This window comes from Gavia stellata, chromosome 10 (assembly GCF_030936135.1).
Source record: "Gavia stellata isolate bGavSte3 chromosome 10, bGavSte3.hap2, whole genome shotgun sequence".
Lineage (NCBI taxonomy): Eukaryota > Metazoa > Chordata > Aves > Gaviiformes > Gaviidae > Gavia > Gavia stellata.
The window spans coordinates 29,429,406-29,717,763 of record NC_082603.1 but is presented as its reverse complement, the minus strand read 5'-3'; the positions used below and the strand labels follow the sequence as shown (position 1 = coordinate 29,717,763).

General features: G+C 39.9%; 10 protein-coding genes across 12 annotated transcripts; 5 read left to right on the top strand and 5 right to left on the bottom strand.

Annotated features, from left to right (window-relative positions):
- Positions 1-21,703: 21,703 nt before the first annotated feature.
- Positions 21,704-31,491, bottom strand: SHISAL2A (shisa like 2A). Its single transcript, XM_059822204.1, has 3 exons — positions 31,310-31,491; positions 22,746-22,885; positions 21,704-21,783 (listed from the first exon to the last, which is right to left on the bottom strand). The coding sequence occupies exons 1-3, from the start codon at positions 31,489-31,491 to the stop codon at positions 21,704-21,706; spliced, it is 402 nt and encodes a 133-aa protein (XP_059678187.1).
- A 19,561-nt stretch (positions 31,492-51,052) lies between these two features.
- GPX7 (glutathione peroxidase 7) lies at positions 51,053-60,515 on the bottom strand. Its single transcript, XM_009821297.2, has 3 exons — positions 60,309-60,515; positions 53,593-53,854; positions 51,053-52,166 (listed from the first exon to the last, which is right to left on the bottom strand). Exons 1-3 carry the CDS (start codon positions 60,513-60,515, stop codon positions 52,003-52,005), a joined length of 633 nt encoding a protein of 210 aa, XP_009819599.2. The 3' UTR covers positions 51,053-52,002.
- Positions 60,516-64,118: 3,603 nt separating this feature from the next.
- On the top strand, positions 64,119-112,751 carry TUT4 (terminal uridylyl transferase 4). Of its 3 annotated transcripts, XM_059821577.1 has the most exons (30): positions 64,119-64,173; positions 72,699-73,374; positions 75,120-75,283; positions 78,783-78,899; positions 81,153-81,330; positions 84,462-84,550; positions 85,748-85,799; positions 86,610-86,679; positions 87,658-87,784; positions 88,802-88,921; positions 89,318-89,536; positions 89,689-89,863; positions 91,847-92,589; positions 93,109-93,259; positions 93,827-93,913; positions 95,340-95,443; positions 95,822-95,879; positions 95,974-96,077; positions 96,747-96,836; positions 98,346-98,459; positions 99,578-99,655; positions 100,045-100,222; positions 100,578-100,625; positions 100,723-100,805; positions 102,705-102,820; positions 104,509-104,669; positions 105,659-105,756; positions 108,377-108,902; positions 111,441-111,614; positions 112,658-112,751. In XM_059821577.1, exons 2-30 carry the CDS (start codon positions 72,813-72,815, stop codon positions 112,747-112,749), a joined length of 4,878 nt encoding a protein of 1,625 aa, XP_059677560.1. In that variant the 5' UTR covers positions 64,119-64,173; positions 72,699-72,812; the 3' UTR covers positions 112,750-112,751. The 3 variants fall into 3 exon arrangements, with proteins under 3 accessions (XP_059677560.1, XP_059677561.1, XP_059677562.1); XM_059821578.1 differs by lacking the exon at positions 111,441-111,614; XM_059821579.1 differs by lacking the exons at positions 111,441-111,614; positions 112,658-112,751 and having other exon boundaries at positions 108,377-108,569; positions 108,797-108,880.
- Positions 112,752-114,392: 1,641 nt separating this feature from the next.
- On the bottom strand, positions 114,393-118,598 carry PRPF38A (pre-mRNA processing factor 38A). Its single transcript, XM_059822070.1, has 10 exons — positions 118,449-118,598; positions 118,217-118,376; positions 117,568-117,689; positions 116,994-117,079; positions 116,711-116,821; positions 116,029-116,141; positions 115,460-115,486; positions 115,283-115,380; positions 114,888-114,936; positions 114,393-114,623 (listed from the first exon to the last, which is right to left on the bottom strand). The coding sequence occupies exons 1-10, from the start codon at positions 118,576-118,578 to the stop codon at positions 114,581-114,583; spliced, it is 939 nt and encodes a 312-aa protein (XP_059678053.1). The 5' UTR covers positions 118,579-118,598; the 3' UTR covers positions 114,393-114,580.
- A 1,138-nt stretch (positions 118,599-119,736) lies between these two features.
- Positions 119,737-138,030, top strand: ORC1 (origin recognition complex subunit 1). The gene is made up of 16 exons (XM_059822235.1): positions 119,737-119,861; positions 120,254-120,381; positions 121,775-121,944; positions 122,368-122,743; positions 123,406-123,703; positions 125,479-125,583; positions 125,922-126,123; positions 127,216-127,322; positions 128,113-128,214; positions 128,717-128,888; positions 131,127-131,234; positions 131,994-132,143; positions 133,364-133,483; positions 135,015-135,181; positions 136,366-136,453; positions 137,836-138,030. Exons 1-16 carry the CDS (start codon positions 119,773-119,775, stop codon positions 138,028-138,030), a joined length of 2,577 nt encoding a protein of 858 aa, XP_059678218.1. The 5' UTR covers positions 119,737-119,772.
- A 1,656-nt stretch (positions 138,031-139,686) lies between these two features.
- Positions 139,687-177,531, top strand: CC2D1B (coiled-coil and C2 domain containing 1B). The gene is made up of 25 exons (XM_059822281.1): positions 139,687-139,697; positions 140,262-140,366; positions 143,382-143,523; positions 147,957-148,072; positions 148,891-149,010; positions 150,094-150,231; positions 152,233-152,506; positions 152,931-153,052; positions 153,180-153,255; positions 154,407-154,517; positions 154,836-154,966; positions 155,253-155,325; positions 157,495-157,607; positions 158,408-158,600; positions 160,877-161,049; positions 161,715-161,840; positions 162,362-162,420; positions 162,679-162,795; positions 163,300-163,373; positions 164,052-164,110; positions 165,891-165,942; positions 167,589-167,688; positions 171,514-171,604; positions 172,341-172,471; positions 174,185-177,531. The coding sequence occupies exons 2-24, from the start codon at positions 140,301-140,303 to the stop codon at positions 172,458-172,460; spliced, it is 2,646 nt and encodes an 881-aa protein (XP_059678264.1). The 5' UTR covers positions 139,687-139,697; positions 140,262-140,300; the 3' UTR covers positions 172,461-172,471; positions 174,185-177,531.
- ZFYVE9 (zinc finger FYVE-type containing 9) lies at positions 177,525-237,145 on the bottom strand. The gene is made up of 19 exons (XM_059822280.1): positions 237,082-237,145; positions 220,738-220,842; positions 214,572-214,676; positions 211,692-213,769; positions 206,500-206,599; positions 202,620-202,796; positions 202,118-202,287; positions 201,220-201,343; positions 200,003-200,125; positions 198,590-198,745; positions 189,862-190,086; positions 187,325-187,407; positions 186,471-186,575; positions 184,189-184,339; positions 182,630-182,710; positions 181,085-181,247; positions 179,829-179,934; positions 178,641-178,817; positions 177,525-177,807 (listed from the first exon to the last, which is right to left on the bottom strand). The coding sequence occupies exons 3-19, from the start codon at positions 214,639-214,641 to the stop codon at positions 177,646-177,648; spliced, it is 4,251 nt and encodes a 1,416-aa protein (XP_059678263.1). The 5' UTR covers positions 214,642-214,676; positions 220,738-220,842; positions 237,082-237,145; the 3' UTR covers positions 177,525-177,645.
- A 20,296-nt stretch (positions 237,146-257,441) lies between these two features.
- BTF3L4 (basic transcription factor 3 like 4) lies at positions 257,442-267,720 on the bottom strand. Its single transcript, XM_059821761.1, has 6 exons — positions 267,654-267,720; positions 266,351-266,414; positions 265,318-265,431; positions 262,674-262,875; positions 260,823-260,882; positions 257,442-259,901 (listed from the first exon to the last, which is right to left on the bottom strand). Exons 2-6 carry the CDS (start codon positions 266,402-266,404, stop codon positions 259,855-259,857), a joined length of 477 nt encoding a protein of 158 aa, XP_059677744.1. The 5' UTR covers positions 266,405-266,414; positions 267,654-267,720; the 3' UTR covers positions 257,442-259,854.
- Positions 267,721-268,432: 712 nt separating this feature from the next.
- Positions 268,433-279,345, top strand: TXNDC12 (thioredoxin domain containing 12). Its single transcript, XM_059822124.1, has 7 exons — positions 268,433-268,590; positions 270,744-270,804; positions 276,417-276,469; positions 277,187-277,260; positions 277,804-277,873; positions 277,964-278,047; positions 278,498-279,345. The coding sequence occupies exons 1-7, from the start codon at positions 268,500-268,502 to the stop codon at positions 278,575-278,577; spliced, it is 513 nt and encodes a 170-aa protein (XP_059678107.1). The 5' UTR covers positions 268,433-268,499; the 3' UTR covers positions 278,578-279,345.
- KTI12 (KTI12 chromatin associated homolog) lies at positions 272,552-274,138 on the top strand. The gene has a single exon (XM_059822238.1). It carries the CDS (start codon positions 272,552-272,554, stop codon positions 273,272-273,274), a length of 723 nt encoding a protein of 240 aa, XP_059678221.1. The 3' UTR covers positions 273,275-274,138.
- Positions 279,346-288,358: the final 9,013 nt, after the last annotated feature.

Below are 288,358 nucleotides of genomic sequence, written 5' to 3'. Positions count from 1 at the left end.
ACACTAGGCAGCAAATCTGTGACTGGCTGGAGCATGCTGCTGCTGTTTGGGGTAGAGCAGCTCTCTCTCAGCACACCACCTTGCCTAATGTCTGGCACTAGTGACCTGCTTATTGATCATTCCCCGCAGCTTTACAAACTTCATCTGCCAGGGATGCAGGAATGCAGCAGAAGGGGAATCAACAGATACGAAGCGGAACCTACAGCTATGGGCCCTTGGGCAGCTGAAGAGTAATTGCCTCCCTCAAAGCGGCTCAAAGCTGTAAGCAGAATCGATCCACAGGAAAAGCCAGATTCCTTCCACTGTGATAGCAATATCACAAAAGTCTACATTTACCTGAATCCCTCATTGCACAATCTCCAACCTTCTGTCCAGCTAAGTTCCTGCTTACATACCAGCTACGTGCACCTTGTGTGTATTTTTCTTCTTTACTACCCATCCACAGCTATTGTGCCAAGCTGCCCTGTGCTGCTGGGGATCCTTCTCCATGCTGAGAGGCTTGTGCACTTCCAGTAGCTGTGAAGCTCAGTGTCTCCTTATGGAGCAAAGGATTTTGAAGTGCGGGAAAGGACACAGAATCAACATAGACAGCAGAAGTCTAAGAAATTCTTACAGTCCTATCTAAAGGCACTCTTAAACTTCAGAATAGGATGTTCAGAGCTCCTGGGAACCACAGTCACAGCAGAAGCAGTGAGGTGAGAAGTGATCATTTCAGTGTAAACAAGCGATATTCTGTAAAACTGCTAACACTGAGAGCTAGTGGCTACTTAGGGTTTCAAGATTTCTATGTCTAAAGTTCTTGTGTTATGAAGATGAAATTAGTACAAGACCCAACAACCATTCTTGGCATATTAGACATGTATTAATTATGTTCTATAGAGAAATAAGATGACATTTAAATTGTTTCTAATAATTTAATCGCAGCATGAAACTACTATATTTCCTTATTGTAAAATAAGAAAAAATTATTAGTACAAGATCCAACAACATTCTTGCCATATTAGACATGTATTAATTACGTTCTATAGAGAAATAAGATGACATTTAAATTGCTTCTAATAATTTAATTGCACCATGAAACTACTATATTTCCTTATTGTAAAATAAGAAACAACGATTGTGATAATATTTTTGCTTTATTAAGAGATACTACTCTTTTTAAACTTATGCTCCTCATCAGCAGAAAATGATGGATAACCACTGATCTAATTCTCAGGCTCAGTTTATGCTTAACAATACATTAAGTCTGCTCCTTAACTACCAGAGAAATGTGGGCTCCTGGGTGTTTCCTTCCAGTTCCTTTCTTAAGCATGTGCAGCATTCCTGCCTCCTAAAAACTTGTTCTATAAAAGGCTGTTATGTGTCTTTGATACTGTGGGATCCTATTCTTCCTAGTCATTAGACTGGAAAACCTATGTGTTACCCAAACATTTGTTAAAATACTCATATTCCAAATCGGTTTCAAGACGTACCTTAAAAAAAACTCAGAAGACCTCAGATTCTGAAAGTTACCAGGGATTAGTCTAACATTTTCCAGTCAAACCCCAGAGTTTTAGGTACTGAACTGAACACAGTGTTCCTGAAAGAGAAGGACAAATTGGAAAAGTGTAAATGTTAGACAAGGTATGAGCCAGAAGTCAAAACTCCAAATACTTTTCCGTGAATCATCTCATGCTGTGAGACTTGAAATCTGCACAAACACTGTTCCCTCTTGAGGCAGAAACAAGGAAGAATTTGAAATCTGTAAGGCTGAAAATAACTTTCCCAAAAATCTTTCTCTTGCATTTCTGTTGCCACGTTAGGCACTAGAAAAAGTACCAAAGTGTGTGAACGTTTGGATGTGAACACTTGACAATGTGTCATGCTGTCATGTGATCTGCCATTAAAAGCAAGTCACAAGGGTGACTGTAATGAAAGCGTCGCTGAAAACAATAGTGTGAGCTTTGGCAGTTGCAGAAGGATAACATGGAAGCAACCTACACTAAATTCTTTTGCTACTGCAGAACATCTGCATCCCCTCCAGATCAATAAGCGCTGGGTGGAGAATCTTTTTGCCTCATCTGGTCCTTCTTTTCCTCTTTCTTTACGCGCTTTTCAAATAGCACAAGAAAACAGATGGTGTACCCCGGCATTGCACCTCACAACTTTGTCCCAAACAAACCTGAACCACAGCATTTTTTGCAGATTATGATAAATCTAGACCTAGTTGTCTATTGCTGTGTCCTTGACGGGACATATCAACACAACTTCACAGATTTTATCTCTGGTGTAAATGACCAGACAGACCAATGCCTTCCACAGGCTTTCTGTTATCTGATATATACTGTAGAAAGAGTCCTTTCTAACTCTGTCCTTCCCTACTGTGCATGCTTGTTGCTCCTCTATTTCCCCTTTCCTTTTCCTGTATGTTACTATGTAGGATTAGCAATGGATGCTGAGCACTGTTCAGGTGCAGCCCAATGATCTGCCAATGAATTCCCTCCATGGGTGTTTGAGTTCCCTGAGTGTAACTTCCAGATTTAATTTAGTCCCATTATATCACTGAAACAGCGTTCTGCGCTTTCATTATTCTCTGTCCTGAGATATTTTATGCTTCCTCATGCTATTCCAGAAAGACATGCAAGCAGCTGCACAAAGCATCACGTTTTGTGATGGTTTTGTTTTTGGCTGGCTCATAATCAACAGTTACCTGCTGAGTTAAAGTATTATTCCTCATCCCCTGTCTAACACTACAGAGTGACTGCTCAGTGCAACAACTTCACCCCTTCTTTTTTTTATTATTTAAGATATTGTGGTACTCTGAATAAGTTGTTAGAAAATTACCTTATTGAAATGTTACTGCTACCACTGAGGACTCTTCAGCTCCCCATACCACTTACTGTTGCCAAGCTGATAAATATGAAACATCACCTTTTGATAACCTGCAAGGAACATTATTTTCCTCAAGTGGAACAAGCTCTCAAGTTGTGATGTATTGGAGGGATCTTCACTCCAACTGCCACCCATTAACGTGCTAATCAGCAGCAAAGTAAAGAGTCAGAGCCAAAACCTCAAGCCCCAAAACTCATCAAAACTTGAAGGAAATCACTTGTGTGTTACTCACCAGTAAGGCTGGCATAGATTTGCTGAAACTTTATGATGTTTGTTCTTTTTCTCCACAAAGCAGATGACATTTATGTGAGAAGGTATTTTCCATACTGACTGGGTGCTTTAAATCCCTACACAGAAGAAAGAATAGTAAGAGACAATGGTGAATCACCACCCATGAATGAAAAGTGGAGTCAGAGGGGAAGGGGGTGTAAGAATTAGAGATTTCCCTCGCAGTCCCAGAATGCCAGCCCCATCCTCTTCTACCTCCCTTTCACTTCCCCCCTCCCCAGGCAAAACTGCTGTCAGTAATTAACCCAAACTCATACTGCTTTCCCATGAGTGACCTAGACCCCCTCCCACATGATGTGATCTCTCCATCTTCAAAAAATGTAGTTAATACACCTGAAAATAGTCCATGATCATCTGCCACACACAGCATGTCAGCATTGTCCCGCTCTATAGGCCCTTGCTGGCTGGATGCATTGCGAAATATCTGCCTTTTTCCAAGCTCCAAGGTCTGCCGAGGCAGCGTGTGTATCTGAGTTGGCCAAACACTAGGTCACGCCACTCAGACTCCTGGTCACTTCAAGGTTTATAGCTACTTCTTTTCCTTATAATCTCATCCTTTCTACTTATTACCTTAACATTGGAGGTGGGGCTGTGCTGCAGGTTTGGGATTCATATTCACATCTGACAGCAAAAGGCTTCTGTATCTGAAGTCGTAGCTTAACTCCTCATAGGTGGAAGGTTAAGCTTTGAGAGAGGATTGGGTTTACAGTGAGAATTTCTTCCAGTCCCAGGTTTGCCGCTGTTGAAAGGGACAGACATGCTTTGGTCTGCGTTATGAGCAATTACTCTGCATCAGATAAAGTAAATTACATGTTAGACAATTAAATATGGTGGGGATTTTTAGGAATGAAGTTTTCACATTCTCAGATTGAGCTCTCAGATTTCTTACCTGGAAAGAAATGAGATGACAAATACAATTTGTGCATACCATTTTTGTCCCTAACACAAAATGAACATCCCTAATGTGTTGGCTTAGGTGCATTTACCTCCGCATTTTCTCAGCATGATCGCAGCTTAGATACAGGCAACGCTATGCAGGAGGTAGCATGCTACTTCTTGCTGACTGCTCTTTAGATCTCCATCCTGGAAAGGTCTGAGTGCTTTCAAGTCTCCATCTAGTCAATGAGAAGCAGTCACTTAACAGATTAGAGACCGTATCTTACAAACTCTGTCTGCTATAAAATCACCCCAAGTGAATGCTGGCATTTTTCCTCCATATAACCAAAATGAGAAAATGTTGCCAGGACATGATTGAAACTCAAGAGCTGCCAGAAAGGAGTTTGGGTGGGTCTTATCCTGCCAGGGGCTGAGTTCACAGCCTGGCTCTTGTGGGATAAGAAGTGGGTACTTCCAGCAGTGGTTACATCTATTCCCTCAGTTCTGGTGCAAAACCAGGCATTTCCTTTCCATCTGTGCCCCTCACAGACTCACTTACACTGTTGTCATCAACACAGCCATGGTGTGTGGTTGTCAGACTCTGAGACTCAGCACGGTGGACAGGTGGACTGGGCTGAATTTTTCATGATGCTGGTATCAAACCAGTGCCACACTGTTCCCACATTCTGCAGCGCTATTACAGCTTTTGAAGAAGAGGTCAGTAGAAATTCAGAGGACTGTAGGTTTCTTTCTTATTTCGCTTCTTTCTTCCTAGCCAATCCCACTGGAGGACTGGGATCATCCATGATAAACCCCAAAGCTTCCCAAAGGGAGACAATACACTTGCTGGGATCTTCTCTGTCTTGCAGAGTTACTGTTTAGGATACAGGATTCCGTTTTGGAGCATACCTCTCTCCTGGGACCCAACAACTGCTCTACGGCTTTGCTAGGAAGAGAGAGGGATGTGATGGGGAAGAGAAGGAAAGTGCTGCTTGCCTCCAGCCCTTCTCCCGCTGGAGTGGAGGGGCCACACGGGACTCCATTACAGCCCTGGGGAGAGAAGAGGAAGAATGAAAGCCAAGGCACAGCAAGCCCAAGGCAAACTACATCAACAGCCCCAAATGCAGCATGAGATTAGTATCATGAAATGGATATGTCATGATAGTATATATTATCCTTAAAATCACAGTCCTACCACAGTATTGTTGTACCAGCTTTACCACCAGCTTGTGCTCAGGCTCAGTACATTCATACTCAGGTGCAGAGGTAAGGATCTGTAGGACATGTGTACCACTCTACCCAGCTCTTCAAAAGATTTAACCAGACCTCATGACCTTTGCTTTCCCAGCTCCTGCCTTCCCATGGCAATGGAGAAAATGAAAAATATTCACAAATTACAGGATCTAATAACTTTCCCTTTAGAAGAATCATATTACTAAGAAGTCATCTATACATGTAGTCATTAGAGCCAATAACTTTAGTAATTGATTTCCCAACTGTGGCTCAAACTGTTATTATTACTTTTTAAAAACAATGTATTGCATGAATACCAAATTTATTTCTTGGAGTTACTTAATTTCTCCCATTAATTGTGGAGAGATTCTGAATTTGTTGCCTTTGTCATAAATAAAGCTATTTATTTCACTGGAAATACCTGGCTTTTCATTCAATATGAAGCACTCAGATACAACCTCATGTGACATTAAAGTCATTGCACCTTATGTCTCAGCATCATTAAAATGAGGAATAAGGTACTTATCTCTGCTTAGAAATGCAAAGAAAAATTATTCAGATGCAATATTGTCTCCTCTGTAGAAAGGATTTTGGGGTGACTGATCTTTTTTAAGAATGGCAAAATGCAAAACAATATTGCACTGAAAAAATAACAAGTTCCTTTACGTTTTTTAAAATCCAAAAGCATGAATTCTGATTCTTCCTTTTCCTCCCCTCACTTTGCACCTAAAAAATCTCTTCAGCAAAACCAGTAACAGACTGAAGGGTGCAACCAGACTATAAAGCTCAGATGGGGTGAGAAATCACATTTTGAAACTTTGCAAACAAGTTGCTCTGAGTCAATTTTCCCACAGCTGAATCTATGCTCTTGTCTGTTCTCATTTCCCACAGGTAGTTACGGCATTGGCAATTTGAAGTATTTCATAAATAACTTGCTGGTATTCAGCATGTTGCTTTATTTCCTCTCCTATAATTGAGTTGTGCTGGTTTGACATTTTGATTCAGCATTGTAAAAAGAGCAGACTCAATTTACTGAAATTTCGGTGGTTGATGCATTTAGGAAAAAATACTGATTCCATTTTGCGGTGCATTCATTAAGGGAAACATACTTACCATACATTTGTTTGCAGAACTAAGTAGTCATTCATCAGGAACAAGGGGAACATCTCGCTTTCCTCCCTGGAGTGAGTCACAATTTTGGGCAGGGACGGTTCTGACCTGAGGCCTGGTTTCCCCAAGGTTTTTCTGGTTTCCCAGGTGGAGTCCAGTCCCATGGCTATTTGAAAGCCATCTGCAGAGCCATTTTGGTACACTTTTGACCCTACATGAACATCTGAAGGGTTTCCATTTGCTACGCACTGTGTGAAAGAAGAGGGAGAACACAGAGGCAGAGATAATGGCAAAGTATCATGTCATTGCAAGGTGTTATCTGTGGAATCCAGATTATCATAGTAAATGTGAGAATTGACAACATACAATGTTCGTCAGCCAGCTGCCCGCTCTCCCCTGCCACTTCCCACTAATTCTGGGGGCAAACCCTAGGTCTTGCTTCTGCATACCCTTTTGGAATTGATACAGATTTTGCCTGAATGAGGGCTCAGGAGGCTCAGGATGCTGTCCCATCGACACCTCCATGCGCCTGTGCAGAAGTCCATCCACAGCCAACAAAAGCCTAAACAACCCATTTTCTCCCGAAACCTCCAGGTGACACTGCTTGACCCAGCTGGTGTAACACTCAGCACAGTTGATGGAGCAGAGAAAAAAATCATGGTCCTTAACACCCAGCTTCTTTTTAACAAGGGGGAAAGGGAAGCTGTGGTTTCATAAGATACTCTTCAACAAGAGTATCCTGAAACATCAGCTACAAAAAACGTGCTTATATGCAGCTCTTTGTACTTACACTGTTTCTACTAATCAATTTCAACACTTTGTGTTGCTGTTGCCATCAAAATGTACTCTTCTGTATATAAAGCAAGGCTCTTCAGGCTCTTCAGCAGGTTTAATGCTTTGTGTTGCTGTTGCCATCAAAATGTACTCTTCTGTACATAAAGCAAAGATCTTCAACAGTTTTTCTAAAGGATGTGGATTGGGAAAAGCATAGGAATAATGGAGAAGATTAAAAAGATGTTTTTAAGTAGCAAGTGTAACATACCTAAAATCTAAATTTTAGTATATCGGTCAGAGACTTATGGATTCAGAGATACCTGGAGAGATACTTCCCATACAAAGGCATTTTATACAAATGTGCTATATAGACACACATACATATATATAAATCAATTATCTCTACCTGTAGACCACACTGTCACGGTCACTAAGGAACAACAGAATGACAGAAGAGTGAAGTTAAGTGCAATAATCCTGTTGACCACCAGAAACCAGCACCCTGTTTCCAAAGATCTACTCCAGAAATAAATGGTGGTTGGGAACGCGAACAGATCCTGGTGTTGGTGGCTGTTCAGATCAGGTTTTCAATTTTTTCAATTTCTCAGTGTAGCAGAGATCTCTTTTTTGAACCTGAAATAGGCGAGGAACTGACTCTCCAAAAACTTGTCCATTGCAGAATTCTCTCATCCTCTGCTTTTAATGCAATATATTAATGGATCTCTAGCCAACTATTCAATATCTGTTAAAATATGAAGTCTATTTATATTTTTTCTTAACTTTCTAAACTTCTAAACAAACGGCTAAGAAAAGAACAAGTAGATCTTCCATAGACACCTACTAATTGTCCACTCCGCTGACCTCATCGCTATAATCACTTCCAAATCTATTCAACAAAATTTTAAACTCCTTACCTCAAATTAAGAGAGACAGGATTTCTGTGAGCTTCTGGCTAACAGGTGAAAAGCTTCTCATTTGTATTCCTAGGAAGTAGCTGAATCTTTATACTTTTCCTGCCTCAAGTTTTCCAAAACTTGAAGGATGGAACAATCTTGAGGATCTCTAGCATTTGTCATGTTAGGAAAACAATTAAAACAGACATTATTTTCATTCAGTAAAACTGTGACATTTCTTTGGTCTTTCTTCCATAATTTATAAATTGCAAAGGCCAAAGCTTTCAGGAATTATACTTAAATAAGGTGATTAATTATGAAATGCATTAAGTACTTGATTGATATTGTGGGACCGTTGATTTGGTATTTTCTACTTAGACCCAAAGTCAGATTAAAGATTACAAGTGAATAGCTAGTTATTAATATTGAAATATCTAGAGAACGATAGGGATGAGAAAGGTAGATCACTTTGGAGTAAGCTGCGACTTCTGCCAGTATGAGTCCCAAGAAAGATGCAGCCAGCCCCAGAACTGCCAGTGGGACCCAGCCAGCCTGGCCCCAGTGAAATCAATCTGGGGCTGCTGCTTGTGCTGCTCTGCTGGTATCTATAAATGCACAGAGACAAAGCACACTTTCTATATCCCACGGTCCGTGAGGCCTGTTGGATACTATTACACAATTCTTCTCCCATTTTTATTTTGCCCTTATGATTAGAAAAATTCCTCAACTTTGAAAAACAATGAAAAATGCTCATAGCAACTCCTTTGAGTTTTATGAGCTTCTGTATGGCTGATGGTAGCAGAACAGCCCTGAGTTTGCTTTATTATGGTCATTTAAACAACTTAAGCTTAAAATGTTCTCAGGGAAAAAATTAGGGCAATGCCTAACAAGCACATTAAGCCTTATTATGTCTATTAAACACAGGGAGCCACCCTTGTTGCGACTGCACATTACATTTGAAAGATGTTATGGGCAGCACACTGAATCCCCTAATTAAACCAGCGTGGGAGGTACTTTTTTGTGACATTTAGAAACTCTCAATTACAAAATAACCAGCTAAAAAGGCAAAGAACTGGATTTTCCTAAGACAGTACCAGAAAATATAAACAGGCATTGGATGTAGGCAAAGAACTGAAAACATTTTTTTGCATTCTGGTTTTACTTTTCTTCTGTTACTTTGGTATCTTAAGATACTCAAAATGAATAAAAAACCCAATATCTGAGCGAAAAATAACCTTGTCACTTGAGGAATCAAACATTTAGAAATTGCCCAAGAGAAAAAAATCAAAGATACTTTTATCTGCAATATTCAAAATAGAATAGACCATAATATCTTTTATTACTTTATTTTAAAATATCCTTTATTACTGAAAAATTTTAAAATTACAAAAGTGATGGTTCAAGTTTGTATGAAGTTGAAATAACTTAAAGCCTCTTTTTTTCCACATTCTGCAAGTCTTTTATCAGGGGTTTAAAATTAAGCATACACTTCCAGAATGTGTATCTCAGGGCTGGGATCCTCAAAGGAAACCAGATGGCAAAAATCGTAAATCTTTTTCCCTTCTGCTCTTTGATAGTCCCAGTCACAAAAGTTATGAGGCTGGAAGATCAGGTCTATGTTCTATTGTTATGAAAAGATTTTCTTCATGCATCCAGTGTGGTTTTAATTTTCTCAAAATCCACAGTAGCAAATAGCAGTTTAGTGAGACAGTATATGCAAACAGTTATAGAAAGAACATATACCACATTCTCTATTTCTTTTGGAGGCACTGGTGTATTTCACATAAGTAATGTGACAAGAGTAGCTTAGACTGGAAACACTTGGGGTTTTTTGATGCATAATACTGGATAGCTGTAAAGAAGTTTAAATTTCAAGCACTATCATGCACAAAGATATCACTCCCAAACAGCAGACAAGTATCCAGTCTCTGGTTATACTTCAACTTTAAGAGAAGCTGACAGAGTAGGTAGGTAAGTATTTTGGGCTTCAACTGCAAATGGAAGATACAATCTGTCTACTGCCTTCACATAAACATCATGGTTAAATATTTTAGAAATTCTTTTAATCACTGATCTTAAAGAATGTTCACAAGATAAAAAGAAATCATTATTGTTAATGTTCTCAATGTAGAGCCTGAAAGCTCAAAGATAAGTTAAGACTATGTTGGCTGTTCCTAAGACTTCTGTGGAAATAAAATATGCAATGAGAGAGCTCTTTGATTTCCTGAAGGAAGTTCAACACTCCAATTTAGTGCTCCAACCTCAAACACAACTGAAAAATGTTTTAAGTTTGCTTGAAAATAATTATTCCAACATATTTTTGATGTAGAATCTGTAAAACATTTGCAGATGTTTATTTCAACTCCTTTCAGTGTTTACTGTTTCCTATTGAAAACAGCTATTGAAACCAAAACTTCTCTACAAAAATTCACTTTTTACTAACTTCACTTTTTTGTTGGAAAATTCTCCCAAAGTAATTTTATGAGAATCTTCTGAGGAAACAAAGGTGGGGGACAATGATAAATTAAGAAAAATACAACACAAACAAATGTCAGGTTTTATTGAGGTACTGCATTCACATATGTTTGTGCACTGAACAATCACATTTGGCTAAAGACAACCATATTCATGACATGAAGACACCACATTAAGATGGCACCCAGGGAAGGCTTAAAATAAATCTTGGTCAACATAGTATGCCAAATTCTGCTCTGCTTGACAACTGTGTTATATCATTGGAATTGCACAGGGTAAAGACAACAATTTGCATGAAAATGACTAGCAGCAGTAGCTGGTATGTGCAAATCAATGTATTACTTCCCAGTACAGTAACCATACACAAATACATAAGTCTGGCACAGCTTCAGGTTGGCCTCTGGTTATCGACAGTAGTTGTAATAGCCAGAAAACACCTCTGGAAGAGTGAGTCAGGTTCTTGTGGCTCACAGTTCATCCTCGTGCCTCAGGAAATCTCTTGAAGCCACTTGGCTTTTTCAACAGCTTGTTTCAGAGGGGGGCTTGTGAAGAATGCAGCTCTGTATCTGCAAAATACCAAACACAGTTAAGAATTAGACTGAACAGGCAAAGATTTTTTCATCTGCTGCACAGCAGAGTTGATAAGGAGATCCTACAAACAAATCCAGAACAAACCACTCAGCTCAATCCATTTTGCTGGGATTACTTCTTTCCAAGCATCTCATTATATTCCTAACTTTTATCATGTGAAGAATTACACCTCTGAAGGGCACCACTACAGCTATGAAACACTAAATGCCTCCTCTGGGGATGTATGTGGATGGGTAGATCTGCTGTTGCTCCTCTGCTGGGCAAGTGAGGATTTCACCTTGCATGTGATAAAGGCTCAAGGCACAATGGTGCTAAAATAAAACAAAAAAGGCTTAGCAGATAAAGACAGTCATTCATCTAACATTTCCATGTAGTGCCTCTTGGAAAATGCATCACTAATATCTACATTAAACCATGCATTTCATTTGTGTGATAGACATACTCACAATGTGTGCCTTTAATCCTGAAGGATACCAAAATATATTCCAAACTGCACTTGAATTTCTATATAAAGAAATTACTCTACTGCTTATTAAAACAGGGTTGCTTCTGAGGTAAAGCACAGCAGCTGTTGTGACAGCTGGGTTTAGAAGCAGATGTTTGTCTGGATATGCAAAAAACAATGGACATGCACTGAAGTCTAGCCAGAAAAATCTCAGCTAATTCAGCTACTGACAGAAGTTCTGAAGTGTGAAATCTTGGATTTCAAGGCAGATGGCAACTAGCAGCAAAGAGCATCCTAACCAGCAAAGAACATCACTTCAGTACTTGCTCACTGAGAAGAATGATGCTTATCTGAGTTATCAGTGATACTTTTTGTAGATTCTAGATTTTCTGCTGCTTAAGTCTCTGAGGATGGTTATACATTCCTGACCAACTTAAATCAAAACACGAGACATACAAACAAACTTCAATTTGTACCATCCCCCAGTATTGCCATCTGGTTGACAGCAGGCTCAATATGAGTCAGTAGTGTGCCCTGGCAGCCAAGAGGGGAAACTGCATCTTGGGGTGCGTTAAACCCAGTATAACCAGCTGGTCAAAAGAGGTCATTATCCCACTGTATTTAGCCTTGGTGCAGCCTCACCTTGAGTACTGCGTGCAGTTCCAGGCCCCACAACTTAAGGATGTTAAGGTATTTGAACGCATCCAGAGGAAGGCAAAGCTGGTGAAAGGGCTGGAAGGAATGTCCTATGAGGAGCAGCTAAGGACTTTGGGCTTGTCTAGTTTGGAGAAAAGGAGGCTGAGGGCTGACCTCATTGCTCTCTACAGCTTCCTAAGGAGAAGTGGAAAGGAAGGTGCTGATAACTTCTCCCTGGTATCCAATAATAGGATGTATGGGAATGGTTCAAAGCTGCACCAGGGGAGGTTTAGACTGGACATTAGGAAGCATTTCTTTACTGAGAGGGTGGTCAAACACTGGAACATGCTTCTAGAGAGGTAGTCAATGCCCCATGGCTGTCAGTGTTTAATAGGCATTTGGACAATGCCCTTAATTTGCTTTAACTTTTGGTCAGCCCTGAAGTAGCCAGACAGTTGGAGTAGATGATAATTGTAGGTCCCTTCCAACTGAAATATTCTATTCTATCTCCACATACAGCATTTCTGATTAAATACCAGATCAAAAGGGAGCTCTCATGGCCATCACTTTCTCCAGACTAGGGGGCAGACCCACACTCAGCCTGAGACAGCACCCAAGACCATCTCTACTGAGAGCAGCATGACAGGCATTTCTTTTGCAGACCTGGACAGTCTAGCAAAAGCCAGGGGCTGCTGGTGTGGCCTAAGGAATGCCTGGGGCTAAGACACAGCCCCACACACACTAAGGCTATAGACATCCTTCATCTATCTCACTTTTGAGAAGTATGAGACTAGCCTGTTCGAGATGCCCTTGGAAGAAAGTACCACAAGTTGCCTCATTGGCTGGTCCAGTACTACTTCTACCCTTTAGTGTGGAAGATTTTCTGCTACTAAATTTGGACCTACTTCAGTGTGAAATTCAGCATATTACTTATCCTGCCTGCCACAGACATGGAAAATAATCACTGTTCTCTCTTTTACATAACTGAACACTGTCACTCATCTTTTCCAGACTGAAGCCAGCTTAAGCCTGCCCTGCCGTTCCAAAATCTTCATCATTTTCCCAGTTTTCTCTCTTCTCCAGTATGTCAACAGCTAAGAGCATTACTATAACAGAGGCACTGCCAGCACTAACTGGGGCAAATTATTACCTTACATCCTGTACACAGTTCCCCTCTTTGGTATGTCAGACTAAAAGAAGAGCACAGAACATCAATACTGTTTATGGCATACTGTAATCCCCAGATTTTTTCCCCCATATTACTTATTCTCCCTTAAGTATATTTAGTCTCTTTTTATTTAGGCTCTTTAGTCCTTCAGCCAAGCTCTTACTACTCGTCTGGGACTGAGTATAGAGACATCCTTCCCTCCAAAAATGTGTTTGAGAAATGAGCCACTGAAAACTTCTTTGACTGCATTTTCCTAAAGACCTGTAGTCATAGCCACTTGTTCCCACTTACCTGACAGGCAAAATTACCTTGACAAAGAGAAATTAGACTGGTTTGTCATGATTTGTCTTCATGTAATCTGTGTCATTTTTCTTGTTTGTAACTCAATTGTTTAATAATTTGTTTTGTTATCACTCCAAGTTAGCCTCCAGCCACCTAGTTCCTCTCCTTTCCCTTTTTAAAGCTAAGAGCTATGTTTGCCCTTTTGCTGGAGAAGAGCATGCAAACAAGCTTGAATTGTATGCTCAACTACATCAGTTGCAAGGGTGTAGGGGGTCCTGTTCCTAATTAAAACCCAGTGAATTTGGCAGACGAAGTATGCACGCTAAAGCAGATTTAATTGCCACATGTAGCTTTCTCACAGCAGTGGAAGGTTTGCAGCCACTGATGGACTCTGGCTTATCACTGTGCTGTTAAGTGGCTCCCCATAACAGGTGAGGGCATGAAATCTGCAACAAGCACACAACATGAAAAGCAGCAGACAAAAAACCCAATTAGACACCCAGAATTTCTACCAACACTTAACCAGATCACCTGTTGAAGTTCAGAAAAGATCCTTGCCTCCCTTTTCATTTTCAGAGAAAGTTCCCAGCTGCTCCATTCTGGATCTGGAAGCAAAAAAGCTTACAGGCTAAGGGCATAGCTTTCCTGGTTTTAGCCCAAAGAAGTCTCAAGTGTTTTGAGTCTTCATGATAATGCCAGCCTCATCTTGCCAACCAAAAAAATTGGATAATTCATCCACAAAAAAGCTTCTAAATTTTTTGGTCTTTATATAACACATGCATTCAAACCCTAACAAAGAAGTCCTTTGCAGCTGGCCTTTCGATTCTCTCCCTCTGTTTCTCTTCCTGTAAGCAACAGTGATTAGCAGGCTACACTTTGGGGCACTCCATAAACATTAGTGTCTATAACACAGTGGAAGGCAGGCAAACTGAAGCATGAAGAAATGAGAGGCTCACAGCTTCAGAAAGCAATGCCACATTCACAGACCTGAACTCAGGTCTCCTCTCAGTATTTAGCACCTGCCACAGATATTTTTGTATTTTCTCACCACAGACAGCTTTCTGACTGCAGGATCCCTTTTAGTCTTCTCACAGTATTTTTCTACCACAAGCCACTTCATTTGCAACAGCAGAAAAAGTGTGCGGAGGTGGTTAGGAGTTTCAAAATGAGTTTTGTTACACTTAAGTATTTTCATGATGACAAGCAGCCCAAACCAACCTGTTATGCTGATAATAAAAAGTGTGAGAAAGATGCATTTGCACTCATGATACACAGGGGGGCTTTTTTTAAGGGTACAAGGGAAAATACATGAAGTGGAGAACTCTGACCCATTTACTTTCCTGATCATCTAAGAACAACTGCTGAGCCCACTTTTTTCTGACAGACATTGCTGATCTACAGCTATTCTCACATTCTGTGGCTGTTTAGCCATGAGCTTTCACCCCCTGCAGAAAGAAAAATGCATGTTTCATGCCATCTGAAGTCTTTTGCATTATTCATAAATTCCTCTTAAGTCTGAAGTACAATTCACCTGTACTAGTGTACATCTTAAATACTATTTTGTATGGTCTGTGCCATAGGCAGTTTGACCTTTAAACATTTCAGCATAAAAATTAAGTCAGCATATGAAACTACATCTTTTGCAAGATAACCCTCTTCAGTTCTCTATCAGACTTGACTCAGGACTCATAGGTAGCATCCCCAAGAAGCAGAATATGACTGAACTACCCACCAGATACTTCACTGCTCTTACCCTTTGTCACATAGGAGCCTTTCTTGCAGTTCACTGCTAAAGAATTTCTTTTGAATGCTAAGTTACAATGGCTGCCTCCTTATTAAGCTCTGGTGCATCCTGGACAGCATCAAGGAAAGGACAAAGACAGCATAAGGGGAACATAATCTTCTCTGGCACACACAACCATGAAGGAATATTCATGTACAAGTAAATCAAGAGATTTTTCTGTGGAAGGACTCTGTTCAAGTCTCTGCAGATACTTCCCTGTGCAAGGACAGCATCAAGGCAATGTATGAATAAATCAGACAGTTTGCTAGTGCTTTTCAGAAAGCTAAAAACACACATAAAGAATCATGGCATTTTGAAAAATGCTTATTGTATCTGCATCACCACATAAAACAGAGCAGAGGGTATACAAATACCATAGAGTAAGATGAAAAGAAATGTTCTCACTGTACCTATTTTCATTACAGCATTGGTAGAATCCATCCAGTGCCTCTGTTTTTTAACAGATCGAACTCCCTCTAGTCTCACTGTCTGTAAAACAAAGCACTTTTAGTAAAACTAACAGCATTATTCTTCCTTTAGTTGCAAGTAGTAATACATAGATGTGCTCACTGCACTAGAAAAAACATGGTTCCTGGAATCTTCCTCTACAATCTTCAGAGGATAGGATGACCAGAGCCATTCTACTTTCCATTCCTGAGCCTATGGGAGGCTGCAATTATTAACTTGTGTTAAAAGGAATAAACATCATGATGAAGAGCAGTTTAAGGTAGCAGCACTGTGGTATAAGTAGGACTTATAACAGGAAATCAGAGAGTGTTCTAAAAGAAATGGCAGAAAAATTTCCCATATTCAAGAAAACAGATCAGAATCTCAGACTTTCACCCCTCTCCAAACATAATCAGTCACTATTGCCTTCACTGCACCTTCCATCCAGTGTTCCCAAAGCACTGTATGTGGGGGAGACTCACAATACTTTGCATGAAAGTAGTGTCACCCTTGTTTTTCAGAAAGATTGAAGGGATGACAGGAACAAATAAAGCAATTTTTAGAGTTAGGCATTTCACCAGTTGTCCAGAAAAATCTTAAGTTCTGGCATCTGCCATCTTTTGAGTGCGTGGTTTTGAAGCTTAGTGGTATTTGAATATTGTTTTTCAGAGTACAACTTCATAGGTTAAAATAAATAATAGTTCATTAAAATTCCACCAGGTAGTGATACAGACACCTGCTTGGAGCGGAAGAGCTGGAATCTTCAGATTCAGTGCAGACAACTTAAGTTTGCCCAACTGATCAGAATAACCAAAGCAAAAGCAGTCTGCAGTGGGTCACTGTCAGGAAGGGAGAAGAAATACTTTGCCAGTGGTTTCACCGATACCTGCTGACAGCAGAGAAAGCAAAGCTCTAGAAGGAAAGACTTTTCTGACCACACTTTGAACTTCTTTTTTTTCTTTCTTACCTTATATTCATTCTTTCATCCCCTTCCCGCTTTTTCCAGTCCTAATTTTCTGCTACTATGTTTCCCATGCTAGTCCCCATCTCCATGAACAATCAGGTCAGTTCATACTTTGAGTCCCTCCTATCTCTTTTCTCTGCCCTAAATCTCTAGCTGTTCCACCCCTGTGCATGCTTCCATCTCCCTCTTCATATCTCTCCCCAAGCACCCTGCCTCTGCTCACCAGCCCACCCACAGCCACTGTTCCACTACCTGGCCCTCTCAGGAGTTTCTCCATCCCCTCCAGCATTGTTGCCTCCCTGCTCTACTACTCTCAACCCCATTAGCCCCATCCTTCTTCCACATGCTCCCAGGCACACCCAGGTCCTTGTTCAATTGCAGTTTCTCCTTTATCTACTGGCTCCAAAACCTCTCCTTGCTTCATCTTCTCATCTAAATGTCCTTATGGAGCTCATCAGTCTTTCTCCACGGCTGAATTTCCCTGTATTTCCCATTAGCCTCTAGTCTAACACTGTCTTTGACCTCATTTTCCACTTTCCCACTGCTTGGGCCAACACATAGAACAAACAGAAAAGATAACCATAACTGGGCAGGATACTTCTGTCCAAGGAAGTATGTGGTGAAGGGATTAAAAAAGGTTCCCTATATCCAATAGGGATGAAGAGTTGAGAATTCTAATATTTACTTGCAGGTTTTTTTTAAACAAAAATTGGGCAATGGAATTATTTGTTTCTGAAGTGTTGTGAAAGTTGCATTTTATTGTTTGAATTGAGGAAACCTGCAGTTTGGTTTCAAAATATCAAAACTCGATTTGATTGTTTGACAGTTCAAAAAAATCTGTACAATAATATTTAAGCCAAGTTGTTAGTTGAAACCAAGTCTTTTCCGAGAGTTATTTCAGCTGTGATCAAAAAACAAACCCAAAAAGTAAAAAAAAATCCTTATCGGTTATAGAGGAAGGCACCCTGCTTTTGAAGCCTGCCTGGATTTCATATCTAAACTAGCTTACAGCATCTACAGGTATCTGCAGAAAAAAGCTGACTCTTAAAAAGCTGCAGAAAACCTCACTGCTACAAGGAAGTCTGGGAAATTTAAGAGCTAAGGAGCCCAATTTAAACATTTCCAAATTTAACCTTTCCTAGTGATGTAACTGAGTTAATGCTACCCTTTCATTTAATTTGAATCCCCAGCTCCAAAATAGGAAATTTCTTCATTACCTAAAGAAAAAAAATATCTTTTTTTTTTAAACATAGTTGGACCCATTTGGCTGATTTTTCCCATATACAAATATCTGAGGCAGATGGCTGGCAAAGAGAAAAGTAGCCTAACTGGTGAAAAGTTAAGGCCAGCTGCAGAAAGACCATTTAGTGGAAATTATTGATAAACCTAGAAAGCAAAGCTATCAATGCATACTCCAAACACCAAGCACAGTGTCTCTGAATTCAGAAAGCAGCTATCTGGTTTCAGAACCAATAGAGACAGATAATTCTGAGCTAAGGAGAAGAAAGTGTGAGACCTTGGTGCTTTTTCAAAATATTTGAAAGTTTCATATATTTGAGTAGCGCCCCATGAGGAATCTTCAATTAAGGAGAAAAATAGGGACAGGAAGGTCATCTGGTTATTTTTTGAGCTGAGTTTTTCCCTATTATGAAATGAAACCATGAACTTCTGCATACTATGATGTCGCTGCTTAGTAAGAACAAGGAATTAATCTCTTCTATTAAAGCACATTTTTCCCAGCTTTTATGAGTAATTTACAAGGCCACAATTCTCTTCACACTCCAACCCAAAGATTCCTGCTGTCTGACCCTGAATGCATTACAGAGGTCTTTCTGTGCTAAGTTTTAAAGGAAAACGTTAGTTACCATCATAAAATGTAATTTGCTATTCTCACTTTGCAGTGCTATAGGACACCTCACCCCAAAGGTCTTCCTGGAGTAACACTGGCAGAAATAGTGGGGCAACTCAGAAAATGTGTTTGCAAACTGTTTGGGTCATCAAGGTGGGAAGTCTCCATCCACCTTTTCACCTCTGATGGCAAAACCCATTCTAATGGGCTAGCACAGATGACCACTCCTCTCCCATCAGCTGCCTCTTTGAGGCAAGCGTGTGTGCACCTTACCTTCTCCCAGTGCTGAGCAGCAGATATGCCTCTAGATTCCTCCTTTTCTGCCCGTTTACCACTCCTCTCCTGACAATTACACAATCTTTACTCAGTCCTCCTCATCTTCCCTTGACAATCCAGCATTGTTCACTCAGCTTTAACAAAACACTTGTAATCTTGTGACTCTAGTTCCCTACATTTTGAAGGGAATAAACCTTTTGCACAAAGGGAAGTTTTCTGGTTAGAAGGAGAACAAAGCATATGACCAAATTCCCTTTCATCTTGGGAAAATCCATAATGTTTGCATTCTCAGGCCTTAGATTTCTTTGGAGCCTTTATTTACCAAGAAACTTTTATAGTTCTCCAGCCTTCAAATGGGAGAAACAGAAACACCTACAATGAGTTCAATGAAAAATTGTTTCTCTCAGAAAGTGCTCACTGAGCAACTTGTATGATTAAAAAGCAAGTTCACTATGCTAAGAAAAAGTATGCTTCAATGATTTCAATATTCATCTTGGTCTCAAAAAGCATGGCTCAATCCTCTGTACCACAGAATTCCTATGTCAAGCTTGTCTTAGTTGTGTTTTTAGAGGTAACATAGGCAAAAGGACAAAGGTCTCCTGGTTAGTGATGTCCTTTCAAAATTCCACTGCACATTAACGTCTAAACTGACACAGAAAACATTAGAAATATGGCACTTCCCTGCACTTCTGCCTCCTTGTGAGATGGGGTTAACAACATCTCCCTACTTCAGAAAGGTAGCTGTGAGGATAAATAGAGGAAAAACTGTGAAGCACTTTGCACTTCAGTAAGGCAGACCATTAACCCACAAGCCAAATCTGAGGTGAACCTCGCATTGTAAGAAAGCAATGTATAAAGAGCTGAGATTTTGCTTGTAAAAGGAGAGGATTTCATTGAAAGAGGTAAATAAAGTACATTGCTGCTTTTTATTGAGAAATACTAGATCTGATAAGAAAATAGACTGTGAACTCAAGATATGGGATCTTCTCATTTGCCTGTACACACTGTTTTGCATATAAGGGATCTACTCCACACTACGATACTACAAATAGAAATGAGTATAACGCCATTAACATTTAAGTAGTTAGTTACTCCTCATCTATACCAGTGACTGAGCTCATTTTTCCTGAAATTCACTTCTCTGATTAAAATGTAATTTTTGCTACGGCTAACAAATGCTTAGCTAACTCAGGAACCCCATACGCAACATCTGTGTTGATGCTATTGAAAACCGTTTGTTGAAGACTAAATAGAGGCAAATTCCAGCTGATCTGCCTTTTGCGGAATCAGAAACTTTAACAAAGGCTGCACATCCAGGTTAGTTAGATTAATGATCAATCTCAAAATTATTTCTGTAAAAATTCAACAATTCCACTCCTATATTTAGGAGATCTTGGATGAGCCCACAGAACAATGACCAACTTTGACTGTCACATGAGGGAAGAAAGGCATACAATAATCGATTGTACATTTAATGAAATACAAAACTCCAACTGAGTTGATATATTATGGGTGAAATTGAATATAATAGAAAAATACTGCTTTCATAAATGAGTGCTCTCTGAATGTTCCAGGGGTACAAATGTTGCACAACACCTAATGTGTGACACAGCCTTCATCTAAAGGCAAGATTATGCTAGTTCAGAAAAAGCAGGGCTGAACTGAGTTCACAGTTAAAACTCATAGTCCTCAGGCCTAAAGTTTTCTGAAGCTTCTAAAAACTGTTTTAATTTTTGTAATCCATTTTTATTGCCTATGTATGATTATGCTCATATCCCAGAAGAACTGAAAGAGGACGACAGAGGCTGCTTTTATTGTTCCCCAGGCCTGAAAGCAGCCAACCAGTCATCTCATAAGATACTCAAACCTTGCACGACTTCCATGCGAAAGAAACACAAGTATGATGAAGATAAGCACTCAGGCTTATCAATGAAATCCTTCAACATTTTCAAAGATCTCTCAACCTTGGCAAAGCAACTGGCTTTCAATTTCTGGCAACCCACCTCATCAACAGCTAAAGCTATCAGAATTTAGATGTGAAATAGTTGTCATTCAGAGCAGCCAAAGAAGCAGAATAATAAAAGTGAAAAACACAGGATGAGAGCAAAGTCAGAACAGTGTCTAAATACAAAGCAACGCAGTCTGAATAAAGCTCAAAACAACATAGGAGATGGTTAGGAAAAAGCAAAGATCTCTCAGCTTCCTGGAGTCTTAACACCTGGAATCATGAGAGACAGGAATGCTGCATCATCATCAGGGGAGCTTGGGATGCTGTTCACCTCATGATAGGAAGAGAGGAACAATCTCTAACGCCAAAGCTGGATGTGGTTTTGCAGCAGGGTTCGGTTCTGTAGAGAAAGATGGAATCACTTGGCAGCAGCAGAGCAGTAACACCTGCCTCCTTTCCAGTTCCCCATATGCCAAACATGTCTAGCACAAAAATACAAAGCATGAGAAAAACAGCACTGCTGTCCTGGCAATGGATGATGCCATAGCAGGAAAACCTGAGGGAAGAAGTCAAACAGCAACTTGTTCAGAAGCATAATGCCCATTTATAATTAGAACACAACCATCTTGTAAAAGATCACCAGGCATTTTGTTTATCCCACCCAAGGGTTTATTTAGGCCGTTCTACGTAGCAGGTCTTATTTCCACTCTCTCACTCCACAACAGGTGTCAAGTTTTCAATTTGCAGATTAGTAGCAGTTTGCTGAATGTGTGACTTTCATTTTGGCAGCTTGCTCAGCTTACGTAGCTCCAAAGGAAGGCTTTGCACTTCCTGACAGCCCTATAAACCACTTTTAGACCAAAGCCCACATTCTCTGGAGAGCAAAACAAGACACAGGAAGTTTGGTATGAAGTGGGCTGTTAACTAGACACTCCGGAGGGGGCTTACTGCTGTATAAGAGACCAATGAGTTACTACAATTATAGCCATTTATTGCCATGCAGGTATGGAAGCATTTTAAAACTAGTAAAAAAAGAATTTGAGGTGAGGACTTTTTTTCCAAGAATTATTCCCCTTTTTCAACTTGTTCAACTTCCAAATCCTAGATAAGTACAACGTTCTCTTTACTTCCTACAACTTTACTGGTTGAACTACTGAAGCCACATTTAAACATTTAGGAAGTCCAAGACAAAGGGCAAAACTTATCACACTCCATGCTGCCATCAAAACTCGCAGTCAGATTTCACAAACATAGTGAAATGTAGCCGCAGCAACAGATTTTCCCATGCCAGTGGGCTAGCACTGGCTACACGCCCTGTTCCTGCAGGCGTCCACCAATGCGGTTTGGGCACAAAGGTATGGACTACTGGGACCAAAGCAAAGAGTCTTAGATTTCAAAGACTAGATCCTATGTCAGGAAGAAAAAAAATGATCTCTCCCTAACACAAGAAAATACACTTAAAATCTCTTTTGAGACTCTTATTCCTAGAACGAAATCACAATTATGTTTAGTACTCTTGACAGGAGATCCAGAGCAACTAACTCATTAAGCTTCTTCCTGATAAAGGTACTTACTTGTTGCACCCTTACTCAGCATTGTGAAGTTTTACACTCTTCCTACTACTAAATAAATATACTGAGCTTATGCTGAATTTTTTCATTTGAGTTTGGTACAGATTTCATTCAGAAGATAAAACAGCAGGATACTGCTACACCTTGAGATGTTTCCCCATCAGAAAGAAAATACGTGCTGCTGGATTCCTCCATATCCATTTAAAAACAGAATAAGGCTTTTCCTCTGCAGGAGATAATGTATGTCAACAACAACTGGTCTTACCTGCCATCTGTAAGCTTAAACCAGTATCCAGTTTGTTGCGTGGCTTCGTGCTGATAAACAAATAACAGAGAACACACACAGTGATGATAAAAGCAAAGAGGACCACTGCTGCTATCGACAGGCCCACGAGTGCTCCAACACTAAGAGGAGAGAAAAACAAACAAGTTAAGTGTACAAACAGCCTGGGATACCCATTAAAACAATGGTCAGAATGATGTCTGGGGGTTATTTGTACTCAGGCAGGGGAGTGACTCTATTTTTACTGCACACAGAGGTTTAGAGCTCAAAACCCAGATGACAAACTGGCATTATTTCATTGCCCTCAGAAGGGTCAGTGTCATTACACTGCAGCTGAACATGTGGTCCTTAATGACATTTCATGTTACCTATGCATACTACTCCCAAGTCTGATTTATACTGTGTTTATGAAAAATCAGAAATAACTTCATGCAGTAACTGGCATCAGTGAGATCAAAAACTTCTGCAGTGCATATTCCCAGATAAGCATATTATCACAAATATCACACACACACAAAGAGGGATTCCAGAGCTTCAGGCAGCACATGCAAACTCATTTTTCTCAATCATGACTATTAAAACTATTTTCAGCCTGAAATGTCATTTTTATTGCAAGAAGAGCCTGTCAGAGCACTTTAAGCAAAGCAGATGTTTGTCACAGACTTCTCACCAAGGATGACATGCCCGTAAAAAAAGGGACAAAAACGTGCAAACTATATTACTCAATTGTGTTAGTAACTCTGCAGAGCAGGGTGGAGTACTGTGATCGCTGTTGTGCCTTTGTGTTAATGCAATAAATCTTGAATCAAGATTGGAGAAGTTCCTTATGATCTTTGTCAGGGTAAAACAAAGACTAAACATTAATTAATTTACACACAACATCAAAACCATCAAAAGAACAGGAACAGAATATTCAGGAGGCCATGCATACAGTAGTATATGCAGATTTTATCAAGATACTACCGCTGCAGGATAGAAACTACTTTATACTTAGACATTCGTGAGACAGTATATGTATCTCTAGAAATCTCTTAGTAGTTTCCTTATTTCCAACCCATCTTTTCAAGTCTTTTCCTAATATAAAATTCTCATGATGAAATAAAGGACCAACTGCAATACAGTCTAGCTGACATTTACTATAGTCTCCTGGGCCATTTGATGCCTTCAGTGTTCTAGTCCTCCATTCTACAGTCCAAGCCAAAGCCACTGGCTTCTGGTGAAATTAAACAGCAGCCTTTTGGTCACAGATGAATACAGTCTGACAATTGAGAATCCTTATATTACTACTCTGGTATATTTACAACATTGACAGATGTAAAAAGGGCAGAAAAGAGATGAATGTCTTAAATTCTATTAACTCCATCCTCTAGTGATAAAAATGCCTTTATATATCACTGCTATCAGTGAGAACTCACTTCTACGGTGGCCTTACAGGGAGCGAGAATTGTGCTTCAGGATGTTCTTATGAATTTTACATTCAAGCTACTGCAAAGCTTCTCTACAAGCTCTCACAACACCAGTAGACAGATATGTCCACAGGAGAAACAAGTCTTAAGATCAGCAGGATGAGACCAGCAGATATTGGTATGATTTTAAGATGCAGTTCTCATTAATTATCAGTAAAATCCATTAATGAAGTTTGTGCAATGTTTAGCTCCATGCATAACTAAAATAATTTGTTGTCAGCAAAATTATTAGTTCTGGAAAGAATAGCTTTAACCTTATGAAGATTTTTTTCATGGTATTTATCATCTGCATGAACTAGAGTGTCCTTATATGTTTGTACATATATGCACATATTAAGAAAATTTTTCCTTATTTTTGGCTCAAACAAAACTTACAGGCAAGCAATATTCTGCTTAATATGGAATCTGAATACATCCATACAGTCAGAGATAACACCTGGGTTCTGGCCTCATTTTTGCCTTTTCACTTGGAACACCTGACCCAAATGGACAAACCAGAAGAAATACACTACATTACAGGAGGCTGAGGTGAGCAACCATTGAACCAAGAATAAGCTCCACAGCTGAATCTATTTGAGGAAGTCATACAAACCCAAAGCTCTTCAGAAACAGGTATTTGTGGGTTTTTGTCATGTCAGTATTAGTACTATTCTAAGATTCCTTTTAAATAACAGTCTACAGTGCAGGACAAAACAGGTTGCTCACCATTATCCAAGCGTTAAGCAGAGTCAGCTGTCCTAAAGTTGAATATATCAAGTACATACTAGTGATTATAATTTTTTCTATTTGGGAATCTATTTCTTCTCAGTTGCAGCTCTCCTCCATGCAGTTGCAGACAATGATATTAACAATACAGTTGTGCATTGTACAGCACAATGCATCTTCAGTATCACTGCACAGCTTGTGTAAGATGCTTTCTGAGTTACAAATGGCAGAGATAAGAAAAGCAGTTCCTGGGGAACTCTCCAGTATTTCCTACTACAAGTCAAAGACTTACAGAATCATTAAGCTTGGAAAAGACCTGCAAGATCATCAAGTCCAACCATCAACCCAACACCACCATGCCCCACTAAACCATGTCCCACAATGCCATGTCCACACATTCCTTGAACACCTCCACTGATGGTGACTCCACAACCTCCCTGGGCAGCTTATTCCAGTGTTTCACCACTCTCTCAGAAAAGAAATTTTTCCTAATATCCAGTCTGAACCTCCCCTGGTGCAACTTGAGGCCATTTCCTCTTGTCCTGTCGCTAGTCACTTGGGAGAAGAGACCAACACCCACCTCTCTGCAACCCCCTTGCAGGTAGTTGTAGAGAGCAGTAAGGTCTCCCCTCAGCCTCCTCTTCTCCAGACTGAACAACCCCAGTTCCCTCAGCCGCTCATCAGACTTGGGCTCCAGACCCCTCACCAGCTTTGTATGACGCTAAAAGTGTTTGTTATACTCCATCAGCAATGTGAAAAGACCTCACCCAAAACATGGAGATCAGCATCACAAAACCAATAGACACCCTGATTCCACTTCCTAAATCAATCAGAAATTAAGATTTCATTTGTACTTATTCTTTTTAATCATAATGTTTCAATACCAGATTTATCTCAACATGCTGAAGCCATCATCCCTCTTAGAATGTATGATTAATTTCTTTAAAGTTAATTTTGGGTTAAAGTTCAGGGGTGGAGGTTATTTCTTAAATTATTGAATTCGGAGGAGTTTAGTATGCCTTCCACAGCTCTGAAGACTGAAGTTTAACCAGAACACATTATTTTCTTTCTTTTTTTAATAGTTAAAACTGTTATCAGAAACAAAATACCAAAATAACGATGATGATTGATCATTTTATGATCACCCTCCTCTGAAAATAAAGACAGCCCTTCAGCATGTCCCCTAGATTCTACAGCAATTACTGTGGTGCTGCATACCCATCTAGGAAAACCCTTGCTAAAAACATTTTGCCATCTTCCCATCTTTACCTTAAACACTAGGAGGTGTTCAAGGAACGTGTGGACATGGCATTGCGGGACATGGTTTAGTGGGCATGGTAGTGTTGGGTTGATGGTTGGACTTGATGATCTTACAGGTCTTTTCCAACCTTAGTGATTCTGTGTTTAAAGTCCACCCAGCAGTGCACATGAGAACAGTCTACAGGCCTCAGGGTGTGTATTTAAGATCAGCCTTCTGACAGCAGAGACATTAAACAAGCTAACTACAAAGTCACTCGACCACAGCTGTGTCCTCATTAGCATGCAAAAACCTCTGCATTAACAACCCACCCACTCTCAAAACAATGATCTAGCATAAAAATGGCAATGAAGGCCTAGGGATAACCCTGGCAGCATTTACACAATTCTTCGAACATGAGCAATGCTAAATTTGGTAGAAGATCCACAGACTAAACAGAACTCTCCCAAGTTACTTTCTACATACAATAAAGACAGAGCCATACCACATATTTCCTTGGTGCTCCTACTACTATTACACTGAGTGCCACATACACACTTGCAGCACTGCCACATCTCTGCACAGCCAAAGGCTTTACTGAGCAGAGAGGCTCCACTCTGTCAGACTCCCCAGGGCTCCCCAAGCTGCCGTCCAGAGAGCTGCTTAGTGGGTCATTGACATTTCCGTCAGTGGATGCTTAGCATCACACACCTACAGTTATTTTTAGTCCATAAAATTAGTCCATCCACACCAACAACAGCTAGGAAAAATTTAAATATTGGCTAAGCAGATGCAGTTATGTCCACTGAGAGATTAAAAGGAAGTTCATGAGTCATCTGGATCCGAGTGAATCAAATGTTCCTAATGCCATCATTGCAGTGATGTGTTGTACATCGTATTTGCAAAGTAAACAGATAAGTATTCCCAGGAGGTTAGAAGAATGGGCACAAAGGAACAAAAGACTTACTATTTTGGAAAGCCAAAACAGACTCCTGGAGATCTGTACAGCTAAGCAAAGCTTGTCTACAGCATTAGGTCACCACGGTTCTGTGAGTATTAATTAATAAAGCATTTTGAATAAAATCTATACTTGGCCTGCCAGAGTTTTAATCAAATACATAATATTACATTAAACTTATAAAGCTATGGTTTTGGAATGGATACTGTAATTCTATTTGATAGTGAAAGAAACCATTAAATTTGCAAAATAAAACTTTATTGAATAATGACAAAAATAATTCTAAAATATTTTAAAACAATGAGAAACAAAAAAGGTGCTGACTGAACCTAACTGCATCACAGTTCGGTACAAATAGTCCATGCTCAGCATTGCTCCCCTTCCACTCAGCTCTGGAGGTAAGTAGATGTCACAATGACTGCATGTACATACACAGCACATGGCTCTGAAGGATGAGCTGTTCAGTGTTTTTGCTCACTAGTGTTTTATAGCATGTGTTCTGCGGTTTCAAAAGCTGCATAACCTTTGGTGACTTTGTACACCCCTGCCTTTTCCTAATGTTCCCTTCCCTGTTCCATGGGCTCCTGACTGCTATAAGAGATAGAAAAAACACATCCTTCACTCTTCTTTGCTGAGGTCAGCTTTTCAAGAAATACGGAACAGAACCTAGGCTGTTCTAACAAAAAAGATAGTATACTATTTCATTTTAAGTACCAGCAAAAAAGAATGGATAAGTGAAAAATTAATATTATTACAGATAATAAATTCAGGGGAAAATATTAAATGTGTCAGAGTTGCTCAAAGGTCAATATTTATGATTGTCCAGCAGCTCCTAGTACAGCAGGTGTTAGGATGCACTTGTCAAAGAACACAGTTTTTGCAGGAGTGGGAGAGGAAAAGATGGTTCCATTTTGCCAAGGGATAGTGTAGTATATAGCTCTAAACATTGTACAGGAAATAGTGATTTGGCAAAAAAAGAATAGCATAGGCCTGCAAGCTACTATTGCTTCAGGTTGCCTAGGCTGCTAGTTTCTCCATGAACTGCTTCCATCAGAGCTGACTGCCAAGTGGTCTGGCAACGTGTCTCCCACAGCAGGAAAAACACAATAGAAATATGCAATAGCTTCCTGAAATTCTACCTAGCATGTCACCAAACAGAAGTAATCCCTGAGATACCACCAACTGCTTGGTGGTGCATTCAGTCACTGCTTTCAAATTAATGGGGGGAGTCAAGCAAACAAAGATTTAGGATGAGAAACTTAAAGCTCTGGAGTAAAGCAAAACCTGCAACAACTCCCCCACCAGAGTTTCCAACTCCTTCCACTTCCTCAGTACCTTCAATCTCCAGATTTACCTTGGCTGGTTTGGCTAACTCTTGAATAGTTTTAAGTCTAAGGGTTTCAAGTCTTAAAAGTGTGTCCTCAAAAACTGTAAGAAGCATTTGAAGTATTATTTTAACATATGGTTGTTACATACTGATACAAGTAACAGTCTGAGATTAAGGCATGCAATGCAGTGATCACCAAAACATTGAGACCAGAAAATGTTATTTTTACGTTTTCCTTAAAATTCTAATGGACCTATCACGTGCAAATGTATACAGTTTTCAAAGTGCTGTAATACTGTAGGGTTTAGCAATGTGTTAGTAACTAAAAAATAATGATTTGATTTGTTACTGAAAAACACTTCTGAAAACAGAAATTTCAATTCTAACCACTCAGTAACTTTGCTTAGAGATAAATTGCATTTATTCACCTCTTCTCTATGACGGATATGGACAGTCATGGCAGAAGTTAAGCACAACCAAAACCTAACCAACTGCAATTTCCTTGAATCCTTTCAGCAGCTTAGGGCCAGAGAAAGAAAAAAGAGCAAATCCTGAAGTTTTGGCGCAAATTCCTGACCTAGGTGGAAGCTAAGCAGTCATGCTTCTCAGACCCTAGAAGATCTTTGTAAAGGAACATCCTTCAGAGAGGTACTTCATTAAAGCCTCTCATGGGATTCAGTTCTTTGAGGTACTTTCTGAAAAGATCAAGCTTTAACAGTCTTCACTACACCACCTCATCCAGATGCAAAAGCAAAAACTTTATCTTAATCTTTCAGTAGTTCTGCCATCTTGAGAAGGCTTCCTGTGACCAAAACAGTCAAAGACCATGCAAAAAAGTCATAACATTAAAACAGTATGGGTATTTGATAAGAAAAGTGTAAAAAGGACACTTGGGGATGTCTTCTCACATCAGAAAAGCTGAGTAATTCTGTGTCAGTCACAGGGTTGCATCTGACCCTGACTATTATCCCTAAGCCACAATGCCCAGGCCTGCCCTGCTCACCTTACCAGGATACAGGTACTTGGATGGTGAAGCCACCAGTCCACCTACCTTGTTACCACCGCTGCCCTCAGGAAGCTGCTGGCACTTGCTGCTTCCAGACATAAAACCTTTCATTAAAGAGTCAGCAGTACTATAAGGGGAAAATACTGCCTTGTTAACCTGCTGGAGTCTATGAAGTGTCAATAAGCAGATGGATAAAGGAACCCAGTGACAGATTTTTCAAAAAGCCTTGAGAAAGCCCTGCACTGAAGGCTGGACTAAAAAGACTGAACTGATACAGGATTAGGGAAAAGGTTTGTTACAGATTTAAGGCTGCTTAAAAGAATAAAGAGCAAAACACAGGGCTAAGTGATCCCTTTTCAATATAAAGAAAAGCCACAGAAATCAGTGCTGAGCCTGATGTTATTCAGTGTTTTCATCTATGACCTGGAGAAGAATGAAATCTGAGTTTCTGATGATGCTAAGCCCCTACAAGCAATCAAATGTTATGAGAGCAAGAAATGCTAGAAGACTTGCAGAAAAGTGAGTGAGCAGGCAGAATTGATTTAGAGGAGCTTCGGTGTATATAATGTATAAATAAACAAAACGAAGCCTACATGACAATGAACTCAGAACTGGCAGTTCTGAACTCAAGAAAAGTTTGAATCATCAGTGACAGCTCACTGAAATCAGTCAATGTGCAGCAGCAGCCAAAGACATCAACAGGAAGGATTTTGAGAGCAAGACTGAAGGTAGCATTTTGCCATTGTGTAAAACCCTGCCATACCCACATCTTGAAGATGCAGCTCCAGATTATGCACCTCTAAGAGCAGCGCTGTGGAGTGAAAAATGGTATAGATGAGAGGCTACTAAAACGATCAGTGGGACAGAGAACCTGCCTCATTGATAATCCAAAAGGACTGTTCAGTTTGGAGAGCTGAAAGCTGAGAACTGATGCACCAACATGCTTCCAAAATTTTGGATATTGTGCATAAACTGAATGTGCAATTGTTGTTCACCAAATACCACAATACTGATACTAGAGGGCACTCCAGAAAACTAGTAGGAAACAGTATAAAACAGATAGAAGGATGTATCTTCAAACAGCAGGTAGTGACTGCTGCCACCGGGGCTACAGAAGCAAGTCCAGAAAGGGATTAGACGCAATCAGGGATAACAGGTCCATACAAAGATAGCGAAAGCACCGTGCAGAGGTGTACTAACGCCCTGACACAGCCAGGGTGGATGCCGAAAAGCCTGAGGGCAATCGGGCACAGAAAGCAGCCAGGCTGGCTGCGTGCAGCTCTCGCTGCCGCTGCTGGAGACCCAGTCGGAGCCAGATGGACCCCCGCGCTGACCCAGGAGAGCACAGGTCTGACTACCTGCCATCTTCCCAGTGGTAAGTTATGTAGTGCTCGATCTCACTACACACACAGAAAAGTAGCGAAGTCATTGGGAACTTTATGCACACAGCATCTTAAACGCTCAGGCCCCAAGACAGCCATTCCCCTCACACCGAAAGGGCAGAGGGACCCTCTGGACGCGCTGTACACAGCCGCTGAGTGTTTCCCAGCGCTTCCTTACAATGACCACGAGTTGTGTCTTTCAGAAACCACCCTGGCAGAAGCAGAAGTCTCTCTGGGCAGCAGCTGCAGCTCTACCGCTACTCTCAGCAGGACAAAGACAGCCTGCAAGCACCCGGCTACAGGTACCTCAGAAACACAAACCCGCAGGCAAGCCTCGGGCGAACACGGGTCTCCCTCACCCCAGGGCCGCCGAGCCTCGCCCGCCCGGAGCCTCCCCACCGCCCGCCATGCGGAACCGGGCGGCACCGCCGCGCCGGGGCAGGGCGGGTGCCGCCGCTCCCCTACCTGAGCCACCACATGTAGCTGTGCTCGTAGGGGAAGAAGCTGTGGGGGTCATCGCAGCAGTACTTGACGTCCTGGAAGCCGCAGCAGTACACGGCGCGGGCGTCGCCGCCCGTCCGCGGGCAGCTGAAGGCGCTCACCAGCACCTTGTCAGCATTGAGGTAGCTGCTGCACTCGGCGCTCATGGTGCGGCCGGCGCCTCGGCTCCGGGGGCACCCGGGCGGCAGGTGGGGCGGTGAGCGGGCGGAGCTCGGGCGGGCAGGGGGCTGCACTGGCTGCGGGCGGGAACCACCGTGCTCCCCCCCCCCCCCCCAGGGGTCGCGCAAGGCGGGGAACGGCTGGAGCTGCCCGCGCCCTGAGGTGAGGGAGAGCGCCGAGCGTCTCCCGCTCGCCGGGAAAGGGGGGAGAGGGCCGTGTGGGGCTGACCGCCCCCAGAGTTACTCACCTCAAAGGCGGTGCCTCAGCGTCTCTCACTGGGGCTTGGTTTTCTCTCAGCACTTGGTCCCACGTCGAGGAGAAACTTAGGGGTGCCACCCTCACCCATAAGCCTCAATGGGGTCTCAGGTCAGCTAAAGCAAGGAGGTAACTGAGAGGGATCACACCTCAGTTGGTGTCAGGACTCCTTGGCTTTGTAAGAGGTAAAAACTCCACGTGATATTTAATGTTTCTGAGAGACCAGTCTCTTACTCTTTTCAGAAGGCATTTCCTTTTAGTATCTTAGACCACTTCTGTCAAAAAACTGGGGCCCAGGCAGTCATTCATTTACCACTGTGAAAGAGCCTCTCCTGAGGGAAACGTGGCTAGATCTCAGCTCAAGATAACACACATGCATGTTATGTGCACCTCTGCATGTGATTTGGCTCATGGAAAGAAGGATAATAAAAAGCCTCCAGGAGAGCAATGGGTAGACACTACCCCCTCCAAGGACCTGGCCCTCACTCGGTCTCCTCTCTAGATTAGAAGAAAGCCTGGATCAAGTGCTTTGCCACACAAGTGACCTCCTCAAGGAAAAATTCAGGTTTTAGAGAGAAAGGGAAGTTGTTCAGTATCAGTAGAGCTTCACTTTAATTAATAAGGCCACATTAATTCAACTAACACTTTACATTTTAATTTCAGGTCTTGCCTTGAGATGAACTCCAGGCAAGTGGGAGTTTCACATCTTCTAGCTAACCATCAGGCAACAGCAAGAGCCAGGAATAATGGCAGCTTAGGGAGGGACAGTGTTCGCACCAACAAGGGCACAGTCCTGCAGGATCTGAGCAGGGCCAGGCTGGTAACAGGTACCATCAGCAGTCCCAGGCAAGGTAAGATACTGAGTCAAGTTCAGGGTCCATCCTGCAGGCATGTTACTTACAGCCTAAGTGTGAAGTTCATCCAGGAGGACCAGCAAGCAATCCAGGCCAGTGGGAGGTAGGACTGAACACAGGCATACCTCTGGTATAGCTTAGTAAATGTCAGACTGCCCTGGTATGAGCTTAAATATGGCTCCTGGACCAATGACCAGAGGGTGTGGGTGTGGTGAGGACCCAGGTGATGCTGTTCAGGGCCTGTTAGTGGTCACCTGGAATCCTGACACTGATATCTTCCAGTACTACATACATTCCCCCTACATTAGGGTGTTTGACTGTACTTGCTAAAAAGTGTAAATATTCTTCAGTTGCTTGGCCATTTTTATTTTGTGAAATCAACCCTGACTTAGCACCAATTGAAATGAATGCAGAAATGCAGTCGGAGTCTGTCTGCTGAATTACAGATTTGCCTTCCTAATATTTAGATGTGTATGTGAATAGCCGGGGAAGATTCAAATTATTCAACTGTTGGGTGCCTTAAGCAATTTGAGAATTTGACTTTAGGGACCTCAAAAACAGGCTCAACACTTGATATTGCATTACACAAAGTGAGAGGATGCATGACTGATGCGGCTGGAGCAAAGACTCCGGAAAAGGGGACACCAGGAGGAATCAATAAGTATGGAACATTAACAAAGAAAAAGGCTAGATTACTATGAGATTTTGTGAGAGTTGTAATTTCATCACTTGTGTTGTTCAGATGAAATCAGATTTAATCAGATCAATTATTTTTTATTATATAATTGAGGATTAACTTATTCAGAATGTATACAGGAAAATGGTCTACCAAAGACCAGAAAGCAGTCTTTTTATCTCAGTTATGTCAATAGTGTCACTACATGTTAGGATTTAATCATGACTCTTGTGATACTTGAGGTCTTTTTTAGACACCAATCTCCTGGTCAGAGCGATGCAGAGCGAATTTCATTTTAATACAGTAGCTTAGTCTTTCAAAGACATGGCGACTGTGTTTCTGTGATTGAGGAAAGAGTCTTTAGTGAGGGAAGGATGGGTGAATCTCAGCTCAAAAGCCATCAGTTGGTTGGCCAGATAGTGTATATGCATCAGTCAGCTAATCAACATGTGACATGGTTGAAACCGAGCAGTGTGTTCAGAATTTATTACTGAAGGATCGGCAGACCCACAGACAGCATAGCTGTATTGACCTTGTTCTTTAATTAAGTTAGATTTAAGCAGAAATCATGCAAGAAAAACAAAAAGCCAAAACCAAACCAAACACAGTGGTAAGTGTCATGGTTTCGGAGACTGAAGACTTCGTGAGGTTGCCAATACTGTGTTCAAAAGGGAGACCTCATGTTAGTCCTACAACTTCCCAGGATGGAGGAACGTCTAATTCCAGTCTAATAGGTATTTGTCTTTTGAAATGTCTTTATGCACCTTGTTCAGTTGCTAATAGCTATTTTCTTCCCATCCTATTTCTTTTTGATTCTCTTTATCCTCTGGGGTTTTTTTTGCCCATCTTATCTTTTCTTTATCTGTTTCCGTTGAGGTTCTGTTCATACCAGAATTCGACAACCATGGCAAAAAGAGATTTATCAGAGAATCGTATCCAGGAGTGGTTCAAGTCACCTTTTCAACTGAGTATTCCCAAATCAAGTGGTCAAGAGATGTTTAGAAATATAGGACATTCTCAGTTATTTTTGTATTTCATATTGTTGTTTTACTTTTGGAGATTTTTCTTTTATTATTCAGAACTCAGATAACAATTTTCTACTCAGAATTATTACTACACTGATTTGGAACAAATAAAATTACTTATCACAGTTTTATGCTCAGTCTTACACAATTTTCCACTCATAATTACTGAATATAAGGCAGATCTGAGTCAGAGTTGGAGTAAGGGTAGATTCTTTCTCCAAACTTAATGAAATCTGGCTTCAAAGGCGGCTGAAATGTTAGGAAGTGGCAAAATCTTTTTTTATCAATCAGTATACTCATTTATATCATGCAATTAATTTGTACTGACCGTGATTCTTGGGTGGTAATAATTAGCATGCTCTGTTGTTCCAGTTATTTGGAATAATTTCTATGAAACATTAGAAATGAACTTTGAGTTATCTACCTCAGTGACTGAATTAACTATGTAATTGATGGAGGATTGAAATAAAAAACCATTCTCTTTTGATGAGATGTTCAGAAACAGGGTTTGAAGTGGGAGTGGGAGGCTCTTTACTGACCAGTGGATCATGTGCATCATCTTTCATGTCAGAAGAAAACCACATCACCTTGTTTTCCCATTCCAATTACAAAACAGAGACCTCTTCTTCCAGTAAGAGCTAGTGGTTTGGACCTCATAAAATAAGTTGCCCTCTCTCTCTCCGCTATTGCCAATATCAATTTAAGTTACTACACAGATGCCTGCAACAGTTCTCTCTGCTGAGTGACGAGTGTGTTTCAACCTAACAATGAGGTCATTCAGCTTTCAGAAAAACAAACACAGATCAAAGACCTTTGCAGGACACATGTAAGTAACAGTCAAATTATCTAGGTAATTCAGGAGCAGCTTTCAGAACTATATCGAAAACAGGATACTTGATCCTCTGAGTGCTGAACTATCATCCTTGTGAATATGAGTCTCTTCTGCAGTCAAGCTCTAGCTCTACTAAGTCTGGTAAAACCTGCCAACTTTCTCAGATGCTTGCAACCCAGACTCTTTGCAAATTTTTAACTGACTTACTGGTACTCACATTGGCTTCCAAGAGATCGTTTTGGCTGTACTTAAATCCCCTTTTCAAAATACTTGGTGCCATGGAACTGCGTCTTTGGCTTTCTATTTCTTATAACTGTTTTCAAGTCTTCCCAATGACATCATAAACATAAATATATGTATGCTGTACTATGCAATAATTAGAACAGTAGCAATTCTTGTAATGATTAAAAATAATTGTAATCTTCATCTAAACTACAATTAATGTGAAAGGCATACAGCCTTTTATTTAATTATCCTGACTCCACAATATACTGGCCAGCAGAACTGGGCTGGTTTAATTTTCCAGCAAATTAAAAGAGTTCCTCTGACTGAATGAGCAAAGAGGACTTGAGGGAGAAGCTCAACCTTCTGATTCAGCCATTCTGTTGGAGACAACTCAAAGTGAATTGTACCTCTGCACTGACCGCTACTTAAGAGCCGAGAACAAATATTCATATTAACAGTTGTGGGACACATTTCTACCAGCCAAGCTTCTAAGAAACAGAAAATTAATTATGAACTACCAATAGAGCTGTCTGGATCAGCATCAATCCTCACCCTCAGACCTATATGGAATGTTCTTCCTTAAGAGCATAATCAAATGCTGATTTGTTATACAATTATATCAATACTTTTTACATATTTTTGCGTACCTTGGCTCAGAGTCCTTTCTCTCACTTGGCCATCATAGAGAACTTTCATTCTAGTTTATAATTCAAAGAGATACAGATATCAATAGCAGCAATAACTCTTCCCTCTTTAACCCTCCCACACAACTGTCTTTATTTTTTGGGTGTTAAGAGTTCTGCAGCAAGAGAGAGGCTTTTTACAGGAGTCTATTTACAATTGCTTCTTATCTTACCAAACTGTATTGTTGGGACTGAAGTTTTCTATCCTGTGTTTCTGCCTCCTGCTAACTGTTTTTTCTGTAGTTTCATTCAGGAGTATGTTGTGAGGCTAGAAGTCATGGAAGGGAGACTGAGACTGAATGAGAAGTCCAAAAAGAGAAATAGGGACACCAGTGGAAGGGCTGATGGAAGGGAGCTGAAAACAAAGAAATGGAAGGGAGGTCTGAAGGCTGAGGTGGAGGAGTAACAGCCCACCTGATAAGACAGGAATTGAGTGAAAGAAAATGTTCAGGACAAAGGTTTGGGCTCTGACCCAATTTGGAGTAGGAAACTGGAACTGGCATGAGAAATGTAAGGATCAGGGGCTGGGATTTGGTAGTTAAAGAGAACAGGGCTAGGATGAAGGGATGGGAGTAGGAAAGAGTGACCAGAGGCAAACTGAAAGGAGAAGGCAAAGAGGACCAGGCTTTGGAGTAACAGGAAGAAGTCTGTGCTCACAAGAGGTCATTTACCTATGAAGCCTGGAATAGAACCCAAGTTTCCTGCTTGTCCCCGTTCCTTTTCTGTCAGCAAATACATTTGATTCCTGTGGAAAAATTTATGCTTCATTTAGTTCTCTTTCACACGTATGAGGACAAACAATGACTGTTATTTATTTCATTGATCCATGTGGCAAAGTTCTGTATGATAGTTTGAAATATTTCAGATGACTCATGTGGGTTGCCAATATGAAATTCTGCTCTTATTTTCTCTATTTGTTTTCAAACATAAGAAATTACATGTACAATATTACATTCAAAGAATATTAAGTCACTCAGAATTTAGAAATGCTAGACTTACAGCTAATAATATGATTACACGCTATTTTTTAAGAGATTCCATCTCATTTGGCAATGGAGGTTTTAAGGATTTTATTTCCTTGCTTTTTTCTAATGCATGATCAAAAGTTTATCTACTGCATGTTAACCATACCTACTGTGAATACAGAATTATTTCAACCATGGTTTTTTGGTAATCATTATGACTGCTTCACAGATACTAATCCATTTTTCCAGTGCCCTGTGAGATGAGGAGATGGGATATTTATCTATTTTGCAGATATAATATTTTCTTACATACCTGTCTCTCACACGTGACTCCAAAGGCACAGATGTCTATTGTACACCTCAATAGTTTTTCTTCTGGTAGAAAAGCCAAGGAGACATACTTATTGTTTGTAAAATGCATGAGATCCTTGGGCAGAAAAATACAGAAAAGTTCAAAGTATTGCTTCTAATTGCTGCAACAACTTTTTATTAACATGCAAAACCACTATTACTAACCCTGGAAAGGGGACTTTTCTGTCTCTCACTTGGCTGACATCTGGAGTGCATTTTTCCTCTGCATTTAAAAATGCATTTTAAAAGTGCTCTCATTTAAAAAAAACAGTCAAGGTACTGCAAAATTCCATAAGCAATCAGAATCATAATAGAAGTGTCAGTTCAACTTTGTTATTGATGGCAGTGCTCTAAATTTGATGGGGAAGAAGACACATACTGTATTCCTTCTTGGTTCATGTATTACGTGTATTTACAAGAAGATGGGAATTTGGACTTTTCGATCCTGATATTGTTGTGTTAGTCACAAGCAATGACATGCCTTTCTTAACAATTTTTTTCTTGACAGAGCTTCAGTTTTACTTCCTAGCTGCAAAAGCTCATTTTTATTCCTCTTTTCTGGTGCTGAAGGTGAGCTTGTTTTCCACCTTTGGAACACTGCATGATTTGGGGATGCTGTAAAGAGAATCAGTTTCCATAGCCTTTCTGCCTTTGGCTGAAGTTGGAAAGCCTTGTTGAGTTTCAAATTCACTTCAGCTGTGGAGACAAGGAGCAGTTGTCCAACATAAGCTGATAATACAAAGGAAATATAAAAAGAGTATTCTTATGATGAACACCTAACATAGCCTATGATTTCATAAGATGGTTCATAACATTAAACAAATATAGACTACTAATAATAACTAGTGCTTAAATGATTTTGTATGTCTTCGAGACACTACAGGTCTTTCAACTCAATTACGTTTGCACAATAGTTATTAAAATGCAATGGAGGCATGTGATTGTTTTTTCTTAATCTTACGTGTCCCTTATTATCAGAGCACCTGATGACCACACAGTCTGTAATGGATGGAATTACTCTTAGTGATAGACTAGGCCTTTGGAAGCTGGACCAGGTGAGCTATTGGTCCGGTTGTGGAATAATTGCTGGAGGTAATTTAGGAATTAAATTTATATTAAAGGTACAGCACTGAAGAAATCTTCAGGGTGGAGTGTGGCAAATATGCAAGGAATCCATCCCACAGAAGTTCCCTAGGCAACCTTAGATGTTGGCAACACCAGGGGAGCTTGGTGCGCTGACTCTAAGAGAAATTACACGGAGGGTGGAGCGGAGTGAAGACACCGCGGCCAGGCTCTGTGATAAGACGGGAACTGGAAGGTACTATGGAACTGACAAGCTGCATATTTACTACCCTGAGCTGCATATTTACCACCTTGAGCCAACAGTCTGTCATTTTTTGACAAAATACTATCCTTTGGGTGAACCTTGCTCATTATAATCTCATTATAATACCAGAAAACACACCTCCATCCCAAAACTACCCACCTCCAAGGTGCGACCACCCCTCACTGAGCTTGCGCTCTGAATTTTTCTTAGTCTATACCTTTAAAAGTAAACAAGAAACTTTTACACCAATTACAATAGAGGTATGTATGACTAGAGTCACTCAAGCTCCACCTGTAAGGACAAATAATATAAAATGGCTTAAGAGAGGTGGGATGCCAGGGAAGATACCATCGCAGACCACCTTTGACACCTGGGATCAGTTGACGGGCTGAGCCTCTCTTCCCCCCCACAGGGACGCCTTTGGGTAAGATTCAAACACTTGGTTATACCGAGTGCTTCCCCGGGAAACTTAGAAATCTCTATAGAGTTGCTTTGTAACTTAACATGTTTGTAGCCAGGCTATATTACTCACATTCTTGGTATTTGCACATGCTTTGCAAGCAGTAATTTTATCACCGGCAATCCAAAAGAACTTGTGTATCTGTTGCTTCAATAAACTGCACTATTCACTAATCTAGCCGTGAGAGTTCTCATTGAATGCCACCAAATCCCTTAAGTGTGGCTGTGCTAGTTCATGGAATGCGACTAGACTGAAAGTGTGCAGTGTTACGAGTGTATCTGTAATCGTGAGAGTTCAATACATTGAACGCAACCGGACTTGTAACATCCTGATGGTGTTACGAGTGTATCCGTAATCATGAGAGTTCAATACATTGAACGCGACCGGACTTGTAACACAGAAAAATTGGGCATCACTCAGAATCTAAGCCTAGCCGCCTCCAGCCCCTCTGATATCTGAGGACAAGCTGGAACGCAAGGGTGTTTATTTTCTGCCAAATTGCCTTGCCCCTTAACGCGACACAGGTCTCCAGTCTCCAGCTCGTCAGTCCTGGTTTGGTGAAATGGTCACCAGTTACATCTCAGATGAATGATTCATTGGATCTGTGTTAGTCTTAGTCAGTAGTTAGATGTTCTCTTAGAAATTGGATGAAGCGATAAGATCTATTGTATCTGTTCATCCTAACCATTTTTTAGATATTACTGTCCACTTGAAACAGTTGACAAACAGCCTGCATATGCTTCAGCACTGTCTCAGTACACAACTTGCCCTTTTAATTCAAATAGCTGAAGAAGGCTTTTTAAAATGTCAGGTGGCTTTGTGTTGGTTTGGATGAGAAATGGTCACATGGCTTCATATGGAGTACCTTTCTCTGGGGAGGAAAAGAAATAAGCTGCAACACCTTCTTAAGCTGCTCCAGTTTGATTCATATTTGCTGCCTGACCACACTAAATCACTAAAGAAAAAAATTGGTGACACAGAATGAGCAGTAAATTAATATTAGAACTTCATAGATGACATATTCAGTCACATCAAATGCTTCCAAAATGAATTGGTTTTAGTCTCTCACTAGTTGTCTGGGAACCACTTCCCATTTTCGTTCTCTTGGGAGTGTTTGTGTACAGAGATCAAAGATGTCATGTGCCAAAAGCTTAAAACTCACCTTAGTTCATTTTCTCCAAGTCTTGGCTGAGGTCTGTTGGTAGGATCATTGGAAGGAACCATTCATACTATCCTGCTCTGAGGATACATCAAACGTCAGTTTTCAAGGCTTTTAGGTTGGCACCCTTGTCAAATTTTTCAAGGCACTGATTAAAATGAGGATCCACAGTCCAGGCAACGCCTCTTACTGAGAAGCACTGTGTGCATGACAAGTCAGCGCTGATCTCTGTCTTGCACACCTGGCAGAGGTCCTCTGGGGATCTAGGGACTCTCTGGAATCTTTGGCTGTCCAGTGTCCTCTGCTTGTCCTCTTCAAGTGGCGTCCTTGTTTTGAACATTTGACCATCCATCTTATTTGGGTTTTTTTGTTTGGTTGGTTGTTTTTTTTCCCTTAGATGTTTTGCTTCTGGGCTCTATGTCCTGCCTCTTGGGTTGAAAGATAATCTTTTTGCCCTCAGTAAGTCTAGTGTAGCCACACAGAGTACAAACAGGCCAGTATCCCATTTATCAGCTTTTCTCCAGCACTGATTGAAGTGGCTTCGTCTCAATCTAAGACAAAAAGATTTGACAGAGAACCTGTCTGAAACTTGGGGGGTGGGGGGGGAATTTCTCTGTTTGCTCCTGAGTAAAGTATTTCTGTCTACTTTTATCCACTTCTTGTGGAGAAATAGGCTCTCCAATGTCTTCCTTCACACAGTCCTTTTATTTTGTATCTTGTGCTCCCCTATTTCATTCCCGATTCTCTACTTCATATATCTCAACTATGGCAGATGTGTGGCTCAAGAAGAGACAAGAAATTGGCTTTTCAACAGAACACTTCTTAATCAAATTTTATCACCTATCTGTTTGGCATCCATTTTGGTCAGCATCTGGAAGAAGTTGATGAGCAAGTGCCAAATTCCAACATACATCTCTGCCTTTAGTTGCCCATATTCTTTCCTGGCCAGCCTGAAATATTAAAGGGATAGGGATCTTCCATATGAGGTCTTGTCTGCTTTCCTGGAATAAAAAAAAAAAATTGCAATACATACCACCAGTATTTTTGCAGGAAGTATTTTTTGACTTGAAGAAAAAATACACTTAAACACTTCCATTTCAGAGGAAGTGAGAAGATGAATAGTTTGGGAAAGTGCCATACGGAAAGGTCCAAAGCCTGAAAAGGAATGTAGGGCATATCTTTATAACTCTTTCATTGGAGTTAGTCATCACAGAAGATGTGTTATCCATTAGCAAGGAGTAAGATACTGTTTAGTGTATTCACTAATATGGTATCAGATGTAGTTTTTCCTCCAGCCAAGACTAAGCCAATATACCTCTAATGAAGACAATGACATTCATCGTTCTTCCGTACCTGGAATGTGCACCAGGGATTTTGACAGGAATTGTTTCTGTATTGCTACTGAAGTGGAATGTATCAGCGCAGCTCACTGTCACAGACAAGATGAACATCTCAACAGAAGTTGTCAAAGCAGAATCAAGCTAAATTATCTTAATTTACAGTAGCATTTGTCTTATGGAAGGGAATATAATTACTTCATTTGTCTGTTGCCTTCTATTTGTCACTTAAACTGCTGCCAAATCGATCAGCTTTTACATGACATAACTTGCTTTCTCTTGTTTGATTAACTAAAGGTGATAGATACATCTGTACAAACTTGGAATCAGAAGATGAAGTTCTGTTCTTTGCTTTTCACTCACTTGTTACATGTTTTTGGGAAAATGGTGTCACCCATGTGCTCAGTTGCTTCACCTATAAGATCAATATCAAGCCCTTTTTCTTGATGCTGTGAGGTTTCTATGAGTCTCAGTAACAGAATACGGTCATTATCATCCTTGTCTAAAAATGTTCTGCTTTACTATTCCTTATTATTACTATAGTTCGTCCATCAGTAACAAACATGCTTGTTGTTTTGCATCTCCCTAAAAATATTCATGTTTTGAACCTCATTACAATTCAGTACGGAATAAATTTATAAGGTGGCTCATACCATTTCTCAAAAAAATTGAAAAACCTGTGTTCTAAAATTAAAAAGGACAACTGTTTGGTTTGGGATTTTTGGGTTTTTTGTTTGCCATAATTGGGGATGGACTGGAAGGTTAACAAAAAGATCTGCTGAGAAACTGCTTTTCTATTGACAGAAGTAAGAATCCATCCTACTGGACTAAGAGTCAAGTCTTAATTGTTCACAGAATAACTGTCCAAAAAGTGTAAATTTATGAAGGCAAGACAGCCAAGGCCTGGTTGGTGTTAAACAATAATTACATAATCTGAATTTTAAAGAACAAGGGATCCTTAGGTGAGGACAGGACTCCAAGACTTGTCTTGAGCTGTGAATTCTGGATTGATTCACAAAAGCTAGAGCCTATGAAGAGAGTTGTGTATAGCCAATTAAGTAATAATAGTGGAAAAAGGTTACAAAAAAGACTGACATCACTTTTGATCATGGATGTTTGCTAGCAGTCCATGTTGATTCACTTCATATTAACAAGTTCTCTAAACCAGCACACAGAAGTTTTTCCAAATTAGCTGGTTTAGTTATTGGGAAATGCTTCCATCATGCATATATACAGCTTTGTAAACATATACATGACATGAAGCCTCTTTGCTTCAGAGCCAGTGCAATAACTGTTAGCTGTGAGTGCACGTATATGAATGTGATTAAATCATGCTGTTCGAGTGATTCTGCATTCTTCTTTTTACTGTTGACTTTAAATCAGCATTTGTACCAAAGTAAAGAAAGATAAGAATAAGACGGTGGAATTTCAATTTTATTTTTAATTGCTTCACTGGTTGCTGTTTTATAATTTAATTGCGTTTTAAATTTCATATTCAAAAGGTTCAGACTGAGACACAAGCACTGATCTCTCTATTCTAAAGGAAATTTGAATTTTTATCTCATTATAGGTCTAAAATTCAGAATTCTGATCACACTAGACATTTTTACATCAGAAGCTTCCATTCTAAATTCTAATATAATTTCTGCTTCAGAATAATGCTTACCGGAAATCTGTAATGTTTTTATACTACTGCAATTTATTCTCAGAAGGTCTGAGAACTTCTTGTTTTAAAAAAAAAAAGGGACATGCAAGAATTGTGGTTGTATAAACAATTAAAACCAGAATCCTGTATAAGGCCAAACATGAATGATAATCCCCCTAACCTTTAAGGCTTTCCACATTATCTCTTTGGTGTAGAAATTTTGAAAGCCTAACTATACTACAAAAGTAGCCCTTATCTCTGGAAATTCTCCAGGTTTTGGGGCAGAATGTGAATGACATCATATCAGCAGTATGGAAATATATCATAGCATCATAGAATGGTTTGGGTTGGAAGGGACCTTAAAGATCATCTAGTTCCAACCCCGCTGCCATGGGCAGGGACACCTTCCACTAGATCAGATTGCGCAAAGCCCCATCCAACCTGGTCTTGAACACTTCCAGGGCTTAGGCATCCACAACTTCTCTGGGCAACCTGTTCCAGTGCCTCACCACCCTCATGGTGAAGAATTTCTTCCTTGTATCTAATCTAAATCTACCCTCTTTCAGTTTAAAGCCATTACCCCTTGTCTTATCACTATGTGCCCTTGTAAAAAGTCCCTCTCCAGCTTTCTTCTAGGTGCCCTTCAGGTACTGGAAGGCTGCTAGAAGGTCTCCCCGGAGCCTTCTCTTCTCCAGGCTGAACAGCCCCAACTCTCAGCCTGTCTTCATAGGAGAGGTGCTCCAGCCCTCCGATCATCTTCGTGGTCCTCCTCTGAACTCACTCCAACAGGTCCGTGTCCTTCTTATGCTGGGGGCCCCAGAGCTGGACGCAGTGCTCCAAGTGTGGTCTCATGAGAGTGGAGTTGAGGGGGGAAATCGCCTCCCTCGAAGGTGATATATATATGCCTTTAAGTGTTAAACAACTTCACGGGCTTTCTTTCAAAATAATGCAGTGTCATTTCATTGCTCGTCTTTAAGTCTTGCACCAATTATAGTAACTTTAAAAGTAGTCATCTTCCACATGAGAATGTAAAAGGAAGAGAAATAACAAGTGTACTGTTCACTGCTGCAAGCCTATGCCAAAAGCGAACCTGGCCTGACAGGAGAGTGCTGAGCTTCATTACTTTTCTGGAAATAATGAATGTTTTACTGCTGCCAGTCTGTTCCTTTTAGAAAGTAAACCATTCAGCTCATAAATCAAGAGCTGAAATTTATTTAGAATAATGGTAACAAAGTCAGTCCCCCACCATGAAGTCACTTTTTGATGAGTCACCATCTAGTCCCAGAGACATCATCCTACTATTCACAACAGGTGAATAAAAATAAACCAGAAGAAAGAGAAAATAGAAATGGCTTCAAATTATTACACCTTCCATTGGACCCCTTTTCCTCCTTTCCTCTATTGTGTTTTCACCTACTAACAGACGTTTTAAGAATACATTTTAATAGATATGGTGATACTTTGTAGAGTAGGGCTTTCAAGTTAAGTTATGTCAGAAAGAGACATCAGGAAAAGAATCAAAAGAAATTAATATGAGCTGGCAGTGTGCCCAGGTGGTCAAGAAGGCCAACGGCATCCTGGCCTGTATCAGAAACAGTGTGGCCAGCAGGAGCAGGGAGGTGATCGTGCCTGGGAGGTACTCGGCGCTGGTGAGGCCGCACCTCGAATCCTGTGTTCAGTTTTGGGCCCCTCACTGCAAGAAGGATGTTGAGGTGCTGGAGTGTGTCCAGAGAAGGGCAACAAAGCTGTTGAGGGGTCTGAAGCACAAGTCTTATGAGGAGCAGCTGAGGGAACTGGGGTTGTTCAGTCTGCAGAAGAGGAGGCTGAGGGGAGACCTTACCACTCTCTACAGTTACCTGAAAGGGGGTTGCAGAGAGGTGGGTGTTGGTCTCTTTTCCCAAGTGACTAGCGACAGGACAAAAGGAAATGGCCTTAAGTTGCGCCAGGGGAGGTTTAAGCTGGATATTAGGAAAAATTTCTTTTCTGAGAGAGTGGTGAAGCATTGGAACAGGCTGCCCAGAGAGATGGTGGAGTCACCCTCACTGGAGGTGTTCAAGGAATGTGTGGACATGGCATTGTGGGACACGGTTTAGTGGGCATGGTGGTGTTGGGTTGATGGTTGGACTTGATGATCTTACAGGTCTTTTCCAACCTTAGTGATTCTGTGATTCTGTGAAATGGTCAGAAGTGAAAGGCTAGAAAAGCAATGAACTTATAAAATTGACAGGTAGAATTGACAGAGAACTAAATTAGACCAGATTAAGTAGTCACAGGGCAGAGAAATTTCCTGATAGATGACAAATGATTTTACATCCACTTGCCGTACTTGCAGTAATACAGCTTTTTATTAGTGATTGATAACAAAAGAATGCCTCTGCTCTGTAATCCTCCTCTGGCCTTGAAATCATTTACCCTGAACTTCCCATCTGCACATGCAATGATACCGTTTCATTGCATACAACTTCACACATGGAACTTGGGAAAGGTTTATCCCTAATTAGCTGGCTGTCTATTAGTGTTCTCTTAACTTCTTATATCTTAGAAAAAAAAAGTATTATGTTCTTTTTTCTATTTAAGTTATTAAAATTATATTGATTGCATGTTTATTGCATGGATCATTCACATATTACATTAATTTTTAAGTCAGTTCTTTGAAATGTTTTGGTTTTCTGAAACTGTTTCAATGAACTCTTGGTTCCCAGTTTCTTAATCTTGGGCTTGACAAACACATTTACCGTGCATGCAGTTAACAACTAGAAATGGTGTGCTGCAATTCCCAGTATTCAGTAAGACTAAATGATTCATATAATTCTGAGACCTGATCTTGCAAATTTACTCAATGATTTATTCCTGTTGACTTCAGTATTAGCTATGTACAGAATGGATTGGCAGTCTCTGAAGCTAGCAAGATGTTCTCCAAATAACATTTTGTTTTAGGAATTGTCATTTTTCATTTTTTTTAACCAAACTGTTCCCTAAGCTGAAACTTGCAGAAAAATGTGTTTTAATAAAATTAACAGTACCAATTTTTAAGTTTTCACATAATCAAAGCTTTCTATATTGGCTTTTAGATTCTATTTCTTGGTTTGAGATTATTTTAACTTATAATATTTTATTTATATTTTTAAAGTTTGAAAATATGAATATCAACTTTGGAACATTTTTCATCACTTGTATCCAAACAAAGTGTTTCAGTTTAACCAGACTGACAGTTTGGGGGTTACTTTTGCTTGAAAACTTAAAATATTTACACTCTGTCATGATTTGGAAGAGGATACTTCAAATGTAAAATGCTTATATGACAAGAAATAATTTCTTTACATATCTCTAGTGGTTAGTGGTCTCTCCAGAGGACAGTGAAGTACTAGTAATGAAATAACTAGTCTTTTGAATATAGAAATAATGACAAATCAGAATGAGTGGCGTGACTCTAATTAAGGGTTAGAGAAGCTGATTTATAATTTAAACTGGGAATTCAGCAAGCTTTTTGATTACAAGAACAGTTTGACTATTGTGCCCTTTTTTAAAGGATGGATGAACAATCCGTGGGTTATGGACATTTTCCTCAGCAGCTGTTCTTTATTTATCATTGTCAGATTTACTTGCTTGCTAAATAAAAATATAATCATTTATCATATAATTCAGATAAAAGCACTAATTATGACGAAACAGCAATGCCTTTAGGGAGAGGGGGACAAAAAGGACAGAGGACTATTTTATATAATACAATAATAGCTTTCTTACTGCATCTTTCACTTAAGGAAACTGAAACTGTAGCTCCCTGAAGCTAGGATTTCTGTAATTTCTGTCTGATGGGAAAATGTTCCACAGAACTGCATTTATAGATCAGGTGTTACAGAAGTTTGTTCTTCAAGAAATTGTACTTCAGTCTTTTCTCTTGTTCTAGAATAATTATTATTATTATTGTTATATTATTTCCTTTTACTATTGTTGTTCCATCAATTAGTGCTTAGGAAAGAATCGGTCCCCAACTCTCTGGATGCTGTTATTTCTGTTTGAGTAGGGGAAAAGATTCTGCGTCAGCAGAATCACCTCAAAAACTTTCATATCTGTGCTTAGCTTCCAGAATACAAGTCTGCTTACTTAAAATGCAATGATCCTTCAACTGTTCTCATTTTCTGGAATTAGTTTAGAAGATCTTGGTGAGCAGGTATCGTGCAATGCTTTGAGATAAAACAGCATGCCTTAACTCTTAGGCCTGTAGATTGACAGCTTGGATTAGGTTATCTAGGCTAAGAATGGAGAGTTACTCGGGGCTGACTTCAGCTCCTCTGTAGAGACAGCTGGAAAAGGTCAGCTATTATCACTAGACAGGCCCCCACGGTTGCCTATGCCTAGCTGCTGCACAGTTGGCATAAAAGATGTGGCTGAGTTTTGTTGTTTCTCATCCTATATTGTGGGCATCACTATGTCTGTGAGCTGGCTAGGTAGATGAGTTAGCTGCGTAGCATTAGATCATGGAGTGGTGACGTTCAGGTACAGCTCAGTTATTTCCTTCCGTTCTGTGTATGTCGCTGCTATGGAGCTTTAATACGGTTCAAAATTAGTTCTCAAATCTCTTGGTGCTTTCAGTATCTCATCCATTGAAGGGTTTGTAAACTCTTGTGTTTTGTCAGTGATGTTTTTACTCCAGGATCTGTTAATCATGTCACAGAGAATACTTGATTTCTCTGCTTACTCAATGCTTTCTGTGAATGAGTCAGAGGTAAGCTTGTTAAATTTCATTTGGCTCTCTGCGTAGCTGCAGTATAAATTTACATGTGTATAGGACATATTTGGTTGATCCAATAATCTAAGGTAGCACAAAATTTGTTTTTCTTAATCAAAAAGGATGTCCAGTCTTCTAAAAGTACGGACTATAGTCAGCTATTTATTGAATCAGATGCTGATGTGTTTTAAATGATGAACTGGGTACTATCCAGTAGAAAGAAATTGTATCTGGTTTGCTACTGAGGTTTCAGACCAGAATCACAATAGAAAATTGAGTGAAATGTCCCTAGCATATAACAAAAATACCAGAGGCAGCTATTTGGTTTTGTTCTCCTTACCATGCAAAAAAAAAGGCGTTAAACCCCTCTCTATTGCTCCATTCAATTGCTCTATTTCAATGTAGTACATTGAATTTCAAAACAGAGCTTTGGATATATGTAGGTCTGAGTCTACACTCTTCATGAGACAAAATTTTGGAAGATTAAAAGTGTCCTCTCTAATTTTAAACTTATAGTTAGGCTTTAAAATTATTTCTTTTCCCTCTGGCATGCCGCAGGGGGCACATGACTCCATACAACCATGTGTCTAGGCGTTTAGTTTAGCATTTAAATCAATATTCCAAAAGTTTACACCTTCAAAGTTGCAAACTGTAAGAGATCAAGTCTTAGATGATCAAGATAATCACTCTCCATGCATAAATGTGCTCATCTGTTAATGCACACTAATATTTTCTCTGCAAAGTAGATAAGCTGCAAAGAAAATAGTCTCATGCTATATATTCAGAACTGTTTTACAGTTTTCAGGACTTCCTGTAGGGAAGATCTCTGGCAGATTAAAACAGTGTTGGAACTCATGAGCCAAAAAAGTAATTTCTGATCTCTGCATGTCCTCTAAATAGTCTCAATAGACAAATTCAATCCAGTGCAATTTGCTTTGCAACTTTTCTGAGCAGGAAGTCATGAAGTACTTATAGCATGACTAGATATGAATTAATTTACAACCGAGAATATTTACTTTTACTCTGCAACATTGATTAAAAGACCAAAGCATTTGTTCTACAAACTGATTCCAATGCAACAGAGGATGGAATATATGCCACATGCTTAATTTAGTCATGAAAATGTTTCTGTTGACTTCAGAGAGAGTAGTTACGTGTTTACAATCATGTGCCTGTTCAAATTTGTCATTGTTTCAAAGCTTGCATCTGTAATACTTACCTTAGTTACCTGTAAATTGACGAACTGGTAAGAACACCAACTCTAACAAGTCATCAGTATTAAGTTATTCATAGCACTCAGGCATCTGCTCAGACTTCAGAGTGCAGAACTTCTTAGCTCATACTAAAATAATAACACTAACAATTACGGCCTCATTGTTCTTTGACAGAAATCCTTTGAAAATCTTGTCAGCAAGAACTCTTTTCATCTCAACAAAAACACAATGTACAGCTCCCCTGCTCTTAACCCCGGGATGCTTTAAGAAGAATCTAGTCTTGTCCAATTGCAGTATTATTGACGAGTGAAAGCTTTTTTGTGCTTCGTAATGCCTTTAAAAGCAGCACAAACAGTATTTGTCCATATAGTATGAACCCTTTCCAATTGATCATTGCCATTTTATCTCTTTAGACTTCTAGAATTTGTTTAATAGAGAATGCAAGATCATATCTATGTAAATTCAGAGTTCTGTTTGAAGTTGGACATCCAAAATTGAAACAGAGACAGCTTAAAATGTCTTTCAAAGCATGATCTGGGCTCATCTGGGCTTCAGTTATAAAATAGAAACATACTTTCTAAGGAGAAAATTTTAAGCCCTGCAGCGCTTGCTAACAACATGCTGAGGCATTGCATTAGTATCAACGGACAGAGAAAAGAGAAACAGTCTATGGAGTAATAAAAGACTTCCTGGGTTGGGTTCTCTGTCCCAGCGCAATGTCAGCTGGCCCTGATTTTCCTTTCTTTGTGATATCCTTAATAACCATTGTCTTAGAGTGATTCATGTAAGAATAGACTAAATGACTGAATGGACCATAGTATTTGCTTTTCTTACCATCAGAGGGGGAAAATACAGACATATTCACTGCCACAAGCACCAATTTCCTGCACTCTTAAGTTACACTCCAAGTGAGAAAGAGCTGATATAGCTTGGAACATGCTCTACTATTAATATGACCTGAACGTTTCCATGCCCTGTTTGTCCCAAAGAGTCTTTGGCTGCAAACTGTCTTTTCATTTCCTTCTCATTTCTCCCTTCCTGATATCTCTTTTTGCTTTTGTACTTCCGTTACTTCTTCCTTTTACTCTCTCTTCCACCCACCCCCCTTTTTTTACTAAAAACTAAAAAACCTTGCTCTTAGATTCTTTCAGGCAAATTGAGTTTGTTTTGTGCAGTACAATCTCTGCCCTTCAGAGTCTTTCTGCAAATCCTAAAGTACCTCTAGCTCTTACTTCCTTAGACCACTCCATAGAACGATTCCAAGACTTCAGGAGACAGCAGCTGTTCAAGCATGGGAACTATAATGTACTCTAGGATCAACCCTTTTATTTCCAATAGTTCTTCAGTGCTCTTCTTTCCCCTCTTGTTCTGCAAGCCAGTGCATGCCATAACACTTGCCTTTGATTTCAACTAGAGCCTGTTTGGATACCGATGAGCTGTAATGGCAGCGATGAGTTGGAAAAAGTTCTTACTATGGTCAATTAAGGCTTATTTGTATACTTGGGTGCTGACAACTATATTGACAAATATTGTTTGTGCTACTTTAAAAAGCATTGCAAAGCAAAAAAAAGCTTTCACTCATCAATAATACTGCAATTGGACAAGACTAGATTCTTCTTAAAGCATCCCGGGGTTAAGAGCAGGGGAGCTGCACATTGTGTTTTTGTTGAGATAAAAAGAGTTCTTGCTGACAAGATTTTCAAAGGATTTCTGTCAAAGAACAATGAGGCCGTAATTGTTAGTGTTATTATTTTAGTATGAGCTAAGAAGTTCTGCACTATGAAGTCTGAGCAGATACCCAAATGCTACATTTGAAAAAGGTGCCATTAAACATTTGTAACATTAATGTGGTATTAAACTATGTAACATTATGCCACAATTAAACATTTTAAAAATTATTTCCATGGAAAAATGTTGATTCTCTAATGCTTGTCTGTACATGCAGCAAAATCAGATGGTGTTATAAATAAAAAAATAAATTTAACATCAATTGTATGAGGTGAGAATAATTCTTCTAAGGCAAAATGGTAATAGAAGAAATAAATAGCCATTTTGTATAGGCCCTGGTCCTACAGATGTTCAAATTGCTATTTAAATATCATCTGATAATCTTTACTCGGTGAAAAAATGCAGAAATTCTTCTCATAGCTTTTGGAGAATTTTTACAGAGACTTTGTCTTCACATTTCTTTCATTTAACTTTTACAGATGTCTTCCCCATGCCCTTCTTAACTGACTTTCTAGGCAGATGAAATCAAATATATTTGGCCTTGGTAACTAGAAAGACATATATCTATGTAAGTCTGCCTGTTTTGGCCCTTTTCCTAGCACATGCCTTAATTCAGTCATGCACTTTTTACTCTTTATTTTTTCATTCAGTTCACGATCAAAATATGACAACAGAATTGTAGATGTCAGTGAGATCCCAATCAGGAAATTCTCGTTATTCTGAGCCTTCTTCCTGCAGGTACATGAACTGACTTCCTAGAGTGTCACCAACAATTAATAATTTGAATTGGGAAAGAAAAAATTGCTGATGAGTTCTTCTTTCCCAGAAAGGTCAAATTGAATTTAGTTGGAGAAAAATTTTAAATTACTTTGACCATGATAACTTGCTGTTTTCTACATTCTTAGGATGATGAATATAGATTCCACTGGTCATGATTTCCCTTGCCCATATACTCTCTTTTGGAATGTGAAAAGACAAACTCCAGCTCTAATTCTCAATAAAGATGTAATTGGCATGCTGGGATTTTTGAAAGTCATAATTCGTCTTTCTTCTTCAGGATGATTTTCCTTACAAGTTCTGTAACATAAGGTCTTATTTCTTCAACAGAGACAGTAGAGTCCCAGGCCTTTACTACTTTCCCATTGGGGTCCACCAGGTATTTCCAGAAGTTCCAGGTTGGTTCTTCTCCTGTAGAATCTACAGGCAACAAAAAAGTGGAAACTTAGAAAAGAAAACCACGTTAGCCAATTCCTGACATTTTTTCATGTCAATTTGATGATTACCCTCTCAGAGGAAGAAGGAATGTAAAATTAAGAGGTAGTTCAGACTGAATAATAAGATTAATTTTCTGACAGACAGGGAGCTTTAACTAGACAGTAGCCCCCTGGAGACTAATGGAAACAGTCAAGCTTGAGACAGACAGGAGAAAGCACTATAATCGGTGTTAAAGTGCATGCGCATGTGTGTCTGGTGCTATATAGATATCTGAAACAGTTGAACATTGATAGGAAAATGGAATTTGGCATAACAATATAGCTGTACCAAGACTGATTATTTGTGTACTTATCCAGAATTTTTCCTCCAAAAGCACCCAGTATCGTGTGTTTCAGAAGTATGTTTAAAGAAATGCTACATAAAGAAATAACAAAGTAAATTGTTCCAGGAGGAACAATTACTACAGTTTTTCTCTCCATGACCACGTACTCATTTTACAAGAGTCGCATATCCTTTACTATTCTGCTACATGACGAATAAAATTTTGAGGATTTTCAATCAGACCAGGAGCCTCATCCCACTAATAGCACAAGTACAGACGCTACAGACAAATAAGCATCTTTTTCTATTGATTATACATTGGGCAAAATCTCATAAGGAATCAGAACATATTTCAAAATATCATCAAGACACAGCAGACCCACACCATTGACTACCTTGTCATTATGCTGCATAAATATACTGCCTCTAGCAGCCTCCCTTTGTGTGTGGACCAAAAGGGAAACAGAAGTTTTGCAAGTTTCATGTGACATGTCTGCAGTAACAACCCCACTGGGCAAAACAGAAATGGAAGAATGTGAAGAGAATTAAAGGGAAGTTTGGCTAGCAGGAAGATCCATTACAGACACCTGGAAGAAACTGGGCTTGGGGTAGCCAAAAATAATACTACTGACACTCCTTTAAATTCAGTGGTATGTGGGAGAACACTGTAGTGCTGTAGTACTGTAGTAGCGATATAGTCCTTGCAGAATGCAGCTCAGATGATACCATGTCATATTGGGCTTTATTATATATCATTGCTTGAAGGCGTTTCATTCACATTGGCTAAAGACTGACATTTAGTTTGGCATTTAAATGGTATTTAGAGCATTTGTTCAGTGCATGAAAAGCAGTGCCTTGATAAAGAAAGTAGTGCCTGGGGTGTCATAGTAGCTGTCAGGGGCAACAGAGAGAAATCCTGCCTTGTGCAGGAGGATGGACTACATGACTTCTGACCTCTTTGAGCCTGACAATTCTGCGCTACAGTTCTGTGAATAGGCATAGATTATTTTTTTTCTGTCAGATGGTATTTTGTGTTAGAGGAATTCCACACTGGGGGAACAACCCCGCAATGTTCCAGACTACTCACCAATTAAGTACTTGAAGGCAGGAATTGCACCGGCTCCACTGACTGCAATTTTGCTGAACATAGGAAAGGAGGCACCATACGTCTTCCGTGCAAAACTCTCAATTTCTTTGTTAGTATCTGGTTCTTGCTGCCCAAACTGATTGCATGGGAATGCCAGCACATTGAAATGATATGGGCCAAGGTCTCTCTGTAACTGTTGTAAGGCCTTGTAGTGGCTATCTGTATACCCACACTCACTTGCAACGTTGACAACTAGTGACACCTGAAGAACAAAAGAGATAAAAAAATGTGCTGCACAGGTCAGTTTTCCAACAGGTAGGCTGGGATGCAGATTATTTTCAAAAAATGAGAATGTCTAGAGAACTGTGATTGAACACTTATGTTTGAAACTACATCGAGTTCTGTTCACAATAGGAAGATTTAATATTTCTTTTATGTATTCCCATTTGGCAACCATGAAGATAATAAATAAACTGCTAAGATAATTCAATTCTCAGTTTATAGAGTATCTATGCTTCTCCATTCTGCCTTCTGGATAGTTTCTAAGCATATTTAAGAAATGACCATCCAGCTAAGATATACCAAGCTGCATGAAAGAAACTTGCAAATTAATGTATTTTGGTAGTTCTGTTGTGAAGCATCTGTTCTGCAGCATCTTTCCTTGTACCAAATTTAGTACTCATACAGAACTGGCTGATCCATTTATCATTGCTAGTGTAGATGTCTTCACCTGGAAGTTAATAGAAGCAATTATGGGATTTTGGGTTGGTCTGTGCAGTATAGACTGTAAAATTTCCCACCATTTCTAGAGGAAATCTATTCAGTTGTGACAAAATGACAAGTTTTTGCATAAAATTAAGTGACCTAACCGTGACCTGACACACATTACACAGTTTCTCAAGGCCTTGAAGAGCTTTCTGTTGGTTTTTGAGATATTTTATCTTTAAATAACTCCCAGAATTTATTTCTAGACTTACAGCTTTTATTATTCTTATGAATTTCTTAAGTGTGAGTTGAGTCCATTCTAATATTTCTTCAGAGTGGATTAAAGCTGAATGTAATATATCTTTTAGATACAATATGATTTTATTAATAAAAATAGCATTATGCACTTTATAATGATGTTTCTTTTACATATAACTACACTCTATTCCTTTTTTCAGACCAGTTTGTAAGAGTCGTAATGCAATATAAATATTATAATACTAAAAATGTTTCTACCCACCTTTGGATTCTTACGTTACTATTGTTCCATATTCCTAAGTGTATGTTTTTATACAAAATATAAAAGTATAAAGGAAATAGGAATAGAGTGCATCAAATAAATTATAATATATGAAAAATAAATTACTACATGTGTATAGTGTTTTTAAGGCCAGAAAACAAACCAGCATATAAAAGCCCATAATCTGGGTAAGGTATGGGATCATAAGATGAAATCCCTAGAAGCGGTAGGAATGAGTAAAGAAAAAGCTAAGGGGATGTTGGTGTTTATCATTTCTTACATTAAACATTAACACTTACTTTGTGTATTTTATACCTTGTATAGGTATATGGCCATACTTAAAGTCATTTTGGAGTGACACTGTTTTCCCTGGAAGACAGGTAATCTTATAAAGCACAAGTTGATGTAATCTTCTTTGTGGTGTGGTGCATCAACAGAATACAATCTAAGCAATCCCTGTACACTTATGAAACATGATCTGGAGACATCTAGCTAACTTCCAAAGCATCGCATTCATTCAGACAACATTTACAAGATCTACCTGAAATTTTAAATTCAGTCTCCTAAAACATCCAAAGATGTATAATTAGATGTATAACTACAATCCAAAGAGTGTAACTAGATTTTTTTTTTCAGAGAAGAGGTAATAATTTTATGATGCATTCCTGTTGCAGACTGTCAGCATTTCAAATAGAACTTACACACTGGACATAAAAAATAACTATTGGCAGTTCTGTTCTTTTCAAATAATCTCTACTTACCAGGCATAGTGATAACTGTAGTTTAGTATGACTGAAGTAAAGATAAATTGTAAGACTAAGAGTTGAAGTCACATGCAGTTCTTTCATATAAAATTCTAGAGGCTTTTTAAAACATAGTTTAAGACTCAGCATTCTCATGATGCTGAAGTATTCATATACCTTACCATATTCACACCTATTGGTACTTTATCCTAAATACAATGCTAAGGTAAGAATTTATCATTGGAGATTTGGGGAAATAAGGTTGTGTAGGTATTATGCTCATATTAGAACAGATATGAAAGATGACTTGCCAATGAAAACAATCAAGCTTTTATGACTTCTACTTGATTTTGAAGTTAGGAGGGCTTGAAAGAATTCACTCCAAAAGAAACAACAATTTTAATTTACAGCTGTTTAAAACCAGTGATTACTTGGCATGGTGGTGAAAAGCGTGAGAGCTCACACTGCAAGTGGTGCAAACTTCCAAATGTAGTCCCAGAAAATAGGAGGAAACTACACACAGCATTTCTTAGAATGGCAGACACATTATGCTTCTCTTTTTTGCTTAGAAAAATGCATTCTGTTACTGAACTCCATCATCTAATAGTGCAAACCTCCTAAAAGTATAACAAACACATATAATAAAAAACTTTCAGGATTTATTAATATTTCATAAGGAATGTTTAAAATGATTGTTTAAAAATATTTACCAAGTTATCTTTCAAGTGTCTGGTACCAGAATTGATTAAATGCAGTGATTTTTTTGGTCTATATTTTATTTTTAATAAATAACAGTCACCCTTTTGTTCTCATGAAGAAGCTGTACTTTGACTTCTTACAACTATTAATGATTTAAATTAAGTTCAGTATGCCTCTTGACTGACTTTAGGCTCTGAGAGTGCAAGTCAAGTACACCACCTAGTGTGCAGTGCAAACAATTCATCCTGGACCTTACAAAAATTGTTTAATTTAAGCTGAATTCTCTATTAGCTGTTGTCTGACTGCTTAATACTATCCATTCCTTCCCTTTGCTTAGAAAACCTATGCATTCTAGTAGTGAACTCATTTATTTAACACTGCAAAAATATTTCTTGGTTTACTTGATGTTTACACCAGTGTTACCTCCTTGAGAAAAAGATCCCTACAGAGATTTATGAATCTGCTATCAGCTTCAAGTAACCCTTTGTGGATCTGTTAGAGAGACAGTAGATACGTAGGTTTTTAGATCTGGAGATTCTTAACTGGCTCCATCTGACTGATGGAAGAACCAGCCACAAGTGTCAGATTATACCGACTCACAGAGTTGTTACCTTAATGGAAAAAAATAGCAATACTTTGTATGGTAATTGAGTAGCTATAGTCTGTATTTATCCACATTCAATAATACTACATTCTCAGATTGCAGAGAGTTGTGATGCAAAGTGCCTAGCATTACCTTCAATAGTAAAATAATACTTTACAATGTTATAGTGCCTAATACTTTTACATTATTATAGTGCCTTTGGTTCAAGATTTCCAAAGCACTGTACTAACACTGCTTAATTACACCTCAGCACACGGTACTTAGCTGTGTGGTAGATAGGCAGGCAGGCAGGCAGGTAGGTAGGTACTATTATATATATAAACGCAGCAGGGAACAGTTGATGCTTGAGAGTTCTGACTCCCAAATAGATACTATTTTTGGTAAGAACACTGCCTCTTACAGCATATCTGATAGAGATCATAAAATAAAAGATAAGCTTTATTTAATTAGACAGGTAGATAGATTACATATAAAACTAATCTTATTTGGATCCTGTTGATTGTTTTCCAGCCACACATCACTGCCCTTCATTTTTCATGTAGATGGGTCAACATCAGTATGGTAGCCTGGAAAAAGCATATGAGGATGGCCTTGTGCAACACAGTAAACCAGACAGCTTTTTGATCTATTTCCCTTCTGGTACTCTTTTTTTCAGTCGTTATAGTCCTCCCTTTCTCTGCTTTCAGGCAGATGTAATATCACACCTGATTTTGTAGTATGTATGCCAAATTTTTAGCATTCTGGCAATATAATGCCTTATGTCCTCATAAAAAGAGTACTCCCTCACATTTTTTGATACTTTTATTAAAGTGGAGGATAGGTTATGTCTGTGCACACTTATTTCAGAAAAAAAAATCTGTTCCTTAATTTTTTTCATTTTTGTTATTTCAGAATTGTTAGTATGTTTCTTATTTACTATATGAGGAAGGGTACTCATGATTTGTATCAAGATGCACTTGAATGGAAAATGAAATAGTATCAATCAGTCTTACTTTTTTCTTACTAAGAAAAATTATCTCAATAATCTGAGTACACAATAATTTATATTAGTAATAGTTATTGAAGAAAGATTCTGCAAGTCATGAATTGCACTGATTGTTTCTACTTAGCATGGCTCTTGTGTTTTTAGAATTAGCAGACTATTTTTTTTATACTCTGGGAGCTTTTGGGTTTTTTCAATTCCCAGTTAGTTTCTTGACTACAAATTAAGTAGTTATTTAACTAAATTAGTTGAGTGACTGAATTGAAGAAAATGTTTTCTCTACATCTGCCAGAAAGCTTAAGGCTGTTAAAAGCAGGTTTAGCAATTAGCAGACTAAAGTTCCAGGGGCTAACTAGTGACTCATTTTCTTTAAAACATCAGCAGCACATTTGTAGTACTTACATATTATTTGCTTTCTTTTAATAGCTTTAAAACATCACGATAAACCTGCATCTTAACGTTACTTATCTAACTGCAGATTTAAGTATGTTTATTTTAAGAAATAAAAGGGAGTTTTAATTAATCTTTGTCTACCTTGATACTGAGCTCTGACAACATAATGACAGAACGGGATGTGTTTTATTGCTGTAATTTTCTTTAAAATTGTGCACATGCATTCTCAGATAGCAGCTAGCCTGAACATGAATAGGCTCTCTGAAAGCAAATCTTTTTGTTCCATAGAGAAGCTCATCATCACTTTTTTGGAATAAACTATTCTAAATGGCCTAGCAGAGATCAAGGAATACCATTCACTGATGGCTCTAGAGCTCTCCCTTATGAAACCAGTCACGCCCCGAGGATGGCCTGGTATCATAGCACCACTGGCGATACAGACACACACCCCTAACCTGGCATGGTCATGAGATACCGGGGCAGCCTCTGCAGCTTGTTCCGGAGGGGACTAACACCCTCAGCTCTCTGCAGGGTGGCTGTAAGGAATTCCTCCAAGATCCTCCTTTACTCCATTCCATGTGGATTTTGGCCCTGAGGTAGAAGCTATAAGTGGTATTTGCTTATTCAGACAGATTTGCAGATGACCTGCAGACAAAACATGCCCCAGTAACAGGATTTATTGACAGAGCCTTTGGAAGGAACTCCTTAAAAAAAGCAAATATTGCTTAATAGGTTTCATGGTTTTTCCAATATAGATATTTGAGTGTGCATTGGACCAGTTCTGCTCTATCTGAATTGTGAACGGAGGGGGAGGAGGACTTTGACCAGGTAAGATTCAGACCTCTCATTTGGTACAATTCCACCCGTATCCCTTTCTGCTGAGCTCAGGAAAATGTACATCTCCTCCCATATCCCTTCTCTGCCTTCCTGCCAATGTTTTAGTGACCTGCTGCTGTGGACTAGTGAGCTCAGACACCTCAGTGAAGTACCCGAGGAGAGGGAAAAGGAAGGTGGAAACACAAAGCTGGAGAACAAGGGTGAAAGTGAGAAGTGGTGCCTGCCTTTTTGGGCAGCAGCTAAGCTCTTGGATCGCCTGGCTGTATCACAGAAGATGTGTTACTTGTGCACTAAGGCTGGCAGTTGTGGGCTTTGTGTTGATTTTAACTTCTGTAATCTCTGAATGTGGCTGTAAGAGCTTATAGTATTATGCCCCCTGTGTGTTAAGTTCCCTTTTCACTCTTCCATAGGTACTGACCGTCTTTCCTAGATGGTCAAACCACCAAAAAAAAAATAAAATCAGGTTACATTCAAGGAAACTGTTCTTAAAATGGGAAGGAAAGCTCAGCCTAGAACTCCTTAATGTAGTATGTAAATAAAATTTAAAAGACATCATAAGAGTATGTGTGTCTACATGCCCTTCTTCATACTGCTCTGTAACATGAAAAAGTGACAAGGGGAATAGCATGATGGTGCTACAATTTCACTATACACTGATAATTAATTACTTTATCATGTCTCTCACTTTTTTACTAATTATGGTGAAATCTGTTAACTCCATTAGCTACCAATTAAATCCCATCTTTTTTTTTTAATGCAGAACATTAAAAAGGAATGGGATTTAGGCGAAAACAATTAACTAACAGTCATGCAGTTAAAAGGCAGAAATAAGCTCCAAAAGTAAGTTATACAAAGGTACGACCTCCGAGCTTCAAATTTAACAGCCACAACCCAGTGCAATTCATCCTGCTGAATGAACGGCAGGCAGACAGGCATTCCCTGCCTGCCACGTCTACAGGCAGCAGCCTGCACAAGGAAAAGACGTGGACACACACGGAGGTTAGACTGCAAACGTTTTATTTAAAGCCTGCAAAGACCTATCGAGCAGTATCAAAGGCAGCATGCAGGCAACACTCCAGATCAGTTAAAGAAGAGTCGTAAACCCAAATCTATCTGCATGCGTGCACCAAGTTAATGTACAACCTCTCCACCCCCACTTGGTTTTTGCAGACGTGCAAAGACCGGCTGGTTAGTGAGTCAGGACGAGAGCTGCCCATCTCCGTGCAGACTTACCGAGCCCCTGTATTTCTCCAGAGAGACTAGTTTGCCCCTGATGTTTACAACTTTGAAAGTGTAAAAATCAGGCTCTTTCTGCTGCGTAGCGGAAAATGCTAAGAGCAGGAGTGCTGCAATTGCAAGGAGCATGGCTAGAGGGATGAGGAAAACTTTGGGGAAGGAAGAGGAAGGCTTGTGCTCCACACTGCCCTCAGGATCTAGCATGCTGCACGGCCGTGCTGCAGAGACACTTGCCACGATGGGAAAGCGCTGCCGCAAAGAAAGGACTGCTGCAAACGGAGCTTTTGCAACAGTCTGGCTTCTGCGAAGGGTTAGTAGAAGCTGTGTCCATACCAGACCAAAGGAAGATGTATTTATGGAGGATTCAAATACTCTAAAATTGAGTGTTTCATGGTGGTAGTGGTCTATGAAGTAAGGCCATTTATGGGTACAAGACAAATGAAAGTGCTACTTGGCTCAAGAATAGTAATACCATTTGTGTCTTTGGGACACTGGTCAGATTTAGAGATCTGCTTTAACTATGTCCTAGGAAAATAAGGCATAGAGTTATTGTGATTTTTGATGGATTTGCAAGTGCCTTTTTTTAGTATACTGACTATAGTATCTAGTAACTACAGTGTAATCTCAAAGGATACCAGTGGCTTGGTTGCTAGTGGTTACTGATGCGAGTGCTCTGAACAATAGTCACAGCATACAGTCAGTAAAAACAGAACTACAAACATATCATGCATAGTGTTACGTGAAACAGAGCGCCATTACCAGGCCTTCAGGAAATTCTCTGCATGCATCTGGTTGATGAGGAGTGGCCAGACCACTGGTCTTGACAGTGTGATCTGTGAGAAACATACTACCAAAGGGTTTTTAAGCAAGAAAGAGGCATTAAGCATCAGGAACTGAATTTGGTACCAAAGCTTTCAGATATACAGAGCCAAACCACTGCTTCAGTGCACTGATGCCATTCTTGGGTTGTCTGCAAGAAAAAATAGCCATTTGTACAATTCGCTACTATGCCTGCTGGAAGAAAAGGGTTTTTATATATAAAGTAACACCAATAGAAAGCATTTGATGGTCATTGATTTCTTCTTGGATGGAGACACTGGTCCTCCATGCCTATGATTCTGATAATTCTTGGCAAAGAAAAGCTAAATGTAGTGATTTACAGAAAACAATCAAGCAGCACATCCAAGGCATATTGAAAATCTATCTTTTGAAGAACAAGTTAAATTTTGTAATCTCACTTGGTGATTTTTTTTTTTAAATTGAGTTTTGGTAGATCTTTGACATCTTGATTAAATTTGGTTAGGTAATTCAATAAGTGGCATTACTGTAAGTGATGAAGCCATGTATAACTAGTTGAAAAATTTAATTATAGTTTTTAAACATTTCAGATTTTTCATGGTTTTATGTATTTCAGCTTAAGCAGACATCCAGCATCAAGAAATAATGCAATATGCTACAAAAATATATAGATGGAAAATCTTCTACCATGCTGTCTATGGGGAAGATACACTGTGCTAAGAATCTGAAGTTCTCATCTTCACAGGTAAGTGCTATCTTTCTGATCTTTCTGTATACTTTCCTGGCTGTAGTATTGACCAAGAACCTTTCCTTTAGATGACAGTCAAGTATGATTTCCTCATTTTATAAATAAATTATCTAAGAAGCTTTAGAGATTCTTCAGACACAGCTGGAGACAGAAAATAGGGCTTTAGTATAGTATATACATTTAAATAAATTTTTAAAACCTAGTAAATCCTAAAAATAATTTTAAAAATAATTCCAACAATGAAAATTATTTAATATAAGCATTTTTTGGCCAGAAAATTAAAAATAAATCTACCATACATGTCTACATTTTTTAGGCAAAATTATATAGTAGTTTTGGTATGGGACTGAAAAACGAAGCATCACTGCAACATGACACAAGGTTTTGCTCTGGAAAGGGACTTTTAAAAATCTACTTCCTACAGCTTTATGATTATTGTCTCTGATTTCTAGGTAAAATTTAGTGGCTTTCAGAATTATATTTTCTACAAACTAAGCCCAGAATCTGGAAGTTTTTGATCACTGGCACTGAATTGGGAATTCTTTAAACAATCACCAATTGGCAGTAGAATTCATCTTCCTCTTTTACTGCCATGTTTCTATATTGATCCCTGCAATAAAACATTCTTTAACATCAGCAAAGAAGGAAGAATTGTTCCTGAATACACAGAGAGAGAGAGACTATGTCAAAGACTGTTGGCTTTATAATAGTTCAAGTTTTCAGAGCCAAAGTGCACTAACATTTTATATTAAAATCTATCCAACTATTTGAACTAAATTGTTGAAAGAATCTGACATATAATAAATTCAAGCTTGCAGGAAAAACGCCAGTCACTTTTGCAAACTGGTGTTTGTTTGCTTGCTAGCATGTCTAAATGTTGGTCTAGGACTGTATTCAGTAGCAAGTATAATTTAGTTACTTTTGCAATTTACTCTGTGGCCTACTAAACCTAATAAAAATTGTTGTCAAACCGGACTGGACTGAAACCACTACCCAGCTAACCTCAGCTGTCCCCCAAACAGCATTGCAGCACTGCCATTTCTGCCACTGCTGACCTGGACAGGATCGGCCCATGTTCCTGAAGGTGAAAGCTCTGTGCTTCGTCCCATTAGCAATACCCTGAACTATCCAATCCTCATTTCGTAAAACGTGAACTTCAAGGGAACCACAAAAAAGCAGAGTAGCTGTAAGGATTGCACTGACTTCACAATACATTCAAAGGTACTTCTTGCCAGTATTTATAGAATTCAGTATTACAGATTTTGTTTACCTACGTAGACTCTCTGAGGTAGTGCTTTCAGCACTACTATTCACATTAATACTTTCCTTTGAACCCCTCGAACAGTTCAACATTAATCTTTTATGCGCCTTGTTTTTCTGGAAAGGCCACCTTAGCCTGGGCTAGGAAGTGCCAACAACATGACATTTCACTGCCAAGGAGGAGAAGTACTGTACTGGATCACCGAGAGATTTGCCTTACACAAGCACTTGCCAATTTCTTTAGGTCATCCTCCAGCACTGCCAAGAGCCAGGCAGGCCGGCTCTTCTCCCCTGAGACCTGCGAAACTGCCAGCAGACACACTGGCCAAGATGCTGTCGCTAGCTGCAGCCGGGGCCAGCTTCATAGCCCAGGTCAGGGCGCCAGGAGCAGTTTCCCCCCAGCGTCCCCGTTTATGGCAGGCTGCTTTGTGTGGAGCACACCCGCCCTTCACCGAACGCCGGCGTCAGAAGCGGGGAGGCGGGCGGGAAAGCCCTGAGGAAAGGGGGAACAAGGCCCAAGCTGCGACGTGGGGCAGACCCTCCAGGCAGGCCCTAACGCTGCTCTATAGGGCCTCGGGCCTAGCGTGCGTGGGGAAAGGCCTGGGATGAAAAAATGGGGAAAAAACAGGAAGAAATGGGGTGGCTGTGGGGGGAATTAAGGAAAAAAGGGAGCTGCTTATTCCCACATCCCTGGGGGAGGGAGGCCCTGAACGCCGGGGGAGATGGGAAGAGGGGCGCCACCCTGCCACTGGAGGGGGAGACCTGAGGCCGAGGGGGAGCTCCCCGGCGGCCGGGGCCGATCCCGGCAGGGAAGGGCCGGGCCGGGCCGGGCCGGGCCAAGGCGGGCCCGGCATAGCCGTCCGGCCGCCGCCCCGCGCCCGCCCGGCAGCGCCGCCCGCCCTCGAGGCTCTCCCTCCCGCCCTCGCCCCACAATGCATCGCGCGGCGCGGCTGACATGGCGGCCGGGCCGGACTGAGCCGCTGGCGTCGGGGCCTCCAGCAGCTGGAGCCGGGCATGGCGGGGGGGCAGCCCCGGCACCCCTAGCGCCGCAGCCAGGTACCGGGCTCCAGGGGCCGGGGGGGCACCGCCCAGCGTCGTGGGCCTCCCCCGAGGGGTGGGGGTGGCTGGGCGCGCTCTGCTCTCTCCCCTTATGCGGGGCGGGGGGAGGCGAGCTCGGGGGGGGGGGGCTGTCCGCGCCGGCGCCCCCCGCCTCAGCCCGCGGCGCCCCAGCTCCGCCCTGCCCCGGCCCGCCTGCCTGCGCCCCACCTCGACGGCCCATCGCGGCCTCCCGAACCCGCGCCCGGGCGGCTGGCGGCACCGGGGGTGCCCCGCACACCCGGCCGGGGGCGCCGGTCATAGCCCGGGATGGGCGGGGGGGGGGGGCAAGGTCAGTGGGGAACCTGGGCCGGCCCCACGGCCGCATCCAGGCGGGCGGCCGTCCTGAGGGCAGTGCCCGGCAGCGCGCCCGCCAGGGTCTGCCAGGCTGGAGCTGGGTGCATGCAGCTTGTTGTTCTCACGCCCTATGGAATTAAATATCGGGGGGGAGAGACCGTTGCAGTTGGTGAGGCTGCGCGGGGAAATGCCGCTCTGTCCTGGGCCACCCTCACAAACTGTGTCCCCCTCCGCCGTTTCTTGCCAAAGCGAGAGGTTCTCCTTTCTGTGGGTGAAATGTGCCTGAAATGACACACAGGCATCCATTCGCCTATGTGTTTGTGCTCTTTTGTTGGCTTATCTTGTATACAAATACAGCTGAATGACTTTCCTGCTTTTGCAATATGTTGCAATTTGCCAGTTGGCTGAATGTGTCATATTACCTGAGGCCTTCTTGCTTTTAAGGTTGTTTCTGGGTATATCAAAGGAGGACGAGCTCCTAACATGCAGAGAAACAGTATAATCAGGTTTAGGCTAAGGTAGGGATTAGTATGATAAAAACATAGTTGTATTGAAGTAAGGATCTAATAATTTTTTTATAGTCACGCCACTTCCACGTCACTTGGCTTCCTGAGCCCTGTGCCCTGGATTGAGGAGTCATTGCATTTGCTTGAAGATAGAGGATACGCGTTGTTTCTGGTTTTGTTTGACTTGTCCTCCCAGTTTCAGTAGGTGCTTTTTGGATAGTCTGACCCCAGATAGTTGCGACACAATTATTTCTGTGACAAGAAAAGTAAACCAGCCATGGAAGTACAACTTAATTACATCATCTGGCAGAAGATGCTTTATTAGGAGTGAGAGGTCTCCTTTACAAACATCAGTTTTGCAGTGAGCTTTTAAAATCACTCTTCTACTTAACTTTAGTGAAAATACCTTCATAAAATCAGTTTTGGGATGAAATTACCATTTCCCAGAACATATGTGTTGGGATATGTTCCCAGAAGACGCATACGGAGGGATCAGAAAGTTCCTTCTGTGTTGTGTTCTTGCACAGAAGGCAGGTGGGACATTTCTCTCATACCTCAGCTAGCAGAGGAAGGGAAACTGCCAGGTGCTACGGGACACCTGCATGGTATGGGGCATTTAGCTGGTTCTTCCTCTGAAGGGAATTGCTACTACAGGGAGAAGGAGAAAGGGGAGCAGTGTTTCCCTGTGTCCTATTGAAAGCAAGATATACCTGAGGAGCTCCTCTTAAATGTCTTGTGGATCTGCTTGTCAGAGTAATGGTTTTGGGTTGTGTATTCACACCGATACCATAAGGCAGTTCAAAATTTTGCCCAGCTGAGAGTATATCCTGTTTTCTAATTGTAACGCTTGCTTTTGAAATTTTACAAAGTCTTTCTACTAAATGAACTTTATTTTTGTCCCTATCTTAATGAAGTAATGTAATACTTCTACTGAGAACTGATAGAAAGAAGGATCCTGGAATTTGCTTAGTGGATTAATTTGCAGAATGGAAGCAATCCAGGCGAAGTCAACATTTCTGATGCTTTTCGCATATTAAGACTATATTATATAGTTTGATAAATTGCTTAATTGTACATAAATGATAGATCAGAAACTCTTTTAACTTAGAAGTACTAAAGACTTATTACTTATATTTAGTAACAATGCATATGAATCTCATTTTTACCTTTTTTTTTATCAGAGATGCATGCATACATGTATATGTGCTCATACTGTATCCTTGGTTCATAATTTTGGTTTTGATGTTTCAGCAAATCTTTGGAAAAAACCACTTTATCTGATTTCTTAGATTTTATTTTTTATTTCTGTTGATGTATGAAACAATATTTCCAGCAAGAAGTAACTTTCATATTTTAGTTTTTGGTGTCAGCAAAGCTTGACTTGGGAGTCTGGAATAGGTTTTGCATTACAAACTGCTGTAACTCAGTCTATGTGCCAACTATATGGATGCATTCTTGACAACTTTTCTAAACTAGTGGTTTTCAGCATATTTCTTTCAGTAGTGAAAGTGCTGGATCGTGGTAAAGCAGACGTAAGGATACTAGTAGAAGATCAATTTGCTTTAGCTGTAGTTTGTGAACTAGTTTGCGACTGGTGTGAAGTAGTTCAAAGGCTGTCCCTTCCTCAAGGATTAGAGTTCAGGTGAAGGGATCACTATTGCTTAAATACAAGATTCAGATAAACTTCTATGCCACAAATATGTACTGCTGTATTTTTATTTAGCATAAGTGCCAAGTGTGAATGGAGGTTTAAGAATAAGATGCATAAATTGAGTTTAGATGCATAGCTGCCATTTAAGCCAGTTTCATGATCAGTTCAGGCCTCTGGAAGTTAGTTTAGCATCTGAAAGGCTTTAAACCTATGCAGTGCTGCACTGTTTTTTCGAGGCTCCTCTCCTGTAATGGTACAAATGTTGTGTTTGTTTTTAAAGTTAGAGCTACCTTGGATCAGTTTCCTGATCTGGTTACAGCATGTATCTTGCAGCACACAGGGACATTTGAGGCAGGTGGTACCCCTCTTCTGGCTTCAGTGCTTGCTTAAGTTGATTGTGAAATCTTTAAAGGACTATTGCAATAAAACCCAGGATCAGAATCAAAATGTACTAAAGCATTAGGAATCTTCATATGAAACACAGAGGTAAGGGAAGTAATTGTAACTTAGTTACACAGCTGGTGTGACTGAGAGGATGGCTTCCCTGAGTTCGGAATGGGAGTCGTCAGCAGTAGTAGGTTCAGAAAGTGGTAGTTCTTGGCATTTGGTGACATGCCTCTCTCTTACCTTCTCGGTGAGTCATACCGTGTTGTAGAAAAGACAGAGGGTGTCAATGCGAAGAGAAAATAACCTACAAGAAGCACATCTTGTACAGATTTCCTATACAGCATATTCTGCTCATTTAAGAATTTAATTGTAAGATATTTGCATGTACATATGTTACCAAGTTTTGTATCAAGCAAAGCCTTTCCTGTTACTTCATTTACTCAGCAGTACTTTCATAATTCAGATATAACCCTGTTACAGCTATATATACACACACACACTTGTTTATCTAATCATCACTCTGTAGAAATTTTCAGTCCTTCGTGTTGTAAATACAACATCAGAGCTTCCTACTGAGTTACGTATCTTCACTAAGCCCAGAGTGCTGGTTTTGTTGCATCCCTGTTTGTGTGTTAAATTTTTTGCACACTGCGCTGGCTTCCTTCCAGATAGATTTTGGTAGTATTATACTTACTAGCCTAAATTCTATAGCCTGTAGAAACAGGAAGATCTGAAACACTGTATAGCACTTATGTTTGTTACTAAGAATACCCCTGGGTTTATTGCTGATGGAGCCTGAGGCACTTTAGTGGTCAGTAATCTCTGAGAGTTTGAGTTTTCAGTAGTTTGGAAAAACATAAATTTGTACTAAGTTATGTCTAGTTCATCATAAAACAAATATAAATGTGTGATAACTTTTTTAAACTATTGGCATAGAACATGGGAGAAACTTGAATGATTTGTAGAAGTTCTCAGACACGAAAATGGGCCTAAGGCTGTAAACAGTCCAGAAAAGAGACACCCCCCCAGCACATTAGGACTGTCTGTAGACATTACCTGTGCTGCAATCTGAGCAGAGTACGGAAGACAACCTTTCCTTTTGTTCCTGTCTGTGGCTGTAACCTTTGCTTGCTGAATTTCCTTTTATTTTTGTTAAGGAAGTTCAGCTGGGCTATATTGGTAATCAGCTGGCAGGGAATGAGGTTAATCACCCCACTTACTGTTAGAAGGCTGGCTGGGGAGATTTGAGCTTAAGGCACAGTCATAATGGGACAGATAAAAGCAGGTCTCAGATAAAATACAGGTCCCTCTATCTCAAAGGAGGGAGTGCTTTATAGAAACAGGGTGATAACAATTATGTTTGTAGTACTTTCGCTGTTTATATTTAATCTAGTGCTCCCTGGGGAAACAAAACTTATGAGACTGTTCTCTTTCCCTTTAGTTGCTCTTCTGCACTGTTGTCATTACTTTTGGACGTTTCAACCAGTTGGGACCAAATTTTAGAACATATTTGAAGTAATGTCAAAAGATCGTTGAGTTTCTGTATGTTTTCTGGAAAAATCATGCCTCATTAGAGGAGGGGTCTCTGCTGAGGGGGAAGCAGGAGGAAGTTACGTTTTCTCTTAGGGAGCAGCTAAGAACCAGTCAGCACATATGTTCCTTCAGCTACAGCATGTCTCCTCCGCTTGCCCAATGGGCTGTGATCGAGAGTGTGACAGAGGAGCACGAAATGAATGTATAGGAAACGAGGTATATTCAGTTCTGCTGCTAATGAAATTACTAAAAAAGAAGTGCTTTGCAAAAAAGCAACTCAGCATGCAGGAGCTCACAGTTTAACTTGGCCTTCATCTTTGAAGAGGCCCTGTTATGGCAAAGTCTGACCCAAAATCTATGCTTTTGAAGGAGTTAAATACAGTTGAACAACTTGACAGGAAGGAGCGGAAGGCAAATGAGTAGAAATACCTTCTTGAAAGTGTTTGGGTTTTTTTTTTCCTGTTTGGAAGTAAGCTACCCTGAGCTTTTGCAATTCAAATGCAGAATTTTCTAATGCTAGTCTGAGAGAAGGAGGAAACAAAAGAAACTGGCAGAAATGAAAGTGAAACAATCTCGTTCCTTCGTTTTGTGAACCTAAAATGAATTCTACAGTAGTGAAATCGAAGCTGTTTTTAAACATTTTTAATTTGATTATTATAGGTATGTGTAGGCTTAATAATTTTCTGGAGTTTGAGGTCAGATGGTATCTTGTCTGACCTCAAGCTGTTGTATTGCAGCCAGATTATTTTTCTACAAATAGCCAAGAGTTGAGCTAGATTTCAGGGGAGTAACTGGTGCTGTACATTCAGAAAGCAGGGGAAACCAAGTCCCCTGTAACACCAGGATATTGAATAAATGAAATATGCTGAAATTATTTCAACAGATTAATCATAACCCACTTTGCAGACGCAGGTGAAAAACTCTGGGTTTGTTGCCAGCCTGCCTGGAAGAAGGTCTGGCAATTTGCTATGAGCCTGAGCTTGTGACTAAGACATGCCATCCAGGTTTCTTGAAAGATGCCACCTCAGCACTGATTCACTCCACTCTAGGGTTTTGTTTCCAACCATGTTATTCTTTCCGGAGGGACTCCTTTCTCTCCTCCCATTTCCTTCTCTCCCCTCTCTCATATGTAGATGGACAATATCTGATAGAGGAGGAAGGATCTTTTTGAGACTGTCTTGGGTTTAGTAGTGCTCTCTTTTTTGTTTTTCACGTTAAGTTTCATTAGTTGGTTTACTTTGCAGTTCTTTGTGAGATGGTAATGTGGTTACTATTGAGTACGTTACAGCAATTTAGATTGTTTTTTGTTTGCTAAATCATTTCAATATTTAAGAGCAAAAGAAGAAAAAGAAAAAAAATCCCAAAGTACAATGTTATTATTGCACTTGCATTTCAGATTCTGAATTTCATTGTGGAACTCTTAACCTTTTGTACAAAATATTCTTGTCTTAGGAAATTTCATTACCTATCTTTATTCATATTTCTCAAGAATAAAGGATATGTCTGTGCTTTTTAACCTTAACTACTTGCATTTGATTACACTCACTCTCTTAATATGTAACATTATCACAGTACTCAATTTATTAGCTGGGTTATAGTTTTTACTAGCAGTTTCCTTAGTTGTTTTTTCCTGTCACATTTGTACATTTGATTAAAGCTTATATATTCTCTTTGAATATATAACTGTGTATTTTATTGAATGGATGAGATTAAATAATTTGAGCCTACAGTAGAATTTTTGTGGATTTTTTTTTAAACCTTCTTGCATAATGTGAAACTAACAATTTGACACTTATAAAAAGCAGAGCAAAATGAAGCCCTGCTTTTCCTCCAATGCCAGAGTTTCATGGTAGCTTTAAAGTGGAAGTGGTGCCAAGAGAAGTTGTCCCCACCCTACTAGTTGTTTTGTTATTACCAGCTCCTGCTCCTCCTCCTCCCTTGTGCCAGCTTTATGTTAAGCCGGATTGGTTTTCCGGTTTTGTTCACTGAGGAACTGCACAAGGGAGGGAGCAGCCCGAGGAGTGGGAGTAAGTAGCCAGGGTTGGAGAAAGGGTGTTACTGCCTCTGTCAGAGTTGGTGCCAACCTATGCTGCTTTTCAGTGAATGTGGAAGTGTGGCCTTGGAGTGCTCCAATCCGGAGTTGAAGAGTGATGTGGATGTCAGAAATGGAAGTGGAAATGGTGTGTGTGTGTGGTTTTTGTTGTTTTGACTTTTTTCCCTCCTCTTCAGGTTGAGCAACTAAAACATAAGGAATAGTTTAGAATTTGAAAAATCCTACTCTCCTTTCTCTTCTGGTTACATAAAAAAAAAAAAATTCACAGTAGAGTACAGTTCAAAGATAGTGACATCCTGTACGTAGCTATAACATCTCACCAGTCTATAGAGCAGTGCTTTACACTGGAGGTGGGAGACTAGAATACTTTCGCCAGCCTGTGGGGACCCTGCTCTGTTCTTACCACACTGAGGCTTGAGCAATGCTGGTACAGGTGGGCAGCAGTTCCTGTTGCCGAGCTAATAAGAATTGCTTTGGGAAAGACCGACTGCAATCCAAAGGCAAATACTATTTAATCTTTTTGATTTTTTAAGTAAGAGCTAGGTGTAATCAGTGTTTAATAGAAAATAGTTGTAATATTAGCTAAATGTATTTGTGAGATAAAATACTTAGCTGTTGGAATGAATTTAGTAGTACAGATCTTTTTCTTTTCTATTTTACTGAAGACTGTGATGCTGACATTAACTTCATGAAAATTCTTGTAGTTTTAGTTTGTTTGTTTGGGTTTTTCTCATTTTTGAAAGATAATATGTATTTTCAATTATGTCAATAGATTTGTGTCTCTTTAAAGTGAGAGAGAGAGAGTAACTACATTATATAGCCTGGAAAAAAAAAAGTACTGTCTTTTATACTGATAATATTCAGAAAGGTTTTTTTAACCAGGCATTTTAATCTGATCCTTCCTTCTGGTTCTTATTATTTAAGTACAAAAGTACATAGTGATACTTGTAATAGGTGTAATTGACTTTTCTATTATTCGTTTTCTTCACTAAATGATAAGCTACTTATTTTGATGGGTTCTGTAAAACCCAGAAATGTCCATGGATCATGCTTTTACCTACCAAATTTGTAGGTGGACAGGAAAGAGAGAAACTCTGTTCCCAAACTCCATATCTTGCTATAGTTTTATAAAATTTATTTTCTTCTATGTCTAATACTTCATTCTCATAATTTTTTATTGCTATCTCAAGGTTATTTAAAAAAGTAAATCCAAGTTCTTGTTACACATTCCCCCTTAATTTTCTCTATTAGCAAGAGTAATTCTGTACAGACTCACTTATTCATGCTTAGCTTCCCATTGGAAGAACAATCTTTGAGTTGTCTCCAACATAAAGCTCAGATGTTATACCACCTAAAGGACTGAGATTTAGATAAGTAAAGTTAATCTGCAGCTAAACAAAATATTTACTATTTGTGGGTTTTTTGGCTAAGCAAAATCTTACTTAATTGATGGCACTTAACTTATATGAGAATTATATGTGTCAGAAATATGCTTAAGTATCTGTGGATACAGGTGATGGGTCAGGTTTATTATTAATACTTTGAGCTATATCTCTAAAAACTTTTTTTTTAAATCAGTTAATAAAATGGAGCTTGCTTGCTGGAAACTGAATTAGTTTTCTGTAGCGGCTAATTTGAGTGCTATGCTTATTGAGTGGTAGTTTTTAGATGTGTTAAATTTTTTCTTTTCTTTTTTTTTCCAGTGTAGTTGCAGACATCTTGGTTCTTGGTTTTTTCAGAAAGCCAAAAATAGGAAGGAAATTAAAAAGCAAGCTGTTGGCAGGTTTATCACTGAGTGTTTTTTACCATGTTCTGCCATTTTTCTTCTCTTCATATCCCCTCCTCTTTTAAGTAGAAGTCAAGATGATAAAAATTTTCATGAGTTTTACTTTAATACGGAATGTATTATGAAAATTCACTTATGCCTGTGGGGGGAACATCCTTCCTATAATAATATGTAGTTACACTTTTCTTTTAATAGGTTTATTTTAGTGTATTGTCTACATAGAGCTTTGATATTTTTCCTTTGGTTTAAAAATGTCTGTCATTATTTCTTCAGTAGACAATCAGCTACGCTCCTTACCTGCACAGTGGATTTAAAATCAACTGCAAATTGCTGAAGAATTGCACTTAAAGTGGTCTCAAGAGACGGGAGAAGCCGGTCTTCACTATAATGGAAGAGGCCAAGAGCTCAAAGAATGGAAATCATGACCCAAGGAAGTCTGTCCGTCTTGTCTGTGAGGAAGGCAAAGCAGTCAAAGTTACAAATAATCAAAATTATAAACATAACAGAAATGACAGATCTGTGAAGGATGTGGGGAGAAGTTCTCCAAGTGGGAGTAGCAGCAAAAAAAGTAAGCAAAATGATGTCTGTTCTGAAAAACAAGGAGAAAATAAATCATGCAAAGTAAATAATTGTATTCCTGGAACTAAAGATACGGGGTCAAACGTTCAGGATCGAAGTAATGGAAAAGCAAAAAAATTTTCTAATTTATCATCAGCAGTTGAAAACCTGAAACAGACAAAAGCTCAACCAGTGGGAGAAAACTTTCCAGGCTCCCATGTTTCAGGGAATGGGGTCAGTACAGAAAGCTTAACAGCTACACAGAAAGGGAAACTGGTGTTGGAAAATCCACTGGGAGGTCATACTTTGAAGACTAGTGTTGATCAGACTGGTGATCCTGGTAAGACTGCGTCAGATCAAAGAAAAACGGAACATAAGCCTGATGACTTCAGTGAGTATTATTCAACACTGCTCTATTCAATTTTCTTCTGGTAAAACTGTTAACAATCTGAAACGGGCTTTGAAATGTTTCTATTTGCGTATTTTTTTCACATATAGTAAGTTGCTGATTGCATTTAGAGAGAACATGCTACTAATACAAGCATATTACTTAGAGAATAAGAGATAATGATAATAGCTGTCCTTTTTCCTCATGCCTAAGATCTAAACATCTTTGCAAGATACTTAGTGTGCGTGGGTTTCAGGCAATTCTGCGAATGTAGTGTCTTGGGAGGGGGGAACCCTTTATAATATCATTGCCACTTATGGAAATGCCAGCTATTACTGCTTTTCAGTAAGATCAGGGGAAAAAATCTGTAAGAAAAGTTGTGGGTTTTTTTTATAGGTAGGGGGAAAATGTTTACCTTTTTTCTGTGATTGTTGTGCTCTTTTTGTTACTAAAAATGTTTAAAATATGTTTTGGCAGATGGCTTTTCAATTTAGGGAGCTCTAGAATACGTACTATCCATCTGTGGTTATCCTTAGGAGTGTTCAATTCTTATACATATTTTTCAATTTCAGAATTAAATATATGGATCAGGCTTTGTCTCACTTCAGGTTAACTCCTTAGTTCAGGATTTGTCACACTTTTTTAGAATGCAGGTTTTTCTAATAAAAATACTGTTTTAAGACGGCGTGCCAGTGCAGACCTTCTATTTGAAGTATTTCCCACTATTGCAACAGCTACAGCAGTTGCTTGTATGGAAATACTAGGAAAATATTAAAGTGCATATATTTTTAGCTATTTTAATAAAATTTAACAGGAAAACCAAGTTGAAATGGCAGCATCCTGTGATCAGTCAGCTCTTTACAGACCACCATGATGTACTGTAGGGACCATCTGTCACTGAGAAACCAGGACTAGAAAACTTGCTCAGTTTTGATTCCTAGCTAATCTGGGGGCACAGATCTCATTTGAAAGGAAAGAAAAAAGGAAAAAACCCCAAACCAAACCACAAATAACCCTTAAGTTTTGCTGATGTAAAAACTACTGTAATAATTTAAGATGTAGATGTTTGTACGGATTAGTGGACTATGAACAATTCATAGACATCTGGAGGAACTGGCCTTTCAGAATTGACCTGCGTGTTTGTGAGTAGCAGCGTTCCAGAGCTTCCACGGTTGCTAGCTGTGGGTGGCAAGGTGTCGTAGTGTGTTCAGATGTAACTCCAGCAGCCTTCTAAATCAGGAGGTTGAAATGCCTGATGACTGGCTCTGTAAGATCATTTGGGTGAATGTCTTTAAGACAGTTTTATGACTGTTTCCTTAACAAAATGTATTGTGTAAAAAAATTTTAAGCCTAATGTTTCTTATTTCTGTTATAGTAGAGCATCACGATCTCGAGTACTCTATTCTGCATAATGAAAAAACCTCTTTCTTGCCTTGAAGAACTTAGTAGCGACTGTGAAGTTATGACTGAAACACAAAATGAATCTACCTTTTTTTTTTCTCTTTTTGATAGCATTCTTAATAGCAGACTAGTCTCTGAAGTCTCTCCAAAATACTGTTGTCTCTCCAACATACTGGAAAGATTCTAATGTCTAAGGTGATTTCGGCCAGTCTTTGGACAAAAAACTGGAATATAGCTCTAATTTGTGTCCGGCTCGTTAGTGAGATGCTCTTAACTGCTCTGTACTATAACTTTCACTTTTCCTCTCCTTGAGTTACTCTGAAGAAAATAACTATTTATTTCTCTAGGTAAAATAAAGAATTCTGAATCAGCTAAAGAACATACTTTGGAAGCTGATTATTTAGAAAACACTGCTCTTATTGATGAATCTAATCTGACAGCTGAACAGCAACTAGGATTGAAACAAGCTGAAGAACGTCTGGAAAGAGATTATATCTCCCGACTTGAAAAAGTAGGTTGAGTTAGTTATCAGCTAAAAAAGAAAATGGGTGTCTTATTTCATTATCATCACCATGTTTCTGGTTGGGTGGTACTTCTATTAGAGCCTGTTGCTTCTGTTTCTTTCTTCTTTATAGTAAGTCACTTCAGTGAGCTAAGATACTATGCCTAGTATCCCCTAGACATTCACCGTGGCAGATGATGTGGATTGAAAACTTAGTGTTCCTTTTGTGGCACATGTAGCCTTTGTAGAACAGTATTTTTTAATTCTACAGACCTAAAGGTTTACAGTTCCATTACTTACCTAAGATTTTCTAGAAAGTCTGGTTACCTGGAAACTCAGAATACAGGATCAAAAGGAACCTTACGCTATCTTCAGTATAAGCCTTCCACCAGTCTGAGTCACCTATATTGAAGATGAGTCCTTAAAAATGTTCGCCTGAAGTGTTCTTAACATTATCTACAGTGAAGCAAATTTTGCAGTCAATATAAGTAACCCAGAAGTTTTTCTTAATGTCTAATGTAAGTGTCTCTTGCAGCATTTTAATCCCTCATATGTCGTCCTAGGAAAATAAACAGAAGTTTATTACATTTTTCAGCAACTTTCTACACATTTGTGGATTATTACCATTCCTGCAGTCTTATCTTCTTTAGACTCACTCTTTGGTCTTAGGGTTTTTTTAGTCACTGGTTCATTCTTGTTGCTCGTCTGTAGGCATCCACCATGTAACTGGTATGCAAAACTGGACATGCAATTTCAGCTGAGGTCTTACATATAAAGAGGAAAGCTGACTTCATCTGTCTGAAATACAGCATTTGTGTTTAGGATCTCTGCTTTTTTAGCAGCAATAGGATCTTGGCTTGTAGTTTGAGCAGCAATGATCCCCATATCCTTTTCTTAAGAAATGCCTTATCAGGTGTTCCCAGCCCTCTGTTGCTTGCAGTTGACAATACCTAAGGAGGAATGATACTTTGCTTTGATACTGTTTAATTGCAGCTTATTTATTCCATTTCTCTAATTTGTTGTGATCACTGCATTTTTGTCATCTTAAGTCTTCTGTAACCTCTCCCAACTTGATATCTTTTGCATTTGTGGTCAGCACACCCTCTATTGCATTTCCTAAGTCTTCAACAAAAGTATTAATGTTTCTGAGTTCAGAAGGACCCCTGTTGGAAAATGCTTGGCACATGCTTGTAGGCTGGTGGTAAACCAGTCTAGGTATGTGTGCTCTGAGGACAGTTTTCTGAGCAGTTTTGTTCCCACCTTACTGTTCTTTATTTAGATAGTATTTATGGTCTCCTTTTGAGACTGATACTATGACAAGTGACAAAAACTTTGTAAAATTCAAGATAAAAACATCTGCTGCTGCTTCTTCAAAGCCCTATGATTTTTATCTTTAAAAAGCAACCTTAAAATTGGCTTATGCAATTTTTTTATAGCAGATCAGTTTGTCACCTATGACCTGTTTTGGTTTTTTTCCTATGTGCTTATTCATAACTTATTACTGTATTTTTCTGGATGCTGATTCTGACTGGTCTCTAATTCCTTGGCTCATCCTCTTTAGCCTTTTAAAGATATTCTTAAGTTCCTCTTTCCTAGTGATCTGGAACCTTCCCATCCTCTGTGAGTTCTTTAGAATACAACTGGCTCTTAGATAGATTAGCTCCCTGAATATCCAAGCACAAATTCCATGAGGCCTGGCTTGTTTGGATGCATCTGTCTTACTCAAGTAGCAGCCTGTAGCTTTTTTAGTTTTGCTGTTTTGAGCTCTTGCCCCTTTCATTGGTGTTAAGCATAACTAGGTGATTAAAAAAGGCTTTACAGTAAAGGCAAAATAAAAGGCATTTACATGATTCAACTTTCTGGCAACATCTGTTGACATAGTACTGCAGATCAGTATTGTGAAGAAATACCCAATTATTTTTTAATATGATTATTGCTGATACTCATTCAGTTTTAGAAGAGTGGTAAAATATTTTTGGTCTGCTTCTATCATCAGGTATTGAATATTTGAATCTTCTGAGCTAGCCAAGAGTAACAGTCTGTAAGTTGTTTTCCAAATGGATGTTTAATTTCATCTTACTAGGTATCTGTCTCATAGAAAATAAGGATGAAGAGGATTAGTAATAAAAGCATAATGACCATGTTATTTTAAATTGATATTTACTCTTTTTCTTTTTTTTTTCCCAAAGCAAAAGATCAAACTCTGTAAGTGGAAAAACTTGCCCAAATTTAGCAGTGGTTTAGGTTTCCGTATAATAAGTCAAATTTGTTTAACTGATCTATAGTCCACCTTAGTGTCTTAAAATGGTGTTCTCTGTTCATTCATTGTTATGTCACTGCTTAAACATCTGGTGTTTTCAGTATACTTTTCGGTTTTAGTAAATATAGATGTGTTAGAATTAGGATGAAGATACTAAGTAGGGTTTTTTCTTTCCCACTTACAACTGATAACAGTTACTGGAAAAATGCTAGCAAGTCTGGAGGAAAACTAATGCATTTTGTTGGGGCCCTTTTGTCTTCACAGTGAGCATATCAAAAGGTTTCCAATCTCTATAGCTGTGTTTTATTAGAGCAAGAAAATGCAACTGCAGGATGAGACAGATTAAAGTGGAATATTTGTGAACAATCCTTCGTCTTTGCGGAGGTGGTCCTTTCTGCCTTTTAGTCCAGTAGCTCTTCGCGGTTTCCTGGTTGAATAAACTCCACAGTATCCCCTCTTAGACCCTAGGAAAATAGTGATCCTCCCCCCATCATCTCCTGGGGCTTGGCTGCTTCTTGCAGACTCTCCATCTCCCAGGTGGCGCCTCTCCATTGTGTACTTCATCTCTCCCAGCCTGTCTGTACAGAAACGTGCTTGGTTTGCATGTTTCTTCAATTCTGAGCATCCCAAATTATTCATCAAAATGGAATAATCTTACCCCTTGTCAGAGGATCCCACATTATCCACAGTATAGTCATTAGTAAGTGAGAAACTGGCTATCTTCCTCCTTGTTGGCCAGCCACACCCTTTTTAATAGGACAAAAAATGCAGTACTTGCACAGTACGCTGAGAATACGCTAGCCAAATAACAACACCATCTGTCATAACATGTATAGTAGATAATACGATGAATACTTCCCATTTTCTCATCGGAGAAAGGAGGATAGATACTGAGATTTAATAAATCCATAGTTATTAAAAGCTTGAGCTGACAAGGGAATAGCTTGCTGGCCTTTAGGTCAGCCTTAAGAGGCATAAACTCTTCAGTCTTAATCTTGCCTCACTAAAATTTACTGAGAGGTGTAATATTCAAGTCATCTCACTTCCTTTCCTTGCTTTCCCCACTTGTCATAGGGGTAAAAATCCATTTTTGCTGTGTTTTTTGAAGATTACTTAATGTTTGCAAAGCACCTTGACATTGCAAGTGTTACATAATTGTTAAATACAATTTATTATTCAAAGAATTAGAGTTTTTCAGACACTATTGGCAGAAACATTTTCTTTTAATCTATGGCCATTTTTCCTCAGCGCTCCCCAGAATACACCAACTGTCAGTATCTATGCAAGCTCTGCTTAGTTCACATTGAAAATATCCAGGGAGCTCACAAGCATATTAAAGAAAAACGTCATAAGAAAAATATAATGGTAAGTTAACAAATAAAGTTTTGACTGATTTTTTTGCCTTTTTTTTCTTCTGTGGGTTTTTTTTGTTGTGTTTTTTTTTTGTTTGGTTTTTGTTTTTGTTTTTTTTTAAGAAAAAAGATTTTTTTTGTTATGTGTTATGTTTTCTTTGGTCATCTTCATTTAGGTGAAAGTTTGTGTGCTGAGCAGAGATCCACAGATTTCTGTTGCTCATTTTCTGTTTGAGAGGAAGGGCTTGATGATCTGTCCAGGCAGAGGAAAGAACATTTTTGGTCATTGCTCCTGAATTAGTGTCTCTGAGTAGTGGGCAGTTCATCATACTTTTAGTAACAGAATGCAAGGTAACTTAGGTGAGAAACATATTTAGTTTTTCTGTTTCTTCCAAAAATAATATTGTTGGTAGCAAGACCTTCAGATACTGGAGGTGGGGTTGGAGATGTTGTGTTTTTCTGTTTTTTCTTTTTTGTCTGACTTGTGCAGTTTTTATCTACATCCGTTCTGTGATGGGTTAGCAGAGTGGATAGTATATCTAGACTAGAAAAAGAGAGTTAAAGTAGGGAGGGATTTAGTTCCTGAGTCACTGATCATCTCCCTAGGTTTATGTATGTGTTTAATATGAAAAACAGTTCTAAGGCTTTCAAAGGGAAAACCAGTTTCCTTATCAGATACCATTGTGTTACTGTTTGCTTTGCTTTAAAGAACTGTTACATGCATGAAATCCAGTAAAAGGCGCACAGTTTTTCTTGCCAACCCATTTTTATAAATGCTGATGAAGAGCTACAAATTCCCAAGTATGTAGGGTTTTGTGATACAGATGGTTAAAATTACTCTTCCTACAAGCATTCCCCAAAATTCAGTCAGTTACTTAGTCCTGTTTCCGTGTATTTCTTACCATACTTCTGTTTGTAATTAATGCTCTAATTCTATCATATAAGCAAGCCATCACCTGGAAAACTCTGAATGCCATAAATCCGTTACATCTCAGAAAGTAACATTTTTGTATTATGTTCAGTTATTATTTGTAAAGGATTCTGGTTCTGTTGCCGTCTGCTAAATTGCATCAATTTAAAAAAAAAAAAAAAAAAAAGAATAAAATGGCAATAAACCAGCCCCATGTTTGATAGGAAAACACTTTCATACCATGCTTTTCATCTGGGCATGGAGATAAGAATTGAGGAATGAGGTTTCTTTACCACTGAATGGAAATGCTAGAGGACAGGGAGCAGTTTCAGTTTTTAACACTTGTCTTCAAATAGCTTTATGTTGTGTGCCACATTACAGTGATAAGTGGTATGTAACTGTCTAAATGTCACTTCATAAAATATATCTATTTACAGCTCTACCTATGAGATACATGACTATCAAATAAGCTTAGCAGCAGCTGTGGCTTCCTCACTCAAGAAAAACCCTAAAGCAGTGACATTAAAAAAAAAACGCAGCCCTTTAAGAATGCAGATAATCTTTCTTATGCTAAATTTGTTCAAATAAGAATAGAAGAGTTGAGAGATGCAGCCTAGAACTAACCAAACATTTTCATACTGGACTGTGTTTTCTAAGTGTGTAATTATTTTCTGGTTATTATTTATTATTTATTTCTGTTGTCAGTCACGTATTTCATTTAGTTGATAGATTTGTGAAACAAGTGATTGTTGTACTTGCACCCAAATGACTGGATGCATCTGACATCTTGCTGTGGGATTAAATTGATTGTAATTTGATGCACTAAAAATAGCACTTTCTGGCACCAGCTGTTTAGGCAGCAGTGGGACTCAAATTATCAAAATTTCTTGGAGCTAGAAGAAGCTAGGCTCTTTCTGCCTCTGATATCTTTCCTTCAAGTACAATCCATTGTGAAAAAACCTGTGTGACTCTAGAAGAACTTTCTCAGCTCAGTTACTTTTATTATGTAGGAACAATTACAGCTTTTCATTTCCTTGGATGAATTCTGTTCAGAACTGTCAGAAAATGTGTTTCAGGAATGTAGTATAGCAGATTTCCTCCCCAGTTGCCAGCTGTGAAACAACATGTTCTTTTTTAAACACTGAGCATCTACTGTCATTTCTGTGAGCCACACTAGTACATTTGCCAGTTAGGCCGGGCAGAGTTCCTACCTGTGAAAGTGTTTGGTCAGGGCACCATGTAAATAGAAAAACACAAAACAGCAAACAGTACGTTCTAATATCATGCAATAGTATGAGATAACCTTTTTCTCTTAAAATACCAGTTTTTATTTTTTATCATCCAACAATTATTCAGGAAAAACAAGAAGAAAATGAGCTGCGTGCCCTCCCACCCCCCTCTTCTGCACAGTTGGCTGCTCTGAGTTTTACACTCATTGAGGCAGCAAATGAACAAGGCATATCAGACGATGACTTCAGAATTCGTCAAGAAATTGTAAACGAGATGGAGAAAATTATTCAACAGCCCTTACCAGGTATTCATAGTATTTTCCATTTTCTTTAGGTGAAAATTTTTCTTCTTCTTTATTTTTACACAGATTTTGATACCTTCGTTAATGGTGAATTAATGCGTTTGGGGTTAAATTATCTTTCTATTATACAATATTAATATATACAGGCATTTTAATACAGACTGGCAGTTGATCTAAAAGGAGCTAACCTACAAAAAGAGGAAAATATGATTGTGCTTATTTTTGCTTCTTTCTGGTATGTGTTTATTGAAGCTATTAGTCCTCTTTAAAGTGATGATTTCTGATGAAGATAGAAAATTTTCAGGGCACGAAATACTTCCTTCCTGGTCGTGATTAGAGCCTTAGCCACTGAGGATCTCCCTCAGGCTCTAGTCCTACAAACCTTTCCACCTATACCTTACCTGGCATTACTGAATATCTGTGGCTGTTACAGTAGAGATTTTTTTTTTTTAACAAGTGCACTTAATTAAACTAATATAAATGTAGCAGGAGGGGAAAATGAGAAGGAGTTTGAAATGTATTTTTTTCCTACCAGTCCTTCAGTTGTTTTTAACATCTTTCAGGGCAGATAAAAGTTGCATGAGGCAATTTTTTTTTAAAGCATAGTTTTGGGGAAAAAAAAAAAATCAGACCTTAGCCACGAGTGATTTTGATAAGCATGTGAGACATTTTCAGTACTTAATTGTGATCTGAAATATCTGCAGGTACTAATCAGTAACTGGTCATTAAAAACAACAAGGGTTGTTGTTTAACGGGTATTTCTTTTTATGTATATTTATGGTTAATGGGTCCTAAAATGAGGAGAGGTGTACTTTGAGATCAACTGTAGCTTCCCAAAGTCTCTGGCATTGTCTTAAATAGGTCCAAATAATAACATTTACTTAACCACATATAAATGTCATACCTCATCTGCCTTTTTCTTGATTGAGTGCTTTATGTTGATTAAAAATAAGAATAATTTAAAAAAAAAAGTCTGAGTACGTTAAATGCGTAGTCCATTTTTTTTGCTTCAGTGGGTCAATAAAGTTAGTGCATTAATAAAGTTTGTAAAAATTGTCTGGATAAGTTCAATGGTAGTCTTCCCCCTCCCCACCCTTCAGAAATACAGTATATTATTTCAGTAGGATGTGTTAAACGTTCAAATCCCATTTATACAACTTTTGGAAAATAAAATAATATTAATAATGTAACAATAAAATTATCTTTGATGTTTGCTTCTTTGCATTGATTTCCCATCATCTCCTGTAGTTAAGACACTGGGAGTTTGAGAGCTGATTTTTGGAGCTACAGTAATGTTGACATTATGTTAACAATGGTTTGTTTTTCAGTGAATCTGAACAGAAGTAAGTATTAATCTCATTGACAAAAAAAAAGTTTTCAAAGTTTTTATTTAATCTATATTGAAACTCGGTTGATATTCTATACTGTACTTTTATTTTAGAAATACATTCTTTTTTCCCTTTGATCTCTAAAAATACAGTAGTAAGAAAGATTTTGTTTGTTTGCTGCAGGATGATCAGCTTTAGTTTTAGGAGCTATATTAAATACATGCTTAAACATAAGATGCTGAATAGAACAAGGGCTTGTAGGGTGGAGGTTTGCTAATCTGTTTGCTCTATAATGTTGCTATATGTGGCTCCTAGTGCAAACTTCTGTTCTGACAAGCTGTTGAGTTTTCCACTGATAGTATATTAGCATAAGACAAAGCAAAGGAAATTACTACTTTTACATAAATACTCATTAAAATTACTGTGTTAGTGTTACTCAGCTGGCTGACTTGTTTGGGCTGAGGAGTTGGTGTGGAGGTGTAGTAGTAGTAGTGGAGGCTGAGTCTGTAGTAGTAAATCACAATTTGCTATTCCCCTTTTCAAAGCCTGCTGTGTTTTAGTGAATGTGTTTTCCTCAGCTGAAAATTAGGAAGAAATTAATTCGTGCACAGTGTAGAAAACATGGGATGTTCTGGCATGATTTTCTCTTGAGCTCGCATCAGAACTATGCAAAAATTCTTACTACTATGAAAAGCCATTGGAAAGAATTGCAGTGTAATATTATTATTATTATCATTACTACTCATACAGAAATTCATTTTGAGAGGGCTGGTTTCTAAGTAGTGAAAAATAGAGAGAGGTTTGTTTGAAGCTGTGTATGTGTAAGATTTATTTTCTCCTTTAAGAATTATTTTGTTGTGGTGCTGTTAGAGTTTGGTCAGAACACAAACAAAGGTGCTAAGAAAAAACACAAGAAACACCCTCTTCACTGTGAGGCTGGTTGAACACTGGCACAGGTTGCCTAGAGAGGTTGTGGACTCTCCATCCTTGGAGATTTTCAAAACCCAACTGGACATAGTTCTGGGCAATCTGCTGTAGGTGACCCTGCATGAGCAGGGTGTTAGATTTGGAAGGGATTGAGAATAGTCTCAATTTTCAGCTGACATAAATATGTCAGAGCCCTAATATATATTACAGGAAAGTTTTCGTCTACAAAAATTATATCATAGAGTGGGATAAATTATTGTTTTGTGGCATGGAATGACATTTCTCATGATACTATTACTGAATAATTACTTTCTAATCAGTTTAGATCTGTTGTACATCTTTGCAAGTCAGGAACTGTATTAACTACAAAATCACTAAATGGTTACTGTACTTTGCGTCTTGAATTATATTGAAGTTACTTTTTATATGCATGTTTCGTAATGAATTGTGCATAGGAGCTTGCTAATGAAATTAAGAGATTGTAGCACAAGATTTTTTGTCAAAAGTGTATGAGGCAACAAAGAATTTTATAATTGGCTAACTGCTGCATTGAAATCAAGGTATAGTTAACAAAAGCTGTTAAATAAAATGCTGCACTGAGATGGTGACAGTAATTACTATTTGATAATTAATTTTATATTAACAAACAAAACTAAAGCTGCATTGCAAAAATACCTTAAAACAGCTTGAAAAATTTTGGACATTTGGTAATTACACTATTTGGATTACCTGTTTTCCTGTGATGCTGTGTTATGGAAATGACTAGCCTTCACAGGAGTACCACTTGGGAGGTACAGCATCTAAAGCAAGGTATGCATCATCCATTAAAGAATAATTTATTTACTAGCTGTTAAATAATGATGTTTCTCTCTTTTCCAGACTGTTCGCTGAGGATGTATGGCTCCTGTTTAACTAGATTCGCTTTTAAGACCAGCGATGTCAACATTGATATCAAATTCCCCCCTAAGGTGTGTAGGTATTATCTTGTATTAACTAAGACTGTTTTTTAAATCAAAGCCATCAACATTTGTTTCTGCTGCGTTGCCTTCATCTTCAATTGGGACATACAGTGTTAGAATAGCACAAAGCATATAATCTTTGATTTGGTGTCAGGTGTGCTATGAGTCAAGTGGATAAAGTTTTCATTGATTGCTAGATAACTTTAATTATGTTTTTTTTTAACAATCCTGTGGTAGGCTTTTTTTTAACTTTTTGAGTAAGCATTGAAGCAAAATGAAAATAGTTGGCTCTGGATAAGTGTGCTTTTACGTGCTCATGATTCAGATAGTAAAATCTTGCAGGTCTTCATTTCCCCTCCCCCTGCCTTTTAAAGGTGGAACTAAAAGTGACAATTGTCCTTTTATGTTTTAGTCACTAGCAAGTTGATGTCATATCCCACTTTACTGTCATACAAAATTCCTGCAGAGCAGTATAACTTACCTTTTAAGCATTGAAGTTGTTGGTTCACGTTTAGTATGTGATACTAGCAGCACATTCTTGTTAGAGGCACCTGAACTCGCTCTTTTTTTGGCTGTATGTGTTACAGTGGAATTCAAGATACCTGTTTTGGGTACGTACTTACACATAGCATTTTGAAATGATACTGCAGTTAGGAAGCAAAACTGAGCCCTTTTGCAAACAATTGCTTGTGGAGTGTACCATGTCACTTTTTGAAAAAGGCTCAAAGGTGGTGCTAATTTTTAGCTTCTCTTTGAACTATTCACAGCTTATCTTTGAAACACCACTGAAGTTGATTTCTGGGGAGAAAAGAAAACACATTCTAAAGTTATAACCTTTAAAAACCCTTGGGAAAGTACTGACATTGATTTCTTTACTGTTTTGCATTTCTAGTGGCCTATGTTGACATTGAATATATGGCAAGTATTTTGTTTTAATTTTATGGAGTCTGTTAATACGGAACTAGAACAGAAGTATTAACTGAAAAAAGCTGTAGGCTAAAAGAAAGCTGGTTGATATGTTTACTAGTACCTGTTTTCATGGTGCGGACAGATACAGTTAACTTTTTCATTAATACTGACACAGGATTTCACTTTTGTGAAAGAACATGGTGTTACTAGTTGTTCAACATAAGTAGTTTTAAACAAAGTGTGAAATAAAACAGGTTAGTATGCATAATGTAACCTGCTCTAATTTTGTCATTTTAGATGAGTCAGCCAGATGTTCTGATACAGGTGCTTGAAATCTTGAAGAACAGTGGTGAGTTTTATTTGCATCTCGTATCTGTTTAATTAACATTCCAACTGCTGTTCAATTGGTTTTATGCTTAATTTTTCTGTAAACTTACTTTGGCTGAAAACGATCCATTTTTGTATCTGAGCAGTTTTTATGAATGTGATTTTTATGAATACCAGTGCTTGTGTAAGTGCGAGATGAGCATCTGCAGAAGGAGAATGGCAGCCCAGGTAGTCCAGTTCAGATTGCTAGAATTTATGGTAATAGCGTTAGATGCCAGGTCAAAAAGTATTTAAACTCTGTAGGAGAAATTCTAAGCAGTAAACACAAAAGCCACTTACCACTTGCATATGACCATCAGTGAGAACTATTACAAGAGTTCTGAAACTTGTAGCCTCCTTGTTCTGTCAGGAAGTCATCTAACCGTGTAATCCACATATCTTGCACCAAGTGGCATGAGTAGTATTGCATTTTTGATCCTTCAGGAAATGTTGATAGGTCAGCTCCCTAGGTGGTTCTCAAACTATCCTGATGGTTTGTCAGAGATTTAACCTTGTGTCTTTCAAATGTTGTAAAGACAAAAAGGTTCTAAAAGAGATGCCAACCCAGTTTCCTGACAAGGGCTTTTCTTTTTTTTTCCTGCTGGCTGTGTGATACTGGTGGTGAGCATCAAAAGTAACCGGAAAACATTGCTTACTGGTTAGCTACGCAGCACTTAATTTGAGTTGTTGTGTAAAAGCATGGTATAAATGTAATAGTTTTAAAGACACGATTGGGAAAACTGTAAAAGACATTCATACATAATGGTTTTTGGTTTTTTTTCTCCTTGCTTAGCTGTCTACTCAGATGTGGAGTCAGATTTCCATGCCAAAGTTCCTGTTGTCTTTTGCAAAGATGTTAAAAGGTACATGTCATTGAAAAGGATTTTAATGAGATACTGATTTCTACTATGCTTGTTCATAGCAGCCGCTTGCCTGCAGTCCTGACAATAAGTATTACTGTAACATTTAGCTAATGTTTATGTTAAAGGGGAATTGCTCATACACGAAAATACAATGTAGAAAGAAAGCTTAGCTTTGTTTTTGTGCCCAATAGAGCTCATTAGTGGTAGGAGTCTGAAAATACCAGTTCTAGTTTTAGTTAAATAGGGGAACAGTGAAATAGTTTTCAGTTGATACTTAAAATTTCTGCCAGCAGTTTAATCCAAGGCTTTAAAAACATTTTATAAGATACACGTTACCAGTAAGGACACATCATCTGACCGTTTCGGTAAATTCCTAAGAAGTAGCAACCTCCAAAATGAAACATGGTTGCTCTATGATGTCCATATTGCTTTGACTGGCTAGAGGTATGTGATTGGAACATACGGGGAAGTAAAAGCAGCAAGGGTGGGCATATCTTTTCCTGTGTTTGTAGATTATGCAAATACCTTGTAAGTACTAAGAGGATAGAAATAACTGTTCTGATACACAAACCGGAAGTTTTTAGAGCAGCTGTTTTGTGGACTTACGAACTCTTAATATGCAGCAGGCCGGGGGGGGGGGGATTTATTTATTTACTTGCTTACTTATTTAGTATGTGGAAGATACACATGGAGTTTGAGTTCTGTAAGATTGCACAGTTAAGTAATGGCAGAACTTAGAGCAAATTCTTAATGCTGTTTTATATTTTTAGCTGTAATGAACTTCTGTAAGTTCTAGATCCAACTGATGAGTTAATAGTAAAGAAAATGTGATTATATTCTGTAATTTTTGTTTACAAGTCCAGGTTCTTACATAGGGAGACACTGATGCATGTTTTTATTAGATGCCCCATCTCCCCCGTGCCCCAAGCATCATCTGTATACACAAGGCAATAATCTGTTTTACATTTGTAATTACAGTGGTTTGACATGTAAAGTAAGTGCTAGAAATGATGTGGCTTGCCTTACAACTGACCTGCTGGCTGCACTTGGTAAACTGGAACCTGTCCTTATTCCCTTGGTTTTGGCTTTCCGCTACTGGGCTAGAGTAAGTTTATAAATATTGAGGATAATTAAATATGTTTATTTCCTCTTTTTAAGTACTGCATGCAATGTAATGTATAATATACCATGAATATATTTGTAGAAAAGAACTTCATGCCACTAGTTCAGCTCTTACCTTAACAGGCCAGTATGAGACTGAAGATTTTGGTGTGAAACTAAATATATGTGAAGCTTCCCCTATTCTGTTAGCAAGCTATTGCATTAATTCCTTAAACTAGTTAATTGTTCCTTGAAAACCAGCTCAACAGAGCAATTGGCTCTTGCAAACTTTCTGCTGTTGAGGTCACATTGAAAAAAGTTAACTTGCTCAAAAAAGGGTCTGTTGTCATACCCTGCTGTACTTCTTACAGACGTCAACGGTGATCACAGGAACCAAGTTATAATGTTCGCAGCCAGCGTTTTAACTGTCTTGTAATTCAGTCCTGAAATTGCTCCCAGGCCATACTTAAAATGTCTTGACTTTATTGAAAAATCAGTTGCATGGTATTATTATTGTTGCTTGATTTAGCAAGGTGTTTTTACAAAAATTCCTGTTTTACAACACATAAGTAGCAGCAGTAGAAACTACAAAGAACTGTTCAAAGTCTAATACATTTATTACATCTCTCTTGAGTTCCCATAGAAGAGATCGGTATCAGATTACAGCCAGATGCATAGAATCCCCATCTCCATACATGAGATACCACCCAATAACAAAAACCTGATAGTTGGCCGAAATTCTAGATATGAACATAAATGCGTCCCACAATCACAAAATGTGATGAAACTGAAGAGAATAACGTATAATAAAGTAGTATAACTTAAGGCACTGTATGAATTACTATAATTTGCATTTTGTCTGTACGTGGCATGGCATGACGACTGCAGTTTCTGAGATGAAGGATTTTGTGTTTCACTCTAGTATGTATCTCACATTTCTTTAATATTTTTCCTTTTATAGTAGATTTTAAATTAAAATGCTGATGTTACATCAGAAAAGTAATGATTTATTCTCTTACAGCTCTGTCACATTGACTGTCAGGCTGAAGGTGGGATTCCCTCATATTCCTTTGCCTTAATGGTGATATTTTTTCTTCAACAAAGAAAACCACGTATTTTACCATCCTATTTGGGCAATTGGGTAAGTGCTTTGGTAATATAGTAACCTTATTGTTAAATTGTTGATGTGATTTCTGTGTTTTGCAAGGTCATAAAATGTGCAGAATTTGATTGCCTAAGAAATTTGTAAATAAAACGCATTGATGCTTAGTCCTCACACAGTTGATGCCTGATGATTCTGATGACTTTTAAAAAAAGGCAGCCTGTGCAATTGTGTCATGCTGTGTTTTGGAGAAGAAAAGGCAAATATTTTCTTCTTTAATTCTCTGAATTTATTTTCCTGACATCAGTTATTCTTGAACATTAATTATTCTTGAGGGGGATAAATATCACAATTGTCAGCATTACCTTTGGTGAAAACTTTCGGTTGTATGTATTATACACAGCCTTGTTTCAGAGCTACTTTAATTGTTGTTAGATTGAAGGTTTTGATTCAAAGAGGCCAGATGACCACCAGCTGAAATGTATAGAAGAAGAGTTTGTGCGGTGGGAGTACAAACCACCAACAAATGGTGCAGCAAAAAACTCAGTTGGAGCAGAAAGTAAAACTAAAGTTGAACAACAAAAAGGTGGTGGTAAAAAGGTAACAAGCTCAGAAGTGGACAACCAAAGTAATGCAAAGGAGAAACACGGCAATGTAAGTCATGGCTTTATTTCACTGAAAACCATATTATATCTCTTATTCCTATTTTTTTTATCTTCAAACATTAATACTGGATGGAACTAGGAAAAAAAAATGGGAATTTAAATTTCTTATTGCAGTTGAGCATTCTTGTCCATGTGTTTCAGTCTCTCTTAGCATTCAAAACCCCTCACGAAGTTTCACTGGGGCAACTGTGGTTAGAACTTTTGAAGTTTTACACACTGGAATTTGCTTTGGAGGAATACGTCATCAGCATACGGGTACAAGAGCTCTTAACCAGAGAGAATAAAAACTGGCCTAAAAGGCGAATAGCCATTGAAGGTAGGATAATACCTTTTTCTAGTTCTGTAGTCATCCTGCATTATTACCTTTATTTATCTAATACTTACAGGTCTGTCACAAGAAATCTGAACAATAAATTAAATCAATAATTGGAGGAGAAAGTAAATATATTTTTTATATGAATTTTGTCAGCTATTTAGTCTGTTTAAAGACAGATTTTCTGTTTAATACTACTTTTTGCAACTCTGGTCCTTGAAGTACAAAGTGTGAATTTGTCTCACTGTTTCTTACCATTCTGTTCTTATCTCCATCTGTTTCATTCTTTCTATAAACTTATTATTTCTTCCTTTTTAATAATTCTGATATTATGAATTTCCAGCACCTCTAGCTGCATTTCCAAAAACCACAATATATTTTGAGTGTTACCAGCTATCAGTTTGTTTCCTCTGACTCTAATGCAGACTGAGCAGACAGGTTAGCTCTGATCAGAGTGAACTGGAGCAAACCTGTCAAAGTAACACACACACACACCCCACCCCATCCCCCCAGCACCCTCTGTTGTCCCTTTCCCTGTTGGTCGTATTTCCATACTGTGAAATTAAATGGCATGTCATAGGCTATGCTTCAGGGCCTGAATATCCTGCTAAAGGAAGTGCTTTTTTAAGGGAGTTAGACCCCATCAATTTGATGATAATACATACCCTGAGTTATGTATGTTGGGGAGAGAAAGAAAGGAAGAAAACTATTCTGTCTATTACTTCTTTATAACTGGAAGACATCTTTATTTCTGTTCCTCAACTCAGAAAAATACCTAAACAATACTTAACAGGGAAAGTCACAGAGCAATGTGTGGCATTCTGAATTGGCCTTAAGAATAGAGAAACTGGGTATTTGAGGAAGGTTAAGAAACCATTTAAGGTGATATTTTTCTAAAAGAATAAATGACGAATTTTGGACACTTTCTAGAGATGTTGATGAAGTAGCTGAGGTGTAGTAGGAGATGAAGTAGGAGAGGACAAGGGGAAATAGGTCGAAGAGAATCATAAAGACAGAGAATGAGTTACTAAAGGTATATTGAAGGATGAGTCAGTAAAGTACAAGAAGAGCAAGAAGGAAAAGGAGAAAAACAAGCAATGAATTGTTGAGGCACTTGCACTCTTGTGGCTTTAATTTCCTCTCCCAGTTCTTTTCCTCAATCACTTTTAGCTAGAGAGTTTTAAAACTAGAGTAGTATTTATTCAGCATGTGGGAAACTAAAACCTGTAAGATGAAACAGCAGATTATTGAGGAAGAAACAGGAAATAACTTGAAAAACCAGCTCGCATTCTGGTTCTATACCTGCTATTGTTGGTCTTTTTGTGTTCTTTTTGTTTGTTTGTGTTATGGTTTTTTGTTTTTCATTTTTGCCTTTTTTTTTTTTAATGTTAAGTTTGTAACTGAAATTATGAAGTAACAGAATCTCAGTTTGATACTATCTTCCCAGGCAAACTTATAGCAACTATGCAAGTGCTCTTTTTACATGGAAAACATGTTTGATCTAGAAATCGCTAGGAAGGACTAAGAATGAAACCTGGTGAGATTGGTTCATATAATCCTTATAACCTTAATGTTACTCTTAGAGAAATTAATTTCTTAAGGGAAATGCAAATCCTTCTTCAGTGAAGGCAAAAAGTTCAGGCAGCCCTACATTTATTTTGCCTTTGTATGTTTATTTTTAATTTCTAGTTTAGAAATTGACCATAATATAATGGTACAATATACCTATGCTTTTCTTTTCAAATAACACTATTTAGAATGGTTTATGATAGCCAACCATTCATGGCCACACATGTGTTGTGTTTTGTATGGAAGAAGTCCAAAAAACTTTGTGGGCGCTGTGTTCTCTAAGTATATCCAAGTACAGTTCTGGATTATATTCTAAGAATCTCCTTTTAACTGCTGTATCATAACTTAGGTATTTCAGCTGCTTTAGTGAAATGTAGAAATTAAAAATTACTAATGAAATTGTTCTGTTCTTCCTAGATCCTTTTGCACTAAAGAGGAATGTTGCACGGAGTCTAAATAGCCAGATGGTATTTGAGTACATCCTGGAGCGATTTAGGACAGCGTATAAATATTTTGCATGTCCACAAAGTAAAGATGGGATTAAATCCAAGCCAGATACCAAGAAAAAAGAAAAAGGGAAAATGAATAATAAGAAATCCACAAGGTCTGAAGAGCCTGTAGCCAACTGTTGCCTTCCACAAGGAGAAAAAGTTGTAGATAAACAAAATATAGGAAGTGGATGTAACATACCAGAGAATGAACTTGAATGTAATGAAGTGGTAGAAGCTGTAGCCAAAATATGTACTTCCAAGAACATAGACTCTTTGCTACTTTCAACATTGGACTCTAGTTACGATGAAGACAAAGAAGAAGCTTTATCCCTTACTTCTAATGAATGCTGTGAATTAAAGCAAAAATCACTTAAAGAGAGGGATGATTTAGAAATTTCAGTTTGTATAACTGAAGGTGAGCTAAGCCACCATTGTAACTGCAGTGAACATCAGCCCTATGACACAAATTCTAGTAATGAATTTTCTGATGCTGAAAGTAGACAGAGTTTGGTAACAGAGTCTTCTCAGAAGAATAAGTGCACTGGCACACCAGCTACCTCGCCCAACTGCAAAGCAATGGTGGAAGCTCATGATCTCAAAGATGAAGGCAGACTCTTTACAGAAGAAATGCTTTATGTGTTTGATAAGTTTATTTTGACTTCAGGAAAGGTAAGCTGTGTATTTTGGCAGTGCTGGTCATGTATGAGTGGGCTATTACTTTTAAATCACTAAAACTAAGGGTGGATGGATGACAGGATTCTCCCTGTGATTGTTTCAGTCTATGCTATGAATGGTAGCTCTAGCCTTTTTAGAGTACCTGTTATTCAGGACTGGAAAACACTGAACGTGTATGCCATTTGGACTAAATGGTCTGTTGCCCCCATCTTATGCAAAGCTTTCTGATTTTCACAAAAATAATCCTGGGTTTTGGTTTTTTTGTGGGGTTTTTTGCCCCCTTCCTCTCCTACTTTCTTTTAGAATTTCCAGGTGCCCTTATGTACTCTGAGAACTAAATGCAGCCTGTTGAGAGGTGTTCTTCTGTTCTTTGTAGAGATTGTTGCTGTTCAGATGTTAAATGTGCATGACTTGCATAGAAATGTTGCATGACTTACAGAGAAATGTAAGGTCTGTTGAACTATCTTAAAAATAAAATTGCATTTGTGCACTTCCCCCCCACACCCCACCAAGCCACCAACTATAGTATGCAGCATCTGCAAACGGGATGGACATTCCAAAAATGACTGCCCAGAGGATTTCAAGAAAATTGATCTAAAACCACTACCACCAATGACTGACAGATTTCGGGAAATACTTGATATAGTGTGTAAAAGATGTTTTGGTAAGTTGGAAAACTGGGAACTGTAATCTGGAAAAAATAAGAACTTCAGGGTTAAATTACTTATTCCAGTAAATTCAGTGGGAAGAAGCTCTTCCAGGTACCCTAGGCTAAAAATTCACTGATATTTTTATTTTCATATAACCCATGGTTGTGATATCAAATTCTTATAACAGATTTGAGAAACTGATACTATACAGGATTTTTCAACGTGTTTATAAAAAGTTACTAGTGTTCCCAGAAATGAGGCTCTGGGCAAAACTAGTTTTTCTGTTTGTCAAATTCTATGGGTTCTTTTGGAAAAAGCCCCTTTTGGGTGCTGTGGTGGGTTAACCTTGGTTAGATGCCAGGTGCCCACCAAGGTGCTCTGTGTTTGAATAAATCCAGAAAAATCAGACCTCTGAAACAAAATCTTAACAACTCTAATGATATAATAAAAAAGAAAAACACACATTAAAGGAAAGTAAATGTAACAAAAAAAACGGTATCCAATACTTTAAATTAGCTGGAAAAGATTTTTGAGGTAGCTGAATGTCACATCTGACTGTGTTTCAACTTGTTTTTACGTAGATGAATTATCCCCTCCTTTATCTGAGCAACAAAACAGAGAACAAATTCTGGCAAGTTTGGAAAGATTTATTCGAAAAGAGTATAATGGTATGTAACAGTAGGTAGTGATTCTTGATAATGCTTTCTTCATTCATGCTGTCCAGAGGGTAAAGATGTAATTTGTCTCATTATTGCTCATTTTCCTTGCTTAAAGTAGTGGCATCTCTTTTCCCTCTGTATGTAAAGCTATCTTGCAGACTTCTAAACTGAACATCTGTCAATGCTATTCCATGGAAATGTCCCTAGAGTGGAGGAAGAGCTGCAAGAGTAGTAATATAGATACAGGACTATTGCAGTCAGGACAAAAAGAAAGTTTGAATGGGCCCTGGCCAGTTGGGTTTAGTGTTATCTGGGTCATGGGCTGAGTACTTTTGTTGCCAGTACTTTTGTCACCAGTGTTTAAGTATCTTAGAAATCTTAATGAGTTTATCTTCACATCCCTTTTATAAAATAGGCAAAAGTATGTTACTACAATGATGGAAGTCAAGGCACAGAGATGCAAAGTGATTTTTGGAGGTGTTGTAAAACAGTGCCAGGTACCAAACCCAGGTCTCCTGAATTCCAGTCCATTGCTTTACACAGAAGGCCATCTGTTCTGCTGTAGCTGGCCTGTGATCAAGGAACTGTGAATTGCACTTCCATCCACCGGCTGTGCCCTCCACTTACTGGCAGCAGCTGAGGCTTGAGACCTGTTACAGAACCTTGAAAGACTTAAGATTTCCAAGTCTATTAAAGGTTAGGAAAAAGCCGTCAATAGGTGTTACGTATATTTTCCTAGCATTGATTTCAGTTGAACAGATAAATGTATTCTTTTCAGTTAGGAAGAAATTGCTTCCTCTCAGTTTACGTAATTTCACTGTCCTTTACAGGAATGAAAATACATTATAATACTGTGTTTTGAACAAAAATGTAAACAAAACTGTTGGGAAAGAATGTTCCATAAAGTATATTAATCTTATTGATTGTATCTTCTTGAACAGTATGTTACCATTACAGAAACTTACTGATTAACCATATTTACCTAGTCACAGGAAAAATACTCAACCTAGACAAAGTATGAGTGGAACCAGAAATATTGCTTGGACTACCTTAAGAGTAGCTCTGTCTTATTTGTGGGGTAAAGCTGTACTGGTGACTGAGTTTGAACATTATTTTGGTTTATTTTAAACAGGAAAGCGCAGTCACATAGCACAAAACATTTTACCACATTTAGAGGTGGCATTTAATGGTTATAGTAACTCTGTAACATACCTCACTCATAAAAATTACATGGGCTTTATCCTGCTTTACTTTCTATAAATAATTTTTAAAGTGTTGTACTTCCTCCTTTATCAAAGGTGAAGTCTTAGAAGTGACATTGTAAGCTCTCTCTTAAAGCTCTTTTTTTATGGGCACCTACACATCTCAGTTAAGCAATATTCCATAGTAAGCACTTACCATTCAACTGTAAAATAATTTATCTTTTTTTGATCAGACAAAGCCAGACTTTGCTTGTTTGGCTCTTCAAAGAATGGATTTGGATTTCGGGACAGTGATCTAGATATCTGCATGACTTTGGAAGGCCACGAAAATGCAGAGGTAAGAGTTTTTAAATTGATAAAATTTACTATTTTAAATTCAAGAATTCTTTAAGGTTTTTTAATTCAGTTAATATTTCTGAACACAGAAAAGGTAGGACTTTGCTAGTAGCACATTGGCTTGTTGCATTCTGCACAACTGAAGCAAGATATAGCCTATTTTACTTTTAATGCCCTATAGACACACATTTAGTGTACTGTAGATGTCTACATAGAGAATATGAGTCACCAGTTTATGTAAATTCCTGTGCTGGCTTATTGCTTACTTCTTTTTGTACATAGACTTTTCCTCTATGAAATTTATGTGTGATAGTAAATGTGCTTGTTGGGATAGGATCCATGTTTTAACATCTGAAGCTGTGGTATTTGTCTTTCCTAGAAATTAAACTGTAAAGAAATAATAGAAGGTTTGGCAAAAGTTCTTAAGAAGCATCCAGGTAGGTGTTTTAAAGTATTATTTGTTTTTTATTTACATTTACTATATATGTAGTTAATGGAAATGTTTTATGTACTAAAGTGTTGCTTCTCCAGGTTTAAGAAACATCTTGCCTATAACAACAGCCAAAGTGCCTATAGTAAAATTTGAACACAGACGAAGTGGCTTAGAAGGAGACATCAGTTTATACAATACACTGGTAAGCATCTGTTTGTGTTTGGTTTTGTGTTCAAAGAAAGCTTTTTAATTCAATGTAACTCACTCAGATAATAATTTGAGGGAATAATTTTGAAACCAGAATTAAAATGCTTTTATGTGTTTGGGTTTTTTCCTACGTTATTTAAATTCAGTGGCCCACACCCTCAGCCCAACCCAAGTAGCTGTATAACCTGGTGGCAGAGCAGCGTCATGGCACACGAAGCATTTTTTTGTGAATGCTCCTGAAAAGCTGTTAGTGCCACATTCACCATGGCCTTTCTGCAATCATGAATAGTACATCTCATCCCAGCTTACATCTAGCGCAATGAAATTGGACGATTTCTTACGTAATGGGCTCACATTCACCTGTGAAGAAGGTGCAATTTGTAGAATTTGTTCCAATGTGAGTCATCTTACGGACTTACTTCTTTGCTGGCGTTTTCCAAGGTTCTTCTTGTTATTACTGCATTAATACTGTCCTGATTACACCTTTCAGTTATGTTTGTGCAGGAAATGTTGCAAGAATTTTATGGAATATTGTGATTTTTTTTTGCCCTCCAATTCTATTATGCATCTCCTGTGCTTGAACTGCAGACTATACGATAATTAACCATAATTTATATGGAAAAACCTCTTTTTTTTTTTTTCCCCCCCCTCCCCCTTTTCCCAGGCGCAGCATAACACAAGAATGCTGGCTACATATGCAGCTATTGATCCTAGAGTGCAATATCTGGGCTATACAATGAAAGTTTTTGCAAAGGTAATACAAAAAGAAGGCACTTACTTGTATAATACAGTTTTTTTCTGATACAGCCACTGAGTTTACCTTTTGATACTGCCAACTGGAAAGGAGTCAGTAGAATGCTATTAATATGAAGTGCACTTTCTTCTGAATATGCTCCAGCTGATTGTGTGTGTCAGAATCAAGTTCTTTAGTCCTGGTATCTTCTGCTATCTGTTGAAAGATTTCTGTCTTACGAGGAAACTGATGAAAGGAAAACTTTCATTTTTTTTCAGTTTCAAACCATCTACAATGCAAAAAAAACCCCAAACAAAACTGGAAAAACTGGTAACTGTAAGATGTAGGGGCATGCAGCTGTGCATGGGCTTCCCAAGTTTCCATATGTAGGACCAGCCCAGAGATTACTACAGCTTTCTTCTGGCCTACTTGCCTTGTTTTATTTGCTATAAAAGTCAGGAGTAGTTATGGGTTGATGGATGGACATGTTCATTACAAATCACCAAGACTAATAATGATTTTTTGTCTGCGTGGTCACAGTAGTGCAGAATATTGCCATGTCTCTTCTGTGTCCAGATAAAAAATGCTTTGTGTTGATAATAATGAATCTTACTCTTTTTTTGTAGTATTGCATGCTACTGTATACATTCTAAAAATCTTACTGTAAAGACCAGGTTTCCAAGTTTAGTGGGAGATAATACTCTTGAACGTATTTGTATAGAGATGACTTCATAGCTATGCAAATATTCAGTGTTTAAGCAAAATGCTTCCTCATCTGTTTGCATTGGCAGAAGAATCGGGAATGGCTCTCACTGCTGCTGCTAATATGAAAGTAATTTGTAAATCCCTGTTTTTTCCAGACCTAGGAGGTTAAAAATGTGTTGCTTATTATGACACATGCCTGAAGCAAAGGGTAGCTTAGCAGGTGCTGTAGAAAGGTTATACTGTGATAAGGTTTTCAAGCCTAGTAAGGTAATTCACTGATGTTTGTTTTACACTGTGTTGTGCAGGCTGGACCATGGTTTAATTAGGTATGTGTATGTATGCTAGCAAAATGCCAGGTATTGCCTAAGTTGCCTAAGTTGAAATACTTGCCTATTAATTAATTATTAAAAAAAGGGGGGAAACCAAACCAGTAAAGAATCATAAACCAGCTCTAGTAACATGAGTTTAGGAAAATTAAATTTTACAGTATTGAAACCTGGACATCGGATGTGGAGGTTTGTTGGGATTTCTGTTTTGAGGTTTTGATTTTTTTTTTTTTCAATTTCGCGTATTGTAAACTAAAAAAAAAAATATTTTGGCTATGAGAAGCTTTTCTGGTTTTGTTACTCAAATTATGCTGTGGATTTGCCAGATGGCACTTGACTCTAAGGACATTTATTTTTCAGGCTTCATAAACCAATTTTTAGTTATGAGATGAATTTATTTTCTGTTATTGGTGGGGTTTCTGTTTGCTCTCTGACATAGTTGTTAGTCTTGAATAATAAAATGTAAATTTAGTATTTTGTTTCAAATGTATTTTTTCAGCGCTGCGATATTGGTGATGCATCCCGTGGTAGTCTGTCTTCGTATGCCTATATTCTTATGGTTTTGTACTTTCTACAGCAGAGAAATCCACCAGTTATTCCAGTTCTTCAGGAGGTAGGTTTTCAGAGAAAGAGGCTGTGAAAATAGATGCACTTTTTCTTCAAACCAAATATGAGAAGTCTGGGCTTTTAGTATCAGGGGGATGAATGAAATACGGGGCCCTTCTGCATTAGCAGGTTCCTAACTGCTGCTTAGTTTTAGTAGGTAAAACTTACCAAGAAAATTACAACAAAATCGAGAATCTATTGGACCTAAGTTCTGCTGTTATATTTACTTTGGGATTTTGGTCTTATGATGATATTTATATGCTGAACAGGATAGAAAAAAATTGGCAGGTGGTATGGAGAGAAGGGAATTGTAATTATGAGACTGCGCCAAATGCTTTTGAGATGGGAGTCCAGCTCTTCCATCAGTTATTGTCAGAAGCATTATTTATTGCTCAATACCTTATCTGTAAGAGAAAAAAGTTTTTATTTTATGATTTGATTGGGGGGGGGGGGGGGAGATAACTAATGCTTTGGTATAACTTTAAAGATACTATTTTACATGTGCCAGGAAACTTTATTAAAAAAAATAACGTTCTGTACCTCCATTGCGTGGCTGGGGAGAATATAATTAGTCAGCTATCTACCTCTTCCTGGATACACTCTGAAACTCTCAAGCACTTCTGAAAATTATCCCTTTCTGACTTTTTTTGTTGTCTGCATACAAGAGGAAAATTGGCTTAAGCACTGCAGTTGAGACTCAAAGACTTTCTTGCTGATACTTTAGAAGTGGTTGCGAGTTGTTATTTTATTGCTACCCTGAGAGTGCATTTAAATAACAGTGGAATTTCCCCTTGGCTTTGCTGAAGTCAAAATGTAATAGGAGTCATATAAAGTCTCCTTAGAGATTTTGTGGGCAAGAGGGATGTCGGAATCTTGATGAGGTAATTCAGTCGGGTTTTCTTAGTTGCAAAGTACAAGTGAAAATAAAATATCCACATAATTCAAGAGAGGTATAGTAATAATGCAAAAAGATTTCAAACTTTTTACCAATAAGAAATTCTGCCTATATAAGAAGTAATTATTAAAATCAAAAGATTTGTGTATTACTTCTTACCAGCAAAACTGCAAGTCTTTTATGGTGACTTTGAATTAGAGTCGTAACTGTGTCCCTCGCTATTTTGGCAGATATTTGATGGAAAACAAATTCCACAAAGAATGGTGGATGGATGGAATGCCTTTTTCTTTGATGACATGGAAGAACTGGTAATATTCTAATTCCAGAAGAGTCACTAAAACTTAAAGCTTGTTTTTATGGGAAAGTAGTACATTTAAAACAGTATAATATATAAAAGAGTAGTTAAACTTCCCTATCCATATTATTGTAACTTCTCAAATAAGTACTGTTTTGCTGAAATGAGTGTCTGCTTTTTCTTGGTTTATTTTAAATCATTTCTAAATAACGCAAATCAGGAAAAATACTTTTAATAAACAGTCTAGGATTGACTATAGTTAACACTACCTCATTTAGCCTTACTTTAACCAAGTGAAACTGTTCATGGTAGACAAACTTATAATTAGAGAGGTAGTTCAAGGAGGATGAGAAGTACTTCAGTAACTGTAGCTGAATAAATTGTGTCTTCAATTGCATACAGAAGAAGCGTCTGCCTTCTCTTGGAAAGAACACTGAATCACTTGGAGAACTCTGGCTAGGGTTGCTGCGATTCTACACTGAAGAATTTGACTTCAAGGAATATGTGATCAGCATCCGGCAGAAGAAGCTGTTAACTACATTTGAGAAACAGTGGACATCCAAATGTATCGCCATTGAAGGTACTTATCTGCTGAATTTTTGTTCTGTTAATGAGGGAGTGATGAACCCTGTTGCTTGAGGATCTGTTCTCCTTGTTGCATAGGATCTTTATGTGAGGAAACTACCATCAGTGTTTAAAAAAAGCAAGTCCTACAGCTTACAAAATGAGATTAGACTCCTGACTTTTAGTATACGTCAGTAAATTGCTCTTACTTTGTTATGGTTAGTCACATATTTTTAAAACACTCAGCATTGCTTTGCTATCATCTATTCTGTGAGTGCATTTAAAATTGAATTCTCTGTGTTAAAATAAAAAATGTTTGTTGCAGCATATTTTTTCCATCTCTGATTTGTTTTTCTCCCTTCTTTACACAGATCCTTTTGACTTGAATCATAATCTCGGTGCTGGAGTCTCTAGGAAAAGTAAGCTGTTAATGTCTACTAATGATTAGTGTTCACTGATTTCTAAAGTGGTGTGCCTTTTCTGTTGTTTTCCAATAACTTTGTCTTTCTTCAATAGTGACCAATTTCATAATGAAGGCATTTATCAATGGGAGAAAATTATTTGGTACCCCATTCTACCCAACTGTTGGAAGAGAAGCTGTAAGTTTTCATAGTTTTTAGTATGTTTTTTACTTTTCTTCGTCTGCTGAATTGATGCATCCAAAGCACATCTCTTGTGTGTATTTATCAATTTGGTACGCACAGTGTATGTAATTATACATCATATGCATAGAACGTACCGCTTAGTATTGGGCTCCTGCAATATAAAATTCACAGGAGTAGTTGGATGGGTGGTGGGTATTTTTGGCAGGTTTGCAGAAAGTAAGCTTAATTTAGATTTTGGCTTTGTTTTTTATAAAACTTTTCATTGTGTGACATTAAGTATTGCAGAAAACTGCAAAATGGGCTATGAAACCCAGAAACAGCTTTAGGAACTTTATTGGCTATTCATGTAGCTGAAGAAAACAGACTCACGCGATGTTACATTCTACTTATTTTTCCAGTTGGTGGGGAAAGTAAGGATTGCTGCTTAAGGAAGGAAAAGGACGATGATCAACTTTTTTTTTATCAGTTGACCTTCAAAATTTGCATAGTGAGTCAGGGTCAGGAATGTGTTCATGCAACTCCATGTTAGAGTAAGTACTCCTCCGTGCTACAGGGTCCAGTCATCGATGCGTAATAGAGAACTATTTTTTTATATGAGCAAACAAATCAGCTGGAATTAATATTTTAAAAAACACCTTTCTAAGTAGATATTAGAGACAGTTTAGAGGACTGTTCTCCCAGTGGCTTTCAGTAGGGTTTGTGTTTCTAAGGGATTTTGAAAATCTTCTGAAAGCTTTTATTTCCCCTCATCCTTCCCTAGCTTCTCTTTTCCATTTGCTTACTTTATCTGTGTTTTTTCTGAGTTTGTATTAAATGGTCTTTGATGCAGCAACTGTGTTCTGTTTTGTGCTGTGCCTAATAAAACAGGACCTCTTTTTATTGGGGCTTTTGAGTACTACTGTGATACAAATGATAAAGAATTACAAATTGTTTGCATACATGTTCAACACAAGGCTATAGTGCTTCTGGAAAACATATATTGTATGTTTATATATGTGGTCATTTGTGTTGTTCTGCTTCATCTCAGATTTTCACAGAATATTTTACATAAGGATAAAAGGCAAGACAGGAAGCAGCCTTAGCATGCAAATGAGCTGTCTCTTATGTGAAGGAAATAATGCCGATAGTGTTACATAGCATTTTATTTCTCCAAAGTGCCCAACAAAGAAGGATTTCTCAGTCTCCTTCCTAAGCCAATGCCCTGTATTGCAGTGTAGTGGTACAGAGAGGAAACCATAGCAAAAAGGTTCAGTAAATTACCTGTCTACAGTAGGACTTTGTTCCTGAGGTGAGGTTAGGACATTTCTATTTGTACCTCTACTTTAGTCTTTCAGGTAAGATAGTACTTTCACATTTATGCTGCTCAGAGGCTGTAAATTGTGGCCTTTGCGCTTACACACATCAGAACTGCAGCTGTCTTTAGCAAATTCCAGGGGAGGGGAGTGATACAGGTCAGTGTGCAGGTGCTCCATCTGTTTCCCACCTGAGCTTTGTTATGTCTAGGGGAATATAATCATGTCATTTGGGAAGGGACATAGGCTGCTTCGGAAAGCATACAAGCAGTGACTCAGATACCAAAATAGATCATATGCAAAAAATTGCCCTCTGAAGAGCCTTTGGGGAAGTGGAAGGTAGGCAGCAGGCTGGATCCTAGATAAGCTGTTCTGCAAATTCAGCTTCTGGCCCTAAGACTAAATACCCCTTTATAGCCCAAACTGCTCCACATCTCTGAAAAAGCTGCCATTATCTAGGGGAAGAAAGGCATTAGGTATCATCTAAGAAGTATTAAAATTTAGGGGACAATAGGAGATGAAAGCTGTCCATTTTGCTTTTATTTCTCAGTCTTGTAAGTGAATGGTTTATATATTGTATCTGTCTGATATGTTTTGATAGGAATACTTCTTTGACTCAAAAGTGCTCACAGATGGGGAATTGGCACCCAATGACAGATGTTGTCGTGTCTGTGGAAAAATTGGTCACTACATGAAAGACTGTCCAAAGAGGAGGAGGTAAGTAATATACAAAGCTAATGTAAAATCTTTGAGATTAAATGAGGAGAGATTTAGATATTTGAAATTTTAATGGAAATTAAGAATATGCTGAATTGTAGAGAAAGTCAGAGCTTCATATCTGATCTTCAACTTCCCATCCTATTGTTGCTTTTCATAAGACTGTTGCTGGTCATCTCTTTAAATCTTAAAGTGTTTATGCAAGCATACAGAGAGTAAAATCAACAGTCTATAATATGTTAATAATTTTGCTTCATGATCTATCTGTAGTTACAGTTTACCTTAAAATTTAGATTACTAAATTATCTTTTTATAGTGTAAATGTTCAGATGGAGACCATATTACCTGGCTGCGCAATTTGTAATGTATTAAAATGGATTTCCTATAGTGATCGTGTTCAGAAGACAGTGTTGAATTTGAATTGTTCTATAGATCTGACAGTGTGCCTCTGCAAGGCAGGTAAAAATTCATTTATTAAAATCTAGGAGTACTTAAAATGTACATAGTTAAGGTGCATTTCTGTAACATCATACTAGTGCCAGTCACTTGATGATCTTGCACTTGTACATTAATTGCACTTAGGAGTTTTGGATCCAGTATTCCTGCAAAAGGAGTCCCTAGTACATGCAGGTCAATGTCTCCAAAGAGGGTTTAGCAGGAGTTGACAGAGAATGTGCGCTCCTCGCATTTTTACGTCTTTGGATTTTTAATGACCCATTCAGTGTAGGTTGTCTGACTCCTAAAACCTGTTGAAGCCCTTAGAATGCAGATGAAAGTCTGGGTTTTTTCACTTACTCCTTATGTTCAGTTGTGTGCTCCATAATTCTTCAAAAGATTCTTGGTCTCTTCCTGCTACAAAGTCCTTATTTACAGCCTTCTGTTCAGTCAGCAGAGTTCAAGATACATGAAACTGGACTGGAACCCTAAGGTCACAGGTTGATTATTTCTTTCAGCCGCTCGTTTAACATACTCATCACAAGCACTAGCACATTGAATCGCATCACCTCTTTCCCTACATCTGCCTCAGGAAAAAAAGTTGTGATCTGCTCGTCACACAAACTGCTACTACAGCACAGCCACGCAGAATCTCTCGGAAATTGTATATACAGCTCACAAAGTAGTATTAGTATTTAACAATCCTGCAGATATCATGTGGAAGAAGACCTTTATTTCTTGTCTTGGTTCCTGATCACTAGTTCTTCTCCTGTTTGTTGTATTAGTACTGAGTGAAAGAGCCTCAGTGCTTTCTTTTACATCCTGTCTAGGCTCGGGATGCTAATATACTCTTGCAGAGAAATATGCCATCTCCAGTCAGGGGGAGGTTATATCTACAAGACACAGCTAACTTGTTTTGTGTATACTCGGACTCAGTGGGGTTGAATTGCATAGAACTACTCCCAAACTAACTGGCAGGCTAAGCCTACTCAACTGCAGGTATAGTTCTGTGCTAATACAGTCAGATAGTTTCTGTACAGTTCTGGGGAGTTTTTAAGTTTGTTAAGTTTATACAAACAGGTTGTTAACCAGCCCAGGTTCTGAAAGTGTTTTCTGGGATTCCTAAGATACTTGTATTCTGGTACAGCTGTTGGTTATGTAACCATTTCCTTTGAACATACCAATACAGCAGCTCTACAGAGATATTTTTTTTTTGTGGTTTTGTGATATTGCCAATAAAAATTATTATTCAGGTTGAAGAAAAAGGAGAATGAGAAAGATGATGAAAAAGAAGTGAAAGAAGATGATAGAGAAACAAGAGAGAAAAGGTGTTTCATCTGTGGGGATGTGGGTCATGTTAGAAGAGATTGTCCTGAATTCAAACAAACCCGTCAGAGAAATAATAGTGTGCCAGGTAAGTTAGTTTATGTGCTCTTAATATAATTTGAAAGTTCTGAGATCCCTTCTCTCTAGGTTTCTATACAGACCTGGTAATTACCTTAACAAATTTCTGCAACTAATTATTTCAGTCATTGCAAATACAGCTTTTAGTCTAAGTATTGCTTTTCTTCAAGGGGTGTAATGTCTCCTGAAGTACAGTCTTTGCATGGGTGGTAAAAATGTACTCAGCAGTAAGTATAGCATACTTCAGGGTATTGCATTATTTGTCTTCCACTCACAATGGGTGCATTTAGGAGTAGCAATAATAGTAATAATTGAACGTATTTCCTCTTCCAAATGTTTCTCAAATGTTAGCTAACCCTCTGTCATCTGTGAGACGTAAGTAAATGTATTTTCACCAAAAATCAGTGGTTTTAAAGTAACACTTCCAAAAGCATACAGATGAGTTAGGAAGCTAGATCCAGCTTTCAAGTTACTGTTAGTAATTAGAGACAAGTGTAATTGCAAACCCATTCAAATTAGGCCCTTAGGTGCCTGCAGCACTTGAAAAAGTAGAGAAAGCAATGATAAATAAACTTCAGAGAGAACCTTGCTGCTTTTCTGTATTCTGAATTCTATATCCCTTGCTCTCTCTTTTTTTTTTCTTTCTTTCTTTGCCCAAAAGTTTCTGCTGTTGCTATTGCTGTTTAAAATCCCACTGCTTACAGCAATAGCGTTGAAACCTGTATAAAGTAGCGCTCCCGCCTGATAGCAAAGTGAGCTTTGTTCATGCTAAAATTTGTATTACTCAGAATTACATTTTGGGTTTAGCTGCTATATTTATTAATGTCAGCTGTTGCCAGTAGAGGGAAAGCTTTCTACTTAAGGGAGAAGAGAGGTTAAAGTGATGTACCTACTCTGTGTCACATGGGAGTTAAGGTATCACTGACTCCCAGTTCTATGTTCATTATTCTGTCACCCATAACTTTGTGGTTTTTATTAACATTTTTGTTCCTTGATTAGGCACCCAGTTGGTCCGAAGCATGGTAAATTCACAGCTAGTGGCTGTGAGTCAGCAGCAAGTGGAACGACCCTTGCGCACTAGGCAGTCATCAGAATGTGTAAGTTCCAATTAGCTATAGTATTGAAGTAAGCAAGCTGTAGCAAACCAGCAATCCTGGGCCATGCTAGGAACCGGTTTGCACAGTTTTTTCTCAGCAGATCCTGGACTTTACGATGACAACATTGAACACTACCAGTTAATGAAACTTTGATTTATAATATAGTGTCTCTTGGAGAGCATTTGTGGTCTTTCAATATAGAAACTACATAGTCAAATTTCATATGAGATAGCTTGCAATTGTGAAAGGCCAGCTTCAGTATCTTTGAGATTTAAGCTAATATGCCTTTTGAAGTCTTGTGTTTAGTTATTCTGGCAATATTCTGGAGTTACTAAGGGAAGTAAAGCGTGCCTCATTGTTAACATTCTGGAGACTAAGGTTTGTGGCTATCATGATTCTCTGTGGTTTAAGAGAACTGTCTTAAGGAACTGTCATGAACAGACAGGGAACACAGATGAATCATACTTCAATTCAGATGTGATACACGGGGCAAAAGTCTGCCAGAGCACACTAGAAGCACAAAGAGAACAGGGGGGTAACTTTTGGTGGTTTTCTCTTATAATTTGTTCAAGTCTCTATAGAACTAGATAAAATATGTTTAACCTGCTTCTAAGTGGAGATGGATAGCAGAGGGTATTTGAGCCAATACAGCCATTGGCATTTAATGATTTTGGAGTACAGAATACAGCAGAAATTCATTAATTTTAAGCTATTAGTCTGAGAAACGTGCCTGCTAATGAAGCTAGCACGTAAGTAAACATAGTAATCAGGGCTGCTGATCACTAATGTGCTTTGTTCAGTTTACTACATTAGGTATAGAGAATTTCCTAACTGATCAGCAAGCATTTATTGGAGTTTTTGCTCCAGTAACAGAGACTTTATGACATGACATCATTTTTACTATAATGATATGCTGTTAAGGAGGGACTGATACAGCCCTAGTCTAAGTGAAGGGCTGAACTGCCACCGTGCTATCATGTGACACAGGAGTATCTTTTTAGGAGCCTTGAATTTCTGCTTGGGAAATTGAAGCTGGACATGTGGGTGCACACGCAGTCAGGGACATCATGTACACTGGACCTACTGCACGTGCACATTCTTGTGTCATCTGGATGTCATGGACTGTGTGTGTGTTGCATGGTTGTCATTTGGATAGGATTTCTTGGTGAATATGTGCTGTCCAGGGATTGTTTGAGGAGAATGGGAAGGGGGAATGTTAGTGGAGCAAGAGGGAGAGAAAAGGGAAAGCTGGAGTGTGGAAGCAGACCAAAGAAGCTGGAGCTTAACATTTCTCTCCTGCTGCTGGCATGTCGAGTGCATGCTTGTGGTGGTTTAATGTTTGCAGGAAGGCTGTAGTCAGTGCATGTGTTCTATTTTTATAACATTTAAACTGTTAAACTAGTTGTTGTCTTTCAAATCCCAGGTTTTACCTTCTCTTCCTGGTTTGATAGAAAGGCATAGGAGGCACTCATACAGAAACAGTTGGAATAGCAGCAGGGAGCAGTCCCAGCTTCTGGGCTTCAGCTTTTGCCCAGGCAAAGACACACAGGATGCTGCTATAAGGAACGCTCTGAAAGGCTGTCATGGGGAAGTCCTGCAGGCCTCTGGTTATTGAAGAAAAGTGACTGCCAATTTGAACAGGCGAGCAGTCATGGATAGTGACAAGCTGCAGAGATCTTTGACTTCAGATGTTTGACAGCAGCTGAGTTACTTGGAACTTAGCTGTCTGCTATAGTCTATGGAGGGAGACAAGCAACTCCAGGGGGAGATTGAGATCTGAGATTCAGGTAATCATCTCTGGTTTAGGTAGCTGTTTGTCATTTGAATTCCTCTTTGGAGGCACCTATCTTATGCCATCACCATCTTGTCTCAGTGCTTAAAACCAGATTAGGTTAATCCAGACATTGGTAATAAATTTTGGCAGTTAAACTGGGGAACTCTTTACCAGCCACCGCAGTTCTTGGAGTACTTCTCTGCTTAGTTGCAATACCAAACAAATGAAATAGGCTCATGCCTGTTTCTGTTGCTGGTGAAAGGGAAAGCTTTGTAAGAGCACTGCAAAGGCTGTAATAATTGCTATTTCTGTGCCTTTAGCCATGGCCTAACATCAGGATGGGGAGGTTGAAACTGGGTTTTTGGAGTTTCAATTTCTTGTTTAACAGATTAAATAAAAATTAAAGAAATATTAGGAGCTTACTTTGGAATTACTTAAAGAAGTGTCTGTAGTAATAAGAACCACTCTATTTAGAAGTAAGGTAATTAGTTAATGAGATTCTGGGCTGTTAAATAAGTAGGGTGAGGAAGATACTCATTTAAAAATCAGAAACAGATGTGTGAGGAGTCTAATGAAGAGCTTGGGGCTAATGTTTGCTCAGAATGATGTTTCTGATGGTGGGATGTGCCACATTAACAGACCAAATTATCTGATGGTGAAAATCAGTGTCAGTCGAACTGCACTTATTTAAACCAGCAGGAACTTGGGCGCAGTATCTGGGGTGTTGCTGGGGAGTGCTTTGCCTTTTTTATGAATAGTCTAATACAGTGGATGCTTATTAAAGAAAAACACCATTAAATAGCTAGTGAACTAATCAGAAATACATACTTTTTTTTTCCCCTCCAGTCTGATTCGCATCAGTCATCTTACTCTCCACAACCTCAACAATTTACACAGAATTCCTCTCAGCCAGCCTCCATTAACCAGACTCAGCCACAACCAATATCCCAGTCTAAGCACGTTCCGCAACCACAGCAGGGTGCGCAGCCACCCCATCAGGTCCAGCTGCCTTTGTTTAACTTTCCCCAATCTCCCCCAGGTCAGTATTCCACCTTGCATAACCTGGGACTACTTCAGATGCACCATCACCACCAAATTCAGCTTCCCAACACTTCTTGGCCTATTCATGGGCCCGTTATTCACTCTGCACCGGGTAACCCTCCTCATTCTACAAATGTTCCATTTTCTATGAGATCTGGCAGCAGCAGCACCACAAATAACCAGAGCAGTGTAAGCTTGAATGATCCCAGTATCATCTTTGCACAGCCTGCTGCCAGGCCCATGGGAATCCCCAGCACTTCTCATGAGGGACACTGGCACAATCCTGTGACTCCAAACTCACTGGTGAACAATGGCACTGTGGGGAATTCAGGTAACTCTTCTCTGTTGTATCAAACCTCTCGCACTTTGTGTACAAGTGTTAAGTGTTACAGAAACAGCTAACTCTTTCAACTTGTTTTATATTAAAAATATGCTTAAGAAACTAAGTCATTACCTTCACTGTCTTAACATTTTCATAGGAAAAAAATTAGGCAAGTTGAATCATTGTAACTTTTAGGCATTGGTCCTATCTGCCATTAACGGCTGTGCAACACATGAGAAATCACGCATTCAACTGAGAAATGTTCTAATAATTGTTTGAGTCTAAAGCACATTTCTGTGAATATGGTTACAAATATGGTTTCCATTTATGTTGATACGGAGTTTATTAGATGAATGCTGAGACTGCAACTACGAACTTACTATGGTTGTGCAAGTTGAATATTGCCTCCTTGCATTTAGTGCAATATAATGTGATCTTATGTATTCTTTTTTCCTATAGTTTATCCTGCCACATTCAACTTCCGTAATCTCAATGTCGTTTCCTGAAAATAATTCATATAGATTTTCTCTCTGTGACAAGTGGGCAACAGCCTTTTGCCTCATACCAAAGCCAAGTACATTTGTATGTTTGAGGCTGAGAAAAACAGTATGTAGTAATTAAAGCCCATACAGTTTTCTGTGCAACATAAACTGTGGCAGCCCCTAATTTTTAACTGTGATCTTCAGATCATGATAATGGTCTTTTGATTTATTCTGAGTGTGCAACTCCTCCTATGTTTAAAAAAATATATCCATCATACAATATACTGATGCAGTTGTTCATCACGAGATGAAAATTTTGAATCTCCTGCACAGTCTTTCTCTGCACGAATAAGGTTATTGACAGCAACAGTAGGTTTTCAGCTGAGTCAACAGTGTTGGATGAGGTATAATTCACTAATGACTTTCAGGTATTTGTTGAGATGCTGGAGGTGCATGTTTTTCTATTCAGAGCTTTGTGGGCAATATATTTTAGAGGATACAGAAACTGCTACCAATGTGTTTTCTGTGCCTTCAGTGTGCTTTGTCCCTACCTCTCCATTTCTAATTCTGTGCCCAGGCTTGTCTGTCCTTTCCTCCATGTCCACCCCAGCTCTGACTTTTTCTCAAGCAGCTCCTTCCAATCCAAGTTTTCTTGCCCAGGTGGCAGCTACCTTCTTTCAGACAAGCTTCCTAAATCCTAGTTTCTGCTCCATTCTCCCTTATTGAGTCCTGTTTCTCATCATGTAGTCAGCCAGTCCCTATTTTCAGTCTTTTTTCTTTTGCTTTATCTCAATTTGTTTGCTTCCACTCTCACTGTGCCTGCACAGAAGGTTTCCCAGTTTTCTTGTGCTGTCAGTCACAGTATTTTTTTCCCTTCCCTCAACTTCCATCTATTTCCAATCTCATCACACTCCTTTTCCTATTTCCCAGTCCTAGTATTTTTCCTCTTTGTATTTTAATCAGTTTTGTTTCCTTTTTGGCTTAGATGCCATTAAGGTGGGGACACTGGGTAGGCGCACAGTAGAGATGAGCTGTCTGCTCTCTGTTTGAAGTCTGCTTTCTTACTTGCTCGGGACAGTTTGAGAACAGTAAGTTCATGGAAACTTTGTCTTGGCTCACATAACCTTGACTTGGAAGGAGCGCCTTTACGTTCTTTTCAGTAGACAATTGACCAGAAGTAGGATCATTAGAAGTTTCAGACAGACAACTTTTTTTCATGCATACTTCAGAGCCATGCTTCATGTTTTATTGTATAAAAGTTACTGTTCTTTTTAAACACGTGGCTTGCTTTTATTTAATGAAAGTCTGTCTGCAAGTGGGGTTTTTTTATGATGAGCCTGATATACTGAGAAGGATAGTTACTTGAATTTATTTATTTTTAAATGTACATTGATGAAGTTTTTAAACTAGCAGGCATTGCTGTGTCTTATAAAATTGGGAGCTATGAACAAAAAGAGCATTTGTCATCAACTGTTATGTGTCCTGCCTCCTTGGATGCTTGATTTGTCATCATTAATGCTGCAGTAATACTGGATTTGTAAATGGAATAGCTTACAATTTGTGTACTTACTTCAAAAGTTTTTATTTTTCTCTCTAAAAATCAATTTTAAGTTGGTCTGATGATCTGGATATCAAGTTTCTTAAGCATACAATTGTTAGTGGAATTCCAGTGTACATCTGAGAATTACTTCTTACAGTAGGATAATAGCTTTCATGTCACAGCTGTGTCAGTGATAGTGAATATCTGTGTGGGATCAGATAGTAATATTGTTCAGATCTTGTATTTTTCATCATGAGAATAACATAGGAATAGTGAAATTGTAGGTCTTGATTTTAATACTGATTCATCCTCTGTCTTCCTCCCCAGTAAATTCTATTGTAGTGAATAATGAAGTAATTTAGGTGGTAATTTTTATTGATACATATTTAAAAAAAAAGAGTAGCACATCAGACTAATCGCATTAAGTCCCCTGCAAACTGTTATTTAAGATGTAAATTGTATTTGTGACTTACTGTTTAATTATTTCAACTTGCAATGTGCTTTTCCCTTTCAATTGAAAAATAGATCAGGGTTTCCAAGGACAGTTTGGTAAAATGAACCCTCCTTCTGTCCCTTGGGACCATGGGACCCCTACCCATTTTCCTCTCCTCCGAGGAGCGTGGCCTTACAATATGCCTCAGAACTACATGCAGCAGGGAAATGCCAGCTATCCACCGAACAAACCTTTCTACCCTCAAGGTACTAGAACTAGTATATGAATCAACAGCTCATGCAACATGTCTCTTTACTGTCTCAAAGGCTTTAAAAGCCAAGGAATCATGTTTCACTCGCTAGGCTCCCTGGAACCATAATGAATCCAAGAGTCAAATCAACACTTCGGCTTCCTGTGTGGATGGATTAAAATCTTTGTGGGAGGGAAGGGGTTAAATCAAATTCTGAAATCTGAGCTAATTTGTAGTCTGTTGGACTTCTAGCCTCTTTCTCCTTCACTGCTGCTGTCTCGCAGTAGAGCCACCTCTGCTTCAATAGAGGTGAAGATGATTTGCCCATGAGCGTGTTAAGAACGTGAAGAAATTTTTGTCCTAATCCATTTTATTTGGCTTTTGTACCTTGCCTTGTGGAATGACTTACATAGATAAAAACTTGCAAGACCATAGAATAATTGAGGTTAGAAGGGGCTTCCGGAGGTTAACTAGTCCAACCCGTCTGCAGTCAAAGCAGCACAAACTTCAAAGTTAGATCAGGTTCAGTTATTCAGTGTACTTGGAAGGACTGACTTTATCTCAACTCTTTCTGATGCTAGTGAATTGTAAAGGTGTTCAGCATCTGGCAGGATTGGAAAAGGCTGTAGGAAAAAGACCTTTGGCTCCACTAAGAGAGAAACTATGCCCAAATTTTACTTAGAGGCTTTGCAATTACCATGTTGCTGGGTCACCTAGTATAAAAAGAGAGATACTGGCACCACATCCTTTTTTCAAAATCTAATCTATTGGTTGTAGCAGGGTTTCCAAGTGAGATCCATATTCAAAAATCCTGAAATTATTTTTGTTAAATAACTAAAGTAATGCAACTAAATGATGTATTGATGATTCTGAGGGAATTCTGGAGATAGGATTACGGTAATACTGCATTGTCCCGTTAAACGGGTTAGTTGTACAGATAGCATTTGTGTCAGCCTAGTAAATGGCTTTATTTCTAAGTAAGATTAATACATTGAATATAGCCAAGCACTGTTAAATATATTTAATTTGCTAAAGTAATTGTAATCCATTTTCTTTTAGCTGGTCCACTGATGCAGAGTAACCAGCGGTTCTCGCTTCTGTCTCAAGGACACCCACACTTGAATCTGAATTACATTCAACAGAAAAAGTGAAATTTAATGGGATGGTGGGTGGGTGGGGGGAGGGGAGGAAAAAAATTCAGGTTCTGATTTAAAATCTTAATGCAACATGTTTAGATACAAGATTATTTAAGACTGTTTTTAAACTGTACCATTTGTACATAGATATGAACTATAGTTTTTACTAGTATCACAAAACTGAGTGATACAAATGTCATCTATTTTATTACCCTATTTTTAAGGGGAATTGTGTTTTTGTTTTATCTTGATAAACTGTAAAGAGAGAGAATTTTTAAAATTAAGTTCTTTATTTTCTATTAGCTGTATTCATACTTTGGTTGCTTCAGACTTTATATATATTGTTCTAAAAAAAAAATAAAATTAGAAGGGGATTTCATGTGTTTAAAAATTTGTCACTTCTATTCTTTACAGAACTATGTAGTGCCAAAAAACTTTTTAAAAGAAAAATAAAACTGCAAAAAAAGGACATAAGACTTTTTCCTCTTCCCTATTTCTATGCATGCTTGCATTTAACTGTAATTCGGAAACCAGAATAATAAAAACGTTTTTAATTTAGGTATGTTAAAGAAAAGATGAAAGATGAGCGGCTTTAACAAGTCATACAATCAGTGTACCTACTTTTCCCCTTGCTGGTGTCATTGCATGTGCTGTTCACAGCCAGTGTGTCTTTCTTGTAAAATACTTGAGGGAAGAGTACGCCTGCTTTTCCAGTCATAAACTTTGCAAAATAGTATGAAAATACTGTGGAAGAATCAGGCTCTACTGCTATGAAGCGATTTTAAAAAGAGGACTGTCCATAAATTCACTTGGCATACTACTTTGTGTGTTGTCAGCACTCCTTGGGCAATGTGAAAATACGTAAGCCATAAATGCAGTGTTCAGGTGGTAAACCTGTCAGTCCCTGCTCCTGAAGCAAGACTATGAATAAAGGCATGGTACACAAAGGGTTTAACGCAGCTGAATTCCTGTGTTACGTAATTAAATGTATTAATATGAGAACTGTAACTTGAGTAAGAGCTTAACTATTCTTAATTTGGAAAACAGGGACTTGCTGAATGCTGACTTCATTCAGAGAAGGTAGAGCTGAGCGTAATTGTGTCATCTTCTGTCCCCAGTCACAGGTAGGCCACAAACTATGCTCAAAGTAGTGGTTTACTGTCTTTGAAGACACTGAGTAACTTCTTGACTGAAAAGAATTAAGTGGTGCTTTGTACTACCTGAAGCTTCTAAATTTAATCATTAGACTTAAGGATGATTCTTACAAAGGAACCAGTAACAGCTGTGTGTTGGACAGCTGTTTTAAGTAAGTTAGCTGTTGCTTTTAGTAAACACACTGGGTTATGAGTCTTACTTCCTTTCCTGTACTGGAGATTTGACATAGTTGAGGCTGGTAGCCCTTCAGTGTTTGTAAGTCGAACATGCTCTCACTTTGGCAACTGAACGCAGTGGCTCTTTGTTAAAACAAACAACGCCCTGATTTGAGAATGAAGCCAGCTTCAACTAGGGGATGTTTAAACAAAGTATTATGAAAGAAACAGCAAGAAGCCTTTAAAGACAAAACCCGCCCTTTTTTTTATTGCTCTTCACTAGTTTTTACAGGCCTTGAGAAAACAATTTAAAAATAATCCTCAAATTCTGTCACGAGGATGATTAAGTACATAAAAAGTATCCTCAGCTTTCTTTTAATTAAAAAAACCAACTGAACAAGACACATACAAGAGGAAAACAATTAAAGAAATGGACTGCTAAAGCAGCCAGTACATATCCAGCTGTCCCGTAAAGCAAGTAGGACAGTATTAGACTGCAGTTCAAGGTCCTTAAACTGTGTGCTGGATTTAGTTTGTTATTCATTCCCTCGCCGACTCTTCTTGTGACTTTTCTTAGATCTGAAACAGAAAAAAAAAAAAAAGGCAAGCCATATGACACAGTACTAGTAATTCTTTTGAAAGACCAAGGTGATTCATAGCAGTAAGTGGTGTTTTCTATGGTCAAATATGTATAGTGTGACTTGACTACAACACTGAGGGAGGTACTGTATGAAATATTTCATCTCCAACATTGTAAGAGCACCTTCAATCCCTAAGATTAAATGACAAGTTAAAGCTCCTACAGCAGTACAGACATCCTTAAGAAATAGGCCAAGCCTTTACCTTTCCGGGGATTTGGAATGACTTCTGTGTCTGTGACTACGGTGATGCCCTAGGAGATAAAAAAGTAACAGTTATTTCCATAGACCCTGGAATTCCTTTTTGTTTTGCTAATGTAATCTGCTTTTAGTGACCAAGTGTCCTAGACAATGCCAGAATAACCCTAGCCTTAATTAGACACTCAAATTAACCTCCTGGCAAATATTTGAAAAATGTACTCAAGGCAATTCTGCAGGTATTAAAGGAGTTCTCCAGCTGTGCTTTCATATAACTAGCAGTTTTATGAGCCAGATTAAGCACCTATGCTACCTTCTTGATGCCGTGACACAGATTTTTCTTGCAGTGCATGTGCTGCTGATAAAGACTTGCCAGAGTTAATCTGTAAATGACAAAAATACCTGGAGATTTAGATCTTGATCTGTGGCGCCGCTCTCTGGATCTGCTCCGGTGTCGTCTTGGGCTTTTGCTGCGATGCCTCTCCCGGCGTGGCGATGGACTGAGAGAAAGGAAGCTTTTAAGACAGCCATACTGAAAATGCACACATTCTAAGGTTAAATAATAGAATAAGAGACTACCTTCTTCTTTTTGGAGAGCGGCTTCGCCTGTAGTTGGGGAAGAAAAGAAAAAGTCACTAAAAATCATTAACAGAACCCGCCGTTTCATTTACTGTATTCTCCAGCAAGAGCACCAGGGCTTCCCTTGCACTCCCCCATGTCCCCAGTTAAAGCATGCATTTGGGCTGCTGCACAAGAGGCAGTACACGCTTCTGGACTGGCCCATACAGTGAGCAAATGAGATGAGTGATAAGTTTTTCCTGGCTTATTACCAGTAAGAACAATTAACAGGATTTTCTCTGCAGCCTCTACCTTACATGAAAACAAAGCACTTGGTCCTCCTTAGTACCTTCACTGCATTGTCAAATTTAGCTAAAGTTGGCCAGCAAGTTCAAGAGTTACTGAAGGACTAGAGAAACAGGCAGACAAGGTTGACTGTGGCTGTGCACTGCAACTCCTTACTTCAGAAAGCGGCTAAAGGAAGTGGGAGGTGTAACAGACTGGCTGAACTGTCATCTTCACTTCTTTGCTTTGCTCCAGCCATCTGCAGTACAGTAGGTAAAAATACTACTCAAGGAAAGCCATGTCACCTTCTTGGAGACCTGCTGCGGCTCCGCCTGTATCGCACAGCTGGAGATCTGCGAGGTTTATCAAGGTCTCTGTAGCCTCTTCTGCGGTGGTCAGGAGAGGGTGCTCGCTCCAGCTGGAAACAATGGCAGGGAGGGGAGAAGGTTCTGTAAGTCTTGTTTCATCAGGATTTTTATCTATCAGTAAAGATTTCTGAACAATTAATGTAAATGACAAATAATGTAATCAGGCTTCCCCATCCTCAAGTATTTCATATTCAGAAGTGAGTGGTACTGCCCAAGCTTGCCAACTGAAAATTAAAACGGCCACCTTTCATACTGCTGATTCTTAAAAAGTACAGCAGAATTGCCTATGATGGTCACCATAACTTTCATCATCACCTTTAGTTCTCTCCATTATATATGTATGTAAAATAATTTATCTGAAATATGTTTAACACAGAACAGATCCAGATTTGTGAATTTCAGGAGACAGAAAAGCTTGACAAACACAGAGCACTTGAGAACTGCTTCAGGGTCTAACAAGTTCTCACAAGTAGCTTATATGAAAATATGTTAAGGGGGGAGATAAGAGTTGCAAGCAGCCTCCTGGTGCCTCCCCTCAAATATTTCTCATAGGCCATAAAGTGTTCTGCGGTGGTTCAGCACCAGTTTTAACTATCCCTTTCCAAAACAGTCCACCAACCTTTTCATCTTCCTCTTCCTCCTCCTCACTAGATTCTACATCATCCATGTCTTCTTCCAAAGCACTAACACGAGGCTCGAGTTGCTCAGCTTCTTCCAGAACATACCGTTTCTAGGAGAAATTACAACTTTATCTTACACAACCCAAGTAAGAACAAACATCTAAGGAGGCACCTCGCGTGCCAGAAGGGCCTGTATCACAGCTGTATGCAACAAGTCAGTAGCTCATACAACTATTCAATCTGATGCAGTTAAGAATTCCATAGCCATCTACTTTTTCAAACCTGTAATCGAGGCAGAATGATATCGCATACACGTTCCTCATGGAGTAGTTCATCAATAAATTCATCCACATGCATCAGTTCAAATTCTGGAACGGAAAAAGTAGCATTTAAAAGACAAGATTACTGCCTAGAGTAAAAATGAAACACTTCAGACAATTTATGTCAAGTGGGCTGTACAAACAACAGTTCTAAGATCATTCTCAGAAGATGAGGAAAATCATTAGGCCTATCTTGTAAAAAGGAAATTACTGCACAACTAGGATTAGCAGATTCACAGTGCTTAAACCAGCACTCAAACAGTGTTTCTTCGGTATTTATGGAACTGCGTTTCAGTGCCCAACAGAAAACACAAGCAAATTAAGCAAGGCAGTTCTTGTTTGTACAAGTCAGCAAGACCAGCAACAGATTATCCAAAGGATGAGTAAAAGTAAGGTTTCAAAAAGATGGTTATGCTACAATTTTTTAAGCTTATATTATTAAATAGAGTATTTACTTTTATCTAGCATGATACATTCTTTTAACAAAAGGTCATCTATGAGCTACTAAGAAACCACAACTAATTAAGAGTGCTTACCCCCATTTCTGTTCTGACTTTTTATTTTTCGATAGTCATTATACAGTGGTTCAAGATACTTGTAGCAGTCAATGGCAGTGCCTGTCAATCTCATGTACAACGCACCAAGCATTCGGACATACCTGAAAAATAAACCATTTCATGTGTCTGAGCTGTTTGCATAGTTAGCAGTTTAGATAAAAGAGGAGTTTCTCCCATAAGCTTCTGAGGAAAAACAGTACATTAAAATAAATAGAATACATGACTTTAGATTTTCTCCCTCGAGTACTCAAGTACGTACATACCAAATCTACAGATATACTCAAGCACACATATATAATCTCTGTATTGGTGCATTATCACTCACAAAGGCAAAAGAAACACTGAAGAAAAAGTAGATTAATATGGCTCCCTTAATGCACCTCGTTCTAAATACTTCAGGCGGAGGTCTATTAGCACAGAGAGCACACACCACAAAGGCAAGGCATACCCACAGCCCAAGTGACAAGGAGAGCAGTCCTGAAAGCAAGAGGAAGGACATGCTTTTTAGCAAGAAGAGTCTATCGAGCCCACTAAAAGCTAAAGCCTGCACTGAGGTTTCCCTGGCTGTGTTGGACAGTTTCACTCAGTACTACAACCAAAAGAGGAAAAAATCAAGCTACCAACTTACTTGAAGTCCTCGTTTTTGATGAACTCCACGATGATGTCCTTTTCGGGCTGGATCTGCAACATCTTCAGCGTCAAGCACAAGAAGGGCGTAGGCTTAATGTTCCCGCCATAGACGCCCCCCACGTACTTCAGCTCCATGGCCTTGTCCACCACCAACTCGGCTAGGAGAGGGACGGGCCGTCAGCGCAGGCTCCCCGCCGAGCCCCCTCCCGCCCCAGCCCGCCCCGCCATACCCGTCAGGCCGAAGCACTCCTCCTTCCAGTACTTGGACTCATAGATGCGGGTGCGAATGATCTTCTCCACCAGGTACTGCGGGTTGGTGCCGTGGATGCTGTGCGCATCCTTCACCGTCCGGTTCGCCATGGCCGCCGCAAAACAGCTCCCCTCAGCTCCGCGGCGGGCCGCCCCGCTCCCCTTCCGTGAGTGACTACAGTAGTTTCCGCTTCCGGGGCGCCGCTGCCGCCCGCCATCTTATCTTCGGGCTATGACATCCCTTCCGGCCGCGGCTTCGGGGCGCCAGGCACAAACATGGCGCAGTTCCTGCGCGACCTCTTTCTGCCTGCCACCGCCCTCTGCGCGCGCGCGGCCGAGGGGGCGGGGCTCCGAGCGGGCTTTGGCGCGAAATTCTATCCTAGTGCTGGCAGTATCTCGCCTTGCCGTCGCTGCCGCTGCCGCGCACGGGGCTCGCTGAGGCGCCGCGGTGAGTGGGCCTCGGCCTTGCGGTCCGTGAGAGGGGCGGGCAGGTTAGCGGCTCTGGGAGGGTGGTGGAACGCCTCTGTGTCTCACTGCGGGTCCGAGCCGGCGGCGCTAATAGCCCCTTCCGACGCCATAGCCCCGCAGGCCGCCTGGGAGCCGGGCAGCAGCCCGGGGTGGGGAGCGGGCTCCCTGAGGCAGAGCCCTGCCCCGGCTCTTCGCTGCCGCGTCTAAACCGATGGGCTGGGGTGGGCGAGGAGGGGGAACGGCACTGGGGGGGGTGTGGTGTTGTTTCCAGAGGGAAAAAATCCTTATTTAGGGGAAAAAAACCCCAAACCAACAACGAAATATAAAAATTGAGCGTAAGCGAAACGTTGGTGACGGCCTCATCCGCCTGGTCGCTGTGAGGTCTGGACGAAAACCAGCAAGGCACAGTCTTGAAACGGCCGGCTGTATGCCCCGGCCCTCGCGGCGGGTGGTCGGCGAGCCCCGGAGCCGGCGGGGCGGGGGGGGCTTGGCAGTAAGCAGAGAATAGCTGATAACCTCCTCTGTGAATAAGCCAAGTACCCAGTAACAAGGGAATCGCGTGTTCGTCAAGCGCTGGAAGTGAAAAAAAGGAATTGAAGAACGATCCACTATAAACACCTTCCCTTTCACCTCCTGCCTCAGGGGAGAGGCGCCTGGAGGCTTTGGGGAAGGTGGGCTTCTCCGAATCAGCCGATGCATGCCACGTTCTTCGTACGCACTGAAAGAACTGATGGCATTTCTATGTATCTGGCCATCTTGAGCCTTTCCCTGCTTTTATTTTTAAATAATAATTTTAAAAATTGCTTGTTTATTTGTTTTAGCTTTTCCTTGGGAATCATGAACACCCGGCAGCAAAGCAAAATTATCTACTCCTGGTATGGAAAACCCATGAGCTCAGACAGAAAACTGAGGACTTTCCAGTACAAGTAAATGACATTTATTTCTGGCTTGCTGAGGGAAACTTAATCAATGAAGGTTTCTTTACCTTTCTGACATCGCTTAGGTTAATGTGGCAGTCAGGGAGAATACGAGTAAGGTTTTGAGCATTGTGTCATAACACTGTATGTGTATAACAAAAATGTTGCTACAAAGCTCTTGAATTATAATTCGTATAAACAAAAACATTTAATTAAATCTGTGAATAAGTGTTAACTCTCCATTTGAAACATGTGAAAGCTTTTAATCAGGAAACTCAACTGTAGGCTTTGCAAGAGGGAGTGTAACTAGCTGTAAGATTGACAGGCCATCAGCTTTAATGACACGTGAGTTATAAAGAATATGAAATCCTCCTAACCTGCATATGTGCATCACTTTCTAGGGGAATCCTTATCAAATCAGAAAGAAGCAGAACAGAAACCTGTATACAACTTGGTGAGTTTATTTTAGTAGAAGGGGAGAATGCAGATCAACCTTTTGTGGCACAACTCCTGGATTTATATGAAGATGGTAAGAGAAATAAAAATTTACCTCCTATCTGAGAAATCTTAAAATGTTTTAAAGATATCTATTTCATGGGGACGTATTTACCCCATGACCCCATATCACTGGCCTAATTTATTAAGGACATTAGGCTTTGGTAATCACTGCATCTGTATTCACATGCTCTGCAAATATTTGGGGCTGATGGCTAATTTCAACTAAATTTGATAGATAAACAGCTTAAAGACATTAAATTTTTATAACCTTTTTCCTTAGTTGTCTAATTTAAAAGATGGCCCTTGAGGAAGACAGTGTGAGCTCATGCTTTATTTAGAGATTGAAGAGTCCAAATGGAGCAAGAGCACTGCAGCCCTGGAACTTGCATCTTATTAGCCATCAGGGAATTTAGCAATAAGGTACAAGGCTGAATAAATGGGGCTTATTACTTCTGTCCCTTGTAGAACTACTTGTTTATTATATAAAATAGATTAAAATTAATATTAAAAAGTATATTAAAAGATAAATCATGAAAGGTGAGTGATACAAAGACTATGTCTGAGTCTGAATGAGAAACTGCTCATTAGCTATGTCTGATTTCTTTGAACAGCTTTGGTTGTTTGTTTTGGACCATCATAATAATGTTTTGAGGGTTTTTAAAATTCTTTACTTTTTTTAAACATAAATACATATCACTCCAGCTTGTTTATTTACTATTGCACATTTATTGTAACATAACTGAATATTCTTTTCATGCCGGAATGAAACCTGTGAAACTTCCTTGAAAACAAGATTTTCTTTCTGTTACATATCTTTGATAAATTTGTTAAAGATCTGTGGCTTTGTTTTCATTCAAACATGAATACCTTAAAATTTAATATTCAGTTTTAGTATGTTCCAAATGTTTTTTTAACTCTCTCCACACTGAATCTGTTCATAGTGTTTATTCAGACTTTCTTCTAGACATTTCAACAGCAGGATTCTCTGGTTTGTTAGGCAGTTAATAAATGTGTTTCTGGTTTACCTCTAAAATAACATTGAAATTAAAAATACTGTTCTGAAATTTCTCACTTCTCTTTTTATGTCACTGCTTTCAGTTAGTGGGGTCCGATTAGATCACATTTATGCAAATAAGGAACCTCTTTGTTTGTGATAGTGAACTGGTGGATCAGCTGGTCTTGCAGGCATTTTGTGATTGAGACCCTATGTAGGTGTTACCTTAGTCCTTAAAAATCTCAACTCAAACATTTTAATTTGGCTTAGAAAATGGGAATTGTAATCTCTTGTCAGATGCCTTCTCATCTGTGTCCAGGGAGGATTTCTATCCTTGATGGCACTTCAGCTAAAGTCTTTGAGGTCTGGTAATAACTATTTGCCATACAAAAAAATTCTTAATGTTCACTGACTTTTTTCATTGTTACAGGTGCTCAGCAGAAACATGCAGTTGTGCAGTGGTTCTCTCATATTACAGAGATACCTCAGAATAAACGGAAATTGCTTAAAAGAGAGGTTTCTCCCCAAGAGGTCTTTTTTGATCAAGTTGCTGGCTATGACACTGATATAGCTGTGGAGACCATTATTAAAAGCATCGTGGTATGTACTGCAGCCCCTCTACGCATAGAGGGAAGAAAGAAACAAACAATTTGAAAAGCATAATAGAACAGTGCAGCTACTTTATTCCCTCCAAAACCAAATGCGTGATGTGTATTTGTTAATGCAGTTAACACAGGATAGGATAGTTGAAAACTGTTGATATTCAGTCTTTCCTCCATCCCAAAATGACTTTAGCTGTTGGCAGCCAGCTCATTTAGAGGTTTGCGTGGAAAGAAGTAATGTGATGGGAGTCCTGTAGTGCAATAAACGTATGCTAGTGTAAATGTAGGTTGAAGGTGTTGCCCTATATAATGAAGGATTACATGAGTTCCAATAATAAGGTCTGTGAATAGAAAATAGTTGAATGTTAAATTAACAGTAAATGTTAAGTTATGTGTGTTTTGGTATTTTCTGTTTTTACAGGTAATACCACTACATCTGGGGGAGGAACTACCTATTGCATTAAACAAGGAACAAACTTTCTATGTAAAACAGTCTTGGGATGGGAAATGCTTTAAGACTTTGTCCCCTGACACATTCTCTAAGCTGAAAGAAGCTAATAAGAAAGGAGGTGGCATCCCACGCTCTTCAAAATTATCTCTTCCTTTGGACATCATTTCCCCCCTGAAAGAAGAGACAGAGATAGTTGCTCGGAGCGCCACAAAACTAAAAAATGTTGAGTTGGAAATAGAATCAAAACATTCCGCTTCCAAGTCCTCCCTTGCTAAGGAGAGACATTCACAAAGAGTGGCTAATGGCCTCAAAACTCCATCAGCAAGGAAGAAGTTACAGTTAAACAGTATGTATATGGCAATACTCTGTCCATTCGGTAGATTTGAATGTAATATGTTTTGTGCCTCCTCGTTTTGGGTAGTTCAAACAATGCTAATATTCAACATCAGAATTTTTAGCTACCTTATTTAGGCTTTGGGGTTAGCCCAAGCCTTTTGAGCATATCAGTTGTTTGTCTTATGTCTGTTATTTCAAGCAGCTGTACTGCTTATATCCAATTGCTGTTGCACATGTTTTATTTGGAACTGCTAAGTCTAAGTTAAAGTGCGTGTTGGCTGAAATGTTACCAATCAGCCTAACTTGACCTCAGAACATCTCATTTTCTTCAGTCTTCTGATGGTGCACTAGAATGTTTACATTGGGCTGATTGTATAAGCATATTTGATCCTATGTAATGTGCCATATTTTCAAACTGGAGCCTGAGTAGAGTTGTAAGTGATGGGAGTGGGTTAGAAAACTGAAAAAATCAGTTAGTATTCTGTTTAGTCATCTTTTTAGAGGAAGTGTGTGCCTTCTGTATGTATTCATTCCTTTTTTTTCCAGGAGTGTAATGCCATCTCCTTTCATTTAAATGACAGCTACTGAGCCAGTTGTACCATTTCTTCTGAAAGTTAACAAAACCAGCCACATTAAAGCCTGACAAAAGTTCATTTTGCTCTTGATTCCTAGGTCCCACAAGATCTCCTAAAGACAGGCTCCTGGGATGTGAAGTTTTGGAACTTTTGAATGATGACTGTGATGCTGTAGCACCATTAGAACCATCAGCTACTAAAAGAAAAGTGAAATTCACTGACATTTTAGACTCACCACCAAAAATACGTTGCACCAATAATAAGTCTAAGTCAGTGTTTGATACTGCAGAGCACTGGCAGAGGTTTAGTGATACTATACGATTATCTCCCTATAGTAAGGTCAAAGACTCCAGTGAGAAAGCCAAGAATCTTAATATGAAAGATGACACTATATGGTAAGTGATAGCTTTTTTAATGATTATTTTTGTATGGGATTTCTCTTTGTATGTAGTTTTCTTAGAGCACATTTGTGAAAGACTTCTGGAGAGAAAAGCAGGTGAAGTCTTTGTGTGTACCATGTTTTGCCTGTTGAGATCACTGAGAGAAGGGGGGATACAAGTGCACTGTGGTGAAGCTTGAGAAAGCGTGTTACTTGGAGGTGAATGAATGATTGGGGAGATCATAAGAGGAGTTGTCTTTAAAGATGGACACAAGCAGTTTGTGGTTACAAGAACAGAGAGAAGAGGTTGGACATGGGAATGGTAGGATGATATGAGAAGTTATTAAAGCCATAATGATTGTTATGGTTTGTACTCATCAGCGTGGATAAAAATCTGTTTCCCTGCAGTCACTGCATGTATGTCATACAGGCTCAAATGTGCCCTACTTGTGACAACTGTTGAGATACGCTGAACTATAGAAAGGGATGCGATTGGCCTCATGAGAGTTCTCATGATAATTGTATGTATACTTTCATGCTAATTTTCATGTAGAAAAGAAATCAAAACTCAAAAAGCATAATTCTTTAAATATATTTTCACACAGCCTTTAAAAATGGCATTAAGCTTGGACAGGAGGAGAATGGATCAGACTTTCTTGTGTAAAATGTTGCAAGAAGCTAAAAAAAAGACGTGGGTGCAACACTTGGTGGATTTGCACCCCATGTTTGTCACTTATTTTATAGCAAAAAACCCATTTACTTTTTCACTGATAAGGTTATGGCATTTCAGTGGTATTAATAGATTTTTAAAAAGTTCTGAGAACTGTCTACAAATAATTAAAGTAATTCATCTCATTGTATCCTTTGAACTAATAGGAAAGTTGTATTAACAGTAGTGTTTCAGTGGTAGGGATGAAGTGCCCAAGAAGACAACCAAGGAATCTCAAAACACAAATAGAAAAATGTACTCCAAAGGGCAGATCAAAGAGATGCCCAAAGAAAGTAATATTTGTTTTCTTTCTCTTAAAAAAAAAAAAAAAAAAAAAAAAAAAAAAAAAAAAACAAACCAAAAACAACCCAAACCCCCCAAACAACAACAAAAATCCACAACCAAACATAACTTTACTGTTTTGAGCCCCTGTCCCTTCAGTTTGGCAGTGTTGTATTTGCAAAATAATTTGGCTGCTAATTCAACTATATCAGCATCTATTCAGTGCTCTTCACTGATGTGTATGTGTCTAACTGGGGAAGTGAGGGAAGGCTGTTAATGTGCAGCAGCTGTCGATCGGTGTGAAATAAATAGCTGTTGCCAGCTGAGGGTGCATCAGGAAACAAATTGGTATAATGATGATAGGGCCCAAGTCAGAGACATCTGTTTTGAACTAATGGTGGTGCAGTCACTATTGTCACAGCATCATAGGTCAGCTAGCAACTCTGACTTGTATGGACTCAGGGTCTCTCTTTAGACATAGCAGCTTTCCTCAACTGGTTAACAAAGCTTTATAGAAACACTTACACTTTACTATAAAAATCTTTACATACAATGAATGAACTATAGTAAATATACTGTGGAGTTTTTCTTGGCAAAGATACATTGAAGGGAGAGTGCAAGAGAGGGGAAATTGTGCTGCCAGTATCCATGCTATAGCCAATCCGTAAATAACTGTAAACAAGAATTCATGCTGGATTGACAGCCATAACAATTGAGCCTGAAGTTTGAAAGGCCTTCTCTCCATCTTTGAAGTGTGATGCAAAGAGGAATAAAACTAGCTTTGTGTTCTTTCTTCACAGTTTAATTGGACATCAGGAACTGGGTAGTCAGAGCCCTGTATTGACCCCTCGTTCTCGTAGAGTATGTGCACAGAAAACAAGTGCTCGCATTACAGAGCAAATCAGGTAAACTTTTGCATCCATGATATCTTATTCAGATCATTATCGATAGCTTGAAGCCTTCAGACTTTGTCTAGTTTAATATTGAAATGCAAATGGTCTAGAAGCACAGCTTAATTGCAGTGCGAGTGAAAACTGCTAACTCATGGTGTTCGTCAGAAAACTGACTGCCTTTAAACCAGTCTGTTAAATAGCTATGGAAAATTAACAGCTCAAGTGGAAAATATGTTGGCTTGCTGATTATGATTAACTACAGAAAAAGCTGAAAATGTACAAATGATACTTTGTAGTGTGTAGAATTCTATGTATTTTTTTTAAACTCATGTAATTTCTGTTTCTTATAGCATATTAAATACACTAGAGTTGAACCAGGAAGAGGATTTTTTGTCTAGCTCAGACAGCTCTTACTCTTCAAGTAGTGAGGAAGAGGAGAATGATGTGCTCTATACACCAGAAAAGAAAACTAAATCAAACAGAACATTCAGCACCCCAAAATCTTCAAGGAAGTCTTCAGTTCACACTCCTGCTAAGACCCTGAAGAACACTGTAAGGTTCCATATAAGAGAGCTGGTTTTATTATTTCTGAGCCAATTATTTGAATGCTTGATGCTTGTCTACCAAAGTCAAGTATCTGAACCCCTTAACTTTTACTGAAACATTATCTTGATTCATAGGATCTTTGATATGAGTAGGTTATGCAAATGTATAAAACAGTTGTGTATGGTGAATGTTGTGACAATGTTGATCAGAAAACTCTAGCCTAAACAGGGAAAATGTTGGATTGGGTTGGAGCCAAACAAACCTATGAATCCATTTACGGCTGCCACTTTTACTTTTATTCTAAGCTACGCACTAAGACATTTTAGTTCTATTTCTGTATAGTCTTTGAGTGCAGTGTGTGTATGTACATATATCAGAAAGCCATAAGACCAACTTTGTGCTTGGCAGTAGAGCTGTTCTGATTCTTGAAAGCTTCCCAATGTGCAGATGGTTACCAAAGCAAAAGGGATGCTTTACAGCACTCATGGCTACACCAAAGAGCGGCCAGCAGTTTCTGAAGTGTCATGGCCGCTGATGGAGATGGGATACCAGGCTACACGAATCTCAGGCCTGACTCACTAAGACTGTTTTCAGCACCATAGCCAGGTACATACTATCAATGGCTAATTTTCATCCTGTGTTTATGAAATGTCTAACACAGAAACCCTAGTGTAGCTAGAACTTGTAAGCACAACAAAGAGCAATAATTAAGATATTACATAGCTTTTTTTGTTTGGACAACGAAATTCAGATAGAGCAATTTCTAGTTGCTTCCTGTTTCTTAAGAACCGGATCACTTGTAACACAGCACTTCAGAAAAGCTTTAACAACTTAAAAATTCTTCAGACAGTTAAAAGGTGTAATTGTCTTTGTTACCACCCCCTTTCCAGTTTCTTTTTTCCCTTAAGAAGAAAAGACAGCGAGGCTTGTTTGGTAATTCTCTTTGCAAAGTCTTTTTCTCTTTTCATCTTGAACTCTGGCATCCTTGGGTAGTCTTTGTGAATAAGTAATGTTTGTGAAACTTGTATGAATGATCAGTCTCCAATAGAAATTGCTGTATGTAGAAAATCTGTTTGAGGGTGTAACTTTTCTTTGCAGCCTTTACCAGGAACACCCAAGACACCCCGGAATGCAACTCCTGAAATTCCCAAGCGCAACCACGAAGCACAGAAACCAGTCAGTATACTAGAAGAAGCCAGATTAAGGTAATGTGTGCTCAAGGGAGGAAATCATCTTTTTGCGTCAGGTATGCAGAGCAGTAGGCTATGCTGAAATAGGGAAATGTCATTTTTACTATCCTGAATAAATTTGGTAAAAATGCATGGTGTTTTGATACCAGAATAGCATTTATGAATTTACAGTACAATACTAGATTTACAAATACTAGTAGTATTTACAATACTGCTTTTACAGTTTCAAATTATTGTAACCAGCCCATGCTAAGTTCTTCAGAACTAGGTAGCTGTCTTTATTCTGTGCAACATTAGACAAAGAAAAATCTTTTCTTATTAGCTTTTGATTGTAAATGTACCATATCTGTCTCCTCTTGGTGTGTGGAAAAAACTTCCCAGGTATTGTTGTAGATCTTCACAGTGGAAAAAATGCATTCAGGATTGACTGTATCTTTCAAACTGAGTTTTAGTTTTTTCACAGTTTCCTATAAGTGGTCTCCCCTGTTTTATCCTACCTCTACACTGACTTACAAATTTTTTGTGAATTGCAACAGCTAGATCTTTATTGCTGCACATTCATGCTGTTTGTTTATGAAGATGACTGTTCAGCCCTCTTAAAAGCACACTAGGCTATTTCTTTTGGGATACTTGGCATTGGTGTTCAGACTTAAAATATGTAAAAGAGATTTGAAAAACTACATACAACTCTGAAAGGTGGAGCATCTGGCTATTTGTTTTCCTCGGTAGGCCCTTCAGGTAGAAATGTGAAAATGCAACTCTTGGACATCCTATTTCAATTTTCTTTTTCTTTTTTACTCAAAAGGCTGCATGTTTCTGCTGTCCCAGAATCTCTGCCTTGTCGTGAGGAAGAATTCCAAGATATCTATAACTTTGTGGAAAGCAAACTTATTGATGGTACAGGAGGGTGAGTTTGTTGGTGAGACTGTAACCAAGATCACATCTACCTATGGCATAACAGCAGTCAGACAATCAGTGCTACTTTTATTTAGAAAGTTATCATCATTTGGCTGAATTAAAGTTCCTAATTGAATTTTCCTGGTATCTTTCTTCCTTAAGAAGGGTTGTGCGTAGAAATAATGCAGGCTCCTTTATTGTACAGATTCAAATTGAAGACCGAAATAACTAGTCAATTTTAGATGTCCGGGAAACCTTTTTTTTTTTTAAGAGGTAAATTACATTTATAAAGTATTTTAGGTTGTTAATTGCTTCAGTAATAAGTTGTTATCATACTCCAATGCGTTGTGTGTCCCAGTTAGCAAATAAAGTGACTGAAATATAAGGAATTGCCTGTAGTGACAGAGGAGTAGTATTCAAGGCTGGTCTCAGAGCCCAGGAATTCCAGCTCGTTAATCCTAAGAGTGTTACCGTTTTGCTCTGGCTGCTGAAAAGATTTTCTCCTTTTGTAGGTGCATGTACATTTCTGGAGTCCCCGGAACAGGTAAAACTGCAACTGTTCATGAAGTAATTCGCTGTCTTCAGCAAGCTGCAGAAAATGATGACCTACCATCATTCCAGTTTGTAGAGATTAATGGCATGAAGCTGACAGACCCTCACCAAGCTTATGTGCAGATACTAGAGGTAAGTAAAGCCTCTCTAATGGCTCTCTGGTTTGAACGAAGAAGCAATCTTATGCTTTGCCATCAGACCCTCAATGTATTACAGAATTTGAGGCACTGAATATATCAATACTTTCAAGCAGTCTCTCCGAGAGACAGTATACTTCTATCTTAGAGCAGGTTAAAATATAATTAACTTAAGGCCCTGTCCAACTTCTTGAACTATTTTGCTTTCAGCTGCATAAGAGCCGTGGCTGGGAAATAGCCTGATTTATTACATCCACTCGGGTTTAAAAAAAATATAAACTAGATTCTTCTTATATTTTTCTCATTCTATAACTTTTCCTGCATATGTATGTTTAAAAAGTTAGAGACGAGAACTCTGGAAGTCAGTGTAGCAGTGGAATGATTACTAAGAGGGTCTTAATGGTTAATTGGTCTGTCATCATAGCAATCCAGCTAAAGAGGGACTACCTCTGTCAACAATATTGTGTTTCAGATTTCCATGACAGACTAGTCTGCAGCATCTCACCTGGGACTACTGACTGTGCTTGCATTTATATGGGTGTGAATTAACCTTCTGAGGTCTGGATTAAGATCACCCAATAGGCATTAGACAGTAACTGCTCAAGACTTTTGTTGATCTAGGCTAACTTTAAGCCAGTGACCTGGAAATGAAAGGATGGTTTCCTGAAGCATCTAGTTCCTTTTCTTATAAGCTTCTACCCCATTTATTTCAGTTTGACACCTTCTATCTGAGTAGGAAGTGGCATACATTGTTCTAATATCCCTATCCTCACAGCTGGGAGTTAAACTTACATATTTGCATCCTTTCCTCAAACCAGTATAGACAGTGTCTTGCTGAGGGATTTGTTGTAGCCAGGTCGCTGTTTCTTTAGCATAGTGAAATGCTTCGTGACAATTACCTTATCTCATGGTAACGTTAATGTATTTTAACACTCTTTGTTCCTATCCCGTTCGGCATACATCTTTAAAATTAATAATAGGCCTTTGGAAGTAAAACTTGTTGCCCCCCAAGGGCCCTGAAGCCTTTAAGCTATCCCAGCTAAATATCCTTCAGGGGAGTATGTAGTCAAATGAACCACTTATTTCTCTGGTTCCTTCTGCCTCAACTGTTACCCAAGTACCCTAACTAGGCTGCTGCTACTTTTCCGATTGCTGCATCTCTTGCAGCAGGTCAATCTCAAGCTCCAGTTTGCTGATGTTTCTTTGCGTGACTCCAAAGCAAATTCCAGAGTGTACACTGCTGCAGTTACCTCACTGTTGTAGGAAAGTTTATAAAAAAGGGAACAGGGACAGGAGGCCTGGACGGATGAAAGAGATGAGGTTAAATACCTGGGTACAGGAAGTGTGCCAATTCCACCACAACAAACTGAACTCTGTGGTATATTGGATGCCCACTTCCAGAGCCATAGAATCAGGATCCTCTGGGATCTAACTGCTTTGTATGACTGATTCAGACTGTCCTGACTGAATTGGAAACATGAAACTTTAATAGTTACGAAATCTCAGGTCAGTTTTTAAGGGATTCTGGAGAACAAATACAATTTTCAAATGCAATCTCCATTTTTATTTTACGGCTTGACTCTGAACTATGTTGGACAATTGATTCAGCATATATAGTGTAATTTTGAAATGTCATGCTTTAATTTCCATATATCTTTGGACCTGCAAGGGAACAGGTAATGTACAGTATGCTCATCTGTTTTGCCACATAGATTATTGCAGAAGCAGTTCGTTGAAGGTTTTTTTTTTAGCTTACAGTTGGATAAAACATTTAGTTCTAGATCCTACTGATGATCCATTAATATTTTGATGGGAGTCCAAGATTACTGAAGTTAGGCTATTCGTGTCAACTGACTTAGGTTTTCAGTAGGTGTTTTGTGTTCAGAGACACCCTTGATGTATGCTAGGTTTAAAGTCCTCCTGAGACTGGGTTCAGGATTTCTTAATGAATCTATAATTTAAGACAAATTGCAGGAAATTCTAATGGCCTTTCTTTTTAGCTATGTATTCTTTTGTTTCTGTTTTCCTTCATGGACAGTTCCTGGTAGACCTGAGTGTCTTATGATCTACGTTTTTTGTTTGGTTTTTGTTTTTACTTCTCCCCCGTGGGGAAAAAAAATCCAGATGCTTGGTGTTGATTGTTAGAGAAAAGTTAAAACCGAATATAAGTTAAACTTCCTATTTCTAGGGTTTTTGTGTGATTAACCTGCAACATTGTTTAATCCTTGTCCAGTTACTAACGGGTCAGAAGGTGACAGCAACCCATGCTGCAATATTGTTGGCAAAACTGTTCAATACACCTGGACCAAAGAGGAAGACCACAGTGCTGATAGTGGATGAGGTGAGACAAAGAATCCTTCATTCTCTTTCCTTGAAGTATCATAAGAAATGAGTTTTTGGAGGATGGAAAAAGACATGCTTAAAGTATATCATATGTGATCTAAAAGGAATAGACTTAGGACAGAAGACACATATAGTTCCTCTTAGCCTTATTAGGAAGCTGAATTTAAATGGGCAAGTATCCTGTTGCCATATTGTTCTCTGCCTTGGATTTCACGTTGTTTTTATGTTTTGGTTTGGTCCAAGTCGTGGAATGAATTGTTCTGTAAAGTCCTAAATACCATAGAATTCAACTGTATTTTGTCTGGAAGCTGCTGCTTTTCAAGTGAGAAAACTCACAGTGAAATAAGTCATACCCAGTTTTGAAACTCTTTGAATGTGCTATGTTCAGTAATAAACAAATGCACACTTATTTTTTTGCTGTAAGCTAATTCAGGTTCTCACATGGAGGGTCTTTCAGTCTTGTTAGATGTAGTATTAATGTCACAGCAGTGTTTAAAAACTCCAGCTGTTTAATCGCTCTACTGTGATTAATACTGTTCAAGCATCTAGTAGGACTGTGCTTTTCCAAAGGAGATTAGAGCCCTAATTCAGAAAATGCAGTCCTATTAGTAGATGGATAAAGGAATCACAACAGAGACACTTGTTCAGAATCACTTAAGTCTTCTGTGGCAGAGCTAGCTCTCTCAAACCTGCATCAGGTATAGTAAATACAAGACCATTATTTTTTAGTCTAATTCTTCTCTTTCTGTCTCTGCAGCTTGATCTTCTGTGGACCCGGAAACAGAATGTGATGTACAATTTATTTGACTGGCCAACTCAAAAGCACTCTAAGTTAATCATCTTGGCCATTGCTAACACCATGGACTTGCCAGAGAGAATAATGATGAACAGAGTAGCTAGCAGGCTGGTATGTCCTAGCAGTTTTGTTGCCATGCTATAAAATCAGAACAAATTAAATACTGTATGCAATCAAAATTAATCCAGGAGAAAGGTAGGACTGGCTACGTCAGAGGTTAAACAATGCTTTTATAATTCCCTCTCCAGAGGGCCGATAATGTACACGCAAATCTTAGCAAAGTAAGTTGAGGAGCCAGCTCGGTAATCAGAAGTTATGCTGTGTAAGTACACTATGTTCTTGTAAGAATGAATTAAGAATGCAGATTTGGATAATCAAATGCTATGCTTTGTTGTTAAGCTGCTTACTCTAGAGTTCAGAAGAATTCTCTTCTGGTTTCCCTTCCTCTTTCCCCTTTCATTCCAGGCCCTAGTTTCTTCTCTCCGTTTGCCATCGTCAGCTGGTAGATTGTTGTATACCTTTGGACAGAAAGTTGGATGCACTGTACACCTCTACACTTGTGTTGAATACATTTTCTTAGGTCATCTCTCCATCATTGCTCTGAAAAGTGGTTTGCAAAAACAGTGCTCTATGCTTCCATCCTTCTGTGACTCAAAAATAGTTCCACAGTGTGTGAATTGCTTTCCCCCACCCACTAAACCTGCAGATCAGCTGAGTCCATATAGTCACAAGGGAAGAATTTTGCATAAAAATGCAAAACTCGGGCCTCCTGTAGAATATGAAAGGCAGTGCACCATCTAAAACATAGATTATCCTTCTCATCTGAAAGCAGTTTTTATTAGCTTTGAGCCAGAAGAGGATTTTTAATTCATGGCTCATTGCTAATGTGAGGTCAATAGTATGACAGTATACGTGTATACAGATTTGCTAAAGAAGAGATTAATATTTTTTCGTAGCTTCTGCTGTTACTGTATTAAAAATTAAAGTGTAAACAGTTGTATTCAAAAGATTTTTGTATTAGGTGGCTCTGATTTGTTTACAAGTTTTGTAAGAGAAATTTGAATTCTGATAGCAGCAGCACTTGCTCCTCAAGCCTTTCAGTGGGGAGGTCCAACCAGTGGTACTCACTTAGTCACACTTTTGTGGAATTATACATGTTTATTTCACAAATATGAAGTGGAAGAATTGATTAAAGCGTATCACTTGGAGGGGAAGGATGTGAAAGAGAGATTGCTCCTACCAGGGAAACTATAACTACACAGGCTATGCTTGAGCAGTTGAGAGTTTTCAAGCACTACAAATACTTCTCACTCTTGTATTATTTACTATAGGGCCTCACCAGAATGTCCTTTCAGCCCTACACCTACAAACAGTTGCAACAAATTATTTCATCCAGACTGAACAGCATGAAGGCATTTGAAGAGGATGCAATTCAGCTAGTTTCCAGAAAGGTATGCATGGTAGATATGTCCTCTGTGTCATGCTAGGTAAGGGGGGTGGGGGGTGGTGGCACAGCAAGGGAGAATTTTGTAACAGTAGTCGGAACTGGTTGTGTGGTTATGTGTTCTGTATTGGAGACAAAGTGGGGCGCAAGTAGCAGATCATTATGCTCTCTGTAAGGTATACAGGGTATTTTTGCAGGAAATACTGCTAAAGCAGTGTCCTTGCTTTTTCCATCTACTTTGAGAAGGCAGCAGTATATACTAAGAGCTGGAGGGATGACAGCAAGAGTCGTGATAATGCATAATGATAAGATGTCAGCTTTCTCCACTGTTTGGCATAATGTGAGTCATTGGATGATCTTGAAAAAAAACTAGTATGCCAGTGGTAGTGGAAATATCCATATTCATATTCTTTCTCAAGATGTCTAAAGCCTTGGCGTAACGGATAGTACCTGTTCTGTTGCCAGTCTTAATACTCAGTTGTACAAAAAAATAAATAATGCAGTAGGGATCAGTAGCTTCTCAAGTTAAGAAGTATGCATTGTTTAATGTCTTATATTAGCAATTATACGTTAAAATAATCTATTAAAATTATGTTAGAACATCTGTCAACCAATATATGCTTAATATTTTTTTGTTAAGCATCATTGTAGGATTAAAAAAGAGTACTCAAAATTATGTCAGAACTAAATATAAGCATTTGTTTTGTTATGAAGGAAGCACCTTTTTGTAAGAATAATAGTGATGATTTTGCAGACTGAATAATCTGCAGTGTTTTTCTAGTATAATTTTCTTCAGAAAACCTAGAAAAATAACTCGCAATTAGATTTTTCTTAAAGGGTTTCTCATTCTTGGCTCCAGCTGGGTTCTAGGGCTTTCATCTGTTATCAGCATCTACTGGGAAAACTAGGCCAGTACTGTATCTAGTGAATGTTCATAGCTTTATTAAAACTGTAAATCACAAGTGGGGTTTTAAGAAGTATTGAGTTTCAGAAATTTCAGACACATTAAAAATTTCAGGCACTTGTAAATGTAAATTCCCTATTCCAGATAGTTCTTTCAGACCTACTAAAAATTCTAGTACAGTCTTAAAATCAATATTCTATTGAGTATGGAAAAACTGAGGAGCTTTTTGCCCACCTCCCATTGTTTTTTTTTCTCTGCATGAACATGGATTGTGGTAGTCTTATCAATAACACTTCTGAAAACCTTTGGTGTTGAACTGAACTGTTCACATTGAATTTCCTGGATTATTTTTTTTTATCCTCTGACTTCTGTGGTTATAGAAAAAAGTTCAGTCTTGAATTTGTGATGACCAGATTGGGGTGGGGGTGTGGGAGGGTTGCTTCTATTGGTTTTCGTCAATAAGATTGTTATTTAAAATGTGGGATTCTAGTACATTAGTTCACAGGAGCATTGCTCTCCTGTTTTGTGGTCAGATGTTTTTTGGTTTCTTTTTTTTTTTGTCTTTTGGTTCTTGCCAAACTCTTTTCTCAACTTGCAGGAAATACTGCTACAAACCTGTCGCGTTTACTTTCAGGTTGCAGCACTGTCTGGTGATGCAAGGCGTTGCCTTGATATCTGCAGAAGAGCCACTGAGATCTGTGAGTTTGCTAGCCAAAAGAGAACCCCTGAAATAGTCAGGATCGCCCATGTAACAGAAGCCATAGATGAAATGTTTTCATCACCATATATAAATGCAATCAGGTAAAAATATTTCTCAGCGGTATTTCTTTTGCTTTTGTGTCTCTTTCACTGGGCTATATTTTTCTAAAACATTTAGTCTGTCCTCACCACCCTTTGGAAGCATATGCAATGCATGAGGCTTTGTTGCAGTACGATACCAAGCAAACTTTGCAGCACAGCTAGGAGAGAGAGGTACAAAACAGGAATTAAAGACAGGGGAAACAAAGGCATAGAAATCACTTGTACGAGTTTATATACAGGATGTTTCCGTGTGTGTTAGTTCAGATCAGGAGGGCGCTTTTGAAATTTCCTGATTGTCCCTGCTTACAGTACATTCATTTCACTGAACAGCAGTTTCCAAGTACATATATTGGAATTCCTTCCAGCTGGAACTAAATCTGGAAGATAACACTCAGCAGCCCACAACTACAAACACTACTGGTCATTCAGCATACTGGACCAGACTTCGAGCTAGGCTGGAGGGAAAACCACTCAGACATGCATTGTGTAGGCATCAGGTCCTCAAGTGTCAGCTATTCCCCTCTACATATCCACTTGTATTATGCCACTGTCTTTGCTTGCTTAGATACAGCCACAGATGTCTGAGCAGAATGCAAGGCTTTCCCATTTGAACTCTTTTCTTTCTTTAACAAAAATAGATTATGTTAGGACTTCCAAAAGGCTTCCTGAGGGAATATATGCAAGGAATTCTGTTGCCCTTCAGTGGTCTGCACAAGCTGTAACTGGTAAAGTGCTTTACCATTTTCTGGTCAAAAGGAAGAGAATCTGTTTCATCAGGGAGCAGGGGCAGGACTAAGGGGTGCAAATATGGTATTTTGCTGGATATGTAAGTACTGCTTTTACTGTGCTACTTGTGCCTGAAAACCTCAATGTTAATTTGTTCATTCATAAATGTAAATTGACCATAAGACACTGCAGAACATGTATGATGTATCTGAACACAACATGTAATTCCATACATTGAAAGAGAGGTGAGGTGAAGTGAAATGCAGTGTATTGTAGTGCCAGAGTTGCGGTTTGTAATATAATGGCAAGTTGACATAAACTGCCCCTCTCGGGAAGAAAAATACCCTGCATTTAAATACACGGTTACTAAGCAATTTCCTTTCCAGACTTCTTCCTGATGTTTCATAAGTTCTAAATTTTGCACATTGATTTTTGTCTGTTTTTGTTTTGATATTCAGGAATGCCTCATTGCATGAACAGATATTTTTGAAAGCCATTTTAGCAGAGTTTCACAGGGCAGGAGTTGAGGAGGCGACAGTTCAACAGGTATGTTTGTGGTTTGGAGTACTTCCCCCCCCCCCCACAAAAAAAAAAAAAAAAAAAAAAAAAGAGGGGGCACTGTCAAAATGACCAGGCAAAAGTGTAAATATTTAAATACTTAGGGATTTTATTCTTAATTTGACAGAAGACAGTATGATGGCAAGGTAAATTGGGGCATGGCTTTCCAGGCCAGGTGTAAAGCCTAATTGAATGCTACCACCTGTTTTTCAGTGGGACTGAATACTTGCAATAGGAGGTGTTTCCAATTATATTAATGTTACCAGTGATCTGGATCACAAAATGATTTTTTTTTTTGGCCTGCATCTGAAAATATTGCATGCGTCCACCTAACATGCTTTATAACAGGAAAAATAAGAGAACCTGAAAATATCAGGCAATGTAGTTCAAGGAGGAAAACAAAGTTGATACCAACTTCTGTATCACTGTCTTTCTCAATAGAGGCGGGTACCTTGTTAGTAGCTTCAGCTTTTTTTAGTAGAACCATAAAATACTTGGCCCCAGCAGAGCCGTGTAGACTCTGCACAGAGTCCATTTCATGATTCACGGTATGGAAGCTAAATGTTAATACCTAAAAAAAAAAAAATGTTTAGAACTATATATATAAAATAACCTGCTAGTTTTATCTGGTTGTACAGGGCTGTAAGTCAGTATTTTAGTGGCATTTTCTGTTACTGGTTTTTGAACATCTGCATCAGTCGATTGCCTATGTATACTGGTTCTGGAACTTAAAAGAATATTTTGTTAGGCTGATTTGTTACATTTTTCCTTTAGTTTTTCTCTAACACCAAAATGGTTTTGTTCTGCTTTTTCTAAACAGAAAAGCAGAAGACCCCAACTCACACTTGTTACTACTTTACTTGTCTGCATGATTTGTGACAAGTGCATTCTCCTGTGCTTAAAGGTGTATCATACCTTTCTAAGCTGTGATCTTTCATGTTGGTAGTAAGTGAGACTTGTGTTTACTAGTCACTGGGCCTGAATATCACTTCTGAGTGAATTGATACGTAATTAATTGTATGTCAGCTCTTAATCTGCTTGAATAAGCTTTTAGTCTACATAGTCCAGCAGAGAAGAGGTGGTGTAACAGACAAAATTATCTAGTTAAAAAATTGCAGACAAGATAGGTTGTTAATTGTTTTGCTTTTTGGCTATATAAAAAAGGAAACTATAGCTTGGAATTGTTACTTCCTTGACAAAGTACTAACAGTTTGTGCTAAAACAGCAGCATGTGTGCTTTTCATCTGAACGGACTGGAGCCAGTTCTTCCTCCCCTCCCATAGATGTGGAGGGAAGGAAGCTTCTCTCTTTCACCTTGGCCTACTTGATTGCAGCAGGAGGTAAACGTAACCTTTTTTCTTTTTTAATAGGTCTACCATCAACACATAGCATTGTGTAGAATTGAAGGCATGCAGAGTCCTACAATATCAGAAATTATGGCAATTTGTTCACGACTTGGTGCCTGCAGGCTCTTGCTGGTGGAGTCCAGTAATAAGTATCTTCACATGCGGGTGCGACTCAATATCAGCCAGGATGATGTCATGTATGCGCTCAAGGATGAATAAGGCAATAGAGTCTTTATTTTTTTAATATGTATAAATATTTTAAATATTGTCTATTTTAAATTTTTTAAATTGTTGATAAAATTGAAATAGATGTATTTTTTTAATACTTTGCTTATTAAAGCACTTTTTGTATAATAAAGGCTTTGCTTCAAAGCATTTTAAATATTTGAAATCAACTATTTGTTTTTAAAGTATTTTTATGTGTATTTTTGAGGTGCGTGAACTGAAATTGATTACTTGCATCACTACTACTGCTAAGGAACTTTCTGTTAAGACTACAGTGTCTTTGTGGCGTTGGAGTTTTGGTTGAGTATGAAAGACATCATTAAAATGTGCTTAAACTTACATTACTGATACAACGAAAAGGAACGTGCAGTTTGCATTCAAGGCTGAATATTTGAATTGAGGAGACTGCTTGCTACCAGGAAAGTAACCAACTTTTTTTTTTCCTTTTTTGATTGATATCAAGGATTGTTTCAAAGAAATTGCCTCAGGTAATGCAGGTCTGTTGAAATCTGCTTTCATAACCGAACTGTTTACCAAACTATATTAGTCGTTTGGAAATGGATAGCTTGAAAACACTTTTTAAAATTGTGTTGCTGTGGAACGGGCTCCAAATATTGTTCTTGTTGAGTGATCTTAGGCCACTTCCATTTTTTATTTACTAAGCTGCAGGTACTAGGAAAGGGATGTCTCAGAGAGCTCACCTTTGGAAGATTTTAAGATTAGATAATGAATTTGTACCCTGGCACACGGAATGTGATGTCTCTAACATAGCTGCAGTTTGTATAGCAGACTAAAAACTTTGTAGCAGCTTCAGAAAACTGTAAGAAGGGTTGTTGGTCAGAAAAATTAATGTCAGTGGGATTCTTTATTGTAATGTATTTCCTAACTGCTGCAGGTTATTAATGCATTTATTAAGGCAGATCAGTAAAACTAGTGAGTCAGAGTTTCAGCTTTTAGCATCAGAATGCATAAATGAAAAGCTGGGGGGGAGAGGGGGGAATAACTGTCTTCTCTGCAAGGCACAGCTGGCTCTTTGAGGGGCCGGTGCCAGTTTTTACTGTTCATGCTTCATTACTGTCACCCGGTTGTGCAAGAGCCGGCTTCACCTTTGTCCAGCCATGCAGCTATGGCTGTTTTTTGGGGGAAGCTTTTCGAAGTGCGGGGGTAAGCCGGAACGTGTTTAGGAAAAATTTCTTTACTGAGAGAGTGGTGAAGCATTGGAACAGGCTGCCCAGGGAGGTGGTGGAGTCACCGTCCCTGGAGGCGTTCAAAAAACGTGTAGCTGTGGCACTGCGGGACACAGTTTAGTGGGCATGGTGGGGCTGGGTTCATGGTTGGACTTGATGATCTTACGGGTCTTTTCCAACCTTAATGATGCTGTGCTGTGTGTGTGTTTAGTGCTGCATTGGGCCCCGCCCTCCCCCCGGGCCCCGCCCTCCCCCCGGGCCCCGCCCTCCCCCCGGGCCCCGCCCTCCCCCCGGGCCCCGCCCTCCCCCCGGGCCCCGCCCTCCCCCCGGGCCCCGCCCTCCCCCCGGGCCCCGCCCTCCCCCCGGGCCCCGCCGCGCAGGCGCGCTGCTGCCTTGGAACTGCGGCTGGGGCGTCCCGGTGCCGGGCGGGCGCTGCTTCACCGGGCGCCTTTGCGCGGGCGGCGGAAGGCCGAGGTGAGCCGGGCCCTGCCCGCCATGGGCCGGCCTGTCGCGGTGCCGCTCGCGGCCCTTCGGCGCGAGGCGGCGGTTATTTACGCGTCGCTCAGCCTATCGCCTCCGCCGGCTCCTCCCTGCGCCGGGGCGGGGAGGGCTCTACAGGGGTACGGGGCGGGCCGGGCCTGCCCCGCCCTCACGCGGCGCTGGGTCCGGCGGGGAGGGGGTGTCCCGCCATTCTGTCCGCGGGTGCGAGCGGCCGTGCCTGCCCGCCCGGGCCGGGCTGTGGGGCGGGGGAGCGCCGGGTGTGAGTCGCCCCAGGCGGAGGGCGGGTGCGGCCGGGCTGGGCTCCCTGCGCCCGGCGGAGGGCGGCTGTGGCGAAGGCGGCGCTGACGGGCCTGGGCCCTGGGGAGCGTGTTGTATGGTGTGTGCCCCCCCCTTCCCTCCGGGTGTTGCCCCGTATTCGGGGGTGCCGGTAAAAGCTGCAGGTTTGTGCACAGCCTGTTCTGTGCTGCCTGCCTTCGTCCGGTTTGCAGTGCGTTGTGACATTTGAGGGTACTGACGTCCCATTTCATGTGCTCTCAGTCCCTTAGAGACACAATCTTGTGAAATTCATGAACCAGCATGCTTGGCAGAAGACCTAAAAAAAGCCCGCAGGCAAAGGGCCAGGGAGCTGCAGTTGCAAAGCAGGTAAGGAAGGCAAAGAGCCAGGGAGATGTGGTTGCAAAGCAGGTAGGGAAACCTCCTGCTGTTCTTCAGGGTAATCTAGTTCTGACCTCTTGCTGCTGTTTTCCTGCTAGAATCTCCCATACGTTAATAAGGTATTGCAGGACCATGAAAAAATTTAAATTGTGTGGTGCCTGTTTTCCTGCTTTCTCCTTTAGTGTGTTCTTCTTTCCCGCTTTCTCCTTTAGCGCGTTCCTCTTAAAGTAAATAGCTGATACGCAGCAGTGGAGGTCTCGGAGGGAAGCCACAATGTTGCAATGCTGTAATCCTTGCATGAGACCTCATGACTCATGCTTCTGGTAGTTTCCTACCCCAGCTATATTGAGATTTAATAATAACTTCAATAACTATACAGAGGTTTTTCTTACACCTCTAAAAAAAACAGAAATAGGAAGACCAGAATATCAAACAACAAATACAGGGGCATATATGGGAGAACATTAAGGTGCGACACCAGAGAAAGTTCATTTTAATTTCCTAGTGTATAGTCATTTTTTCTTGCAACAGATAGACTGATAGGCCTATGTTCCTCTCCTGTAGCTAAAAGTGAGCTTAGATGTGTCTATGTGTTGGGGGTTTTTTCATACTCTTTACCTTTGGATGTAGTTTCAGAAGCCTTGAGGAGAGAAACGTGATTTAGTCATGGTTGGCAGGTGTAGAAAGTCAGGAAACAGTGTCAAAATTAGAAATACAGCTAAGGCAAAATTCTGGTAGAATAGTGGAAGAAAACCAGAGTACAGTTAGAGGTAAAGAATATGTTAGAACCAGAATGGAACTTTAGAAATGTTTGAAGGTAGATAGAGGCAAGTAACATGCAGAGGAGAACTAACTGATAAGAATATAGGAAAATATGAAAAGAGATTGGAATAGGATATTACAATAGAGAAAATAGCTAAGATAATCTCTTTTGGTGGCTCCTTAGGAACCAGTATTCTCCTACTGGAGGCAGGATGGTTTAGTTAGAGATCCCTAATGTCACCGTTGTTCTAATATGAAAGTTTGCGTTTCTTAGTTGGAGGGGTAGTGTATAAAAGGTAAAAATATCTTTCCCCCTTCCAAAAAAAGAAACCACACTCTAAAAAGATAAAGAGTAAATAAAGGATGTGATTAATATTTTACTAATTTCTAATTCAGCACAGTTAGTTATTCAGCTTGTCTCTTGAAGCAGATTCACTAATGGCTTGTTCACTTGCAAATTAACTCAATTTAAACTGTTTTTGTGCTATGTAGTGTATCAACTGCAAGTTTTTTATAACATCTTTTTTCCTGTTTTATTAAACATTTGTTTAATACTATTGATTTCATTGGAAATATGCGCTACTGAACAGATTAAGAGACTTAGAACTAGAACTGCTGGATTCTGTTCTTGACTTCGTTCATTACTACGCTTGCTTCACTTTCTGCATGTGCAGTGTAGTAATGAACAGATCACATGTGCTCCTGATTAATTTTGCACATTGATAAAAGGTGTATGTATGTTCCATAGAACTGGAATCTTTAGATCACCAGTATAAGTATTTCCTAATTAAATCTTGTCCTGACCTTCTTTCCATTCTGTCCAAGTCTGCAAATGTATTAGTTTTGTTTTACGGAAGGGAGATGGATAAGGCAGATGGTGGCTAACTGATCTGCCTGGTGCCTTATAGAATATCAAGGGCAGGATCGGGGCTAGTAAATAGCTGCTGGTTTTGAATACGGTTCCTGGTCCTTGGGGTGGTGTTTCTCAGCTATTTTTCACATTCTCCTTTGGGATTAGAAAAGGGTTCAAAGAGGCCAGAAAACATTTCAAGGCAGTAGCTACCCGCACCTCAGTTCCTATAGGGTTAAAAAAAAAATTGTTATTACTGGTTCACACTAGTTGATAAACTGACAGGCAGCGTCAGCTTCTGGCAGCACTTCAGATCCTCCCGAGGCAGGAGGAGATTGTTAACCCTTCTAATAATGACAACTGATTTTTATTCCTTTGCTTGAGAGAAGCTGAACTGCTGCCTACTTGGCTGCAGGAAGACCAATGTGCCAACAGGGACTTGTGCTTTGAAAAAGTTTGAGGAAAGCTGCTCCACCTACCTCATAGGATGAATCTAATTCAGTTAATTCACGTTTATAAAAAAGCTTAGCGTACTTCACATAAAATATGTTGTTATTTCCGGGGCAGTTAGTATTTTAACTAGCAATATAAAAATTGTGATAAAATGGTGCCTTAGGAGAACATCTTTTAGACTAAGACGTCGGAGATTTCTCTGATACTTACGTCCTTTGGCATGTTTTACAACAATTCAGTGATAACCCCCACTACTTTGTCAAATTGTGATTACTGTTATTAATAATACTCCCTGAGATGCTGTCGCTTAGCTGATGAGCTGTTCCAGACAGTTGATTGTTTTCTCCAGTGTAACGTAGGCATTGCTGGATTTGTAATGGCTATGCTTCTCTGTGCGTGCATGCGCTTTCCGTGTGTTTATGATTTACCAACTGAGGTAACAAGAAGTACAGAACAGTTCTGTATCTGTAAATATAGCTTCTTCTGAGAGATAAGGGTTAAACCTCTGCAGTGTACACGTGTCAGACCTGTATTGTGTGAATGATGATTGAATATTTTGTAGTTTAGCTCTTACAGGAACTGCCCTGAACTTCCCTGATGATACCTGCTTCATGAGGCTTAGTATAACAGACATAATTTTATTTTACCTTGTTATGTCAGACTTTTAGATAGGCTTGACTTTAAGAAATCGTTGATTATATGGAGTTTTAGAGGGAGTATTTGTGGCTTATTAAGATTTATGTACCTTATGTCAGTTACAGGTGCCTGGTATACACTGTTTTGGTAATAGAAGTGGTGTGATAGTGGGCTTTTAAAAAAATGAACAGAATCCAGAATGCATGAAAATGCTTAAATAATCCATGCGGTGTGATGTTTTTGAGTGTCATCTCTGTTTTAACTGCGGTATTTTTTTTTTTTTAATTTTCCTTTGGCTCCAGCTGGGGCTGTTTGTAGATTTCAATCCTGAAGAGATGCTTCTGGGTGCAGAGGAAGGTGGGGATGACGGGGACCTAGAAGCAGAGCTTGCTGCCATCACAGGAGCAAAGATGAAAGAAGGGAAATCAAAACCAAAAGGGAAAAGTAAGTTAAAGTATCTGGATTTTATTTACTGACAACCTGAATAATTTATTAAAGGTACCTATTTACAAATCACTGATTTATCTAAAATGTTTTTTCATCACTGATAGAAGCTGAAATTGCAGCTACTCTTTTTTTTTTTACTTTGAAAGGTGTAAGTTTTTACTCCAAAAAGGGTCAGGGTTTTTTTGTCTATGCTCTGGTAGATATAGGAAAAAGATATATGATGGCTAGCCAATTTAATGACTAAATTAAGACATACTTGTTTAGCATATGAAATGATAAAAAGGTGTAGTAGGTGCTAGATGAATTCAAACTGGAAATTGTGTTTCCGGAGGACGGTGGGTTGTTTGTTGTTTGGTTGCTCTTCTGTTTTTGTTCAAAGACTGAATTTACTGAATGAGCATTATGTTTTTAGTTAGTTGGACTATGTAACCAAAACTGAATACCCTTATAAGAGGGAAATGCGGGAACTCATGGAATTACTGGGAGAATCCTGTAGTTTGTGTTATGCAGGAGGTTAGAGTGTCTATTTGAATGGATTCTTACTTTTCTTAATGTTTTAAGCATCTGTTAATTTTGTCTGATAGTGTTTGCATGCAGCTATGCAGTGTTTTACAGGATTGCTGTAATCTACTCTAAATCAAGGCTGCTGCTGAGAGGGGCAGTCCCTAGTGAGCATGCTTTACCTCTAAGCTGGTATATATACTTACGGAGCTGCAGGGTGAGCTAGTTCAGGAAACCGATCTATAAAAATAAACTTCTGTTGTGCTAGATTTTCAGCTGAATCAGTTCCTTGATCTGTCTTGTTACCTGCGTATTTGAATGCTGCTGTGGCTGCAAGGGAGGGGTGGCAGCAAGTGGTTGAGATGGGACAAGGAGAATGGGACCTACCCTTGCTACAGGTGTGTGACCAGATGCTGGAAAGAAGGGTTAGTGCAACTACAGCCTTATTTGCAGCTCTGCAGTAATTTGCCTGTAATGTTTGAAGGGACTTCACACAGATCAGCAGGGAAATGAAGAATTTTAAAATATTTAGAAAAAGTGACTGTCTAAACACTGTAATTGATGAGGGACAGAGGTGTTTGTGTCTAAAACTAAATTCTAAATAATTTCTACTCTCCAGATTTCAAGATTGTAGTAAACCCTTAAAGTTAAGAAGCATAATTGTGCTAATAAGCACAATAGCAGAACTTCTGCCATTGGACATAGGTTACTCATGGTTAAAACATGCAGGATAGTGTTTTGAGGATGAATCTGTGTGTCAGGAGCTCTTGAATTGTTGTCAGCTTTTCAAGTGCTGACTTTCTTCTGGCCCTGATCGTGCCACTTAATGTGTTTTTTCAGTCCTTTTATTCATAAGAGGGAAATGAAACTTCAGACAGTGCAAAATTAACATTTACTATGCCTTCTAAAGCTATGTGTTATGGCTCATAAAACATGAATCATTTACAGCTCTTCTGTTTTTCTGGTAGAATTGGGAGTATGTAGATTAGAAGCTCGTGGAAGATGAACAACTGGACAGCTGGCACTGGGGACTCATGAGACCTGGTACAGTGTAGTGATTGGTACATGGTGGGGGCAGCATGCAGGCCAGCGCCTGGAAAGGAGGGGAGGGTACAGTAAGGATAGGGGAGAAACAGATCCTGTCTGGAGAAGGACAGAAAAAAGGGACCCAGTACAATACATACTAGTGCTTGGTTCTTGGCTGAGCCCAAGGTGCAATAATTCACTCCTGGATTTACATTCTAGAGCTCTGACGGGGAGGGGGGGAAGTGATCTCTCTCTCTAGCTTGAAGATGCAGGCAGCAAAAGCTGTACTGTTGCAACATCTTAAGTACAGAGATCTCTGTTATCTGTGACTGATAAATGCCAGTTGGTCAGCCACTTGGATGTTTGAAATTGTAGCCTCAACTTGCCATACTGGATTAGAACTGAACCAACCATCTGAGGAGGCTTGGTTGGCTTTTTTGCCTCTAGTGGGGCTTCACGTAAGGAACACTGTGATCCTTGAAGTATAGCCGGTTGCCTTTGGATATGGTCTACTATCCTAGTCGCAGAGTTTTGCTAAGGGTCAAATATGTAAGCAACATGTTTGATACAGGTACTGAAGCACTGATACGGTAAATTAGATTATTTGATCAGAAACAGCTTTGTATCTGGGTTAATTTTCAGCTGATTCAGCAAATGCGGGGGAAGGATGGGATCTGTTTTAGATCCGTTTAAATTGACTGTAAAACTCTGTCCTGAAGATCTATATTTTATTCAACATTTACTGACGCTGGTGAGTCACAGTCATATGTCTGCATAGGGAAGTATCAGAGGCATTTCCATGGACAGTTGGTATTTGTGTGCAAATAACTTCACCTTTGAGAGTGCGTGGAGGAAGTTGATAGTTAAGGAAGATGTGGTTGGCACAGTGTGAAGTAGAGATGGGAACTCGGCAAGGAGGAATTAAATAGAGTTTTCAGGGTGAAGACCAGAAGCTTGAAGAGAAATTGCCAGACAAAGTAGCCAAGATAGATTTGGTAAAGGGAAAATCTCATGGGCATGAGACAGCAATGCAGAAAATCCGAAAGTGTAGTTAGAGAGGCAGAAGAAACAGGACTTTTTCTGATTTGCTTAGCAGTTCTCTGTGCCAGTGTTCTGCTGCTGCTCTTGGGCTCAGGACAAGTATGATGCCTTTATTTGGAGCATTCGATTTTCGTATGCCAAGTGTGACTTTGCAGTGGTGTTTGATGTATAAAACAAGTAGTTTCTCAAGGTAGAAAGATTTTCTTGTCTTCTTTTCTTGCTGTCTTCAAACATATGGGTAGTTTGCTGTGCCTCCTCGCTTGTGATGTTAACAGCCAGTAGTTTGGCTTAAGGCTTGTGTTGTTCAGTATGTCTCTAAAATTTATGTTAATGTGCATCATCAGATTCAAAGGATAAATACGTACCTAGTTTAACATGAGATGGAGAGAAAGAGACATTCTTGTGCTTAAGGCTGTAGATTGAGAAAACGGATCAGCTGTTAGAGTCTCAAGCATAATGTAGACCCTATACAAAACTCCAGTGATTTAGTTAGTTGTAGTTTAATTGGGAACTCTTTGAGCTCAGTACTACTTATGGTAAATGCCTTGAAGTTTGTTCTGATTTATGGCTGCGTGTACTGTTGTAATACACACAGTAACATATTTTTGGCTTTGAAAGAAGATGTGAACGGAAGTTTTACTGGCAGGTGTGCTAGGATGTTTAATGCAAGCGTTCGCATCTCATGCATTTAACTGTTGGGCTAACTTGGCTATATCCATACGTGCAGATCTTTGGGAATGAGAGTACTTTTAATTCAAATTAGTTCAACATGAGGAAAAGAAGAAAAGGGATAGAACTGGATAAAAGAAATAGTTTGTTGGCACTTAGGGACTTCTGTTCCATATGGAGTCAGAATTTATTCTGTCAGTCAGGGGCTACACCAGGAGTGAATTACATTTTATTAGGGTAGACTGACATGAGACAAAGGACACAGAACAGAAAGACCTGACAAGGATGCTGAGTCCAGGCCTTGTTAATATGTACAATCATGTTATAAATACCTTTCATTAAGTATCTAGCATCAGCTTAAAACTAGTTCAGTTGTTTATTCCTACTGGGGACAGAGGCTGCTCCAGGAATTCCCTTTCATGGATAGAAAGTTCTAATCAGATTTATTCATCAACAGTTTATATTCATTTTCTCTTGTGCCACTGTTGATTTTTATCTTTACTGAGTAATACAGTTTTGACGTAACATCTGAGAATATTGGTATTCTCCAATTTTTCCTTAGAAAATTGAAGTCTTCCATAATGACAAAGTTTTTGTTACTGTTGTTTTTGTAAATAATATCATAGAAGTACTTACCTGTACCTTAAATCAGCCTAGGAGCTTGAGGTGACTTCTAGTGATTTTTCCCTGAAGCAGTTGTTTCATCCAGTCCTACCTGTCTTTCTTACCCAGTCTCAAATGTCATTACTGTGCAAACCTACCACAGCATCTTTCTCTTTTGTGGCCATGCTTTCTGAGCACTGTTGAGTCCCACCATACCTGCTAGTCTATCAGAGTGCATATGGTTTTGCCATTCAGGCTCCTTCTATTAGTAAACAAACATTATTTCTCCCTGAGATCTAATTTCTGAGCTAGGTTATTGGATGCAGTCATTTTCCTTGTCTTATTGCCTGCCTTCACTGTCACTCTCATAAACACTAGTATTGCTTTTCTCCTGGGTGTTCACTTCCACAGTCTTTGCCCTTTATCCATGAATATACCCTCATTTACCTATGACACTATCTGACAAAGGGGAAGCCAGAGGGGAAGTCACTGCTCTCTTTCAGCTGGTAGCAACTCCTTTAGAATTTATATCCGGTGACTGCACTAACTGTTACTTAGGGTTTATGGCTCCTTGCGGTTTCTTTTTACAGCTCCTCTGCCCATGGATCATATTGAAAAGATGGCTGCAGAGTGTATGAAGGAGCTGAATGAAGATGAGGAGGAAGAAGCAGATGATGAAGACCTGGAGAAAGATACAGACCTGTTGGTATGCATAACTTTGTTAGCAGAAAGTTTTAGTATGTCTGTTGGTTTTTTTTTTTTAAGCAGAACTGCATTTAGCAAAAATGTCTGTTAACTTTGTGGTGAGAAGCTAAAATACTGCAAAAGCATTCCATTAGATATAAGGCTTTGCAGGATCCAGCCCCCTGCACACCAGAGTAAGAGAGTTTCCTAACTAGCATTCTTGTATGCAAGGGTCTTAGAGAAGTGAGGGGAACAGCGGGAATTCCATTCCATGTCAGCTGGTGAAATACAGCAAGGGACATTCTCCTTAAAGTGATGTCTGTCACTATTTTGCTACTGCTTCAAGTAGTGCTTGGCCTGAGAGAATATCTCCCAAGAAATTTTTTGTCATTTCAGTGAGTGATCTAGTTGGCAGGGTTTAGGGAAGGAGTGTTAAGCAGTGTTTTTGACTGCCATTGTTAATAGATGCTTTTCAGAGACTTCACATTTGGGTTTGAATGATCTTTGTCAAAGTACTTCTCTGAAATTCTCCAGCTTCAGATCTCTAACTACAAATTTGTGTGGTGATCCTGGAGCTGCAAGGTGGCTTTTGAATGGTATCTGGCTTCCTGTTGTGAATACAAGTGGAACCAGCTTCATTTAAAAGTAAAAAATGAAATTAAAAAAAAAAAAAAAGACCTGTATGTAAGATGTTTAGACTCTCTGTTTGGGTTCAAGGTTCATCCAAAGGTTTTGGCGCTTGAGACTCAATTTTATTTTGTCTTTTGAGGAAATAGAAAATTTTGAGGAAATAGAAAATTTTGAGGAAAAGCGTTTTGTTGGCATTTACTTTTACTTTAGGCAGAATTGCAAGAAGTTCTGGGGGTGGAAGGTGAGACAGGAGGCTGTGAGGATGAAACGATAGCAATGGAGCCATCCACAGCTGAATCAGAAAATGAGCAACCTGACCTGCAACCACAGGTAGGAAAGAGCTTCATGTTCCTGCCAGTTTTGCTGAATCACTGTTGTCATACAGCTTATACAAGGGTCACAAACAAGGATCTAGAGAGGTCTTCTTGTCCTCCAAGGAAGGAAAAACTACCCTACTGCTGTCTCTTCTGTGGAAACCAATGCTGTATTGATATAAGTGAATTTTTTGCTTTGTTCGGAGGATAATTTTTAATGTTAGCATAGAATTGAGGAGGTAAACAGTTGGAATCAAGCATGTTTTGTCCCTCATTATACATATGAGCATGCAAACTGCAGTTCAGGCTTCCAGAGTTTGTATCTTCCCCCTCAGAGTATTGAGCTGTGTGCTAAAATTGAGACTTGTTATAACTCAGCATCTTTGACATCTTTGTGGAATATTTTTCAGTAGCATTAGCTTTCTCAGCTTAATTTGTCAATCCTCATGAAGTCAAATCCTTTATTCAGTGTGCTACAGAGTCCAGTGCCCTTGTTCATTGGGCCCATTAATAAATGGGTCTGAGAGTGTTTTTGTAGAGGTAACAGCAATAATTACATCAGCAGCCCTCTGAAAGGTCTCTGTAGCTGTGGAGTGTTTCTAAGTAGCTACTCATAACTTTGCTTAGGCTGCTTTTGTCACTGAACTAATTCCAGGCTGTAGGAGGAGGAAAAAGAGCTCTTGTAGTAAAACCAGGTTGAAGAAGCCCAGAAGGGAGTAAACTAACATGTTTTAAAAATAAGAAAAAGTCAAGATTTGTGTGAAAATACCTCTCCACACCCTCTGTTGCGTGGTGTTTGAGAGACTTCACTGTTCTCTTCACCTACTCCCTAACCACATGGCTCCAATTACCCTGTGACTGTGAGTTTTCTAAATGTCTCCACCCATTCTTCTCTATTACGCCTTTGAGAGAAAGCCCAGAGGTGGATCCAGGGACCGTTAGTGTAGTACAAGTGCTCCTCTGTTTTAGAGACTGTTTCATCCTTGTGCTCTTGATTAACAGGAGTGTGTGTAGAAGAGGAATATTTGTTTTTCAGTGCTGTGGGAAAACTCGTATAGTTGGATGAAATAAGTTTTCTTGATTTGTTATTTTTTCTGAGACCACCTCACTTCCTGCTGTTACCAGTGAGCTGCAGCAGACAATAGAGAAGAGAGTTGCTAACTATAGAACAGCAATTTCTAACGCAAAGGAGTCAGGTGAGAGTGCCAAAATACGCCGGTACGAAAGAGGCCTTAAGGTAAGTTGGGTTCATCAGGAATGTGAATGAGGGGGAGGCAAAGTCAGTTCTCTAAAGTGTAGTTCAGAGTTTTTCGAGATGTGTGAATTTGTTGAAAGGGGAGAGAAATTCTAATATGCCGTCTTGAGTTACTTTAAAAACATTTCTTGTTACTTACTACCAATCTGATGTAGCAAATACACATATAATGTGTAACTTCAGATGCCTTTTGTGCATCAGCTTTGTTTCTGTTGAATGGGGCTAGTGGTAGCTGGAGGCAGGGTTTGTGGTAAATGCTGATGTTAAACCCACCCATCTAGATCTGGATTTGACCTGTGATGACTGTTCAGTGTTACCTTAAAGCAAATTTTAGGAGCTTTCCTAGCACATACACCTGCCTTCCTTCAGATACTAACCTTTCACTCAGTTCTGTGAGACAATGGAAGGCGATACCTTTCCCTGAGTGTGTTGGCTGTGCTTGAAAATGAATAGAACAGGATTTTTCGTTAAGGCAATTAAAAACTGCAGCAAGGAGCAGTTTCTTCAGCTTTGCATCTTTTCAGCCAGGTGGCGTGCTTGTAGTCGGTAGTGCTTGGTGATTACCGCTGTGCAGAGTGCCTTTATTTCCCTGTTTGCTTTCATCTGGTCTCCTGCATCACCTCAGACAGCAGCCAGTTCTGTCTTGTTGAGCAAAGCTTTATAGCTCAGCACTGTCTGCTGAGAGAAGAATGTAATGTCTCACTAGATACCAGGTGTCTCAGGGTACAAATGGAACAACTGAGGCCAAACCCAGGGGAGAAAATGCACAAGAAAGGAGATGTCTGTATGTGTCCGCTGCCTGCTAGCTCTGAAAGGAATGTACGTGAAACCACCTGACCTTTCAGAGAGCAAGAGGGATAGGCAAACCAGCTTATTTAATCCAATAACAAAGCTTAGTGTGCTGTTTGCCGCTTCCTTTATTTTTCAAGGTAGGGAGTTTCCCTGTGCCTAAGCAGTGTAGCTAAGGATAATAGACTAGATCTCACTTCACAGCTCACAGTTCCTTAATTAGCAAAATGACGTGCCAACAAATGGTGTACAGTTATCTCTTGTACGTAGTTCTTGGAAGTGTGAACTTTAATCTCAGCATTTAATTCCATTTCCAGCCAGTCTCTCATCCCACACATGGAGAAGAGAGAGCTGTGTGTGGGTTGCTGTACTGGTCTGAACCCCAATCTCGCATGCAGTCAGACCAAAGTATCTCTACCACTGTTGCTTAATAAGTCAAACAATGTCATGGATAACCAAAAATAGCAGTGATTCTGGCACTGATGAGATTATGTTGTTGTCTTTCTGTGCTTCCATTTCAGTTTCTGTGGAAGATGAAAGCAGTAAAACTTTTCTTTTGGCTTAAAGTGCATGGTGGTTTTTTGTCTAAACCTTAATTTAAAAAAAAAAAAAACCTGTGGAAGGTAATATTTGTGGTGGAGGAAGGGTTTTAAAAAAAATGAGCAGCAGTTAACCCCCGTTACAGATGGTCAGAGCTTCTTGTAGGTCACCAGCTGAAGCTCCATTTCCTTTGTTAGTATTTAATGGCTTTTCTCATTGCACTAAATAGGTATGCAGACTCCTTCCTTCCCTAAATCCACATTGGCAGTGACACTTCAGAGTAGCATATTTTAATTTTGTTTTAAAGACACAAAATGTGTCTACCGTTGGTATAAATGGCTTCCTTGGTGACTTTCTGTGACAAAGCTGAGTGGACCACATCAGCTATCCAACAATTCTAGGAGTTGAGGTACTTGCAGTTATATAGTTTGGGTAACAAGTCCTTTGCATTGTGTTGCTCTAATAACTGGACACCTTTCACTAGCATTGAAGTTGTCCTTGCAGAAAAATAGGCAGCTGAAGTGCAGCAATCTGTAGTGGTGTGTGTAATACATCCTATCACGAATAAGGGAATTAATTTGTGTTTTAATGGTTTTACACTAATAATATGTTTGATGAAAATGCCTATTGGCTTTGCTGTTCCATCTCTGCCAGACACTGGAAACCATGCTGGCTGCAGTGAAGAAAGGCAAAAAAATCAATGAGGAAGAAATGCCACCTCCTGTTGCCACAGGAAAGAGTTCTTCTCACTTACCTCAAGCCATAAGAGTGGAGCTAGAGAATTCAGGAGATTCAGTCAGTGTCCTACCAGAGAATAAAGCTGAGTCTGCTGCAGATGATGAGCAGAAGACCTCTCATGAGGCAGCGCAGCGTCTGGAATCAGAGGTTCTACAGGGTCATGCTGCTTCTAGTCCTATCGTGGAAACAGGTACCATGATCTGAGAGGATAAGCAGCTGCAAGACTATTTTAGTGCTACATCTTTCTTGATATTTGTATTGTGTAGCAAAGCACTGCTTTTGTTGGAACTTCCCTGCTGAATGTTTCAGATAAAGTTGTCAGGGGGATGCTGAATTTCTGGCAGTGGAATCAGTTATTGTTATAAAGCTCTTATATGCACTGTATCAGTATCTTCCACTTAACCTTTCCTGTGCCTCAGTTTCTTCTTCAATATTAAGACATTTGGAATTCCAACCTTTAAAGAGTTTTGAGATAGATATTGACTATTGATATTGTAAGAGGCTGTGTGATTCAAAGCAGAAGAGGACTAATGCAGGTTTGAATAGATGGACGTAGCAAGGGATGCATATCTTGCATGCTCTGTGTAAATCTCAGCATTGTTTCATTCTCACAGATCTCCAGAACAGCACACGAGCAATACTACTTATGAGGCAGAAGGAGTATAAATTAGCAGCTCTAAAAGCCAAGCAGCAAGGGGACCTGGAGAAAGCGAAGGAATACATGAAGGCAGGCAAGGTATGCACACGAGAAATCTTGAATGCTAAACATACCATATGCAATGAGTGTCAAATATTCATTGTGGCAGCTAGCAAGTCTTGGGCATACTAGAATAAAGCTTTTGGTTTGTTTTTTTCTGTATTAGAAATTTAATGTGGTCTTGGAAGCTTTGGATAGTGGGCAGCCCATAGACCTCCAGAATATGCCTCCATCTCCTCAGGGTAAGGCTCGTCTTACAAAAACCCTGTTAGAAGTCTCTCTATGCTGTAGTGGAATGATTGTGAATTTGATTGCAAAACTGTAAGAACAATTGAAGATCACTTAGGTCTGAGGTGTACTGCATATTCAAATTCTAATCAAGACCAGTGAAGAAAAATGAGGTATTGAAATTACTCTCTGTGAATTACAAGTTCAAATAAGTATTGATGTCTAATATTCCTATTTTTATAACTTCAGATAATAACAGCCAGTATGTGAAGTGGAAGGGAAAGAAGGGTAATGGCACATTCTTAGTTTACTGTAATATTTGATGGTGTTATGTGTTTCAACTGAAGTTCATAACGTTCAGATTAAGACATTAACAAACAGATTGCAGTGCAGTAAAGTCTAAACCTTAAAGCAAGTTACCAGTATTAAAGATCCCTGTAAGAGAGTTGTGTTGTTTTGTTTTGTTTTTAAATAGATGTAGTTGCACCACCAACAATATTTGGTCTGTGCAACTCAGTGTTTTAAACAACTTACTTTAGTAGATTATTTTATTCTAAGAAACTAAATGACAGATTATTTTATTTCAATAAATCATGAGGTTTATGACTCCTTTAAGTTATAAACTGATCACCAAATGGCATTAGAGAGAAACTTCACCCATGATATAATCTTGCCTTAAAAAGTGCAAGATTTTTGTAGTGGATATTTTTGTAGTTTTCTGAAATAACCACTGTTATACAATGCCAGAAGCTTGGGTGTCTGAATAAATGGTATTACTTACTTCCCTTTTTCAGCACATCTTTTGTTACAAGGATATTTTAGTCAATTAGCAATGTTGTTCACTCTTTCCATCTGTCAAGATACCAAATTATGTTTTGGCGAGAGAATTCTTAGAATACTTGAACTGGTTTTACTTTTTTTTTTCCTTTTCCCTCAAGCAGCCCTAACCTAAATTAAATCAGCATTTGAGATTTTCTATTATAAAGCATTTTCTCTGAATAATGGGAACCTTAGACTTAATCTAGCCATGCAGATACTGTTTTGAAGCCAAAAAGCTTTCAGGAAGGTGATGTGATCAAATTGGTGGTTTTCTGAGTAACACAGGTTGACTTGCTGTTTGTTTATGGAACACGCTGTGAAACTTCCTGCTTTCCTTGCTTTGCAGATCTTGAAAGCCTAGGAAACATACAAGATGCGTCCAAGCAAAAGGTACCAGCTCCAGTGGGAGGTTCCCAGGATCTTACAACACCTGAACCTCAGATCCAAGAAGCTTCAGGTAGGACTTTTGGATTTCTGTAGCAAAACATAAAAATAGCAGTGCTGGAAGGTGCTTCAAGGTCTGCCCTATTCCACTGAACTGCAGCAGGATTGAGTAAACCTAGCTAATGTTCCTGAATATTGTTTGCTGCTGATCCCATCTGTACTTTTGTTCTGGATCAGTAATGGAAGTAGAAGTTAATAAACTTTCTTTAGAAGAATTGTATTCATAATAAGACTTTGCAATTATGTTTTTGTCTCTGCGGAAGGTAAGGAAAGGGAGGAAGAAGGCAGCTCATGTTTTGAAATCTGAATCATGTGTCTGTCTTATTTCAAGCTTCCCTGCAGCAACCAAAAACAGTGTTGGAAGCATTGCAGCAAAGGCTTGAGAAGTACAAGTCGGCAGCAGCACAGGCTAAAGCGAGTGGGGATGATCGGAAAGGCAGGATGCACGAGAGGATAGCCAAGGTAAAACGGAAGTGTAGCAAGCTACTTGCATCCAGCAAAGCCATTTGAATTAGTTCTCTTGCTGAAGACTTTTTCAAGGCTGAAATAATTTGTGTATTGTCCTTCTGTTTGAAAAGAGCTCCAGTGGGGAAGCTGTAAAGCATTCGGAGGAAGGAGAAACAGAGACAATACACATATTATAGCAAAATACTTTGTATTCTGCAGTATTTATGCTGGTTAAATACAGATGGTTGCTAATCTACAGTCAACTTCATTTTATGTCTTACTGAGTGCCTTTTGATTACAGCAATACCAGGATGCCATAAGAGCCCATAAAGCAGGGAGAAAAGTTAATTTTTCTGAGCTACCTGTTCCTCCTGGTAAGTGTGAATATAAAATGTTCTAATACCAACTTTTTTATATCTGCTGGGCTCTGAAGGAGATGTACAGAGGTTGCTGCCTCATCCTGTGGAACAAATCCTCCTTTTTCTAAGTGAGTAGGCTGGCCTTGCTGTTTGATGGTATTGTCAAACTGCTTATTAATGTGCTCCCAAACTTTCACGCTGGTGAATATTCTTGACTACTGACAGCATCGGAACTTGGAAACTGGTCCTATTTGAAAAGTTAAACAACTCTAACCATGGGCAGGTGCTGAAAATGTCACCTATCTGTCCTCTGTGGCAGCCCTCCTAGAGGAAAGAGTCAACTGGAGTTTACTGGAAGGAGATTTTTGAAACTGCAAAAATTTGCGTGGTGTTTCCTGTTCTATTGATTCCCAGCAGGAGCCTCAGAACTCTATATTTGATTAATCATCTTCTTGCAACACCTCGCAAGTCAGATCAGTATTGCGGCTCTCATAGCTAGTTAAAAGTAGTCTGCAGGGACGAAGCAAATCATGCCCGTGGTCACACTGAGACAGTGACAGAAGCAGAAACTGGACTTGCTTCTTGAGGCACTCTGTGTCCTTTTTATCTTCTTCAGAATGTATAGTGCTGTGTTTGTAAAAGTTTGGGCAAGTTCATCTATGAATGCTCCACCTCTAGTTTGCATGATACTGTTTCTCCACTAGGAAGCATCATTCCTTTTATCTTGTGTCTAATGTGTTCATCTGAAAAGATACGCTTAGCACTGCAAAGTGGTGCCTAGATTTTTTAAGTTGGAAAAGTGACACAGACCTTGTGGCTTTTTTGTCACTGTCAAATGTGGCAATGGCAAGCACTGTAGCAGTAGTAGTAGTAGTAATGTAGGCAGTGCCAGCTCTGTCAGGTCATGTACTGCTTTGAAGGGTCTCTACTTTTAAGCTGTCCCTGAAAAGCAGTTTAGCATCCCTTGTTCTAGAACGTTATCCGTTTCTTGGTAAATATCAGTTGCTGTAAGAGTGAGGTACTCCATATTTACATCTCTGAAAATATGCATAACTCAACTTCCTTACGCAGGTTAGCTGCATGTTTTTCAGCCATCGTTTAGAGGCCATATGATTTACATTGAAGACAACCATTGGGCAGTCACTGGAACCAGTAATGAGATTATAATGGACTGGCAGTGCATTTCATTGCATCTGCGTGGTGATAAGTACCAGCCTTGACTTCCTTGGAGACAGAAATGCTGCTGAGTAATGGATCAAATGTCATGTGGGGGCAGCAGCATAGGATTCTGTGTTCTGCCTGCCTGTGTACCTCAAACTTGTTCTGTCCCTGTAGCAGCCATCTCTAGGTTTAGAAGCAGTTTAGTCATTATTTCTTGGCACTTCTTACAAGACTGGCAACAAGAATACTTGCTACATATTAATGAGATAAATCTTACTAACAGACGTTTTATAGTAGTGGCTCTAGGTCTCTGGTATTTGAAGCTGACACTGAACTGGTAGTGTGGAAGTGAGAGTTTTATCTTTCATCATCAAGCCTTCCTCCTATCCTTAAAAGGATAATAAAATAATGGAAGGATTGTTCTTCATATATTTCACATTTAACTGCTGTGATTCTGCCTCACTTTGCAACCTCTGCATTGCAGTAGATTTTCAGCAGAGGCTTAGTGTGTTATCCAGATGTCAGCAATGTGTTTATTGTTTATTACTCTATGGGGTAGTGCTGATGTTTCTGCTTAACTGTGTACCAACTAAGGTGAGGCAGCAGTGAGAGAGGAAAGAGCCAGCAGGTTTTTTTGTGCAATCTGCTGTCCTTTTGTGCAGAGGAGAGAGACTAAATTCTTTACTGGTTCTGGGGGCATCTTTATTACCAAAGTCTTGAGGTTGTGAGGTTCCTTGGCTGATTGCCAGTTGCTCAACTTAGAAAGCTATGCTCTGTTATTGCATCATTTTAGCATCATCCCTTTAAGCCTGTATATCTGTAAAAGACCTGATCTTAAGCCCACCACTCAGACTTTATCTAGCAAGGCTTTGTGGCCTTGGCCTCAGTCTAGTTATGCTGAATTCTGAGATATATAATATAATAGATACTTGGATAGAAATGGCTTTACAGAAAAGAAGAAATATGGAAGACAGGACATAGGTCTTATGCAACTCTTTACTTGTGTATTCCTTTCCTCCTCAGGATTTCCCCCTCTTCCTGGTGTTGCAGCAACGGATGGTGACAGCACAATAGCTGCTGTTTTGGAAAGTGCCAGCAAGCTGGCAGACATGGAGGAGAATGATGAAGAGGAGGAGGTTAGTATTTCTTAGTAGCATGTGTATAAGTTAAAATGCTGTCTCTTGTGGTATGCAGAGATGAGGCCGTTGGATTTCCAGTCAAGCAAGGGTACTGAGATGAAATACATTTCCCAGAAGTCTGAAGAGTACAGGATCTCAGTAGTAATTTCAGTTTGCATTATAGTGTAGGGGAGAGAGATGAGTACAGTCAAGTACATACAGAGTCTATGAGTCCAGAGTTTGGCTTTTTTCATAACTGTCTTGTATGTGGGTTTTATTTTCAAAGCAAACACTTCAGATTCTGGCCACCCCTTTACATTGTTCTAAAGTACTTAAATCTGTACTTTCATCCTGCATCCCAGTAGCTCCTATGTTTGTGCTTTCCCAGGATGTTCAACACTTACTTCTTTTTGTTAGGCAGTACCAGCCTTTAGACTTTGGTTTGATTGCGTTACCTCTCTGGATTTGGTTGCTGATGTTTGTGCTTTCAACTGGAGTAGCTTTTAATGGAAAAATCTCCTGGATGATGTTTTTTCTGCATGCATTTGCTTTTCTTGAAATTACTGCCTTGTTGAACATTCCTTTTGTCCCTTCTATAGTGGAGCTTTGACGCTTGCATAGGTCAACTGCCTACTGGTGTGGCATGGCTCATAAACCTCCAGAAGTTAAAATTTGCTGTCTGGAATGTTACACTCCCATCAAAAGTGATACCAGGAGGCTGATATAGTGATAACCGTGGTTTTTGATGCTTGAGATGCTGTCCTCAACTCTGGAATAGATTTTATGCATTTAGTATGAAATTCTTTTTGTTATACTAGAATGAGCCTCTGACACAGGCCCCAGTTGCCAAGAAGCCTGCTCAGCTGCCTGGAAAGCCGACTCAAGTTGTTAAGCCAATTACAGTGCCATCTGCTGTAGCTGAGCAGGAGAACTCTCCTGAGCATGTGAAACAGGCTACATCACCCTCCACCCTGGACAAGGCAGAGTCAATGGATCATCTCCCTCCAGCTGGTAAGGTGAAGGGATCATTGTTCCCAGTGATCCATGTGCAAGTCGTTTGCACTAGTTTAGTTTAATACTGTAGTAAAGACTTCTTTTCATTATATTTTAGATATGAACCTGTGAATGTGTGGCATAGATTTCCTCTCACAGGAGTCTCGATATATGTGTCTGCTGGAGGGCAGATCCAGACCAGCCATGCAGCTTTATTTCACAGAAGCAGCATGTGTAATTATAAGGGTGATTGGGTTTCTAATTAATTTTGATGTAACAAGTGTATCGATTCATAATGTTTAACTCTGCTCACAGTTGAACTCTGCGTATACTCTCATTAAAGTGGACGGCTTGCCAGTGTGAATTATTCATTGATCTAAAGCAGCTTCCTATATCAAACAGTAATTTCTGCCTAGTGCTTCATCCAAGGATCTCAAACTGGCGTGTAGGCGGTAGTTCATCAATCTCTAGTCCTCCTGTTGCTAAGGTCACTGAACAGTTGTCTGTACAAGATTAATTGTACAGATAGTAAGGGACAGTCACCACCTCACGGTGTGATTTGGGCGCACACTAGCGGTGTTCAGGCTCTCGCTGATTCTGTTGTCATGCCTTGACTGTAATCCCATCCTTCTTCTTCCATTCTGCCCTGGGTAGTTCCCTCAGGACAAAGCAGAACTGCCTAGTTGGCTGATGCAAGTTCTTTTGCAGAGTGCAAAGGCATTTCACAGTGCCACTGTGATTAGTTCATAACTCTCCTCTCCAGAAAATTCCATTACTTTGTTTTATAAAGACCACTAAAATGTAGTAGTTGTCCATTTTGGCTTTGAAAATCTATGAAACCTCAGGAATTTTGGTTTTTGCAATTTTAGCTGACATATTAATCTCTTGAGTGAACTGCCCTAGACTTATGCTGTGAAGGAATTGATAATACCTGGTCTCTGGTGTTGCAGTAATCTCTCCTGGGTATTTCGAGTATTTTAAAATAAGACCAATAGGTGCAACAAGAACCTGGACAGATTCATACTGACATGATTTTCACAACAAAATGTCAGTACTTCACTATCGTAAAGCTGTATTTCACTAGCCAAAATGCATTCTGCGATCCAGATGTTACCTCCTTCCCCCCAGAATTACAAAGTACAGCTTACAGCTGCCCATAGCTGATAAATCAACTGTAAAAAACTGTATTTTTCTTGTTGGAGAGCACAAGGTGTAGGGAGGTGTGGGAGTGGAGTGGAGCAGTTGCACTTAAGGCCTATACCAGGGAAGTCAAGGAGCCAAGATCAGTTGGATTAATGGCTTTGCTCAGTCCATTCTCCACAGATTTTCTTTGAAAATACCTGTGCTCTGTGTCTCAGCCTCACAGAGCACACTGTGGGCTTGGTCTCAGTGGAATCTGGGCTAGCTACCTTGTCTAATTAGTTTGGTTTGGGCTGATTGGGCAAATTGCTCACAGCAGCAGGACAGCGGGCTCCTTTGCGAGGATGGGAATAAGTTGATCGTCATCTGACAGCAGTGAATAGTGTGAGAGTCATTGGTATATTTATTTGCTGAGACGGGCACCTCTTGCAAGTGTTGTTTAGCTTGTGTAGTCATGAGTAGAGTGCAGTGGTGAATACAATATGATTATCTTTGGAAATGGCTGTAATCAGCTCATGCTGTACCATTTTGTAAGTGAGGTATAAGAAGAGACAGCATGCACTGACCTGGTACAATGTAAAGCAATCTTTTCTGACTCCTGTGGTTGTCCTTACTGTTTTGGGACAGAAAGAGGAGAACCAAGAATTAATAAGAAACTAAGATGGCAAGGAATTACAAATAATCAGAGGTGATGAGTCTGAATGTCCCTGCACATTGGTTCATCTGGGTTTTTTTCCGACAGATCAGGGGAGAGGGAAGAAATGAGTACAGAAGATGTTCATAATATTCACTGTCTTTTAGAAGTTAATGTGTCAAGCTGAAAGTTCGAATTCAGCTTCTGTTTTGGACCAGTCGGTTGTACTGGAGTCTGTCTCCTGCCTGCAAATAAGGGACTGTAATTACTGTTGTGACACTTGTGAAGTGCTATGAGGTTTTTTTGATGAAGGATGCCATGACAGAAGGAAGTTTGTTTCTTTTTCTGATACTTGAAATTGAAACTGGCCAAGAAACAATTAAGTTCAGTAAGGAAATGTCCTTATTTGATATCTGTACTTTTACTGACCTTTTTCTGGCTATAAACTGAACATGATAAACCTGTTTCAGGGGCACGGAGGTGTCAGATGACTGAGGGGTTTTATACAACTGTTTTTCAGCTAGGGAACAGCTGGAATTTCTGGAGAATAGAAAGAAGCAATACATGAAGGCAGCCGTCAAAGCAAAGAAGGAGAATAACCTTGAACAGGCTAAGATGTATCTCAGAACAGCTAAGAGCTTTGACCTAAAGATTGAGCAAGCAAAATGTGGCAAACCTGTTGATGTTTCCAAGGTTAGTAGGACTGTTAATATTCTGCTTTGTATCATATGCTTGAACATCTAAGGACATCATTCAAACAGTGAATGATTTAATAAATATTTCGTGACACAAATTAAGTTAGTTTGCTCAAGTAACAAATCTGGATACTGAGCCCTGAAATTCCCCTATGTTTTTGGTTTAGGTTTTTTTTTCATTTTGTTTTCTCTGCTGCTCCTCAAATGTGCCAGATTTTGAGAAAATTTAATCTCCATGAACCGTTTGCTCCTTGATTTACAATGGCACACTGAAACCATGCAGCTTGGAAGTGTTCCTTGGGCTTAGGGTGTGAGTATGTCTCTTAGCTGTGTCCTAACTCCATTTTGGGATGAGGATCAGGTGCATGTGATACAGTGGTGCCCTACTTTCTGTTGTTATTTGGGTGGATGGGGAAACCAAACTGCATTGTAATAGCTCTCCTGACCTGAATAAGCAGGGAACTAGGCCTGTAAGACATTTTGCAGGGTTGTATGACTTAAGCAGTTGTCAGGCAGTGGTGTAAGTAGTGGTTGGGTTGGAATTGCCTTGAGAAGAAAAACAACCCATCTCCCTTCACTGACCTTTCTGTACATTCTGGCTGCTTTTTGTCTACTTCATTTTTTCTTATAAGGGCTTTGAAATGTGGTGTTCTTGTGTTCCAGCTGCCATCACCCCCTACAGATGATGAGGGTGATTTTATCTTCATACACCATGAAGATGTCAGACTGTCTCAGAAAGCAGATGAAGTGTATGCACAGCTCATAAAATTGCTGAAGGACCAACATGAGGTGACCATTTTATCTTTTTTAGAAATGTTCTGGGTTTTTTTTACATTTCTCTGGGTTTTATTAATATTATAATCCCATCATTGTTTCTGTGGGTCTTTTGTTTTTTCTTTTAAAATACTTTTGATTCTGTGTCCTAAAGTGAAAAATTTTCAAAGTTGGATTCTCTACTAGTTGAAGTCAGAGAATGTGCTTGGATCCTTGGGACTATCAAATTGTCATTATCAAATATGAGCACTCAAGTTCAAAAATAGTACCCGAATGATTAAGACTAGCCCTTGGGTGAGCCTCATATCTAGAAATTAAGTGAATAAAAAGGAATAGAGCAGAACAGCTCAAACAAATCTTGTGCTCAGCTTTGGGCTTAAAGGACTGTAGGAGTAGGTATTTTGGGGTGACTTGGGAAAACTCTTGACTTTTCTTAAATTAGATTGTCATCAACCTCAAAACTTTCTGCCAGTCATGAATCTGTGTAAGGTTCACTAAGTGCATCTATGTTTGTTTGGTTTTGTTTCTGTTGACAGAGGTGTTTACAGTATTCCAAGCAATTCATGCATCTGGGAAATGTAGCAGAAACGACTCGGTAAGACCCTTTGCCTTCTGTTAGTCATCCAGTGATGTGGTTAGGGTTGATTCTGCCTGACCCGCCTAAAGATGATATGGGGGTGCAGGTTGGTAAGCTTCCCATTATGTGAAAGGGTCAGTAACTGGGGGGCCTGCATCTCCGAGTTGCTCTCAGACCAGAGGTCTGAGGCTTACTCTGTGGCCTGTATCTGGCAGAATGCTCTCTTTGTTCCCGTGTGTGTGTAGCTTTTCTGTTGTTTGTTTGCCTTTTCTGTAGGTTTGAGAAACTAGCACAAGGTTGTAAAAAGGACATGGACATCCTACAGCTTGCACGAGCACAAGGAATGGATCCTCCAAGCCATCACTTTGAGGAAAGAACCTTTAAAATGATAAGGTATGGAAAAACAAAGGTATTTCTCAGGCAGGCTGGAATGAGTTTTCTGGTTTCTAGCTCTTTTTTAGGGAATTGTTGGCTTCAGCAAACTTGGGTGGCAGCTAGGGTTAGGCTCAGCATTCCTGAAAGGACACTCTCAACAACATAAATACAAAGCAGTTGTTCTCTAACTTCTGTTCTGAGTTCTTTTGTTTTGTTTTCAAAATATCTCCAGCTTCATCTATTATATTCTGCAGCTTCAGCCACTCTTCCTTCCTCTGTATTTCTCCCTTAATCCTGTTGCCTTTGGGCTTTGTTCTTGGTATTTTTCACTATACATCAGAGGTGGTTTTGTCTCGGTTTGTGCTCTTTCCTTGCTGTTCTGTAATTTATGAAGGTGATCCGTGTAGGAGTGCACTATTGAAAAAGGTCAGACAAATACCAGTGGCATCCTGGTCTGGCAGTGGATCAGGTGCTGGTGGGCTACTGGGATGAATACGCTATTTTGTCTTTATTTTTTCACAGGATATTTTCTGAGCTCAACAGCACAGAAATGCACCTTCTTATTGTCAGGGGGATAAACCTACCAGCTCCACCAGGTATGTACTTGAAAGGGCATGTCGGCTTTTTCCTCTGAGTAGGTAAAGGAAAGCAGTGGGGAATGAGATTTTTCTACCTTGAAGACGACTTCAGGACTTGAGACTTTTATAGCCAGCACTCATTAAAACAAAATAACCAGGTTTCAGACTCAAGCCCCCAAAAAACCTTTAAACAGTATTTGAAAAAACAACCAAACAAAAAAAACCCCAGAAGAGTAAAGAGAATCTGGGTTCCATCTGGACAGAGGGAAGAACTTTAAATTGTCCTGGGTTCGGTCATAACTGGGTCATAGTTTAAGTTTCATGTTTATCTCCTATTTTGTTATGAGTGCCTGCCTTAACTTTGCACCACCTTAATGTGCGTTGAGCCTTCAGTAGACAGGAGTTGCTCCTGCCAACATTACTGCTTTTAGTCCCTTATTTCTGGGGGACTTGTAAACCATCTGTGGTAGACTGTCTTGGGACTAACAGCAGCATTAAGAAAAGTAGATGTTTTCCTTTGGATACCAGGTTTCTATGTATTTTGGTTTGATGGATGGGTTTTTCAGTTGTCAAGAAACAGGTCATGAGTCTTACTGAAAATCAGTTAGGTGCTCTTGAAAATCCTGCTCAACATTACAGATGCAATGAAAATACCTGTATTGGCTGTTAGGATTGGCTGGTTGTTGTCTCATTCAGGTGTATCACCAAGAGATTTGGATGCATTTGTGAAGTTTGAATTTCAGTACCCGAGTGCGGTGAGTGTGTGTCCTGGCTCTTCTGTTCCTCAGTCTGTGACCCTTGCCACTATGTTAGCTTGTGAGGGCTTCAGGGAGCAAGTGCAGGTTTTCTTCGAGAAAGGGAAAACACTTGTGAGCATAATGCCTGAATTTATTTTTAAAACAGAAACTTTTTCTGAGAAGCAGAACTGCTGAATCTGTTCCCTGCAGATTATGAGTTTTGCTGCACCTTTCTCTTGATGTTCTTCACACCTTACACTTAGTGGTGGTCTGCTTCAGGCTTGCATGTTCTCTGGCTAAGCTGTGCCCACCTTTCCCCCCGAAGACTGTTTCCAGTGTTTGCAAAATTTGGAGAAGTTCGTTTCTTCCAGGGGTGCAAACGCACTGGTAACTTGAACCAAACACAAGGGCACGCAAAGTTGTCACTAGGGGAGAGGGGCCAACTTAGATGTCATCTCCCTCTAAGTCTGTTCCTTTAGGAAAACAAGCTTTTAAAGGCATTACTTTTGGACATCTATTATAATTACAGAAATGGATTGAAAAGGTTAATCTTCGTCCTCAGATAAATGCACGTGACTCGTGGTGATTTAATTAGCAAATAGATACGTGCGTATCTGGAGAAAGGACTTAGGCCGTACAAGTTTCTTGACCTTACTATTAATACTTATGTGTATGTGCATATATATGTGTATGAATATAAAAAAAAATATATATATATTGCCTCTTTCTTGAAACTCCCCAGTGTCATCCTGTTCTCCTCACCTTTAAAAGCAGCATCTGGTCTGAAAAATACTGAAACCATTGAGTTGGAAGGACTTTTAAAGAGGGCTGTCTAGTCTTACTATCAGTAGAAGTGATGGGGCTTCTGCTGCTTCCTCTGTAGGGCAAAACCAATCTTTGCTCTTACAGGACTAATACTTAGCCCTGTGAGAGTGCAGAGCCTAGATTTTTACCTCCTAATAAATTTTGCAGCAATTCCACTAAAATAAATTTAATTACCTGTGGGAAATTGGTGATGGTCAGATCAGGTTTGTGTTTAGGTTTGAGTTACATGAGGCCTTAATGGAGGAGCCCACCCCATTATGGTGGCTGAAAACAGAATTCATCTGTATTGAGTAATTTTCTGGGGAATAAGTAAGAATCAGTGTAGTTGCTTTTAATCTATTTTTCGTTGTTTTAAAAAAAGCCAGATCTTTACTGCTTAGCCAACAGTCAAATACACCACCTTTCTCCTTCATAGTTGAAATCAGTTTTGCAAAGTAGCTGCAATAATTAGGTCACATTGTCCTTGTTCAGTCCCCAGAGATTTAGTTTGTACTCTGCTTTAGGTTAAAAGTTAATTCATTTTGGTGGCAGATTGATTGTCAGGCAAAATAGTAGGGCAATTCCCTGAATGATTTGTGATGAATTCCTTGTGTAGCTTGTTATTCCAGCTAATGCAGAAGGAACAGAATTACTGTGTCGTGGAACGTGCATAGTTTATCATGTAGTTTAACAGCCACAGTCAGTAACTTTATGATGATTGGATTGAACTGAGTGTGACTGTAGCTTATCTGTGGCTCTTATATTTAATGTAATGTTTTGGCTTATTCTTTATCTAGTATTATACTTGTTACCACAATGAAATTAAAATATTTTAGTCTTGAATGTACCATGACTCTTCTTATCATTCAGATAACCCCCAAAACCTCATGTTTCTTGTATAGGTATAAAAAAGAGCTGGTAATAAAAATGGTTACTAGTCTGTATTTTGAAACAATATCTGATGGTTTTATGTAATGTGTATCTCTCTTAATAGGAGCAACCTCAAAAGAGTAAAACACCTGTAATTAACAATAACAATTCTCCAGGTTAGTACTTTTTTGGGACAGAGGGGAAAAAACATGGCACCTTAGGAATCACTGGAGGGTACAGGCTAGTCTCATACTGTGAATCAGGCTAGAAGGCCTCCCACCACCTTTTTTCTTCTTTCTTATGAAAGGGCTTGTTGGAGGGTGAAGTCCAGCTGTGCTGGCAATTTCTTCACCCTCATCCCAATATTGGTGGTAGTTATTTTGTTATGAATTAGTGAAATCATTGAGTTACCAGTCATAGAATCGTAGAATCATTTAGGTTGGAAAAGACCTTTAAGATTATCAAGTCCAACCGTAAACCTAACACTGCTGACATGCTCCAGCTGTTGCTGTCAGCCCTGCTGGGAGATGGGCCAGATAAATACATTTTCTCTATTAAATAAGTTAAATTATTAATTTTAATATTTCCATGGATCAGATCTTTTTCAGTCAAATTTTATCTCCTGTGAGACTGCCAATTCTGTCATGATTTTTGCTAATCAGCTACCATTTCTAAACCTGACAAAGTATCACTGCAGAAATAGATTATTTTTTTAAGACAATGTGTCTTGAAACCAACTAAAACACTTTCTTTGTACCTTTTGAAAAATACCCCTTTGTACCTGGCCGTTGAATACCAGTATTAGACTCATCAAGCATTTTAGAATCGATCATCTTGCACTCTAAGTTTGGTTTATTGCTGTATTATTTTTTTCAGTTCTTGCAGTAAGCAGCCATGTAGTATCAAAACAACTTTGAATTCAGTGTCCAAATTGCTAGTTGTAAATTTATCTCAAAAGAGGTACAGATAGATAGATATATCTTTTGAGTTTATATGTATTTTCTGTTAAAAGTCCTGAAGCTCTGATACTGAGAGCTGTGTTCCAAGACTTCCAATAACTTGATCTGCACTTGCTGAGCAGTTACTTAGCCTCAATGTTTTGGGTTCCCAGGCTGACAAGCAGAGATGAGTGTTCCTGGGTAGCACCGCAGATTAAGTCTTTGAACATTAGTTGTACAATATTGTGAGACTTTCTGATAAAAAGGTATCATGTGGCATAGTTCTTGTCACACTCATTAATGAAACTGGTGTTAAAACAGTATTAGTTACATTATCAAAACACCCCTTCCCAGTCATTCCAACCTTCCTATGCTTTTTCCTTCTTATTTTGTATCTATTTCTTAGCCACAGACACTGTTTAATTGCCAAAAGACTTAGATTCTCCAGTTTTGGCTCTCCTATAACTTGCTATCACCTCCTCATGATGACTTGGTTTTCCTGCAGTTCGGTTTCTGTCCCTGTAAAGTGGGGGATGACAGGTGAACTGTTGGAGAGGGACACTAACTTGTTAATGACTGAAATAGAATGACGGAATGGTTTGGGTTGGAAGGGACCTCAAAGATCATCTAGTTCCGACCCCCCTGCCATGGGCAGGGACACCTTCCACTAGACCAGGTTGCTCAAAGCCCCATCCAACCTGGTCTTGAACACTGCCGAGGCAGTGAAATAACCTCCTGAGAAGGAGGTTCATATAGATGTGAAGTGTCTTTCACAAACAGGCCAAACTGAGATAAACAGAGGTTTGAGTACATGCATGTAATAGAGCACTGCACATAGCTTGACTTTCACAGCTTTCTTTCATTTTTCTGTATTTTAACTGTAGAATATAACCAGTTGTTTAAGTTGAACATCAACCGAAATCACAGAGGTTTCCGACGAGCAATTCGGTCCAAAGGAATTAAATTTGAAGTATTTCATAAAGGGTAAGTCCACAGTTTGCTCCCCCCTCATTGCTTCTCTAGTAACAGCTGAAAAGAGTGTTGTAGCTGAAATTTATGAAACACAATCTTTAAGCTAGCAATGAAGAGTTGTGTAGTTCTCATGTCTGAGAACTCCTTCCAAAATGTGCCTGAGCTCTGTGTCTTCCCCTATGGGGGTGAAAAAAAGTCAGAAGTTCAGTGAAGTTGGTTCCTAACTGGCAGATCAGTTGAGGATTAGTGCATTTAGAGGAATTGATGAGACTGAGAAGGTAATGATTCAGCTTCAGATTGTTTTGTTTCTTATCCAGTCTGGTTCTAGTTGTCAGGACTAGAAGATTTAAATGTTACATGGGATAACTTTGTAGACTAATGAAGTACAAGTGGCAGCAAAACATTAACAGCAGTAAAGCAGATGACAGATGATGGCAGAACCAGTGTTGTGTTTTTGTACTTATCTTCATTCTGAAGATCCTACAGTATTTCCTGAACACTGTTAGCAAACGGTTAGACTATCTTGAGAGAGACAGACTCCCCTCATCTCAGAGGTCAAGGTGATGAGATGCATGTTAACAATTGGTAATGTTCAGGGAAATCATCCTACATTTAGGCTCATTACTGATTTACTCAAAATCAGAGTGGCCTATATTCAGTAATCCCCGAGTTGGTTGTAATCCATGGCTTGGATGGGATGTTGGATAACCTGTTTTTGTCTTGGTGGCTCTTTGTGCTATTCTTTGTTTCTATTACCGGGACATACAGAAATGATCCATAGGTTCTCTGGGACGGTTTTCAAGTTGTAGATGTTCTAATTTATGAGTTAAAGTCCCATGGTTTTTACTCCAGATCTCCCACTTGCATCTCCGTTGAAGCAAAAGCTGATTTTTCTTACTCTGTCAGTCCTGACCGCTCACTGCTGTTTTGTTCCAGATTTCATCATTAGCGATCCTGCCTCTTTTGCATAGAACTGTTAAGTGTTTACATTTGTTTAAAACATTTTTCCCTATCTTTTGCATACCATTGCTCATATGGGGCATATCCTGTTCTCTTACCAGGTGGAACTGTGCTTGTTTTTAAGGTCTGAGCTCAGGCTTAAGTTCACCCATTGGGAAACACTCTCCAGTGATTCATGAGTTGTATGCCAGCTCCAGATTGTCCTTTGAAGCCTTTTTGAAGATTAGCAAAAAAATCTGTGCGGGTTGCTTCTTTTCTGGTTCTGAGATTTTTTTTTTTTTTTTTTTTTTGTTCTTAGAACAGGAATCTAACAAGTTAAATATATGCTTGTTTCTGGATTGGGGTGGCAGTTCCCCTGGGCAAATAGCAACAGGGAAGGAGAAAAAGAAGAAAGGCCCACTGATCACCTTCCCCCGGCCATCCTCTCAGGACAAAGGAGAGAATTAAGGGATCCAGGCTCTTTTCTAAAGACTGTCTGCTCCCTGTCTTTCTTCAAGACTATAAATGAATAATACTTTCAGAAATGCTTGTAGGTGTTGCCGTTTAGGGGTCTGTGATAGCCCTCTGACCATCCCCCAAGAATTATTTTCTGTCATTGAGCAAAGAAGACTTGTTTCAGGTCGTATATATGAAACTTCAGTTTAAAAAACACTTTCAAGTAAAAACCCAGCAATGTATTTTTCCAAAGGAAAAGTCTCTCTTTAAACCTCTCTTAAAGGTTTCTGAAGATAAAAGGAGATTTCCCCAGAGCTGTTTCTGAAGCCGTGGCCTTGAGCAAGTTCACATTCTTCACTGCAAACCCCCTAGAACTGATCAGGGATGAACCAGTCTTTATTGTTTCTTGAATTATAAAATGGAAAAATGCTTTAAAAATATTCAGCTAGAAGAATTGCTGATTCTCTTTTTAAGTTTATGAACAAAGTGTCCAAGATACTGCAGTACAATTATGTAATCCTTCATTTCAAGGTGCTTGTGAAGGAAAGGAAGTATTCTAGCATGTGAGCTAATAAATTCTGAGCTTTTCTAAATGATTTTGTGAGTCTACTGTAGTCTCATCGATGGAGAATACAGTCTCATCTTTGGGAGGCTTTCTGTCAACAAAATTCATAGGCATCGTGTTTGGAGGCAGCGCTATCAGCCCTTGAGGTACTTGTGACATTGTTTTTCTTTACTACAGCAATTTGTGTTGAGATTGACAAACTGACAAATAAGAAGCAACCTGAACAACTGAGCTGGAGTCTTTCAAGTCCTTCAGCAACAGATTTTTGGAAGAGATGTACTTCCTGAGTGACTCGCTGCACGTTCCAGTGCACTCAGACTAGTAGTGGTCTTGCACTCTTTATCCCGTCTAGAAGCGTCTGAGCTCTCTGCTGTGAGCTCGCTGCAGCCTGGGCTAGCAGTACCAGACCATTGTCCTCCTGATCTATAGAGACTTGGTGCTATATGAGCTATAGCGTTCCTGACGCTATTTCTGAACACGCAAGGCAGAAAGTGAGGTTGAAGTCTGGATGACAGGTTTCTTATGCTGTGGTAGATAAGAGCTATTTGGAGAATATATGAATGAAGCAATCATTGAGGGGGTGAATATGAGGAAACATTCTTACTCCTTTTCCAGTCAGAGATTTTAGACAATCGGGTTTATGGATGTTCACTTGGGAATTGTAGGCACTGATTGGCAGCATCAGGCCCGGGTATTAATATACTGGTTACTGTTGCCACAGATGACATGATCATGAGGCTCCATATAATAATCTTCAGAGTTTTCATTGCATATGTCAAGTCTTGCTAGACAATATCTTAATATCTCTTAATGATAATAGGAGGAAGGGTGGATGTTTTGGGGTTGGGGTTTTTTTTTTGTTGGTTTGCTTGCTTGTTTTTTTCCTAAATAAAATGGCATAAAAAAGGAAGCTTCTGAATTTTTGGCAGATTTCCTTTCCAAAACATGACAGGCATGGCTGGTTGGCTTTCCTACCTCCAGAATCTCTAGATTTTAGTTGTTTATCAAACCTTTTGGAGACTGATTCAGGGAAATGCTTGGATGCAGGCAAAGAAATCCAATGCTTTGAGCTGAACACGTCTGTGGAATTAGTGTGTTTTAGTCTTAGCTGTTGCTTTTTGGAGGAGTGTGTCTGGGTAAGGATTGCACCACCTGTCCCTGTTAAGGTAAAGATGGATCTCTTGCTGATAAAGCTGTTAAACAGAAGTGACTTAGCAGAGAAAAGTTGATTGTTTTCCTTGCAGGATAAAAATTCTCCGTGTTTAACTTCATCAGACTAGAAATTCTAAAATGATAGTTCTTGACTGTTAGAACTACCAGTATGAAGGGGAATCAAAACAATAGCTGAAATGAAATGTTCTTACTTGTAGAAATTGAGTGTTTTGATATATCAAAATGAAACAATGATTCACAGGACTTTTCTGAATAAGTAGTTTGCCAAAACCAGCATGTGCCTGTGAAATGTTTGTTTTGATGAGAGATGCGACTTCCTTGGGAAGTTTTTCAGCCAGTTCTATTAAACAGCCCATTGCAGAAGATTGCTGTCTGTCCTTGCTGTTAGGCCATTCTTCCCTGTCACCCTGTGCAGGGACAAAAGCTGCTGCCATTCCAAGTGCTAGTTTAGTTGATTGTTTTTCTTCACTGCTCTCCTCATCTTTAATGTGGTTGCAAGAGAATAATTAAAAAAATGAGTACTTCTGTATCTTGTCCTTGTAGCCTAGTTCACTAAGGGTTTGCCCCTTGCAGGGCTGTAGTAGCACATCTTGACTAGCCCTCCTGGATGCAGTGATGGTGCAAATAGTGATGACCTCTTAGCTTTCTCTTTAATGTTCTGAAAAACCTTACCCATTCAATTAAGGAAGATTTCTTTGAAACAGGTCCTTTTTCAGAAGTGACAAGCAGGTGGGGACAGCACACTTGAAACTGGAAAAGCTGGAATCAGAATGTGAAGTTAGAGAGATCATCGAGGTATGTTTCCTGGGTGAGGTGTGTTTTTCCAGTAAGTAGTATTTGAACACAAAGGGAAAACAAATATTCGTGTTGCATAAATATATCTGTATACAGGTGACAGTTTTGTATTGGATGAGTTTGATAGACAATGGGCTGTTCTTTGTTTTATCATCTCTTGAAGCTTGTCTTAGCTGTGACCATTCTGGTACTGGAACCTTCTTGGGGACTCTCTTCTGCAAATTTTCTGTATCAAGATAGTTTCTTTGTCAGGACCAGAAATTCAGGCAATTCCCAAAAATATTTGCATTGGTACCTTACAGATCAAAGGGTTAAGTGAAGACTGACGGAGTGGATAGAGAGCTGCTGTAAGATCCAGTAGGAGATCTTAAATGGAACCTTAAAAATAATCCCTCGGGCTGCATTACAGGCATGCTCAGGACACCACAGCCCTCAGCATCCTCTGAGCTGCCTGTGGAGTCTGTTTGTACTTTGTGGGCTTAGTGCGCGGCAGGCAGAGGTAGTGCAGCCGTCGGTGCAACTGCCTTGCACAGGCTGTGTGGGTAACCTGCTCTGCTGAATTATGAATCTGGGGAAGCACACGGCTGCGACACCTCCCAGCGTTGCAGTCACCTGCAGGTGATCTCTGTCATCTTTTAGTCATGGGGAAATGAACTCAATGGTTGCCTGAGGCACTATAGATTGAAATCATCATTTGTATGTGCGCTAACTGCTCTTTTTTTTGTGGTTCTTTCAGATTTTTGATGGCAGAAAGCCCACTGGTGGGAAACTGGAGGTAAAAGTGAGACTCAGGGAGCCCCTCAGTGGTCAAGATCTTCAAACAGTTACAGAAAATTGGCTGGTCCTCGAACACTAGTTCTATCTGAGGTATGAATACTGCTTCTAAAGATGGTCTGGCCAGAACTATCTGGCTACAGACAAACTCTGCTTGAATAATGTCTTTCGTTGACATTGACCTGATTACGTAGCCCTGGCTTTGATACCATTCATCTTTGTATTTGTAGTGGTGAGTTGACATAATTTCAGAAATGAGGCTACAGAATCTGTGACTAGCTTATTTATCAAAGATGCTATTTCACAATCACTTGAAATACAGGGAAAGCTTCTAGCATCACCTTTATTTAGAATAATATTTAGAAAATAAGATTGGTGAGTCCTTTCTAGGAAGGAGAGTGCTTTCTGTCCATCCTTCTTGTTAGCAAAAAACCTTTCCGAGTTAGCAAGGACCCTTCTTTCCCTACCAGAAGCAGGAGAAGGGCACTCGTTTGTCCCGTGAAAGTCTGCTTGGCTTCATCTGAAAGGGAAACTATTGGAGATGGGCTTTCTTCTGGATACTTGAGACTTCTGGGCAGGGACAAACTGCACAGTTGAACACAGGCTACCTGAAGGACTGTGCCTGGTGCCCACTGTGCTCATATCGAGTACAGAAGAGGAGCTGTGTGGCTGCCAAAGTGGCTGTATATTAGAAGGGTGAAAAAGAGGTAGGCTGCTGCTTCTTGCCAGCCTCTATGGAAACTGCTTGGTTTTGGAGCTTGTCTTCCTTTCTCATACTCTGTTTCTTAGGTATCACAAATTCTCCCTTCTTTTAAAAAAAAAAAAAAAAAAGGCAAATAAATACCAAAAATTCTGGTGTCTTTTTTTTAAAGGGATTTTTCTACATAAAGTTACTGAAAGGTAAGTACCAGAAGTCCATCTGCCTGTGGAATCTCTAATCAGCCTACTTTTATGTATGTCTGATGATTGAAAGAAACTCAGGTTAGTTGCACACAATCATTGATATCCTGAAACGTAGGTCCTCGCTTCTCCCACAGCTTCTGTTCATAAAGCCAGGGAGCAGAGGCTGACTTGCTGGGGACGGTCAGTTCTCCCTTCGGTGCGTGTGCAAATTGCCTGCAGTCGTAGGGCGTTATTGGCAGAGGTGTGACCATGTTGATCGCTCTGAGCAGGTATTTATTGTACTGTGATAGCATGTAGAGCCCTCCTCTTGGACCATGACCTTGCTATACCAGCATGGAACAAACCTCACCTTTTCTCAGGGAAAACAGATGATGTGTAAATACAGTTTCTAATAAGTAATCCTTCTTCCTTCGCTTGAGCTCCTGAAGTCTCTGTGCTCCCTCTTCCTTAGCATATTGTTTTGCTTTGCTTTTATAAATGGCAGTTAAGGTTCACAGCAACATCACCTCTTTGCCTTTGCTTCCAAATTGTGTTAGATTTTACAGATTGAAAGGTCTTGTTTCAGTACGAGTCTGAATTTGTAGCGCCAAAGGGACTGTTTGTCTAGAGATTTCTTCCTCACAGCCAGGGAGGTCAGTAAGCTGCCCGTGAGCTTCACAGTTAGGCTATGAGGGACACGTTTGGCCGTATCTGAAGTAACAACTTGGCCTTGTGCCGTGACTGGACACCAAAGCATTTTCAATCACTAGAGCTTAATAGTTTTGCTCCATTGAATTTTCTAGTTGACCATCCAGAAAATTCATGTCAGCATTTTGCATATAATGTGACCTTGAATTGTGAACATCTGTTAAGTACTGCATCAAGTAATTTTTTGGGGTTTTGTTTGTGTGTTTTTTTCCTCAGATCCATTGGAATGCTAAAAGATGTGGGATGAACGTATGTAGAAAGATGCTGCTAGCTGCAAGCACCAAAGACGTTAAATGAATGCACTACTGAACCTAATGTCTATTTTGATAACAGCCATAGTGCTTATTAATAACTTTAAGGCAAATGTAAGGCTCTGGAAATTTGCTGCTGCAGGGGATTGTTACTAGTCTGCACAAAATAGACAGAATTGCCTTAATGTTGGACTACTAATGTAGCACCAGGATGAATGTTACATTAACTATGCATAGTGGTGTGCGAAAAGTTTAGCCCCTTAAAAATACCCCGAGGCAGTGCAAAAACTTCTCAGTCAAGTCACAGGTAAGACCTTTACTAGAATTCATTTTTTCAAGTGTACGAGCAGCCGACGTGGTACAGCGAACAGTCTGCTACTGCTTTTTCTGTTCTCTCTTATCAAGCCCTGTTTAGGGGGTTTTTTTTGTTTGTTTCCTAAAATAGAGGAGAGAGCTCAGGCAGCAATCTAGCAGCAGTGCATCCCTCCTCTATGCATGCCATTGCTACGTAACCTTCAATGGGATGTTGCCTTTCAGAAGAAAAGAATGCAAGACTTCTTAGCAGCAGGTGTTTACACAGCTACATTTTTGTTCTGGCTACCAGTTGTCTGCCATGCTTGCTGCACTGCTTGTTCAATGCAGCCTGGGTACTGTGCCTTCATCCTTTTTATTTTCTTTTTTTTGTAATTTAAAAAAGGAGAAAAAAAGTACACTCGACTGCTGCTTCCCAAATGTTCCCTGTATTTTTACAAAAACAGGCTTTTACAGTTCTTCCAGGTGATCGGGAAAATAGCCACTCTTTGTGACGTGTAGAAAACTGGATTATGACTATTTGCAGGAATGCTTTTGATCAGCAACATACAAAAAATGGTACCAAATATGTTTGTGGTTTTTAAATCTCTGTGAGCTAACAGAAACAACGGATCTCAAAGGAGAGGATGTGCCTGCACTGGGGAGTCAGAGCACTCCTACACCAGCTGTTTAGGTAGGGCAAGTTTGTAGACAGAAGAGAGTCCAGACAAGTAAGGCAGCGCTGCCTCTGTCTTCCTGAGCAGATGAAGACAATACAGTGTTTAGTTTTTAATTTCAATAAATTTAATATACAAAACTACATGTTGAAAATAAAAATATAATATGCAGTTTTTTGCAGTGTTAACTAACTGAATTTTAAAAGTACAATTTTTTTTTTAAAACAAGTACTCATTTCTTAACAACATGGTAATTAAGGTCATTTAAAAGGCTGTGGTTGAAGCAAACATGTCAGTCACCAGTTGATAGTGTTTTGCACAAACATAATCCAAACCTAAAAGACTTTTGGGGCAAAGGAAGAGAAGATAAAGATTTTTTCACCTCTTTTACTGCATCATTAAGCGTAACAATGCAAATAAAGTAACTGGAAAGCTGCTGCTGTGGCAAAGCTGGAGTGCAGGCTCTATAAGGAAGATTATTACTTAATTTATGGAACACTCTTCCGCATACTGAATCTTGCTTACACCATGTAGTGCTGCGCTGTGTGTGCAAAAACAGTGTGCAGAGGGGAGTCTGAAAGTAACCGTAGTCCTGCTCTGCTGCACAGGTACATAGGAAGGCTAGTGATTGTGTAGTAGCTTAAGGTTTGTCCATCGTGAAACATTAAGCCACGTTAAGGCCAGAGGTAAGGTTTCACTTTGATGCAACACTTACCCTTCGCAGTGTAGTACTGTGCTACCTCTTGCTGGCCAGCTTTTCCTTCTGGAGTTGGACCCCAGTTCTCTGGCCTGCCTTCCCCAAGTGTTGGGTGGTGACAGCTGTAATTTGTAATATTGGATTTGTCAGACTTTTGCTTTTTGCTAAAAAGCAGTAGCCATTTATTCACAAATGCACTCTGTACATATACTCTGCTGTCTTTACATAAAATACATTGCTACATGTACAGTTACCTTTTCCTTTGCCCAGCTAATGCTGTATATTTGTTTAAAAAACATAGCATCAGTCTCACAGTAGCCTTGCACTTCCCTTTATATTTGAAAGAATGTCTGTGTTACTCACATACAGCAAAAATGAAATAATCCCCACTGCATCCACCAGAACTGACTGCGAGTGGGGACAATGCAATGTCTGAGTTACTGTGCTCACCATAAATTAGCCCCTCTCTTCCCAAATTAATTTTCTGTATAGACAGGAGGAGAAACCTTTGCCCCCCTTCCTGGGAGGGACTCAAAACAGCTGCTTTGCATGGCCATGACTAAACAAACCAAACCCCTTCCTTCTCCTGCTCTCAGCTCTTTCCACTGGTTAGCAGCTTTCCATGGAGACAATAAGAACATGAAACCACATTTCCTCTGGCGGATTCTCAATTCCAGCTTCACAATGTGGTGGCAGATGTCAGCAGCTGCTTTCCTTCCTAAAGCCCTCTCAGGTGAGACCAAGAGCACTGGGCCAAGTGCAAATGTTCAGAGCTGACCAGAAAGCCTTTTTCAGCAGAACATGCAAAAACAGCCACTCTATACTTTTATCACAGGTAAGCTTTTACACGGTGCTGCTAATACAAAGTGCAAGCTGTCTTGTATTATATGACACTAGCGTTACACTACAGCATATAGCAAGGAGGAGACTTAAAGCTGCCCTGGGTGTTACTCTTTAAAAAAACAGGACCTACTGGGGAAGAAGAATGAGATATAACTGCACTTTAGGGCTAATTGATAGTTCCTCTGCTTCAGACAGATTTGTAAACAAAGTACCAAATAGCAGAGGAGTTCTTCTAGTAGAGTATAGAAATCTGCCGAGGTGATGGGTTTTTATAGTAAATAGAGGAAAAAAGTAAACTAGCCTATTACACACACAAAACTGCAGTTTACATAATACCGCTTTCAGAGAGATGCTCGCCCTTCTGCTCATTTGGACGCATATACAAATGTGGTTATGGCTAGGTAATCTTTCCATATCTCTCAAGGGCTACTCCAAACGTATTTCAACCACTAATCTGGTCAAAATAATGTAAACGTTACTTTTTAATGTCTACAGAAAAACCACAAACGGCCTTATGATGAGGTCAGAATGGAGGTCTTGATTGTTGTTTCTTAACATGTCCATCTACAAACAGTACAAGATTGGAGTTTCACTTTTTATTTACGCCCCAGTGATCTTTGCACCCGTTTGAGCATTTAGAGTACATGACTGTAAGTCTTTAAACATGAGCATTTTTCTAAACAGTAACAGAAGTGTATTAGCTGCAAGGATAGCATAGCCATGTTGTAGTATAGAAGCTGCCCTGATCCTCTGTTTGTTGACAATGCATAGAAGATTTAGAATTATGGAACAACTGTCCCTCCCTCCTCCCCCCCTCCCCCAATAGTGTTAACAAAAGCTTAATTTTCCAGTTTTAAAGTGCAAATGATTCAGATACAACTGCTGCTGGAACAGGTCTGAACAGAAAATGAAGTCCTCTTATGAGATGTTTTCCAGAATATAAAAGATGAGCTCCATTATGACTGGCCCCTCACTCAACTGACATGCCCCTCCATGAATCACTGGAACTAAGGCACTGTCCAGGTCATTCATGTATTGAGAGGGCAGTGGCTGTCCATTACTCCCAGCTTGATAACCGACCTAAAAAATACAAAATAAGAGTGGGTTTTACAGAGGCTAGGACACAAGGCTGTGATTCAGCGGGCGGTAAGGGAAGTGCTGTGCAGGAGGATGAGGTGTGTGAGGTGCCGTGGCCTCTGCTCAGGGATGTCAGGCAGTTGAACAGGATGTAGCAGGCAATAAAGTGGCTTTTCTACTTGTTTTTGTCCTTCTCTCTGTTCCCAGTGGCTGTCTGGACAAAAGTAGCCTCTTTTTTTCTACTGCTCTGTCAAAGCAGATCATTCAGATCAGCAGGAACCGCACCCTGCATTACCAGATTAAGTCATGCAGCATTTAAAAGCTGGTTGATACTAGGAACATGTCCACCCCAAGGCAAGGCCAGCTGTCCTGCCAGGAGACCCTTCTCTCTGCTTGTAGCTTTTGCTGTCTCTTGGGGGGACCATCTGTCTGCTTCTCTGCCTCATATGCAGTGCGATCCTTTAAGAACAGCCATACTTGTTTTTTGCTTATCCGAGAATACATTTAATATGCTCCTGTCTTAAACTTCTCGTGAAAAGGCCAATTTAGAGTCTCTTCTGAGCATGTGGCAGGGCTGTTCACAGGTCTCTGACTACAGAGCAGGTGCTGCTGCTGGCATATGGGGGTCAAGCCTGGTGTTAATTCAGGCTAGGCACTACCTTTCCAATTTTAACAGATGGCCCAAAACACCAAACACCACTTAGCACCACTAGATAGATTAGCATCTGATACTGGTACGTCTTTAACCAAGAGAAGGGTTGAAGCGGTGTATTTCCTTTTTGGGGAACAAGCAAGGGAACAACCACCCAATTAAACCAAAACAATTCAAGACTTACTTGATCTGAGTCAAGTGTTACACGCAGACCTAGCTTAGTCATTCCATCTTCTTTCAACAACTTAAGATGAGGACAGAGAGCTAAACAGAAAGCCTTTGCCACGTTTTCAGTCAGTCTGCTATGATCGGCTGGGTCACTCAGACCATTATGTTGCTCATCATTTTCCAGGAAAAACACCTGAAGAAAAGAGTCAACACTTGGCTTTTCTAGAAAATAAGGTTACTGAGATGCCATTTAAACTTCTTCAAATGAAGACTTAAAGAAGAGCTGCTCAGGGAAGATCAGCAAAAGACCCTGAAGACAAGCCACCTCAGGGGGAAAAAAAATTAAAAAAAACTTCAAAAGATATAAATAGTCATGTTCTCAAAAACCTTTCAGTTCTGGTCAAAAGCCTCATTATGGAAATTCACAATGTATTACACATAGTTTTTAGTAAAAAAATGCTTTTAATTAGGTGTTAATTTCAGAAAATTCACATTTTTAGTAGAAGCCATCCCAGCCTGAAGATTTGTACTACTGTTTTCACTGAACTTACTTGTCTCTGTTGAGCCCAACTGACCTGAGAGAAAATGATACTAAGGTGGCAAGCTGCAGAGTGATTAACCTGGTTCTTCCTGGGCAGGTTAAGTGAAACACTTCAAGAAATCTTTTAACGCTAGCATTTGTGTGCTGGCAAAGTCACAGCTAACCTCAGCTATGCAAGCAGTTTCTGCAAGTGATTTGTGCCACAGCGCTTTCATTTTAACTTGCAACATTTTAGAGAAGGTAGCTCATAACATTTTTTTTAAAAATAATTATTAAGATTTGCCTCCATTTAAAACTATTTTTTAACACAAATGCAGATGAAACCCACTGTTGCCTTGGGTAACACAGTAAGCAAGTATTTTTCTGGTCCCTGCCGTGTTCAACAACCATTACGCGAGAAGAGGTGGCCAGCGCAGAGTAGGCCGTAGAGGCTGGCTGTGATAGCAGCCTGAGCTGCGCATCGCTGATAGGATGTTTTATTCTGCACCATGCCGTACTGAATCTTTCCTTGCAGGTAGGAAAGGTAATACAGGGTTTGTTCTGAAGAATTTGCTGCTTTAATTTTGATGAGTAGGGAGAGCAAGTCGAAAGAAGACTAGGCTGTAGTTGCAATCCCAAAATGCCAAGTGTTGGTTTACATGCAGCTCAATTTGACTGACTTACCTCTGTCCACCGAATGACCTTTCCGTTTGCCTTGTACTCTGAGCCATGAAATATCTTCACACTTGTTATAGACTCCATTGATTTGCCATCAATAGGGCTTACAACACTGTAAAAGGGCGGGAAAAGGGTAAGTTCTGGCTTAGCAGAAAACATGAGCTGAACAGAGACCATTGCAAAAGAGGACTACATCAGGCTCCTCTGCTACACCTGAATCCTCCAAGTGCCTTGTTGCAGGCTTTTTCCTTAACTGAGTGTTCTGCAATTTGGACTGCTACTACACAGCAACTTACCACATCAGCTTAATGAGGCATAGACCAAAATTAGCCTCAGAAGGGAAGCCAAAGGCTTCTCTCAGGGTGCCAAAATCAGTCATCATCTTGAATGCAACTGCTAATTGTGATGATGGTGCTGGGCCTGAAACTTTATAGTGAGCAGCCTTTCTGGAATGGGCTCCTGCAGAGCTGAGCAGGAGGGAAGAGCTGAGAGGCAGCATGCTCCCTCCTGTGCCCTGCAGCTCCTACCCCTGACACCCGCCCTGGTCAATACGCACAAACCAGGTGCAGAAGGACCTTCCTGCACGTTTTCAACAAAGCTTCGCACCAACGGCTGAGATCTTGTAAGATGCTAACACAGCCATGACACATTTCATACAGATTTGATTTTGATTCATTTGTAACCTCAGTGTAGGCCAGTAATACCTGAAACACTACTTACACAACCCAGAATTTTATTGCAGAACCTAAGACTGACCCAGAGAGCCTGAAACTACAGAAATATCCTTCTTTCTAGATGTTGAGTCCTTAAACATAAGAGCACTTACTGCCATAAATAGTTAAGCTGGCATATACACCTTTCTTTTGGCTTAACTATCAAGAGTCCAAATATACTGTTGATGGTCAGCAATTTTATTTCCAGCACTACTTAATGCAAACTAAGCACCAAGACAGCAAAGTGACCACAATATGCAGGGTTCAGCACTGCGTGTTGGAGACAGATTAGTGGTTTCCAATAACTGGATATTAGCAATGGCAAAAAAATCCATAACATTGACAACTTTCTGAATTGAAGCCCCAAAGCTCTGTATCTCAATTCCACTTTCATCCCATTTAATTGCATCTTACCACTCAAAACAGAGGCACAGACTTGTAATTCCTATTGATTTGAAGACTCATGTACCTTATAAGATCAATTAAAATCTTTAACAAATACAGTCAAACAGACACCATTCAATGTCAAGCGATTGCTCCTCTACTTACCCCTTACTAAAGTTTTTATCATCTTCTACCCACTGAATATGAACGTGTTCCTGAGGATCTTCAGCATCTACTTTGCCACAAGTGATGGTGAAGTCTTTCATCTCTCTCAAGGCCTGCCTCAAAGAGTCCATGTTCTCAGCAGTTATCTGGACCATTACTCCATCTAGGGAACCCAGAAATCCTCATAAGCCAAGATAAGCCACACTGAACAGAGTGTATATAAAAAAAGAAATAAACATCCTTCCTCTTTTTGCAACAGAAAGATTAAAAATCTATTTTGAGTCATAGGCAGCAATGCTATATAAGACCATTTCTGAACTCTCAGATTCCTAAAACGCGGCACTGATGAGCATTGACTAGGGAAAACAGAAGCATAATGTAAAGTCCATCTACCAGGTAAAGTCAGCTGTAGCAACGGCTACATTAGTTTGCCCCAAAACTTGACACCTGCTCTAGGCAACCCTCAGAAACCCCGTGTGACCCACTGCCTCCATTCAGCTACCACCGCTGTTGGCACTGGAAGCAGCACTCCAGCGGTGACAGAGTTTTTGGGAAGCCAATGCTTGCCTGACAGTAGCAAAAGATAGAGAATTTGGATTGGATCAGTCTAAATTACTGCAGAAATAACTTAGGAATGACACACTTCCCCAATGTACAGACTCCTTCCCTGAATCCACCCATACCTTTCTCTTGACTAAACCACCAATTCAGACACAGAAAATGGTATAATGACCTACATATACTTAGAGTGAGATGGCTGCTTTTCAGCCCTGGGTGACTACTCGCCCATGGAGTGCATGCTCTTACAGCTGCAAGCTTTCAAGCTGGCGCAGCTTAAGGAGTTACTGCTCGTCAGTGGAGCTGTGCTAACTGACTGCACCCATGGGCTTCTTGCATACCTCACTCACAGACTGTAAGGAGCACACTTAAAACACGACTGGCTGCACTGCTCTGTCACATCTGCAGTGAGGTTAGACTACAAAGTTCTGTAGCTCAGCTAACAAGCAATAACGGCTTTCAATCCAGTGTACACAGTCGGCATTTATTTCTGTGATATGACAACTGGTAAAAGAAGAACAAACCATATCAGAGAGGTACCAGCTCAACAATCTTGACTTGTCATGTTTTCATCTGCCCACATACAAGCATGTAAACAATGCACATTCATAATCTTGCATCATGCAGAGCTAGTTGGGAACAGAGTAAGTTTAGCAGGGCTTCCTCTCCTGGTCGGTGGATTACACATTCCGTATTTCTTAGGCTCACAATTTCCTCATTCAACCCAAACCAGTGAACTGATCACAGGCTCACAAGCCCGGTATTTCATCTCTTACCCTCATTTTCTTGTGTCCCTGTTCTACAGCATCTGGACAAGTTCCTCCTCATTAAAGGAAACGGGTTTTTTTCTGGCTAAAAAGTAGGCTAAAGCTGAAGCAGCAGCGTGATTCTAATGCCCAAGGCATAACAGCAGAACCCTGATAACTGCAGAGCTGAGCCGTGTTAAGAGAGAAGCGCTGTGTTTTAAGCAAGCAGTTCAGTTCTTACCTTCTACTATACTGGATTTGGCAAGGTAGCCTGAAGAGGATTTTAAAGCTCCACTGAACACAAAGAAGCTGGCACCAGTCACTGCAACAACAACAACAACAGGAGTGATTTAGTGAGGCTTTCGTCAAAACAATGCCTTACACAAGAATCAGGTATCACACCTCTATCATCCAGAGAGGTGATTAATCTAAATCAGGACAAATGCTGCTTAGAATTATGGTGACTTTAATGCACATCACAGGCTTGGATATGGAAGGGCAAATCACCCAGTTATTTTCTAAACTGGACAACAGTTTTTGTCAACCTTAATGAATGCTCATATTTCATCACTCTCCCTCTCCCCATACACACCTCTAAGTTTCAGGACTACTAATTTAGAGTAACCAAGTACATAATTAACTTCTAAATGTTCCCACACAGCTGGTAAAGATTGTAAGCAAGCTGTTTATGGCTCACACTGTAACACCAACCCACTGGAAAGGCCATAGCTCAGAGCCACCTGATTTAAAGTAAAATTCTCTTAAATGACCACTAAGCATCATGAAATTCCTGCTGGAAATCCTTCTTCTTGTCCCATATGTAAAACAAACAGAAGTCAGATAAGATCATCAGTCCTGAGTGACATCCCATGCCAGTATACTCATTGGAGTGACTGGGGATACTTGCAAAACATAAAAGTTGGCCTCTGTCTTGCTTGTTCTCATTTGGACATAGCATAAATGTCGTATAAATGTCTTCACCTGAAATTTTCCCCAAAACTGCAACATTTAAATTCTCAGCACACTGCTGCTGCAGCCCTTCAGCCTACTCTAACAAAAATAAAGCCTGGAAATTAGATGGTCTAACTGAGGTGACCATGAGGATTTTCTGGAAGATGCATTATTAAAATGCTGCTGTTGTTGGTTATTCTTTACCTTTCTCGCATACTAAATCTAATCTGCCTCCTTTCACATAGTATAGGTCAAGCACAAGCAACCACAACCTCTCCTGTAGTCTCCAATAATGCCAACAACAGCTCTCATTCCTAATGTAGAGATGTTGCCTAAACCAGTTACAGCACTGTGACCTCTGGAGCACTGCAAGTCCTGAGCTGTATTGTGCAGGCAGTATTACCATATTTACAAAGGAGCAAGCTGTTATTTGCTTTATCTCTGCTTGATCTATGAAGTTGCTAGAACGCCTTTCAGACAAATTCAGAACAGCACCATTGTCCTAGAGAAGTGTGATGTGGACTGTACACAGGATACAAACCGCACAGTGTGCCCCCTGACATCTGAGATCATGGATTCTGCAAGGGAAGTAAAACACCAAGGGGGTAAAGGGCAGATAGAAGTGTTACTACACCTTGTGTTGCATGTCTAACTCACAAAGCTGCCCAATCAGTAATGGCAGCAATCGGAAATATTTTCTCTGAATGTCTAACAGAAACTCAGTGAAATGCAGACAAACCCAGTTCTGACTGATTCACAAAGCCACATGCTGGAACGGTAACATGAACGGCAAAGAAGTCATGCAGAGTGCTGGGAGGGAACGGCCTCATCGTGAACCCTTGTTCTCACCCTTCCTCGGCTGATTATGGATGCTGATGGCCTGTGTCTGGTAATTCCCGTCATCATTCTGAACACACACCAGATGCGAGTCTGCCTTCTCATTGAAGCACGCTCCCCCTGCTAGAACATGCTCGTTGGATTTGTTCATGGCTTTCATCATCTGAAAACAAAAAGGTTTACCATTTCTACCCTGTTTGTCAAGTACTACCATAAACAGGTGATTTTTGGAACAGTTTAATCGGACAGAGGAAGCTTCTCAACAGCGCTCATATTCTCATGTCAGATTTTAGCACTCAGAAGCATAAACTGCTTTTGAAAACAGGGTTCAGGTCTTATACTGTCTAGATGCTTTAAAGTGCCACCTTTTATGTAATAAGATAAATGGTCTAAGAGATAGCTGAGCTATATAGGTTGCAAAAGCTATTATCTCTAGCTGTTTTAAAAGAATAAATTCACAGGAAAAAAACATTAGAAAAACATTGGGAGGAAATATCTGGCTTGTTTACACAACTACAGTTGCTTATGACATAAATCACTAATGCTGCCTCCACAGTTCAGTGCTAGACTGGCACTCAGGCTTGTGGCACTTAATCCAGTTCTGCCATGACCAAACACCAAAGCTTTAGTGTCTCTGTGCTTCACCTGCATGAACTGGTGAAATTGGGATCAATGTTCCCAATCTGAAGACTTTAAAAAAGATCTGAATCATAGACATCCAGAAATAATTTTGATTCTCTCCAAAGGAGGCCTCCAAAAAGCATCCAAAAACGTTTGTGATATATCTGCACTTCAGTTTTGCTGATCATCATCTAACATACACCTAGTTACATGCCTTGACAAAATATTCTTGTAAATTATATAGCTTTTTTCCTTTTCTCCTCTCTTCCTCTTCGTGGAGGCTCAGACTATGAGATTTTTGATCCAAAAGAAAACTGAGGGATTCATCTATCTCTGGAATTTGTTTCAAAACCAAAAATTTTATGTTTGCTTAAAAGAAAAAAAGGCAAATTAAATTACTCCCCCCCAGTGAAAACCCTGATGAGAAGGAAAATGCTGAATTATTTGACATCTCTTAACAGCACTCGTACTCCTATCCTCTGCTTCCCGCAGCTGATAAGCATGCACGCTACACACAACACATTTGTCTCTCTCAGTCTAACATAAAACCTTAATTATAGTGTCAGGAACATTAGCTGATGCTCACTATTGACAAATGTGCGCAGGTGTAATGTTTGGGGAGGAAACTTAATTAAGATTCTGCATCAGACAACAGTGTATTTCATTATCTAGTTTATCATGTCATGCTTCAGAAACAAGATTTTAGCTCACCAGCAGCCATCTTTATGGAGCCCAGTAGTTGCCATTAGCATAACAAGAAACAACTGGACATGGCAACTGTACTTTGTAACAAGGCAACTGATAAAAAAGGGACAGTCATTTTTGCTGAGGAACTAAATAGGCTACTGAGTATCACTAGAAGTTGCAGCAAATTAAAATAATTTGGAGATAAAAATATTTATTTAATAATAACACTATATATTAATATTTAATTTGCTAATTACAGTCTAAATTCTCCACATTTAATCCATCCATGAGATTTAAAACAAGTTTTTCACCTTCTAGATAGTTTGAGTGACACTCTTTTCTAATTAACTACTGCTTTACATGAGAAAAAAGTAAAGGTCTTGTGGTTTAATTCATCTTAATTCAAACTATACTCAGATGAAAAATCTCTAGCAATTCAGTTTTTCAACTGGATTGCAAGTAATAATGTTAAATAAATAACAATTTCTCCATTTAAAAAGCTGAATCCTTGCTTCACACTGGAAAAAGAACCCAAACACGATGCAGAGATTTTGCTAAGCTGCATAACGCAGGGATTTCCTCACAGTCCAGCTTAGTGCGATGTCTAATACAGAACTGAAGCTAACACGCTTGCAAACGCCAGGCACAGCTATCACTTACAAAACTGCATCTTGTGTGCCAATCCATCTCAACTTATTTGTTCAAATCAAACCAGTATTTTCTATTATTTACAATTACACTTTATATGCAAACAGTTAAAAAACCTGAAGAAAAAGAGTTTAACAGTTTAATTAATACTAAATTGAATTGCATTCTTTCTGTGGAGCCACCCTCACTCAGTCTCAAAACATGTGCGCATCATGCATTTATCATTTGCTTTTGACGCAGTTTTCCCTAGTAGTAGTGAATAAAATGAAATTGCTTTAGATCCCAGGTCCTCCAACCACAAAGAAACTGTACACAAATGTATTTCTTACAAGCATTACCTCATTATATCTGTTGCTAGGAATTTTGATGCTGGTTTTTCTGACTTCCATATCAACCACTAAACCTTGGACCACAGGCAGCGTGTACTGGTAATTTCTGAAGTCCTGGTAATTAAAACAAGTTTTTGAAAGTTAGGCACAATGACCATCATTACCACTGTAGGTTTCATAATTATCCTAGTGACTACTAGTTAGCCCATTAAAATAATTCTAATCAGTGACTGAAAGGCAGGGAGGGAGACACACATCACAGCTTGTAACCTACATAATCAAAGTACACAAATGAAAAAACATCATCATGACTGTTAGCCATTTCACTGATTTTCTCACATCAAAATTAATATTCTCCAGCTTTGAATGTCATCACTGTATGCAGGAAAATTTGCTCTCTGTGTTCTGTTACATTACTGGATAGAGTTACTAGCTTTTCTAGCAGTGAGATTAAGTCATGCATCAAAGAGAATTTTCTGTATTGAAAATATTAGCAAAGTAGGAAGAGCTAATAACTTCGCTTCAGTTGAAGCGCTGTATGATCAGAGAGCTGTGACTGCACACTGTGATGACCTAACACTTCTGAGGAAGAAATCTGAGCAACTAATGTACTTGTTTCAAGATCCAAACATTCTCAGGTGGCCAGGATTTGGATGTTGATTTGGGTACCCTTTTTACAATTCACTATGTTGTTGAAAGCTAACATCCAGTATCAGTAACAGTTAGTAAATTCATCCAAATGCCCACTATTTCCTCTTGTCATCTTCTAAGCATGCCAGCTACTATGTGCAACAGGAGCACAGTTCTCCCCACATTTATCCATTCACACTGGTGGAACGTGCAAACTCAGTCTCAGCACTTACTGCAAGAAGGTTCATAATCGTGTGTCCAGTCTCTCCAAACAAAGGCTTACGAAATCTGACACTAAAAAGTGGGCATGGATAAACTAGGATAAAATAAAACAGAAAAGGTCAGATTGAAATTTACATACTGAGATTCTGCAAAACCAGACTCAAATACAATCTCATCAGTTGAATATGGTAAGCAGCAGCAAAAGAAGAGACTGGAAAGAAGACCAGAATTTAAAAAGCAAAAGGGAAGAAGAGTTTAACATTATAATGCACCTTACACATGTGTCATGGCTCCCTGCCCACCACGATAGAAACAGTAAGAATTATGTGGAATGCTTACAAGTGGCACACTGCAAGGCTGTACCTAGCAATCTGGACACTGATTGCAAAGATGATCTTTCTAAATGCTTTTCTCAGGCTACGTCTTGGAAAAGGCTTCTTCCTTTTTTATGACCATCCTGCTGCTCTCCACTATAGCATCATAAGCCTTCAGCTTCTGTGGCTGACATAGGTGACATTCAAGTGATAACACTGAGATTATTTCATTTTCTGTTTTCATAATTTCATAAGAATGCGGCGAATTCTCTACAGGAGTATGTCAAAAACAATTAAAAGGACATCTACGGTATGTCAGCAATGCAAAATATATGCATCCCTTGGCTGACTTAGCCATACTTGTAAAACATCTATGATGCAATTCAAGGCGTAGTGCATGGATCTGGCTACATTACATTCTGTTGCAGCAGAAGCCGTAACAGTCCTTGAAACATGATTCATGCAGTAATATGTAATGCCAAGGTTTTCTAAACGCATGTTCGAAGGAAGGTTCCTAAACTATCCTCAGGCAAACACTCAGCCTGATTTCCCAAAATGCCGCACACGTTCACAGTTCCCAGTGTAGTCAGAAGGGGCTGCAAAATGCTCAGCAGGTTTGAATAACAACGTAAGGATTTCCTGATAGAAATAAGCTCTAGCTTCTGCACACTGATGTGATATCTGGAAAGCATCACAGCTCCTACACACACACCATACAGCTGATCAACTCATGAACAGTGTCCTGAGGCACCAAGTCGCATTGAATTTGCCATGCCTGCCACCCTGGCTGCACACAGCAGCTCAGCTATGTCCCAGAAGCACTGAATTGCCTGTGCTTGAGCTGTATGGTTGATCTGCAGATGCTCAGCAGATGTTTTCTGGACATCTAGCAACCCAGAGTGACTCCTGCTTCTGATCTGCTGCGCATTCAGCAGCACTGGACAAATGGCCAAAATCTGACAATTCCACCAGAAAAGAGGATGTATCCAAGGAAACCTGGAACACAAATGCAGCCCCTTCCAAGAGGGGATTGAGGAAGTAATTGGCAGTCGCAGCTGTCACAGCACAAGTGAATATGCCTAAATCCAAACCACAGCTATAGAAGTGATAAAAACCCCAGCTTCCCAATATACTCAGAGCAGGTACTTCTGTCTGTGAATACCAAATCATTTGTTTCTGTGCTCAAAAACAGATGTCACATCCAAAACAGGAGCATCTTTGTTTTTCTAAATGTTGATGGGAATAAATACACTACTTAAAAACTCATGGATACACACAAAAACTTACACACCTTGAACACTAGTGTTTCTTTGGACAAGTTTAACCTGCAGTCCTCATCCTCAGAAAGCCAATTTTAAAGATTTTCTTTTTCCTCTCCAGTAACATAGGTATTTTATGAAAAACTCTCAATGTTCCCTAAACATCACAAGTTAAATTTATAAACCCCTATAAAGCATATCCTAAAATGTACTTTGTTAAAAAGTTTTGAAAAAATTTTGAAAAAAAATTAACAACATACCATTTTCATAGTAATTCAGACTTACCAATTTGCCAATTAAAACAGCAGATGAGCAAGACAGCAAATTTTTGGCCCATCATGGTGGACAGACTTCCAATAATCTCTTTGCTCCAGCAATGGCAAGTGTCCTTTGAAAAAGATTTTACCCTAACCTTATGCTAATTTTATGCTAACTGCTAACATTTTGTTCAGCTGAAACACTCTCTCCAGCTTATTTGTTGCTAGTTGCAACAGAATTTTTGCAACAAACTGCCACATCAGTTGCCCCTGCACACATATTGTTATTCTCTGGAAAATGAGCATGGTTTTAAAAATGTAAAAGCAAATGCTCTTTCATTTCAGCGTGAAACGACCTTAACATCTCAAAGGCTCTCCCTTGTCCTAACTACACCAGCTAAATCAGACTTGTTCTGCACATAACTCTATTTCAGGTCACTAAGTGAACTACAAACAGCTGCTCAGAACTAGATTGGTCTCCACAAAAATCTCCCTGATCAAGTAGTACAGTTGTAAAAAGGCTGTAGGTCATATCACAACCTCAGTACTGCTGTGCTGTTAGTTGGATGCAATGTGGGTATAAAACACAATTTTTACTTGCCTGTTTAAGCTTGTGTAGCTTTGACAGGTAACAATTCAGGGCTGGGTGTGTGTGCTCTAAACTGGAATGTATTCTCCTGCAGAAATAATTGCAGCTAAAAGAACGCATGTTACTTACGTCTGTATTCCGCTCCAAGTCTCAACATCAGCCGAATGGGGAACACTTTAGCCCAGGGAGTCTCCCATTTCTGAATGAGGATGCCAAACAAGTACGGTGGGGTTGGGAGCACCAGGTCTTGCAGGGACTGATACGTAGCTGCAACGTACAAGAACCCTCCATGTTCTTTGCTTCCAAGGAAGCTCTGGCTGAAAAAGGAGTGTCCCAGATTGCCAACAACATTACCTATGAACAAAAATGCTCATTATTTCACTAGATTGAGAACTGTATCAAGAATTTAAAGAGTTTTTCAGAAAGAAAAAAAAATCCCTATAAAACTCACTTTGCTTCCTGAAGCACTAATGTCTATTAATCACACAAGAAGCAATGATTTGCTGCTCAGGTTACCTCCTGTGCAAAAGTGCGTAATCTGTTATGGAATAACTGCTGTAGACTAGAGCCACCAAAGCCATGGTATGTCCGGCTGATCCACCTTTGGGGATACATGTACGCAGTGACCATCACTGGTAAGAAGTCCGTTTTGTAGGAACACGCACACATACCTTCATTTCTGCACCTGACTGACTAAGCCATGCCTGCAAGCATTACCAGGACAGTATGTACAACCACAGACCTACCACCTCTCCTGGGGAAGCAGGGAGGGAGACTTAGCCTCAACCATTTCTGTGATCTGCCTGTTGCATGGAGATCTGCCTGTTTCAAGTAGTAGAGGCAGTGTAGTGAGGGGATGATGTGTCCCTGCAACCTCCCCCTAGCACTACAAAAGCACCCAAAGAAAGCCTGTTTCCAGTGTCTTCCAGATATTCAAGGGGTTTCCACTGCAGAAGCTGCTGTTGACTAAACTAAAGTTTTAGACCCAGCTGCCATTAAAGAAGAGATGTGCACCTGGTTAAATGATTAATGCCCACTGGTTGTGTCCTTTCGTTTACGGAAACCACTGGGATGCCTGCTCAGACACAAATTGAAGATCTGGGTCTTTTTAAGAATTACACAAAAGAGTGTTTATGTAATTAGTTTACTTAATGTAAAATGCAACTGAGAGAGACACAGGGGAGAAACATCACTAATATTTAGTCACATTTTTATTCTTTGATGCTGGAATGGCTGAATGAATCTGAATGTTGTTTAGATTATTATAGCATCCAATGCAGCATTTAATATTGAAGCAAAGAACCGTGGTGTGATTCCTTTTATCAAATGACAACAACAGCATGCAAATAATGTACAGAACAGCTGATCACAATTCTCCATAAGAAGATGTGAATATTAATAGCACCGATTTGATCTTAAAGAAAAACACAAGTAATTTCAGAGACCATGGTGTGGTTGATCACACCATTCATGAGGAATCACATGGGTTTGAAGCACTCATGCAGGCCTCCTGGGCTTCTGCAGTAAACCCAGGCTTTCCCACCTGCAGACAGAGAGACTGCTAAGTAGGAGTTTCTGATCTTTCTCCACCACCTCATAAAAGAGTGTTTGTATTTGAACTCAAGGCAGTGATGTGCATGTTGGAGACATGCACATCAACTGGACGGTAACTGGAGGGTTTCCCCCTTTTACACACAAGAGACACACACAGACACAGAAACTTTAGGTGTTAAGTAAGTAACAACATGAGTCATGGAAGTGCAACTTCGATATCCCCAGTAATACAAGTATGATCTTCAAGTTAAGCCTCCTCTATTTTTATACTGCAAAACAGCCTAAAAATCATACCCAATCATTTACAAACACAAGAAAAATAAATACAGTAGGTACAGTTTTGGCCAGCAAAGGCAAATGTTAACCAATGAGTCCTTTCGAGTCTGTCCTTTACAGTGAAGCCCTATGAAAGTCCCAAGTCATAGCAACTCTCCATGAAGCCAGTGCCGGCATAAGAATAATACAGCTATTCCTGCCCTCACTCCAGGGCCATGCTACTTTCCATCCCTCCAGACCACCTGGCACAATCACCACTGAGTATTGGTTCCTTCACATGACCTTGGGACCTCCAGCTTTAATAATAGCTACTGGCAGGTCTGTAAACAAAAGGATCCATTTATACTCCAACTAACAAATAAGCAAGGTTTTCTTGATATTCAAATTTGTGGGCACTTCAGTGGATTTTTTTTTTTTTTTTCTGTACCCACAAGGAGCTGCACAAACTAAGCTCTCAAGTTCTCTGTTAAAAGGTGACAGGCTTCAGCAGCCCAGGCACCCCATGGCAGGGTGCAACTCATTCGTAGCTTGCCAATCTCCTGAGAAGCTGATTTTTTTTGTATCTGTAATTTTGTATCTGTATCTGTCAGCCAGAGCTGACACCACCAACCCAGACCAAATTCCAGAACTCTTATAGTGGCTACAATTTCCGTAATGCTCAGCTGAGCATACCTGACGAAAAGTAGCTACTGGTCAAACTGAGGGACTAACATGATTAATAGAGCCACATCAAACATTGTCAGCTGCTGAAAATCAGTGATCCTGCCCATGTGCAAATGCATTTCTCTGTCAGTCTGTGCTGTGGCACTATTGCCTGCTCAGTGAATACCCTGCTAATGCACCAACTCAGGCATCTTGCTAGTGAGTGCAAACCATCAATTGGTGTTCATGAAAAAGATTTTCACTTATCTAAAATAGCTGCTGGCACCTTTCTATTTTAACCCCACTCGTTTGCTTTTGCAGTTCCCACCTACCCTCACTAATCTCCTCTTCTTCATGTATACTTCCTTTTTCCCTTCCCATCTGTTCTTACCCAAATAGAAGCTACAGGCCTGATAGTAAAATTACTTGGTGAGATTCTTGGTTCCAACAACATGACCATAATAATCCTTTCTAACCTTAGAATGTATGAAGTGTATGAACTGCTAAACTCAATTGAAGTCTGCCCCCTTTTTTAAGTATTTTCTGTGTGAAAGAGGCTAGGCAAAGTGAAGCTGTACAATACCATATAGTTCTGAGACGTTCAGTACTGCCCACTGGGATGACAAAGCAATCAGACATTTCCACTTGTGACTGACACCAAGCGCTGCAGCAGAAGGGGACAGCTACTTATTTTTTCTGTTTCAGGAGATGGAGCTTCAAGGCTCACACGCTTGGGATGCCTTAAAAAGAATTTTTTCAGCCAACAGAAACATGAAAAAACCCCTCAGTGTGGAATGTGCAACTCAGCTGTTCAGCACTTTGCTACCATAAGCCACAGCGTTATAAATTACTCCTTTTGACACAGGCAGCTTGCACAGTGCAAACTCCAACAGGTTACCACTATTAAGAGGACAAACTATTGGGATTAGGTAGTTGTGCTGCAATCCATTATTTATAAGAGCATGCAAGAGCCTGCTATGTGGAGAGCATGGGAAGAATGAAGCAAGGGTTTTCCTACACACCTCTCTAGTGCCCTTTTCAACCAGCAAACCCAAGTCAAAAAGCCTCTTTGGGCTTTAGGCTTGTCCCACAAACATTTCTGCACTGACCAGTGGTTGTCAGCCTTTCCTGCCACGTCTTTGAAGGTGGTTCCAGGTCAAGGCCCCACTGATAAGTTGCTATCACCAGCTTGATATGGTCAAACCCAACCCACTGCGCCATTACACATTTTAAGCATAGAACTGTGTTTCAGAAGCTTGTAGAGGAAGTGTAGCTGTCAGAAAAACCTTCAAAAAAGCTATCCTTCTCAAAAGCATGTAATTTAATTTACAAAATATCACAACTTCCTTTCTAAAGAGGTAATCACAGAGTCAACAGAGGTGCCTTTCCTTATATTAAGTTCCAGCACCTGACATCAGACAATTGACATTATTTAGGAAGTGCCTTAAGTGTGTGTGATGCATCTAAAGCAGCTCTGCAGGAGGTCAGTACTTATTATCTTCCCAATTATGCTGGGCTACCCTTGACTTTAAATTCCAAGCAGCTCTATAAAGTCCTTTAAAAAAACATGCTTTATCCACTGATGTGACTTTCTCTTCAGTCATGACCCACGCTGTTTTGAATTCTTCACTTAGGTATCTTCCTCTGATGAACAGTATACTTTGCATATCAGTTTGGCAATCCCTTCTGGACTCAAATAAAATAGTTTATAACAGGAAAGGTAAAGAAAAAAAGATTCCTGCATTTGTTTATTGCCCTCAATATGTGGTGAAGCCAGTTAGGTGCTTTTACCAAAAACAGTGAGGTTAAATTCCTAATGTATGCTTCATATCTTTTGGTTAATCCCAGGTCAAAAAGCTAGTATTAGCATCCAGTCTCAGGGAAGGCATACATATGTGGCTTGGGGAAGTTAGCTACATCTGTCCGGCCTCATTCCACTACCATCAGTAACAACCAAGAACTGCCAAGTACCAAAGAGCATGCCAGCATCCTGAAAACCCAGGCATCCCAGTTCTGTAGCAAGAGATGCAAAGCAATATTCACCTGGCAACAATCTTGCCAGATGGATTTTCTTCAAGAGCAAATGAGCACATACTCTTTGAGAAAGCAATACAAACCCAGTCACTACCACACCAAGAGGCACAAAAAGACACAGAAAAGACAAGACCATGAATGTAACTTGATGGCACTACACATCTGTAGCAGATGCCAACACTGAGAAAAAACACATGAAATTCAACATTCAAAGTTCTGACCATACTCAGCATCTTTTTATTGAAACAAACCTGCAAGTAACCTGGAAAGAACTTACTCATATCGGCAAGGGACATAATGCTTCACTTACTATCACTGTCAGTAGCAGTTACCAGCATCCAAAATTTGCTCAGACTTGTCTGTGACAGTCTTCCAAACACTCACTCTCACACCTTATACAATGTTTGATTTTGTATCCATCTTTCCAATTACACTTGCAGGGGTGTATTATTCACCCGGTTAACCTGTTCTCTGTTCAGAACCTCTATATGGGCTTCTTTACAGATCTACTCTGTATTAGCTACCACCTTATTTAATTAAAACCAGGTGGGGTTAGAAATACACAAAACTGTGACTGTGATAGATCCACCCTCATCCAGAATATCCCCCAAACCAGAGTAATGACAAAGCCATTTCAAGCAGTTGCCAGATTTGCATTTTCGCTACAAAAGTAACAGTAGCATTTATTGTATTCCACCAAAGAGCTGATGCACTAGGGCATATCTGGCAGCTCTACATTAACACATCCAACTGCTTCAAAGTACCCATTCAGACGGACAGAAGTTCTCATTTTTCCATTCACTAGACCTCCTGCCAGGCTTATAGCCAACAGACAAGGATAATCATGGGATTACTACTACAACAGTACAACTACTATAACCACAACAGAAATCATTAGCTTTCAATTTCAAAACAAGAAAAGCAACACAGCAGGGAGCTTGATGACAGAGGGGCCAGAGTTAAAATAAAGTGATGGAAACGGAACAGCAATGAATACTTGCCTCAATTAACAACTTTACAATTTATTACAACTCACATGCATACAACCTATAGTGAAAAATGCCATTTTTCCTTCAAAATCTCTCCATTGTTTTACACTTATAAAGTCCTAACACCAGATCACAGCTTGAGGTTGAAGACTTCCCTTAAGAAAACTGATGAAGGTTCAGGACAGTGCTGCACCAGACTGACATCTTACCCATGCTGAAACAGGAGATGAATCTGAAGGACAAACTGCAAAGCACGGAGTGTACAGACTAAGTGCTCCTGCCTGCAGGTCTGAGGCCTGGGCTCTGCTGGCACTACTTGCACATGCTAGAACCATACTCTGCAAACGTCTGAGAGCAATACCTAGCACAGAGGACAGGACTCGGCCTCAAGAAACAAGTTATCCTTGGAGGAAAGCAGAAACATCTGGGAAGAGGCATGAGTACATATAAGTTTGTGTTTCTAGGCTTGAACGCAGAATTCAAACTTGAGCAAGAAGAGCTAGTAAATAAATGTGACTCATGAAAATAAAAATCGTTACAGATACGGGCTTTAATTAAATAAACAAAAGGGAATGCTGCATTTTTCAGCTGAAAACAAAAACAACACGAAACCCAAAATAACTCCAAAACAAAATTAACATCACTAAACGTAATTCTTGTTTCCATTTCAATAAAAAATACTGTATGTCTTTTTATTTTATGACTGTTTTTAAGAAAACATTTACTAAAGGAGATAAATAAAAAACATCCACAGAATTTATTTCAGTCTCCTGGTGGCAAAATAAATTTAAAACAATATATTATATAACAAAAGATGAAACTGTGAGGCAGGGTTTTAAATAGTCTCTAACTTCTAATGGGAATTCTCGTTTACTCTAAATGTCTATCATCTAATCGCCAGGAGAGGTGCAGTACCTCTGAAATGAGCAACTTTGGAAGCATGGCTCCATCTACAACAGCATGCAAACTGCTAACCACTTCCAAGGGATTACAACCACCAAACTGAAACCCCTACAGCATCATATTCTGTCTCTCTAGCTAAATAACGTTTAAAACAGCCAGAGTTGCAAATATGCTAATATATACTTCTCCCTCTCAATCATGCATGACTTGGAAAGAAAAAAGGATGGATATTGACAGAGTGCATTACAAAATGCTATGGGAATTTATCAATGTGCCATGTTCTACAAAAACAAGTGCAGTTTGGTATTATATAGCAACTCAAGGTGTCTGTCTACTTCTACTACATGTCTGAAATACAAGACAGAGCAAATCCTACCAAAAAGAACATTACACAGTGGAATTCTTAAACAGTGAAATCTGGTTTCTGATTAAGAATTGTACAATAGTAAGCAGCTCTTTGCACCAGTGCAATTGTAGGATATCAAATTACTACCACTAGAGCACTAAAAAAAGAATTCCAAATACATTATGTAGGTGTTATAAATTATGTATTTCTGTAGTGTAATTATACAGAACTTCACTGCAATACACACACACCAAGCTGGATTTATATCTGCAATATACATATATATACACACACAATTTTTCGTATCTATCTCCCTCTGAATAACATCATAATTAGAAGATAAAGCATTGCAAATGAAGTGAGGTTTGGAAAGGTATTTGTTTCCAGTGTACCTGAGATCCATTATGACATGTGATAATAGTACGTTCTGAAGCTGGCAACCTCTCTGGACAAGCTGACCTTTGTTGTTTCAAGCCATTTTAGGAAACAAAGATCTTTTTCATTATTTTATTGAAGTGTTGGATTCAGTCACTCCAAAAGCATTGCAAATTATATGCAGAACCCTTTGTAAATGTATTTTCAGTATAACCTTAGTGTGATCCAATTTCACCTCTGGAAAACTAGCTTTATTTTCTAATCAGTGGACCCAAATACTTACATTTTTCTTTATGCAACAATTCTTGAATTCTAAGGTCCAACAATAGCTAAAAGTGGAAGCCTATTTACTTAGCAAATGTAAAATTTGTAAAGATTTACATGATACAATCTTGCAATTGAGATATTAAAATTCAAAATTCAGGGATAATTTCTGCAATGCCCTACAATTCATTCCAAGCACACACATACATATATATTTGTATTACTTTATAATATAAATAGCATCTCCATAATGTGGCAATAGACACACACACTGGGAATCAAATTTCTGAACTACCTGGTTTGGGGATATTTAACATACTATCCACAAGGATTCTCAAAATTTTATTTCTGTATCTTTAAAAAAGCTACCCTGAGTGCAAGCTGAAAACCAAAATTATTACAGAATCACAGAATCACTAAGATTGGAAAAGACCTGTAAGATCATCAAGTCCAACCATCAACCCAACACCACCATGCCCACTAAACCATGTCCCACAGTGCCACATCCACACGTTCCCTTGTACACCTCCAGTGATGGTGACTCCACCACCTCCCTGGGCAGCCTGTTCCAATGTTTGACAACCCTTTTGATGAAGAAATTTTTCTTAATATCCAGCCTAAAACCTCCCCTGGTGCAACTTGAGGCCATTTCCTCTTGTTCTGTCGCTAGTCACTTGGGAGAAGAGACCAACACCCACCTCTCTGCAACCCCCTTTCAGGTAGTTGTAGAGAGCGATAAGGTCTCCCCTCAGCCTCCTTTTCTCCAGACCGAACAACCCCAGATCCCTCAGCTGCTTCTCATAAGACTTGTGCTCCAAACCCCTCACCAGCTTCGTCGCCCTTCTCTGGACATGCTCCAGCACCTCAATGTCCTTCTTGTAGTGAGGGGCCCAAAACTGAACACAGTATTCGAGGTGCGGCCTCACCAGCACCAAGTACAGGGGCACGATTACCTCCCTACTCCTGCTGGCCACTCTGTTAGAAGCAATGTCATTAGTGTACCCACGAGCCCTGCTGAGTATTCTACAACACTTACTGTTAAATGAAGTACAGTACTAATTTCAGGTATGTTAGCCGTATTCAAATTCTTACCCCAGCACCTAGCAGAAGCAGTCAGAGCAGACATTCAGCAATGGCTGCTGAACACAAAGTTGTCACAGGCTCCATTGCTGTAATAGTCTAGGCATGGCCTTTATAGCCCAAACTTCTTTGTTCTGCTGGTACCCAGAGGAAGGCTGGAAGATCTTTGGAGCAGCTCCCCAGGCTACCAGCACCTCATTAATGCTTTTATTTGGTGAGATAATTATAACACTGGATACTAATAACCAATAACAACTCAGCCCCCTATCAGTTTTGATCCTTACTCTCTTTTTATAGTCTTTTATACAAAAATAGCCATTTGCTGAATGACAAAAATGTATCTGACCCAGTATGATCACCTATCCAACCCATTTTTAACAGAGGGCATTCCTACCTGCTAACGCATCCCGGTAAAGTTGCACAAAATGGTTAAAGATATCCTTAGGCAAACATTTCTCATCTGGCAAACATTGCAAGAGGATGACTATCTCTGACTGTCCCACTGCATGCATGCCTTTTGTAGTGAAACACCAGCACTTCCTGTTCACATCTGCAGAGAGGAAAACATGTATCAGAACAGCAGATCAGAATTTTGTAAAATATGCCTAAATTTCACTACAGGAAGATAGCTCTTTCAAGAATCAGTTTTACAGCATGTTTTGTTATGATATCTGTCACACAGACAACTTAGGTTCTGTATCTGTTACCCTGAAAGCAAGCACATCCAAAACAAAAGCAGTTCAGTAATACCCAGTTTACAGCTAAGGAAGAGCCAGAGCATTACAGCTCCCAGTCAGATCTTGGGATTAACACCACAGAGCAGACTTTCAGCAGTTTCTGTATCCAAATTAAAGGACAGGATTTAAATGGGAATGAAGGAACCTCAGAAAAGGCCAGGCTGTTGATTGTGCTTATCATGATCCTGACAGCTAAACCAGATTGAGACACTGATATCACTCTCTTAAGATGGATAGCTGGATGTCAGGTGTTTTCATGAGATGTCACTGTGTTGTTCTGCTTCACGTGAATGTTAGTGATGACACATGCTCTAAGCTTCACAATTCATTTGTTGAGAATACTAAGTTATTGCAATAAAATCTTTTGTCTAGTATGTATATATATGCATACTAATGACATTTTTGCATATGTATAAAAAATTGTACTGCTATCTAATCAGATGCTGAAAGGCTTATAAACAACACCTTAATTTATTGTATGAACTTTTCACAGAACCAAAATATTTTACTGCAAAACTGTCCTTCTCAATTTCTCAAATAACGTTTTCTTATCCAGCAGAGATCAGCTGAGGTACTAACATAAGAAGCCATCTATATGCCTCCCCATTCATTCCTCCCTCCCTCAGCACAGGTACACACACACATGCGCACACGCACAGTATAGAAAAGGATAGAAGAGGTGCACAGTGGAACAGAACCTGCATATTACTATGGAATCCTATCTGCTTTTTCCAGAATGGGATGACAGGGAAATGAGTTAAGCAACCAAAGGAAGAACAAGTGATAAAATACCTTGCCCTACTAAGTTGGACAGAAGACACTGATCTCCAAACTTGAGACTGGAGGATCTATCAGTCTAGTTTATATTTTCTATATGAAATTATCTGTATTGATGTCTAAAGCACTGGAAAAGAGCCTTTTGTAATCTAACTTAATATGGCTAAGCACCAAGTTTTCAATCCATGCACATTTTAAGAGACCATCCTACCAAATAAAAATGCTGCTGTTCCTACTACTAATATATATAACATATCCTCTCATACCCCAAGCCTTAATAAATAAAAACTTACAATTTACTATTTTTACCATCGACAGCAAATTAGCATTTAAAACGAATACAAGAGGGTCAGGGCCACCATCCTCAAGCTGTTGCATGACAGAAATCTGAGAAGGTCTCTCTTCTACAGCATAGTCTATGAAAGAAACAAGTAAACACACAGTGAAGTCCTTAACTTACTGGTACAGTACTCTATGTTATAATCAAATAACCCCGATTCTGATGCTTTTTGCTTTTCTGACCTTTTAAAAAAAACTTATTTAAGTATTGCTGGTTTGATTGATTGTTTCATAGGCTGGTATTTTCAAACTTCAATAGCATTTATGTGCATAACCCCTGTACATCCTTCAGAAAGTGCAGCTTGTTTTACAAATCAACTTTTTTTTGTATCAACTGGAGGAGAAAATGGAAGTCAAATTGAGAAATATGTCATGGTGTCAGCTGAAATCCCAAATGACAAAGAAGTTAACAATTGTTATTTATATGACACTAAAGCACAAGAACATCAGTCCTGGACTAAAAACAGCAACACATGGTCGATCCCTATGTCACACACTTCCAGCTTAACATTAGAAACGCACTGTATCAGCAAAATATTTAATAGGAATAAAAAAATCGAAGATGAAAAAATAAGTTAATGCGAGGAATGTATTAAAGGATGTCATGAATCAGACTGTGGAAAGCAATTGTCAGATAAACAAATATATACATTTTTTAACCTTTTAAAAATTAGGTTTTAATTTTCTGAATCCTCCTCCGTTTGGATACTCTGGGTGGGGACATCACAATTACTAAAAGCTTCACTATGGGCCAAGATGTGCAATAGTGCTGTTGAATGCAGTGCTTGGGGATGCCTCAGACAGAGCAAATGCTCCAAGAGAATTTCAGAGAAGGGAAGCATGAATATTCATAAGGCTAATGAAAATGTATCTCTGTGTGAAACATTCCCCACAGTCCGATTAGTGAAGAAATTAGCACATATTTTTGGACTGAAGTTAATTTTCTTTTTGCTTTGTGTTTTACTTCTTACAGTAATTTCCTTGCAAGATGGGGTTCTTCCTGGATGAATGGTGCAAATGAGTGTCACAACATTTAGCCACGAGTACTTACTGTGAATTTCTTCAAACATTCAGCATATTACCAGCATCTTATTTTTAAAATAAACACAGTAACTATTAGGTTAACTGCAACTGGTAAGCATAAAAATTACCTGCCAAATTATACCCTCACCTCCTTTTACTCCAGTGGAGATGAGAATTGGAGGAAGACCATCTTCAGGAATTAGATTCATTGCACTGCCAACAGGACTGCCAACCTGAGTTATATTTCCCGAGAATACAGAAGCATTATCAGTCTACAAGAAGCAAACGACAACAAAGGACAGCATTACAAAAGTAATAATGATAAAAATTTAAGAGCTGGCTGACTAGATTACTAAATGTAGGTGAAGGAGTCTGTGCCTGCTGGAGAACCAGAAGCACCAAGTAATTTGGCTCTTTAACAATAGATGATCTTGTGATGACTCCTGCATATGAACCATTACTAAGAAGCCTGCTTAGACAGAGACTGCATCTCCCTTCTCTAGCACCACACATACCCACTTCTTTACAAATTCTAAATGTACCTATGCCCATCTGAACTTTTGGCAAAGTCTCTATTCCACTCACATGTGGTATGGTGGATTTGACATTGTTAGATTATATCTGCACTTTTCTGCATATATCATTTTATGAGAAGTGTCAAACAAAGTGTTTTTCTGCTTTGAGCTATGACAATCTTATTGTTTCAAACTCCTCCCTGACCATGACTCAGCTTTTTAAAAACATGCATTACACAAATATCTTTCAAACACAGGCTGTCTACCCAAACGCTTGGAAGCCACCTAGCACACAGACTTCAAACATTGCTTAGAGCTCTGCCCCATAATAGTTCATTTCAGTTCAAAATATATGGTTGTCTCAGCTCTCTGCAAACAATAAGTGAGGACACTTGCTATACAACATACTAAGACAAGCCTCAACAGATTTCCTAGATCAGTCTTACTGAAATCACCATAGAAGCTAACATACTACTCACGACCAAAGCAAGCATGTTATTTTGTGCGGTGAATAGCGTAACGCTTCCTTACTTCTGCTGATAAAGTGTTGTTGGTCACAGGTTTTGATGGATCATGCGACACTGCTAAGGTTCCTGTGGAAGTTGTCCCAGCCACTGTCAATTTTGCTGCGTCGGCAACTTCTCCATTGGGTAATATCCCATCAGCAAACCAAACACGCCTTTGTTCTCTAGGTTGAGCCACTAGAGAGAACATAAAAAAATAGGATTTAAGATCTCACAGCAACATTGACTGGAAAATTTCAGTATAGAAGAGCAAAACTGAAAAAAATCATAAATAGAGAAATGTGGACTAGAAGGGACTTAAGACATCATCTAGTGCATTTCCTATGGCAGCCTCATGTATAAACACACCTGCTGACAATAGTTTACTTGTCCTTAAAAACCTGATGTCCCTACTGAGGGCAGGAATATCACAACTGGCATTAGCTAGAGTATTTGGAATGGATGAAGTGCAGATATTCTTTCCAAATTCTTACTACAGGTAAATTGAAAGAAAAAAGAAGTACACTTACCTTCTGCTCCAGGATGCTTTAAAACTCCCACAGGTACCATGACAGTGGGAGGCGGAGAGCTCAGGGCGCCCGAGGCCTGAGCCTGCTGCAAAGGAGGGATAGTAGAACAGTATTCAGCGGGATTGTTAGGGTTAGGACTCTGGCTTGAGGCACTCATCATGTTCTCCCAGGCTTGAGCTAAAGCAAACAAAGAACAAGAAACATGAGCACAGAAGAAGGTATCTAACAGTCCAAAACATTGTGTTAAGTTCTCAGCTACGGTAGGTATGGACCCTGCCACCTTCGAAAGACCATCTCTCTTACTTAATTTAAAATCCCAGGAGACTGTAATTAAGCAAGGAAATGCATAGCGGGAGGAGAAACAGCACTGGTCCTGTGCAATAAAAATATCAGTTCATATAGAAATATTTTCTGAAAATTGTAACAATACACTTTGACCTGAATGATGATTAATTCCTCATGCTTCGTTTTGTTTCCTCTTCAAAGATTTAACTGAAAACACTCAATTCTTTTATATATATATATGTATATGTATATTTATCACACTGTACGGACAGATGGACATTCCTGTTACAAATGTTTTATAACCTACAGGACACTTGAGCAGATTTTGCTTTTGTATATGAGAAAAAGCACCTCGCATTTCTTTATATCCAGGGCAGATCAGTACAGATCAACAACTTAAATTCTTAACTATAAAAAAAACCCTTATGCTATTAATTCTGAAGGCATGACTTGGGCCTTAATTCAATTGCCCAAACAATAACACATAAAACTTCTTTGTCAACAACATCTATCACAGGGAAATCTCTCCTCTAGCTAGTGAAACAAACTGTATCTCCACAGTACTACTTTTTTTTCATCTGTAAGGAAGGCTTGTAGCTATGCAAGGTACCAGAAAATTCATATGTGTGTTTGTACCTTCAACCATATTAGTATGTTACAAATAAATGCATTCCTCTAGTCAGGCATAAATATCATGCCACCTAAGCTCTGAGAGCAGCTATAAAGCCTGAATAAATCATGTACATCTTTGGGTTCCTTTGGCTATGAATTGTCAGAAAACCAAGGTGAAAATAACAAGACCAAAAAAACCCAAACAGAACACAACAGAACCCCTCCCGCTTCCTCCCATCAACCTGCAAAACCAATAGAGTGAAATGGCTGCCAATGGAAATGGTATTGACATTTCCATTTGAGAAGATTAATTAAATGGAAGTCTTTTTTTAACAGCAATTCTGTATTCATTTAGAGTATAGGTCCTGAAAGAAGGGAGTGTTAAAAATGCACCAAGAAAAGTTACATCTCTAGGATCCCTTTATTAGAAAAGTCATAGTATGGTAAAAGAACGTTTTTAAAGCATTCTCTAAATCAAGCAAAGTGCCATCTCAGCATATCTACCAGTTGAAAATACAGTAAAAATAGCATTGGAATAGCCTGGCCATGGAAAAGTGCCAAAAAACATACCACCCTCCCCCCACACCCCAGTGAAACACAAACCAGATACCAAGCAACCAAATGAAATAATTACTTTTAAAGTGCGATTCCTACCCCCGGTTCCAAGACTGTGCAAAGATTAATGCTTAACCTGCTGTAGTGAGTGGAAAAAAAAAAGCCTGTACCAACAAAGAAACTGCAAGGACCAGGAGGGATCAGATATGATCAGGCTACAGGTTAACTAACCAGTAACCAAAAGCATCATTACAAAGCACTGCAGCAGGCATAGAAACAGAAAGGTAGCCCAGGGCAAGTACACTTAAGTATGCAGGCAGCACTCTCGCTATAATAAACCAAGCAGTGGTGTCACTGCTCGCTGCCATTAATGTGTATCCGTCCTGGCAACAGGACAGAAAGGCTTTTAAAAGGAAATCATTATAATATGATCAATTTTATTATGTCTTTTTACAAGAACACTTCTGGTTTCAACTGAAATATTTTCAGTTTCTTCCCTTCCCCTAGATAAAAACAAATCCTACTCACCACCAAAGGGAGCCAGCTGTCTTTTGCCAGGTGTATATGCAATTCCTTGTTCTTGCACCTTGAAATGTGCTAATTTCTCCATCTCAAAATGTAACATTTTAGCACTCCTTCAATGTCATCATCAGGACTCGGTTTTAATTTCTAGATATTACAACCTACAATTTCCTGTCACCTTACACATTTGGCCTACAGTAAAGAATTATTAATAATTAAAACCTACCACTGCATGCTGATTAATCTTTAATCTTTTTGAAACAGAAAAAAAATATTCCTGTTTAATAACAGAAACGGTCTACTAATTTTGGATGCTCATCTCAAGACTAAGCACTCAGATACTTTCAACCAAACCTGCATAATACTGAACTTCTTTGGAGAAAAAATAAAGCTATGAGCTTCTTAGATGCCCAACAAATTACCAGATCTTTCTGAAAACAGCAGCCCAAATAATCTACTACACAGTAACATGTAAAGATACCATCAAAATTACCTTGTCTGAACACTGAGATAAAACAGAATTTTCCTAACTAATTCTTGGTTAAAACTACAGCAGCAATCTTTTATCAAAGTCTCCAAAGTGTAACTAAACATTTGCAGCAATGGAGATTCCATGCTAACTGTTGAATAATTATCAGGATAGTTAGTTATCCTAATGGTTAAAAGTTTGCATTTAGAACCTGCATTTGTCTGACTACTCATTCTACCTACTACATGTTAGAGTGTGCCTGTCAGACCTTCCTCTACAATTGAGGTAACTTCTGCCATCAAGTTTCAGTTATCCAGATATATATTTATACCCTGAGATCAAGTCACCTATTCACCTTTCCGTTAATAAACCAAAGACAGAGTGCCTGGAATTTCTCATGATGAGACAGGTTTTCTCATGATTTAAGGGCTCACATGGATCCTCTCTCAACCTAATCCAATTTTTCTACCTTCTCAATTCAAGACATAAAAATTGAACATCGAGTCTTTCAGCAACAGCTGTCTCAGTGTCATGGAAATAAGTCAACTGGACAGCATAATCACCCAAAAGTAACTGCCAGCTCAGGAAGTTCTTGAAATTTTCAGAAGCCTCAAGATACAGTGGGAAGAATACTCTGTGTTTGCCCATACTTATACCACATATCTAAAGTGTTAATACTATAAAGGACAAAATACAAAATAGATTCCATGGCCCTTTGGTCAAAACCAAACACAGTCTTTTCTTACACCAAGCAGATGTAATATAACTTCTTGTTTGTGCTACTTGTTAACTTCGTAACTAGTTATGACCTTTCTCCTATGTCCTATGTTCACACCAGGCTTTCAGCCACAGCACCATCCTGGGTTTGACAGACTCTCTAGTAATGTGCCCAAAGCAATAATTCAAACTCAGTTGTCCACATCTCTGGATAGGTTTTTAGACAAGACCTCCTACTCTAGCACCAAGGAGTTAAGAAGGAAGAGTTGGACTAATTTGTGGATAACTACTACTTTCCCAATTCCTTATAGTGCATAATCTAGAAGAGGCACAACTGCATTACTCTTCTCTTTGGCATCCCATACAAAAGTGTAACAGGTTATCCACTCAGGCATCAAAGGACAGAGATTATGGTCCTGAATTAAAAACAAAAAACACAAAACCCACCAAAAATCACAGTTTCTGCAATCCTGATATAGCACTCACAAATGAAAGCTTCCAAACTCATCACAACCTTACCAGGTTTTGCCTTCTGTTAATCATATTTAGTTTAAGAATCCCCACACTCCACAATTCCACACTGATCTCTCAAGGGCCTTTGCTGTTTTAGCATATTTACTGACACAAATAAAGTAGGTTGTTTTTTTTTTTTAAATAGCATCACTGCAGCTCAACACAAAGCCAGTGAAGCACTGCATCTCAGATTCTCCTTCCACTTACCATTCATTAGTACTGAATGGCAGATTACACACACTCTAGCTTCCTTTCGATCCATGTACAGCAACTTGCACTTCAGGCTACAGCATGCCGCACAAAAAACCTGGAACCAAAGGGGAAACAACTTAAGTGTTGTTCAAAAATATGTGATGAACTGATGAATTCAGACAAGAGAATATCTGTAAAGCTCTAGACATGCAAAATAAGGAGGTAAATTATCAGTATTTTCCCATTAAAGCCACAGTGACCACTACCTACCCAGGGTGCCTCTCCTACTAATCCTCATGAAGCGGTATTACGTGGAACACATAAATGCATGTTGTTCTGATACTGCACTGTGGTGTTTTTAAAATATGTCTGGCATAAATGTCAATGGGTTAATAAATTCCTACCACTTTACAATCCGTAATAGAATTAACAATTTGGGAATTAATTTCAGTCTTGAAAGAGCATGAGTACTTTCTAGAATCAACTGTGTTTAAATGCACAAGTTTTCGCTACATAACAGATTGCTGTGGCACAGACTAATTTGAACAAGTAATTTTTATTTGCAGCAGGGCAATTCATCTATATTAGCAACTCTAGCTTTTTAATCTCTTCATATATAATAAGTTATTCCTCAGTTGGGACTTAAGTGGATGTATCAAAATGTTTTAAGTGTTCAACATATAAAATTAACATTTAAAAAAGCTGACTGACATCGGTACTGCAAGAAAAATCTTACTCCATTTATATATTAAAAAATAAAACTCATATTCACATGATTACAAACACTACAGTATCACAACACTAGAGAGAAATTAGGAACTGCATTTTACGCACACTGGCTCCTAAGGGGGGACCCAGTGTAAAATCCCCAGGGGGGCCAACCTGCTGCGGAGATGCAGTTGCATTGCTAGCGCTTCTCACCTGAACCAGCTCTAACAATTCCCCAGTCCTGGGCAGGAAACAGTGTTGAGACTTCCTCCAGACAAACAAAACCATAAAACATGAGCATGGCTTGTGCACCAAAACAAACACTTGCATGCAGATATGATCCTACAATAGCAATTGCAATCTCAAAATCCTGCAGAACAGACAAATCAGGGTGCCCTAATGATTTCTTATTTATTTTAAAGAATAATATTTTCTTTGTTTAAAAAAACAGTATTTCCTCAGGGTTATTATTCAAGTGACATGTGAAGATACTGATGAATACCCATTTTAGGCAGTAAAGTAATGTCACACTCAGGAAATCTAGAAACAGCAGCAGCTACCTAACAAATTAGTTCAGATATCAAGAGAGAATTTAAAATTTTAATTATAGGCAGATATTATATCTACAATTCACTATGCATTATTATGATCTGTAATGCTTTCTTAATCCAAAAAATTATTCCATCATCACTTCAACAGCAGTATTTCTGTAATATAGACAAGAAACTACAGAGGATTCTCATATATAAATATTTGTAAGCCTAACTAAATTTCAACCAAGTTAAAGATCACATCAAATTACAACCACTTCGCAGCCTGTTACCTTTGCAGTCTTTTAGTGGCAAGTGTTTACAATAAGCACCTATAAAATGAGCTCTGAGTTCACCATGAGAGCTGAAAATTGAACATGAAGAAAGAAGAGCTCACCCTGTCTCATTTCAACCAGCTTTAATGTTTCCTAATTATGTCAACTTAAACATTTCAGAAACAAAATATAAGTGTGTATACACTGGCATTTTCATGCAAAAATATAAACAACCCTTCCGCATATGTGAAAACCTTCAAAAAAAAAAAAAGGCAAATGTACTTTTAAAATCTGATTTCTGCATTTACACCTTAACCCAATTTACAAGCATTCTAGGGAATATTAATAACAACACCACAGCATATTTTAGAAACATTTGACATCATTTCAGTTCTCTGGGAGAAACTTCCAGTTGGAAGTTCAGTATTGAACGTGGAAAAAATCAATGTCTTCAACCATAAATGAAGGACTAACACAAATTAATATCTAATTTAGGACCCTTTATCACACAACACACTGTGCATTCAGCAAAGCTCCTAAGTGCAATGATCTAAATATTAAAAGAGAAAATAGAAGCAATGACAGAACATCTACACCTCCTCTCTTAGGCTGCATCAGTCTTCTAAGAGCAATAATGCAGAGGAAGAACACAATCCAGCACAACTGACAATTCAGTCTTGCTATTAACAATCACCAAGTCATTATCTCAGTTCATCACGCTATAAAAAAATAATATAGCAGTATCAAAGCAAGTTTTTATGTTACTCGGGTTTTCCGGTTCACTGGGAGCTGTTAAAGCATTAGTTGCTAGGGGGGCTGGTGATTTTTTTTATATTTTAGTGGAAAAATATAGTTTTGGTTGTCAGTACAAGATTTCTGTTTTTCCTATCAGGGAGGATTGTTCCACCTGACAATAGAAAATACATAAATACATAAGGTAAAATTTATGAATGTGTTCACACACATTCTTCAGGTTCTTCATTTTAATTCAAAATTTACTGTAAGTGTATTACTTTCTATCACTCCCCTGAGGTTCATATCTTCCATTAATTTTGCAATTATTATCCTGAAATTAAAAACCGAGACAGACTTCCCAGGTGCCACTCAACTATTTTTAAATGCAATTTGCATTCCCAAATGAAACAGATACATTCACCCCTACTATAATGATTTGTCATGATGCTAATAAAGCTTAAAAAGAAACTGTTATGCTAAAGCTTGTGTGCAAAAATATTTAGTCCCATGACTTTCCCTAGAAACAATTAAGTGTCGTTAGCTCTTGTATCTCCCCAATGCTTTAAGTGATATTCACACATTTAGTAGAAACAATGGAAGCGTCATGGTGATTCAGTAGTTACCTACACCACAGGCACATGGTCAACATGACTTGCTTTGGGGGTGGTTATCCTAACCAGAAAGCAAGAGAAGACAACTGAGAATAGCCTTGTCTGAAGCCACTACAACTAGATTTGCCTATCAAAGCCTTTGAGCTCTTTCCTTCTGGAATCGTTACAGGAATTAAGTGTTGTAAAGTAATTTACAGTAAGTGCTAAGTATTATTTGACTTATACTGATTCTTAGCATTTATTAATCAGTGATTTTTTTCAGAGAAAAAAAAAAAAAGAAGGCACGAAAAAGCAGAAGTTTCTGCCACATCTTCTGACTGCACGTGTGCAAATTTGGCCCAGAAAACATCAGCTAAGAAAAGCTTCTAGAAACAAGTAATTCTGAGGATTATTGTAAGAACACTCTGGGAATATTAAATACTAACACACAATGTATTTTTCACATCTGAGAAACGAGTTTGTCTACAGAGCAGGGGACCTTTTATTTTATCCACTCCCCACATATCCAAAACAATGCTCGTTGTTCTTCTCAAGGCTTGTCTTCAGTAGTTTAAAGAAGAAGAAAAAAAAAACCACACCACATTTTTTGGCCTTGCTCTGCCTGGGCATGTTTTATCCATTTTGTTTACAGATATTTTCATTTTTTTTTCTCATTTGTGCAATTTGGGGCTTCAGTCATTACAGGGAAGTAATTAAATCCAAGCAATGAACTTGCTTAAAACACAAAAACAAGTAGAAAACATTACTGTAAATGAAAATTGTAGTCCTATTTGTTAAACTCATTAAAAACAAAAGCATGACCTAAATAACTGACAGTATAAGTTAATACATCAAAACTAAAATTATGGATATTCCTTTAACTCATATGCCTTACAGATTCTCCTTAACTGCAATGAGAAGAGATTAAGCCCTTTGATATTAACCAAAAGGTACACAAAAGGTAGGCCTGTACTTCATACGATGCTTATTGATCGCCTCTGGTTACTAGCTCCACATCAGGACTTCCACTGCAACCCACCTGGAAGAGGATGGGCAGAAGAAAGCAACTGGAAGTCCTGGACCAGTGCACTATGAATGTCTGCTTAGCTTTTAAAAGTGTCCTGGGAATGACTTTTCAGCATGTCTCAAAATCAAATTTGAGTAAAATCTACTTATCTGGTGTTGCAGTGAAGAGATTGAGTGCTATGCATTTTGATTACTAAATCAAAATGGACAAGTGGCACACATGCATAGTCCATTACGAGGAACAAGCCTGTGTTTTCTGCTAGGCTGTTTCCAGAAACAGGTGGCATAAGGGTTTGAGATTTCCAGATACATCTGCTTCTCTTAGGTCCTTTGTTCAAATCATTCTGCTTCCCTGCACTCTTCTGGTAGCTAAAAATCTTGCCCATAGCAGTCAAGCAGTCTTTCAATCAACTTCAGAAACCTTTGGATAGAGCCTCAATGAACCAAAGTTACTCTTACTCTACTTTTTAGTGCATTTCAATATTTCTTTTCACCTCAAAAATATTAATTAATATCTACTTGACAAGAGTGTTAGTTTACCGCTTTTGAATCATCATATTTCTTCCTAAGTTTCTACTTCCCATGTCCCACTGACTTGTAACAAGATATTTGGAAATACTTTACAAGGTAATCTTTTACCATAAACTTGCCACATAAGAATTTGTGTTGACCTAGATAGCACATATATAAAACTTCAAAAAAAAGTCAACAATAAAATATTTCTTACACAACACAAAATGGTACAGAAATTATGTTTTAGTTGTCTTCATTACAAAATTTCTCACCATGTGTACATATATCAGGTTACAGATAATTGACTATATTTTTTTCCAGGAGCAAACGTATATTCTATAAAATAATGTAAGCAATATGAGAAAAGTTAGTAAAGAAGACCTAAAAGAACAGAGTTGATCAGCCATCTAAACCAGCAGGAATGCCAGCAATCCAACAGCACACTTCCAAATCCCATCAATATGTTTCAGTATCTTTAATGGGATCATTGATGCAGTAATTTCTGCAAACTAGTTTCCTGCACTTAGCCATTTTATAGCAGTTCTACATGAATCCAATGATGTTGACCGTAACAATCAGCAAATACACTGCTCATAGAGGCTAATAATTATTTCAGTTATAAATAACAACTAGTTATTCTCTGTTAGAACCCTGAATAGATTAGAGCTTAGAAACTCCTTTTTTTCCTTTACATATCAAAAATGGCTTTTTAGGAAGAGATGTCACAGGTAACTATAGCCAGTGGCTTAGGAAGTCCTCTGATTTGATTTTATGCAGTATCAGATTAAAAAAAAGGGTGCTTTGATTTTACTCACAAAATATGAACTTACCTTCCCACAAGCTCTGCAATGATGCCTTCTTTTGGTGAATGTAAATCTGGCCTCACATTTCATACAGTTTGGTGCTTGAGAATCTGGAACCCAAACTGGAGCCACCTCACCCAAAGTTGTAAAAGGCTTTCTGGCTGGAGCTCCAAACTGACCAGCTCTGAGATCATTATCTGGACTATCTGGGGCTACTGCAAGGCACGGACTACTAGAGACTCCAGATTCATAGTCTTCCAAATGTTCCCCATTAGTATCAGTAACAGAGGGATTTAAAGACGTTTCACCAGGAAACGCGTCTGCTGTATCCCCTAATTGTGTCTTACCAAAGACATTTTTGTTTTTACTATTACCTCCACAATTTGGGGGAATAAGATCATTTTGTAAGTGGTCTGATAATGGCTTCGGAATCTGCAGTTTAAGATTTGTAGGTTGTTTAGGTCTTGCACCACCAAAAGGAACACTGATAGATTGCAGATTAGTCACTGGTTTTGGTGAAGTTTGCCCTTGCATGGATGAAACTTGACTACAAAGATTATGGAAATAATTTTTCTTTATGTGGTCACCAGTGCTGTTTAAAATAAGACTGCTCCCTTCTGTGGTCTCATTTCCTCTCTGTTCATAAACATTAGCATAACATTCTGACTTGCTCTCCTCTATCTCCTTTTCCTCTGTTACTGAGTCTTCCTTGGAGGGTAACGTCTTTGGAACATGAGCGACAACTGGGTTCTGCATTCCATAGGAATCACAACCATTAGACACAGAGCTTGCTGCTGATGTAGCCATCACATCAGAGAGACTCGACCCTTCAAGCTCATCTATACCAGTCCCTTTTAAGTCTATGCCTGCCTCCATCATCCCATCTCCACCTTCCTTACTATTACTACATGCCTCATCAGGCTGTTTTGTCTGCAAAAGTCTTTCATGCTCTCCTAGAGTTTGCTTATTATTCATCTCATTCAACTTAGTCAGTTCCCGATTAGTCATCTCCTGAGATTCAGGGTAACACTCTGCCATGCTGAGCAATTCCGTTGCACCAAGATTTTTATCACATTCAACAACTTCGCTTTCAGTGGCACTAACATCCTCAGGGGCAAAATGTTCTGCAACACGTTCCTTGTAATTGCCACTTCCAGCCACGTTAGGTTGACAAGTTTCGGTGAGCCCAGATAGCCTAGACTGTAACTGTTGGGTTGTTTCCTGTTCTACGGTTAAGCCTCCATTACTTGAACCAGAAGAAGAGTTTTTAGCTTCTAGATCCGTTCTCTGAGGAATGGCTTTACTAGTAAAATTTTCAACTGATACACAATTTTCTTGCATTTTAACAGTACCTTCAACTGGTCTCTGTAAGAGAGTCACTGCATTAATCCCTGCAGTTGTAGCTTCTGAAAACAGTGAATCTTTATTCATATTAAAATCATCCTTTAATTGAGAGGACGGGCATGCAACAGTCAGGCTTTCAGATGAAGCATTAATCAAATGACTTATAGAGTCATCTTCAGTGCACAGCCGATTTACTTGCTTTTCTGTATCTGTATCTTTTTCCATGGATCCATTTACAGTAACACTAAACTGATCACTCTGTCGGTTTTCATTATCCAGTGTAAAGCTAATAGTGTCCATTAGGGACTGACTGTTGTAATTTTTACAATCCAGCAAATCGCCACTTTGTAGTGTTCTTCTGTCACAGTTATGCATGACTGCCACCACTAGTACATTTTTCTCCTCTGGCAAGCAAGCTATATTTCCATACTTCTTTTCTCCTGTTTCCACAGTGTTACACTGATCATCCCGATTACTATTTCTTTTAATCAATTGATCGTCTGCTGCTACCTGATCATCAATCCACATGACTGGGGTCTCTGGGCTTATGCTAAAATCCTTTCCATTAGCACAGTGATCCTCTCCTGTTGGCGTAGTCACTGAATGAGACAGGGAGAAAGACTTTAATCTCTGTTGACATTCATTAGGAGTTGTAGTTTCATTCACATTGGCCACGGTTGGGTTAAATGACAGACGACGAGAAGGCGGATCTAGAATCTGATTCCACTTTGCACCCAACAGTGTAGGTGAAACAGCGGCATCTGAAAAAGTGTTTAAATAAGAGAACTTACTGTCCTATTAACGCTACAGGTTCTATTAACTCTGTTGCATTAGAATGCCCCAAATATAAATGGAGAGATGTTCAAGTATGGGTACAACAGTAAAACACATCTGCCATAACTAACAACCTTGATCAACCATTAGTAGTGTAGTTGCATAATGTTTCTGGAACTCAAGAAGTTTAGAGCTACACCAATTAGTATCAGGCTGAATTTGCACAAGGAACTTTAGACTATTGATTGATATACTTTAGACAGCTAGAAATGCCTAGAAAGATTCCCACTCCCATAAAATGTTCAATTTCCTTGACAGGACAGCAATTAGCAAGTAGCAATTAGACTAAGCAAAAAATTTAATACTTCAAATATGGTAACTTTCATTATATGATTTATGTGACCTAATAAAACGTTTCTATGCTTAAGTCTCCCAAAACTGCAAAAGAAGCTTAAAATAAGTTTTGCCTGATTTGCTTAAAATAAATGATTAAAATATTGCCACTGAGATTAAACTTCACAAAACCTTTCTTTAAAAAGTGCACGGAATTTTTTCTATTAAAAGAGTGAGAAATTTTAAAAAAGTAAACAAGATGAATGGAAACAGAAGAGAATACTACTAAAAAATACTGAAGACACACCATATAAAATTAAAAGATTGTTTTTGCAAGTTCTGACATTAATTTGTGACTCAAAACCAAAAAGGGTATCACAGATCTCTCCCTCTTCAATAGTCTTCACTGTAGAATACATCTAATGTACATCTACGATCTTGTTCAGAATAACTCACCTTCGTTTTGCTCAAATTCATCTAAAACCTTATCGAGGTTATATGCCTCTGCTTGGAAATAGTTCTCCATTTGTCAGGGAAAGACCACCAGATTCTTGTCTGAACCTGCCAGAGAACAAATTACAGTCATATATTTAACCTTCAGTCAGCAGTGTTCCACTACATATTGCCCTGATTTAAGGGGAAAAGAAGTCCTTTGTAAATCAAATTTTACATACATTACATGCATAAATCAAAAGTATTTTCCAGGGATAAAAATTATTTGTGTGCTTAAACCTGCCTAAGTCAGACTAACAACCTCCCCAAACTTGCTTCGGATTTTATTACCTCCAGACTCCCACATTAATGTGTCTAACCATCAGGATCACCATAATGGTAAGAGCAAAACTGCTCTAACACCAGTCAGAAAATAACAGTCTAGAGAACCAGAAGGCCAACTAACAATCTGAAGATCCAGCTTTCAGCTCTGTGCTACCACCAATTAGCTAATGTGGCTTTGAACAAGTAGTTCAAACTCTCCGTAGTTCTGACTTTTTAATGTATACTAAGCTAGCAGTATTCTGTGTCACTCCTCATTTCCCAGAGATGCCTCAAAGATTCATACTTGTAAAAGTTGTTAAAGGACTTAATGGGTGTTAACTTGAACTGTGCTAGCTCTTAAAATGCCTGCTTTAATAATGCTTGTTTCCCTGAAAGACAGGCACCGGAAATCTAACAAAATGCCCACAAGGAAATAGTCTCATCAAAAGGTAATACTCTCAGGCTAGAAAGGAAGATAACAAGGGAGAAATGGAAAAAAAACAACCCTAAGTCATTAAGTAACTTTCTACAGCTTCATATAATAAATAACATTTTCAACCTAACAGCAGGAATATGGTCTTCTTGCTACCAAAGGCTTGTAGCAACAAGACACCCTGATTCATTTGTTAAAAACATTCACTACTGGCGAAGACATTTTCACTGAGAAATGTGTGCCATAACCTATATACCATAAAAGAGAGACCTTGATTTGATCTGCTCTCTGAACATCATCCAAAACAGCTTTATTCTCTGAATTCAGAGTTGGCTTTCAATGTTGTGAAATAAGGAAATGGAGGAGGAGAGGGTGAGAACCTTGTTTTGCAATAAGAAACAGTGTTAGACCTGACAGCTAGACTCCAGCCCAATTAAAAACCTGCTCTTTTATACTAGAGGTAAAACAGACACAAGAAACACATCAGAAGAAGTTTCCAGTTTAAAACTGTACTTTACTTTAACATTACCTCCATAGTATCTGGATTTGAGGAAAACATCAACCAGTTTTATTTCAATTACTATAACATTAAATACAGTTTTGTATGTATTGTGGGCAATGGTTACGATTAGGTTATTGGTACAAAAAGATCACGCATTAAAATATCACAAAATGCAGAGTTCAAGTTTTTAAGGTTGACCTCAAATTTGACACATGGTGTTTTTAAAAGATTATCATATTACAACATAAATATGTTGCTATTTAATATAATCAGATTAAATAATGTTTTAAAGATATATACAAAAGCCAATTTTAAAGAAAATTAGTGTAAGAGCAACTTAGAAATTGCAATAAGCACCACCCAAAAAAAGACCACTTTGCAAAGAAATTCAGAGATAAACTAGACTTGTCACCTTACAAACTCCCAGATTTGTCCTCTGTTCTGGGGTTTTAGATTAACTCCTTCTGCAAGGAAAATAGATGATTTGCCATATTCAATTACTGTCCACCAATGCACAGATTATAACATAAGCAATGGAAAAGCTGGCCACCTGGATCAAAGGTTGCATTTCAGAAGTCTTAAAAAGCTCAACACTTTACATTCTCTACCAAAAGCCAGGTTCTGACCTCTAACTGTAACAGAGTGTACTCTTTGATCCCTTAGATGCCTACCATAAGGTCTTCCTGAGTTATCCAATCTGCCCACCAAGCCACTGTATTAAAAATCTTTCATACCATTTTAACTGAAACAATTACATTTCCTCCACACATTTAAATTAAACCAAAATAATTTTAAAAAGCAGATGCTTCTCCTTAGATATACAAATATTAAATTCATTCAAACTACATCCAAACTGCAAGAGTTTGGAGGTTCTCTTGCACCTTTCTCTCCACCTCACTTCAACTCCTTAATAGGAAGCATCTTTACCAGCTCAGTAAATATCAAACATTGAAAAGTTAATTAGAATGTCTCCCAATGAATATTTCTCTTGAAATTTTTTTTCCATTCAGAGTTCTAAATATCAACCAAAATTAACTCACTATAGTAAGACTGTTTTGTACAAAATACAATATAATGTCACATCAATTTATAATGTATTTAATTTACATTATAATGATAACATTCCAGTCTAGCAAAAAATTGATGAAGATGTGAATAATTATTCCTAGGCAAAGTCCTACTACTAAGGTCAATGACGGAATTGAGTATTTGCCAGTGAAGCACTGCAAGACTGAAAAGTGTCATACAAAATTTTTGCATTCAAGTGTTAAACTGTGGCGCTGCCTGAAGCCACCGCACTCAAATTTCCATGCACTTTCATAGTGAAAAAGGGCATGCAGTCAAAGCATTCACTAGAACATAAACACAAACTCTTCAATATGGGTGGCCCCAAAGAAATAGGCTACAAGCATTGATTTTTTTTTTTTTTTGTTTTGCTTATTTTAGAGAAGATAATGATTACTGACAAGCAAGTTGATGGGGAAGGAATGCTATGCTGGTTATATAGTTGCTGAAAACATGTTTTTAAGTAACTCTGTACTACTGCATTTCGATTCTGTGTAACGTTCAAATGTTTAGAAAAATTCAGACCTGACCATTCATACAACTTCAAAACCTGACTGAAAGCCTGATAAAATTACTTCAGAACTCAAATTTATGCACATTGGAGTAAGTAGAATATAAGCCACATTCCCCCCTAACATTTCCTAAATTTAGTCCTATATTAGCTGGTTTTTTCATTGTCATACAAATCAGGAACAAGATATGCCTAACCAAAGAAAGCAGTGTTAGAAGTTCATAATAAATATAATCATTTTTATTTACTTTAGTCAGGGTTTGGCTTTTAAATTTTATATTAAGTGATTTTATAATATTAGAAAAATACAAATATTCAGACTTAGGAGACCACATGTTTAACAATAACAAGTGCAGATAAAGAAGACTTAGAATTTTGTTCCCACTCCCTTACAATCCCAATGCTACTTCATAGCATCTCTGTGAAATTATTATTTTATTAACATCTGTATTATCTAATATTAAATATTTAATACTTGTGAGTTTAAATCTGGTCCAATATGACAGAGGGGTTTTTTCTATATTTTTAAAATTTCTAAGTAGAGAGAACTAGGTGTAAAAAAATATATGTAACCATATTAATTCTGAAGCTCAAATAGCGGTGCACAAACATGCAATGAGCCAAAATCCAGCCTGATGGATGCTGATAGTCCAAACTGAAGAGAGAAAAGACCTTTTTTATCATTATTGTTATTTCACTTACTGATGTACCAAGATATATGGAGAATCTTTTATTTTTAAACTCACAATAACTAAGCTGACAGCCACTCTAAATGAGATCTCATTGTCTATGCAAGTAGGTATTTCTCAGAAAAGGTCAGCTGCAAATCTTCAGGTCTAATATCTAAAATTATTATTATATGAAAGAACACAACAACCCCCCCAAGCTTTTCCAGAAGCTTCTCTCCAAGGGCAAAACACACTGCCAAACCCACAAAAGTCCTTACTGACCTCTTCCTAACAGAAAAGGAGGACGAGTACTCATGTTCCTAACAAATACCCACAACGCTTCTTGACCAATACATTGTCAGCAACTCGTATTTTTGCCAGTTTAAGATCTAACACTTCAACTCTGCATAACCAGCAACTCAAGATCAAAACAGAAAACACAAAATGCTCTAACACAAGCTATAATAATCAGGTAGCTGTTTTCCCTGTGGTTTAGAATTTAATTTTATTTTGAATATTTTTATGAAATATCCAACACAAATAAAAAGAAACATATTCCTTTACAAGTCTTTGGAAACTTTGATTATAACTCACAGGTACCACTATAAAAGTTTGGAACAGTTTTAAAATTATTCTAGTCCCAAACTTCCTCCTAGTATAAAGGTTGAAATGACATTTTTAAAGGATCCTTGGTAGTTGTGAAACTCTTTAGTATTGCTCAACTATTTCAAGCCATGGCATGGAGAGAAGGTGGTGAGCAAACACACAACTTAAAACTCTGGAAAAGTGATAATAAAGACATGAGCAAATCAGGAAGAAATTTCAGTGGCAATTTTAGCTGTATGCTGCCAAAAAGGAGACACTTCCTAAATTAGTATATTTGGGTTGAACAATATGAAGAAGAGGATACTGTGCCAGTGCAAGGAAAAGGAGACATAAATCATCCATCCAGTGAAAAGCATAAGATGGTTTTTCAAAAATACAGTCCTCGATGCAAAGATTTGGAAGAAAAGACTAATTATAGGCAAAACCCCCCATTAAATAGCAATTTATTTTTTTCTAATTCTATATGCAAAAAAAAAAGAATACAATAGATACCTTCCACCAGTACAGTAAGTCCAGAACCCCAGAACACTAGTTACCCATTGCAGAGTCATCTCCTGTCTTTCATGGCAAAAAGCTAAGGAAAACATGCGGCCTGTCAATCAGATTATTTCCAAGCTCCTTTTGGATCACAGATCATGCGTAATTCAGAAACTCCGTGTTTTACTTATCAATTTCTTCATACAACAGCATGGACTTATCATCATCTTCATCTCTAAAACTTAAGAACTTATGTTTTATCAGGCTTACATGCTCTACTCTCCCCTAATGTCTCAATGTAAAGGTGCATGTACCAGCATGTCTGTGTCATTATGTATCCAGAATTACTATCCTAGTCATCATAGCATTCAGACATAAGACAAACTTTAACTGATTAGTGGGAAGGGAAGGAGACAGAAGTAAAGGACAGAAAAACCTTCCTTAAAATTAGATGGTATTCTGACCGGCTTAACCGTGGAGACTGCCTCTCAAGACAGCTCATATATCCCACATGCCAGCTTCTTCTTGGGAAATGAACTGTACAAAGAGATAAGGCCTTGTGTTATACCTGCAAAGCAGCAAGACTCATTTTTGGTTTGGTCTCTACGATAAGGAATTATGTAACCTATGATCTTCTGCACTGCACATCCTAAATTACCCTCAAGATTTTTTCACCACTGGAACTGATAGCCTTAATCTTTCAAATTTTCTTGACTCTAACAGTTGATCACCAGCACTCAGTCACATTAAAACACTATAATAATGCACCAAAAGGAAATAATACCAACATACAACTATTAGCCTCATAGCAAAGGCCTAAAAATCAGACAGTATGTAAAGAACCAGAATAAGATCCTAGGACTTTCTATCAGCTGTCCTTTGTAGACTACCCTTTCAATATGAAACTGTAAACATACGCATTTAAGTAAACTCTTACTAAACAAAATACTCAAGTAGTTTATTATAGCCCTCACCAAAAATATATATGAAAGACTCCTAAGATGAAAATCACAAGGGGCATGATCAAACTGAAACCAAACATTGCTCATTCATCCTGATAAAAATCAGATGTCCAGAAAATGTCAGTTTCCCATAGCATGACAACATAGAATTACATATCAACTGGACAAATTAATTTATTAGATCTAGTGCTCCTGAGGACTTCCTTCAACCTCAAGAAACAATGGTCAAGTCCACATACTGTTCCAGCTCCCTTTAGTGATCTTTGTATTATTTGCCCCTGGGAGGAAGAAGTCAAGCACCTTTGCTGTAATGAACAGCTTGTTCAGAGAGTTCAGCAACAGCTGTATTTTTAACTGATGAGACTTGCCTACAGCACAGACTGAGGAAGAAAGACTTTGCCCACTTCCCCCCTCCCCCAAACAAAATAAGACACATCTTTTCTCTAAAACAAGGCAATTACTCTCAATAAAAACAAAATAGCAAAAATGCTAAAAATACTGCACCATCTTCTATATAAGATATATATCCATATATAGAGGTGTATGTATATAAATATATATCCATAAACATACATAAAAATACATGCATTTCAAGTACATACCCCTGAATCATTATATTCTAAAGCAGAACTTGCCTCTTACCTTTTTCTCTTACACATATGTTAAGAAACGAATGACCCTGTGCCTACTCATGATGACTGCAGCACAACCAGCCAGTTCTGCTGAATCAGTGTGTTCTACTTGATCCTAGAAAGAAAATATAAACATGTATTTTATGATTGGTAATTGTACCACAAACCATGTTTTTTCAGCGCATGACTGCAGCTAGCACAGGCACATTTGGCAAATGCTGCAAGCCTTCAAATGACTTGGATTACGTTTGCAGCATTAAATTCAGGGATATATGCACTATGCCACTATAGCACTCCAATATTCCGGTGAAAAAAGCTGCTAATAAAAACACACCTACCTACTATTATTCTTCATTTAACTGTAAACACACAGAGTGAGGCAGCAACTCCAACTGTCCTTGCATTCCTGATGACCTTGACTGTAACACTTAATTTATAAAACTAGCCTCTGAAGTTAATTATAATACACTACAAGAGGCCTTCCAAAAATAACGAGCTAGTAGCTTTGATACTCAACAAAAATTCACGGCCCTCTGAATTCTGTAAACTGTATTCATCAGCTTCCCACTGATTTTGTTGCAGCTAAACAGCTGGTTTTGTCTTCAAATTATTCCCCCTACAATCCTAGGCTCCCTTCATTTCCTAAAGGCTGCTTCTCTCAAAAACCACAATGGTATCAACCTTCAGTAGCAGGGAGGACCCAAGCAAAAAAAGAGTCTTCAGAAGAAACTGTCTTGTTCTCCTAACTACAGCATTTTTATAGGTCAGATGCTCATTTTCACAGGCTGCATCCTAACAGTCAACATAGCTCAAAAATCCAACACAGCCATGAGCAAAGAAAAGAGACTAGTTTATGACAAACAGTGCAACAGGAACAAGGAGTGATATAAGTCAAATTCATGTTTTAAGGTTTGCTGGTGCTGGTATTTGACCAGTTAGGTGGTTGAAATATTTATTAGTGCTTTGATGAAGCAGCAGCACATGTTAGAAAAAAACCTTAAAACTCCAGCAAAATGAACAGAGCTAAAAAAAAAAAAATCATTTATCCGTGCATGCAAGCAATATTCAGTGTTATACTACAATTTCCCCGGGGTTGTTTATTATTCTTTTCAGAAATAAGCTACAGTAATAATTCCAGGAAACTAATTAAATGAACAGTAGCACTCTTAGTAGTAGTTTCCAAACTCAGAATAAAATCCCACAGCTTTGTATGCCAACAGAACTGTTCCTGTATGCAAGTAAAATTTCTGATGCCATTTATATTTCTACCTCTATAAACTAAGATCAATTTTGGATATTTGGGAAATACTAGAAATTATTACATTGCAAAATTCTTCAGATAGATAGGCTTCATACGCATGCAAAAATGGAGGTGAGGGAAATTTAATTCCACTGAAAGGCTTCAGAATTACAAGCTTTTTCAAAGGGATGTGAAGTGCATGTGTCAGCGGGGCACCACCACCACCATGTCCCCTCCTGGCCTGTAGGTGGAGGAAAATGATTCGGTTTTCATGACCCCTTTGAAAAGATGGATCAATTAATGGCAATTCTGTTTGTGATTTATGACAACGCCTGTCAGTGGCATCATGAACATCAAACACACTTCACATGAAACAGTTGGTCATACATTAACCACAAAGTTCAATCTTTACTGATCAGAAATGGATCAGACCTAGCAACCTACAGCTGAAACATGCTGTGTTGTTACCAGTGCTCTAAGCCAACAAGCCTTCCAGGTAAGTGATATTCAGGGCAACAGTACAGCTTTATTATTAATTGTTTTTATTCTGATCCACTTTCCTTGTTCCATTCTTCCCAGGTAATAACTTTTTTGTTCATAACCATTCAACACAGAAGAACACAGATCCAATCAATTGCTACCAGTCTCCAAAGAAAGCTTTGAAGAGATATTACCTGGAGGTCCTAGAGCTTTTTGTTTACAATTCAACATTTACTCTTGACAGCCATTTCTCCTTACAAAGATCAATGCAAAAACCATGCTTACAGATATGAATGTAACATATTTAAACAAAAATCAATTTTAAAAAGTAAATTATAAGGTTTGGATTTCCTGAAAAAATGAACAAGTTGACAACAGAGCCAAATCCTTTTTCCAATAAGAAGTTAATGTAAGAGAACTGTATTAAAATAAAAAACAAGGACAAAAAGAACGACTACAAAGGAGAGTCAAGAATATTCACAACAATGTATAACCTAGTAATTATTAGGTTTTTCACTAATCATACACACTGCTAAAAAAGGGTTCCACCACACTTGAAAAAAATACATACATTTCCACCTAAAAATTATGTGCCTCCTGAGACCTAAGATCATTACAAATGAAGGAGGCCCAGTGTCTCTGCTGTTCCAGTTTGCTTACTTTGAGCATTTCACAGTTTCTTATCTCTTCTGCTGACGGTTGGCTGAACTCTTCTGTCTCCTGCCCTACAGTGGTATCACTCAGGTGCTGCTTTGGTTATACCCTACATGTATGATTTCCCTCAGGAGCTCCAAGAGGGCGACTGCCAATTACTGCAAAAGCAAAACAGAAATTGAAGAGAAATTTGACAAGCAGAGACGTGCCCAGAATAAAGAGAGGATGAAGAACAGAAGAAAAGAGGTCTAAAAATATAAAACTAGAAATATCTTCCACAAAAAAGAATGTAAAAAATGTTTACAACATCAAATGGAAGTAATCTGAACTAGCACAAATTGGAATAGCTTGTAATAAATGGAAAGAGACTGAAAAAGAAGGAATTCTGATACTATGTTAAAAAAATGTGGAAAAAGCTCAAAGCATGAAGAGATGCTAAAAAATGATTCCATCTACTGGCAAGGATCCAACTCTTAACTACACTACAGATCCTCTATAATGTGCTACCAGTGAGATGTCTTTGAGTAGGCAGGAATACATTTGCAGCCATTTTAAGGCACTTCATTATTGCTAGATTAGTTGAACTAGGCATTATCTTAAATCCAGATTTCAATGCTGGTATCTTAACTTCCTAGCTTGTCTACACTCTGGAACTATCAGATGGCAGATTCAGAAAGACTACATACAGAAGACTTATTCAGGTCCCAGCTTTGCAAGAATAAAAACTACAAGAAGAAATACTATAGTGGGGAGTTACATTAATAGGAAAACAGTGTACTTAAACAAGAGGGGAAACAGGTAGCAAGTTTCAGGACACACATCAGTTACACAACATTAATTATTTTATGTGATCAGTTCGTCTGGAAGCTAAATCTTCACAAGTGGAAAAGGGGGCGTTTCTTCACTCAAGTGACAAAATGCTTGGAATAATGGTACTTTACCATGTGCACAACAATTTTGTCACTTTGTAACAGTTCCTTCTTGGCATCTCTCACATGAAGCAGCAACTTTCAGTCAAGTTTCACATGAACCTGTGTTTGTAGTATTTTTTAAGAATTAATGTAAGTAGAAAGACTAAATACTATGCAGGAACACTCCTCCTGCAAAGGCAGTCCTCCAGACCTGTCTCAGGATACACTGTCAGAACAGCACCCCGAGTCTACATGGACAGTGTTTGTCCATACTAACCGAATGAAAGCAAACTTCATTCTCCATTGCTGTTATCTTTCCTGGACACCACATTGACTCTCAAACAGCTATTCATTCTGTACAAAGTATGGGCCTCTTTCTACCTAGTGCCATATAAAAGAAAGGGCGGGCATTATAAAATGTTTGTGACACAGCAATAGCAGTATCTGTGTCACACACAGGAAAATGCCTGCAATGGCAAGGACTTCACATTAGGTCTCAAATTACACATTTCAACATGAATTGTTCTATTAATAAATTAAACTAACAGCCATGCAATGCAACCAGAAAAAAAAAGAAAATAATTGTTTTTAAAATTGTAATTTATTAAAGGAGACTCAGCAAATAACAACAGAATTTTTCAAAAATACCTTGTCTAAGAAACAGTTCAGGATTAGAAAATGCCATTAAAACGCACCATAAATCCAGTTAATAATACTAAAAATAACAGCAAGAGATTAAATTTAACAAATATAAACAAGATACAGTTGCTGCTAATCCTTTTCCTGCACCAAAAGCTCAAGATGACCAAGTATCCTTCAGTTTTATTTCCCATAATTCACTGATGTTCCTACTACTCTATGTAAATTAACCAAAGAGTAGACTGGGGCATGGCAGGCTATTTCTGTGTAATACAACACTTTGTACCAGCTCACTACCCATGAATGCTGACAAAAGATAAACTATTCCAGTGGTGCATTGGTTTGTCCTTTTTTCCAATCAACTGCACAAATAGAGACGGACAACGCCTAAAGCAGAATATAGTCTCTCTAATTATTTCACTAATATTTGCATCTTTTCCCTTGACTTTTCTCCATGCCATTTTAAAGCTATTATTTTCACTTTTGTCTCCAGCCAAGTTTCCATAAGGAGACATTCACGCATGCCAGAGCAGCAGTAAGGCAGTCAAAAGGGCAGCAACTTCAAAGAAGCATTACAGAAAATATCACAGTCAAAAGTAACAGGGAGACAACAAAAATTATAGCAGTGTTATCCACCTTTGTCCTCCAGTAAATAAGAGAAAGCAGCCCAACTGTAAAGGACAACAGCTTTATAACAGTTTACAGTAGAAATTAAATTCCATTTCGTACCCTTTTTACTATCTCAAGGAGAAAGAAATTTGATTTATTTTCTTAACACAAAAAACAGCCTTGCCAAAGAGCCCATACTTCCTCAGCACGCTGCAGAGGCAGGGTCCTCAGCACCTGGAGACAGGAACCACGCATCCTTCTTATATAACTACTTTTGTCTGCCTTGAAAAGTATCCATCCCCTGCTCTTTGGAAGAACAAATAGATAGGCTTACACCACAGTGCTGCCTTTAATGCAAGTTTTTCCAGAGGAATACAGTCGGAAAAAAAGAGAAAATCCTTTCCTGAACTTACTTATATGCTCACAGAGCTCATTTCAAAATTTAGTGGTTTATAAATCTAATGTTTTATAACACTTTGTGTCATATAACTCCCAAGTTTAAAATATTGTAAACCACACACACACAAAATGCACAGTGTATTAAACATAAATTTAATACAAAATAGTGTTTCTTAATTTGTGCATGGATTCCATGTAATGTCATCAATGCAACAATGTGCTTTTTAAAAAAAACAATACATTTAATATGCCAAACTGAAGCTGTTATTTAACCTTACTGAAATACAAACTAAAGTAAAACATATAGAATGAATAAGTTTGAGATTACTTTTTAAGTTTCTATATTTGAGAAACAAGGGTCTGACTATTATAAGTTAATGTTTAACAGATTTGAAGAATAAAATTATTTTAAGTCACACACTATGTATCTCAGAGTGAATTAATCCTGTATTCTAACACTTCATGAGTTTTTCTTCTTTCTAATGCAGGGTAGGAATAAGAATGAATCCCAAATATACTGATCATTATTTCAGATGTTTCTTAGATTTGGGCAATATGGGAAAAACTGACTAAGGTCCCCTAGAATCACTAGTTAAATGCCTACAACTGCCAAGGAACTGTCCTTTTTATAAAACCCTCAAGGGGCCAATACTTGCAGGTGCCGTGAGCAAAATCCATATCGATAATAAAAGCCAGAATTGCCATGCAACCAGAATGGGTCAGATGAAAAGGACAACAGGCAAAGAGGGAAACCGCTTTGCTACCATTTACTAGCCCATGAATTCTGAGTTGTACCCACTGGAGACAGAAGGTGCTAGAAGTGACACAATTTATGGACTCAGTTGCTCTTTAGAGAAAGGACAATCTGTACAGAAAAAAAGTCTGAAAGTCTACAGTCACTTTCTACTGAAGAGCCATCAATCAGCTACTAAAGCTACCTGTATCAACACACTTGGATACAACCTCTTTCCAACACTGCTGTGGTCATTTTTACTCATTTGATAGCTATGTAACATAACAGTGTTCTAAAATCTTCCACACACATGTTTTTAAGAAATAGCATAATTATAGACAGCAAACAGTCACTATTTCTCAAAACCTATGTTATGTAGAACTGGATTACCAGGCATCCCTGAAAATAAATTCACAGATCTATGAATTTTTCTCTCATATTCCCTTCAACCTGAAATTATCTCAAAGGAAGTAACTTTTAATTCCCATTAGCAATTGTATTTCTCTTGTTGTGTTGACCTTTCTATTCATATCAAGCCAAGATTAAACTTAGATATACATATATATACACACACAATACTAACACACGATAAAATACTGTTGTCTTGTCAAATGTAGCAAAGTTCAGTCCCACATTTGTGATCATGGTCTAACTACATTGCTGATGCTCATGGCGCATTATATCTCAAGTCATCTGTAACTAGTAACTCACTCAATACAACTCAATACATCCATGGCAACAGTGTGTACTGAAACTGCTATTTCTGAGTATGACTCTCATTTATGCTGAGGTCCATTAACATGCTTTTAACAGCGCTGAAGGGACTAAGCGCTAACCAACAGAAATGGTGAGTAACTTGCATTCAGGTTCACTGTAAAGTTGTTTTTTTTTCATTGCTCCAGTGGTGCAATATACCAATCAGGATATTTACTTAAAATTTATGTAAGACTCAGAAAAATTTTAGTTACAAAACTAAGTGTAGCATTGTTGGCAGTCACAAGAAATAAAGGCATAACAGATAAAAAACAAAAAATTTGAAAGCATTCATTATTAATGAGTCAAAATATAGTTTTCAGAAATCTTATGGAGCTCTAGGAACACTAAATCCTTCTAAACTCAGATGCAACGCTTCTCAGATATTCCAAAACTGAGAAACCTCAGCCACTTCTTTTGTCCACTGATATGGAGGTTGATCCTGCTCAGCCATGAATACCTCTTTTCTTTACCTCTCCTTCTTAGACAGTAGTATACTCTTGTGTTCCGTTTTCTTCATCCGTTAGTCTTATTTCCCCTCTCAAACACGTTTTTCCTTGTTTACTTCTTCCTGCATCCATTTTCTTTCTCCCTACCCATGCATCCTTCCTTCTCTGACAGAAAAAATGAGAAACCCTTTATGTTTCAACATCCCTGTTTAGATCCACTGGTATAAACCAGTTGTAAACAACCTTATTAACCACATGATATTATTCCTCACTTCTAGGAATGGTGGGAACAAACCTAATAGCAGTGGTGATGCACCCACTTTGCAAACATAAATGAAAGTCTTTAGACAAAACAGCTATCAAAAAAAGAAAAAAGAAAAAAAAACACACATGTGGCCAAAATAACAGCCAAAACATAAGACGACATTGTAACTGTCAACCTGCCTTCTACCTATCCTCATCATTATTTACTGTCACCACGGCTCCTGCATGAATTCATTTAAACCCTCAGCCTTTTAGAGTGTGAAATACAATTTTTGACACATACACACACTGGGTAACCAACATCCAGAATCAGCACAGCTACCTGCTTCCCTCAAGCATCTATGCATTTGAAACCTCTAGTTAAGACAATTTTTATTAACTACATAGGAGCCACTATTTATACATTTCCTCAAAGCAGAAGGTACAACTGCATCTATAAGCCATCTGTACAGAAATGAAGCTTAATGAAAAAAAATAAGAGGAAAATATAACCACAAAGGGCATTATAGGAGAAGAACAAGGGAACAAACCCACTACATATACACATATCTATTGCCCATGAGTCTCAAGAAACAATTTCTAATGCTCATCATAATAAAACCCCTGTTCATTCTACAGGAGTATACAAAAAAAATCTATGTGCAAATTCCAGCAATAGGTTAAAATGCATTTTACAGGTGACTTGTTAACTAAAACTAAGGTAAATACAATATAGAGGCTATTATGCCAGTACACTAATACAGTTACTTGAAAGCACAAAAGTACGTAGGCAGACTGATGCTTAAAGTTAAGTAATAACCTTTTAAAGTTACATTTATAAAAGAATCAAGAAATAACTGTAAAATACATGAAGTATACTGGGTTTTTATTCAGCCTTCATCATTCATACAAAAACACAGTATGAAATTCCTACAATCAATGCAATTCGATGTTTCAGATAAGAGACTGTTTTAGTATATATACTATTTAAAGCAATCTGTTAATAACATAACCTAAGAAGTAGGCTTTGCACATACTTCCAAGTTCACCAAATAAGAGATCATTAATATACTCATTTTGAATTAACCAAGCTAGCACTCACAATGTAACTTTGTAACATGATGACAACCGATATGCTCTGCTGAACTATCAAACTGGCCAGCAAACAGAAACAGTAGCTATATACTGAAGCATAAACCCCAAAAAGGGTGTAGATCAGATACCTGTGCCTTTCTCTACGAAACACAGGTCTCAGACACAAGCTATAGCATGTATTTCTACAGTGTTGCAGAAGAACATGCCATTTCAAAAAGACTGCTAGATAAATGAAAAAAAAAAATTATAGGCAAAGAGGGAACTCTCCTCTTACGCTATCTCAATTCATATTAAATGGTCATTTATCTGCACTAAAGTGCAGATAGGGAATAAAAAATTACGTTGACATGATTGGTTTGCTGGGTATATTTTAACCATGTAACTTTTGTGTCTCCTCCACCCTACAAAGAAAACTCAATATTCACAGTCTCAGTAACACAAATAAGAAGAGGATTTATGTACTGGTTAAGTGTTCAGTTACTATCACTTTCCAAGTGTTTTATCTTTAATCTGATCTCCTACAGAAATGAAGATTATGGGATCATATTGTTCACTTTCTATTTTTATGCTCATCTTTTCAAAAAAAAATATACATTCATGAAAATTAGTTATCTGCACAGTAAAAACAAATCCAAATGACTGTCCTCCAAGGGAAAAGCAAGCTGCTATATGTATTTTTGGCAGCAACCTGCTAGGCAATCAATACCCACACAGCTCTGGAAAAAACAGAATTACGGTGTTATGTGAGAAAGCTGGGGTTATTGCAGAGGGGGAAGGAAGGGAAGAGATACTAAGGGGCAAAAAGGATTTAAAACTCCAGAAAAACAAGCTTCTTTCATTCCACTGATGGTAGAACAATATGCTTACCAATAAAGTATCTCAAAGGACTTGGGTATGTATAACATCAGATTCACTTTACATTGTAAGTCTCATTCAACACATCTCTTCTAATTCAAAACAAAACCTAGTTCTCTCCATCTCCAGATCTTGTAAGAATTTCCCCGCTACTTACAAAATCTTTCACAAATTCTAAAGAATTATGGGTGGAAAATAAGTCCTAGCCCTCAGAAGTGAATCTGGATTTAGATTCCCACTGTTTCAGCTAGAATGATGGGAGCTCTAGCTGGACCAGCACTCTGCACTGACTCAACCCAAGAACAGCTAAGCTCTTTTGAGCTTTGGCTTAATCAAGCCCAGTTCTCTGTCCTCAGTCTTGCATGACGTCAGGCAACATGCTCCCTGGATCTGTGATGCCCTAAAAAGGCAGGTAAGCATTATCCCTATTCAACAGTTAGTGGAACTGACACACATAGAGATCCAAGATACACACTCTTCTCTTTTCTATCATGCTTATTTAAGAAATCACCAGCACCGGATACCCACTCGTCTTCTGCGATAGATTACTGAGGCCCACTTGCCTTTACTTCTCTACAACACAAGCAGAAAAAGCAAATGTGCTACCTCTTCAGTCACTGCACTTACCAATCTGATGTAGAAGCAAAAATAATTTGATTTTGTTTAAATTGATATGCAAAGCTCAGAGCTGCAGAACTTGAAGAGGGAATACAAATTTAATTCTGCCAGGCACCTTCAGCAGATAACTGGGGCAGGGATTACCTCAGTCCCCCACACACAGATCACTGAAGTCCACCTCAGAGATACCGGATGTGCGGCACACCCAAGATCACAATGATGTCTGAGCACAACATAGACCAGAGGAATCTAGATGACCAGAAACCAGGCCCCATATTTTACTGCTAATGACACCCTTCTTAAACCTTCCTCTTAAAATCCAACAATTCAAAGAAATGAGAGAGAAAAAAAAAATAATCAAAGCTGTTGAAGAAGAAAAGGAAACAGATGAGAGAACAGTTTCATTGTCCAGGTTAAAAGAAATGTAAGAGAAGTACAGTAAATAATCACTAAGAAACAAAAAACTCACAGATCTGAAAATATCTGCAATTTTTGTCCTGTGATATCTCCCAAACTTCCAATAATCTGCCTGGCCAACCAATCAAGCAATAGATTTTATGCATATTCACATGATTTGCCAATTCTTCTTGAATTTATAACAACTATATACACTATAAATTCATAGTTCCAAATGGCTTGGTCTTTATTTTAGTGATCCTAAACCAATCATCTAGATCACACGTGGAGTGCAAACAGGTAAGTCAACATGTATGCTGAGTTCAAAGCAGAGTTTTGACACTACAAAACAATCTGCAAATAGAAAAGCTGCTCTAATAGTCAGTGTCATTCACAGATAAAGAAGCTATTACGCGATTTAGAAAGCTCTTTGATCTGCTTCTTACACTGAACATTACCAACTCCTTTTCAGTTCATCATACTACTTTTTAGAAAAATGTACCAGTGTATGTTCCTCCATTTATAATCTTCTATGAATTTTCTAATGTATTTCACCCATATTACTTCCCCAAATAAAATTTTAAACTTAGAGTGAAATATAAATGTAGTACTCAGAGCACATATATAAAGATCGAGTTCTATTATTTATTAAAAAAGGCTTCAGTATATCATAGAAACAAACAAAACCTTTCACACTACAGTAATTTTAAAAATTGCAAGAATCCAGAAGTGAGGCTGATAAGTATTACCAGGGCAGCTACGGCACTTCTGTAATTGATAGAGCACACGTGAATCTCTGACATAAGTATGGACTAATTTCAAATTATCACCTGATAGGAAATGACCTCTGGATCCTTTGTACGCTGGGAAGAGGGAAGGACAGGTTCCTTCCAGCTACTACTTCACTAACAAAAAAACCAGGCACCACACTTAAACATTTTGCCTTTTTATGCAGGCCCACAGCTGCTCTTTGGCAAAACTGAAGTTCCGGAAGTCAATAAGCAAGACCCGTAATGAACTTACCATTACCAGTAAGCATAGTCATAATTTGGTAGATAGTATGTCTTTTCTAACTCTGAACTGGACAAGGGATTTTCTCAACACAAGCAAAGGCTCAAAACATTTCCAGCATCTCTGATCATGCCTAATTCCTCTGTCACTAATGAAGAATAGCTGGGGAACAGTCCTAAAATAATTACCAAACTGAAATCTACAACAAAGAAGTATTTTCGTATACACATAATAGCAGAAAAAAAACAGTTCCAGCTTTGTCTACATTAGGCTTTAGTGCTTTTTTCTAACTACTGCAAATGTCAGTTCAGCTCAAGCCAGGCCAAAAAACAGGAAGACACTAGCAAAGACACATTACTGCATTATTTTATATACAAAGCCATACCCTAAAACAGGGTTCAGCATTGCTATCTAAAGTATCAGTTGATGCCTCAAGCCTCCACTAGAAAGCCTTCCACCTTTGTTACTATGTTGGAACCAAACCAGTTAACAGAAATCCAACAAAGCAATTTTAAGAAAAATTATTAACTGGCAATACCATTTCCAATTATAAAGTCCCACTCAACTTCATCATGCAATCAATCTCTTAAAAAAATTCATCAAGATTCCTGTTGATATTAAAAGGAGGGGAGGAAAGTATAGAAAACAGAAGCAAAATATATACTAGTAGCATGCAACACAATTCGTGATTGATAGAAAAACCTAGACAATCCTAGCAGAGCATACCAGAATGCTCCTGCACCTTCAGCGTATTCCCTTAAACAACTGATACTACGGTGACCCCACTGACTCATGAGGTAGATTTGTAGCTTCAGTTGCCATCAAAATATCAGAGATACAAGTAATATTAACATACAGCAAACAAGACAAAGATATTTATATATTCTATATACGGCATAGAGACAGAATATAGAGGGTATAGCCATTAGCATTATCTGCAAATAATTCAACACGAAGGTTCATAATTGCTACTCAAGAACTTAGAGACAAACGAAAAACCAATCCAAGTTGAAATCCAATACTGAAGTCCATGTTTTCATTTGCCCAACATACAGTGGACACTGGGGATAGAATATGTTAAGAGTTTAATATATGGACACCAAAACTTCAAAATGTAACATATGGTCAGACTGCCACATAATGACATTTCCAAATTATCAAATTTTACATGAAAGCAAAACAACGTAAAAAGTTTCTTTAAGTTCTCTCCTCACTGGCCTTCATAACTAAGACAACTATTGCCTTAGTTTATACTTAGACTGAAGATATCATGCAAGCTATTCAGAGAGCACTCTAGCTCCATGCTTTCCAAAACACAGAAAATCTACAGATTGTGACTCCACACTGTTTTTCACATAGTTTATCACTTTTCTTCTTTTTTTTTTTTTTTTTTACTCTAACAGAGCTATGCCTGTGTAAAATTCAACTGACTGGACTTGCTTCTTTAAATCAACTCCCACTTCAGCAGATCTGGATGAAAGAATACGGAAGGAAGAATCTACCCAGTGTTGCCATCCATAAGTCCCTGGCCACTCACTGTTTGTCTTTAACCTATGTTTTTAAATTAATTAGATTTCTCTGGTAACAACCTTTAAAATAGTTTAAGTGACCCTTTATGGATTTCCTCTACCATTCACCTTCAGCCTATTTGATGCTGATGTACTAGTTGGAGGGCTGTTATTTCTGAAAAATAAGTATCAATATTACACATTTCTACTTATCTCTTCTAGCAACACAACAGTAATATAATTACTGTTGTAATATTACAGTAATAAACAATACTGGAAAGATTCAGTGAGATTATACATATAAACTTGCCTTTAAAGTATTTTTCCTATTCCACCTGTCTGCTATGGCAGTCTGAATAGCAGCATTCCTAAATACCCCAAACTCCGCATGCATATAATGCAAAAGGGAGAAAAAAATCATAAAGCACATTCAGGAAACAAAAACCTGTCAAAGACAAAAGCACTGAGCGCAGCATCCCATTAATCCCAGTGAAAAGGTCCTGGGATCTGCAATGTTTTGTAATTTTCTCTAGAAACTAACATTTAAAGGAATGACATAGTTTAATACCCTAGGTATGACAGTCACACTCATTCCTTCCCACAAACACTAGCCGAGAATTAGACTCATTAAGATTTAACAGGGCACCTTAAAATCTACAAATGTTCAATGTCTAAAAAGAATCTTAACAGCTAAATTAAAAAAAGAAATCGTGTTACGCTTTAGTTTCAATTAAGTGAAAGCCAGCCAACCGAACAATAAGAAAGTACTTTATTTGTCTGTAAAAATAGCATCATTTATATCTCTAAAATAAATAATAATAATAATTTTTATATAAGATCTATATTTTTATGTATTATGATAATGGTAATTTACTTTTATCACACTGATTTTTAAAAGTGTGCTCTTCTTTTGATAACTATATAGCGTGTTTTGCTCTAGTCGCTAGTCAAACAAATTTGTACGAATATGTATCCTGAATTCTAATTTCAGCAGAAACTTATGTCAGTGAAGGATCCTTGATGCAGCTGTTAAAACTTCCCGCCCATTTACATTAATTGATGTAATTTTCCCAGTGTTGCAAGATGTAGCCAGCACTTAAAGCCAACACAGAAGTAAAAGCTGTTTCTATCACCTAAAACTCAATACTTTAACTTACTTTCAGCTATTTACTCTTGACTATATATTTCTTATCAATACAAAAAGCTTTGAAAACTTTTAGTATCATTGTACAGACACATTTCTCAATGCTTCACAAAAACAACAGGAGGAAAAACTGAGCATGTTAGTTCACATTTCTGTTAATTTCAAAGTTCAAGTCTCATAAAGAATCACAAATAGAGCTCTAAAACAGGCCACCTTTCAATTTACTTAGAGACTTTAATCTCAATCACATTAAAAAAATAAACAGTAGCCTTTATAGAAAACATTCAAAGTAGTCTGTGAATATACTGGTGTCTTCCAACAATGTTCTGGAAAAGATCGCTAATTCACGAGCACACAGATTAACTGTGCACTGAAACTATTATCCCTCATCTGATTTTCTGTAAAGAAACTCACTTTTATTTGGAAGATTCTCAGCTTAGTGCATCAAAAACCAAAATTCTGATCAACAAAACATGAATATACAACTTCTTCCCAAAATCTATTTCTTTTCCTTTTATTCAAAAGGAAAACTTCACTCTAATCCTTTTGCAAAACAATTTCCAGGTAATTTTTTATAGACAGCCTGTAAACTGGAAAACTAGCAAGCTATTTTCTGCTAAAGTTAGCAGAGCTAGTGGGCAGGCAACAACAGACATTAAAAGCTTATCATTCTTTGGCCACAAGTTTTAATACTGCATCTTTGTTCAGACTCTACCTTTGTTCCCTGAGACAATCAGTCAGACTTTATGCCAAACTAAAAAAACTGTATTTCATCTCAGTCTTAGCCCCAGGCCTCAGATCCTGAAATGTGTGTTTGAAAGTATTTAATCCCCAGCCTAATAACTGACTCAAAGTTAACACACAAAAATAACACCCAGCATTAGGACTCAGCAGTGCATTTTTGGGGTGTTTTTCTTCCTTTTTCACACACTAAAGAAGGCACCATAAAGCAAAGGACAATTAGAGAATCAATCACAATGTGTCAGAACATGGTAACTTGTTAGGTGTAGATCAGGGCTTGAATTAGAGGGAGGCTTGCTTGAGATTTTAGGTCCTTACTCAGCTTCCATTTCAGATTCCCCAAACCTCTGACGAGATTTTTAATTTTGTCTCTCTTGGGCCAAGGGGACTGTACTTCTCATTTTGTATCACATGCCATAACTTTATAAAAAGAAGTGCACTACTGGGCTCAGGCAGTAACAAAGGATTTTGATGTTGTTTCAACCACTGAAGGTGTATCTAAAATCTGGATTTGCTCCATAGAATCAAAAATTATTTGCTAATAAAAGTTAATTACAATGTTTTAAAACACTGCCTAGTCAGTAAAATGCTGCCGAAAAAGAATAAAAGCTTTTATTCAAGTAGAGCATTTTTTTATTATTATTATTATTATTATTATTATTATTATTATTATTACTTACCCGTTTATACAGGGCCCCTTCCAGTTTTAGATTCAGCCTGGACCAAAATATTGAGGGTAGTGTTATTCAGAAATTCTAATCTAATACAACCATACTTAATAAAAAGATTGCCAGAATTTGAGATTCCATATTCAGTCAACTTCTAGTATTTGAACTGAATGAAAATATGTGTAAAAATTAAACCCTCTGAAAAACCTCTGTCACAAAATAATCAGGAATATCTTGTCTATAAATAAACAAGATAGTTAACACGAAAACATAAAGTCTATCAATTCCCATCTGCTACTTGTTTCTCAGTCTGGTTAACAAGATAAACACAGTTCTTCAGCTACCCTCCACCTATTTAACCGTAACATTTATGAGCAAGTAACTAACCCACCTCTGCAAAAAGTCTGGCATGCCAAGAGTGCCAGTTATTCTTAGAGTGAGACATGACCACAGTTTCACGTAATTAGAGATGTTATAAAACGCATCCCGCCCGCTCGCCCCATCCCCCTCCACCACTACCACCATTGCAGGAGTGACTTGTTACACATCGCGATGAGCAAGTAACATTCCCTGCCCGGGGAGACAGCGGAGATCAGGCCATAAAAAGGGCACGAGATGCAAACAGGGATCCTCCCCTCTCTGGGCCGGGAGCCGAGGCTGCCCGCCGGCTCCCCGTGCGCACGGCGCGGCCCGCGGGCGCCGGCCGGCCCGGGGAACGGGCTCGCCTTGCCCCGCGCCAGCACCGGCGGCACACGGGGGGGTCCCGGGGGGGCAGCCCTGACGGAGAACGGCAAGAGCTCTTTCCCCTTCTCCAGGATCGCCGGCACTGGGAGAAAGGTGCCCCGGCCGCGCCGGGGAAGGGGTCACCCAGTCCAGGCACCCGGGGGCGGAGGCGAATGGCGGGGAGGTGGCTCGGAGGACCAGCGTCGCCGCCGCTGAGGGCTGAGGGGCGATCGCCGCCTTCCCCCTCGGCGGCGAGGCGCCTCTCCCCTTGGGGTCGTGCGGGGGACAAGGGCGGCGGGATGAGGGGGCACCCGGAGCCCCCAGGCCCTGGGCCGGGGCGGTGGCGGCGACACGGCGGCTCCGCTGAGGCGTCGGAGCCCTCCCCGCCCGCCCGCGGGGCCTCGCTCCGGGCGGCAGGGGCCTGGGGAGCGGGATACCCCGGCCTCCCGGGCCTGGGGGCGGAGGGCTGGGCGCCGCTCACTCACCTCGGGAAGCAGCAGGCGCCGCCGGGTCTGCATGGCGAGAGGGATCCTCCGGGGCCGCGCTCCGCCGCCGCCGCTCGCTCCCGGGCGGGCCCCGCGGACCCCGCGAGCGCTGGAGAGGCCGGCGCCCGCCCTCGCCGCCTGCCAGCCGGGCTCGCTCGCTGGCTCCGCGGCCAAGGCCGCCGCAGCTACCGGCAGCCAGCGCCCCCTGGCCGGCCCCAGAGGCAGCGCACGGCACTGCGGCACCGCCGGGGAGGCAGTGCGGAGCCTGCCGCACCCCCGCCCCGCGGCGCGGGGGGCCGGGCAGGCCGCGCCGCCACCTCCGGCCCGGCCGCCTACCGCCGGGCGTCACGGGCGGAGAGCGGGAGGAGTCACCCGGCGCGGGGGGGGGGGGGGACGGGGACGGGGACGGACACGCACCGCCGCGCCGCGGAGGGAGCCTGCCCGCTCGCCCCCCGCGGGGTCCCGCCAAGCCTGCGGGCCACCACCGAGCCCGCGCGGCCCCGCAGCCAGGGCCTCCCGCCCGCACACACACACGGGCGCGCGGAGGGCGGCACCGGGGGGGCGCCGCAAACCGACGGCAGGCAGCCCGGCAGGGGGGCTGCGTGAGGCGCAGCCGTGCCGCTGCCCGCGCCGCGGGGAGGCACCCATCGCTGCCCGGGCACTGCGCGGCGCGCTGGCGTGCCCTCGGCCGAGAGGCGTACCCCGCAGCCGGCTGCAACGGCACCCAGACACTGCGGGCAGAAGGACGCGCGGCCGAGGGCCAGTCATATTTTATTTCGCCGTTTCATATCGAGCACCTTCAAATCAGAGAGGGACACCCTGTCCTGTGGGACACCCACAGCCGCCCGTGCACGCCCGCACGGCCACCCTGAGGGGCTCATGGGTGCGCTGACACGGAGCCGTCCGCTCAAAGACACGTTAACTCTTCAGCTAAGCAGGATTCCAGAGGGGAAAAAAAAAAAAAACAAAGCACGGTAGTTCCTCACAGAAAGTGTCTCGGAACTGCGACGGCAAACTGACAGGTTATGCCAAACCGTAACTATGCGCCCGGAGTCTCACCGATTCTCTAAGAGGAGGCGGCCGCGGCGGCGCCCATGCCGGGAGCGGGACACCTTTCCCCGCCTGACTGCAGGCGCTGGGGAACTCCAGGAAATGCCACTTTCCCGCGTGTGACTTGCGGCGGTGCTGCGGCTCCGACGGGGCGAGGGGCGGGGAGGGGGCGGCCGGCTCCGGGCTGCCGTACCCGGCTACAGCGCGCACAGCCGCCCTCTGCTGGGCGGAGGGCAGCGCCCCTCACCAACGCTTCGCGCCGCTCTAACGCCTCAGCCCGCGTGCGGCCTCACCCGCCCGCGCGGACGCTCATCGCCTCCCCCCTCGCCTCAGGAACCCTTCGCCTCAGGAACCCCTCTCCTCAGGACCCCCTCGCCTCAGGAGCGCCTCGCCTCGGCTGCCCCTCGGGAACGGCTCGCCCCCCGCCGGGGGAAGGGAAGGGGAAAGACCCGCCATCCCCTCACCTTCGGGCAGCGCTCTGGCCTCCTCCCAGCCGCAGCAGACCGCCATGTCACCCCCAGGAGGGAGGCAAAGGCCAGTGTGCTGCTGCTAATGCAGTTGCACTACCATTCCCACTTCTCAGGTCTTCGCACTTGCAGGCTATCACTTTCCAGCAGGTTAGGCTTCTCCATTAACTTCCTACCTATGGCAGTGAATACGGTGTAATGAGCCCCAGTGATAAGATCTAGGCCTTCTTGCTCCAAGAGCATCAGCCCATCCCACTTGAAATGAAAGGGAAACACTTAATGTTTATTCATTGATTCTGGTAGAACTATGTGCTTTTCAAGCAGAAAATACAAGATACTCCCAATCAACTGAATCATCAATCCATGGGCAAAGAGCTGAGGAGATGATAAAAAAACACTCATCAATCATAGCTGGTAGTAGCATGTTAATGGAGATGGAATTAATTTTCTCCCATAAAGCCTTCCTGGTTAACCCCACCTTGCTATCTCTTTAGCAATTAGTGGTGTCATGCTTGTAAAGCAGAGATGAGGAGTTCAGATCAGTCCAATACACAATTATTATCCTCAAAACAATTCTCGTTAAACACCTCAGACTGCTAAACACACAATATGCCTGACAAACAACAAGAAAATAAATTAAAGGGTGAGCAATGTAACACTTCATACCCTCCGGCCAAATGCATGCAAGCACATAGGTTTGCCATTTACATATGTTTCACAGAGGCATATCACTACCATAATTTTGTTCTACTTTAATCCTTCTGCATACAGCCATTCATTGGAATGTTTTCTCACCGAACACTGAGAGTTTTTACCTGAAGGATATAATAATGGGCTGGTTTCCAAGAAGGCCATCTCATAAAAGCATGCAAAAAAGGAGTTAGGAGTGATGGGAAACATCTCTGTGAGTTAAGGTGATGGGACATGGTCTCATACCCTGTCCCTTCTCGGTATCTTGTACCTTGGATGCCACATGACTTGTTCCCAGTGAAGATATATCTAGAGGAGCAGGAAGTCAGCAAAACTCAGGTTGCTGCTCCGGGCAGTTGTGGTGCCAGACACCTGAGCTTAAAGCAGGAGATTGCCCGTCCTGTGTTCTCAGTGTGCTCCCTCTGCTAATGTCAAAACAGGAGACATTTGGGTATGGATAGTGAGAAACACTATATACAAACCAAATCAATAATTTTCATCCCAAGCCCCAGAAAGGCTGTAAGACATGGACCATGACCTTCTATTTGGCACATTAAGTGCAAGTGTCAGAGTTACAAATTCTCCAAAAAGTATCTTCAGCTTTTCCATGTACAACAGCCTCACGTCAGTGAGCCTCTACAGCATCGTCATAAGGAATCATGCCTAATAGTACCCCACATGATAGCATAGACATTTGGTATAGAGTTTGCCACCTCTTTCCCAAGTCTTTTACCATCTTTGCACAGCTCTTTAATGAGAAGCTACCAAGGAAGAGGCATGAAGGAGAGCATATAGAAGAGGAGACTCCAATTTGCAAAAGGCAGGGAACTGGAAAGTGGGTGAGAAGACCGTAGTTAGAAAGATGAGGGGAAACTATGAGATGCCCTAGTTGAAAGGAGCGGCAGAGAGTCACAGGGTCAATAAAAGGGTGTGTGTCTGTAACAATGTATGTACACCAGGAGCTAGGAGTTATGGGCAATTGATACAGGTTTCAAAATGCTGCAAGAGTAATCTATGAACAACAGAGTTAAGGACAAATAAGAGGATTTTTTAACTAGAGGATTTTTTAACTACTTGGTGAAACTTGCAGAAACTTGGGGAAAAAGGAAGCTTAGTAAAGACTTCAGTCTGTTACTAGGTGGGAATAATAGAATGGTTGTACAAATGTAGGAAACGCAGAAGAGCTCAATAACTATTTCTGGTCTGTGTTTGGGGAAGAGCCAGATGGTACACGAATATCATATGATGATGATGAAATACATTCCAGGCACTGAGGGGGATGTTAAACAGAAGCTAATAAAGTTGGGCATCAGCAGGTCTAGGTAACTTGCATCCAAAAGTTTTAAAAGCACTGGCACAGAGTATCTTTAGACCATTAATGTTGATTTTCAATAAATCTTTGAACACTGTTAAAGTTCCAGAGGACCGGATGAAATATTGTACCAATATTTTAAAAGGGTAAACAAGGTGACCAGGGTAATTATGACCCACCAGCCTGACAAGAATTCTGGGTAACATAATGGGACATTATCTACATTACTTGATTAAGAAAGAATTAAAGGATGGAAATCCTTGCATAATAAATGCAAATTAATGTGGAAAATAAATTTTGCCAAAATAGCTTGATTTTTTAATGGCATTACAAGTTTGGCTGATCAAGGCAAGTAGGTCTGCAAAATATTTGTTTTGGTAACTTGCAGCTTTTTAATTAAGAAGCCAGAGTGGTACAGACTCATGACAGCACATACTAAACTGTTGAAATTCTAGCTAACTGACAGTTACAAAGCGGGGAAATAAGAAGTCATCATCAAATAATGTGTTTCTGGGTCCTATAGCAATTAATTCTACACTATATTTTATTGATATTAATGGCTCTAAGGAAAACATAAAATCATCACTTACAAAGTTTGCAAGTGATGTAAGAAATAGGGAGTCATAAATAACAAGTCATGATGTAAAGTATCTGAGACAGCTTGATAACAAGTAATACGCATTTCTGTACAGCTAAAAGTAAAAACATGCACCAAAGAATAAAGACAGTGATTATAGGATGAGAGAATTTGTGCTCTAACAAGTTAATGCCCACAAACCTCGAGAGTCATCACATATAATCAGAAGAAAATGAGCAGGTGGTGTGGTGCTGTGGCCAACAGGCTAATGCAATCCTTGGTTTTGTAAATGGGAGAATATAGAAAGATGTCTATTCATTTTTTCTGGTACTAGTCCAACTGCTCCTGAAGCCTGATATCCAAATTCCTTAATTTCTTAGTAGAAGCTGAAAAAGAGATGGTTCAGAGAAGAGCAATAAGAATGATTTAGATTGAAAGTGAAAATGTTCAACCTATTTCAGTGTCAAAAAAGAAGGTGAAGGGGCGACTCAATCACAGGTTTTACGTACTTTCAAAATTCAGTGACTGTATGCTAAAGGCAGATGTATTCAGCTTCCTGGTGAGGTCTTCTACCAGTGAAGATAATTAATCACTGAGACACTTTAGGGAGGAACAAGTTAGATTTCCCAGCACTGGAATGTCAAAATCAAAATCAGGTGCTTTTAAAACCTATATTTTAAGACAAGCAGGAGGTCAGTCCTGTAAGTCTGTTACCCATGAGGTACAACTACATGATCACAGCTGTGGATTCTGGTTACTAGTCTATGCAGAAGTCGATTTCCTTGGGCACTAAGAAGTAACAACCTGTCATCCCTTTCAGCATCATCTGACACAGATCATGTGTTCTTGAGCACATGATGGGAGCAGCCGTGTGGATGGTAATGTTTACATGGGTTGAAGGGATGGGTGGACTTGTTCACAGAAGGCAAATCCTTTGAAGCATATTGCATACAAAGAAAACATTTCTCACTCAAGAAGTCTGAGTCATACGGTGCTGGAAGCTGGGAGGTTACTCCTGACAAGTGTGACTATATGATTACCCTGCTACTAAGCTCTTCCTCTGGCATCTGCTTCTGGCCACTGTCACAGGCAGGATACGGATCTTTCTCATGCCAAGCAGTCTCTCAGGTCCATACCAAAGCTGACCCACCCCTAGTCTCTGAACAGTGGTGTGGGAGCAGAAGATAGATGCTTGATAATAAATAGGCATAGGCACAGGAGAGGACAAGAACCAGGGGAGAGAAGAACAGGAACACTTGATATTAGAAGGTCAAAGGCAGACTTGGGTAAGGGATCGTATGTGAGGCTCTGGACCTCTCCAGAATCTGGCATTGATCGAAATATTCAGGAGTCTCTGCGTCTGATCTGGTGTCGTCAAAAAATTAGGAAACCTTACAGCAAAATGTTCGTTACTTTCCCAATGTAGTTCCTGATACAAATACTCAGCCTTCTGCTGATGTGCAAGATCTCAAGTAGAACAGGCTTGTGCTGTGAACCTAAGCGTCCAAACCCCTTGGGTGACTGAAGCTTTTATTCACAGTTCCACGGAATAAAATGTTGACTTTTTTCCATACAGTTGCTAGTAAGCGCTTGCATATCACACTCTGACAGAAACGATACTCTAAATGTTCATTACTACCACCACTGCTAGTAGAGTGCTTAGTGATCATTTAACCAGTTTCTGTTTTAAAAAAACAACTCTCTGAGTACACCCTTCCAAAGACCCCAAGAGACCCGCAGTGAAGGTTACAATGTCATGATTTTGCCCTCTAGTGGTTGAGTGACTACTCCAGCTCCCGTGGCGTCTGTCTTACTACATCTTTATTACTTCATCAGCCTTGAATCTTTGATTTTTCTAAATTTTGTGCAGGCTTCATCCATTATACTCAAGTACTGCCTGCACCAGAACAATCTGAATCAATAAAATTGCTTGGCTAAACATCCTCAGAATCCTATATTAAGGTTAACTCAGTATTTAGTGAGTCATACAATAAAACCACTAATACATGGGCACTTAATTAATCTATGATGCATTTTCCGCCAGATATGACTTAATCTGTAGAAAAGAAAAAGACCTGTTAGGTCACCATTTCGATTCATGAGAGTCATTTCATGCTAAATACCTATTCTTATTTTGTCCAGTTTAAATTTTAAACATGCCATGTATTCTTAGGATTAAAAAAAAGATGGAATTTTAATCCTTTCTAATGGTAAACTCACATAGGTTATGCATTTAAAAGGGAATGTAATTTCGTTACTGTCTATGCTGGCTACATCTTGAAACATCCAGCACTTTTCTGTCCATATTCTAGACACTGGCCCAGAGGCTCTAAAAGATCTGTGTCTGTATCTGTGCTAAACTTCTGTGTAATCTTGAGCAAGGGCTTTGGACTTTAATTACGTCTTAATTTTTTTCTTTTTCTCTCCCTCTGGCACCCATTTTAGCTTATTAGCCCAAGCTTCATAAGGAAACAACACTTACTCAATTAAATTGTTTGTCTTTCTCTTCCCCTCCCTCCTTCCCACATCTTTTGGATCTCTTGGCCAATTTCTGCCACAGCTGAAAAAGTGGTAAGTCTCAAAGGAAATTAAGTTCTTACAAGTTTTGTGGCAATCCACGGCCAGACACAGAGGGGACGAGCCAAAGCAAATCCAACTCAGCTGGTACATATTCAGTGTGGCAGCAGCCAGTTCGTTAATCAGTGCATGCTCCGGCTGCTCAGGCAGTATGCATGCACCGCCACGTTACTCCCAGCTTGTGCTGTTTTGGCCGAGGAACGTTGCAGGGACTGTGGAGGAAGCTGAGGTCATTGTGGTAGGAGTGGCATCATGGACGTGGCAGCACTAGGGTTGTTGCAAGGTAGAGATCAGAGGGTGAAGACACAAATCCATGTGCAAACAAGGGCTATTTTTCCAATACTGACGGGACAACTTTTCAAGGGTTGTTATGTGGACTCAGTATTTGAGACTGAGATGTGATACTTAGGTAGTTTGAAAGCCTCTACTAAGCAAGAAGTCAAATTACAGGATTTAGTAGTCCCTGTTAACAAGAAAACAATAAACATTTGGATCATTTCATTCTTATTGTTTACTTTGCTATTCATCTGTATTTGGAAGCCCTGGAAATGCTTAAGTACCTTTCTGATTACATTCCTGGTCTGGCCAGAAGCTGGAAATGCCTTTAGTGAATACCCATGGGGTTCGAGTATTTGTGAGGGTGTTCCAGATGAACATGTCTGTGCTCAGTAACAAAAAACCTGCCAGGATTTGGAATCAGGAGAAACAAGTTCTTGTTCAACTCTTTAGCTGACTTGCTGAGTGACATTTGACCCATCTGATCCTCTCTCCTTCTACAGTAGAAGTAGTTATATTTACAGCATGAGTAAGTACTGCATGAGACCTTATGAAGGTCTGTGAAACCACTTTGAGAGTCTCCTCTGAAAAGTGTTATTATGATGATTACATGAAAAAATATCATTTGGAAGATATGAAATCATCACCTAAATATGTGCTTTCTTGTTCACTGAAACAAAAGACCTTTGAGATTCAAAAATGAATAGGAGTTTGAAAAATTAGCTCCATCTACAGAACTTCATCTTCCTAAAATGCTGAGAAATACGCATTTTCCATTTGAAGATCTGAAAGTACTTTACAAACTGTTGAAACCTGTTAGTTCCCCTGTGAGGATTAAGCAACCTGCTTCGTATCAGTCAAAAAATGCATTTAAGAGTTTGGTCTAGAATCTTAGAACTCCTGATTTTACATCCTACCCTGTGTATATTGGGATGTCCCTTGGCTGTGATATTATTTAATTTCCTCAATCGTATAAAACCTTCCATCTTTCAAAGATGATAGTACTCCAGGAATAATGTTGGGGCTGTGCCAGAGCAAGGTGGAACGTAGGAGACTCGAGATTCTCATTGTTTGGATAAAAGTCATAATTTATGCCAGTTTGGTCTAAAAAACCTGCCCTAAGTATAATATATTGGTGAGGAGGGAGGGACCAGCATATCTCACAACTTCTAGAAGGAAGTTTCTGAGTTGTTGATAGCCCCTTCTAAAAAGCCATAGGCACTTTTCCATACATGCCACCACCATATCTACACTTCATGGCCAATAGGAAGCACAATGGTGACGAACAGGTGATTTTTAAACTGAAATTCTCCAAAACCAGACCAGATATGGGCCCACAAGAAAGCTTACAAGCTCATAAAGTAGGTCTACATAAATAACAGTCTCAGGCATTTGCATGAGCTTCAGTGAACATACTCAGTGCTTGATGCACTCACTTGCAGAGGCAAGGCTTACTCAATGTGCTGGCTGAGAACAAACCGCATCAGACACTTCAGAAAGGAATTCCACCAGCAAACAGTAGCACAGAGGATGTTTTGTGGAGGATTTTTGAATGACTGTTTTTGTGAACAGAATTCCACTCCCTCGAATGTCAACACTTCAGATGCAAGGAAAATTCTAAGAACAAAACTATTTTGGAGAAATCAAAACACTACAATTCAAACTTGACTCAATTTTAATTATACATAGTAGAAAATAAAACTATTTCAAACTGAAAAATCATATCAACATAGGTATTATTAAATAACCCATTATTAAGAATGTTGACATGATATCTTTTGATGTGAGAGTCTTTTCTTTTGTTTCTTCCAACATAACTATATTCTCTGACCAAAAGAGCTGTCAGATTTTTTACACATTTGGTATACAAATTAAATAAATCAGTTAATTGTTGTCTAATATAAATGGACATACATTTTATACAGAAAAAATCTAATCCTTTTTAAATCCTGTTTTAATCTCTAATGTCTTGTAACAGTGAGTTCCATGCACTAATTGTCGTACTTCATAAGTGTTTTCTTTCATCAACCGTAAATGCTCTACTGTACAATTTAACTTAATACCCTTTTTTTCTCACACAGGAACAATCAATTTTACTTTCTCTATATAATCCTCCATTCTGTTTATTTCCACTATGTTCCTTCCGATTCATCTTTGTTTTGCAAAAATTATGATGTTTTCTTTAAATCACAAGTTTCTCTGCATCTTTATATGGTGTCATTTTCAGCTTCTAGATCCTCAGTTATATCCTTATTGACAGGCTGAGGGCTATGGCCAGAGCTGAGGGGGCCGTGTCACCTAGTTAGAGAAGCACCGTCATAGCCTTGGTGTTACTGACCTCTCTTTTGGGAGGATAACAGTTATACAATAACAAGCAGAGCTATCCACATGTACATTAGACCAGCTGAAAAACCAGGTTTTTTTCTTGGATGGTCAAACCTACAAGTTAACACATCCTTCTGGAACAGCCCTAGACAACTTTAACTTGCTTTTGTCAAAAACATTGAACACTCTAGAAATTCACCTTAAACATAAGAAAAAAAATCTCTGCTGTGAGGGTGGCCAAACACTGTCACAGGTTGCCCATAGATGTTGTGGAGGCTCCACCCTTGGAGATAATTCAAAACCCTACTGGACATGGTCTTGCTGACCCTGCTTGAGCAGAGGGTTAGAGACCTCCAGAAATTCCTTCCCACCTCAACCATTCTGTGATTATGTGAAAGGCACCTAAATATAAATCAAAGACCAAGGTGGGAACACAGACAAGAAATCAGATTAAGGTTAGCAACTACTACTTCTGACTTCTTCTGTGGCATATGCTGTAAAAGCGGCACCAAACAGTGATGCATCCCATCTCCGTGTGCCTTACAGACATGAGTATGGAGCACTGGGGCCCTGAGAGGGAGTGCTACAATATAATTTTTTTCTCAATACCTTCCTCCGTCACCAATTCCTCCAGATCTGCAGGTCTGTGAACCTGAGGGAGGAGAGAGAAAGCTGCCAGTCTCAGCAGGAGAAGGGAGGACAGAGAGGGAAGGAGCCCAGTGATTCCTGGGGTGTAGGAAGGCAGAGGATAAGAGACAGCAGGAGTAGTGAGAGCACACATGTTGCACGAAGCTCATAGCTTCTTGTTGAGGTAGGAAATATGTTTCAGAAAAAGTCTTCAGTCCAAGTGTAGAGTTGTCAACATGTCTATGAACATGCAGTTACATATTTCCAGGGTGATTGGTTTTGTTTTTTGAGGGGGATTTTTTTGAGGATGTAATTAAAGAGAAGTATAGACCTTTATCTAGAACATCTTTTTTTCTTTCAATGTTTATGTGAAGGGTTTGATCTAATACGTGTATATGCATTTATCCTTTAGGTCTTTCTGGATTCAAAGGAAGAGCTGGGTTTTCTTTAGAACGAAAAAGAACTGAAACCTACTTGAAAGGAAGTGGTAGATGTAGTTGGCTCATTGTTATCTTAAGCATTTCCCTTCTTTGTTGTGACGGAGATAAAGGAATAGGTGCTATGCATGAACATACATAACTCTCAAGCTCTGGTTGATGATTTTTTCTAATTAAATCATTCAATGCATGACAGAGTCTAACTCCAGCAAAAGGGGTTTTATTCTTGAAGGAATCCAACAGGCACCACTTTTGCAACACTGTCTTAGGTTATCTGCTGTTCTCACGCTGATCTTTTCCACCCTACTTCTCCTTAATGACAGCGGGTACAGTGGGCATCAAAACCACCATCCTTTGTGCATACAATTTTTTTAAGCTAAGTCTTTTAAAGAAGAAAGGCTCACACATCTGTGCTGCAGGTGCAGGTACATCTCCCTCTCCCTTTGAACAATTTTGGAGTATGTTGCTCAAATTCAACCACAATTGAAAAAGGCAACTGGTGACTGCTGTAGGAGAAAGTCGCGAATGACTGCCACTACTGAGGGCACAGCAGAGGGAAGGCAGCCACCGTAGTAGCTTTTAGCAGCAGGTGGCTTGTCAGTCAGCCACACATAGGTCTAGACTTCTTTGTATGATTATTTCTCCCCTATCAGAACTGCCCCAGGGAGTACAGTGCCCATATCTCACAGGAAAGGTGTGATGGGGGGCAGGTAGAGAAGGAGACGGTTAAAAAGCATGGGCTCCTCCTGCTTTATTAGTTCTTTGAGCAGCGAAAATATTCACACACACAGACATACAAAGATTTGTTTAAGTACACCCTAAAGTATTCAAGGCATTAATGAAAATCTGAAGCATCTTGTTCATTTCAATTGCTTCTCCACCCACATTCTTCATTGAATTAAAGGATATCCTACATGTGCTTTTGTTTCACTTATTCCCCAAAGATCACTTCATCACACACCAAGCAAGGATCTTCAGCATATTATAGTAACGTCTCAGTCATGCCATTCAGCATTATGATGTTCCTGGCACAGGGATGTTATTAAAGGATTGAAGAGATGAATAGACAGCAGATTTCCCCAGGGCAGCACATCAGAAAAAGGACGTCAAAAGAACCTGGCTCAAAATGCAGTGGGTATTACCGGCTTCTGGCAAATCCCACTCATTTCTGAACAGTAACACTGTCAGGCTGTGTTAGGGACATGTCCATCCTGGAACACCTCCATAAAACTATGTTTGCTTACCCAGTAAAAGCACCCCCATTTCAACACCCACCCTTCTAGTTGAAGACAGCATAATCTTCATTAATCAGAAATATATTGGGCCAAATCTAAATCCAATCTTACTCAAATCATTAGCAATATCCCAGAGCAAACATGGCACAGGCTCTGTAGCCATCAAAATTACCTTTGTTTTCTCTAGTCATTTTTCATGAACCCAACTGGATTGCCCTAGAAACACTGCAGATCTCTGAATGTGTGAATATCTCTTACAGGACGTGTAGGTTATCACATGTTACACGTCATCTTCACAGACCCCAACAGGATGACAGTCTGTGACAGGAAATTTTTTAAATTTCTATTTCCTGTTTCACCAAGAACCAGTTGGAATTTATTTACTTAAAGCTATTTTGAACCACAAGCAACAATTCTTGAGTAGGCATTGAGGAAGGAGAAGCACATATACTGACATGATGTCACCACCTGAATTATCACGCTGGGATATAAAAATACTTTGAAAAGCAGCATGGCCAAAATTACCATATCATTTAATTACAACCTATTTTCATGACAGGCCATCAGTTAATTAAGAGTGTCAAAATGCTGAATTGCCTCCAGCTTCTACATGCTTTGCAAATGACAAGGAAGTAATCTTTTTAAATAGCAACAGCTTAACTGAAAATGTAAAACCCATAGTGAAAAGCTTTGAAAAATGAGGCAGTCAGCTGAACTGACACGAAATTCCCCACACCATAAATTCACTAGGGAAGACAGTTATAACCTATTTAATTTGCTCTCTGAAGATCAGTCACATGATGATTTTTTTGTGTTCAAAACTATTTTTCTGAAATTGATATAATTTTAAGAGAGTTACAAAAAAGGAGCCTTAAGTGACTGTGGTCTGTGCAGCTATGCACATGGCCTGGCTCCAGCACTGGCACCTTCCCTCCAGACTGCTACAATACAGGCAAATGTGAAGCAAGAAAAGGCTTAGAGAAAGGGGGCTTTTTCCTTCAGAAATAAGTCACCTTCACCGATTCTCAAGTAACACATATGACCCTAGAGAAAATCTCTGTAGATCAAATGATGTTTGAATAAACTTGGAAAATGATGGGAATTGTTTTCCCCATTTATTACACCTGGCACCAAATCCCTTATTCTCTGTATAGGACAGTCATTTTAAATAAGTGATTTTACATAAATTATATAAGATAACGGTTTGATATAAATTGTAGCAAAGCAAAAGAAGAACCCAGTGGAAAGCAGACTGGATAGAAGACTCATGCCTGAACCAGCCATCAAAGAATAAGAACAGTGCCCAAATGTAGAATTAAGCCAAACATCTTGAAACCAAAATGAAAACAGTGCAGTCCCTCTCCCTCTTTCTCTCTTTGGTAACAAGGTGGTTCTTTTGTTGGACTGCCAGAAAGAAAAGGTTTTGTGGTTTTTTTTCCCTCCAAGGAAAAAAAGTGCTTAACACTGAAAAAAGCTTATGAGCAAACATCTCCCCCTATAGTTTGCAAAAAGCTGAGCACCTTAATAATAATGAAGAAAGTCTTGTCTCTTGGCTGTGTAAGGGAACCAAGCTAAAACTGAGCCAGAACTTTATGTGGTATGGAAACATGGAAATGCATACCCTAGGGAGAGTGCTTGGATAAAAAAGGATAAGGCTACAAGAAAGCAATCTGAGAATTCAGCAGAATTGCGGCAGGCTTATAGCTTCATGACTGTGGCAATGTTCAGGTGTTTAACAAATTAGGGGTTGGAGAAGAAGAGACTGAATTTCAAGATAATTTAGGTGTGGGACTAAGGGAATTTCGTTAGGCCTGTAAAACAGGCAAGGGACTTCAAATAGTAGGAAGAAATGAATGAGCTTCCTAAGCTGAGTTCAAAGTCCTCTTTATTACTGAAGACTTTGATCAAGGAAATATTTGAGCTTGGTAAAAATGCCATTTAGTACAACAGGCCATGAAAATGAAAACTGACCAGTAAACAAGAATGGTTCACTTCACCAGAATGAGAAATATCTCAAAGGAATTTTCACAAAATGGTGATTGTTCAGCAATTTTATGTCTATTTCAAAGGCAGTATGTGTTGGATGGATCCTGTTAGCAGTGTTCTCTCATGCTAGGACCCTATTGCTGTTTCTGTAAGGAAAAAGCCCCGAGCCCTGTAAATGCATTTTACTGCCATTTACAATTACTGAAAACCAGTTGTCATTAAATTGACTATACCTTAAATGATAAGCTGTACAGGGAAAGGGCCATCTTTTATTCTCTGTTTTTACAGAAAACAGTATAACAAGGAGCTAGCTTCCAACAAGGCCCATTACACAATATGATGATGCAACATTAATTGCACACTGTGTTCTCCCCCGAGCACTAGTTTCAGCATTTAACAGACAATTCTCGAGTCCAAGCATTAGCCCAACAGTGGCTGGAATGGCATTGGCGACACCCATTTCCACTAATGGTGGAAAATACCCCATCAGTGGCAGCTGCACTGGCTCAGCAAATGCTTCCGGTATCAGCCTGTGCTAGTCTCTCTATTCACGAAAACATACCTAAAATTCCCATTTTCCAGGTGTGGTGTTGAACATGGACTGGATGAGTCTGGAATCCTGCAGGCATTGACATATAGACACTAAATCACAGAAAAATTGAGTGAAAGCAGCAGTAACATCACTGGTGTTATGTAAAGATCTTGCTGAATACAAGGCGCTAATTATTCCAGGCAGGTTGTGCCCTCTTCCCTATCAGTTCATTTCTCTTTCACTAGTACTTATGAGGAAAAAAAAGCCAGACACACGCTCATCTTGATCATGTAATTTATTAAGTCAGCAGTGATTGCAAATGGAATCATTCAGTCTTACCGTCACAGACATACCCCACCACTAAATCCAATGGAAGTGCACATGGGTAGAGAGAACAGGGTCATGAGTACACACACTCCTTCCGCTTGTCCTATGAACTCGATGGCTCTGCTTGAACCTTCCTGTTCTCCTAGCAATATTTTCACTTCACAGCAGTGTGGCAACTCCCTGCTCAAGCAAAAGGACATTGCTTCACTGGGTGTAATTAAGCCTATAAAAATCCCCAGGCTCATTTATGCCTTGCTAAATCACATGATTGAGATTTCATGGAGTGCTATGAGTCAGAGCACTTGGGAAGCCCTGACCAGCTATTTCCTCAACATCTCAACAAGAGATGTCTGTAAGTTGGTCAGGTTTGTAACTCAGAAGTCATCAGCTGAATGTTTTGAGTTTGCTAAAAAAGGTTGTTACCCCATTTCAAATTGCCAGAACCTTTGCAAAGCAATTTGGACTACAATACAGGATTAAGCACAATGTTAGCCAATAGAATAGGGCACACTAAAATAATAGTACATACAGCAGGGAGCTGCTTTCTTTTTTTTGGGGGGAGGGGGGTGCTGAGAGAGGGGGGGGGGGGGGAAGAAAAAAGATCTTTGGCATCTTTGACATCTGTCCTTTACCTTGCTTTTACCAAATCAGAGAGACATTCTGAGTATAAAACCTGCAAATACTTTTGCTTTAACAGAATTACTTAACTATGGTAGTAACAACTGTTTAAGCTTGTTTTTATTGCACAAGTAGACAATGCATCTAATACTTTCCACAGCAATTTTTCATGGGACTGCTTACAAGGGTAGGACTAATTAAGGACAAGTATTTAATCACCTCTCTTTTACCTTGGCTTATCTAAAAGTTAACATGGAAGGACAAAAATTGAACCAAGGCACATCTCATACAAATTTTAACACAGATTAATGTCTCAACGGAGAAACTAACAATAAAAAGAATTTCTCATCATGTTTATTCAGTGCAGATGAAGTCTTGTTCTGAATAGCTACTAGTTCATTTGTTCTTTCCTGACAAATGCTGGCCATCCCAAACCATCATGAACCTGGGGACCCAAGCAGTTTGAAAGCATTAGCATACTGCAATGTCAGGCAGCCCAAATTCAACAGCTCTATTTCTCAGACAATACTCACAACAGCTACAGAGAAAGGAAGACGACAAAACTAGCAGTCACAAAGGAAGATGCACTTGATATACATTCCTGATGATGGTACTATGAGCCATTGAGAAAACGAGGCTATAAGACATCTAAACCTCTTATTACAGCTTACTGCAAACTCATGGAGCACTTGTGCAGATTAAAACCATAACAAGTATACGCATTTTTAATGGAAAAGTTTCCATCAGTTAAGATGCTAATGATGTATCTCTGCTTCTTCCCAAAGAAAAAGCAATCCTGTTCAAAGAAGTCATCAAGTTCTCAGTGACCCAGACTGTGCTATAAAAATCCTCTATAATTTAACAAAATCATCAGGATAGAACACCCATACCACTAGAAACAATAGCTAGATTATCCCTTCAAATTTGACTACAGCCTTTAAAAGAAAAAGAGTGGATGGAATATTTTTATGGAAAACCCATTTCAAGGTTCTCAGGAGAACTGAGCTGGAAAATCACCATGTAATGGGATAAACTATTACAATTTCAGTGCTGGAAGTGGCCAACGTGGTTTCTCAGTGCACGCTGCCAACGAAAGCAACTCTGCAACTCAAAGGGCAAGAGAAGAGGTAGAGGTAATAATATCTCTGTGTTTAAAAGTTAATAATTTACAACATAGAAATCACATGGCTGAGAGAAAGGTGATGTAGAAAAGACTATAAAAATGTAACACATTCCCTGTTTTTCAGAAAACTGACATCACTTTTTTGTCTTTTTTGACTTTTTTGTCAAAATAGAAGTCTCAGCAAAATACTCAAACATCCAGCAGGAGATTATGTCTTTCAGGCAAGCTGAGGAAGCAAGCTGTGGGAAACTTCAGACAGACAGGGGAAGAAATCCTTATTCAAAGTAAAAATTATTTTAGGATCTATTTGCTTTCTTTCAGAAACATGCAAAAATGCAAGCCATCGCTAATTACAGCTGCCACTCACACAGAGCAAACAAGAGTCTCCAGCAATAGAACAAACGTTTCAAAATGAACAGAGAAGAAACTTTAGTTGCATCATTACTCCTCAGAGACTGTAAAAATACTGTAAGCAAGTTACAGCTATTTTCAATTAAACACCATGTGTAAAAACCATTTGAAACCAGATCTTGTCACAAAAACAGGAATTCCTTATTAAAGTTCACTTTGGAAGTTATTTACTGAGATTTTCAGTGAAAAAGAACCTGCAGCATGAATCAAAACATCAACAGCTTGCCCCCCCCAAAAAAATAAAATCCACTGTTTGCTGGATAAGAAGAGACATGCAAAATGGGCTCAAGGGGAAGGCTGTGTTGGGGTGCCACGCAGCTGCAGAGCAGTGGGATGGCTGGGTCAGAGGGTGGCTGCGGTAACAGCACACTGGAGTCACATGCTGCAGCTTTTCAGCCCACGGTGCAGGTAATGCCTATGCCTCGCAAGGCATAGTGAACCCTTATTTCATAATTAAAAACTTTTAAAAACAAGCTGCAAGTTACAGTATCTGATCAGTCGCCCAAGGCATCAATATGGCAAATCCTTCCCTTCTTCCCAAACTCAGTATGACCCTGGCAGCAGCAACGCAAGTTCCCCTATACTGTCTTGCCAAGACAAGCCTCAGAAGCAGAGCACACAGCAGCAGGGTTAAAGGGCCAGTTCAGTCTGCAAGGCTGGTTTGCATGATGGTCATCTCTACCAAGCCTGCCCAGAAGTACTGCATGCAAATGCTCTCCTTTTGAAGGGAGGTTACCATTTATTTTACAGAAATTTAAAGCTAGCTAGCAGGTGGTAAGGCAAAGACAACCGACATGGGCCCCAAAGCTACTGCTTCCTCTGCAGGCACCTGCTCATGCAGAATGAACTACGGGACCTGCAGGTTCAAACACTGCCACCGCAGCTCAGGATGCAGTTTCACGAGCTGGCTAAGCCAACCAAAGCAAGGTGTCAGCAAGAGGAACAGTCAAGCTTTTAGCATGTGCCAGTACTACTACACACAACTGCATGGTCAGACTTCACAGCAAGGTGAGCTGAAAACCATCTGAAAAATAAACTTTAAAGTGAGTCATCTACAAACAAGTTGAGCAAGCTGATCCAGCTGACCTCAGACATCAGCTACTACTGCTGGTGCTTGGGAAAGCAAAGGAAGGGGAATACTTTCTCCCTTGGCGGCAGGGAAGCCTGCAATTGGTGAAGGCCTTTTAGGGAACTTCATTCTTGATGTGCAAAGGTCTGGTATCCCACTGACAATCTGTTGAGATTTTAAGTATTCACTTACCTATGTCTGGCAATAATTTGCATTGCTTGGAAATTTCCAGCTTCACACATGGCCTCAAAAATCAGAGCTGATGTTCCTGAAATGTAGTTTGCGCCACATTTCCCAATGTCTGTAGAGAGCTGGTCACACGGCACTGGCTCTTCTTTGTCAGCTAAGTTGCATTAGACAGAATCTAAAAATACATTAAATACTTTCTAATATTACTTTGACATAAGCAGTTACTGTAGCTGCCGCAAGGATGTTGCAAGAAAGGGCAAGAGGTCACATAACTCCTTTTACTCAGCTGGGATATGTGCACTGAAAGGTGAAAAGGCCTTGGAATATAATTTTTTTGTTTCAATATTTGCCTTAGCATTGATGCTTTATCAAAAATACCAGAAACAACTTCAAGAACTCAAATGAGCAGATAATCTCCTTTTACTCCAAGGAGGCAACTAATTTAGCATAGTTACCAAATCCATCTGCAATGCAAAGTTCAAGGAAACACCACCTAATATTTGAGAATCTGACAGATACCAGGTTGCAAAGAAAAAATTGTGCCCGAGCAAGCTGTGGGTCTGTTGTTTAGCAGGAGGGTGTTTCATAGTACTGACAGCCCACTAAATAGTATGCATTTATCATGTAGAAGTAAAGTAGCTTTTTGTATAATTTGCACAGATGTAGCTCTTTTCTCTCAAGTATCCAGGTTTTGTGTTCATTGATTTACATACCACATACTTATAGGAGGTAGAGCAGTACTACTGAAATAAAGGCAAACCAAGGCACTGGAAGATGTACGAGTTTGTTTTTTCTTGCCAAATACACAATGCCAGAGTCCAAAATGAAAGCCCAGTTCCCAGTAATCCTGCTCTAGATATCAACCCAAGCTGCCACCCAAACATACCAAGACAGCCAATTTTACAATCAGTCTTCACTTGCTCTGCTTGGCTACCTGAATCCTTCATTGACACTGCAGCCCTCATGTTTCTGAATAAATCAATGAAGTTGTTCAGTGACTGCAAACTGGTCAGGGGGGGGAGGATAAAAAAACCCCATAAAATTGCTTGATGGGAAAGCAAACAGTTGAACGTGAATAACCATTCCCTGTACTTGTGCTGTCATTTCTGTAAAGTTGCTATAGCTAGTGTTGTGATGTGCTTCTGTTCTGCATCATTTCATTTGCTCAAGTACAAAACATGAATCACTTAATTAGCGTGATCCTGATATTCAGAACAATCTGTCTGTTCACTTTGCTGAACAAACCAGCAGTGTCTTAAAATAATAAAAAAAGAGACTAATCTTAAGGGCCAGTGGAAGAATTTACTCATCTTCACCTACAGGACAGTTTGCTCAGCCCCTCTGTACATCCCTACTGGCTGGGGCAGCGCAGTCTGATTCCAGGGAAGCTTAGAAGAATCCTTCCTGGGATACTTCTCAGTAGAGGCATGAATTCATCTCTTACATCTAGCACAGATTTACTGTGCTGTTATCAATTCCTCAATTCCTTCCTCTTAACAGCAATACACTGGTCAACCAATATACTGCTCAGTAATTAAATAATCTGTAAGACCTCCAGTGCTCATTTTGTACACACCAAATCCAAAACATTATTTGTGAATATCCTGGCAGAAGGGAGCTCATAGCAACTCCTAGCTCCCAGGGAAGTGGACAAATACTAGTGAATTATCAACATATTTCAGAACTTCAGTAGCAGTTCTAAATTCATCCTTATCATTTTTGTGCACTCTTCAAATATTCCTACATAAGTTAAAAAGTTCACCTGTACCTATTTTTTTTTCCCAAGGTCTGCATTGTATGTTAAATGTTCTTTTTATATCAACTCCTTCCACCCTACCAACATCCTTAGCTGCAAATTTATTTTGTTACTGAGTGCTGCATGAGAAATCCCTTACCAGCACTCAGTACCAAGTCTCCAGCATCACTGACTGTACTGTAATCTCTGCCATCCATCATACATGAGCTTTTTTTTTTTGCATAGAGCAAATGGACCACAACTGCAGGTTTTTACAGACTTGCTCTCCTGCCTGAGAGAAGCCAGCCAGCCCCAGATTTCCCATCCATAGACCAGGGAACTACACAGATCTACTAGCAAGCAGGGCAGGAAGACTAGTATTTGCCATCTTACGCATTTGCCAAGTTCTCAATTCTTTGGTCTTCACCAATTCAGCTTTGATTCTCTCACATACAATCCAAGAGATGTTTCAACTGACTTTCTGCTCTATCTTCCTATTTTCAAATCACTGCTAAGTTCTTTAATATGTCAGCATCCTTACCATTATCTTTAATATGTCAGTGTTTCAGTAGTGAGCAAGTAAGCTCAAAAGCTTCAGAAGTACAGTGGTTATCCTGCTTCAAGCCAAGCAAAGAACATTTTAATGTTCACCTTCACGTGGGGAGTTTTTATTGTACCAACACTCCCCAAAACTACTTTTAGTAACTTTGCATTTCCATCAACATGTACAAACACTGTTTGAGTTATACCATCAACAAATATGAAGAAAAAGAGCTTTTCCCACAACAGCCTTGATGGGTTACTTTTAATTAAAATCAAGTTTAATGACTGATAAGCTCTAGTATTTCCAGCAGCAAATCATAAGTGGTTGACTGTTTCCAAATACAGTGAAAAAACTCAAGATAATATAACTACATAAGCTAGCATATTTAGTTAGTTTACTGGTTGTCAAACATAGGAAAAAGTGAGAGTTTAACATGTAAATTGTCATGACCAAGAGCAAAAATTAAATTAGTATTTTTTAGGAATCAGAAAGTTCAACTATATAAACTTACGGAATCGTTGTTTCCAATGCTTAATCTCTCACAAAATTACTTTTGACATACTTCCTACAACAGAAACCAATGAGCACAGATTTTCAGTATCTGTTTTGTATTTAGGGGGAGGGGATGTCCCATACATAAACTCAGTTGCTACTTCAAAACGTTCTTCACTCATGCCCTTAAGCAAACTGAAGAACAATGCAAATACCTGTTTCCCAATATACTTCATTTGCTCTTTGAGCTTGCAGAGGCAGCAAAAAGTAATACAGTGTGCCTGCGCACAAATTAATGAAGACATCTCTTCCTTATAAACCGAACAAATGCATCTGCAGCTGATTTAAGACTAGCCATACAACAAACCAGTTTCATTCAATGCTGCAGGCAAAACAGGAGAGTGGGTATATGGGAGTGCGAAATCCTAAAGCTCTAACGGGATCCCCCCTAGTCCTGCACGTATCTTCCTCAGTCACTGTCAGCAAGGACATAGCACTGTTTCAAACAGCTGCTGCATCCACCTGTCATTCCTCAGCTAGTGCTGGTGGGAGGAGGCAACAACACACAAGAGGGAGCATTTCCTCTTTTGTACTGTTATTTTATTTTGTAGTAAGATCCATGTAGTATATAAAATATAACAGGAAAAACTGAACAAAGCCTATAAAATAAATTGAGGAGTTCAGATGATGAACCACTACAGCTCTGCTTTCGTGGTTTTATGATGATGTCACCAGACCTCATGTACTGTTTACCTTGTACTTTTACAGTTCTCTAGCATATGAGCCTACAGAAAAAGCTGATATGTTCCAATTAAGCCATAGTTAAGTGACAGATGTAGAGGAAAAAACGGCTTTCTTAAGCCACAGCTGCCCCTGACACAGGTTACAATGATGTCTAACTATACCATAATGCACATTACATCAAGAACCTTGAGAGAGCCTCTGAGAAAACGGATTCACATTAAGCATTTTAAAGAAAGGTCATAAATACTGCACTGTACCAACAGTACCTCCCAATGTCCTCCTTATGCCTGAGGAGCATTTGTGGTTTTTAAGAAGCTACTACATAGATGACACCAAACCTAGAGGTAGGTTATAGGCAAAGGTAAGTTACAGGCAAAAAAAAATCCCTTTAGAGCTAGTCATTGCACAAACTGCCCAGCAGGAGGCAAGGCAAAATGTCAACAACTCTTTCCTCCCACCCTAAACATTGCTCACATGGTGCATTTAATTCCTAGTGCCACAAGAATGACAGTGGATCATCAGCTGCTAGTAAATGCAGTCATGCCAAGAGAACAGCTTGAAGTTATTCAAGCAAAAATCTGTTACTGTGCAAAACTGGTGCACTGGACTGTTACCAACTAGACCTCCAAATTTAGGAAGCAACCTGATGGTAGAGAACCAAGGTGTTTGTTTTCGACATGGGAAATACTCTACATAATCAATAGGAGAACATACTGCTAAGTCTACATGGAAGGAGTCATACATCAGCTTGTCTCAAAAGGTTACAGAGACAAGAAAGAAAGTTGAAAAGGGTTAAAAAAAGCACACTTCTGAGACTAAGTTTTCTTTTTTAAAAAGTTACAGTACCAAATAAGCTGGTAAAACAGCTTGTCTTAGGTATCATCTGGGATCAATACAAGGTTGAGAACAATTACGGTGTATATTCCAACAGGGATGAGAAACACATCTGCAAGTACAATAGTTAACAGCAAATTAACCCAAGTTTTAATGGTGTAATGCCTCCAGGTCACAAAGTGTGGACAAAATTTTCATCTTAACTACCTTCTGTGCACTATTTGGTGATAATCAAAAAGTAACAATGCTGAAGATTCATTTTATTTCTACTTCCAAAGGAAAAGGGGAAAAGGTTAAATAAGTGTTCTCCAATTTGTTCTCCACTATATGTACACCCACACACATACACACGCACATGCACACACCCCTCAAACTGCATTGACATTTCCTTTTGACCAAAAGAGTAGATCCTGGGAGTAAGTGCAAAATGCAAAATCAACTGACAGAAAATGCTGAACAAACAGCATCATAAAAATACAAAATATTTATATTACTGAACTATTAACAGATGATGTTCTCTGTTTCTTTAAAACTTTGGAACCACATAGCTGATTTCTTAAATCTAGTCCATGCCAGCTTCCAGAACTATTAATGATTTAGTTAGCTTCATTCTTTGATGCTTCATCAAAGTTTTCTACGAGATCTGAAAGAGATGAAGATATTTAATACAGCAATGCCCAGTAACATTACCTTCATAAGTTTAATGAAAATGCATATTATAGGAAAGGTTAAGTAGTTCTTAACTAAAGTCATGTTCACCATTTATTAAGGGCAGACTTCAAAGGGCTTTAGAAAGTAGGGTTTGTTTGAACATACACAAAGAACTAGAAACACAGGAACACTCGTAACAGTGGAAGTTCTACCACGAAGTGATTAAGATCTGATTTTCAGAGGTGATCTACTAGCTGCAGTTGAGTCTTAAGCCAACAGCATTCTTTAAAGAATGCCTGAAGTTAGGCACCCATTAACTGCTGTACTCCAGGAAACACAAATTTTTGGAGAACTGAATTTTTATGCAAGGTCACAAAGAAATAAACCAGTGCCACAGAATGAGGAATTGAACCTCTGGGTCCAGCAGTTTGTTTTTTTTAGCTAATACACCACACTGATGGATAAAGAAGAATGTGGTGATTGATAGACAGTTATTGACAAATTAACAACTTAAAATACTTACTTATTGAGAAACTTCCAGACACTGACATAAGCTTTGTTTCTTCTACTACAGAAATAAAAATCTCCATCCCAGACTCTGATTTAAAGACCACCTGATGACTATGTTAATTATGTCATTTTGCAGCCCTAAAACCCTATTTGGATACTTAGATCACCTGTTCAACCTCCCTGAAAGTATTTTAATCTATTTTCACTTACAAATTAAGCAATTTGCACAAGATAAACCTTGTTTCAAAAGCTGGAATCCAAAGTCATCCACATTTTAATGCTGCCCAGTATACAATGACTCCTTATCAAGTGAGAAGTATAATCACATCAAAAGCTAAGTATTTAAATGCATTAATTGTAATATTTATACATTAAATGGACATATAAGTGTGTATGTGCCTACCTGGGACATCATCATCTTCTTCATCAATATCTTCAGATTTGGGTGCTTTACTATCCAACACTATAAAAAGAAATTTGGTGCTGAGTTCTATTTATACAGGATTAGAGACAACCACACAACAAAATAAAACCCATAACATACACATGAAAAAAGCAAGTATTTCTCCAACCCCCAGTAGGGACTAACACACAAATAACTGGGTATCAACAGTAATCAGCATGACCAAAAGGTCTACTTGTCAACATTCTTATAGCCATTTTCAAATGCTTAGGGGTATTAAGACAGAGCTAGCAAAAGATCAAATGATACAGAAATCCCCAGCATGACTAAATCATCTAACTGAAGCCATGTGTTTCAATGCAACAATAATGTTGTACCAATCAGGGACCAACATATCACATGATTCAATTACCAAGGGGCCACAACTAGGAAAAATATTTCCATATCAAGGGTGCTGCATCAAACCTAGTCTTCTGTAAGTAATGAAGTTGGAACATGCTACAAGTAATCTAGAGAAACACAAGAACTTAAAAAAATAGAAGAAAGCATTTCTTCTCATTGGTCTGTACTATCTAAAGAAAGTGTAGTAAGTATCTACTGGTACTGAGGTTGTATCAAAGAAATATGCTTATGATGATCCACCTTTCTAAATTTTGAAAGGTATTTTACATATTAGTAAACTTAGAAGAAGGAAAAATAAACCCTTTACTTTCAATTAAACTCTGAACATTACATCAATAATTTTAACATCTTCTATATTTCAAAGGAATAACTATTTGTTGAAACCATTAGAACAGGTAATGTATTTTCCACTTCCAAACACAGACAATTGCAACATGTCCAATTACAGTCTTTTTAATGGCCATAACAGTCTGAACAGTATAAATATGAAACCCCAAATTTTTTCAATGTCTAAATTCAACGGGGCTTGATATCAGGTAGTTTTTGGCAATAGACAACATGAAACACGAACTCTGATACGGCTACTTATAACAAAAAGTGTACCTGTTCTGCAGTCTAAGAAAGCTTTTACAAATTCATACCAAAGTCAACAGACTGATTACTTGCAAGCCTTACAGTACTCTCGTATTCTAATTTCATAACATTCACCATTAAGAATAAATTTCCATCTATTCTTAAATGACAAACGTGCTTAGGGAGAATACTTGAGACATCTACAAAACATGCTACAGTCCTTCCCCAAGAAGGGTATTCTAAAAGGGATTCCCCCCAGACTCCGTTTTTTAACTGTAAAATTACAGTAATAGTTATACCACATATAATGTTATACAACACACCATGCACCCGTAATTTTTAATGTGATTACTTTTCTACTCACTTTAAAACTTCATTTTTTTTCATTTTTAATCAAATCTTTTATTTTGAATTAATTTTTAAAAAGTCTTTGTTTAATTCCAAAGGGAATTATAGAGTAGAAGATAAAGAACATGCTTCTTTCTCTATATCCACAATAGAAAAGTTTTGTATGAACAAAGAAAACAGAATCAATTCCCTGACAAAAATAACCTGCTAAGTTTTTTCAAGTAAAAATGTGAACTTACTTTCCTAAGTATTTTGTCAAATGCAGTTGTACACCTGGAATCACAGCATGCCTGACTTTCCAGATTTTTTTTTTTTTAAAATCAGGGCCCACCTGTATAGAATCTTGACTCAACAAGAAAAAAATAAGTTTTTTCCCCACCCACTATGTTTTCACAACAGTGGCAAATAAAAGCACAACTGCTGTTGATCAGTTTTTAAGTCACACATGCTGTTGTTAAATTTGGGTTAAAACTTTTAATACTTCATATGTTCTTTAAATCAGTGATGAAAGATTCCAGAAAGACCTACCTTGTCTTGGGAATTGTTCAGCTAACTTCCTGAGACTTGTTAAGCTGTCAGCACCAAGCTGGCTTAAGATGCCTGGAAGCATTTCTGTGATCGGTTTAGCCTCTGCATGACCAGTAATTGCAAAAGTGTTAGCAGAAAGGGAAGCTTGAACCTTGGGGTTGTTGAAGTGAATAACTGTTCCATCATCTTTTATCATGTTCACCTGTTTAAATATATTAATAACATTTACCAAAATGCTGCAGCATCTTGTTGAACAAGCATGATAAATTATTAATTCAAATTAGATTTAAAATATTTTTTTAAAATTACAAAACTAGCTCTCTTCCTAGAGAATAATAAAACCATGATAAAAGCATCTGGAATTAACACCACCTAAACTGAAACTAAAATATGAGTTAATGATAAAATATGGGTTCATAAATTCTACCTTTTCATATAGTATGTAAGAGCTATGGTTCCTTCATAAAATACACTTATCTAAGTAATAAATATGCAAGGATTGTATGTTATCATACAGTTCATGTATATTTTTAACAAATGCAAAAAACATACATAGGTTATTAGACTGTAAGACAAAAAAATTAGTATCAGGAATGTCTATAAAAAAAGACCCAAAACCTTCAGCTCCGTGGTAACTCTTTACAAACTAAAAGCTCTAAGAGAAAAGCCTTGCCACATCAGTTTAAAACATTGCCATTCACAGCTATCTGTGTCACCTATCAGGAAAACTTTACTGTTTCTGCAGCAGAATTGTTCAAGGCACAAGATTCACAATCTGGCCTACTTGCTGAAGCTGCCCAAGGCAAGGATGCTTCATGCACATATACAGACAGAACTGGAAGTTTATGTACCAACTGCACTTAGAACAGGCTTCTATGCCTTCCTAATCTTAAAAGAGTCAACGTGGAATTATTAAGTACATCATACAGTGATCCTGCTCTCTTCCTCTTCCCTGGTCTTCTGAATCACCAAGAATTAGGGTTTACAGCCAGTAGAGCAGCCTGCTTTGCTCCTACTGTCAAAGTTTATATTGGCCTATTTGCATGGAGTTTATGTTTTTTTTTTAACTTAAAGGGAGACAGAATAGAAAGTTCAAAAGGTTTTTCTTCTGGGCATGGCTAAGCTATGGTTATGTGGAAAATAAGTTTATTACTACCGTTTGGTTGGATGGGTAGAACTCTCTTCCTTTTTTCAGACAAAATTGTGACAAAACTCAAGCATTGTTTTTAGTAGCAGTTACAGGGAAAAAAACAGAAATTTGGGAACTAGAGAAGAGATTGAAAATATATGAACATGTAAGTTATCAATCTTCACACAGCAGCAGAGTTCAAAATATGTTTTTAACAGGAAAACCAGGTGTGTTGCTTTCCTGCAAAACTAAAGGATGTCCTGTCCTTTGCACACAGGGAAATGTTAAAGGCTTCAAGCACGGTTGTCCTCTTACTTAAAAGCCTCTTTTAAAAATCACACAGATGAGCTACTAATGTCTGACTCAACATTACTAGCCTTCCCAAGCTCTTCTAGCTACCAAGGTCAACCAACTTGTGTCCACCTGAATAGAACAACACACTGCAATTATGTACCTAGCTATCAAGGAGAAGCATGTTGCATTATCTTCCTTCACATCAAGACATTTAAATATATAGTAACTGTGTCTGAATAAAGATCTTGTGCTCTGTGTAAAAAAAAACCACCAAAACAAGTGTCTTTCTTTGGGTTTGTATAGCACAGCATATACATACCAAGCTTAAGAAAACAGACAAATTGAAGTGTTTCTGTAGCAGAGGTATGAAAACTTACAGGCAAACCAGGCTTCTACACTGAATCTGTATTTGCCTTTGGAAGAGAGGTATGCAATGTGACCTCTGCAGGTACCTTACAATCCTGCTTAATTTAATTAATCACAGATTAAATATTATGATTCTTTAATCAAGTACTACAGTAATATTGAGTTCATGATGAAGGAACACGTCCTCCTCCCACATATGAGCATCACTCTCTACAGTGTCATGGAAAACGTCAGTGTTTCAGTTCATATTTTATACATGTAAAATAGAGGTATTCAAGGAATATCCAAAACCTTTATACTCCCACTTACATTAACACAGAAGCTGGTTCTGTGGAGCCTTTGCTGTGTTGTAAGAAATGTCATCTCCTGTGACTACCACAAACAAATCTGGCAATTCTCATGCAGTAAAAGGACCTAATTTTGATAATACAGACTCACAAGTTCTTACACCAGGTATTTTTAAGCTTTTCTTTACATTCTGCACCACATAACTCTTTCTTTAGATGTGCCTGCATCGTACATGTATGTTTACTGCTCTTCTCTTTAGAGCAGGTAATCAAGTTCACGAAGTTGAGAATCAAGAGAAGTTTTGTTCTGCAATGACTGCAAGACACATACATGACAAACTACTTACTAGCTTCTAAAATCACCATCTGGCCAGCAGAACTTTCTCCCTTCTTTCTCTAGGTATGTATGCACTAATGTAAATGAGACAACAATCAAATAACTTTACCTATCAGTAACCAATCATGTAAGTTTTTGAGGGGAAGAGAAACTGTTGATAAAAAAACCACCACCACCAAAACAACACAGTGAATTTAATTTCAAATAAGAAACACTTATTTATCACTATACCTCTTCAATGCCAGCAATGTTATTTACTGCCAGCTTTTTGAGAGAACTCTGAAGTTTTTTGTCATCAGCTGTAGCTGTTCTGTGCACCACCTTCTTCTTTCTGCGAGCTGTTCCCTGGAAAAGAATCAAGAGACAACAGTCAGCTACGCTCAAAATCTCGCAACACTTTAATTTTGAAAGTCATATTGCACTCTAAGCAATGTATCTCTTATATTACAAGAAAGCTCTGTAGTCGAAAACGCTTCTCAACTTATTTCCTTTCACCTAAAGCTTTAGCTGTCAGTCTCAATTTTAAGCTTTTTCTTAAGTGTAGAATACAAAAAACACAAACAGCAGCAGTATTTTCCCTTCCTACAAGCCAGATTATAAAAATACTATTTACTATTAAGCAATATATAAGAAAGTTTCCCCAATAACTTTATTTTTTCCAAGATGAAGCACAAATACAGCTATTTAAAAAGGTCACACTTTTGTAACCAAGTATTTAACATTTTAAAATTGTTCCTCAGAGAGCAATTTTGGAATTTCTACTCTGCAAACTTTTGTACAACCCCGCCTATGGTTAGGAGATCAACACCCACAGTGAACAAACTACATGCTTCTTTTTTTTGTCATACTAGCTACCTGCTGGCTCAGAGAAAAAAAAACAGCTCAATGCAGAGTCAGATAAGCCCTGGAGCTGGCACAAAGGAAAGAACTCCACAACTGGGAAAAGAGAAAGGCAGAACTGGAAAAACCAACAGGTAAGCATAGCTTGAGCTTTCACAGGTCATAAGAAGTCACTGAATTAAAAAGAAAGCTTACACACTGGAAACTACTCATCTAGCAGTTGTGAACTGAAAGAAAATTACATTTCAGGTAGCAGTACTACGATCCCCATCACACAAAAACTGTATTTTTCAAGCCTCAGAAGCATGTAACTTTTTACCCTCCTATGAGCTAAAGCCTATGTTTTGAAATACAAAATTTCAGATGTGTTTCTCCTTCAACCCATAAATTACAGAAAACAGTACATCTCTGATGGTTTTCTTACCTTTCCTCCTATTCGGACCTGTGCTTGAAGCTTGGCCAATTTTTCTTGGTTCATAGTGCTATGTCTAAAGAATAAGAATGAGATACAAATACAAGTTAACCATCAAAATATTACGAAAAAAATTTCACAGCCCATTTTAAAAATACTATTAAAACTGCAGCAGGTTTTTAAACTTACAGAAAATTCACCAAAACAGTGCATCAAAAACACATAAACAAAAAGCTTTAAAGCCACACCACCTAAATAATACAAAATGGTCCAGCAGCAGTCTGTTTAGCTGAAGCATCTGTACCACGATGAGGCAAATCAACAGGACATTTGATTTTGCATCAGTCTGAGGTACTAACTGTAAATTTCCAAGTGTGCCAGTTTACTGTTGGAACCATTTGCCTGAACTACTGACTCAGAACAGACCAAAATCAGCACATATAGCACAACCGTTTCTAGGAAAACACCTTTAACAGGGCCCAGGGAGATACTCATCGCTAGACTACCTTGAATACTATTTCCAAATAATGAATCTCTGATACTTTTAACTAATAAACCAGCTCCAAAATCAGTAAAGTTCATGTCTTGGCAGATTTTCTATATGAAACTCTGGCAGCTATTCATCCAATTCAATGACTGGGAAGTTAGTTAGTCAAGTGGCTTCTCCAACAGGTCAGGTGGGATCTTTAAAAGCTGGAAGACCTGAAAATCTGTAATAGGTGGAAAAACGCCTCAAGCCTTCCAACACAAGGCAGGCATTCCGCTACTCCGCCCCAAGAAGTCATCAGTGACCCCCTGAACGAAGAGGAAACCCATTCTGCATTTGCACTGTGCCGGGGAAGGGGAGACGGTGCTCCCTCAGGCAGACGAGACCGCGGCAAGGCCGCAGCACCGCCGGGAGAATCACCACACGCAGAGGGACGCCGCCGGGTAGGCGGGAGAAGGGACTCAGGCTAGCAGGGCGGCCCGCAGGCCACCCCAAAGCACGGGGAACGCGAGGGGAATCAATGCCTCATCCCTCGGGAGCCAGGACAAGCCCACCCGACCGGGGCACCGCGGCCCCACGGGAGAGCCGTGGGCCACCCGAGCCAGGGCAGAGCCCACCACACCGCGTCCCGGCGGACGGCCTCGCTCCCCCGTCCTCTCCTCGGGGGACAGCCGGCGCCCGCGGCCCCACCACGGCCCAGCGCGGCGGACGGGACGGCACCGAGCTGCCGCGGCGCCCCGCCCAGCCCGCGCCGGGAGGCGGCAGGGGAAGGGGGGCGGGGGGGGCATGCCGGCAGAGCGGTGCCGACGGGCGCGGCGAAGGTCTCACCTGAATCCGGCGGACGCTCCGCAGCCCAACACGCGGTAAGAACAAGATGGCGGCCCAAGGAAGGAAAGAGAGGCGCACAGAGAAAGGAAGCTTCGCGCCACGTGATAGCGCCAAGCCGCCCGCGGATTGGCGGCGCCCCGGAGTCATATTTGCATAGCAGCAGGGGCGGGGGCGCGGAAGGCGTGCGCGCGGCGCGCGGAGCCTCCTGGGAGTTGTAGTCTCTGGGGACGGGCAGGGACCGATGCCCCAGGGCAGGGACCGATGCCGGGTAACCCAAACCCGGGACGCGGCGGCTCCAAACGTGTCACGACGCACTTGTCAGCGCGCTCTGCCCCTTGGCGCGAACACTCCTTCATACACGAGTGCTTGCGGTCGGTTTTACCTTCCCAAACAGCTAGGCAACTCTTAAGAGCAGCGGGACAAAAGGGTTTATTTGGGAGGAGAAAATAACGCCGGAACCCACCCCTCGCTGCCTGCTCCCGCCGGGGTAACCCTTGATTTTGTTCAGGGGAGTAACCGGGGTTTTGGGGACCCGGTGTGACTGTGACTCCTGCCCCAGAGGCCTCGGCTACCTGCGCGGAGCCGAGCCGCTCTGACCGAGAGGGAAGCGGCTGAAGCCCCTCTCCGAGGGCCGGGGAGAGAAAACCCCACCGCACACCCCCCCCGGCACCTCCCAGCCCAGAGGTGAGGGCGGCGCACCGCCCACATCCGCCTCACATCACTTCCTGCGCTTTAAAAAAAAGGAGAGAAAAAGAGGAAAAAAAAAAAATCACCTAAGCTGGTCTGGTCCCGTCTCGGAGCTTTAGGGGCTGCACCCGGGGTGCCGCTGCTGACCGCGCCGACACCATGAAGGCTCAGCCCGCGGCAGCCTCCATCTTCTGCCTGTGCCTGGTGCTGGCGGCCTCCGCAGCCTCCGCCGCGGAAGGGCTCGGAAAGGGTCAGGCAAACGTTTTCTTCGGGCTTTCCTCTCAACTTCTGCCGTTGCCCTGAATGGGTGCGCCGGGGCCGGGCCGGTTCCCACAGCCCGCGGCAGCGAGGGGGGCGGGGGGAGGCCGGCCGGGCCTGGCACTGCCGCCGCCGTTTAGAGGGAGACCGCTGCCGTTTGACTTTAAAGATGAGGGGGGGTTTAAGCGATCTTTCCCGTCGTGGTTCTGTTCCGGCTAAACCCCGAGGACTCTCCCTTTCGAGGGGCCCCGCTTTTGTCTGGCGAAGGCCTGGGGCGGGGGCGCAGCCCCTCAGTGCTCCCCACCCGCCTGGTGCTGAGGTGCGCGGTCAGCCCTGCCCACCCTTCTGCTGGCTCCTGGCAGGCGATGAATGGCTCTTCCCTCCCGCCCTCGGCTTCCCTTTTCCTTCCTGACCGCTCCTCACCTCTCTGGCGCGCCGAGGCCTCCCTGTGTGATTGCCATGTCTCATAGCCTGGTTCAGTCAGGGTGCGCCAGGGCCCTGAGCTTCACCCCAGGTGGTGGCTTTAGCCTGTCTTAGAGATGAACCTCCTCTTCAGGGGTGGTAGTAATGCAATTTGATCGATGACGGCGAAGCTTTGTGGTGTGGATCCCAGTCGTTGTCCTTTGGTTTTACAGTTAATTCCCCAGATGACTTTCATTCAAAAGAAACGCTCCGTAATGTGTTGTGTGATGCTTTTAAAAACATACTGAAGCTCGCCACAAAGCGGGTTTTAGTTTAAGAACAATACAAGCTTTCAAAAAATGTTTCCTAGCTAGAACAATAGAAAGTTTTCCCTGTTTTAACATGTTGGCCTTTGAATGAAATAGCTGACGTGTCAATATTCTGAGTAAACATGACTTCTGCTAACCCAACTGTTTTTTGCTCTGGTATGAACGTAGCCTTGTGTCTGAAGCTGCCTCTGCAGCTGATACGTATGTGTGATTGGGCATGGACAAGGCATCCCCACCTTACTGCTAGCACAACTAAATATTTGATGTGTTGCGTCATATATGTTCACAGTTGTTCATATCAGGAGAGAAGATAAGGTAATAAAAATACTATGCCAACTGTTGAAACCTCCCTGATGCTGAACTAGGGTGCCATGAAGTTTTGCTGACCCTGTTCTTGGCTTTTTCCAGCTTTTTTGCCATAGTTGTCTACTGCAGACAATGTCCACTTTCCCCTGTGTCAGTACTGGGCAACCTGTGGCTTCTGACCCCTGTGTAGCTCCCGAAATTTGCCCCCCTCAGCACCCTGGGCACTGGGGCTTGCTGGCTAATCCAAACCCTCAGTGTTGGGAAGGGGAAAGGCAAGGCTGATGTTCGGTCAACCAAAGATGACGGAAGAAGAGCCCTGTGTTCCTGGAGCGATGAGACCTCTGAGAACGTCTTCCAAGGGAGTTCCCCTACGAACTGTTCCTGGATCTCCTTCATCTCAACTCTCCATGTGGCTTTTGGCCATGTGAGGGTAGTGCTGTGCTATCTACCGGGTCAAAAAACCTGGCAGTCCCTGCTTTGCAGTTATTAAATGTACGCTCACTCACATACTGACATAAAAAGACTTGTTATCTGGGATCTTATGGCATAAAATATTTCCTGCATTGTTCAGGCACTGTAACATTCAGAAACCTGTGTAGTGGCGCTCTTTCTTACTCTTCGATGATCATTATCATCAGCAGTAATACTCAGCGTAACAGTTTTAGAGCAATTAATAATTATATGCTGGCCTCGGAATTTTTAAGTTATGCATTAGTTCACATTCAGTGGGATTTAGGAAGCCAAGCGCTGACATGTTTAATTTGTCAATAATCAGTTCATAAATGTTCACAGATTGAAAAAGAATGGGGAATAATCAGAAGGCTCTTAAAATTTAATCACTGTTTGGGGGATTTTTGTGTCATTTGCATATATATGTATAAAAATATTCATGAGTGTGGTATGTTTTTGTTAATTAATTTCAGTGGGATTCCTCATAAGACTATGTAGGTTATAAGTATTTGCAGAAGTCTTTCCAGGTCTGGGATTATAGTTTGCTCTAAAAAGAGAATATAAAATTAGTTGAAAATATTCTTAAGGGTTGGACTGTTTTCAGCTGTTAGTTGACATGTGAAATTACGCAGCATTTATAAACCCTTCTCTCTGGCAGGTTTTGGAGACCATATTCATTGGAGAACACTAGAAGACGGGAAGAAAGAGGCAGCAGCCAGGTATGTTATCTACCTTTAAAGACAGAAAAGTGTCTTTAAAAACTTTCACAAAGATTCTGTATCGATCCTAAACTCAACCACAGAAAATACTAATTCACAAACATGAAGGTGGTTTAGGAGACTGTCCAGATCCCCTAATTGCTGAGGCACCACCTAGGTTTAATGATTGAAGTTCCAGCATGTCTTTGAAGTGAGAAGAAAATATTTTTTTAGTATTTATCATAGTAAAGAAAGATACGGATCTCAAACCCACAAACGCATGTTTAACTAGTACTCAATCCCCTCGAACTCAGCAGTGCTAATAGCTTCCGTAAAATTCAACATGCCCGTATAGATGAGTCTCAGTGTGAGATGAGAGAGTTATTTTGTTACCATCTGCAGAAAAAGTCTGAAAATTTCAAACTGTAGTGAACTGATAAGTTGTTTAAGTAGAACCTTTTCTGGGTTAAGCTTAAACTCTAAAAAGAACGCTGTCTTTATGAAAAGGTAAAAAATGACGTTTTGACACATTTTTTCTCAGAATTTCTTCTCTTGTTAAAATGTGAGAAGGAAAATTGTATGCTTATAAATTCTACTTGTACTTTTAAGTTTATAATCTAGATCTGACAATATTGACATGAGCAGAAATTCATTATGCCTTCCAGGTTTGCTGTTTAATTGAATTTTGCTCTCAAACTTACACATCTGGAGAGTTTGACTCGCCATACAAGGTCTAGTGTAGACACGAAATTAACCCAGATGGTAGAGTTCAGAAGTCCTACAAGTGTTTATAAGTGGATATTTTAGCACTTATTTGATATACCTGTACAAAAAAATAGACAATTTCAGTATTTGCGGGAATAATTGTAGCACTACTTGGCAGTGAAGCAGAGGAAGCTTTAAAATGAGACAGAGGAGGTGGGGAGGGAGGGAGGAAGGAAGGGCGAGCTCTTGGGCTTAGGCAGGATGAGCGTTTCTGCTCAGAAACAGCCCCAGAGCAAGGCACAGCTGTAATGCACGCTCTCTCCTTTCGTTGCTGGAAACACAGACCTGCTCACTGATGTCAGTTCAGCAGCAGCTGAGTGTTAGAGAATTGAAGGACTGGGAGAAACCAGTAACAACAACAACAACAAAAAAAAGCGCACCTAAAAAGCAGATTTTTGTTCTGACTGTCAGTCAGGAGATGAAAAGTTACACAAAATTATCCGTTATGCAGCAAGTCAGATGCATCAGAGCCAGCGGACTAGGAAGTTTCAAGACTTTACATCGGTTTCAATTCTGTAAATAGCACGATGTGGACGTCTCAGAGATGCTGGAGACGTCTTGGTTTTGAGTTCCCTGTAGGCGAGGGTGGGGATACAGTGTTCGTGCAGTTACTGGGTGTCCGGGGGCAACCATAGTACGATCGCGCTTCTCAGCAGGACGGCGCACGGGGCGGTGTCCCTGTGCCAGCCGATTCCCCGCGCCCCCTGGGCGCCAGCCGCCCTTGGGGCCGCCTGAGGCGCTCCTCCGCGGGGTGCGCGGGGGCGGCTGTGCTGAACCCCTACACTGCGCGCTGCCCCGAGGCCGGGAAGGAGCGGAGGGCGCGGGGGTTCCGGGCGAGCCCGCGGCTGACCGGCGGCACGGCGGGGCCTCCCGCCATGGCGGCTCCAGCGCGGGCCGCGGTTGCCCGGGGCGACCGCGGGGTGGGGTGTGAGTGACCCGAGCGGAAGCAGTTCGCCGTCGCCGTCCGGGTCAGAATGGCGGCGGGGCGGGCGCGGGCGGGAGGATGCCGCTGGTGGTGCTGTGCGGGCGGCCGGGCAGCGGCAAGAGCCGGCGGGCCGCGGAGCTGCGGGAGGCGCTGGGCGGGCCGGAGCGGCAGGCGCACGTCGTGACCGAGACGGAGGGCGGCCGGGCGGCGCTGCGGGCCGAGGTGGAGCGGCGGCTGAGCCGGCGGGACGTGGTGATCGTGGACGCGGGCAACGAGCTGCGGAGCATCCGCTACGAGCTGTACTGCGCGGCGCGGCAGGCGGGCACGGCGCGCTGCCTCCTGCACTGCGCGGGCGGCCCGGGCGGCCCCGACGAGCCGCCCTTCGAAGCCCCCGACCCGAGCAACCGCTGGGACCGGCCGCTCTTCACCGTGCACGGGGAGGAGCCGCTGCCGCTGGCCGCCATCCGCGCCGCCCTCTTCGAGAGCGCCCCGCCGCCGCCGCACCGCGCCACCCGCACCCAGCCCCTGCAGTCCAGTAGCTTCCTCCACCACCTCGACCGCGTCACCCAGGAGGTGCTGGCCGCCGTCATGGCCGCCCAGAGGAGCGGGGCGCAGCCCGGGGAGGTGGTCCGCGTCCCCGGCGTCGCCGAAGGGCTGGTGCTGAACCGGCCCGTGAGTATGGCCGAGCTGAGCCGTCTGCGGAGGCAGTTCATCAGCTACACCAAGATGCAGCCCAGTGACGAAAACTTGCCCCAGCTGGCCAGCATGTTCCTGCAGTACCTGAGCCGCAGCATCCAGTGAACCCTGTCACCTGTGTCACGCACAGCAGTGGCCGTGGTTCGGTCCCAAAGTAGCTGCAACAGTAAGATCACGCCTTCCAGCCACAGACCCCGCGGAGCTTGGGTCCCACCTGTCGTATATCATGTGGCAACAGCAGCTCTGGGAAGATGGATGCCATGTCCCTGCAGCAGCTGAGCAAGCTATATTGCTAAGAGGATCTGGAGGGATGCTGTTCCCCCACCCCTGCTTTCTCCTCTCTTGCGTCTTTTCAAAAGGAGAGCTACCGTTGCATCCGCAAGCAAATGAAGTCTCCCATGGAGACCTAAATCCCAGTAATCAAGTAATGTCTGAACACAAAAGCCCAAACGGTGGCGACTGTAGGGAAAACTTTCCCCCTCCGCATTGGCATGTGTATGTCTTGAAGATTGTTTTTCCAAGGCTGTCTCCAGATAATGTCAAACTGCAGAAGAGACTTCAGGTCCAGAACTGGAACAGGCTGTATTTTTTAGGATGCGACTGTTTCAGAATATCCTGCTGAAGCCAAGAGGTAGATTTGCAAACTCTGCGCAACAGAAGGGTGCTGACTTAGCAAACTGAAACCCCTCTGTTTCAAGTTTAACAATAAAATGTGTGCCTTAAATGGAGTGAAGTCTTAATTTACTGCAGGACTATTTTATTGAAATAACTTGCTATGTCTTTCCTCTGCAAGGTCATCATTAAATGCCTTTAAAAACACTAATTGTTTTAAGAATGAGTGCTCTCGTAGGAAGAATGAGCTAAAATGACAGTGTCTGTTCTGGATGAAACTCTCCTGTAAGTCTGTACAAGCTGTGAAGGATAACTTAGTTTTGCACTTAGTTTCAACTGATTTCAGGCTTTGCAATACCACATTATATAAACTTTTCACTTTCTGGTGGATGCTTCATTCCTCATTCTAATAAATTGTGGCTTTTGGATTTAATTTTATGTGTAGTGCTACCTGGGAGGAAATGGTAAAGTGGGGTGGGAAGGGTTACTTTAATTAGAATGGCTGTTTATCTGACATACTGGCTGCTAAGTGGACTTATGCATTGCAGAACTGAGAAATGACTACAAAAATGTTTTGATGTAAATAAGTTTATTTTCCCAGTCAAAGAGATTAAAGCTGAGAAAATACATTCAGTATCTCTAAAAATTCTGTGAGTTCTCACTGGCTAAGAGTTGGTATTTCAGGACTGCGAGCACTTCCATTTAAAATCTGCTTTGAAAATCTCTCTTAACTTTAAAAAAGAAAAAGTATGTTGCAGTACTGATTACCAGATGATTGAACTCTTCTGACATGAAGCACTGATCCTTGATGTTAAGAACAATGTGTATTTTGCAGACTTAAATCAGCCTTTCCTCAAGAAAGAGGCAAAGTCATGTTGGACTGTGTGGAAACAATGAAAAAAAAGTATTTTTTCATCATCAGGGAGAGAACGCTGATGCAATACAAGCTTTACTGGGGAAATGTGTATTCTTGCTCCTTACTGCAAACAGAGTCCTATGTAAAGATGATAACACAATGGTTACTTATAAATGGCAGACTTCTGTTTGAACTGCTCTAAATGTTACTTACTTCCTCTCCATTCTTTCCTGGTTCTGAAGGCCATAACTGAATTATGCTAAGTAGAGATTTCCTTTCATATCTATCTACAGCTAAAGAAAAACTTGTACTTCGGTTCTGCTAGTAATTAATTTAGTTGCCGTCATGTGCAAAGGTGTTTGTAACTTCTCTGTTCGTGAGAAATTAATTTCATTTTTAACCCCCAAAACGGTAACAGAGTTTACAATAGCAGGAAGCTTGACTTTGCTTTGCCTGGCATATCTTGAAAGAAGTATCCGTATAGTATGTTCTCTGTGTGTCTTTTTTGATTCCTTCTTTTCCTTCACCTAGTTTTAGGCTGTTCTTACTGTTCCGGAAGCTGTATCATTATTACCAGCTTCCCTTGGATACTCTTCCATAGCTTTTAAGGGGTTTATTGGTAAGAGAAAAGGGATGACATACCCAATTCTTGTTCTTAGTCTTTCTTAGTTTATTGCCCTCATCAGCTTTCACCAGTTAATGTGTTGGTGGAAACAATGAAAGTGTTAGTAAGGACTTCCGCATGCAGAAATGTGGAGGTAAGTGGTGTACTACCTGGATATGCTCAATAGCAACAAAAGTCACCTGTAGTTGTATCACTTTTCTTGTTAGAAAGGTAAAATTGATGCAAAATAGTGAGGAGCAGTGAAGTGGTGGATTCATTGGATCACCAGCACTAAAACCAGTGTCTTTAAGGCCTCTTTGTCTAATCACATAATGCAGCCTGAATATATTATAAAGGAGCTTAGAGAAATTGAACTTGGTAAGCTTGACTTTGTCAGAAGGTAAAATGCTAAAGGGATTTTTAAAGAACAGGGTTAAATAAAACGTATCTCAGGGTGATGGAAACTTAACCTTTGGGTAGTATAGGTACTAAAGGTCAAGTGAATTATTTGGGGAGAGAGAGAATAGTAAAGAATAACTTTGGTCCTTTTGCATTGCACTCTATTTAGGCTGCAGTTCCATGCAGGCCCCCCCTCCTTCTCAGTCCTGGCACTTGTCACATTTGTCACAGATTTGTTTCAGCATACCAACATGTAGGAAACTAGCCTGGCAGCCAGAGGGTTTGCTAGGTTACTGTGTTTGATTATTGCTCAATGGAGGGTCTTAAGTCACAGGAGGTGGCTGAAACATACAGACTGTAGTGGGAAGAGGGATGGATGTATGACTGTCATCCACTGGATTGCCTTAAGCAGCCACAAAAATCCATCCTGGGATCTCTCAAGCAGCTGGTGTCACTTCCAGTAAAAAAAAAAAATGCATGACCAGTTGCGTGTCTGGGCAAATCTAAACTAATAAGAGCAAACCTTCCAAAGAGAAAGTCTCCTCCTCTATAAGCAGTTACTGGCTGGCAGTTGTAATAAATTATTACTATACATGTTTTAAGATTGGGAAAACTTTTTGCAAGACAACCTTAAAACACAGCAGAATCTCTTTACATCTCTCTTATTTTCTATTACATTTAGCTTTTGTAGAAGTCTTGACTGTTAAAATGTATGTGTAATAGAATTTAGTTTCTGTAAGCTTTCTTTAACAACTTTTTTTTTTTTTCTTTTTAAGTGGTTTGCCTCTTATGGTTATCATCCACAAGTCTTGGTGTGGAGCTTGCAAAGGTAAGTGTATTTAATACTAGAGCTCGCTGAAATTTCTAATGAACTTTTGTATACAAGTCATGTAACCATGAGAAACATGAACTTCACATTCAAAATGTAGCTAACAGTACTTGTATTTAGTTTAGAGCAGTATAATATCGCACCACTTTACCTGTTAGCACTGCCAAAAGTCAGCCATCCCTAAATGCCAGCAAACTAACAGCTGTAATGCTGCACTTCTGTAGTGGCTGCAATTTCTCCTGTGTTTGGCTATAAAAAATGGAACAGAATGAATCATCTTCAGGAATTAAGTGTAAATTGCCTTACTTTCAGCTGGTGGTTCTTTGAAGGTGAGGCTTTGTCTCTTTCAGTATCACAAACAAACAAGCTGGACGTAATGGCTAAGCTTAAAGGATGAGCTGGCTAAGTGAGAACTGGTGGTTTACAGTAAGCTTTTTGCTTCTGTTCCATTGGTTCAAATATAACTGCGTATGTCTGTTGGCCAGGCTTCATCATATGGCTGCTCCGCAAGGATTGCTTCAGTTGCCTGCTGTTCTGAGCCTGGCTTGAATGGTTTGATACATACATTCCATTTACTCACTGCTTATTGAAAAGTACCAGCGCTCCAGAGGGAGGAAAGAAGTCGAGATTTTGATGCTGACCTAAAAACCTGAAATCTTTTCCACTGTCTTGATGCATCTCTTTTTTTTTTTCCTTTTTTTTTTCCCCCTTAATTAGCTTTAAAGCCAAAGTTTGCTGAATCCAAGGAGATCTCTGAACTTGCTCATAATTTTGTTATGGTCAACCTTGAGGTAGGCTGCCCTCTGGTTTGTATCCATCTTACTGCCTAGTAATTAAGCATTTGGAATCCTGCTTAACTGGTTGCATCCTGTTTTGTGTACATCCTAAATCGTGCACTCCTGAATAGGTATTCAGGATTGATTGATAGAGCTGATTGTTTTAAAAAGAATTGTCTTCAGTCTGGTTATTGTGTTTATAAATCTGGCCCTCTGCCATTGTCTCTTTAACAATTTGTACCTTGTGTCATTCCATTGCCGCAATAAATTCACTCTCTCGTAACATGTCAAACATTCTTACACCAAGTGGAGTGTTTAATGCAAATTGACAGAATAGAAAAAAATATGATTATTTTCACAAATTATACTTGTTTAGGTAAAAATAACTTTCTTTCCTTTGAGAGTGGAAGATACTGCAGTTACCGAGTGTCTGTTCAAGATGTAAATTGCTCAGGGTAAATGGAATCTGAAGGCAATAGCTTGTTTCTTTAAAATGAGTGCTGTGTTTTGTTAGATAGCTTGCTAATATGTTCACTCTCTTCTGTCTTGCTTTGGTAGGATGATGAAGAGCCAAAGGATGAAGCCTTTAGTCCTGATGGAGGTTATATTCCCAGAATCCTTTTCATGGGTAGGGCATCCACAGCTGTTGTATCCATTCACAGGACTGTGTTCTTAATTGTTACCGCCTAAATTTCCTGTTTGATTTCTTGTTTCATAGACCCCAGTGGAAAAGTCCACCCAGAAATCATAAATGGGAAAGGAAACCCCAGCTACAAGTATTTCTATACTAATGCTGATCAAGGTATGTGCAAAGTAGTTTGAAGTGCATTTTTAATGAGATGAATCTCTGGGTGTGTCCTGAGTGAAGGACACGCCTTCACTTTTGAGTGGAGAAAAATGATACTTTACAGCATAACTGGGAGCTGTTAGATACAGCGTGAATGAGTGGCTGTCTTGTGCCTGGAGGAACCATGTTCAGGATTGTGATTCACCCTAATACCTACTGTAATGTGTATAGGACATGTATGTGTACTGTAATGTGTCTCTCCAGTTGTGGCATGGAAAATCATGTAATTTGCATGATCCAGCTGCAAATAGTTGGGAAAAGGGCACAGGAATGTTTTATTTCCACAGGTTAATTTGTAGATGTACATTCTGTAACGGTGTTATTTTAAAACACTTTCATTACCAGGACAGCTTGATGTTTTCATCTTGAGGTTAATAGTTGCTGTCTCTCTGTCTAATCTTTCAGTTGTCCAAGGGATGAAGGAGGCCCAGGAGAAGCTAACAGGTGATGCTTTCAAACAAAAACACCTGGGAGATGAACTATAATGAATACACTGAATGATGCTTTCCCATCACTTCAAAACTCTAAAAGGAAATGATTAAACAGACCAAGAATGTAGATGCACTGGAGGGACATAATTCTCCTGTCAACAATGTTAGGTTAAATCCTGTTTGGAGTTCACACACATGCATCAATTACAGTGTTACCTCCTCCTTTGCCTGGCAGTTTGTACTGTAATGGTTATTTGCAACTAGGTAATGTGCAAACACACCATTTTTTGTGTTTGAGCAACAACTAATGTTTGGTGTTAAAAGGGAGGTGCGTAGGGCAAAACATTCATTTGAGGACAAACAGTGTGATTGGAGTAACTAGAAGTAGCCAACATTTTGACGCTGAATCAGGGTTGGATCCCTCTTTTCTCACTGGTATTATGTGATCCCATTGTTTTTACTGGGGATTCCTATGAATGGGGCATGTTCCTGGGCCAGGTGTTTTCTAGACATCCCAAACCATGAATTCTGCCACTAAGCCAAGTAGAATAAATTTCGTAGATGTCCAAGTAGCATGTGAAATTATTAGCTCTGCAAACACATTTTTGTGAAAACTGTGTATGATTCATCTTTATTTGCCTTTGGGCAGAAATTTAACTTTTTCCTTGTGCACTCACCTTTTGATTGTTTTATCAAGTGAGGGTGGGTTATGTTCAAGCTTTACGGGAATCCCCCTGTTATTCTTTGAATGTTTTTTGGCGAATGCTTTGCCATCACATTGTACTGTATTTTTGTACCGGGATGAAAATTAAATCTTTTTAAACATAAGCATGCAGACAGTGTTTTGTGGTAAAGGGCGTAGCTTTCCATTCTTAAGGATGGGGGAATATATTTTTGTTTATGTTGCAGTGGTTATTAATGTTGAATGTCACAGCTGAAGAAGGTTTCTCCTTTTTATAATTAAAAAACAACAGTTGCTTTTCATGTAATTATAATTCGGCCATTCTTACACTACCTGTACTGTTGAGGGCAGGGTAATACCTAATGTTTATCTAGTGGGGCTGAAAGGAAAAATAGAGGGGGAGAAAATCACCTCTCTCAATCTGCTGGTAACGCTTTTCCTAATGCAGCCCAGGATGCTGTTGGCCACCTTGCCACAAGGGCGCATTGCTGGCTCATTGTCAACTTGTTCTCCACCTGGACTCCCAGGCCCTCATCTGCAAAGCTGCTTTCCAGCCTGTCAGCCCCCAGTCTGTACTGATGCACAGGTTATTCCTGCTCAGGTGAAGGACTTTGCATTGCATTGAACTTCCTGACAACCCTCTCTGCCCATTTCTCCAGCCTGTTGAGGTCCTTCTGAACGGCAGCACAACCGTCTGGTTATCAACTACTCTCCCCAGTTTTGTATCATCTACCAGTTTGCTAAGAGTGGACTCTTGTCCGTTCATCCGGGTTGTTAATGAAGATGTTGAAATATCGACCCCAGGGGTACTCCACTATTGACTAGCCCCTTTCGGCCCAGCAGTTCTGCCAGTTTTCTGTCCACCTCGCTGTCCATTTATTTAGGTTGTACTTCATCAGTTTGTCTGTGAGGATGCCATGGGAGACAGTGTGAAAAGCTTTGCTAAAGCCAATACAAACAACACCTACTGCTCTCCCCTCATCCACCAAACTAGTCATCTAAAGGAAGAAATCCCGTCCAAAAGGCACTTGCCATAACTTCCCTTAACAGGCACAGGGAGATAATTTTCTACAGATAATTTTTGAAGAGCTGTCTGAGGACATTAGTTGGGGAAAATTGTTGTATACAATAAACCCAACTTGTCTACTCAGTCCGTTTTTACTGTTCAGTAGCATAATGAATTTTACTTCCCCAACCAGTCTGCCTTTAAGGGATTTTAGACACCAAAACTCAATTGGGCACTAAAAGGCAAGGACTCAGTGGAAGTAATGGGATTATTGCACATTACAATTAACCTGCTCAGCTACTAAAAGTTATTCTACAGGTTTTATCCTCTGCGTCTCTTGCAAATTGTCTAATAAATTAACCATGAAATTGAAATTGGCAACTATTCTCAAGTTATATCAGCCTTCAAAGTAGATAATTCTATGTAAGAAAGTCCTAAAAAAGGATTTGTGTTTTGCAAAATTGTCTTTTTTTTCCCAGCTGTATCAGTTGACCTAATAAAAATAGGTCCTGTCTGATGCTCCTTATTTCATTTATAGCCTTAGATTGACATGACTGTAAAAAATAATTTATACTTTTTTGTTTACTTGCCACCAGGGGGAGGACTCTGCTTGTTCATCTGGAATATGATTAAACAAATAATAATTTAAAAAACCAATCTCTGATGCAAAATAGCAGAGTGCACCTCTGCAATTTTCCAGGCACGCTTTCACAGCAGCTCTGCCCTTGTCTTGTCTCTGCAATGAAATTATAGCCTGTGTGAGGTACGTCATTTGTCCCAAAGGCTTGCTTTGCAAAATGCTCTGATGTCAGAAGCAACACGGCCTCAAAGTAATTTTAAAAAGTTCTCCATCTAGAGAGATCTCCCTTCAGTGACACATGCAGGAAGCGTGCTTCATCCTTTACATTTTAGACCATTCTGATTCAAGATTACTCTCCTTCACCTCTTCTCTGATGCATCTCCTCTCCTTCAGCATTTTCTGCCTTCCAGACTTGCTACTTCCAAAGGAAAAATACTGCATATTCCTTTTTCCTTTGTTATTTGGCTGCCTTGTTTCTTTCTGATCCTTTCTACCCTCTCTATGTTCAGACTTGGTGAGCTGGTACAGCTTCCCAACCCTCCCTCTACTTGCTCTTTTCTAGACCATGCTTTTGTCCTTTGTAGCAAGATGGAGCTTGGCATTTGCTAGCCTGCTTGGCATTTAGCTGGGTTCTCTAGAATATGACGTACGTGCTGCCACAGCTTGATTGCTAGAGGCAGCTAGTTAACAAGTGTAAAAGCTGTTTCACATCTCTGGATTGCAGGATAAACTTACTTTTGATCTGTTACTTAAATATTTTTCTACCTGTTAGTTTAATACCTGGACATTTTAGTTGCTAACTCCTAATGCAGATTCTTTACACCCTTCTGCTTTTTAATCTAGATCAGGTGATAAATGCTGGTTGGCATTTTCTTTTGTGCAGAGGGATACATCTTGAACCTTCCATCCAACAGTTGCTTTATGTACGTTGTGTAACTTCATGCACACAAGCAACTCCACAGGGTTTAGAGGAGCTGCTTACAGGTCAGTGTTTGTTGTAGTTGCATTTAAAGTTAATTATACATTGCAGCAGCTCAACAGTGCACAGTAACCAAGGCCTCAAATTAGTTTGTCCCCATCAGCTTTGTTTCGTGTGCTGCCCATCTGCATATACTTGTAATAAACCTGCATGCTTACATAAGTTCTTTAGATGCATCCTAGAAATCCCCTCGGATTCTCAACTTCTACTCCTTTTATGGTGATAACAAAACCCATGACACTTCAAAATTCTTAGTATAGTCCCAGGGAACTGCCAGGCCAAATCAATCTCATGTAAACAAACATGCTGTCAGCTCCCTTTCTCCCAGAAACAACCCACAGAGGAAAAAAAACCAAAACCAAAGTTAATTAAAGAGTGACTGGATTGCAGCTAGCCATCTGGCTGCCTGGGAGCAGAGGTTGCTCTGTGCACCTGGGGCTGAACAGGCTTTAAGGAAGTGTCAGCTAGAGACTCGGGAAACCTTTCCTTTGCTATGCTTAGCAGCAGGGAACAAAAGTACAATAACCGAGAACGCCAGCATGGCCAGAGTCTCCTGTCTGTCATGCTGGCATGCTGAGTTTAGGAGTCATCTACTTCAAATGCACTTTTGTCCCCGTGGCTGTTTGTCTGCCATCATATCTAGCCTGTATCAAACTGCTAATGAGCTTCATTCATTGTTCTCACTTACAGCTTGTGTAATGAATAGCTCTGAAGTGAGCTATTATTAAACCCATATGAATGCAAGGTCATATATCCTTGGAGGCGATGAAACTTTTCTTAACTTTAGGCAAGAAGAGAGGCATTTGCATTTGCATTTGCATTATGCTGTGATACTTCCTTGCAGCATTATGCCTGATTGGGTTTGCCCAACCAGGAGAACCACTCCAGGGCTATTCCTGCACAACCGTGGCAATAGGTAGATGAAAAATTGAGACTTGAGGATGAAGATTTAGAAAGCAATAAAGGTGGACTTACACCAAGCAGAACTCTATCCAGAGAGTGGGGTAAAAAGGGGAACTTCACTGCAAGTTCATGCTCATCTCAAAGAAAGCAAGCCAAAGGATGAAGTTTATCTGAAAGGTTGCATCCCACTTCCAGACAGCTGTGTAAGTTGTCTTTGGGGCTAACTGGACAGGGGAGCTTGCTGCCTGGAGGGAACCAGGAAACAATCGTGAAGGGAAGGTCTGTCAAAATGGTAAAAGTCACTTTGTCTCAAAACTATTTAGCTTGTTAACTCATTTCCCCTTTCTTGCTCCAAGAAACAGATGCTGATTTATTAAGCAGTTTAGTCAAATAAACTCAGCTTGCTTTTCCTTTCAAAGGTTGTCTAGCGTGAGGAGTGGCCACATACAATTCCCAGGCCTGCCATTGTCGAGGGAGCACCACTCCTAGGAGAGGTGGTGATTCACTCTTGCAGCTCCAGCCCGCTGCCACCACGTCAGCGTGCCCCGAGGAGGAGGACTCTCCACTGACAGCTGCCAGCGGGTTCCTGTGGCCTGTCACAGGCAGTGGGGACAGGGTCCAAGACTTGCGCGACCCTCTCCAGGCTGTGACAAATGTCATGGCACAATTTTATAATGGCTAAATCTGCGGTGGGTTCCTTTGATTAGGGACCAAAAAAACAAAGAGAGAGACCCCAAACTTCCCCGTTCATAACTACGCTGGAAGCAGGGACTGGCTGACCTGTGCTTACAGCATTCCAGGCTCTGACTCAGAACAGCAAGAGAGGCTGTTACACACCACCCGTGCTGGCACTTGTCCCAGGACGGGGCAGAGTGGCCCATCAGGCAAGGTGCGGGCAGCAGGCAGGGTACGTCCCGGGCACGGGATCACCAAGGGGGTGGGTGCTGTAAAAACAATCGAGGGTTTCTGAGCTGCTCCGCTGCTTTGCTTTCCTCTGACCAACGTAGGTGTGTCCTCCTACATTTCCCGTGTCCCTGCCATGATGTGGGGGATGAAGGGGAGACAACTTTCTAGAGTTTCCCCCTTCTCAAAAGGGCACAATCCCACTGCTGCCACTCCAAGCCAGGGCGGGGGAACGAAGGCGAACAGGAGGAGCTGGGGCAGGGCTGAAGGGGCAGGACGCTCTGGACTGAATTTGGCTAAGGCTGTAGGTAACTGGTTGCTGGTTAGAGATCGTTTGTTGATATATACTCAATTTTTGGACCATTTTGCACATGCACAGCGTGGCGTAGGTACATGTGCTGCAAAAATACTAATTGATAAGAACTGCAGATGTTCTCCCCGCTTTCTGAGCGTGTTTCAGGACACAACATAATATGCTGTGCATAAAAGAATCTGCATTGGCAGCACAGTCAAATTTGGATGTCACTTTATTGTGCTATTTCTAATATTATGAACAGCTTTCAAAATGCCATTTGTAAGGACTTTGGTGCATTAGCCCTGCTAAAGAGAATGAAGTTCACACATGTCTTGGGGGCACAGCCTGGGGCATACATGCTGTTTATTCCATGCTGAAGTGAAGATGCGCCTGGGGGAATGCTACCTATTCAAGTAAGGAGGGGTTTGTTTTCACCTACCTTCCCTGGACAACAGCTAGTAATGAGCTGAAACTGCTGCTCTGTGTGCAAACTGTGCTTCTTTGGGCTACAACTTTGTCTATGTCTGTCCAATGCTTATCATGAGCTTAGACGATGAGTCTTTTAGACTCAGGGCCATTAGTGTTATTACTACTTAAAGCATCGCACATAGCAGATCATCGTCCTTGTTTTAAGTGCTTTGGTGCCGCTCTTGCTTTAGTAATAAATAAATTAGTAAAATACTGTTTTTAGAAAAGAGGGAACTGAAAAGATTAAAATTGTTTCCTTAGATCAATTGCACTGTGTGAGGGTGCAGTAACTTGAATCAGAAATGTTGGGAGAGCAGTAGAGTATGCATATTGTGCTTGATAAATGTGTTCGCATGAATGCTCTCAGAGAGTGAGATAGATCCACACATCAGAAAACAAGATAAAGCATAACATCTGCTCTTCCCTTCCACCTCCGTGGGCTTGTGGGAGTTCTCTCCTTTTCCCTCATTTGCCCATCTATAAATCTAAAATAATACAGACCTCCCTCATGGGAAGTTGTGTAACCAACTCATGACTGTACAGTGTTAAATCCTGGAAGGGAAGTGCGCTAGGAGAGCTAACAATTTTCACTCCATAAATTATAGTAACACGGCTAAACAAAATGACAGGTAGAAAGAATCACTACTAATTTCCCTGTCTCCTAATTACCTGGGTGCATCCCTTCTTCTCTCAGTTAGCCTTGACTAAAAAAGGGCTTTTATAATGCTCCAGTGCAGCTGGATATAAACACTGGCATTTCAGGGATGGCGTGAAATCTGGAAAAGCGTTTGGAAATTAGGCTGAACAGTGGCTCTGCGCTTGTGGCTGTGATCACGGGATGTTAAATCAGGTGATCACTAAGCAGATGCCCAAGTGAGCCTAAGTCATAATGTGCCCTTTGCATCAAAGGTGTAGGTATCTGCCCAGGACCACTTGCCTTCCATGTTGGTGCTTTGTAGGGCTGTTGGCTCGCAATGCTTTTCGAGATTGAGCATCAGTCAGCAGGCAGAGGGAAAAGCATTATCACTTCAGACACTGTGTTGGGTAGAGTTGAAGTCGGGTTTTGGAAAAGATGGAGATCACATTTCCCAGAGCAATGGGAGGATTGCAAGGAGCTAAAAAGACTTTTGTAGGTGTCAAGGCTGTTAGGCTGTCTTTGAAGTAACTTTTGTAGTGAGTCTGGGATTTTGTTACACTATCGATTATTTCAAGTTGCCTACACAAAGCTGATACCTTGCTTAAGGCTTAAATCAGGGTCTGGCTTATATAACAATAATTTTATTTGGGGTCTTGATGGTAAATAAACATTGTCATTCTAGATGAGGTTAGAAAATCACTCCGGTGCTGGCTAGAATTGGCCCCTGGGCCACCCGGCAAATAGCTCTGGCTTGAATAAAATGGAGAAGCTGTATGGCATCTCTGATCTGCAGCGAGAAGAGGTGTTCCTCAAAGCTTCTCTGCATCTCTCCTGTGATTGTTCCTAAAATGCACACCTCGGCTATATGCTAGCTATATAGCACTACCGTGCTCTCTGGCCTTCTACACTCTCATGATACCATTAACTAGTCAACTGCCCTGAGGAAAATGTAGCAATAAAAGCGATTTACAGACTCCTTTAACGTGGTTGAACTGTTATAAACCTAAAGCTTGTCCAAGGGCTGGTTGACCTACAAGCCAGTCCAAAGATGGTTACTGAAGACCACCAGATGTGCAAAAACTCTCACACGTAGTCAAAGCGATCTCTGTCCTGTCTGGGTAATGTCCAAGCTGAGTCAAAGTGCTACACATCAAACACAACGGCACACCACGATGAGACTGGGCGGGAAGGGTACAGTGCTCTGAGGGATGCGGCAGGGTGCAGAGGCACCCGCACTCCCCAATTTTAGAGCCCTGAGTTCAGAGGTGGTCCCTGCAGGCTGCTTAGCTAGTCAATGAGAGAAGATAGTAACTCCGTAACCCCACTATCTTTCGGTGGCCCCTGCTCCGGCCTCCCATCACAAGAAGCCGCTCTCTCCTGGGGCCCATCAAGAACCTGGTCTTTGTGCTTAGGCGCTTGCTTAAAGCCCAGCAGTGGGAAAATGCGCTGCCATCTTTGCTGGCTGTTTGGGAAGCACCTCATTACTTGTGTCAGACACACATTTAAAACAGCCATGATTTTGTTCACTTTCTCTAGGGGATCATGTCTGAAAGCTGTTTTGGTTTCCCAGCAAGGGATAAGCCACCATCAGGTCTCTGATTTTCAACTTGGGGCCCATTTGTAGGATTTTAAAGCTAAGCGGATCTGCTGCAACCCCTTCATCAGACCTCCTTCGGGCAAGCAACTTAAACAGATTGCAGCCACTGCCTCTTTTTTGTTTTCTCACCAGTAGAGATGTAGTTCCTGATGCCACAGCCACCATCACTAGGCTTCAGAGTTAACAGTTCTACTGAAGCGAATTCCAGACCGTGTAGTGAGTGCGACAAGAATGGCAAGTTAGGGTCGCACCTCGGACGTCGTTTCCTGCCACCGGTGATTCACATCCCCGGGAGCGGAGCACGGGGCGGAGGGCGAGCACCTGGACGGGGTCCCCGGAGGGCTCGGGCCGCCTGCCTGCCTTCCACCGGCGGCTGGCGCCCGCTCCGTGCGGAGCGGTGCCGCGCACGGCCGGGGCACCCTCTCAGCCCCGCCGGCGCTCCCGTGTTCCAGCCCCGCCGTTCCCAACCGGCCACCGCCCCCCCCCGCCCCGCCGCGGCTCCGCCCCCGGGGCCGCCCCAGGTGCCGGCGTGGGGGCGGCTCCCGCCACGCGAGCAGCGGCCGCGGGACCCGCACGGCTCGGCTCGGCTCGGCTCGGCGCTGCCGCCGCTCCTCCGCCTCAGGTAAGAGCCGCGGCCCCGGGGGGGGGCTTCCTCCCGCAGCGGTGCGCGCCGCCGGGGCGCAGCCCTCCCCGTCGAAAGTAACGGTGAGGGGGGACGGGCGGCGGCGCGTCGCCCCCCTCAGGCTTCCGCTGCGGGGCGGGAACCGCGCCGCGCCTCACCTCCCCTCAGCGTCCCCGCCGGGTCCCAAAAACTCTTCCCGCCCTTCTCGGTCCCGAGCGTCGGGGCTGTCCCCGGGCTCCGCGGGACGGCGGCGGGCGGGCGGCCAGGGCGGGCGGCGGGAGGTGCCGCGGCCCCGAGGAACCCCCGCGGGGCGGGCGTCGGCTGCGGTGCCGGTGGGTGCGCGGCAGGCGCTGTGTGCCCCGGCGGTCTGGTGTGACAGGCAGACCTTCAGGAGCGGCGGGGAGGAGGGGGTGGCAGCAGTTACATCTCTAAAATAAATATTTATCAGCAGTAAGAGGTGATATGACACTGCTTTATCTTTAAAATATCCTGGGCCGGGGGGGAGGCTGGAGAGCGGGGCCTTCCCGCCTGTTTTCCAGCTGGTGTGTAACCTTTGCCGGTTCCTGTCACCCTGGGCGGTTGTTTTCTGCTCAGGGAGTTGCAGCGCTTAAAAACTGTATGGCAGTAAAACAAACTGCCGGGAAAGGGGGGGTTTCGGTTTTGTTGTTGCTGCTCTTTGAAGGTGAGAGACCTGCTGCTGCCGGACTGCACGGCTTCGCTCGGCGCTCGCTGCGGAACGCCCACCCGCAGATTCGCTGTTTCGCCATACAGGTGGAAAAACGGACTCGCAGGCTGTGTGTACGTCCACGCCGCCCTATAGCAGTAGGCAGTGAGCCTGTTTCAAGAAGCTGAACAGATCAATCATTCTAACTTCACTCATAAAAAGTATAGTCTCCAATTTCTTTGGTTTCCACTGTACAAAATACATGTGGTCTTTTTGCCATATGTTCTGAGACTATGTGGGTTTTTTCCCCAATGTTTTCTCTGTGCATGCCAGCAGCAAGGCAGTGTCATCGGATGCGCACGGGACCATCGTGCTGTGGGATGGGAGGCAGTATCCCCAGCACAAGCGTTTCCACCTTTTTGCCTCCCAAGGTTCTATCTCCATGCTGTCCTTTCCTTCATGCAGCACATGCAGTGGTGTGTTTGTGCAGTGCATCAGG

Coding starts and splice junctions, on each gene's coding strand:
- BTF3L4 (XM_059821761.1), bottom strand. CDS start 266,404: ATGAACCAAGAAAAATTGGCCAAGCTTCAAGCACAGGTCCGAATAGGA. Junction 260,883..262,673: donor TGAACAATTCCCAAGACAAG/GTAGGTCTTTCT, acceptor TTCTTTTTATAG/TGTTGGATAGTAAAGCACCC. Junction 259,902..260,822: donor AGAAGATGATGATGTCCCAG/GTAGGCACATAC, acceptor CATCTCTTTCAG/ATCTCGTAGAAAACTTTGAT.
- SHISAL2A (XM_059822204.1), bottom strand. CDS start 31,491: ATGAGCGCCGAGTGCAGCAGCTACCTCAATGCTGACAAGGTGCTGGTG. Junction 22,886..31,309: donor AGCTACATGTGGTGGCTCAG/GTAGGGGAGCGG, acceptor CTCTCCTCTTAG/TGTTGGAGCACTCGTGGGCC. Junction 21,784..22,745: donor TTTAAGCTTACAGATGGCAG/GTAAGACCAGTT, acceptor TTTGCTCTCCAG/AGAATGTGGGCTTTGGTCTA.
- CC2D1B (XM_059822281.1), top strand. CDS start 140,301: ATGCTTGGCAGAAGACCTAAAAAAAGCCCGCAGGCAAAGGGCCAGGGA. Junction 150,232..152,232: donor GGTACGAAAGAGGCCTTAAG/GTAAGTTGGGTT, acceptor CATCTCTGCCAG/ACACTGGAAACCATGCTGGC. Junction 165,943..167,588: donor TAACAATAACAATTCTCCAG/GTTAGTACTTTT, acceptor TTTTAACTGTAG/AATATAACCAGTTGTTTAAG.
- PRPF38A (XM_059822070.1), bottom strand. CDS start 118,578: ATGGCGAACCGGACGGTGAAGGATGCGCACAGCATCCACGGCACCAAC. Junction 116,822..116,993: donor TCATTCTGCCTCGATTACAG/GTTTGAAAAAGT, acceptor AATTTCTCCTAG/AAACGGTATGTTCTGGAAGA. Junction 115,381..115,459: donor CGCTCTCCAAAAAGAAGAAG/GTAGTCTCTTAT, acceptor CCTTTCTCTCAG/TCCATCGCCACGCCGGGAGA.
- ORC1 (XM_059822235.1), top strand. CDS start 119,773: ATGAACACCCGGCAGCAAAGCAAAATTATCTACTCCTGGTATGGAAAA. Junction 123,704..125,478: donor ATGAAAGATGACACTATATG/GTAAGTGATAGC, acceptor CTTTCTTCACAG/TTTAATTGGACATCAGGAAC. Junction 132,144..133,363: donor ACAGAGTAGCTAGCAGGCTG/GTATGTCCTAGC, acceptor TATTTACTATAG/GGCCTCACCAGAATGTCCTT.
- TUT4 (XM_059821577.1), top strand. CDS start 72,813: ATGGAAGAGGCCAAGAGCTCAAAGAATGGAAATCATGACCCAAGGAAG. Junction 84,551..85,747: donor ATATCAAATTCCCCCCTAAG/GTGTGTAGGTAT, acceptor TTGTCATTTTAG/ATGAGTCAGCCAGATGTTCT. Junction 89,537..89,688: donor CAAAGGAGAAACACGGCAAT/GTAAGTCATGGC, acceptor CATGTGTTTCAG/TCTCTCTTAGCATTCAAAAC.
- GPX7 (XM_009821297.2), bottom strand. CDS start 60,515: ATGCTAGATCCTGAGGGCAGTGTGGAGCACAAGCCTTCCTCTTCCTTC. Junction 53,855..60,308: donor TGGAGAAATACAGGGGCTCG/GTAAGTCTGCAC, acceptor TTTGTTCTTCAG/GTGTCACTAGTTGTCAACGT. Junction 52,167..53,592: donor TGCCTTCAAGTACTTAATTG/GTGAGTAGTCTG, acceptor TGTTGCCTGTAG/ATTCTACAGGAGAAGAACCA.
- ZFYVE9 (XM_059822280.1), bottom strand. CDS start 214,641: ATGGAGAACTATTTCCAAGCAGAGGCATATAACCTCGATAAGGTTTTA. Junction 213,770..214,571: donor TGAATTTGAGCAAAACGAAG/GTGAGTTATTCT, acceptor ACACTTTTTCAG/ATGCCGCTGTTTCACCTACA. Junction 182,711..184,188: donor CCATAATCAGCCGAGGAAGG/GTGAGAACAAGG, acceptor TTGTTGTTGCAG/TGACTGGTGCCAGCTTCTTT.
- KTI12 (XM_059822238.1), top strand. CDS start 272,552: ATGCCGCTGGTGGTGCTGTGCGGGCGGCCGGGCAGCGGCAAGAGCCGG.
- TXNDC12 (XM_059822124.1), top strand. CDS start 268,500: ATGAAGGCTCAGCCCGCGGCAGCCTCCATCTTCTGCCTGTGCCTGGTG. Junction 268,591..270,743: donor CGCGGAAGGGCTCGGAAAGG/GTCAGGCAAACG, acceptor TCTCTCTGGCAG/GTTTTGGAGACCATATTCAT. Junction 278,048..278,497: donor CTATACTAATGCTGATCAAG/GTATGTGCAAAG, acceptor CTAATCTTTCAG/TTGTCCAAGGGATGAAGGAG.